Source organism: Cebidichthys violaceus, unplaced genomic scaffold (genome assembly GCF_023349555.1).
Source record: "Cebidichthys violaceus isolate CVI_PGR_0920_01 unplaced genomic scaffold, fCebVio1.0.p SCAF_2, whole genome shotgun sequence".
Lineage (NCBI taxonomy): Eukaryota > Metazoa > Chordata > Actinopteri > Perciformes > Stichaeidae > Cebidichthys > Cebidichthys violaceus.
Genome location: NW_027176372.1, coordinates 21,744,400 through 21,991,090, shown reverse-complemented (window position 1 = coordinate 21,991,090; position 246,691 = coordinate 21,744,400). Strand labels below are relative to the sequence as shown.

At 40.6% G+C, this 246,691-nt stretch overlaps 25 protein-coding genes and 1 non-coding gene across 35 annotated transcripts; 19 read left to right on the top strand and 7 right to left on the bottom strand.

The window, feature by feature from the left end:
- The first annotated feature begins 3,322 nt into the window (after positions 1-3,322).
- Positions 3,323-5,685, top strand: LOC137876018 (uncharacterized). Its single transcript, XM_068715553.1, has 6 exons — positions 3,323-3,380; positions 3,520-3,843; positions 3,970-4,326; positions 4,788-4,922; positions 5,061-5,104; positions 5,189-5,685. Exons 1-6 carry the CDS (start codon positions 3,338-3,340, stop codon positions 5,321-5,323), a joined length of 1,038 nt encoding a protein of 345 aa, XP_068571654.1. The 5' UTR covers positions 3,323-3,337; the 3' UTR covers positions 5,324-5,685.
- Positions 5,686-9,986: 4,301 nt separating this feature from the next.
- Positions 9,987-12,618, top strand: LOC137876016 (uncharacterized). Its single transcript, XM_068715550.1, has 6 exons — positions 9,987-10,041; positions 10,181-10,504; positions 10,631-10,984; positions 11,508-11,642; positions 11,781-11,824; positions 11,906-12,618. The coding sequence occupies exons 1-6, from the start codon at positions 9,999-10,001 to the stop codon at positions 12,038-12,040; spliced, it is 1,035 nt and encodes a 344-aa protein (XP_068571651.1). The 5' UTR covers positions 9,987-9,998; the 3' UTR covers positions 12,041-12,618.
- Positions 12,619-12,859: 241 nt separating this feature from the next.
- LOC137876014 (uncharacterized) lies at positions 12,860-17,214 on the bottom strand. The gene is made up of 7 exons (XM_068715549.1): positions 17,139-17,214; positions 16,804-16,888; positions 16,320-16,414; positions 15,898-16,236; positions 15,308-15,424; positions 13,874-13,941; positions 12,860-13,616 (listed from the first exon to the last, which is right to left on the bottom strand). Exons 3-7 carry the CDS (start codon positions 16,357-16,359, stop codon positions 13,476-13,478), a joined length of 705 nt encoding a protein of 234 aa, XP_068571650.1. The 5' UTR covers positions 16,360-16,414; positions 16,804-16,888; positions 17,139-17,214; the 3' UTR covers positions 12,860-13,475.
- A 2,452-nt stretch (positions 17,215-19,666) lies between these two features.
- Positions 19,667-22,228, top strand: LOC137875707 (signal-regulatory protein beta-2-like). Its single transcript, XM_068715177.1, has 6 exons — positions 19,667-19,826; positions 19,950-20,279; positions 20,463-20,819; positions 21,344-21,478; positions 21,617-21,660; positions 21,745-22,228. Exons 1-6 carry the CDS (start codon positions 19,784-19,786, stop codon positions 21,877-21,879), a joined length of 1,044 nt encoding a protein of 347 aa, XP_068571278.1. The 5' UTR covers positions 19,667-19,783; the 3' UTR covers positions 21,880-22,228.
- Positions 22,229-26,348: 4,120 nt separating this feature from the next.
- On the top strand, positions 26,349-29,120 carry LOC137875706 (signal-regulatory protein beta-2-like). The gene is made up of 7 exons (XM_068715176.1): positions 26,349-26,397; positions 26,537-26,860; positions 26,987-27,343; positions 27,806-27,832; positions 27,966-28,103; positions 28,226-28,269; positions 28,366-29,120. Exons 1-7 carry the CDS (start codon positions 26,355-26,357, stop codon positions 28,498-28,500), a joined length of 1,068 nt encoding a protein of 355 aa, XP_068571277.1. The 5' UTR covers positions 26,349-26,354; the 3' UTR covers positions 28,501-29,120.
- A 1,065-nt stretch (positions 29,121-30,185) lies between these two features.
- On the bottom strand, positions 30,186-32,906 carry LOC137876013 (immunoglobulin kappa light chain-like). 2 transcript variants are annotated; one of them, XM_068715547.1, is made up of 5 exons: positions 32,844-32,906; positions 32,393-32,728; positions 31,970-32,302; positions 30,887-30,983; positions 30,186-30,732 (listed from the first exon to the last, which is right to left on the bottom strand). In XM_068715547.1, exons 1-4 carry the CDS (start codon positions 32,884-32,886, stop codon positions 30,889-30,891), a joined length of 807 nt encoding a protein of 268 aa, XP_068571648.1. In that variant the 5' UTR covers positions 32,887-32,906; the 3' UTR covers positions 30,186-30,732; positions 30,887-30,888. The 2 variants fall into 2 exon arrangements, with proteins under 2 accessions (XP_068571648.1, XP_068571649.1); XM_068715548.1 differs by lacking the exons at positions 30,186-30,732; positions 30,887-30,983 and adding an exon at positions 31,302-31,554.
- A 4,133-nt stretch (positions 32,907-37,039) lies between these two features.
- On the top strand, positions 37,040-39,592 carry LOC137875708 (uncharacterized). The gene is made up of 6 exons (XM_068715178.1): positions 37,040-37,100; positions 37,240-37,563; positions 37,690-38,046; positions 38,509-38,643; positions 38,782-38,825; positions 38,907-39,592. The coding sequence occupies exons 1-6, from the start codon at positions 37,058-37,060 to the stop codon at positions 39,039-39,041; spliced, it is 1,038 nt and encodes a 345-aa protein (XP_068571279.1). The 5' UTR covers positions 37,040-37,057; the 3' UTR covers positions 39,042-39,592.
- A 376-nt stretch (positions 39,593-39,968) lies between these two features.
- Positions 39,969-44,071, bottom strand: LOC137876012 (vascular endothelial growth factor receptor 1-like). Of its 2 annotated transcripts, none has more exons than XM_068715545.1 (6): positions 43,995-44,071; positions 43,511-43,855; positions 43,089-43,427; positions 42,473-42,589; positions 40,896-40,963; positions 39,969-40,642 (listed from the first exon to the last, which is right to left on the bottom strand). In XM_068715545.1, exons 1-6 carry the CDS (start codon positions 44,035-44,037, stop codon positions 40,502-40,504), a joined length of 1,053 nt encoding a protein of 350 aa, XP_068571646.1. In that variant the 5' UTR covers positions 44,038-44,071; the 3' UTR covers positions 39,969-40,501. The 2 variants fall into 2 exon arrangements, with proteins under 2 accessions (XP_068571646.1, XP_068571647.1); XM_068715546.1 differs by having other exon boundaries at positions 40,896-40,960.
- Positions 44,072-47,370: 3,299 nt separating this feature from the next.
- Positions 47,371-48,734, top strand: LOC137876011 (uncharacterized). Its single transcript, XM_068715544.1, has 5 exons — positions 47,371-47,460; positions 47,644-48,000; positions 48,100-48,231; positions 48,381-48,436; positions 48,547-48,734. The coding sequence occupies exons 1-5, from the start codon at positions 47,403-47,405 to the stop codon at positions 48,688-48,690; spliced, it is 747 nt and encodes a 248-aa protein (XP_068571645.1). The 5' UTR covers positions 47,371-47,402; the 3' UTR covers positions 48,691-48,734.
- A 621-nt stretch (positions 48,735-49,355) lies between these two features.
- Positions 49,356-53,116, bottom strand: LOC137876010 (immunoglobulin kappa light chain-like). The gene is made up of 6 exons (XM_068715543.1): positions 53,035-53,116; positions 52,584-52,919; positions 52,161-52,493; positions 51,596-51,712; positions 51,006-51,070; positions 49,356-50,678 (listed from the first exon to the last, which is right to left on the bottom strand). The coding sequence occupies exons 1-6, from the start codon at positions 53,075-53,077 to the stop codon at positions 50,526-50,528; spliced, it is 1,047 nt and encodes a 348-aa protein (XP_068571644.1). The 5' UTR covers positions 53,078-53,116; the 3' UTR covers positions 49,356-50,525.
- A 4,434-nt stretch (positions 53,117-57,550) lies between these two features.
- On the top strand, positions 57,551-59,853 carry LOC137876009 (uncharacterized). The gene is made up of 6 exons (XM_068715541.1): positions 57,551-57,614; positions 57,754-58,077; positions 58,204-58,560; positions 58,695-58,814; positions 58,937-58,980; positions 59,077-59,853. Exons 1-6 carry the CDS (start codon positions 57,572-57,574, stop codon positions 59,209-59,211), a joined length of 1,023 nt encoding a protein of 340 aa, XP_068571642.1. The 5' UTR covers positions 57,551-57,571; the 3' UTR covers positions 59,212-59,853.
- Positions 59,854-62,813: 2,960 nt separating this feature from the next.
- Positions 62,814-65,420, top strand: LOC137876008 (uncharacterized). The gene is made up of 6 exons (XM_068715540.1): positions 62,814-62,864; positions 62,988-63,290; positions 63,383-63,712; positions 64,308-64,442; positions 64,542-64,585; positions 64,667-65,420. The coding sequence occupies exons 1-6, from the start codon at positions 62,822-62,824 to the stop codon at positions 64,799-64,801; spliced, it is 990 nt and encodes a 329-aa protein (XP_068571641.1). The 5' UTR covers positions 62,814-62,821; the 3' UTR covers positions 64,802-65,420.
- A 4,952-nt stretch (positions 65,421-70,372) lies between these two features.
- Positions 70,373-72,230, top strand: LOC137876007 (uncharacterized). 3 transcript variants are annotated; one of them, XM_068715538.1, is made up of 6 exons: positions 70,373-70,457; positions 70,587-70,889; positions 70,982-71,311; positions 71,424-71,558; positions 71,652-71,710; positions 71,817-72,230. In XM_068715538.1, the coding sequence occupies exons 1-6, from the start codon at positions 70,418-70,420 to the stop codon at positions 71,949-71,951; spliced, it is 1,002 nt and encodes a 333-aa protein (XP_068571639.1). In that variant the 5' UTR covers positions 70,373-70,417; the 3' UTR covers positions 71,952-72,230. The 3 variants fall into 3 exon arrangements, with proteins under 3 accessions (XP_068571639.1, XP_068571638.1, XP_068571640.1); XM_068715537.1 differs by having other exon boundaries at positions 71,421-71,558; positions 71,817-72,229; XM_068715539.1 differs by having other exon boundaries at positions 70,405-70,889; positions 71,421-71,558; positions 71,817-72,229.
- Positions 72,231-74,364: 2,134 nt separating this feature from the next.
- On the bottom strand, positions 74,365-79,679 carry LOC137876006 (uncharacterized). 4 transcript variants are annotated; one of them, XM_068715535.1, is made up of 7 exons: positions 79,604-79,679; positions 79,057-79,401; positions 78,900-78,973; positions 78,638-78,719; positions 76,845-76,961; positions 75,254-75,312; positions 74,365-74,808 (listed from the first exon to the last, which is right to left on the bottom strand). In XM_068715535.1, the coding sequence occupies exons 1-7, from the start codon at positions 79,644-79,646 to the stop codon at positions 74,650-74,652; spliced, it is 879 nt and encodes a 292-aa protein (XP_068571636.1). In that variant the 5' UTR covers positions 79,647-79,679; the 3' UTR covers positions 74,365-74,649. The 4 variants fall into 4 exon arrangements, with proteins under 4 accessions (XP_068571636.1, XP_068571637.1, XP_068571634.1 ...); XM_068715536.1 differs by having other exon boundaries at positions 78,638-78,973; positions 79,057-79,151; positions 79,345-79,401; positions 79,604-79,633; XM_068715533.1 differs by having other exon boundaries at positions 78,638-78,973.
- A 6,363-nt stretch (positions 79,680-86,042) lies between these two features.
- Positions 86,043-94,559, top strand: LOC137875704 (integrin alpha-6-like). The gene is made up of 25 exons (XM_068715174.1): positions 86,043-86,276; positions 86,353-86,474; positions 87,111-87,190; positions 87,269-87,539; positions 88,064-88,186; positions 88,287-88,500; positions 89,166-89,362; positions 89,603-89,691; positions 89,764-89,891; positions 90,218-90,307; positions 90,401-90,465; positions 90,874-91,019; positions 91,105-91,251; positions 91,428-91,549; positions 91,686-91,842; positions 92,183-92,266; positions 92,349-92,428; positions 92,510-92,584; positions 92,790-92,892; positions 93,006-93,182; positions 93,268-93,369; positions 93,483-93,593; positions 93,787-93,891; positions 94,051-94,176; positions 94,289-94,559. Exons 1-25 carry the CDS (start codon positions 86,101-86,103, stop codon positions 94,373-94,375), a joined length of 3,177 nt encoding a protein of 1,058 aa, XP_068571275.1. The 5' UTR covers positions 86,043-86,100; the 3' UTR covers positions 94,376-94,559.
- A 1,431-nt stretch (positions 94,560-95,990) lies between these two features.
- On the bottom strand, positions 95,991-111,240 carry gpc2 (glypican 2). Its single transcript, XM_068715175.1, has 11 exons — positions 110,749-111,240; positions 108,753-108,911; positions 107,450-107,584; positions 105,786-105,961; positions 105,599-105,679; positions 104,846-105,011; positions 103,998-104,128; positions 103,025-103,171; positions 102,065-102,201; positions 97,453-97,625; positions 95,991-97,333 (listed from the first exon to the last, which is right to left on the bottom strand). Exons 1-11 carry the CDS (start codon positions 110,915-110,917, stop codon positions 97,056-97,058), a joined length of 1,752 nt encoding a protein of 583 aa, XP_068571276.1. The 5' UTR covers positions 110,918-111,240; the 3' UTR covers positions 95,991-97,055.
- Positions 111,241-112,596: 1,356 nt separating this feature from the next.
- LOC137876005 (cohesin subunit SA-2-like) lies at positions 112,597-128,328 on the top strand. 2 transcript variants are annotated; one of them, XM_068715530.1, is made up of 32 exons: positions 112,597-112,686; positions 112,893-112,991; positions 113,596-113,695; positions 113,976-114,176; positions 115,020-115,116; positions 115,449-115,525; positions 115,909-116,113; positions 116,925-117,076; positions 117,281-117,478; positions 117,809-117,907; positions 118,361-118,440; positions 118,898-119,005; positions 119,851-119,947; positions 120,326-120,428; positions 120,630-120,733; positions 121,162-121,254; positions 121,495-121,587; positions 121,762-121,962; positions 122,509-122,576; positions 122,684-122,771; positions 122,919-122,999; positions 123,463-123,555; positions 123,757-123,925; positions 124,627-124,760; positions 125,156-125,257; positions 125,580-125,713; positions 125,972-126,094; positions 126,278-126,456; positions 126,929-127,115; positions 127,250-127,351; positions 127,486-127,582; positions 127,727-128,328. In XM_068715530.1, exons 2-32 carry the CDS (start codon positions 112,963-112,965, stop codon positions 127,775-127,777), a joined length of 3,645 nt encoding a protein of 1,214 aa, XP_068571631.1. In that variant the 5' UTR covers positions 112,597-112,686; positions 112,893-112,962; the 3' UTR covers positions 127,778-128,328. The 2 variants fall into 2 exon arrangements, with proteins under 2 accessions (XP_068571631.1, XP_068571632.1); XM_068715531.1 differs by lacking the exon at positions 117,809-117,907.
- A 428-nt stretch (positions 128,329-128,756) lies between these two features.
- mcm7 (minichromosome maintenance complex component 7) lies at positions 128,757-137,489 on the top strand. The gene is made up of 15 exons (XM_068715529.1): positions 128,757-128,943; positions 130,960-131,039; positions 131,662-131,826; positions 132,016-132,140; positions 132,220-132,400; positions 132,488-132,625; positions 132,753-132,902; positions 133,033-133,147; positions 133,269-133,400; positions 133,650-133,733; positions 134,009-134,220; positions 134,314-134,579; positions 134,693-134,861; positions 136,101-136,210; positions 136,882-137,489. Exons 1-15 carry the CDS (start codon positions 128,913-128,915, stop codon positions 137,105-137,107), a joined length of 2,184 nt encoding a protein of 727 aa, XP_068571630.1. The 5' UTR covers positions 128,757-128,912; the 3' UTR covers positions 137,108-137,489.
- Positions 137,490-138,393: 904 nt separating this feature from the next.
- On the top strand, positions 138,394-140,416 carry LOC137876003 (uncharacterized). Its single transcript, XM_068715528.1, has 5 exons — positions 138,394-138,577; positions 138,726-138,789; positions 138,875-138,919; positions 139,018-139,178; positions 139,379-140,416. The coding sequence occupies exons 2-5, from the start codon at positions 138,735-138,737 to the stop codon at positions 140,195-140,197; spliced, it is 1,080 nt and encodes a 359-aa protein (XP_068571629.1). The 5' UTR covers positions 138,394-138,577; positions 138,726-138,734; the 3' UTR covers positions 140,198-140,416.
- A 12,551-nt stretch (positions 140,417-152,967) lies between these two features.
- On the bottom strand, positions 152,968-157,519 carry cops6 (COP9 signalosome subunit 6). The gene is made up of 9 exons (XM_068715527.1): positions 157,371-157,519; positions 157,096-157,227; positions 156,726-156,814; positions 156,267-156,329; positions 156,120-156,167; positions 155,898-156,012; positions 154,914-155,006; positions 154,587-154,687; positions 152,968-153,432 (listed from the first exon to the last, which is right to left on the bottom strand). The coding sequence occupies exons 1-9, from the start codon at positions 157,480-157,482 to the stop codon at positions 153,292-153,294; spliced, it is 894 nt and encodes a 297-aa protein (XP_068571628.1). The 5' UTR covers positions 157,483-157,519; the 3' UTR covers positions 152,968-153,291.
- A 929-nt stretch (positions 157,520-158,448) lies between these two features.
- LOC137876001 (F-box/LRR-repeat protein 12-like) lies at positions 158,449-161,353 on the top strand. The gene is made up of 3 exons (XM_068715526.1): positions 158,449-158,592; positions 158,736-158,811; positions 159,235-161,353. Exons 1-3 carry the CDS (start codon positions 158,492-158,494, stop codon positions 160,282-160,284), a joined length of 1,227 nt encoding a protein of 408 aa, XP_068571627.1. The 5' UTR covers positions 158,449-158,491; the 3' UTR covers positions 160,285-161,353.
- Positions 161,354-162,187: 834 nt separating this feature from the next.
- aurkb (aurora kinase B) lies at positions 162,188-166,334 on the top strand. The gene is made up of 9 exons (XM_068715525.1): positions 162,188-162,284; positions 163,148-163,186; positions 163,351-163,432; positions 163,507-163,549; positions 163,865-164,053; positions 164,485-164,623; positions 164,851-164,999; positions 165,139-165,313; positions 165,574-166,334. The coding sequence occupies exons 1-9, from the start codon at positions 162,279-162,281 to the stop codon at positions 165,745-165,747; spliced, it is 996 nt and encodes a 331-aa protein (XP_068571626.1). The 5' UTR covers positions 162,188-162,278; the 3' UTR covers positions 165,748-166,334.
- A 1,169-nt stretch (positions 166,335-167,503) lies between these two features.
- On the top strand, positions 167,504-167,585 carry trnal-aag (transfer RNA leucine (anticodon AAG)). The gene has a single exon. It is a non-coding gene; the product is annotated as a tRNA-Leu (tRNA).
- A 381-nt stretch (positions 167,586-167,966) lies between these two features.
- On the top strand, positions 167,967-179,016 carry bod1l1 (biorientation of chromosomes in cell division 1-like 1). The gene is made up of 28 exons (XM_068715173.1): positions 167,967-168,210; positions 168,784-168,908; positions 169,044-169,234; positions 169,326-169,802; positions 170,371-170,520; positions 170,716-170,876; positions 170,976-171,072; positions 171,247-171,373; positions 171,491-171,545; positions 171,634-173,461; positions 173,554-173,624; positions 173,728-173,860; positions 174,006-174,113; positions 174,204-174,247; positions 174,335-174,386; positions 174,476-174,540; positions 174,690-174,771; positions 174,942-175,000; positions 175,103-175,178; positions 175,267-175,313; positions 175,481-175,649; positions 175,801-175,853; positions 176,048-176,174; positions 176,521-176,573; positions 176,667-176,733; positions 177,025-177,148; positions 177,440-177,511; positions 178,230-179,016. The coding sequence occupies exons 1-28, from the start codon at positions 168,094-168,096 to the stop codon at positions 178,357-178,359; spliced, it is 4,860 nt and encodes a 1,619-aa protein (XP_068571274.1). The 5' UTR covers positions 167,967-168,093; the 3' UTR covers positions 178,360-179,016.
- Positions 179,017-188,437: 9,421 nt separating this feature from the next.
- On the top strand, positions 188,438-190,863 carry nkx3-2 (NK3 homeobox 2). Its single transcript, XM_068715523.1, has 2 exons — positions 188,438-189,057; positions 189,658-190,863. Exons 1-2 carry the CDS (start codon positions 188,685-188,687, stop codon positions 190,080-190,082), a joined length of 798 nt encoding a protein of 265 aa, XP_068571624.1. The 5' UTR covers positions 188,438-188,684; the 3' UTR covers positions 190,083-190,863.
- A 5,294-nt stretch (positions 190,864-196,157) lies between these two features.
- On the top strand, positions 196,158-222,399 carry rab28 (RAB28, member RAS oncogene family). 2 transcript variants are annotated; one of them, XM_068715171.1, is made up of 7 exons: positions 196,158-196,586; positions 201,439-201,535; positions 204,399-204,487; positions 205,999-206,128; positions 217,754-217,857; positions 217,959-218,036; positions 220,574-220,937. In XM_068715171.1, exons 1-7 carry the CDS (start codon positions 196,512-196,514, stop codon positions 220,667-220,669), a joined length of 669 nt encoding a protein of 222 aa, XP_068571272.1. In that variant the 5' UTR covers positions 196,158-196,511; the 3' UTR covers positions 220,670-220,937. The 2 variants fall into 2 exon arrangements, with proteins under 2 accessions (XP_068571272.1, XP_068571271.1); XM_068715170.1 differs by lacking the exon at positions 220,574-220,937 and adding an exon at positions 221,032-222,399 and having other exon boundaries at positions 196,170-196,586.
- Positions 222,400-246,691: the final 24,292 nt, after the last annotated feature.

Sequence of the window (246,691 nt, the reverse complement as noted above, 5' to 3'; positions counted from 1 at the left end):
ATGAATGTACAATTTGTCATTATGATAAAGTATTGCGATTTTGATCTTCATCTAAATCTTGATGATCTTTCAAACACTCTTAAATAGTTTTGTTTATCATTTTCTCTTTTTTAATAACAGCTACTTTGATTTGTTTTAGCACAAAAAGCACTAGTAAAACCAATAACATTAAGGACAGGCCCATTTAATTAATGATGTTACACTTGTGTGTTTCTCAAGTCGAAATGTCTGCTTTGAAAGTTATGTGCACATGAAGACACAAAGTGAGAGGGATCAAATAGACTGTCGGTGGTTTTCACCAGTGAACTGGTGTGCAGCAGTTACACACATACTGAGCATTACATGTTGTAGACACAATTAGTTTCCTTTTTAAAACATATTCAGTGTAAAAACATGTCAGGGGACAACTACTCAATTGAATAAACCCGTCACTCTTTCTGGTCTCACAGCACTTTGTAAATCCCTTCTGCATGTAGCGAGAGCAGCAAGCAAAGCCACATGCAACAGCTACACTGACAGACTGAAGCTGTGGTGGGACACTTTTGCACCCTTTGACCAACCTTCAAGGCTGTTTACTCACAACAGACTATTCAACAGGATGTGTAGTGAGGGAAGAGCTACAATAAGCTTCAGCAGAGAAACTTATTGTTCTATTTTTACTTGTTGCTGTGCTCATTTAAAGTATAGATACTGTCTATCCTTCATGTTCTTAAGATGCAACCATCTACGACCATATGCATGAGCAATCTTAAAATATCACAGATGCATATTTGCGTGTTTTGTTTTAATCTGCAGATTTATTCATCACCTGAGTATCACCGCACCACAGACTTAAACAAGGCTTCCTCACCTATTTGGAGATAATCAGACAAACTTAACTTAAGATCAAGATTCAAAATTCTGCATCAACAAATAGACCAGAGTGAGTCCAGTGAAGGATTAGCACCTCCCCCTCTGACAGCAATTACAAATGAACAGCACAAAACTGCAGAGGAGTGTGATGGAAAATGGTCGGGACATAGCGTGACTGGGTGCGTTTGTCCGACCCTCCAGAACCCTTAACCTACTCCTGTTAGTTGATGTGATATTAATAACAATCATAGAAACAAGTGTGTTATTAAAAGGTAAAACATCGTTCAAAATGAGCTTCATGAGGCTGAAACAGAGTGAGAGAAGAAGGTTTGTATCGACACCTCAGTTTGAGGCCCGACCCAACAATGCTTAAGTTTCCACGCATCATTTGTTTGTCAGTGGTGAGTGTGTGTGTGTGTGTGTGTGTGTGTGTGTGTGTGTGTGTGTGTGTGTGTGTGTGTGTGTGTGTGTGTGTGTGTGTGTGTGTGTGTGTGTGTGTGTGTGTGTGTGTGTGTGTGTGTGTGTGTGTGTGTTTGTTTGTTTGTGTGTGTGTTTTTGAAAGTACAAAGCGTGTTTTGGCTCATTGTCAACAATATGTAGAACCTGATGAAGGCCACAAACCACAGCGAGCTGGTTTAACAAATGTGACTGAAGTTTCGGTCCTAAACTGTAGATAGACGGTCGTCTTTATAATTTATTTCTTCATACAACTGTCAAATTGGGAGGAAACCTTAACGCTGTTTTGATCATTATTATAACGCTGGAGTTTGTGGTGTTGTACTGGGCTGCATTTTAATGTTAGTGTGAAGACGTCAACCATTGTGAATGAAGTGACCCAGGATTGTTCATTCATAATCACCTTGTTATTGATTATACGGTTTTATTTGGGGTCTTGTCCCAGGTTCACACTGGACTGATAACAATATACGGGTCAGAAACTTTAAATCTCCTCCAGGTGAATGTGATCCTGTGAGAGTGGCGCTCTGCTGCTGCCTCTCACCAGCCCCCTGAAAAGAAGTGAGGTGAGAATAGAGGACGGATGGTTGAACCGCCCTCCTCTGTACGCTGTGCTCTTCCTGCTGATGTGACTGACAGGCAGGAGTGGGCGGGTCATCACTGATGATGTGGAGCATCTGAATTGGCTAGCGTGCATAACATTTAACACGTCTCTATCTCTGAGTATCGTGATGACAAATGGATGAATGCATCTTTTCTGCACACAAATCAAACTGGAGATCATAGTGCAGTATGTCTGATTAATTGTTCATCAGAGTGACGGCCAGTGGAAAGAAGCTGTTCCTGTGTCTGGTGGTTTTGGCGTACAGTGCTCTGTAGCGCCTACCAGAGGGGAGGAGTTGGAACAGTCTAACACAGAGGAGCCACTTACTGCAGAAAAGAGAGGACATGTAATATGCTGAATATGTGCACAAACACAAGCACTCAACTGTGTGAAGATTACACAAACAAAGGCTTAAAATGACCGGGATGCTGGATTGTAAAGAGTTGAGAGATTGTTACTCTTCTTTAGACAGAATCTTGACAAACTGTTAGCAGTTTGAATTAAATTGTTTTGCATGTTTTACACACACATCCTGCAGCAGGATATGTTAGTCATGAGTTAACCACAAAGCTGCTGGATCTCAGTTTTGATGCATAAATGCTACAATCCTTAAATGTGTAAGCTAACACACAAACATGAGTGTCAGTAATTCAGTCCGGTTCTCTTTTGGAGATACATTCATATTGGACTTGTTTGCAATTTGTCATTTACATCCATCAGTGGGTTTGGAGAACTAAAATTCTGCACTGCAAACTGGAGCGTTTAAGTTTAAGAGACTTCTATAGTCAGTGAAGCTCTAATGAAAGACGCTTTTGAGTCACACTAAAGGAAATGTAGGATCCAGTGTTTTTGAATACTTTGTTGGTCTTTGTTTAGAATTTTATCCGTCTCTTGTAAGTTGTCTAACTTTTTGGGAGTGGAATACTTAATTGCTGGATTCCCCCTTAAATCTTGTTAAGTTGTCATTCCAATGATCTTAACCGTAGAGTCTTTATTGTTGCCTAACTTTAACCACACCTTAATCATGAGAGGAGGACATGGTTTAGTTTATTCTGGACAGAGATCATATCTCACCCCATGAATCACAAAACAATGCAGCAGCAATCTAGTTTAGGGTTTCTAGAAACCAGGCTACACCGCTCATAAATATGGTACAAGAGTGAATGAAAAATACTTTTTAACCAGATTGTTTCTGGATAAATGTGGTTCACATTAGTATCAAATCAAATCATGTCATATTTACTCTCTGTGTCAGTTGTAGAAACCCACCATGAAACAAAAGTGCGCTGTTGGTGTTGTTTCATATTTTTAGGCCAATCAGATTGCTCTGAAACTGATCCCTCCCGCTTGACATGATTACATTAAGACACTTCATCTTCTAATTTGATCTGATTTAACTGCAGTCTCAAGAGGATTAACAAGAAAATGATGATCATCTTTTATTTATTGCTGATTCTCAGAGTGGGGCGTAAGTACATGTAGCAATGTCAGATTTACTTCAGATATGTATTTATATCATTGTCATGTTCTTACAGTAATTCAGCAGGACATACCTGATTCTTTCTCTGTCAACAACCACTGAACCGTGTTTCTCTTCACATTTTCAGGATGCACAGATGATCTGATCTTTGAGACAAAGAGTGTTGGACAAAATGTGACTTTGACTTGTCCTCGCAATACAACTCAGGGCATATCAACCTTGTTTTGGATCAGGCTTGTTTCTGGAAACTTACCTGAATTCTTTAGAGGAACATACACTTTTGATAAAGATAGTGTTAATACGACTCCTCGCATTACAATAAAACAAGGACCTGGAGCATTTCTCCTGCATATCCATCAAGCAAAGCTAAGCGATACTGGAGTTTACTACTGTTTTAGAGTGAACACACTCGATGTGATACTTTTGAAAGGAACATTTCTGAGAATTGGAGGTAAACATTTATAAAAATCAGTTTACATCATTTAATTATCCTACATGTATGTATAAAGATAAAAACAGTTCTTATGTCCTTCAATGCTCACTAAAGCATGGTTATTATCATGTTTGTATTTCTCAGGACCAGAACCTGATATCACTGCCGTCATACAAGAGCGTTCATCTGATCCAGTCCATCCAGGAGACTCAGTGAATCTGCAGTGTTCAGTCCTCTCAGACTCTGAGAAGAAGACGTGTCCAGAAGAACAGAGTGTGTACTGGTTCAGAGCCGGATCAGATGGATCTTATCCCAGTGTCATTTATGCACAAAGAAACAACAGTGCTGGATGTGAGAAGAGTCCTGAGGCTCACTCTCCACAGAAATGTGTCTACAGCTTCTCTAAGAACGTCGGCTTCTCTGATGCCGGGACTTATTACTGCGCTGTGGCCACATGTGGAGAGATATTATTTGGAAACGGAACAAAACTGGACATAGAAGGTAAATATCCAGTTTTCTCCCTTTTAGTGCCACCATAATTGCTTTTAATTTTGAAAAATATCATACTCTTTGACAGCATGATATACTATATATTAGTATATTAGATTTTATGACAGCAACATTCCATCGAATGGAAATATTCTAGATATCTTCGGCATCATTTTACACACCGTCATATTTGGTATCTTAATGACAGGATGAAGGAAATACAGTTCTGTGAGGTTTAACAAGGTTTTTCTGCACATAAGTTATTAATTATCAACCCACTGGCAAGTCAGTGTGGTAAATTAGTTTAATATGAAATGTGCATATTTAAGTGTTAATGAATCTTGATCAGAAGTCAAATAGAAATCCATACAGATTGATTGTAGGGAAATACTTGTGACAAGTAAAATCCTCTTTGGAGGAATTACATTTTCATTTAGTTTTACTAAAAGTCATTGTTTGTGTTCATGTTTCAGAAACCGGCTCGTGGTCCTTTGGTGACGGTACATTTCTGGTCCTGCTGTGTGCTGTCTTTACTATTAGTGTGAATGTTGCAGCCGTCCTCATTTACGCCATCAAGAAAAACAAGTGTGATTATTGCAACAATGAAGGTAACACAAGTTAAATCTCTGCATCCCACACACACATGAATATATGTATTTATATTTCATCATTAGTGTTGTAACAAACTACTGCATCCGTATCTATTTGTATCTCTTTATATTCTCTTTGTTTATTTCATATTTTAGCTGCTGTTTCCCTGCTTGAAAATGTTGCAAAAAGGAATTTAAAGGTAAGATCAACTTATCCATAAACACTTAAGATGCATCTTTTTTGGTATTTGTCATCTTACATAATGTTCAATACATTTCCACAGAGAAATGAAGACACATGGATTTATTCTGCTGTCGTCTTTACCGCGATTAAATCTGGCAGAGGTGGAACGAGGGACGCAGAAACAACGGAGAGAGAGAGGATCTATGCTGCTGTTAAGGCTTTTGGGTTGGATTAGCATGTTAAGTGGACTGATTGAGATCAGTTGGTACCGTGTGTGATTGCTGATTGTTCTTTTTAAAGTTAAAGGCTGTTGTATGTGGCTATTATGTAATATTTAGCATTTCATGTATATCTGGATTAAATGTTGTGTTTTAGACCGTCCCACTGATACTTTACTGTCACACACACTTAGTCTTTGTCAAATGAATTACTTCTAGTCCTCTACTCTGTCATCTTTACCGTGATAAAACATGAGCATAGACTTTGTTTCACAGAGAAAGATTTCTACTGATTACGATCTGCATGATTCAGTTAAAAAGAAATGAAAAGGAGTTATCATGTAAATAATTTCTATGACATAAAAACGTGGCACAAACACTGAGTGTTCCCTTTTGTTGCTGTGAACCATGAGTTGTTAAATTGCTCACTAACTGTCATTCTCCCAAAAACTATTGCAACGACTGGTTGGACCACATATCCAAGATACTGCTTGTACCAGTTTGAATCAGATCTGAAGAAAAGAGATCGGTCTGATTGACTGCATGTGTGTACGCTAAGGTCACGATGTGCAGCAATATTATGATTTTAATCACATGCACACAGGTGACACAACACACCTTCTCTGACAGTTTCTTCCGGTTTCCATGGTCCTTTACTGGTCAACAGAAGAATAAAGCCTTCAGTGCTGTTCTTTGTTCTTCTTTCACTGAGGAAATACTCTCCAGATCTGATGTAACGTTAGCATAGGAGCGAAATCTGATTGGATAAAAGCTCTGCTTAAAACAAGCTGTGCTGGAGGCAGCGCAACTGAGGAAGACAGTAGCTATGCAATGAGATAATAAGCTAATGGAAAACATATTTAGAATACATGTAGTGAATTTATGAAAAATAATTAAATTATAAAATAGCTATAACTTTGTGATTCTGTCTATGCCAGCAGAGAAGGCTTTGCACACACCTAAAACATACCTGTTGCTGCCACTAGATCCTCTCAGGATGCTGATTGGTCCGAACCACAATGCATAACTTGAAGCCTGACAAGGTGGATTCTTGAACAAATCAGTGGCTTAATGAGCCGTTTTTACACACTGGAGCCATTTACTGACCAACAACTGCTCGGCCCAACGGCTGAAGTCCAGTTTTACAGTGATCCTGCTTCACGCACTTTCGTAACTAAACTAATCCTGTATGATTTTTTTGGATGTATTGTTGGCTAGCTTGTTTGCTAATGACATGCAACATATAAATGAGACAGTATTTTTTTCTCTTTCAGTGAAGGCTAGCTGTTTTACTTCCTGTGTTTGTGCTAAGCTAGGCTAAACTCATCCTGGAGCTGGAATCAAATCTTTTGATAATTGTCTAAATTTGTCCGTCCAATCAACACTAAGAGGTGAAGAGGAGGACTTTTGAAATAGCATTAGCTACAGCATAGCCTGCTGGTTCTAATGACAGTTGTGGGGAAAGTTGAGACGAAATGTGGCCAAAGCCACAAAGAAAATGTCACTGGTTACAGTGAGAGAAAGAGGCCTCATGAATGTACAATTTGTCATTATGATAAAGTATTGCAATTTTGATCTTCATCTAAATCTTGATGATCTTTCAAACACTCTTAAATAGTTTTTATCATTTTCTCTTTTTTAATAACAGATACTTTGATTTGTTTTAGCACAAAAAGCACTAGTAAAACCAATAACATTAAGGACAGGCCCATTTAATTAATGAAGTTACACTTGTGTGTTTTTCAAATCTAAATTTCTGCTTTGAAAGTTATGTGCACATGAAGACACAAAGTGAGAGAGATCAAATAGACTGTCGGTGGTTTTCACCAGTGAACTGATGTGCAGCAGTTACACACATACTGAGCATTACATGTTGTAGACACAATTAGTTTCCTTTTTAAAACATATTCAGTGTAAAAACATGTCAGGGGACAACTACTCAATTGAATAAACCCGTCACTCTTTCTGGTCTCACAGCACTTTGTAAATCCCTTCTGCATGTAGCGAGAGCAGCAAGCAAAGCCACATGCAACAGCTACACTGACAGACTGAAGCTGTGGTGGGACACTTTTACACCATTTGACCAACCTTCAAGGCTGTTTACTCACAACAGACTATTCAACAGGATGTGAAGTGAGGGAAGAGCTACAATAAGCTTCAGCAGACAAACTTATTGTTCTATTTTTATTTGTTGCTGTGCTCATTTAAAGTATAGATACTGTCTATCCTTCATGTTCTTAAGATGCAACCATCTACGACCATATGCATGTGCAATCTTAAAATATCACCGATGCATATTTGCGTGTTTTGTATTAATTTGCAGATTTATTCATCACCTGAGTCTATCACTGCACCACAGCCGTAAACAAGGCTTCCTCACCTATTTGCAGATAATCAGACAAACTTAACTTAAGATCAAGGTTCAAAATTCTGCATCAACAAATAGACCAGAGTGGGTCCAGTGAAGGATTAGCACCTCACCCTCTGACAGCAATTACAAATGAACAGCACAAAACTGCAGAGGAGTGTGATGGAAAATGATCGGGACATAGTGTGACTGGGTGCGTTTGACCGACCCTCCTGAACCCTTAACCTACTCCTGTTAGTTGATGTGATATTAATAACAATCATAACAACAAGTGTGTTATTAAAAGGTAAAACATTGTTCAAAACAAGCTTCATGAGGCTGAAACAGAGTGAGAGAAGAAGGTTTGTATCGACACCTCAGTTTGAGGCCCGGCCCCAACAATGCTTAAGTTTCCACGCATCGTGTGTGTGTGTGTGTGTGTGTGTGTGTGTGTGTGTGTGTGTGTGTGTGTGTGTGTGTGTGTGTTTTTGAAAGTACAAAGCGTGTTTTGGCTCATTGTCAACAATATGTAGAACCTGATGAAGGCCACAAACCACAGCGAGCTGGTTTAACAAATGTGACTGAAGTTTCGGTCCTAAACTATAGATAGACGGTCGTCTTTATAATTTATTTCTTCATACAACTGTCTCGTTGGGAGGAAACCTTAATGCTGTTTTGATCATTATTATAACGCTGGAGTTTGTGGTGTTGTACTGGGCTGCATTTTAATGTTAGTGTGAAGACGTCAACCACTGTGAATGAAGTGACCCAGGATTGTTTATTCATAATCACCTTGTTATTGATTATATGGTTTTATTTGGGGTCTTGTCCCAGGTTCACACTGGACTGATAACAATATACGGGTCAGAAACTTTAAATCTCCTCCAGGTGAATGTGATCCTGTGAGAGTGGCGCTCTGCTGCTGCCTCTCACCAGCCCCCTGAAAAGAAGTGAGGTGAGAATAGAGGACGGATGGTTGAACCGCCCTCCTCTGTACGCTGTGCTCTTCCTGCTGATGTGACTGACAGGCAGGAGTGGGCGGGTCATCACTGATGATGTGGAGCATCTGAATTGGCTAGCGTGCATAACATTTAACACGTCTCTATCTCTGTGTATCGTGATGACAAATGGATGAATGCATCTTTTCTGCACACAAATCAAACTGAAGATCATAGTGCAGTATGTCTGATTAATTGTTCATCAGAGTGACGGCCAGTGGAAAGAAGCTGTTCCTGTGTCTGGTGGTTTTGTCGTACAGTGCTCTGTAGCGCCTACCAGAGGGGAGGAGTTGGAACAGTCTAACACAGAGGAGCCACTTACTGCAGAAAAGAGAGGACATGTAATATGCTGAATATGTGCACAAACACAAGCACTCAACTGTGTGAAGATTACACAAACAAAGGCTTAAAATGACCGGGATGCTGGGTTGTAAAGCGTTTAGAGATTGTTACTCTTCTTTAGACAGCAGGACATGTTAGAGCCATGAGTTAACCACAAAGCTGCTGGATCTCAGTTTTGATGCATAAATGCTACAATCCTTAAATGTGTAAGCTAACACACAAACATAATGAGTGTCAGTAATTCAGTCCGGTTCTCTTTTGGAGATACATTCATATTGGACTTGTTTGCAATTTGTCATTTACATCCATCAGTGGGTTTGGAGAACTAAAATTCTGCACTGCAAACTGGAGCGTTTAAGTTTACTTCTATAGTCAGTGAAGCTCTAATGAAAGACACTTTTGAGTCACACTAAAGGAAATGTAGGATCCAGTGTTTTTGTATACTTTGTTGGTCTTTGTTAAGAATTTTATCCGTCTCTTGTAAGTTGTCTAACTTTTTGGGAGTGTAATACTTAATTGCTGGATTCCCCCTTAAATCTTGTTAAGTTGTCATTTCAATGATCTTAACCGTAAAGTCTTTATTGTTGCCTAACTTTAACCACACCTTAATCATGAGAGGAGGACATGGCTTAGTTTATTCTGGACAGAGATCATATCTCACCCCATGAATCACAAAACAATGCAGCAGCAATCTAGTTTAGGGTTTCTAGAAACCAGGCTACACCGCTCATAAATATGGTACAAGAGTGAATGAAAAATACTTTTTAACCAAATTGTTTCTGGATAAATGTGGTTCACATTAGTATCAAATCATGTTACATTTAGTCAGTGTCAGTTGTAGAAACCCACCATGAAACAAAAGTGCGCTGTTGGTGTTGTTTCATATTTTTAGGCCAATCAGATTGCTCTGAAACTGATCCCTCCCACTTGACATGATTACATTAAGACACTTCATCTTCTAATTTGATCTAATTTAACTGCAGTCTCAAGAGGATTAACAAGAAAATGATGATCATCTTTTATTTACTGCTGATTCTCAGAGTGGGGCGTAAGTACATGTAGCAATGTCAGATTTACTTCAGATATGTATTTATATCATTGTCATGTTCTTACAGTAATTCAGCAGGACATACCTGATTCTTTCTCTGTCAACAACCACTGAACCGTGTTTCTCTTCACATTTTCAGGATGCACAGATGATCTGATCTTTGAGACAAAGAGTGTTGGACAAAATGTGACTTTGACTTGTCCTCGCAATACAACTCAGGGCATATCAACCTTGTTTTGGATCAGGCTTGTTTCTGGAAACTTACCTGAATTCTTTAAAGGAACATACACTTTTGATAAAGATAGTGTTAATACGACTCCTCGCATTACAACAAAACAAGGACCTGGAACATTTCTCCTGCATATTCATCAAGCAAAGCTAAGCGATACTGGAGTTTATTACTGTTTTAGAGTGAACACACTCGATGTGATACTTTTGAATGGAACATTTCTGAGAATTGGAGGTAAACATTTATAAAAATCAGTTTACATCATTTAATTATCCTACATGTGTGTATAAAGATAAAAACATTTCTTAAGTACTTCAATGCTCACTAAAGCATGGTTATTATCATGTTTGTATTTCTCAGGACCAGAACCTGATATCACTGCCGTCATACAAGAGCGTTCATCTGATCCAGTCCATCCAGGAGACTCAGTGACTCTGCAGTGTTCAGTCCTCTCAGACTCTGAGGAGAAGACGTGTCCAGAAGAACAGAGTGTGTACTGGTTCAGAGCCGGATCAGATGGATCTTATCCCAGTGTCATTTATGCACAAAGAAACAACAGTGCTGGATGTGAGAAGAGTCCTGAGGCTCACTCTCCACAGAAATGTGTCTACAGCTTCTCTAAGAACGTCGGCTCTGATGCCGGGACTTATTACTGCGCTGTGGCCACATGTGGAGAGATATTATTTGGAAACGGAACAAAACTGGAAGTTAAAGGTAACTATCACTTCTGTTAAACTTCTTTTCCTCTTTTATTGCCACCTTACATGCTTTGAATGTTGGAAAATCATCTTTCTCCCCAATATTTGACAGCACTACTGTATATTCTGTAATAGCTTGTTTTAACCCAAGAGTGTGTTTTTATGGCTGCACCATTCCATCAAATGGAGATATTTTTAATTTCTTGGGCATCATTTGAAACATGTTTCTCGTAATTCATCATTTTTGGTATCTTCACATCTTAATGACAGGATGAAAGAAAATAAGGCTCTGTAGGTTTTAACAATGTTTTGCTGTAGATCATAAGTTATTAATTAACAACCCACTGGCAAGTCAGTGTGGTAAATTAGTTTAATATGAAATGTGCATATTTAAGTGTTAATGAATCTTGATCAGAAGTCAAATAGAAATCCATACAGATTGATTGTAGGGAAATACTTGTGACAAGTAAAATCCTCTTTGGAGGAATTACATTTTCATTTAGTTTTACTAAAAGTCATTGTTTGTGTTCATGTTTCAGAAACCGGCTCGTGGTCCTTTGGTGACGGTACATTTCTGGTCCTGCTGTGTGCTGTCTTTACTATTAGTGTGAATGTTGCAGCCGTCCTCATTTACGCCATCAAGAAAAACAAGTGTGATTATTGCAACAATGAAGGTAATGAAAGATAAATCTCTATATCTCACACACACATGAATATATGTATTTATATTTTATCATTAGTGTTGTAACAAACTACTGCATCCGTATCTATTTGTATCTCTTTATATTCTTTTTGTTTATTTCATATTCTAGCTGCTGTTTCTCTGCTTGAAAATGTTGCAAAAAGGAATTTAAAGGTAAGATCAACTTATTCAAAAACACTATTAGTATTTTATTGGTATTTGTCATCTTACATAATGTGCAATACATTTCCTCAGAGGAATGAAGACGCGTGGATTTATTCTACTGCCGTCTTTACCGCGATGGAATCTGGCAGAGGTGGAACGAGGGACGCAGAAACAACGGAGAGAGAGAGGATCTATGCTGCTGTTAAGGCTTTTGGGTTGGATTAGCATGTTAAGTGGACTGATTGAGGTCAGTTGGTATCGTGTGTGATTGCTGATGTTGTTCTTTTTAAAGTTAAAGGCTGTTTGTGCAAATGATGTCTTACTTTGATGTTTTGTTCTTCTGCTTACATGTAAAGCTAGTTGACGGTGATAAGAACAGCGGTGGTTAAAGGCCTGTCATCCACCTATGCGGCCGTCACACTGATTCTTTACTGTCTTTGTCTACTGGGTTATTTTTTTAGTCGTCTTTACCGTGATTCACCATTTCTAAAATAAGAGTTCTACCAAAAGTGGTATTTACTTGTAACTATGATGAGGATGAAATGTAATGTGTAGTAGTGTGTCCATGTGAAGTCCCAACTGGAATGTTTAATTGTGTTCATCATTACTGTTGTGCTGCCGGTTAATGAAATGCGTGACAGGAAATACTACTGCAGTCATAATGACATTAACAACAATATGAAAAGTTCAATCTGTGGCGTCGTCATGCAGCTATTTCTGTCTCCAAACAGACAACGAATAAGGTAGCATTCATATTAAGTTTGTTTAGGTATAACAACGTATTAAACGTTTATGCTTTTTTACTTCTTCGTTTTCTGTCGTTTGTCAATGTTTGAAACATTTAACTATCATAGTTAAACTATCATTTACCTATCATCATTCAATGGGATTCACCAACCATTTATACTGGTCTACCAATAAGTCAGACAGTAGTGGTTTGTAGTGGAATCACTGTGAACTAATTCAGTTCACAGTGATTCAGTGGGGTGGGTGTGAAGAGCAGGATAGCCTGTAGGGGGCACTAAAGCAAGAAAGACAAATCTGTAAATTTAGTAAGTAGATTTAGATTTATTTATTTTATTCATGTATCTACAAGACTTATCTAAAAGTAGCATATTGAGGAAACTAGTATGATAATTGCAAATGTATTTATTCCCTTGAAATATTTAAGTGCACCATACAACCAAATTTCCATACAATAATATTTAATATACACATGATTCAGTTGTAAAATGGCAACGTAGAGCTGAAAAAGAAAAAAAGTAGAATTACACAACAGAGAGCTCAATGATGCAGCCTTACACCTGAATTAGGTCCCTTTAATTTAAAATATATATTTTTTAATCATCTTAGAAGACGATACAAGCAGCAATTTTGTCAAAGCATTAGAAAACCTAGAAATGATGTGAATGTATTTAACACAGCGCAATGTTACTATGCCGTACAACAGTAACCAACCAACAGACTGATGTTAGTCACAACTGTACAACCAGTCACATTGTGGCACGCTGACATTTGTCACGAGATGAACTTGACCAATAGGAAGCACTTTATTTAAAATGAAAATATGAACTCGTCATTTGTCAAACTTGCAAAGCTGAGCAAAGTCCAACCCAATGAAGACGCATGGGGTTCGGTTGACATGCAGGCCTTGCTCCGCCTACAGGTGGTGCTGTGTGTTGTGGTCTACTCGCACAGCAGAGTACACACACTCTTTGGGAGACTCTCTTTTCTTCTCTTCTCTCACTTTTCTTGTGGACAAATTCAGTGCCGCATAATTAACTGCATCTCTGTCACCGTCCTGCAAAATAATAACTGTCTGTTAATAATACACTTTTATAGATTAGGACTGTAATATGAAGAACAGTTAATCACAACCAAGCCTAGAATAAACAGGGTATCATCAGGCTGCATGGTGAATGCTAAAACATTTGCACTTTTTTTATAAATCTGTCACCTAGAGCCAGAAAGAGAAACCAGGAGACCAGAGTCACAATAGTGTAACAATTCTGACTCTCTGAATTCGGTGCTTAGTATCAAGGTTGTAAACATATTTACCAGGTCAGCTGATTGATCCACTGTCGACTTGTCATGTCCAGGATTACTGGCGGCACTTGTCGCTTCTGCTGATAAAAGCAAAGCCTTCAGAATGTGAGCACACACTGGGAACTACATGTCATATATTAATGTGACTTTCTGTCAACCACACAACACCTCACATGTTCAGTTCTGTGCTTAACAGTTACACATTCACTCCTGTGAATCTCATGCGACTCTTCTAATGCCGGCCACTAAAAAACTCAACTAAGGCATTCAGTTGTTTGGTGCTGTATGTTGGAAAATGTTACATGGAGTTTAAGTGTTACGTTTTGCTTTTAATTTACTGAATACGCCTCAGCTAACTCCTTTCTTTTCTTTTGTAACGTGAGTCGCCGAGAGCAAAAGTGTGGTCAAACCTTTCGCCTAACTCAGAGGCCATCTTCACCATAAAAACACTAGACGGCTGGCTCGCGGGACCACAGTTTTGCATTCTGCTGCTCATGTTATCGCAGTTTCACAAGCGTGTTGGAGACCTACTGTGGCCTTCAGGTAACATAAAGGCGCAAAAGTTTCTTGCAAGAACCAGTGTTTGGTTTGTCCGTAATGGGATACTGTAGAGAGGACCCGCTCCCTATGCAGCTGATTCTAAGCTAATTATACACTTGTGAAAACGTAGTTGAGTATGAGTATTTATTTGTGCTACTAGATCTCCCTAAACCCTACACATTGTTCCTTTAAGGTAGTCATGTGTTAGTTTATCCCCTAAGTTTTTCTCTTTTGCTGGACTACGCGGTTTGAATTCATCGCAGAAAATATCATGTCCTTTATATCACACATTTAGCATTAAACTATAGTTATTAGTTAGTTATTAGTTAGTTTTCAGAGTATGGATTTACATTTACAAAAAGTTGCATTTTCACATTTGCCATATTTTAAAGTAACACACGTCTATGTTGTCCTAAAGAAGACGTGGATGGATAATAAAAGGTGACCTTTCCTCTGAAACTGTGGAATGCTTTTCCTCGACATTCGAGCTGCAGTCTAAGTCGAGGCCTTTTAAAAACAAACTGCTTCAAACCCACTTATTTAAACTGGCCTTTGTGTCGCCTAGCACTGTCCTATGTTTGTACATTTTTGTACAATTTATTCTTGTGAATCACTTTGTGATCTTGGTACTATTATAAATACATTCTACTTACTTACTTTAGTTACTTTAAATAACCATGGACTCAACGAGGCAACCATTTATTCAGAAGCTCAAAGTTTATATTAGGCTAAAACTAATAAATTACTACCTACACTTAGTGAACAAGGGTGAAAAAGACAAGAAGAAAGAGAATACAATTATTCAACCGTTCATCAACAAATAACAAATTAAGCGTATTCTTTTCATTCTGGAACATGCGCACAAGTTAATGCTTAATTAAGTCCGTGTACATTTGGGGAACCTACCTTTGCAATGTTCACAAACTCTCCTTCGATTTATGTAGAAAATAAGGAGAACAATCACAGTCACACAGCAGGCCAACAGGACTCCAAGCGCAATGACAACTAGTTCCAGTTTTGATCCTGGAATTAGAGAAATGTCAAAATAGACACTTAACACCTCATTCATGTGAGTTATTTCAGTGACTACCTCGGCCAATATTAAGAGAAACTCAAAACCTGGCTGTTTTAATACACAACTTACAATTAACAATTTAGAAAATGAAGGTTTCGTTCAACAAGTAGAATGTATTATCTAAGTCGAAACTAGCCTTCTTCCATTTGTTGTAGTATGGAGTTTTAATAATTTGTATTTCCTTCCACCTCTTTCATCAAAACTCTTGATAAATGAGTGTCCCTCAACTAACATTAACATGTCAAAGAGCTGCGATTCTGTCTGACTTAAAGATGCTGAATATTTATTTAGAGATGCATCCATAAATAATTGAAATGTTTAATGCATTTTATATATATGTATCTAATCAAATCTGACCAGCTTTAATGTTTAAAATGTACTGAAGAATTCACTATTCAGCATTAAAAACTTTAAAACGTACTTGTCTCCACTTTGGTTCCTTCACCAAACAAGATCTCTCCACATGTAGCCACAGCACAGTAGTAAGTCCCAGCATCAGAGGAGGTCTGTATAGTTTTGGACAGACTGTAGACACAACTTCTTTCTTCTTGTTCATCACTGTGAGTGTAAATTAATCCTGGATGAGATTCTCCTGATCCAGATCTGACCCAGAACACTCTGTGTTCATCTGGACACTGGACTCTGTTTTCTTTGTTCTTGGAGAGAAGTGAACACTGGAGAGTCACCGAGTCGCCCGGCTGGACCGACTCAGTCTCAGGACTTTGTTTCACGTAGAAAGATCTCTGCTGATTTTTAAAGTCTGTGTGATTCACAAAAAGGCAGTTAACATGTGAATTGTTTGACAAAGCAGCGAGAAAAATCACTGAAATGAACATATTTTACCTTTCACAGCCAAAAGTGTTCCATTTATGATTTTCATCATGTATGCCGATCCTGCTTGACAGAAGTATGTTGCTTCATCTTCTTTGCTTACATTTCTGATGTCAAGAACATATTGATCGTTCACTTTTGTGACTGAGAATCTTGACTTGTCAAATTGTTCTTCAAGTGTTATTTTGCTATAAGTTCCTACTGCAACAGTTTGGACCAAATAGCCAAACTTCAGCTTATACCAGTAAAACAATTTGGCTTCATCTTTAAGGAATGTACATGACAGAGTCAAATTATCACCAAGCTCAAGCACAGTCCAAGAGATCTGGTGAGGAACATCTGCAGTTTGAACCAAGGCTGAAGAAAAAGGACAAATACAAGTGCAAAACAAAAAGTGACAATCGTAGAATGTCTTCAAGAAAGATTGTAACTTTGACTTTTAACAACTTCAACACAGTTAAATCTGAACAATCATAATGTTTAAAGTTATACTTACACACTGTACCCAGAAGAATCAAAGCGGTCAGTGTTCCGATCATTGTGGTAGATATAACCCTTCTGTTGCACAGCGAATGTGTTTCCTGCCAAATGAGAGACAAAGATCAAGAGGTGATGAAGGTTTACAAAGTAGAAGTCACAGTGATTGGCTAAAAAGAAGACATAGCTGTAAATTGACCAAACCCATGATTGTGAACCTTTTAATGAAATCCAGATGGATTTTTGTTTTACTTCATTGTTAGACCAACTACACTGCATTTCAGGTGAAGAATGCTAGTTTGAAGATAAATATACAAAACAACACTTGGTTAAAAAAAAGATAAGATTGCTTACTCTGCCTCAGGGAGCAAAGGACAAATAGCTTGATTTGTCTTTTACCTTTCCTGCATAAGTGACGCTCAACATGTATTCTGAGTTTCTGTCTGCACCTTTAACAGGCTGTTTACAGCCTTAACCATTCTGACTTTTCTGTAAGAGGCTGGATGTTGCAAAGCTGTCTGACCTGACTAACACAAGACTACCAAACATCATGTGACCGATGTGTACAGGCAGCAAGCCACGAAAGAAAACTAACTCATAAATTATTGTCACAAATTCATAGGAATTTATTGTTTAAAACTTTTTGCTACATGGGCTCACTAAATTAGTTTCTGTAAAGTCCAATTATTTTTGGGTTAGTTTATCCGTGTGTGTTGGTTACTCATTTGAAAGTGACATGTCAGGACCCTTTATTTAATATCTCTATGAATTTGTGATTCTGCAGAACATGGTTTCAGTGTTGTGCAGTGATTATGTTGTAAGTGCATTTTTGTTCAGGAATGTTTGCAAAAATAATATATTGCTAAACATTTAGTGAGGACAACCACTGTCTTTCTAGTCTCACAGCACTTTGTAAAGGCAATTTACATTGAAAACAACAAGCAAAGCCACATGCACCGTGCTACACTGACAGGCGAGCCGTTTCTGCCTTTGACCCACCACTGAAGAGAACAGCCTATGAGTATCAACAGGATATGTAGTGAGGTTTGTGGTGCAAGAGGGGGAAACGCTACTCGAGGCATCAGAAAGCTCATTTTAGTTAAACCACTATACCTGATCGTTTACATTTTAACCTGCCTTATTGTAACTTTTTTGCAATTGGATTGCAGCACATTTGTTTTATTCTGAAGGAGTATCGGTCCGCTACATGCACTGAAACAGACGCATTATATATTTGGGAGTGTTTGTAGCATGAATAACTGACCAGGTGTGGTTTTATAAAAGCCTGCTGTACCATGAAACTGTACTTTCTGTCTTCTGCACTTTGTGTTCTTCATAACCCCCCTTGAGACTAAACTGGTGAGAATGAAAGAAAGTAAATGGGGTTTGAAACCACACCTCAGTTTGGCAGCCAAACCACAACCATGCTCAACTTTCCATTCGTTTGTCAGTGGTGATCGTTAATGCTTATCTTTACACACACACACACACACACACACACACACACACACACACACACACACATGAAAATACAGGGCAGCATACAAATGTATTTTGTATTTTTTTATTTTATTGTTTATTTAACAGGTACAATGCACATTACAGGTTACAGAGATAAAAGATTAGTCGTGGAATTGATTGAATAAACAAACATTTTGATATTTCTTGAGCTAATGAACAAAGAGTTTGTAAGCGTTATCTGCTGTTTGATGACTTATGTGCTTTTTACCAACAGATGGCAGTGATGTGAAGATCATTTGTAGCACCATCCATTACTGTAAAGTCTCAATAGACAAACACTAAATGTGAAAGAACACAAAAAACAGACGAGGGCTGAAGTTTGCTTACGTAGAGTACCAACCAATTCCAACCAGTAATTTGACATCCATCCATCATTCAATCTGCAACTCTTAGCCACTGCATCTGTTTAGTGATAGGGAGGTGTGTGTGTGTGTGTGGAGCCACAGTCCTCTGTAGCTCTGTGACATGCTGCATTCTAAGCCCGCCTACTTTTTAGCGGTCCAATCAAACGCAGAGGATTTGATTTAAATCCTTCTTGTAACTGTACACGGCTTCACTGAGGAACATGTCACAGTACAGAAGCTAAAGACGCTCCAACTTCTGTTTCACTGGGACTTGTAACTTCCTTAATGTTGTCTTTATTATTAACAATCTTGACCAGCACTGAAAACGTATTGGGAGAAAACAGAAGGAGCCCACGCTGACAGATCACAGGTCATGATGTAGTACATCTGAGGCCGTCACCTCGACATTTTTGAGGAGGTACACCTCAGCTAGCAGCAGTTAAGGATATTATATATCTTAACTTTCAGTAACTTACATGCCGTTTTTGCCAAAAACAACAGTTTGGATGCCCATGAATTGTCTTAGGAATTGAGTTCATATTATTGTGCCGTTCATGTTGCATGTAGAAATGAAATGAAGCTTACATCTTGTCATGGTGTAAACATTTTCTTTGCCTTTATTTTTAACTCTAATTACAATATTCCCAAACCTCAGCAACGTGTTTTAGTTACTTATTCATACTGTAGTTGCCAAGCAAAGATATTGGTGAGATAAATAATTCTGTCTTGAGATTGTTTGTTTATGAACCAATCTGCAGGTGGAAATCCTTAATAAATGACGTTGAGCAATAGTAATGTGGAGCGTGGGAAATGAGTTCCCTTTGAGGTCAAATTACTTCAGGGCCATGAGAAACTTGCCTGCTTTGTTGTTGTTGATTTTCTTCACAGGAAAAATGTTGTGAACAAAGTATGTGTAACGTGAGATGGCAAACACATGAAACACTAGCAACACAAGTTGGAAAGTTTTGGTTGATACATTTCCACTGTGGTAGTAGAGTGAAGAGCCGACATCAAGAGAGGCCAATCAGATTGCTCTGACATTAATCCCTCCCACTTTATATGATTCTATGAAGGTGAATCATCTTCGGATACGATCTAAATTAACTACAGTCCTTCATGTGAAAAGAAAAGAAAATGATGATCATATTTTTCATTCTGCTCGTGCTGAAAATGGGACGTAAGTATTCAAGTCACATTTACTCCAGATACATATTTTAAAATGACATCTTCATGCAGTAATATAGAGGAGATATATGAATGATCGCTGTTATTAATTACTCTTTTTTCATTTTATTTTCAGGATGCACCGAAGATCGGATCTTTGAGACAAAGACTGTTGGTGTTGGACAAAATGTCACTCTAACATGTGACCGCCGGCATTCTTGGCGATCAACGTACTTATTCTGGATCAGGCTTGTTTCTGAAACCTTCCCTGAAATATTAGGAGGAATAATAGCCAATAATTACGACGTTGTTAAGGAGACTCGTCACATTACAGCAAAACAAGAACCTGGAAAATTTGTCCTGTATATTAACAAAACACAGTTGAGCGATACTGCAGTCTACTACTGTATGAAAGTGAGCTTCAGCACCATGACATTCTCAAAAGGAATATTTCTGAGAATTAAAGGTAAAAACAGCAACAGAAATCATTCATGTTGTATAACAGCAATGTTACGTATTTGAATCTTTTGTTACGCTGCATATTCAGTTGGTTGTAGAGATTGTAAAACCCTCTGAAATTTAATTAAATAATGTATCAGCATTGAATTGATTATGACATGTTAAACATTTGTTGTTTTTGATTTCTCAGGACCAGAACCTGATATCACTGCCGTCACTCAAGACTTTCCATCTGATCCAGTCCGTCCAGGAGACTCAGTGACTCTGCAGTGTTCAGTCCTCTCTGTCTCTGAGGAGAAGACGTGTCCAGAAGAACACACTGTGTCCTGGTTTAAAGCTGGATCAGATGGATCTCATCACAGTGTCATTTATGCACAAAGAAACAACAGTGCTGGATGTGAGAAGAGTCCTGAGGCTCACTCTCCACAGAAATGTGTCTACAGCTTCTCTAAGAACGTCGGCTCCTCTGATGCCGGGACTTATTACTGCGCTGTGGCCACATGTGGAGAGATATTATTTGGAAACGGAATAGAACTGGAAGTTGAAGGTAACTATCACTTCTGTTAAACTTCTTTTCCCCCTTTTATTGCCACCTTACATGCTTTGAATGTTGGAAAATCATCTTTCTCCACATTATTTGACAGCACTACTGTATATTCTGTAATAGCTTGTTTTAACCCAAGAGTGTGTTTTTATGGCTGCACCATTCCATCAAATGGAGATATTCTTAATTTCTTGGGCATCATTTGAAACATGTTTCTCGCAATTCATCATTTTTGGTATCTTCACATCTTAATGACAGGATGAAAGAAAATAAGGCTCTGTAGGTTTTAACAATGTTTTGCTGTAGATCATAAGTTATTAATTATCAACCCACTGGCAAGTCAGTGTGGTAAATTAGTTTAATATGAAATGTGCATATTTAAGTGTTAATGAATCTTGACCAGAAGTCAAATAGAAATCAATACAGATTGATTGTAGGGAAATACTTGTGACAAGTAAAATCCTCTTTGGAGGAATTACATTTTCATTTAGTTTTACTAAAAGTCATTGTTTGTGTTCATGTTTCAGAAACCGGCTCGTGGTCCTTTGGTGACGGTACATTTCTGGTCCTGCTGTGTGCTGTCTTTACTATTAGTGTGAATGTTGCAGCCGTCCTCATTTACGCCATCAAGAAAAACAAGTGTGATTATTGCAACAATGAAGGTAATACAAGTTAAATCTCTGCATCCCACACACACATGAATATATGTATTTATATTTCATCATTAGTGTTGTAACAAACTACTGCATCCGTATCTATTTGTATCTCTTTATATTCTCTTTGTTTATTTCATATTTTAGCTGCTGTTTCCCTGCTTGAAAATGTTGCAAAAAGGAATTTAAAGGTAAGATCAACTTATCCATAAACACTTAAGATGCATCTTTTTTGGTATTTGTCATCTTACATAATGTTCAATACATTTCCACAGAGAAATGAAGACACATGGATTTATTCTGCTGTCGTCTTTACCGCGATTAAATCTGGCAGAGGTGGAACGAGGGACGCAGAAACAACGGAGAGAGAGAGGATCTATGCTGCTGTTAAGGCTTTTGGGTTGGATTAGCATGTTAAGTGGACTGATTGAGGTCAGTTGGTACCGTGTGTGATTGCTGATGTTGTTCTTTTTAAAGTTAAAGGCTGTTGTATGTGGCTATTATGTAATATTTAGCATTTCATGTATATCTGGATTAAATGTTGTGTTTTAGACCGTCCCACTGATACTTTACTGTCACACACACTTAGTCTTTGTCAAATGAATTACTTCTAGTCCTCTACTCTGTCATCTTTACCGTGATAAAACATGAGCATAGACTTTGTTTCACAGAGAAAGATTTCTACTGATTACGATCTGCATGATTCAGTTAAAAAGAAATGAAAAGGAGTTATAATGTAATTAATTTCTATGACATAAAAACGTGGCACAAACACTGAGTGTTCCCTTTTGTTGCTGTGAACCATGAGTTGTTAAATTGCTCACTAACTGTCATTCTCCCAAAAACTATTGCAACGACTGGTTGGACCACATATCCAAGATACTGCTTGTACCAGTTTGAATCAGATCTGAAGAAAAAGGATCGGTCTGATTGACTGCATGTGTGTACGCTAAGGTCACGATGTGCAGCAATATTATGATTTTAATCACATGCACACAGGTGACACAACACACCTTCTCTGACAGTTTCTTCCGGTTTCCATGGTCCTTTACTGGTCAACAGAAGAATAAAGCCTTCAGTGCTGTTCTTTGTTCTTCTTTCACTGAGGAAATACTCTCCAGATCTGATGTAACGTTAGCATAGGGGCGAAATCTGATTGGATAAAAGCTCTGCTTAAAACAAGCTGTGCTGGAGGCAGCGCAACTGAGGAAGACAGTAGCTATGCAATGAGATAATAAGCTAATGGAAAACATATTTAGAATACATGTAGTGAATTTATGAAAAATAATTAAATTATAAAATAGCTATAACTTTGTGATTCTGTCTAGGCCAGCAGAGAAGGCTTTGCACACACCTAAAACATACCTGTTGCTGCCACTAGATCCTCTCAGGATGCTGATTGGTCCGAACCACAACGCATAACTTGAAGCCTGACAAGGTGGATTCTTGAACAAATCAGTGGCTTAATGAGCCGTTTTTACACACTGGAGCCATTTACTGACCAACAACTGCTCGGCCCAACGGCTGAAGTCCAGTTTTACAGTGATCCTGCTTCACGCACTTTCGTAACTAAACTAATCCTGTATGATTTTTTTGGATGTATTGTTGGCTAGCTTGTTTGCTAATGACATGCAACATATAAATGAGACAGTATTTTTTTCTCTTTCAGTGAAGGCTAGCTGTTTTACTTCCTGTGTTTGTGCTAAGCTAGGCTAAACTCATCCTGGAGCTGGAATCAAATCTTTTGATAATTGTCTAAATTTGTCCGTCCAATCAACACTAAGAGGTGAAGAGGAGGACTTTTGAAATAGCATTAGCTACAGCATAGCCTGCTGGTTCTAATGAGAGTTGTGGGGAAAGTTGAGACGAAATGTGGCCAAAGCCACAAAGAAAATGTCACTGGTTACAGTGAGAGAAAGAGGCCTCATAATGTACAATTTGTCATTATGATAAAGTATTGCAATTTTGATCTTTATCTAAATCTTGATGATCTTTCAAACACTCTTAAATAGTTTTTATCATTTTCTCTTTTTTAATAACAGATACTTTGATTTGTTTTAGCACAAAAAGCACTAGTAAAACCAATAACATTAAGGACAGGCCCATTTAATTAATGATGTTACACTTGTGTGTTTTTCAAATCTAAATGTCTGCTTTGAAAGTTATGTGCACATGAAGACACAAAGTGAGAGGGATCAAATAGACTGTCGGTGGTTTTCACCAGTGAACTGATGTGCAGCAGTTACACACATACTGAGCATTACATGTTGTAGACACAATTAGTTTCCTTTTTAAAACATATTCAGTGTAAAAACATGTCAGGGGACAACTACTCAATTGAATAAACCCGTCACTCTTTCTGGTCTCACAGCACTTTGTAAATCCCTTCTGCATGTAGCGAGAGCAGCAAGCAAAGCCACATGCAACAGCTACACTGACAGACTGAAGCTGTGGTGGGACACTTTTGCACCCTTTGACCAACCTTCAAGGCTGTTTACTCACAACAGACTATTCAACAGGATGTGTAGTGAGGGAAGAGCTACAATAAGCTTCAGCAGACAAACTTATTGTTCTATTTTTACTTGTTGCTGTGCTCATTTAAAGTATAGATACTGTCTATCCTTCATGTTCTTAAGATGCAACCATCTACGACCATATGCATGTGCAATCTTAAAATATCACAGATGCATATTTGCGTGTTTTGTATTAATTTGCAGATTTATTCATCACCTGAGTCTATCACTGCACCACAGCCGTAAACAAGGCTTCCTCACCTATTTGCAGATAATCAGACAAACTTAACTTAAGATCAAGGTTCAAAATTCTGCATCAACAAATAGACCAGAGTGGGTCCAGTGAAGGATTAGCACCTCCCCCTCTGACAGCAATTACAAATGAACAGCACAAAACTGCAGAGGAGTGTGATGGAAAATGATCGGGACATAGTGTGACTGGGTGCGTTTGACCGACCCTCCTGAACCCTTAACCTACTCCTGTTAGTTGATGTGATATTAATAACAATCATAACAACAAGTGTGTTATTAAAAGGTAAAACATTGTTCAAAACAAGCTTCATGAGGCTGAAACAGAGTGAGAGAAGAAGGTTTGTATCGACACCTCAGTTTGAGGCCCGACCCCAACAATGCTTAAGTTTCCACGCATCATTTGTTTGTCAGTGGTGACTGTGAATGTGTGTCTATTTGTGTGTGTGTGTGTGTGTGTGTGTGTGTGTGTGTGTGTGTGTGTGTGTGTGTGTGTGTGTGTGTGTGTGTGTGTGAAAGTACAAAGCGTGTTTTGGCTCGTTGTCAACAATATGTAGAACCTGATGAAGGCCACAAACCACAGCGAGCTGGTTTAACAAATGTGACTGAAGTTTCGGTCCTAAACTGTAGATAGACGGTCGTCTTTATAATTTATTTCTTCATACAACTGTCTCGTTGGGAGGAAACCTTAACGCTGTTTTGATCATTTTTATAACGCTGGAGTTTGTGGTGTTGTACTGGGCTGCATTTTAATGTTAGTGTGAGGACGTCAACCACTGTGAATGAAGTGACCCAGGATTGTTTATTCATAATCACCTTGTTATTGATTATACGGTTTTATTTGGGGTCTTGTCCCAGGTTCACACTGGACTGATAACAATATACGGGTCAGAAACTTTAAATCTCCTCCAGGTGAATGTGATCCTGTGAGAGTGGCGCTCTGCTGCTGCCTCTCACCAGCCCCCTGAAAAGAAGTGAGGTGAGAATAGAGGACGGATGGTTGAACCGCCCTCCTCTGTACGCTGTGCTCTTCCTGCTGATGTGACTGACAGGCAGGAGTGGGCGGGTCATCACTGATGATGTGGAGCATCTGAATTGGCTAGCGTGCATAACATTTAACACGTCTCTATCTCTGTGTATCGTGATGACAAATGGATGAATGCATCTTTTCTGCACACAAATCAAACTGGAGATCATAGTGCAGTATGTCTGATTAATTGTTCGTCAGAATGACGGCCAGTGGAAAGAAGCTGTTCCTGTGTCTGGTGGTTTTGTCGTACAGTGCTCTGTAGCGCCTACCAGAGGGGAGGAGTTGGAACAGTCTAACACAGAGGAGCCACTTACTGCAGAAAAGAGAGGACATGTAATATGCTGAATATGTGCACAAACACAAGCACTCAACTGTGTGAAGATTACACAAACAAAGGCTTAAAATGACCGGGACGCTGGGTTGTAAAGCATTTAGAGATTGTTACTCTTCTTTAGACAGCTGGACATGTTAGAGCCATGAGTTAACCACAAAGCTGCTGGATCTCAGTTTTGATGCATAAATGCTACAATCCTTAAATGTGTAAGCTAACACACAAACATAATGAGTGGCAATAATTCAGTCCGGTTCTCTTTTGGAGATACATTCATATTGGACTTGTTTGCAATTTGTCGTTTACATCCATCAGTGGGTTTGGAGAACTAAAATTCTGCACTGCAAACTGGAGCGTTTAAGTTTAAGAGACTTCTATAGTCAGTGAAGCTCTAATGAAAGACGCTTTTGAGTCACACTAAAGGAAATGTAGGATCCAGTGTTTTTGAATACTTTGTTGGTCTTTGTTAAGAATTTTATCTGTCTCTTGTAAGTTCTCTAACTTATTGGGAGTGTAATACTTAATTGCTGGATTCCCCCTTAAATCTTGTTAAGTTGTCATAGTTGTCGTATAGTTGTAGAAACTCACCATGAAACAAAAGTGCGCTGTTGGTGTTGATTCATATTTTTAGGTTGGAAAATAACGACCGGCCAATCAGATTGCTCTGAAACTGATCCCTCCCACTTGACATGATTACATTAAGACACTTCATCTTCTAATTTGATCTGATTTAACTGCAGTCTCAAGAGGATTAACAAGAAAATGATGATCATCTTTTATTTACTGCTGATTCTCAGAGTGGGGCGTAAGTACATGTAGCAATGTCAGATTTACTTCAGATATGTATTTATATCATTGTCATGTTCTTACAGTAATTCAGCAGGACATACCTGATTCTTTCTCTGTCAACAACCACTGAACCGTGTTTCTCTTCACATTTTCAGGATGCACAGATGATCTGATCTTTGAGACAAAGAGTGTTGGACAAGATGTGACTTTGACTTGTCCTCGCAATACAACTCAGGGCATATCATCCTTGTTTTGGATCAGGCTTGTTTCTGGAAACTTACCTGAATTCTTTAAAGGAAAATACACTTTTGATTATGATGGTGTTAATACGACTCCTCGCATTACAACAAAACAAGGACCTGGAACATTTCTCCTGCATATCCATCAAGCAAAGCTAAGCGATACTGGAGTTTACTACTGTTTTAGAGTGAAAAAACTTGATATGACACTTTTGAAAGGAACATTTCTGAGAATTGGAGGTAAACATTTAGAAAAATCAGTTTACATATTTTAATTATCCTACTTGTATGTATACAGATAAAAACATTTCTTAAGTACTTCAATGCTCACTAAAGCATGGTTATTATCATGTTTATATTTCTCAGGACCAGAACCTAATATCACTGCCATCATACAAGAGCGTTTATCTGATCCAGTCCATCCAGGAGACTCAGTGACTCTGCAGTGTTCAGTCCTCTCTGTCTCTGAGAAGAAGACGTGTCCAGAAGAACAGAGTGTGTACTGGTTCAGAGCCGGATCAGATGGATCTTATCCCAGTGTCATTTATGCACAAAGAAACAACAGTGCTGGATGTGAGAAGAGTCCTGAGGCTCACTCTCCACAGAAATGTGTCTACAGCTTCTCTAAGAACGTCGGCTCCTCTGATGCCGGGACTTATTACTGCGCTGTGGCCACATGTGGAGAGATATTATTTGGAAACGGAACAAAACTGGACATAAAAGGTAAATATCCATTTTTCTCCCTTTTAGTGCCACCATAATTGCTTTTAATTTTGAAAAATATCATACTCTTTGACAGCATGATATACTATATATTAGTATATTAGATTTTATGACAGCAACATTCCATCGAATGGAAATATTCTAGATATCTTCGGCATCATTTTACACACCGTCATATTTAGTATCTTAATGACAGGATGAAAGGAAATACAGTTCTGTGAGGTTTAACAAGGTTTTTCTGCACATAAGTTATTGATTAACAACCCACTGGCAAGTCAGTGTGGTAAATTAGTTTAATATGAAATGTGCATATTTAAGTGTTAATGAATCTTGATCAGAAGTCAAATAGAAATCCATACAGATTGATTGTAGGGAAATACTTGTGACAAGTAAAATCCTCTTTGGAGGAATTACATTTTCATTTAGTTTTACTAAAAGTCATTGTTTGTGTTCATGTTTCAGAAACCGGCTCGTGGTCCTTTGGTGACGGTACGGTAACGGCAGAATATTTCCATATAAATCAAGATTAATTTAGATCATGTATCATAAAACAATTGTACCATATGCCTTATATCATCTTGTCAAAATGGTTAACTTCAATTATTTGCTCATTTTCATATAGTTTCAGCACTCAACATGTGGGATTTGCAGAAGGCCAACACGGTTCTGATTCTGCTATTTGCAGCTCTGGCTATGAGTCTGATTGTTATTGCCTTCCTGATTTATACCATCAAGATGAAAACTTGTGATCAGTCCAACGGTAATACACGTTTCTAACAGTATCTTGCAAAAGCTAACTTTCCAGAATTAACACAACTGACATGTGTAAATTAACCTGCAGGGTCTTTCATCCTAAATCTCTGTTTTTATTTTATAACACAGCTGCCGTTGCTGCAACAGTCAGAGGTGAGCACCAAGGTCAGCAGGTAAGGTCTATAAAGAAAACATCACAATGGAAAAGTTATTAGCATTTTCTTTCCACTCTATGGAAATTAAAATATGCTGTTTTCATATTTATTCAGAGAAATGAGGACATGTTGGTTTATTCTGCACCAACCTTCACCAAGAGGAAAACTGGCAGAGCAGAGAGAAAGAATGTAAAAACAGCAGAGGGAGAGACCGTCTACACTGGTGTCAGGACTTTAATGAAAGATTAACAATCTATCGGTTACAGTCTTTCACTTTGATAACCTGAAAAATGTTCTACGTTTCATTTTGACACGTTTTAATGACTTGTTGATATTCTACAGCATCTCATATCTCTTAATTCTTGTTTAATTTTGTGCATTGTTGACTGTTTGAAAGATTGACCTTCAAAGAGTCAGAGGGTTGAAGAAGGTTTCCATCTGTGTCTTTCGTCTGATGTACAGTTTTAAGGCTGTAAACTTCTCTATGTATCAATGCTAAGGTGTACTGCTTTCAGTCTTTTCAAAGGTTTTCTCTTTTCTTTTATAATGGCATAATTTCATTAAGTCTTTAGTCATAATTTGTTTATTTTGAAAATAACTTTAGTTAGTTGATCTTGTATAAGACAGGGACATTGATTGGTTTTCTTATTAAATCACAGTAGAAACTAGTACAATACTTTTACAGAAATAAACGGCGACATATATGTTTCATAATTCCTGCAAGTTAAAAGCAATGTGACACAGTCTGTCTTAACCCTAAATTAACTTGAGATCTAAATATTAAAAGTGTTTTAAATTATCAGGGCAAAAGAAAAAACAACTATCAAACCTCTCAACAAAACTATACTGTTTTTCTAAATCTATTTGCAAATAAAGACAATAATTGAATAAGTAATGTGTTGATGTGATTCCTATAAAAATGATTTTAGTATTGACGTTCAGGAATATATCATAATCTTGAGGGTTGTTGTGAAAAAGTTACATTGAGCTAAAGTATATTGTATCAACTGGTTTTATGTTTTTGTAGTATTGTGTATGTTGAAGGAACACAATGGAAACAAGACGTCAGTCACGATGTCTGTGCACAGCGTTCCATTCTAGAGAGATCATCTCAGACCTACGATTAATGTAAATATTTTAGTAACAATGGCAATAATATTTCCGTAAAAAAAATGTCCAGATATAATCCATCCTTTATTGCACTCCATGATCAAAATGTCATCATTGAATAATCTGCTGTTTTAGAATCAATCAAAAATCAAAATTTACAATAATCATTCGGAGGCAAAAATGAATTTATCTGAATTTACCTTAATTAAGCCCAAACTGAATGATTTTTACACAAATTCTACGAATCGCATCAATTATCTGTTCTACGTACACACAAGTATTTTTTTAACCTTTAATTATGCAGGATAGTGCCGTTGAGATTAAAAATCCCTTTTTCAAGAGAGTCTCGGTTGTGGGAAAGTTGACTAAAAGTTCTTCTCTTGCTCCAAACATCTGGGTGCACTCCCCCTCTCTCACCAACGACCCCTAAAGAAAAGCTGCTAACCCCAGACCAGTGCAGTCAGATCAACCTGTGACCAACAGTCCATAACCTGAGAATCACCTTACTGTGTCCAAACTCCTCCTGCACCTTCATCTGCACCACTCCTGTACGCTTTTATTGTCAAATGTATAATTAGCATTCCACTTGCCTCGTTAAAAATGTAGAAAAGCAGCTTTCAAAATATCAGTTGTCCAATTAGAACGCCCATATGTCGATACGGCGGCAGATCAATATTAAACTAATTTAATACATGATTTAGTGTAATGATAAAAGCAGGATAAGTCCCACTTGCTCACATTGTTTGATGCAAACAGCTTACTTTATTTTTCACACAGGATATTTTTTTAGCAACGTGGATTTTCTCAAGAATGACTGCGGAAGATTTCTGACATAATCCTTTTTTATTTCAACTTTGATTAATGTTTCATGATGCAGTCAATATTCCAAGCTTCAACAGATATATTCATTCTTATTTCAACAAAGCAACATTAGCAAACACAAGTTACTAAGGCTGGAGCATGCTACTCAGGCCACGCAGACATCTCTGAACACACTCAGTGTACGGAGGCGAATATGCGCAGGAACTATTCTGAGACGTTCACGTGTCTTTTGTACTCATATGGATTTTGAGTATAATATTTCTGTGTATCTTTGAAGAAACATAATTCCAGCCTTAAATGTAAATAAACAATGCACAACTAATGTTAAGTAAAGATAAAAACATTCACACACACTTTATCCATATAATACATGTTGGCTTTCCAAAATATAACAAAGAACTGAACTGTCTTTTTTTAAATAAGTGGAATTCACCCAAACAGAAATCAGTGCCGATCATTGATTCCTTTGACTTGTTTCTCTTCTTCTTCTTCCTTTTCACTGTCGATAGATCCAGTGATGCAGTAGTTCAGTGCCTCTGTGTCACCATCCTAAAAATAATAGTTTTAATAGTCAGAGCTGTGACAACAAGACCAAGAGTAAATGGTATCAGAGAGGCTTCCTGTAACGTCCTGGATTTTTTATAAACAAGAACATCTGTAGATTCCAGTTATGTTCTTCGTCTTCACAGTTTACTGAACTTACCTTCAGTTCCTTGAGAAAACAAGGATGACAATCACAATCACACAGAGAGCCAGCAGTGTGCCAAGGATGATGTGAACTGGATCCCAATGAATTGTTCCTGAAAGTCATTTAAAAATGTCATTTAACTCTTTACTCCTTGTTTCCATGAAGTCATCCATGACTTTTAGGTGACTCAATGGTAAATAGCTTAAATACTGCAGATTAGTAATATTCGGTTCATCAAATGTGTAATTTATCATAATTTGTAACAATAATTTGAATTATGGAATTTCATGAAATAGTTGGGATGATGTCATATGAGTCAAGTCCTCTATTGCTTTTCAAGTCCAAATCTTGGGCACCTTTCAGGTAAACGTGTGAAGGGAACAATAACAAGTTGTGAGATGATTCATGAATTTAAAGTCATAATTTGCACCATTTTCCTCAAGAACAATGTGTAGACTGTTGAAATAATAATCCCCTTCAATCATCACTACGACCCACTAGGAGTGTGTGGTGGTGTCTGTCTCTGCAGAGACTCTGCCCTCTGCCTGGATTTTCTCTTTGCTTCTTGTCTTGCTGTGTTTGTGACGTTGTTGGGCGTCATCAAAGAGCCTTTGAGCCCCATGTCGGGTTGTCAAAAACCACCGCTTTGTCACGATACAGAGGCACAAGCCTCCCTTTAGCATCTGTATGATATGATATGAGAACGGGTTGTTACATCGCTGTGTGTTTCTGTGCTTCAGTGTTCCCCCTGCTCCTCTCTCTCTCCTCTGCTGTGTGCAGAGTGATGTTGTCTGTGTGTATGACTGAGAGCAGACACACAGAGTAACACACAGGGCCGACAGGAAGAAGTGTACACTTCAGATGCATTCATTAAAAATCCGGCAACGCAGCACCTCTGCAGGGTTGTGCGGAGGTGTGGGTGTGTTAATTCATTGTACAACTTAGCGGTTTATACTGTTTAAGGCTAAAAGTTAAGCATTGTTGAGTGCGTGGCCTCTTTGAGTAACTGGTGTGTGCCGTCAAATTCGCTAGATGTTAGATCTTCAATATATGAATATATGAAAATACAATACTTTTAGTATAACTGTAAATACGTACTTGTCTCCACTTTGGTTCCTTCACCAAACAGGATCTCTCCACATGTGGCCACAGCACAGTAGTAAGTCCCAGCATCAGAGGTCTGTATAGTTTTGGACAGACTGTAGACACAACTTCTTTCTTCTTGTTCATCACTGTGAGTGTAAATGAATCCTGGATGAGATTCTCCTGATCCAGATCTGAACCAGTACACACTGTGTTCACCTGGACACTGGACTCTGTTTTCTTTGTTCTTGGAGAGAAGTGAACACTGGAGAGTCACCGAGTCGCCCGGCTGGACTGACTCAGTATCCGGACTTTGTTTCACGTAGAAAGATCTCTGCTGATTACGATCTGCATGATTCAGGTAAAAATGCGTTAATAAAAATGAATAATTTAAATTATCAAACGTGGCAAAAAGACTAAGAGAGAAATATGTTTTACCTTTCACAACCAAGAAGGTGCCATTAACAAAACTGTGTGAATATCTTGATCCAATGAGACAGAAGTATGTTGCTTCGTCCTCTTTGCTGATATTTCTGATGGTAAGAGCGTTCCGCTCTGTGACGTTAAAACGTAGGTTGTTAAATTCCTCACTAACTGTCACTCTGCCAACAAGAACAGAAGCGACCTGTTGGACCATATATCCAAGAGGCTGCTTGTACCAGTAAAAGAATGTGCTGTCCTCCCCAGAAACTGGACACTGCAAAGTAACATTTCCACCAAGTTCAACCAAAGTCAAAGAGAGCTGGTGAGGAACCTCTGCAGCTTGAATCAGATCTGAAGAAAAGAGACAGAATGAAAGCACAAGATAAGTAAACAGGTAAAGTATGAACCCTTCCAAAGATGAATACATGGTTGTGTCTTTCTCAAAGTAGTTAAGAATTGCACTTACACACTGTACAAAGTAGAATCAAAGCAGCCAGTCCTCCAATCATTGTGCAACAGCACTCTTGTCTTGCACTACTGATGACACACGACCAAATGGAAGCTGTAGTCACTGGCTGATCAAGGTTTACAAAGTACAATGATTGGCTGAAACATAGATAATGACCGTCCCCCTTCAAGTTTAAACCTTTGATCTATTTTCATTTGATAGGACATCTACATGTTGAGTATTTGTTGTATTTTCAAAGCAGTGTCGTTATTCAGACTGCATGACTAAATGTATTGTTTCTCTGATAACCATTTTTTGTGGGTTTTTGGCCTATTTAAGAGCAAGTACTGAAAGTCTTTCAACAGCAAAATGAGTCTTATTGACTGCATGTGTGTATTTAAAGGTCACGATGTGCAGAAATGTTGGATTTTAATCACATGCACAGGTGACACAATCCACACTTTCTATTTGTTTTTTGCAAGAAATTTCCATAACTTTAAATTAACCTGGAGTGGCAACTGGTTTGTTACACAGCACTAAAAAAAAAGTACTCAGCAGGTGATCGGATGAACCATCTGTGTATCACCGTCAGTCGGGAACAAACACCCTCTCCTTTGAGAAAAGTCTTCAGCGCTGTACTTTGTTCTTTACTGAAGAAATACTCTCCAGATCTGGTGTAACGGGACCACGTCCCTATTCAGAATTACATTAATATAAGTGATGCTGAAGCAGCATTTGTCGTGTCACAAAGACCTAAAACACGCCTGTTGCTGCCACTAGATCCTCTCAGGATGCTGATTGGTCCGAATCAGAATGGTTTGGACAAAAACGCATTTCTTGAAGCCTGACAAGGTGGATTCTTGCGAAAAAATCAGTGGCTTCATAAACAGTTCACACTGGAGCCATTTACTGACACATTGCTTGTCCCAACGGCTGAAGTCCAGTTTTAAAGTGATGCCGTTGACTTTTGTAAATTTTTGGATATATTGTTGGCTAGCTTGTTTGCTGATGACATGCAACATGTAAATGAGACAGTATTTTCCTCCCTCAGTGTAGGCTGAGTTTTACTTCCTGTGTTTGTGCTAAACTAGGCTAAACTCATCCTGGAGCTGGATTCCAATCAACACTAAGAGGTGAAAAGGAGGACTTTTGAAATAGCATTAGCTACAGGATAGCCTGCAGGTTCTAATGACAGTTGTGGGGAAAAGTGAGACGAAATGTGGCCAAAGCCACAAAGAAAATGTCACTGGTTACAGTGAGAGAAAGAGGCCTCATGAATGTACAATTTGTCATTATGATAAAGTATTGCAGTTATGATCATCTAAATCTTGATGATCTTTCAAACACTCTTAAATAGTTTTGTTTGTTTATCATTTCCTCTTTTTCAATAACAGATACTTTGATTTGTTTTAGCACAAAAAGCACTAGTAAAACCAATAACATTAAGGACAGGCCCATTTAATTAATGATGTTACACTTGTGTGTTTCTCAAGTCTAAATGTCTGCTTTGAAAGTTATTTGCACATGAAGACACAAAGTGAGAGGGATCAAATAGACTGTCGGTGGTTTTCACCAGTGAACTGATGTGCAGCAGTTACACACATACTGAGCATTACATGTTGTAGACACAATTCGTTTCCTTTTTAAAACATATTCAGTGTAAAAACATGTCAGGGGACAACTACTCAATTGAATAAACCCGTCACTCTTTCTGGTCTCACAGCACTTTGTAAATCCCTTCTGCATGTAGCGAGAGCAGCAAGCAAAGCCACATGCAACAGCTACACTGACAGACTGAAGCTGTGGTGGGACACTTTTGCACCATTTGACCAACCTTCAAGGCTGTTTACTCACAACAGACTATTCAACAGGATGTGTAGTGAGGGAAGAGCTACAATAAGCTTCAGCAGACAAACTTATTGTTCTATTTTTACTTGTTGCTGTGCTCATTTAAAGTATAGATACTGTCTATCCTTCATGTTAAGATGCAACCATCTACGACCATATGCATGTGCAATCTTAAAATATCACAGATGCATATTTGCGTGTTTTGTTTTAATCTGCAGATTTATTCATCACCTGAGTCTATCGCCGCACCACAGACTTAAACAAGGCTTCCTCACCTATTTGTAGATAATCAGACAAACTTAACTTAAGATCAAGGTTCAAAATTCTGCATCGACAAATAGACCAGAGTGGGTCCAGTGAAGGATTAGCACCTCCCCCTCTGACAGCAATTACAAATGAACAGCACAAAACTGTAAAGGAGTGAGATGGAAAATGGTCGGGACATAGCGTGACTGGGTGCGTTTGTCCAACCCTCCTAAACCCTTAACCTACTCCTGTTAGTTGATGTGATATTAATAACAATCATAACAACAAGTGTGTTATTAAAAGGTAACACATTGTTCAAAACGAGCTTCATGAGGCTGAAACAGAGTGAGAGAGGAAGGTTTGTATCGACACCTCAGTTTGAGGCTCGGCCCCAACAATGCTTAAGTTTCCACGCATCATTTGTTTGTCAGTGGTGACTGTGAATGTGTGTCTATTTGTGTCTGTGTGTGTGTGTGTGTGTGTGTGTGTGTGTGTGTGTGTGTGTGTGTGTGTGTGTGTGTGTGTGTGTGTGTGTGTGTGTGTGTGTGAAAGTACAAAGCGTGTTTTGGCTCATTGTCAACAATATGTAGAACCTGATGAAGGCCACAAACCACAGCGAGCTGGTTTAACAAATGTGACTGAAGTTTCGGTCCTAAACTATAGATAGACGGTCGTCTTTATAATTTACTTCTTCATACAACTGTCTCGTTGGGAGGAAACCTTAACGCTGTTTTGATCATTATTATAACGCTGGAGTTTGTGGTGTTGTACTGGGCTGCATTTTAATGTTAGTGTGAAGACGTCAACCACTGTGAATGAAGTGACCCAGGATTGTTTATTCATAATCACCTTGTTATTGATTATACGGTTTTATTTTGGGTCTTGTCCCAGGTTCACACTGGACTGATAACAATATACGGGTCAGAAACTTTAAATCTCCTCCAGGTGAATGTGATCCTGTGAGAGTGGCGCTCTGCTGCTGCCTCTCACCAGCCCCCTGAAAAGAAGTGAGGTGAGAATAGAGGACGGATGGTTGAACCGCCCTCCTCTGTACGCTGTGCTCTTCCTGCTGATGTGACTGACAGGCAGGAGTGGGCGGGTCATCACTGATGATGTGGAGCATCTGAATTGGCTAGCGTGCATAACATTTAACACGTCTTTATCTCTGTGTATCGTGATGACAAATGGATGAATGCATCTTTTCTGCACACAAATCAAACTGGAGATCATAGTGCAGTATGTCTGATTAATTGTTCGTCAGAGTGACGGCCAGTGGAAAGAAGCTGTTCCTGTGTCTGGTGGTTTTGTCGTACAGTGCTCTGTAGCGCCTACCAGAGGGGAGGAGTTGGAACAGTCTAACACAGAGGAGCCACTTGCTGCAGAAAAGAGAGGACATGTAATATGCTGAATATGTGCACAAACACAAGCACTCAACTGTGTGAAGATTACACAAACAAAGGCTTAAAATGACCGGGACGCTGGGTTGTAAAGCATTTAGAGATTGTTACTCTTCTTTAGACAGCAGGACATGTTAGAGTCATGAGTTAACCACAAAGCTGCTGGATCTCAGTTTTGATGCATAAATGCTACAATCCTTAAATGTGTAAGCTAACACACAAACATAATGAGTGGCAGCAATTCAGTCCGGTTCTCTTTTGGAGATACATTCATATTGGACTTGTTTGCAATTTGTCATTTACATCCATCAGTGGGTTTGGAGAACTAAAATTCTGCACTGCAAACTGGAGCGTTTAAGTTTAAGAGACTTCTATAGTCAGTGAAGCTCTAATGAAAGACGCTTTTGAGTCACACTAAAGGAAATGTAGGATCCAGTGTTTTTTCATACTTTGTTGGTCTTTGTTAAGAATTTTATCCGTCTCTTGTAAGTTCTCTAACTTATTGGGAGTGTAATACTTAATTGCTGGATTCCCCCTTAAATCTTGTTAAGTTGTCATAGTTGTCGTATAGTTGTAGAAACTCACAATGAAACAAAAGTGCGCTGTTGGTGTTGTTTCATATTTTTAGGCCAATCAGATTGCTCTGAAACTGATCCCTCCCACTTGACATGATTACATTAAGACACTTCATCTTCTAATTTGATCTGATTTAACTGCAGTCTCAAGAGGATTAACAAGAAAATGATGATCATCTTTTATTTACTGCTGATTCTCAGAGTGGGGCGTAAGTACATGTAGCAATGTCAGATTTACTTCACATATGTATTTATATCATTGTCATGTTCTTACTGTAATTCAGCAGGACATACCTGATTCTTTCTCTGTCAACAACCACTGAACCGTGTTTCTCTTCACATTTTCAGGATGCACAGATGATCTGATCTTTGAGACAAAGAGTGTTGGACAAAATGTGACTCTTTCTTGTGCTCGCACTAAATCTGTGGTACAATCATCCTTGTTTTGGATCAGGCTTGTTTCTGGAAACTTACCTGAATTCTTTAAAGGAACATACACTTTTGATGAAGATGGTGTTAATACGACTCCTCGCATTACAACAAAACAAGAACCTGGAACATTTCTCCTGCATATCCATCAAGCAAAGCTAAGCGATACTGGAGTTTACTACTGTTTTAGAGTGAACCGACTCGATGTGATACTTTTGAACGGAACATTTCTGAGAATTGGAGGTAAACATTTATAAAAATCAGTTTACATCATTTAATTATCCTACATGTATGTATAAAGATAAAAACATTTCTTAAGTACTTCAATGCTCACTAAAGCATGGTTATTATCATGTTTGTATTTCTCAGGACCAGAACCTGATATCACTGCCGTCATACAAGAGCGTTCATCTGATCCAGTCCATCCAGGAGACTCAGTGACTCTGCAGTGTTCAGTCCTCTCTGACTCTGAGGAGAAGACGTGTCCAGAAGAACAGAGTGTGTACTGGTTCAGAGCCGGATCAAATGGATCTTATCCCAGTGTCATTTATGCACAAAGAAACAACAGTGCTGGATGTGAGAAGAGTCCTGAGGCTCACTCTCCACAGAAATGTGTCTACAGCTTCTCTAAGAACGTCGGCTTCTCTGATGCCGGGACTTATTACTGCGCTGTGGCCACATGTGGAGAGATATTATTTGGAAACGGAACAAAACTGGACATAGAAGGTAAATATCCAGTTTTCTCCCTTTTAGTGCCACCATAATTGCTTTTAATGTTGAAAAATATCATACTCTTTGACAGCATGATATACTATATATTAGTATATTAGATTTTATGACAGCAACATTCCATCGAATGGAAATATTCTAGATATCTTCGGCATCATTTTACACACCGTCATATTTGGAATCTTAATGACAGGATGAAAGGAAATACAGTTCTGTGAGGTTTAACAAGGTTTTTCTGCACGTAAGTTATTAATTATCAACCCACTGGCAAGTCAGTGTGGTAAATTAGTTTAATATGAAATGTGCATATTTAAGTGTTAATGAATCTTGATCAGAAGTCAAATAGAAATCCATACAGATTGATTGTAGGGAAATACTTGTGACAAGTAAAATCCTCTTTGGAGGAATTACATTTTCATTTAGTTTTACTAAAAGTCATTGTTTGTGTTCTTGTTTCAGAAACCGGCTCGTGGTCCTTTGGTGACGGTACATTTCTGGTCCTGCTGTGTGCTGTCTTTACTATTAGTGTGAATGTTGCAGCCGTCCTCATTTACGCCATCAAGAAAAACAAGTGTGATTATTGCAACAATGAAGGTAATGAAAGATAAATCTCTATATCCCACACACACATGAATATATGTATTTATATTTCATCATTAGTGTTGTAACAAACTAGTGCATCCTTATCTATTTGTATCTCTTTATATTCTTTTTGTTTATTTCATATTCTAGCTGCTGTTTCTCTGCTTGAAAATGTTGCAAAAAGGAATTTAAAGGTAAGATCAACTTATTCAAAAACACTATTAGTATTTTATTGGTATTTGTCATCTTATATAATGTTCAATACATTTCCTCAGAGGAATGAAGACGCGTGGATTTATTCTACTGCCGTCTTTACCGCGATGAAGTCTGGCAGAGGTGGAACGAGGGACGCAGAAACAACGGAGAGAGAGAGGATCTATGCTGCTGTTAAGGCTTTTGGGTTGGATTAGCATGTTAAGTGGACTGATTGAGGTCAGTTGGTACCGTGTGTGATTGCTGATGTTGTTCTTTTTAAAGTTAAAGGCTGTTTGTGCAAATGATGTGTCTTACTTTGATGTTTTGTTCTTCTGCTTACATGTAAAGCTAGTTGACGGTGATAAGAACAGCGGTGGTTAAAGGCCTGTCATCCACCTATGCTGCCGTCACACTGATTCTTTACTGTCTTTGTCTACTGGGTTATTTTTTTAGTCGTCTTTACCGTGATTCACCATTTCTAAAATAAGAGTTCTACCAAAAGTGGTATTAACTTGTAACTATGATGAGGGTGAAATGTAATGTGTAGTAGTGTGTCCATGTGAAGTCCCAACTGGAATGTTTAATTGTGTTCATCATTACTGTTGTGCTGCCGGTTAATGAAATGCGTGACAGGAAATGCTACTGGCGTCGTCATGCAGCTATTTCTGTCTCCAAACAGACACACAACAGACAATAAGGAAGCATTCATATTAAGTTTGTGTTTAGATATAATAACGTATTAAACGTTTATGCTTTTTTTACTTCTTCTTTGTTTTCTGCCGTTTGTCCACTCAAACTTTAAGAAACTGTTGTGAACATTTTTCTGAATTTTGGCAAACCACGTTGTGACTGAAACATTTAACTATCATAGTTAAACTATCATTTACCTATCATCATTCAATGGGATTCACCAACCATTTATACTGGTCTACCAATAAGTCAGACAGTAGTGGTTTGTAGTGGAATCACTGTGAACTAATTCAGTTCACAGTGATTCGGTGGGGTGGGTGTGAAGAGCAGGATAGCCTGTAGGGGGCACTAAAGCAAGAAAGACAAATCTGTAAGTTGAGTAAGTAGATTTAGATTTATTTATTTTATTCATGTATCTACAAGACTTATCTAAAAGTAGCATATTGAGGAAACTAGTATGATAATTGCAAATGTATTTATTCTCTTAAAATATTTAAGTGCACCATACAACCAAATTTCCATACAATAATTAATATACACATGAATCAGTTGTGAAATGGCAACGTAGAGCTGAAAAAGAAAAAAAGTAGAATTACACAACAGAGAGCTCAATGATGCAGCCTTACACCTGAATTAGGTCCCTTTAATTTAAAATATATATTTTTTTAATCGTCTTAGAAGACAATATAAGCAGCAATTTTGTCAAAGCATTAGAAAACCTAGAAATTATGTGAATGTATTTTACACAGCGCAATGTTACTATGCCGTACAACAGTAACCAACCAACAGACTGATGTTAGTCACAACTGTACAACCAGTCACATTGTGGCACGCTGACATTTGTCACGAGATGAACTTGACCAATAGGAAGCACTTTATTTAAAATGAAAATATGAACTCGTCATTTGTCAAACTTGCAAAGCTGAGCAAAGTCCAACCCAATGAAGACGCATGGGGTTCGGTTCACATGCAGGCCTTGCTCCGCCTACAGGTGGTGCTGTGTGTTGTGGTCTACTCGCACAGCAGAGTACACACACTCTTTGGGAGACTCTCTTTTCTTCTCTCCTCTCACTTTTCTTGTGGAGAAATTCAGTGCCGCATAATTAACTGCATCTCTGTCACCGTCCTGCAAAATAATAACTGTTAATAATACACTTTTATAGATTAGGACTATAATATGAAGAACAGTTAATCACAACCAAGCCTAGAATAAACGGGGTATCATCAGGCTGCATGGTGAATGCTAAAACATTTGCACTTTTTTTATAAATCTGTCACCTAGAGCCAGAAAGAGAAACCAGGAGACCAGAGTCACAATAGTGTAACAGTTCTGACTCTCTGAATTCGGTGCTTAGTATCAAGGCTGTAAACATATTTACCAGGTCAGCTGATTGATCCACTGTCGACTTGTCATGTCCAGGATTACTGGCGGCACTTGTCGCTTCTGCTGATAAAAGCAAAGCCTTCAGAATGTGAGCACACACTGGGAACTGCATGTCATAAATTAATGTGACTTTCTGTCAACCACACAACACCTCACATGTTCAGTTCTGTGCTTAACAGTTACACATTCACTCCTGTGAATCTCATGCGACTCTTCTAATGCCGGCCACTAAAAAACTCAACTAAGGCATTCAGTTGTTTGGTGCTATATGTTGGAAAATGTTACATGGGGTTTAAGTGTTACGTTTTGCTTTTAATTTACTGAATACGCCTCAGCTAACTCCTTTCTTTTCTATCGTAACGTGAGTCGCCGAGAGCAAAAGCGTGGTCAAACCTTTCGCCTAACTCAGAGGCCATCTTCACCATAAAAATGCTAGACGGCTGGCTCGCGGGACCACAGTTTTGCATTCTGCTGCTCATGTTATCGCAGTTTCACAAGCGTGTTGGAGACCTACTGTGGCCTTCAGGTAACATAAAGGCGCAAAAGTTTCTTGCAAGAACCAGTGTTTGGTTTGTCCGTAATGGGCTACTGTAGAGAGGACCCGCTCCCTATGCAGCTGATTCTAAGCTAATTATACACTTGTGAAAACGTAGTTGAGTATGAGTATTTATTTGTGCTACTAGATCTCCCTAAACTCTACACACTGTACCTTTAAGGTAGTCATTTGTTAGTCTATCCCCTAAGTTTTTCTCTTTTGCTGGACTACGCGGTTTGAATTCATCGCAGAAAATATCATGTCCTTTATATCACACATTTAGCATTAAACTGTAGTTATTAGTTAGTTTTCAGTATATTTACAAAAAGTATGCGGAGGTTATAGAATGTCCGTTTATTTAAAGGGTGTAAAAAGGCAGATTCTTCTAGTGTGACAAGGTATCTTTCAAATACGACACAATTGCATTCAGAACATTTATTTTTAGAAAATGTTTGGTTGTGGTGATGACTTTTTCTTATTAAAATACTTAAGTTGCATTTTCACATTTGCCATATTTTAAAGTAACACACATCTTACGTTGTCCTAAAGAAGACGTGGATGGATAATAAAAGGTGACCTTTCCTCTGAAACTGTGGAATACTTTACCTCGACATTCGAGCTGCAGTCTAAGTCGAGGCCTTTTAAAAACAAACGGCTTCAAACCCACTTATTTAAACTGGCCTTTGTGTCGCCTAGCGCTGTCCTAAGTTTGTACATTTTTGTACAATTTATTCTTGTGAATCACTTTGTGATCTTGGTACTATTATAAATACATTCTACTTACTTACTTTAGTTACTTTAAATAACCCTGGACTCAACGAGGCAACCATTTATTCAGAAGCTCACAGTTTATATCCTTTAGGCTAAAACTAATAAATTACTACCTACACGTATTAAACAAGGGTGAAATAAAATTATTCAACCGCTCATAAACAAAACAGAGAAACTGAAATGACAAATTAAGCGTATTCTTTTCATTCTGGAACATGCGCACAAGTTAATGCTTAATTAAGTCCGTGTACATTTGGGGAACCTACCTTTGCAATGTTCACAAACTCTCCTTCGATTTATGTAGAAAATAAGGAGAACAATCACAGTCACACAGCAGGCCAACAGGACTCCAAGCGCAATGACAACTAGTTCCAGTTTTGATCCTGGAATTAGAGAAATGTCAAAATAGACACTTAACACCTCATTCATGTGAGTTATTTCAGTGACTACCTCGGCCAATATTAAGAGAAACTCAAAACCTGGCTGTTTTAAGACACTTGAAATGTGAAAATGAATGTTTCTTTCAACAAGCAGAATGTATTATCTAAGTCGAAACTAGCCTTCTTCCATTTGTTGTAGTATGGAGTTTTAATAATTTGTATTTCCTTCCACCTCATTCATCAAAACTCTTGAGACTGAATGGACGCATACAAGAAAGGTACACAAAAAGCAATGTTTCTCCCTCAACTAACATTTAACATGTCAAAGATCTGCGATTCTGTCTGACTTAAAGATGCGAAATATATATTTAGAGATGCAACCATGACTAATTGAAATGTTTAATGCATTTTATACATATGTATCCAATCAAATCTGACCAGCTTTAATGTTTAAAATGTACTGAAGAATTCACTATTCAGCATTAAAAACTTTAAAACGTACTTGTCTCCACTTTGGTTCCTTCACCAAACAGGATCTCTCCACATGTGGCCACAGCACAGTAGTAAGTCCCAGCATCAGAGGATGTCTGTATAGTTTTGGACAGACTGTAGTCACAACTTCTTCCTTCTTGTTTATCACTGTTATTGTAAATTAATCCTGGATGAGATTCTCCTGATCCAGATCTGACCCAGAACACTCTCTGTTCACCTGGACACTGGACTCTGTTTTCTTTGTTCTTGGAGAGAAGTGAACACTGGAGAGTCACCGAGTTGCCCGGCTGGACCGACTCAGTCTCCGGACTTTGTTTCACGTAGAAAGATCTCTGCTGATTTTTAAAGTCTGTGTGATTCACAAAAAGGCAGTTAACATGTGGATTGTTTGACAAAGCAGCGAGAAAAATCACTGAAATGAACATATTTTACCTTTCACAGCCAAAAGTGTTCCATTCTTGATTTTCATCGTGTATGCCGATCCTGCTTGACAGAAGTATGTTGCTTCATCTTCTTTGCTTACATTTCTGATGTCAAGAACATATTGATCGTTCACTTTTGTGACTGAGAATCTTGACTTGTTAAATTGTTCTTCAAGTGTTATTCTGTTGTAAATTCCTGCTGCAACAGTTTGGACCATATAGCCAAACTTCAGCTTATACCAGAAAAACAATCTGGCTTCATCTTTAAGGAATGTACATGACAGAGTCAAATTATCACCAAGCTCAAGCACAGTCCAAGAGATCTGGTGAGGAACATCTGCAGTTTGAACCAAGGCTGAAGAAAAAGGACAAATACAAACGCAAAACAAAAAGTGACAATCGTAGAATATCTTCAAGAAAGATTGTAACTTTGACTTTTAACAACTTCAACACAGTTAAATCTGAACAATCATAATGTTTAAAGTTATACTTACACACTGTACCCAGAAGAATCAAAGCGGTCAGTGTTCTGATCATTGTGGTAGATATAACCCTTCTGTTGCACAGCGAATGTGTTTCCTGCCAAATGAGAGACGAAGATCAAGAGGTGATGAAGGTTTACAAAGTAGAAGTCACAGTGATTGGCTAAAAAGAAGACGTGGCTGTAAATTGACCAAACCCATGATCGTGAACCTTTTAATGAAGTCCAGATGGATTTTTGTTTTACTTCATTGTTAGACCAACTACACTGCATTTCAGGTGAAGAATGCTAGTTTAAAGATAAATATACAAAACAACACTTGGTTAAAAAAAAGATAAGATTGCGTACTCTGCCTCAGGGAGCAAAGGACAAATAGCTTGATTTGTCTTTTACCTTTCCTGCATAAGTGACGCTCAACATGTATTCTGAGTTTCTGTCTGCACCTTTAACAGGCTGTTTACAGCCTTAACCATTCTGACTTTTCTGTAAGAGGCTGGATGTTGCAAAGCTGTCTGACCTGACTAACACAAGACTACCAAACATCATGTGACTGATGTGTACAGACAACAAACCACGAAAGAAAACTAACTCATAAATTATTGTCATGAATTCATAGGAATTTATTGTTTAAAACTTTTTGCTACATGGGCTTACTAAATTAGTTTCTGTAAAGTCCAATTATTTTTGGGTTAGTTTATCCGTGTGTGTTGGTTACTCATTTGAAAGTGACATGTCAAGACCCTTTATTTAATAATATCTCTATGAATTTGTGATTCTGCAGGACATGGTTTCGGTGTTGTGCAGTGATTATGGTGTAAGTGCATTTTTGTTCAGGAATGTTTGCAAAAATAATATATTGCTAAACATTTAGTGAGGACAACCACTGTCTTTCTAGTCTCACAGCACTTTGTAAAGGCAATTTACATTGAAAACAACAAGCAAAGCCACATGCACCGTGCTACACTGACAGGCGAGCCGTTTCTGCCTTTGACCCACCACTGAAGAGAACAGCCTATGAGTATCAACAGGATATGTAGTGAGGTTTGTGGTGCAAGAGGGGGAAACGCTACTCGAGGCATCAGAAAGTTCATTTTAGTTAAACCACTATACCTGATCGTTTACATTTTGCCTGCCTTATTGTAACTTTTTTGCAATTGGATTGCAGCACATTTGTTTTATTCTGAAGGAGTATCGGTCCGCTACATGCACTGAAACAGACGCATTATATATTTGGGAGTGTTTGTAGCATGAATAACTGACCAGGTGTGGTTTTATAAAAGCCTGCTGCACCATGAAACTGTACTTTCTGTCTTCTGCACTTTGTGTTCTTCATAACCCCCCTTGAGACTAAACTGGTGAGAATGAAAGAAAGTAAATGGGGTTTGAAACCACACCTCAGTTTGGCAGCCAAACCACAACCATGCTCAACTTTCCATTCGTTTGTCAGTGGTGATCGTTAATGCTTATCTTTACACACACACACACACACACACACACACACACACACACACACACACATGAAAATACAGGGCAGCATACAAATGTATTTTGTATTTTTTTATTTTATTGTTTATTTAACAGGTACAATGCACATTACAGGTTACAGAGATAAAAGATTAGTCGTGGAATTGATTGAATAAACAAACATTTTGATATTACTTGAGCTAATGAACAAAGAGTTTGCAAGTGTTATCTGCTGTTTGATGACTCATGTGCTTTTTACCAACAGATGGCAGTGATGTGAAGATCATTTGTAGCACCATCCATTACTGTAAAGTCTCAATAGACAAACACTAAATGTGAAAGAACGCAAAAAACAGACAAGGGCTGAAGTTTGCTTACGTTTAGTACCAACCAATTCCAACCAATAATTTGACATCCATCCATCATTCAATCTGCAACTCTTAGCCACTGCATCTGTTTAGTGACAGGGAGGTGTGTGTGTGTGTGGAGCCACAGTCCTCTGTAGCTCTGTGACATGCTGCATTCTAAGCCCGCCTACTTTTTAGCGGTCCAATCAAACGCAGAGGATTTGATTTAAATCCTTTTTGTAACTGTACACGGCTTCACTGAGGAATATGTCACAGTACAGAAGCTAAAGACGCTCCAACTTCTGTTTCACAGGGACTTGTAACTTCCTTAATGTTGTCTTTATTATTAACAATCTTGACCAGCACTGAAAACGTATTGGGAGAAAACACAAGCAGCCCACGCTGACCGATCACATGTCATGATGTGGTACATCTGAGGCCGTCGCCTCGACATTTTTGAGGAGGTACACCTCAGCTAGCAGCAGTTAAGGATATTATATATCTTAACTTTCAGTAACTTACATGCCGTTATTGCCACAAACAACAGTTTGGATGCCCATGAATTGTCTTAGGAATTGAGTTCATATTATTGTGCCGTTCATGTTGCATGTAGAAATGAAATGAAGCTTACATCTTGTCATGGTGTAAACATTTTCTTTGCCTTTATTTTTAACTCAATATTCCCAAACCTCAGCAAGGTGTTTTAGTTACTTATTCATACTGTAGTTGCCAAGCAAAGATATTGGTGAGATAAATAATTCTGTCTTGAGATTGTTTGTTTATGGACCAATCTGCAGGTGGAAATCCTTAATAAATGACGTTGAGCAATGGTAATGTGAAGCGTGGGAAATGAGTTCCCTTTGAGGTCAAATTACTTCAGGGCCATGAGAAACTTGCCTGCTTTGTTGTTGTTGATTTTCTTCACAGGAAAATTGTTGTGAACAAAGTATGTATAACGTGAGATGGCAAACACATGAAACACTAGCAACACAAGTTAGAAAGTTTTGGTTGATACATTTCCACTGTGGTAGTAGAGTGAAGAGCCGACATCAAGAGAGGCCAATCAGATTGCTCTGACATTAATCCCTCCCACTTTATATGATTCTATGAAGGTGAATCATCTTCGGATACGATCTAAATTAACTACAGTCCTTCATGTGAAAAGAAAAGAAAATGATGATCATATTTTTCATTCTGCTCGTGCTGAAAATGGGACGTAAGTATTCAAGTCACATTTACTCCAGATACATATTTTAAATTTACATTTTCATGCAGTAATATAGAGGAGATATATGAATGATCGCTGTTATTAATTACTCTTTTTTTATTTTATTTTCAGGATGCACAGAAGATGGGATCTTTGAGACAAAGACTGTTGGTGTTGGACAAAATGTCACTCTAACATGTGACCGCCGGCATTCTTGGCGATCAACGTACTTATTCTGGATCAGGATTGTTTCTGAAACCTTCCCTGAAATATTAGGAGGAACAATAGCCAATAATTACGACGTTGTTAAGGAGACTCGTCACATTACAGCAAACAAGAACCTGGAAAATTTGTCTTGCATATTAACAAAACACAGTTGAGCGATACTGCAGTCTACTACTGTATGAAAGTGAGCCTCAGCACCATGACATTCTCAAAAGGAATATTTCTGAGAATTAAAGGTAAAAACAGCAACAGAAATCATTCATGTTGTATAACAGCAATGTTACAGATTTGAATGTTTTGTAACGCTGCATATTCAATTGGTTGTAGAGATTGTAAAACCCTTTGAAATTTAATTAAATAATGTATCAGCATTGAATTGATCATGACATGTTAAACATTTGTTGTTTTTGATTTCTCAGGACCAGAACCTGATATCACTGCCGTCACTCAAGACTTTCCATCTGATCCAGTCCGTCCAGGAGACTCAGTGACTCTGCAGTGTTCAGTCCTCTCTGTCTCTGAGGAGAAGACGTGTCCAGAAGAACACACTGTGTCCTGGTTTAAAGCCGGATCAGATGGATCTCATCACAGTGTCATTTATGCACAAAGAAACAACAGTGCTGGATGTGAGAAGAGTCCTGAGGCTCACTCTCCACAGAAATGTGTCTACAGCTTCTCTAAGAACGTCAGCTCCTCTGATGTCGGGACTTATTACTGCGCTGTGGCCACATGTGGAGAGATATTATTTGGAAACGGAACAAAACTGGACATTGAAGGTACAACATTTATATGTAATCGCTAAATTATCATGTTATCTAATAATCTAAAGTGTTTATTACTCTTAATGTTAATTATTTATTGATTTAATGTTTCAGTTGACAGCACCTGTGATTCAAAGAACGACAACACGATTCTCTTTGTGTTGTGTTCTGCTCTGGCTGTAAGTCTGATCATTATAGTCGTCCTTGTTTATGCCGTCAGGAACAAATCCTGTGATTGTTGCAAAGGTAAGAGACGTTACTCGACCTAATAAAGTATGTTTCCCCAAAAGCTAACATTTCATTTACATTTGTGCTGTGTGTGAGTCAACATACAGTATCATGCATCTTCTATAAAGTTAAATCCATCTTTAACAGTTTATTTTTTAATAAAACAGCTGCTGCCACTCTGCAAACAGATGCTGCAACAGCCAGTAACAATCAGCAAAATCAGGTATATAAAGATGTAGCTACTAAATAAAAGATACCTGCAATGTTTATGTATCTGCATCTGCATGCGCATAAATTAGAATCTGCTTTCTTATGTTCCATTTTGTCACTCAGAGAGAAGAGGACTCTTTGGTTTATTGCACACCGAACTTCACCAGGAGGAAAGCTGGCAGAGCAGAGAGAAGGAATCAAAGAGAAGAGGAGACGATCTACACGGATGTCAGGGCTTTTGTGACGGATAAACGATCCAAAGTCTGAACATTTAAAGTGTTTGGTAATAGTATGTACATGTAGCATTGTGCATTCCATACTTGTAATTTTGTTACATTTTTGTTCATTTTATTATTAAAGTTTTCTACTCAAATGACACATCTATACCCGAGTTTTCTTTTACGGAATATTAATTTTGAAAGTGCGTGAGAAGGGTTGTCTCTCTTTCTCTTTCACTTTATTTTTTTATCTGATAAGCATGATTGTACTAAAATGTATATAGTTTATAATTATATTTGTGTGTATGTGTTGTTTCCTTTCTTAGTAAACAAACTTATGAAAAAGATAGCACATCTACAATGAAATTTAAATAAAGATGAACACTTGTTTACTTCAAGTTCAATGTGTGTACATTGTGTTCATTTTGAAAATACTTTTATTTGTAGCCACTGCAGGATGCATCTTAATGTACAAAATCTGTTAACACATTATATTCAAATTTCAGAATTCACTACAAATCAACTTTCTTCATCGCCATCAGCACTCCACATGCAAGCATTGCTGTCTGGAACAACAAAAGTGCAACTACGGGGCTTAAACAATATAATAATACCGAAGCAAATAAAAGTCACAAACGCATTTAAGTATATATGCATTTTTCATTTTGCCTGGAAGTGTGTTGTGCCCAAACAAACAGGAGATCTGAATAATAATTTAGAAAATGTATCATATTTAATTCAATGACAAGAGCAAAGACAAATATGTGCAATGTGAATGAATATGTATGAATGCTGTGTAACCTGTAAGTTTGAGGTTCATGGTGGTTCCATTTTCAGTTTTAGAGATTGACTCCTGGCCCGATTCGGTGATGTTCACAGTGACGAGTGAAGTTGAAATAAAAAATAAGGAAGCATTCTAAGATGGATCTTCAGTGTGATTTATTTAATCTATTTATAAGTATTTATTTTCCAATTAGTGAAAGGCATTTCAACCAATGTGCAGATAAACCTTAAAAAAGAAAAAGAAATAAGAAGAAAACTAAAGAAGGGCCAATGGCTCCTTCACGACTTCCTAACCACCTAATTCTAGCGCCCTTGCTCAGACCACACCCATCTTTGAACCTGGTCTTCATGTTGAGCTCAACTACAGATCTGCAAATTTCATGACTGCATCTTGTACAGTTCACGGTGACTAACTCTGTCCACAGAAACATACAAAGTACTCAGAATTGCTTCTGTGGTAGTTCCTGATACAGTGTAAGATGTAACATATTTCATCCATCTTTTTTCATCCAAAAGAATTACCTCTTAAATCTGAGGGGGACAGAAGTGGAAGCAAAGCTGAAGAGAAAAACTGACATACAGAGAAACCTTTGGCGAAATCTACCCCAGTAAACTGAAATGATCCTTTTTGTTCTATTTGTGATGAGTGAAGATGTGGTTATTTCATATGAGGAGACAATATAAATATCCATCTTTATGTCAACGAAATAACAAAAGTAAACAGACATGATGAACTTGATGTTATACAAGTACACTTTCTGTGGCTACGAATTCACAAAGCAACTGAAAATATTCAACTTCCTCCTATCACTATCGAACATCTGTTGGAAATAAAAAGCTCTGAACTTGCATATCAATGCTGAAGCTCTCTGTGGAGACTTTAGGACCTCTACAAGGGCCCTGCAGACTTTGGGGCCTCTGCAGACTTTGGGGCCTCTGCACGGGCCCTGCAGACTTTGGGGCCTCTGCATGGGCCCTGCAGACTTTGGGGCCTCTGCACGGGCCCTGCAGGCTTTGGGGCTTCTGCACGGGCCCTGCAGACTTTGGGGCCTCTGCACGGGCCCTGCAGACTTTGGGGCCTCTGCACTGGCCCTGCTCTTTCTATGGAGAAGGGTGTTGCTGGTTGTGGTAATCTGCTCTAACAACAGAGTACTCACACTCTTGTGGCGACTCTCTCTTCTTCCTCTTCCCTCTTTTCACTTTCCGTTTGGAGAAGTCCAGTGCTGCATAGTTCACTTCCTTTGCTTCAGCATCCTGCAAAAAATATTTCTGCTAATGAAAAATATTTCAGAGATTTGGGCTGCTCAAGACAAAATCTATAGTAAAGATTATTTTACAGCGACTTTACGTTGATATCAACATACTTTTGTTCATGTAATTTCTCAGTCATCAGTACTATATTTAATCCTTTTGTGTTATTGTAGCAGATATTATGTTGTACGTAGCTACTCAACAGTTAATTACATTTGTCCTGTATGTTATGAATATAATATTTTGTCCTGAGGATTAGTGGCAGTATATTTATCACACATGTAGATCACTCGCCGGTGTAAATCAGACGGCACACTGCCACATATTTACCAGATCATGTGACTGATCCACAGGTGACCTGCCATGTCCGAGATGATGGGAAGCTCTCTCTGCTCCTGTTAATATAGCAACAAAGACTTCGTAATGCGTGTGCACACATATCGATGTGAATTTTGTCATTATCTCTTTTGAGGACAAACGAATCAATCAAAAGATTTGGATCACATTTTCTGTTTTGTCTTTACTCTTCAACATATTTACTTCTGCAATAAGCCCGATGATCAACACTGAAGAGCTCCACTAAGCTTTCTGCTGATAGTTTAATGACTGACTTCTGAATATTCAATATTTTCCTGCTGTAACAGGATATTGTAGTCGGACATAACTCAGAGGGACAATTAAAATGAATAGCTGGTTTGCACAATCATCATATTCTGTTGAATAGACACACAAATGGACATTATGTTGACCCAAAGAAGACTTATTGGATGGATCGTCCATCATTCCATTATTTTTTGGAGATAATATAAACTCAAACCCACATGTTCTGTTTTAACTGCAAAGTATTTTCCTTCATTCAGAGCTTTATGGTACAATCTCAAAAAGCTAACAGAAATTAAAGTCAAATACGGTGAACCTACCTTTGCAATTTTCGCAAACTTTCCTTTGATTTCTGAAAAAAATAAGGAGGACTATCACAATCACACAGCAGGCCAACAGCACTCCAAGCACAAGGACAACTGGGTCCAGTTCTGATCCTGAATCACAAAGAGAGTAAGCATTATGTAATTATGGACTCTTGGGAGTAATCGTATGTTATTGGAAACACAGTGCGACATGTAGAAAACTATTAGCGGGCAGAAAGTCTATGTTTCACACTGATTTATAAATGCAACTTAAAAAATGAATGGCTCATAGGTCCCTAGAAAAAAACAAAATGTGGATAAAGTAATTATTATGAATAAAGGATTTCCTTTTTAATAATTTTGCATAATATTTTAAAGGAGCTCATTCATTCATAATTAGTTATAACTGAATAACTCACTGTCTCTATGAAATAATTATTAAATTTAGTTGAAAACTAATGCTTAACATTTTTAGAAACTCTTTGTTATCCTCTTAAAATGAATAAGAAACTACCACTAATAATCTTTATATTGATTTACAATAACATGAATATGATTTAAATACGACTTTAAAACGTACTTGTCTCCACTTTGGTTCCTTCACCAAACAGGATCTCTCCACATGTGGCCACAGCACAGTAGTAAGTCCCAGCATCAGAGGTCTGTATAGTTTTGGACAGACTGTAGACACAACTTCTTCCTTCTTGTTCATCACTGTTATTGTAAATTAATCCTGGATGAGATTCTCCTGATCCAGATCTGAACCAGTACACACTGTGTTCACCTGGACACTGGACTCTGTTTTCTTTGTTCTTGGAGAGAAGTGAACACTGGAGAGTCACCGAGTCGCCCGGCTGGACCGACTCAGTATCCGGACTTTGTTTCACGTAGAAAGATCTCTGCTGATTACGATCTGCATGATTCAGGTAAAAATGCGTTAATAAGAATGAATAATTTAAATTATCAAACGTGGCAAAAAGACTAAGAGAGAAATATGTTTTACCTTTCACAACCAAGAAGGTGCCATTAACAAAACTGTGTGAATATCTTGATCCAATGAGACAGAAGTATGTTGCTTCGTCCTCTTTGCTGATATTTCTGATGGTAAGAGCGTTCCGCTCTGTGACGTTAAAACGTAGGTTGTTAAATTCCTCACTAACTGTCACTCTGCCAACAAGAACAGAAGCGACATGTTGGACCATATATCCAAGAGGCTGCTTGTACCAGTAAAAGAATGTGCTGTCCTCCCCAGAAACTGGACACTGCAAAGTAACATTTCCACCAAGTTCAACCAAAGTCAAAGAGAGCTGGTGAGGAACCTCTGCAGCTTGAATCAGATCTGAAGAAAAGAGACAGAATGAAAGCACAAGATAAGTAAACAGGTAAAGTATGAACCCTTCCAAAGATGAATAGATGGTTGTGTCTTTCTCAAAGTAGTTAAGAATTGCACTTACACACTGTACAAAGTAGAATCAAAGCAGACAGTCCTCCGATCATTGTGGTACAGCACTCTTGTCTTGCACTACTGATGACACACGACCAAATGGAAGCTGTAGTCACTGGCTGATCAAGGTTTACAAAGTACAATGATTGGCTGAAACATAGATAATGACCGTCCCCCTTCAAGTTTAAACCTATGATCTATTTTCATTTGATAGGACATCTACATGTTGAGTATTTGTTGTATTTTCAAAGCAGTGTCGTTATTCAGACTGCATGACTAAATGTATTGTTTCTCTGATAACCATTTTTTGTGGGTTTTTGGCCTATTTAAGAGCAAGTACTGAAAGTCTTTCAACAGCAAAATCAGTCTTATTGACTGCATGTGTGTATTTAAATGTCACGATGTGCAGAAATGTTGGATTTTAATCACATGCACAGGTGACACAATCCACACTTTCTATTTGTTTTTTGCAAGAAATTTCCATAACTTTAAATTAACCTGTAGTGGCAACTGGTTTGTTACACAGCACCAAAAAAAAAGTACTCAGTAGGTGATCGGATGAACCATCTGTGTATCACCGTCAGTCGGGAACAAACACCCTCTCCTTTGAGAAAAGTCTTCAGCGCTGTACTTTGTTCTTTACTGAAGAAATACTCTCCAGATCTGGTGTAACGGGACCACGTCCCTATTCAGAATTACATTAATATAAGTGATGCTGAAGCAGCATTTGTCGTGTCACAAAGACCTAAAACACGCCTGTTGCTGCCACTAGATCATCTCAGGATGCTGATCGGTTCGAACCAGAATGGTTTGGACAAAAACGCATTACTTGAAGCCTGACAAGGTGGATTCTTGCGAAAAAATCAGTGGCTTCATAAACAGTTCACACTGGAGCCATTTACTGACACATTGCTTGTCCCAACGGCTGAAGTCCAGTTTTAAAGTGATGCCGTTGACTTTTGTAAATTTTTGGATATATTGTTGGCTAGCTTGTTTGCTGATGACATGCAACATGTAAATGAGACAGTATTTTTCTCTTTCAGTGTAGGTTAGCTGTTTTACTTCCTGTGTTTGTGCTAAGCTAGGCTAAACTCATCCTGGAGCTGGATTCAAATGTTTTGAGAATTGTCTAAATTTGGCCGTCCAATCAACACTAAGAGGTGAAAAGGAGGACTTTTGAAATAGCATTAGCTACAGCATAGCCTGCTGGTTCTAATGACAGTTGTGGGGAAAGGTGAGACGAAATGTGGCCAAAGCCACAAAGAAGATGTCACTGGTTACAGTGAGAGAAAGAGGCCTCATGAATGTACAATTTGTCATTATGATAAAGTATTGCAATTTTGATCTTCATCTAAATCTTGATGATCTTGCAAACACTCTTAAATAGTTTTGTTTATCATTTCCTCTTTTTTAATAACAGCTACTTTGATTTGTTTTAGCACAAAAAGCACTAGTAAAACCAATAACATTAAGGACAGGCCCATTTAATTAATGAAGTTACACTTGTGTGTTTCTCAAGTCGAAATGTCTGCTTTGAAAGTTATGTGCACATGAAGACACAAAGTGAGAGGGATCAAATAGACTCTCGGTAGTTTTCACCAGTGAACTTGTGTGCAGCAGTTACACACATACTGAGCATTACATGTTGTAGACACAATTAGTTTCCTTTTTAAAACATATTCAGTGTAAAAACATGTCAGGGGACAACTACTCAATTGAATAAACCCGTCACTCTTTCTGGTCTCACAGCACTTTGTAAATCCCTTCTGCATGTAGCGAGAGCAGCAAGCAAAGCCACATGCAACAGCTACACTGACAGACTGAAGCTGTGGTGGGAAATCTTTGCACCCTTTGACCAACCTTCAAGGCTGTTTACTCACATCAGACTATTCAACAGGATGTGAAGTGAGGGAAGAGCTACAATCAATTCAGCAGACAAACTTATTGTTCTATTTTTACTTGTTGCTGTGCTCATTTAAAGTATAGATACTGTCTATCCTTCATGTTCTTAAGATGCAACCATCTACGACCATATGCATGTGCAATCTTAAAATATCACAGATGCATATTTGCATGTTTTGTTTTAATCTGCAGATTTATTCACCACCTGAGTCTATCGCCGCACCACAGACTTAAACAAGGCTTCCTCACCTATTTGGAGATAATCAGACAAACTTAACTTAAGATCAAGGTTCAAAATTCTGCATCGACAAATAGACCAGAGTGGGTCCAGTGAAGGATTAGCACCTCCCCCTCTGACAGCAATTACAAATGAACAGCACAAAACTGTAAAGGAGTGTGATGGAAAATGATCGGGACATAGTGTGACTGGGTGCGTTTGTCCGACCCTCCTGAACCCTTAACCTACTCCTGTTAGTTGATGTGATATTAATAACAATCATAACAACAAGTGTGTTATTAAAAGGTAAAACATTGTTCAAAACGAGCTTCATGAGGCTGAAGCAGAGTGAGAGAAGAAGGTTTGTATCGACACCTCAGTTTGAGACCCGACCCCAACAATGCTTAAGTTTCCACGCATCATTTGTTTGTCAGTGGTGACTGTGAATGTGTGTCTATTTGTGTCTTTGTGTGTGTGTGTGTGTGTGTGTGTGTGTGTGTGTGTGTGTGTGTGTGTGTGTGTGTGTGTGTGTGTGTGTGTGTGAGAGAAAGTACAAAGCGTGTTTTGGCTCGTTGTCAACAATATGTAGAACCTGATGAAGGCCACAAACCACAGCGAGCTGGTTTAACAAATGTGACTGAAGTTTCGGTCCTAAACTGTAGATAGACGGTCGTCTTCATAATTTACTTCTTCATACAACTGTCTCGTTGGGAGGAAACCTTAACGCTGTTTTGATCATTATTATAACGCTGGAGTTTGTGGTGTTGTACTGGGCTGCATTTTAATGTTAGTGTGAAGACGTCAACCACTGTGAATGAAGTGACCCAGGATTGTTTATTCATAATCACCTTGTTATTGATTATATGGTTTTATTTGGGGTCTTGTCCCAGCTTCACACTGTACAGATAACAATATACGGGTCAGAAACTTTAAATCTCCTCCAGGTGAATGTGATCCTGTGAGAGTGGCGCTCTGCTGCTGCCTCTCACCAGCCCCCTGAAAAGAAGTGAGGTGAGAATAGAGGACGGATGGTTGAACCGCCCTCCTCTGTACGCTGTGCTCTTCCTGCTGATGTGACTGACAGGCAGGAGTGGGCGGGTCATCACTGATGATGTGGAGCATCTGAATTGGCTAGCGTGCATAACATTTAACACGTCTCTATCTCTGTGTATCGTGATGACAAATGGATGAAAGCATCTTTTCTGCACACAAATCAAACTGGAGATCATAGTGCAGTATGTCTGATTAATTGTTCATCAGAGTGACGGCCAGTGGAAAGAAGCTGTTCCTGTGTCTGGTGGTTTTGTCGTACAGTGCTCTGTAGCGCCTACCAGAGGGGAGGAGTTGGAACAGTCTAACACAGAGGAGCCACTTACTGCAGAAAAGAGAGGACATGTAATATGCTGAATATGTACACAAACACAAGCACTCAACTGTGTGAAGATTACACAAACAAAGGCTTAAAATGACCGGGACGCTGGGTTGTAAAGAGTTTAGAGATTGTCACTGTTCTTTAGACAGCTGGACATGTTAGAGTCATGAGTTAACCACAAAGCTGCTGGATCTCAGTTTTGATGCATAAATGCTACAATCCTTAAATGTGTAAGCTAACACACAAACATAATGAGTGGCAGTAATTCAGTCCGGTTCTCTTTTGGAGATACATTCATATTGGACTTGTTTGCAATTTGTCATTTACATCCATCAGTGGGTTTGGAGAACTAAAATTCTGCACTGCAAACTGGAGCGTTTAAGTTTATTAAGAGACTTCTATAGTCAGTGAAGCTCTAATGAAAGACGCTTTTGAGTCACACTAAAGGAAATGTAGGATCCAGTGTTTTTGGATACTTTGTTACTCTTTGTTAAGAATTTTATCCGTCTCTTGTAAGTTCTCTAACTTTTTGGGAATGTAATACTTGAATTGCTGGATTCCCCCTTAAATCTTGTTAAGTTGTCATTCCAATGATCTTAACCGTAAAGTCTTTATTGTTGCCTAACTTTAACCACACCTTAATCATGAGAGGAGGACATGGCTTAGTTTATTCTGTACAGAGATCATATCTCACCCCATGAATCAATGCAGCAGCAATCTAGTTTAGGGTTTCTAGAAACCAGGCTACACCGCTCATAAATATGGTACAAGAGTGAATGAAAAATACTTTTTAACTAGATTGTTTCTGGATAAATGTGGTTCACATTAGTATCAAATCAAATCATGTCATATTTACTCTCTGTGTCAGTTGTAGAAACTCACCATGAAACAAAAGTGCGCTGTTGGTGTTGATTCATATTTTTAGGCCAATCAGATTGCTCTGAAACTGATCCCTCCCACTTGACATGATTACAGGCCTAGGGTTTAAAAGGTTAAGACACTTCATCTTCTAATTTGATCTGATTTAACTGCAGTCTCAAGAGGATTAACAAGAAAATGATGATCATCTTTTATTTACTGCTGATTCTCAGAGTGGGGCGTAAGTACATGTAGCAATGTCAGATTTACTTCAGATATGTATTTATATCATTGTCATGTTCTTACAGTAATTCAGCAGGACATACCTGATTCTTTCTCTGTCAACAACCACTGAACCGTGTTTCTCTTCATATTTTCAGGATGCACAGATGATCTGATCTTTGAGACAAAGAGTGTTGGACAAAATGTGACTCTTTCTTGTGCTCGCACTAAATCTGTGGTACAATCATCCTTGTTTTGGATCAGGCTTGTTTCTGGAAACTTACCTGAATTCTTTAAAGGAACATACACTTTTGATCAAGATGGTGTTAATACGACTCCTCGCATTACAACAAAACAAGGACCTGGAACATTTCTCCTGCATATTCATCAAGCAAAGCAAAGCGATACTGGAGTTTACTACTGTTTTAGAGTGAACCGACTCGATGTGATACTTTTGAACGGAACATTTCTGAGAATTGGAGGTAAACATTTATAAAAATCAGTTTACATCATTTAATTATCCTACATGTATGTATAAAGATAAAAACATTTCTTAAGTACTTCAATGCTCACTAAAGCATGGTTATTATCATGTTTGTGTTTCTCAGGGCCAGAACCTGATATCACTGCCGTCATACAAGAGCGTTCATCTGATCCAGTTCGTCCAGGAGACTCAGTGAGTCTGCAGTGTTCAGTCCTCTCTGACTCTGAGAAGAAGACATGTCCAGAAGAACAGAGTGTGTACTGGTTCAGAGCCGGATCAGATGGATCTCATCCCAGTGTCATTTATGCACAAAGAAACAACAGTGCTGGATGTGAGAAGAGTCCTGAGGCTCACTCTCCACAGAAATGTGTCTACAGCTTCTCTAAGAACGTCGGCTCCTCTGATTCCGGGACTTATTACTGCGCTGTGGCCACATGTGGAGAGATATTATTTGGAAACGGAACAAAACTGGAAGTTGAAGGTAACGGCAGAATATTTCCATATAAATCAGGATTCATTTAGATCATGTATCACAAAGCAATTGTACCATATGCCTTATATCATCTTGTCAAAATAGTTAACTTCAATTATTTGCTCATTTTCATATACTTTCAGCACTCAACATTTGGGCCAACACAGTTCTGATTCTGCTATTTGCAGCTCTGGCTATTAGTCTGATTGTTATTGCCTTCCTGATTTATACCATCAAGATGAAAACTTGTAATCAGTCCAACGGTAATACACGTTTCTAACAGTATCTTGCAAAAGCTAACTTTCCAGAATTAAAACAACTGACATGTGTAAATTAACCTGCAGGGTCTTTCATCCTAAATCTCTGTTTTTATTTTATAACACAGCTGCTGTTGCTGCAACAGTCAGCGGTGAGCACCAAGGTCAGCAGGTAAGGTCTATAAAGAAAAGAGTACAATGGAAAAGTTATTGTCATTTTCTTTCCACTCTATAGAAATTAAAATATGCTGTTTTCATATTTATTCAGAGAAATAAGGACATGTTGGCTTATTCTGCACCAACCTTCACCAAGAGGAAAACTGGCAGAGCAGAGAGAAAGAATGTAAAAACAGCAGAGGGAGAGACCGCCTACACTGGTGTCAGGAATTTAGTGAAAGATTAACAATCTATCGGTTACAGTCTTTCACTTTGATAACCCTGAAAAATGTTCTACGTTTCATTTTGACACGTTTTAATGACTTTTGTTGATATTCTACAGCATCTCATATCTCTTAATTCTTGTTTAATTTTGTGCATTGTTGACTGTTTGAAAGATTGACCTTCAAAGAGTCAGAGGGTTGAAGAAGGTTTCCATCTGTGTCTTTTGTCTGATGTACAGTTTTAAGACTGTAAACTTCTCTATGTATCAATGCTAAGGTGTACCGCTTTCAGTCTTTTCAAAGGTTTTCTCTTTTGGCATAATTTCAGTGTTTAGTCATAATTTGTTTATTTTGAAAATAACTTTAGTTAGTTGATCTTGTATAAGACAGGGAGATTGATTGGTTTTCTTATTAAATGTTTGCAACACGGTAGAAACTAGTACAATACTTTTACAGAAATAAACCACAACATATATGTTTCATAATTCCTGCAAGTTAAAAGCAATGTGACATACAATCAGTCTTAACCCTAAATTAACTTAAGATCTAAATATTAAAAGTGTTTTGAATTATCAGGGCAAAAGAAAAAACGATCAAACCTCTCAAAGAAACTATACTGTGTGTCTAAATCTATTTGCAAATAAAGACAGTAATTGAATAAGTAATTTGTTGAAGTGATTCCTATAAAAATGATTTTAGTATTGACGTTCAGGTATATATCATAACCTTAAGGGTTGTTGTGAAAAAGTTACATTGAGCTATAGTATATATATATATATATATATATATATATATATATATATATATATATATATATATATATATATACATATATATATATATATATATATATATATATATATACATATATATATATATATATATATATATATATATATATATATATATGTATATTAGATATTTAGTGGTGATTAAGGTTGGCTTAGTGGCATATGTGTAGTTTGTGAGATGTGTTTGTGCTTAATTCTGGCTTGAAACAAGTGGGGCTAACTAAGCTAACTAACTGCTTAGTGTAACATTAACTTAAGTAATTTTTACCACAAACTAAACGCATCCAAGCGACTATAGATGCAACCGTCAGAGCTAGTGACGTAGCTAAATGGGTGTCGTTGAGTCATTCTGAAGTGACGTTCTTGATGTTTCTCCTAAACCTAACCAAGTGGTTTTGTTGCCTAAACCTAACGTTACATTGTGTCAATATGTTACTGATTTAAACATTAATTTGTGCCGATAGCAATTTATATGGCAAATGCCTATTTCAGCTACAATACTGATCCTTACTGAAATGTTGAATGGACTGAAATGAAAGTTTAGAGACGGTCAAGGTTTCCAGAAGATGTGTCCTAATCGATGTTTTGATCCCCCAACTTTTCATGGAACGCCACTAGCAGGTTGACATTTCTAGTATTGTGTGACGTCTACTGGCTGGATTGCAGTGCATTTTGGTTACCCACTAATTAATGAAAGAAACGCCCTGTGGCCCAGCTGTTAAGATGCCGAACATGAACTGTGACGTCCCCAGTTCATGTTCATGAACAAATGTTTGAGGACAACCACTCGGATGAATAAACCCCTCCACCTCTCTGTTCTCACAGCACCTATAGAGGCCTTCTCCTATAGAGATTCTGCACATCTGTCGTGAGAAGAACAAGTAAAACCACATGCAACAGCTACACTGACACACACTGTCTGCGGTGGGCTGATTCTCCTCCCTTTGACCAATCATCATAGCTGTTTACTCAGAACAGACTAGGCTTCAACAGGATGTGCAGTGAGGGTAAAGTTGAATGGGGAAATGACTGATTTACTTTATTTATTTCTTAATGTGCTCACTCAAAGTACAAATGTCATAATCTGTCGTGTCTTTCCAAAAGATGCAATTATCAACATTCGTATGCATGTGCAATGTTGAAATATCGCAGATGCACATTAGTTCATGTTTTAATTGAATTTGAACGTAAATATATTGATTCAAAAAACGGAGAAAGAGAAAGTAAAAAAAAAAAAGCCCCTTTATAGCCTAACCACAACAATGTTCCATGCATCAGTTGTTTGTCAGTGATGACAGTGAATGTGTGTCTATTTGTGTCTGTCTGTCAGCTGCAAGCTGTGCTGTGCACACACAGAAAAAGCAGATGGTACTAAACAGGACTTAAAGCACATGAAAGTATTCCCTGCATGGCTTCTGTTCTGAGATGTTACATTTTACAGTTTTTGTTCTTCACAGACATTTTCCTGCGTCCACCCTTCAGTGTGTAACTGTGTATTATGTGTACAGGGGCTGCACACAGCATTGTGTCAGGAACTATTGATGTTATTGTATGTTGTTGTTTTTTGTCCAGTAACACTTTTATTAAGAACAACTTATGTTGGTTTCACTGATACCTACGACGTGTTTTGGCTTGTGGTCAACAATATGTTGATCCAGATGAAGGCCACAAACCGCAATACAGCGGTCTGACAAACGTCGCTGCAGTTTTTCCGTTGTCTTTTCTATTTTCAGTCTCTACACTTTGTGAGTTAAATCAAGGTTTGCTCAAAACCCCCACTCTGTTTTGGTCATTCTTTTGATACCAGAGTTTGTGGTGCTGTACTGGATTATGTTGTCAGGTGTTCGTGTCACTGTTATTGTGAAGGTGTCCACTTGTGGTTTTCTTTCTGGTTTGCTGGTTGCTTTTGAGTGAGGGAGAAAACTTTACCACCCGCTACTTGTTCACTTGGGGGTCGTCGTCAGCGACATCATCCAACAAGAACTGCCCATGCTGACATTCATTACAGCGGAATGATTCTGAAGCTCTGGTTCTTAAGGGTCTCAGCTGGCTAAACCCTCCCCGGAGCAGCAGCAGCCTCGAGCGGCCTCGCTCCACCTGAATACCTGAGTCAGCCAAAACACTTAAGAATCTACACGGTCAAATCTACACATTAAAAAAATCCTCGTCGATAACATCCTCTGCACTTGTATTTTTAGACGCCATTTTTGCTGTTAGAAATGTAATGTAATCGTCGAGAAAAAGGATGATTTTTTAAATATATTTCTCCCACGTCAACTAAAGATGCACTCTGTAGAGCTTCAATACACCAAGTATGTCAATGGGATGATGAAAAACAACTGATTTTGCTGCTTCGCCACGGAATCACAGAAAACATAAGTAACAAATGCAGACGTTTTTCCCACTATGTACTTTGGATAGGTTGAGGTAAGGTCCTTTAAAGACGATACACCCCATGAATATATCTTGTTCAGGGTTTCTGGAAATCAGCCTACAACCCCAAGAAAATACTAAAGATGTACAACACAAAAATCTTTGTTTTCTGTTTTTGGATAACTGTACTTCACAATAAGATCAGATCTAATCATCTGCTGTATTTACTCTCAGTGTCAGTTGTAGAAACCCATCATGAAACGAAAACGGGCTGTTGGAGTTGTTTCATGTATTTAGGTGAAAAGATGTTTGATTTTACTTCCTCTCTGGTGTTACACGCCAAACTGTAATAGAGAGGCCAATCAGATTGCTCTGAAACAGTTACCGCCCACTTGATATGATTATATTTGGGCAAATCACGTCTTAATGCAGTCTACATTACAGCAGTCTGAAGTGGAATATCAAGAAAATGATGATCATATTTTTTTTACTGCTGATTCTCAGAGTGGGGCGTAAGTACATGTAGAAATGTCAGATCTACTCCAGACATATTTTAAAGTATAGTCTTAGTATAGTATAGTAAGTATTGTTCTTATTGTGATCTTTGTCGTTGATGTAAAATAATGTCTTTTCAGAATGCACAGATCGGATCATTGAGACGAGGACTGTTGGTGTTGGAACTGATGTGAACCTGAGTTGTACCCGTGAATCTTCAGGAAGCTTGTTTTGGATCAGGGTTGTTTCTGGGAACTTTCCTCAATTCTTAGGAAAAACATTTAGCTTAAATAGTGATCCTCACATTACAGTCACAGCAGAGCCTGGAACATTTGTTCTGCGTATTAAAAAAGCAAAGACGAGTGATACTGCAGTTTACTACTGTATGAAAACATCCCAAAAGAACTTAACTTTTTTGAAAGCAACAGACCTGAGAGTTGAAGGTAAACACAACCTTAATTTAATGACAAAACAAGTCATCAGTTGTCTTTAGTTTTAAAATGAATTAAGTTCTTGACTTTTTTTCAATCCCCAGAACCTGATATCACTGCAGTCCCTCCATCTGATCCAGTCCGTCCAGGAGACTCGGTGATTCAGGAGAAGTGTTCAGTCCTCTCTGACTCTGAGATCAAAACATGTCCGGGAGAACACGGTGTGTGCTGTGTTAGAGCTGGATCTCATCAATATCATCCAGGTTTTAATTATACTCAAGGAAACACTGTTGAAGAACATGAAGAGAACCCAGAGACATTTATCTACAGCTTCTTCATGACCGTCACCTCCTCTGATGCTGGATCTTACTACTGTGCTGTGGCCACATGTGAGGAGAGGTTTTCTGAAAATGAAACACAACTAGATATTGACGGTAACTGCTATATTTTAGTTGAACCATTTTCTTCCTTCTATTGCCTCCTTACATGCTTTGAAAATTGAAAAAGTAATCTTAATCAACACTGTTTGACAGCATGATAGGATATTTTCTGCATTAATAGTTTGTGCGGCTAGGTTGGGCGACTGTGGGTAAGTGGAGAGCAGGGCCGTCCTTCAATCAGAGAATCGGCGGTTCGATCCCCAGCCCTGCTAGTCGCATGTCGATGTGTCCTTGAGCAAGATATACGGTGTGATAGAATCTGAATTGTAAGTCGCTTTGGATACAAGCGTCTGCTAAATGATTGTAATGTAAATGGCTGCACCATTTCATGAAATGGAAATATTCTAAATGATTTGGGCATCATATTTGGTATTATCCTATCTTAATGATAGGAAGAAAAGGAAATAAAATACTGTTGGTTTGAACAATGTTTTGCTGTACATCATAAGTCATTAATTACCAACCTACCAGTCGGTCAGTGTGGTTTAATAGTTCAATAAGGAAATAAAAAATGTTAAGTGTCCATACAGATTGATTTTAATCTCATGTAGTTTCACCTGATGTCATTCTGTTTCTTTTCTTGTTTCAGAAACCGGCTTGTGGTTCTTTGGTGATGGTACATTTCTGGTCCTGCTGTGTGCTGTCTTTACTATTAGTGTGAATGTTGCAGCCGTCCTCATTTACGCCATCAAGAAAAACAAGTGTGATTATTGCAATAATGAAGGTAATGAAAGTTAAATCTCTATATCTCACATTATTTAGCTGACGCTTATTATCATTAGTATTGTAACAAACCTTTTTTGTTTTATATTTCATATTCTAGCTGCTGTTTCCATGCTAGAAAATATTGCAAAAATGAATTTAAAGGTAAGATCAACTTATCCATAATCACTATTAGTATTTTATTGGTGTTTGTCATCTTACATAATGTGCAATACATTTCCTCAGAGAAATGAAGACACGTGGATTTATTCTACTGTCGTCTTTACCGCGATGAAGTCTGGCAGAGGTGGAACGAGGGACGCAGAAACAACGGAGAGAGAGAGGATCTATGCTGCTGTTAAGGCTTTTGGGTTGGATTAGCATGTTAAGTGGACGGTTTGAGATCAGTTGGTAAAGCATGTGATAGCTGATGTTGTTCTTTTTCAAGTTAAAGGCTGTTGTATGTGGCTAATAGGCAGTGTTGTGCATATGATGTATACCTTGATATAATGCTTTGTTCTTATTCTGACATGTAAAACTAGTCGGTTGCATTAAAACAATGCATTGTGTTCCATTATGTATGTTGGAAACCGGGATAAGCGCAGCTGATCGAACGCCTGTCATCCATCTATGATGCCGTCACACTGACTTCACTTTCATGCACTTTCTGTGTTCTGTGTTGGTTCTTTTTTAATCCTTTCTCCTAAAAACAACCTTTAACACTTCTAAGATCAGAGTTCTACCAACATTTTAGATGTTACGGGTGAAATTGAATGTGTAATGTGAAGTATAAACTGGAAAGTTTGTTTTCATCATTCAGAGTAAAATGCAGAGTTGTGGTGCTGGTTAAATGCATGACAGGAAAGGCTACCGCAGTCATAATGATAAGTAAAACCTGTGGTGTCATCATGTAGCTGTCTTTGTCTACAAATAGAGACCACAAAGCAGGAAGAGTTTAAATTCACTTTTATGTTATGGTTTAATAAAAGTCTTAAAAGTTTACTTATGTTACTTTTTTTCTATTGGAGATTTGTTTGAGTGGCAGCTTGAGGAAACTAGTACAATAACTAAAAATATGTATCCCTCTTTTTCCTTTACAATAACTAAGTGCTCCATACAACTAAATGTCCACACAATAATCTTTTTCTATACAGATGATACAGTTCACACACAAACACCTCAACCCCCAAAGGATGAAAGACAGAGTCATTTGATAAAGTGCATAGGTGGAGCCCTCTACTGGACTTTATCGGTAATACTCTCCTCCAATCATGAGCGTGCATTCTCTCACTGAAAATCTGCATAAGTGTAGCTGGCCAATCAGGACATGCCTACCAAATACATGCAGACCCAACAAAGGAGGGATTTTGGCGTTGTGTAGCCCCGCTGTGGGCACCACAAAGCAGCAAGCAACTGCGGCGCACTGATAGGGCGGATAGTAGGGGTGTGGATCTTTCAGCTTTCTTGGCCATGGCCTGTGTGCAAAGCCATCCACCCCCAGGAGTGGATTGACCTGCTGTACTCAGGGAGAACCATAGCAGGCAGTGGGTGATGCATTGGTTAGGTAAACAGATCTACTTCTCCAACCCGGGAAAGTGGAGAATCTTCAGTTATACAGGTGTTCTGAGGCCCGCAAGCACAATCTCTCCACCACCCACACATCACCTTCCACTCGACCTAAGCAGGTCCCTCCTCCTCCCATCAGGGAGGGGGGCTTGGTAGCAAAGCGTCACATGTGTTGGCGCCCCGGCGGATGGGCAGCTGCCACAAACCCCAGCGCCTGCATAGCGTTCAACGCAGTTTCAATTACACCATGCTGCAGTTGCAGTCTCCAAGAATATCCTGTGTTTCGCAGCCACCTCAACCTCAAGGTTTGCACCTTTAAGTCAGTGGTGGTAAACCAGTCGCCCCACTGATCTTTTTTTAATTTAAATATGTTTGTTTTTCTTGTTATTACTTTTTCAAACAGACCATATCTCTGTCCAGTTGCTGCATATAGCTCAACTGGGCATGTCCGACCAATTATCGCTGACCAGACTGCAATTACAACCGGATAAATGTATTAATGACTCTGATCATAACTGGTTGGACTCAATGATTTAGCCTGTCAGAATTAACCTCAACCTTATGCTACAATGCCTGCAGTATATAATCACGTTGTTGTGCCAACTTGATCTCAACAAATCTAGCCTGCTTGCTAGCTTTACAAAGTTATCTAGCTTCTATAGCAAGCAATTCACCATCCATTGATGCTAATAATGTCATGATGCCTGTAGCGTTTAGTGGAACTTTGAACTGTGTATGCCACGATTTTAAATTAAGGAGCCACCTCAGATTATGTAGACAAATAATGTGCAGTAATAATGAACAGCCAGAACCAGCAGTATATTGAGAATGCGGAGAAGAAGAAAAAGTGGGCGTTCTTGTACCTCACGAGCCAATCAAATCAGTGGGCGTTCCCTGTGCTCTGCAGGAACAACCTCGCCTCAGCCACAATAAGATTCTTCTGATAAAATGTGACATGGACATAACAACACATAGATTGAGAAGCATTAGCAAAGTGCAAAACACCTGCTAAACATGCTTTATTCTTCAAACAGAAAACATGTCACTGATTTGACACACAAACGCATTTCAAACATGTTCACAGTATGAACAAATGTTGGAGGACAGCCACTCAAATGAATGAACTCCTGTCTGGTCTCACAGCACCTCGTAGAGAGATTCTGCACATCTGTCGTGAGAAGAACAAGTAAAACCACATGCAACAGCTACACTGACACACACAGGCTGCGGTGGGCTGATTCTCCTCCCTTTGACCAATCATCATAGCCCATGTTTACTCAGAACAGACTGGGCTTCAACAGGATGTGCAGTGAGGGTAAAGTTGAATGGGGAAATGACTGATTTACTTCAACTTATTTCTTAATGTGCTCAGTCAAAGTACAAATAATGTCCATATGTTTTTAAAAATGCAACTATCTACAATAATGAATCCTGAAATATCGTGGATGCACTTTAGTCCATTTTTTTCATTTTATTTAACGTAAATTTATTGATTAATTTATTATTAATGTGGAAAGGCTGCCAGTCCATCACTGCGCCAAGTGATGCACAGATTTCATTAAGTCTGTAAAACCTTTTTGTTGATCATCTGGCAAATGTAAGGACGACCAGTGAATGAATAGCACCTCCCACCTCAGAAGAGTGTGAGAAAAAATCCCGTTTGTATTGACACCTTAGTTTTTAAGCCTAACCACAACAATGTTCCATGCATCATTTGTTTGTCAGTGATGACAGTGAATGTGTGTCTATTTGTGTCTGTCTGTCAGCTGCAAGCTGTGCTGTGCACACACAGAAAAAGCAGATGGTACTAAACAGGACTTAAAGCACATGAAAGTATTCCCTGCATGGCTTCTGTTCTGAGATGTTACATTTTACAGTTTTTGTTCTTCACAGACATTTTCCTGCATCCACCCTTCAGTGTGTAACTGTGTATTATGTGTACAGGAGCTGCACACAGCATTGTGTCAGGAACTATTGACTTAATTGTATGTTGTTGTTTTTTTGTCCAGTAACATTTTTATTAAGAACAACTTATGTTGGTTTCACTTATACCCACGACCTGTTTTGGCTTGTGGTATGTTAATACATTGAATATGTTGATCCAGATGAAGGCCACAAACCGCAACACAGCGGTCTGACAAACGTCACTGCAGTTTTTCCGTTGTCTTTTCTATTTTCAGTCTCTGCACTTTGTGACCAAAATGATTCTTTTGATACCAGAGTTTGCAGCGCTGTACTGGATTATGTTGTCAGGTGTTCGTGTTGTTATTGTGAGGGTGTCCACTTGTGGTTTTCTCTCTGGTTTACATGGATTGTCTTCAGATCGAACAATCAGTTCAATCAAAAACTATGCATTTCTTAAAGGTGAATGACTTTCTGTGACGGTGCTCTGCTCCTTCGCCTCCTGGCTACATAATTATCAGGTGTAGTGGTGGTATAGTGTAACAGCCTTCTCCCACTCTGTCCACTGTGCTCTTCCTCCTGATGTGTTCTGTTACACTCGACTGACTGACTGAGTGGACTGGTCATCAGTAGGGATGGGAATCAGGAACTGGTTCCAGTGAAACAACAACAATACGACCCTTCAGACCTGTATGCCTCTAAGGTCATCAGTTCCTTTTATCGATCCCAGCTTGTTATTTTCTTCGCGCGTTGCAAAACCTCATGCATCATGATGCCAAACTCTACATCTACACTGCTGGCTCACTCGACACAAGAAGGAGTCATGGTATAGAGGCAGAGAGACAGTTGCTTATTCTCTTTTAAAAAGGAGAATTGTAATTCATTCAAATGTTACGAGGCATACGTGCCTATTTTTCTAAAGAAGAAATATATATTTTATCAATCAGTTTGATATTGTTTTCCAAGTTACATGCTTTGTTCACAGTCAGAGATAATAAAACAGCTGCATTAAAGCTGTAAACCTGTGTAGGCCTACTTTTTTTTCAATCGTAAAAGAATCCGACCAATAAGCAGAATCGATAATGACATTGGTATCAATAGAATCGTATCAACACCCAACCCCAGTCCTTGTTGATGATGTGGAACATCTGGATTGGTTGGCATCTATTATATTCACCATGAGATGGCTCCTCTGTCTTTCTGTATTACTCTAACAAATACCTGGATACATTTTTTTAAACGAACACCAACAAATCAATTGAATCCCTATTTAAATTGGCTGTGATCAATATCATAAATCAACGAAGGATCTCATGACTACATGTAAGAGAGGCCAACACCTGACCCATCAGCTCTCTGGACGGTTTCAGCATCTTTCCACTCATTGTTTTGATTTTTTACGGTTTCGGTTCACTCTCACTGTGTCACCAATTCCCCTTCATATTAATTTGTTTTCATCCTGTCTGCTTGTTTTATTAACTCTCCTGTCATTTCAGATCCTACCATTCACACCCAATCACCTCTCATTCCCCTCACCTGGTCCTCCACACCCCATCTCACCTGCAGCCCGTTACCTCATTAGCCCTCACTATTTAGGTCCCCTCACTTGCACTTGTTCCTTGCCAGATTGTCTTGTGTACTGTTGCCGAGCTCTCCAGCGTACCTTAGATATCGTTCCTGATCAGTCTGTTCCGACCCTGTCCGTCTGTTATTCGACCTTGGATTTTGCCTGCCCCTTATTGGATTTGTTTGCCTGTTTGACGGACCTCCTGGTTTTGACCCTGCCTGAACTAAGTAAAAAGAACTTTACTTGTATTTTGTCTCCGAGTTGTGCTTTTGGGTTTTAGTACCTGTAATCCTTACAAACTGCTCTAATCACAGTTTTCTGCCAATGCAGCATATTTTCAGCTGGAGGTAGAAATCTCAAATCCCTTTATGATCATTTCATCCTGTTCAGTTGAAGATGTTCACATTTTACTTGTAAGGTTGTAACTTTTTGTTTAATTTTTCTATAATACTGAGCAGTCCATTTGATAAAATACAGTAAAATAAGAACCCTTCGGTGTTAGAGCCTTGAAGTACCATTCATAAAGCATTGAACATGCAATACAATGTTCAAATCCAAGGAAGTAGTTGATGAAATGTTAATCCTTAATTTCTACATATTTTATTTTCTATTACTATCTCTTCCTAACCTAAACCAAGTAGTTTTAGTTAATCACAGCTTCACCATCCTGTCAAAATACATTATTAAAAGAAGACGTCACATAGTTTCCATTTAGATCAAATCATCTGTTGTGTTTACTTTCAGCTTCAGTCATAGAAACCAACCACGAAACAAAAATGTGCCGTTTCATGTGTTTGGGTTGGAAAGATGGTTGATTTTACTTCCTCTGCGGTGTTAATGACGAGAGACCAATCGGAATGCTCTGAAACTGTTGCCGCCCACTTGATATGATTACATTGAGGTGAATCAAGTCTTAATGCAGTCTACATTACAGCAGTCTCAAGTGGAATAACAAGAAAAGGATGATCGTGTTTTATTTACTGCTGATTCTCAGAGTGGGGCGTAAGTACATGTAGAAATGTCAGATCTTCTCCAGATATGTTTTAAAGTATAGTAAGTATTGTTCTAATAGTGATTTTTAAAAGAACATGATTATTTCTTTGTTGTTGATGTAAAATAATGTCTTTTCAGAATGCACAGATCAGATAATTGAGACGAGGACTGTTGGTGTTGGAACTGATGTGAACCTGAGTTGTACCCGTGAGTCTTCAGGAAGCTTGTTTTGGATCAGGGTCGTTTCTGGGAACTTTCCTCAATTCTTAGGAAAAACATTTAGCTTAAATAGTGATCCTCACATTACAGTCACAGCAGAGCCTGGAACATTTGTTCTGCGTATTAAAAAAGCAAAGACGAGTGATACTGCAGTTTACTACTGTATGAAAACATCCCAAAAGAACTTAACTTTTTTGAAAGCAACAGACCTGAGAGTTGAAGGTAAACGCAACCTTAATTTAATGACAAAACAAGTCATCAGTTGTCTTTAGTTTTAAAATGAATTAAGTTCTTGACTTTTTTTCAATCCCCAGAACCTGATATCACTGCAGTCCCTCCATCTGATCCAGTCCGTCCAGGAGACTCAGTGATTCAGGAGAAGTGTTCAGTCCTCTCTGACTCTGAGATCAAAACATGTCCGGGAGAACACGGTGTGTGCTGTGTTAGAGCTGGATCTCATCAATATCATCCAGGTTTTAATTATACTCAAGGAAACAGTGTTGAAGAACATGAAGAGAACCCAGAGACATTTATCTACAGCTTCTTCATGACCGTCACCTCCTCTGATGCTGGATCTTACTACTGTGCTGTGGCCACATGTGAGGAGAAGTTTTCTGAACATAGATCAAAGCTTGACACCGAAGGTAACTACATCAAATGAATGAGGAAATTAACATATTTGTGTTTTCATCATAAATGACACTTTTATTAACTTTTAACTTTCATTATTTGTTCCTTTTCATATTGTATCAGCAGACACAATGAATTCACAGAAGGACAACACACTTCTCTTTCTGTTATGTGCTGCTTTGGCTGCAAGTCTGATTGTTATTGCCATTCTTATTCATTCAATCAAGAAACTCAAGAAGAAATCTTGTGGCGTTTGTGACGGTAAGCAAAGTCAGTCGTACATCTATAGCTATCAAACGGTGTTTGGCAAAACTGGATTCACATTAATGCTGGTATTTTTATTTCATAATACAGCCGCTGTTGTCCTGAAAACAAATGTTGAGACGGCCAGTGGTCCTCAGCAGAGTCGGCAGGTAAAAAAAGAAGAAAAGATGAAGGCGTAAAGTTGTCAGCATGTACCTTTCCCTAATTGTATTAATGTTGTCATCTCATAACATTTCTCCATATATTTCTTTTCAGACAGATGAGGATTCATTGGTTTATTCTGCACCAATCTTCTCCGGTAGGAAAGCTAGAACAGGAAGGTCAAAAGATTCACAAACAGAGGAGGAAGAGAGTCTCTACACTGAGGTCAGGGTTCAGGGGTTGAAGTAACAGTCCGAACACTGGATGTTATGTCTGCACCCTGTGGGGAGTTCATTTCACCTCTTAAATTATTAAATAATTATTGTATTTAATTTGAGATTATATGTATCTGTTTTGTAAAAATAGTATAACAGCTAAGCTTTTGGCAAAGTGCTCTAATGATCCTATATCTATAAGCGTTTGTTTCATTGTGAGTTGTTAATAAAGTTGTGACCTCTGAGAAAATGTTTCTATCTGGCCCTTTGTATATCATGTACTTTTAAATCTATTAATGTATCTACAGCACGTAGCCTACTTTCAGTATATGTAAATAATGAACTAACATGAATTAGTGGTCGTGTTGATATGCTGCTTCCTTCTTAATAAATAAATATGTAAGGGATAGCAAACTGATAGTGACATTTAACTTTTAATGCGTTGTTTTTCCGTCTGACTCAATGGTTGAATGTCTTAAATGAATGAGAACAACATGGTAAAAACAGCTATTAAAAGAAATAACCCAGTAGACTCAAATAACAATATATGACAGTACTTTTATAGTTTGTACTAATTCTAGTGTTACAAAGGAAACTGATCTGTTTACACATACAATCCAGACTTGTCACTGTACTGCACATTTTAAAGAAATCCCCCTCTGGGTATGACTAATAGATTTAATAGAAGCGAAACTGAAGTAACTGTAGGCGGGCTGCGAGTTAAGATGGCGATTGGCTGAATTTCAGTAATATCAAGCTGATGGAGTTTTTTTTTATTCATTTTAATAAACCACAGTTTTAGTTTATTCCCAGGGACCGGTCATGATGTAACTTACAAATACTCAAAACAACAAAAATCCAAAGCGCTAGAGTTCCATAGAGAAGAGATGGGAGAGAGGGGTCGGCTGGGATCCTTTTGTATCGACCCAAAATAACCTTCCTTTACGCACAGACTACGTGAACAGTAAAGAAGATTATTTGATCCCTGAAACGATACGTATAAGTGTCTGTCGTACAATTTAGCAGATTTCTTAGAGCCCAACCCAAAATGAAAGGCACAATTTAGTGAAATGAACAAGGAGGGCATTTCCAAATCCTGTGTGGGGTCGTTGAGGACACCTTGTGGGCTAAAAAAAAATGTTTTTAAAATGCAGTCTGAATTTAAACACCTTATAGCAGAGGTCTTCAACAGGGGGTCCGCAACATTTTTGGTTGATTAGACAATTTTATTTAATTTGTTTGTATTTTTTTCCCAAACATGAATCTGTCCATTATTTTAATGTTAATTTTAATTCAGCATTGTATGCAAGATAACAGGTATGTTTATGCATGACAGTGGTACTAATAGGCCATCACTCATTTTCGTTTCCACATTTATGTTTAAAATAAAAACGTCAATTTGAATAGCTTGTATGCATGATTATCATACAAGGTGTGTTCATAAATGGCACGACCACCCTACTCACTGTACCTTACACATGTTTAAAATAAAAACGTGAATATATGAGCCTGTGTATTATTTGAATAGCTTAGTTTTGAATGCACAATAACAAGGTATGTTTATACATGGCACTAGGCCCAGTTTTATATAAAACACAATTTTATACAATATATATAGTAGGGGTCCCTGCTCCAACTCCCTATCAGTTTGGGGGTCCTTGGAATGAAAAACGTTGAAGACCCCTGCCTTATAGCAACAATGTAACTTGCTCATACATTGCTTTCAGAAAAGGAAACATTTGTAAAATTATTCTATTTTCATGAATGAGAGGGTGTGGCTGAGCATGAGCGTGGTGAATGGTGTCGGCATTGTTGCTTTTTACTCGCTAAAAAGTCACTGTTGCATCTGACCCCCGCTGACCCACTGACCCACTCGAGGCTCAGACGAAACAGATTCAAATGGAACAAATCAACAATATGTTTGCATTTCAATTCAAGGACATTTTAATACTTATTAAGAACAGTCATACATCGCCCCTGTTTATTCACTATGTGTCTCTTTGCTAACACCTGCCCCCGATTTGTCCCAAACAATCAATTATTGATTTCCTTTATTGCAAACACTAGAAATGTGTGTAAAATGCAAATTCTAATGATCATGTATTAACATTTAGTTTAACGTTACTGTGAGGAACTTAAACTGGTTATGAAACAGTTTCAATGTAATACTGATGCCTCTATATGACTTACATAAGTGAACAAGACCATCAGCGAAAAGATTGACTATTTCTATATAGTTTTGGTCAATGCTCGTCATCGGTGCCACCGGGTCGGTCCTTCTGCTCAGACTCCAGCCGGGCCTATGGCTGCTACCAGCCGTGTATCGTTGGGCCTCACTGGAGGGAAGGGAGCCACTGGACTTTTGGCCACAGGGACCAACACAAAATAAAAGCTTTTTGCAGGCCTAGCAATTTTAAACCACACATAGTGTCAAACTGAAACAAAAATGAATTGAGTTGTACAACAGGTGTTTTATTAAAAAAAATCAATTATGAGTGACAAAAATGTCTAACATCACAATGTAAAGAACATTTGGATTTTCTCTTACTCAAATTTTGAGTAATTGTTTAAGATTAATCCCACAAATAATAATACTGACGCAAAATTATATTAAAAATAATGATAAATAGATATTCTTGGTTCATCCAGGCAAAATCACAAAACATAGATGTTGTCTCTATTCTACGATAATCTGATTTTAGGACTCCTTCCTGCAGCATTCTATGAACATACTAGATGTTCATTCTTCTTGGTGGCTTCTCTTCACTCATGTTCTCTTGTGTCAGAGAGTACAGACACTCCTGTGGTAACTCCCTGTTATTCTTCCATCTTCTAGCGCCTCTTGAGGGGAAATCCAGCGCTGCATAGTTCACTGCCGCCGCTTCACCGTCCTGCAGATGATGATTATGATTGTTAGATGTTAAAGCTGTAAGACCAGAACCAATTTATACTGGATTTAATATTAAACATTAAAAGATTGCTGATTTATATATTAACCAAATTATTGAAAACAACGTTTTAAAGCAGTTAGTGTAGTGTTTCACTAAAAAATGACAGAACGTGGCCTCTGAACATAATCCAGGCAGCAACTATGTTATTGGGAAACCAGTTTATTAGTTTATGAATGTAATTTCTCAGAGACAGGGTAGAGTGAGGAGCTGCATCACATTTCAGGAGTAAAAATAACAAGCAACAATAATTTACATCCATTTATACTAAATATGTGATGGATGCTGAAAAACACAAGAATCTGACTTTTAAGCAAGTGCAGAAAAGTGACATATGTTGTTCAGTTATAGGTGTTCATTATTCAAATGATATTTAAATTATATTTACTACATTGCTTGGTTGATCCTCCGCTGATCTGTCATGCTGAGCATGATTGGAAGCTTCTCCTGTTAATGAAAGCAAGACAATAAAATCAATAAAGTTATTTTTGTCATTTCACTTTAATGTCTTTAATCGCAGGACTACCAACTAACTGATGACATAAGATTATGATTACATTTCAAAACCATTGAAATTACTGGAGAAACTGGTTGAAAGAATATCAGTGCTGGCACCTTAACCTTTTAAAAAAACGAGGCCTATTTTCAGGCCTCAGCTCGAAAAAAGATACAAAATAAATAAATAATTTTTAATAATAAAAAAAAAAAAAAAAAAATTATATATATTTGATATGTGAAAAGTCATGGAAATATCAGTATATATGTTACAGGTTAACATAAGATTAAGATAGAACACAGCACAACTTGGAAAATTCTAAAGGTCGCTGGGGAAAAACAGCAATTTCAGGATATTTTTTTGGGGAAATTATGGAAATCCAAGATTTAAAATATTTCCAGCTCTTATAACAACTGATAAAGGCTCTCTATACACATTTATACATAGATACAGTGAAACATTCATAAAATATAGAGCATATAAAATTGCAAAACTGATGAAATATTCCAATATTTGAATAAAAAAAATTTTTTTAATTAAAAAACACTCTATATCACTTTTGTTTATCACTCCTGATGTTCAATGAATCAAAAGACAGAAGATTGGGCTTTTTTGTGTTTTAAGCTCTTTCTAAGCCCTTTTTAGTTGTTTAGTTTATGGTCACATACTGCTTCAGATTCAGCCCACTCTCTCTGTTCAGGGCTGTATCTCAGCCCCCCTTTCTCCGATTTTCACCATTGAGACCTCCTTCGAACCGTAGAAGCCAATAGAATTGCCTGGAATTAAAAGCTAGATGATTGACAGCACTATTAGCCAATGGGAATGATAAACGTCCCATCTGATGGCAGATCTGAAATCTAATTTGCTGAGCTTCCAACCCTCCCAAGAAGCCGAGGAGTGTTGGAGAGACACGAATCGAACGGATTCACACGGAGCACATGCAGCTGGACATACTAAGTAGTGGAAGTACGGAGATATTTCATTTTTTCGCTGAGATTCGACCAAAAGTGAGTACAATATTCGATGAAAGCTGTGTGACTTTTTTGTGTTCGAAGCTGAATAGCTCTGCAATGGTTTACCGGAGAGAGAAATGGAAATTATGTCCGTAATCTCCGTCAAGCGGACATGCTTTTCCATGCTGCATGTTTGTGGGTAGCATGTTGCTAACGGACAGTAGCAGCTGTTTTCTCCGGTCTTTTCCAGTCATATCGAGTTATGATTTATGATATTTTGTTATTTGTTTGCTTGGCTGATGGGAGATGTGTTTGTCTCATGTAGAAGTGACCTAGTTCATGTTGTTCCCAGGACGCTGAGGTTTCTGCAGAACTATAACATCATTATATTCGTTCTTCGTGGGTTCTCTGCCAGTTACTTTTAACACAAAACTCTCTAAGTTTTTATGTACTACGTCCCCCAATTGGGGGACCCTCAGGCTTAAATTAGATAATGTATCAAATAATCCACACACTCACGATGAACCTACCTTTGCAATGTTTACAAACTGGCTTTTGATTTCTGGAGATAATTAGAGCTGCAATCACAATTACACAGCAGCCCAGCAGCGTCCCAACCACAATGAGGGATGTGTACAGTTCTGGTTCTGGAAGGAGGAAAAAAATCCCAGAGAGACACTTAAAAAAAATAACTAAAATGTTAATACTTTTACACCGTTATGAATTGATAACAGTTGTCTTCAGCTACATAACTGACTGTGAACTCCGAAGGTAGTTTCATGCAGCGCTCATCAATTGTACCTAACTTGTCTTTTAGGTATACGCTCTTGTTTGCCTCACCAGACATGTTTGTCTATAACAGGAAAAACTGAAAGCAAAACCAAGTCATTGTTCCACAGCACCAGGAACTTTTTGTCCAATTGGCAAATGCTACTTTTCGCCCTTGTAGCTCCTGTGGCATGACTCTATATATGGTAATCTCGGTCTGTTGGTCCCAACACTTTGGTCAACAACTGTTGGATGGATTGCCATAATATTGTAGACATTGTAGACTTTGAATGATGATGTATCTGCATGGGAACCATGTGTAAGCTGTGGCTCAGTCCATTAATCACAGAGTTGGCGGAGTTCGGTCAAAATTTTAATTTGTCCCACGATGAATGTTGTTTAGTACTAATTAGCATTAGTTATTATTAAATCAGCATGTTAGCATGCTGATTCAAAAGCATTGATGTGCCTATACAGCCTTACAAAGTAGCTAGCACGGACATAGTCTTGTTTAGATTTTGTGGTTTTCATCTATAAATGTCTTTTGTTAATTAAAGCAACAAGGTCTGGCTTGACCTTCACAGAGTTCAGGATTAAGACTAAACTAACACAATTAACCAAACAATTTAAGAATATTAATAAAAAAATACAAAACATAAATAAATCAACTTAATCAATAATCTCGCACAAGAACACTGTTATGTCTCTCTTCACCCACACTGCCATTGTAATTTCAGCTAGAAAGAAAACAAAAAAAGCTATATTTGGACAGCTTAACTTTTGTCATAAACATACAGGTAAAAAAAAAAAAGTACCCTTTTTAAGCATTAAAAGCAGTGGGCTGCTGTAAAGTACCCGGGGAACTACTTGGGGTTCAGTGTCTCGCTCAAACACACTTATATGCGGACAATAGGAGCCAGGGATCGATACGCCAACCTTGTGGTTAAAGGACGACCCGGACTTTACCAGACTAGATTGTATTAATGCAATAATTCAGATACAGAGAAAGGTTGCAGTCACTGACACACATCACAACAACAAATGATCATACAAAGCACACAGGAGAGCGGCAGAGAAGCCACGATGGGAGAAAGAGTACTGCAGGAACTGGAGAGAAAACACGGACACACAACTAACAAAGGAGAGGAAGAGTAGCGGAGGACCCCAGCTGCACTAGAGAGGCCCTGAACATGTGTTGCCACAATAAGTCCACCACAAGTAGCCCGTAAATAGAATTAACTAATTCAGTCGTTTCCAACCATTGTGGTTTGTGGCCCTTTGAAACACAAATTCAACTCACCACCCCTCATCTAGGGGTACATACAGTATGTCTTACTGTGAGCACTTCCAGCTGATCTAATCTAAATCATTTTTAGAGGCCTGAAGAGGTAAAACTGTCCAGTATTTTACAAGAAAGAAAGGCAAAGTCCTAAAAGCAAGTACTTTAAGGAGCGGAAGAATGTTTTTGTTTCCCTTATCAGAGCTGTACTTAGATTGCAACAGAATAATAATCAGTATTGATGCATTATAATTTAAATAAGACTTTAAAACGTACTTGTCTCCACTTTGGTTCCTTCACCAAACAGGATCTCTCCACATGTGGCCACAGCACAGTAGTAAGTCCCAGCATCAGAGGTCTGTATAGTTTTGGACAGACTGTAGTCACAACTTCTTCCTTTTTGTTTATCACTGTTATTGTAAATTAATCCTGGATGAGATTCCCCTGATCCAGATCTGAACCAGTACACTCTGTGTTCATCTGGACACTGGACTCTGTTTTCTTTGTTCATGGAGAGAAGTGAACACTGGAGAGTCACCGAGTCGCCCGGCTGGACCGACTCAGTCTCAGGACTTTGTTTCACGTAGAAAGATCTCTGCTGATTTTTAAAGTCTGTATGATTCACAAAAAGGCAGTTAACATGTGGATTGTTTGACAAAGCAGCGAGAAAAATCACTGAAATGAACATATTTTACCTTTCACAGCCAAAAGTGTTCCATTTATGATTTTCATCATGTATGCCGATCCTGCTTGACAGAAGTATGTTGCTTCATCTTCTTTGCTTACATTTCTGATGTCAAGAACATATTGATCGTTCACTTTTGTGACTGAGAATCTTGACTTGTCAAATTGTTCTTCAAGTGTTATTTTGCTATAAGTTCCTACTGCAACAGTTTGGACCATATAGCCAAACTTCAGCTTATACCAGAAAAACAACCCGACTTCATTTTCAAGGAATGTACATGACAGAGTCAAATTATCACCAAGCTCAAGCACAGTCCAAGAGATCTGGTGAGGAACATCTGCAGTTTGAACCAAGGCTGAAGAAAAAGGACAAAACAGTTACAAGGACAGAACGGGGCAAAAACTACGAACAGAAGACAATGAAATGCAACCTACTATACAACACAATTGCATACACAAAAATACAAAATGAAATACATCAAGACAAGACAAAAATACAAAATGTTTTTGTTGTATTTTAGAACTCATTTTAAAATTGAAAAGTAAAGTTACACTCACACAATGTACTGAGAAGAATCAAAGCAGCCAGTCCTGTGATCATCGTGATGCAGAGCCCTTCTCCTACACAACTGAAGCCGTCTCACAATGGAAGATTTAGTCACAAGGTGATCAAGGTTAACAAAGTGGAAATCCTACTGACTGGCTGAAACATAGAAAATGCACTTCCTGTTAAATTTTGCAAGCCCCTGACCCATTTGCAGTGACTGTAAGGCACACAGTTACATTTCCTTCATTATGTTTGATACAATCATACATAAAAACAGATACAAATATTTAAAACTATGTATTATTTTTTTTTATGATTTATTTTGTGGTGCTATAAGTACACAGGGATGACTTCATTACGATTAAGACAGAACTCAACTTGATCAACAACAGAACTGAGATATAAAATGGGCAAAAGACAAATATCCTGGAGTTGTAGACACCAGAGAGGACTGCTTGTATTCATCTTGTATTATTAATGCATAACAATCATTACTAATCTAAAGCCATAGAGTAGTATCAAAGCAAAGGGAAAACTGTGAAGTGAAGGACAGGATATTGATAGTACTCATAATAATTTAATTTGAGTATTATGTTAAAAAATAATTTGGTGTGGGTCGACACATTCTTCAGGTGTTGAGGTTTTTCTGGGTCAGTCTGATTGGTTTGTAGAGTTCAGGGGAAAAGGCATAAAGCCGCCTGGAAGAAATATGTGTTTAAAATAGCTGAATTCAAAATTCAGAGCATTTCTATTGGATCTCAACGGCCCACAACATGGCGACGGATGAGCCAGCGGCTCGCAGCTAACGGTGCTAACGGTGCTGCGCCTCCATGATGGCGCTGTCGATCGGGATTACGTTATCGGCTGTAACCGCCGTATGAAAACAGTTCAGAGCGGCGGCCATGAATTAGCACGCACTGACATGCACTAAATGACACGAGCGGCCTAGCTATGTCAACATTCTGTGCTCAGGTAGACATTACTCCACTATATCTTTACATAGCAAATAGTTGTTTGCTGCTTTATTAATGCTCTGAATATCGTAAACCTGTAGCATTGAGAGTAACGCTCTGCTCGTCCACAGAAATGCTCTGAACCTTTAGCTGCTGCAGGGTTGCTAGTGGTGGACGGCTGTGACGGTTGGGTAGGTGGCACCTTGCATGGTAGCCTCTGCGATCACTGTATGAATGGGTGTGAATGACATGTACTGTTAAAGCGCTTTGAGTGGTGCTATACAAGTCCATTTCCCATCCATTTACCAAATGGATGGGAAATCCAACAACATAAATCCAACAACATAAAAGTACTATTTACAACTTAATGTAACCCGAAGGCTGCAGCGACAAGAACATGATACCTCACTGGCTTCCTGCCCACAAACAGCAGAACACCCATCATCATGTCCCCAGAGGACATGAAATAATGTTAGAATCATGTTTGTGTCGAGGCTTTTGAAATAGAAAGCAGGCAGTGAACACAGAGATTTGTGTTCATTGAGACAGTTTCTCCTCACACCTATATGCACATCAGGTAGCCATCGTTGTGCTTTGATGATAAAAGCTTGCTGTATATGTGTCCGTTGGTGGGCTTTACCACTTCAGAGTCATCTTCTCATCTCAGGAACTAAGTGGCATGTGAGACTCTGTCTACATGTTACATAAATAGAGCTGAAGTAACCTACTTAAATCTGTCTTTCCTCTAAAAATACAGATACCACAGGTTTCTTTTTCATAAAAGAGATTAGTGGTTTACAGTAGTTGCATTAGATTACTGCAGAGAGCTTTTATATCTAGATGGGAACAAAAAGAGCATTTGAAATAGTTTCTGAAATGTGTTTTATTCAACACTGGTCTTTTACCTTGTTTATTTCACAGCACTGCGGTGGTGCTATTTGCATGTCAATGTCTGTGAAACAAGCAAAGCCACACACAGGGGCTAAACTGTAGGCTGTGGCTGGCCATTTCTCTGCTCTGACAGACCGCAAAGCATGTTTACTCAGAATGTTCTTGGGCTTCAACAGGATATGTATCTAGGGTGCAAGAAGCCTCCGTGGGATAAATATAGCAAAAGTCGTTAACATGATAGTTTGGGATTCTGCTCTCCTGGATGTGCGCTCGTTTAGTTAAATCAATATCTAGAAAGTAACCACTCAACCTCATGCAACCAGAATTGCTTTTAAATAGTAGATTGTGTTTTTTTTAATTGTTGTTTTATAACCATGATTGGTATTAAAAAAAGTATAAAAAAATGTCTCATGATACATTTTATAACATTTAAGGTTTATGGGAACAATGTCCTGAATTGGAGGTTAAATTAAGGCTACATTCACACTAATACGTTTTTGTTTAAATTAAAACAATCTCCGTCCACACTGGCGTTTCAGCATCGTTTTCCATTCACACTAGCATGCCCGACTATCACATATTATTAATATTATAGTACTCTTTAATAATAAAAGTTTGTGCTTGATACTTAAGATCTTCCTCTATAATCTTCTTCTTTATATACGTTTTTCATATTACTGCAAGTGCAATACGAGTAATACCTGCTTTAAGTAGTAGTTCTACTGTTTTATTTGGTGAGATAAAACAGTAAGGCTAGCAGGTGTCATTTTTACAGAAAGAAAGCGGAGGGTTGAGTAAAGATCAACCTACAGGACAAAGGAAAAGGTGTCTAACAGCAGCTGCCACAAAGATGTAGGTGGGACCAGTGACTGAGCAGCACTCTTCCTCTTCTCAACAACTAAAGAAGAAGAAAACCACATCCCCCAACTACTGCAGTGGAAACACTCTGTGGTATCACTGCCTAGGTACGTGTCTGTGCCTGTGTGTGTCCGTTCCTGCAAGCTGCTATTGTCAAAAAGTGTAAAAGTGCTCTGAAACTAAATGTTCAGAGCACATTGTCAAGAAACGAAATAGCCCCGATAGATTCACACCTCATTTTGACCACACAACCACACTGATGCTTCCATGTGTCATAGTTTGTTTGTCACTGTGTGGGTGAAAAGCATCAACCAAAGAATCTCATATAAATGACTACATTATTTTATGGACAGTGAAACTATTTTATGAGTTTCTGTTATATCGTTGTGTCCATTCTTTCTTTTCAACATCCATCGCAGAGAGACAGGAAGTCGAACAGTGAGTGGATGTGATGCATCAGAAAGTATGAGCCGAACTCACACCAACGATGTCTTAATATGTGTCATGAATTCTAGCCCACTGATTCCCCTGAACTTGTTCCAAACTAAACACATCTATTGTTTAGTTTCATTTTAAATGCCATGCGTTGTGTTGGCGGCAGTTTTAGTGAAGTGAACCTACAGTAGTTCTTGTTGTTTGAAGTAACTTGTGTTTAAATTCCAAGGCAAGAAACAGACTACAACGGACTGTCAGGTCTGCAGAGAGGATCATTGGTTCCAGCCTGCCCTCCGTCCTGGACCTGAACACCTCCAGAGTCAGGAAACGGGCTGGAGAAATCACTGCAGAGCCTTCACACCCTGGACACAAGCTGTTCCAACTCCTCCCCTCTGGTAGGCGCTACAGAGCACTGTACGCCAAAACCACCAGACGCAGGAGCAGCTTCTTTCCACTGGCCGTCACTCTGATGAACAATTAATAATAAATCATACTGCACTACTACCTCTGTTTGCACTATTACCACCATTTGCACTATCACCTCAATTCCTGCCGTTGTTGTTTATAGGTTTATGTTCACAAGTGTATTTATATATATATATATATATATATATATATATATATATATATATATATATATATATATACACTTTTTTGGGATATATATACTTATATTGTATATAGCTGTTAAATGTTTATCTGTTCTACTTTTTTGCTGCCCTTTTTTATTCTTTATAAAAAAAAATCTTGTTTATTGTGTTTGTACACTGAGAGCGGAGTGGAAACCGGAGTCAAAGTCCATGTATGCGTACGTATACATGGACTACAACAACATAATAGATACATTTGAATAATGATGATCGCTTTAATTGGCAGCAATCATCAGATCTGAAGGCCTGACTAATTGGATCCCTTGTCTTCTGTTAACAAATACTCTGGTGCCACCTGGTGAAACAATACACAATATGTGTGTGTGTGTGTGTGTGTGTGTGTGTGTGTGTGTGTGTGTGTGTGTGTGTATATGAGGATGAGGAGCCGCCTGAGAATCTTTATCTGTTTTAAATATATGAGTTCATTTGAGGTATTTGTTTGAGTCAGTCAATCAACATTTGGTTGATTGAAAAACAAGTCACTCGTTTTGACTTGTTTGACTGGTGACTTGGCTGTTCCTTCCCCAAATAAGAGCTGTAATGGTAATTTTTTACGTAGTATATATTTCTACTCTGTATATTGTATTCATGCATAAGTCATTTTGCTCTGGACTTTGTTGAACTTCACCGTGTCTCTGTTGTGCAAAAGAATAATTCTCCCTTGCCTGTTCACATAGATAACTAACTGTGTTGTATGAGAATGTTCCATGCCGAGGCCTTTGGGCCGCTTGTTTTGGTTGCTGACCGTTTGTTTTTGAATGTTGTTCCTATCAGTCTGAGACCAAAAGTCTGAGACCGAAACGTCTGTAACATCGGCCATCGGCCCCCACCTTTGCTCATTCTGTATAAAGAAAGCTTGTTCACTTTTTTCGAGGTTCTTCCTCACTGGCACTGTACGCATTCTGTTGTGATGATTGAACCTTCTCTGCGCAGAGAATAAATTCTTAAAAGACAACCTGGTTTTTGGTATTGTGTATTTCAGCATTAGAAGACTCACGCAAAGCGGGTATAGGATTTTTTTTCCACCACAGAGCTGATTCATGATAATCATTTTTCGATCAAGCCTGACTAATTGGATCCCTTATCTTCTAATAACAAATACTTTGGTGCCACCTGGTCAAACAAAACACCTTTAATTCCCTGTAGACCTACTGCAATGTAGGCTGTGCTGCTTCTCTATAAAAACTCACATTTAATATGTGAAAATGTACATTTTTACTGTAACCTTCATGTTTTCAATCAGTGTGTCGCAGGATGTTTGCTGGTCCGCCTTAAAGATCAGTCCACCTTAAGCCTGATTGGACCCCAATAGGCACCAGGTGTAGCTCATTATGTTCCCTGTATATATGTGTATATATATGTGTATATATAAAGTTCCCAGGCTGTGTAAACCACTGCTCCTCATCCCATACGCCTGTGGTGAGAGTTCATTTGAGGTATTTAGTATTATTGCTACTTTTTAAATGCGTTGGTTGATTTACTGACTTGTTTTAATGTTGTCTTTCCTTGACTGCAGGAAACGTGTGCCTGCTCAAGCTGGGGCTGTGTTCATAGTGAAATATCAAAACTGATTTTATTAGGTTTGAGTGGATGTTTCCCTAATTTTCTCCCCCAGATTAATGGACTGTGACCCTGATTCTGGTCAGTGGCTACTAGTGGAAAGTTTAACGCTACATCTCGGTAGTTTATCTTTAATCTCACTAAATTAAACGGTATTCATTTTTGTCCAAATGGTGTTTATTCCATTTCAACACACACTAAACCTTTTAATAAAAGTAGTGTTCTTTGCTGTTCCTTCTGAGATGGTTCCATCCTCTGGTCACAGGTGTTCATCATTCACCATAAAAACTGTTAAAAGTAACTCTTAACACATGGCTCATTTAAGCTCCTGTCTGCTGTAAAACATTGTTTTACATTTTTAATTAAGACTTGTAGTTTTAAAGATGATATAAAAAAAAATAATAATCCACACTAATGTAAATCAAGCAGACACAAAGTTTTTCGTTAATTTGCAGTAAAAAACTTGACCTTACTTTCTCGCAGTACGGTTACTTATAATGTATTTCAAGAATGTAGCAAGGTTAACGTGCCAGTCAACACTAAAAAAAGTAAAGTTAGACCTTTCATGTATGCTTGTAATGGCATTTTTAAAAAGAACCGTTCAGCCTTGACAGTGTGGAAGTATTTGATCTATATGGAGAAAGTGACTGTTAATCTCCACCTAAAGAATTAATACGTTTACTGTTGTGTGATGGGAGACAAATGTAAATCTGAGGAGTGAATAGGTAGCTGGTTGTTCCTGAACAAGAAGTCATGAGTTGCCGTAACGCTCAGAGCATGTTAGAGTAAATACAAGGACGGGTTTCCGGTACATTCCACCACGTGCTTGTTGACGCTCTTATTGTTAACATGCTTTTTGCATTTAGTGATCGACTGTCGGCACACTGCCAGCAGAGGAGCGTCTCTCGTTTGACTTTCATCAAAGCAGAAGTTGGTTAATATTAACTACAGTTATCAACTCATACAGGTGAACAGTGTTGCTTTGTTGCTATAAAGATACATTTATTGCCACCACACCCTTTCTCTCTGTGTCTACAGTGAGACAGTTAGTGCCTGCTATAGGGCCAATCCCTTTTCTATGAGGGCGTACACCTCCTCAGTGCTCTCAGAGAGCACAGGCACAGCACAAGAAAGGGCAGATTACACATTTTAATCTAAATCATGGCAAAGCACTGGCACATGGTGTATCTGTTGAGTTTCTGGAACCTCCAGACTCTTAATGTTGCAGCTTTCAATGTGGACACCCAGAGTGTGCTGCAGAGAAATGGAGACCCAGGAAGCCTGTTTGGATTTTCTGTTGCCTTCCACCAGCAGCTGAATCCGGCCAGAAAGAACCTGTGAGTGAGAATGATTTTTGTTTGAGCAAATTAAATCAAACTCTGCGTCTAAACACTTGAGGTGTTTTTCCCCCAGATTGCTGGTCGGAGCGCCACGATCAAAACACCAGAACCAAGTAAATGTTACAGGTGTTGTTTACCGGTGTGAGCTCACTAAAACATCCGAACGCTGCCAGCCCATTGAGTTTGATAATGAAGGTTTGTTTGTCTATCTTTGTATTGATAAGATGTATTCAATTACAATAATTGCACATACTTTACGTGTGTGTGTGTGTGTGTGTGTGTGTGTGTGTGTGTGTGTGTGTGTGTGTGTGTGTGTGTGTGTGTGTGTGTGTGTGTGTGTGTGTGTGTGTGTGTGTGTGTGTGTGTGTGTGTGTGTGTGTGTGTGTGTGTGTGTGTTATATGAATGTAACATTGTTTTTTTGTTTTCGGGGGAATCTGTTGTGTCTCAGGCTCCTCCGGGGGAAGAAAAAAAACCCAGGCACTGTTGGGCCTTCTTTTGAATTAAACATACGATAACCTTATAAATAAAATACATTGTTAAAGCCATTTTTGGCTTATGAATAGCAAAGCAGTAGTGTCACGTTTCTGATGTCTGTGAGTTGTTCGCTGTTCCACCAAAGCGTCCTCTCCCTTCTAAAGGGGCCATTTTACTGCAGAGAGAGTACTTTTACTTTTGATGCTTTAAGTACATTTTGCAGATAATACTCCATTGCATTACAGGACTTTAGATGCAGGACTTGTTCTATTGTAATATTGGAGTACTAGGTCTACTGAATGTAATTCTACTGACATTACCGCCACACGGTGAACTCAACATGTTTATTTTTCCAGAGTTCCTCGATAGTAAAGGCATGAACAACCAGTGGATGGGAGTTAGAGTGACGAGCCAAGGTCCTGGTAAAAACGTACTGGTGAGCAAACACTCCTCGTTTAGATAGCAATAAAAAAAAAAAAAATCCAACAGTTATTTCATCATCCTTCCTTTGTAGACTTGTGCTCATCGATACCAGCAGTGGAGCCCGAGTCCGAGCCTTTACGTCCCTCGCTTGGTGACTGGTCAGTGTTACCTCTTAGGAGACGACCTGCAGGTCGGGAAGGAGGAGAGGACGTGGAGGAGGGTGGTTTGTGACTCTGAACACTTGATGAGTCGTTCGAAAAGCCAAGACTGGTTTGCATACTGCCAACAGGGCCATGGAGCATCTTTTGCAAAGGACAACACATCTCTGTTATTTGGAGCACCAGGAGCGTATCATTGGAAAGGTAAATTAACAAGCATACAGTACATGCCGAAAACATTTTTTTTTGGTATTTTTATACATTTGCACTTGTTATAATAAACTCAACTTGCCATGCACGATGACTGGAGGCCAGGGGCCACTTAAGAAACCAACAGATGTATCAGATAAAATTAATAAGGCTCATAACTCATCTTTTTTTTTTTTTTTGCAATTATCTATTTTCAAATGACTGAGTTATTATTCGGGGCTTAGCCCGGAGCTCTCTCGAAGTCTCTGCTGAATCCTCCTCTGGCACTTTGTAAACAACTCTGTCTGTGTTCATGCTTTTTATGCACTCTGGCACCCTTATTAACATTAATATTGCAAAAACAACAGCAGCCCCCAACCCACTGGTTTGTGATGAAGATGTAAATGTACTTTATGTACCCATGTACTTAATTTTTTTTTTTTTTTTTATAGAATTTCCTTGTTTTGGCCCACAATGACATGAATTTCAACTTGCACGCTGACACATTAAAATACTGCATATTTCTCACTGTTTTGGAGGAATCGTACGAATGGAGCCCTTGGATAACATGGACATAGTACCCAGTGCAGAGCCTCGTGAGACTGGGGATATTGACCAGTTTAACTCAAAACTCATTCCTCTCGAAAGAAACAGCTACCTGGGTCAGTTTCGAGTCTGGTCTGAGTCCGTACCTTCAAAGTCTATCTTTATTCCTTTTTATACGATGTAACATCCCCCTGAACAGCGTCATTCTGTCTCCAGGATTCTCCATTGACTCTGGTATGGCCCTCCTCAGACAGGGGGAGCTGACCATCGTATCAGGAGCACCCAGAGGTGGTTACAGCGGCCAGGTGGCATTTCTTAAGGCAGACCCTGAGGCAAAGAGAAATGTGTCCGTGGAGTTAATCCTCTCTGGTCCAGGCCTGGCCTCCTCCTTCGGCTACGATGTGGCTGTGGTGGATTTCAATGGTGATGAGTAGGTTTACTTCAGACTTCTATTTAAACACTGTTTTGCTTTTTGCATTGTCAGGTTGGTAAGTCCATCAATCCTACAGTTTGGTTCAAAGTAAAATCCCATAATAATGAAAGTCTACACTGACATGATATTTGTATGAATAGTCATGGTTACAAGAGGATGTTTCCTCGTGATTTATTTACTCCATGACCTTTTATCAGCACCAGCTTTAGGTAAAAAATTGCCTATAGAATTTGCCAGATTTTCGTGGAATTTGTTGCATTTATAATAGTCCTCAGTGGATGAATCTTCAAGTTTTAGTGCTATTTGCACACAATAAATATTCAAATAATATCCTAATCTGATGGGAAGCTAGACATGAATTTGCTGACCACATTTTCCATCTTAGGCACTTTTTTTACAGCTTTATTCTAGCAACACGATGCGGACAAAATGTGAATTTTTTTCAACACAAAAATCTGATTTTTCCTGTTTGCAGTTCATGCCATCACCTTTCCTCCTTTTGCAATTTTTAATTATATAATTTAGCCCATTAATATTCAGAGATTTGTCATGCTGTCACAGACATTTTCTACACAATTCATATAACTAATTTCTCCCTGTTTGTTCTAATCGTTATGAGACTGTTGTTAGTGTTGTGTATTGTGTTGTCTTGGTGTGTGCAGCTGGGAGGACCTCGCTGTCGGAGCGCCGGAGTTCTTCGTTAAAGATGGTTTGGTTGGAGGAGCGGTCTACATCTATATCAACGGCAAAGGAAAAAACTGGGAGAAAATTGTTCCAACTCAACTTCTTGGACATAAAGACTCAATGTTTGGCCTCGCGGTGGAAAACGTAGGAGACATCAATCAAGACGGTTATGGAGGTTGTGACATTTTAATATCAAATGTATCATACACTTCCTAAACAGACAGTCGTTTTATATTTCTTGAATAACAGAAAGGCAGAACACACAAATGCTTCGTCTACATGTGGTTATTATGCAAAAAAAAGTTTTTAGTTTATAAGAATCCATTTAGGACTTTCTTATGTGGACAGACTGTACTATCTTTGCCTCTAACTCGTGTTGTTGTCCTCCCACTTTGTGTTCGTTAATCTTTGACAGATGTTGCCGTGGGGGCACCTTACGACGGTTCTGGTCGAGTATACCTTTACTACGGTTCATCCGACGGCATCAACAAAAAGCCAGTGCAGGTGAGGTTCTGATCATCAATTCAAATCTGTGATTGAACATCATTGTATATCATCGTATTTTGATCTCTTCAGGTACTTTCATCGAGATCCAATGAAGTTACTCTGTTTGGATATTCTCTGTCGGGCAACTTGGACGTGGATAACAATCAGTACCCTGACCTGGCTGTGGGATCTCTGTCTGACTCTGTCTTTGTGTTCAGGTCATTTTACAGCACAAACATTTGGAGATAAAGATAAATATATCAGTTAGATTTTTATTTAATTGACTCATTTTTATTTTCTTTGCTATTGTCTTATGTCAATTTGTTTTCGACATCTTTTCCTTTTATCCTCTTCCTGTTGTGTTTTTAATATTTTTCATATCTATTTTTGTATAAGGCCATCTTGGATGTAGACACTGTTAGAAGGGCCATATTAATAAATGGAATCGGGGCCAAAACATAACAAACAACTGTTGTGTTTCATCATAACATATCTCAAATTAAGTTCTATCAACACCACAGTCATTTTAGTTGTCTGTTTTTAGATCAAGGCCAGTGGTCAGTGTCAGCAGCTCTCTGAAGGTGACGCCCACTGAAATAGACGTCACAAAGGAACAATGTGACGAACGCACATGGTAAGATGTACAAAAACACAAATGTCAACATGATCCAACTGAACCCGTAAAGGCTTTTGATCCTACGTGTCTTTTGAACGAACTTGTGTGAAGTTATTTTGCAGCTCAGGCGTGCTTTGCCTACACGGCACATCCAGCATCGTTCAACCATAAACTGAGTAAGTATTCTTCAAACATTTGATGTCTTTGTGATATGCTTTTGAAAACAGATGTATGGATATAGTTAAATAACTTTTTTATAGCCATTAAAAACACATTCAATGTCAAACTTAAGGGAATGATGTATTTCTTTTTAGAAATACTCAAGTTTAGAATTAAAAACAAATAAATGTAGTAAACATATAGTTATTATTTGCACTAATAGTATAACTGGCAGTAGATGTTGTAACAGTAGCAGCTCCTGTAATAGAAGTTGTGTTTGCTGTAGTAATACAGGTATTAATGGTAATTGTAACAATACTTTTCGTGACCTTTGTGATGTAGTTTGTCAGACTATAATAAGAGCTCATAGTGAGTAATAACAGCCATACGTATATGTTGGTGTAATCTTGTGTTTCCCCTTACAGTCCTCAACTACACTTTTGAGGCTGATGCTGAGAGGAGAAAAGCGAGGCTTCCACACAGAGTGGATTTTCTCGGTGTCTCTCAAGGAAAACTGGAGCTGCCTGAACAGAAGAGACAAATCTGTACTGACATCCAACTACGACTTCTGGTACCGTTTCATTGTGCATTAAGAGAGAGACCCATCAAACGCCAGGCTGTACACGTAAAACCAAAATAAACCTCCTCTGTCGCAGCGTGATATTAAGGACCGGCTGCACAGCGTCCCTGTGTCCATCACTGTGTCTCTGTGGAGCTCCAGTCAGACGACCGGGACGAGTGCAGATCTGCCTGACGTTACACCCGTCCTCAACCTCTTCCAGCAAAAAAGCATCGTCTCAGAGGTACACGCGTCTGTCTACCTCTGTCTGTACATACCTCTTTGTCAGCACAAACACTGAGACTTTTAAAAATGTGTCTATTTATGTGAGAGATATAAGAAGACATTGGAAGGTAATCTCAGATTTTAAAGGTTGACGAATGTAAAGGAGCTCTTGTTGGTTTTTTTTTTTTTTCACAGATTGTCTTAATAAACAAGGGCTGTGGCACGGACAACATCTGCCAAAGTAACCTGGAGTTACAGTACAAGTTCTGTTCCAGAAAAACACAAAATAATCAAGATGTTTTCAAATCACTCGCAAGGTAAGGGGGGAAAAAAACAGATGAACGAAGCTAGGGAACTACCTTCTGTCCCACTACACAGAGCAATATGTGTGATTGAATCCTAACCCTCTAAACACAAGCTGCATACTCGTGTGGGGTTATGTCGTGTCTGTAGGAAGGACGGTGTTGCAGTCATCACTCCCTCTGAAAAAGACATAGCTCTGGAGATCATTGTGACTAACAGAAACGGGGATGACGCACACCAGAGTCACTCGGTCATCAGCCTCCCGGGTACCCTTCATTACTCCTCCATTGTCTACAGTACAGCATCAGTAGGTATACAAGTACTCTGTAGCGGAAGAACCAGGTCGATAAGCAGGAGTAGTGCAAAGAAGTTTCATTTATCAACAAAAACGTTTGCTGAAAGAAATTGTGATTTAAAATCTCAATAACACTAGATTAAACTGAAGAAAAAGAACGCCAAGCAAACAAAAGCTGCAACCTCACAGCAAGCTGGGTCTTATTTTCATCAATCTACATAGTAACTAGTATTTAAAATAATCAAATATAGATCTGGAGGAAAAAAAAGTATAATTTCTTTATAAAGGAGAAGAATACTCTTTATTCCAACAAAGACAAATGTTCTTGTTTTCTGCATGCATTTGTTCAAAGGACACACAAGTGAGTTGTACAGCCAATGACAAGGGAACACGAGTAGACTGTGAACTGGGAAACCCGCTCCTAAGAGACGCAGAAGTGAGTAGAACTGCTCAGTATCCTCCTCTTGAGCGTAGTAACATTTGCATGTACTGTATCACGGTAACCTTGTTCCTTTCAGGTTACCTTTTATGTCCTATTTGCAACATCCGGCATCTCACTGAGTACGAAAGACGTCAACGTCACACTGCAGCTTGAAACGTAAGTAGGTTAACCGGTTATTGATCAGTGAGCTTTAGATGATTATGAATCAACATGTTGTGTTATATTCCTGTGATGCAGGACGAGTGTGCAGACTATACAACCAGTTGAGGCGTTAGCCAAAGTGGTTTTTGAGCTGGAGCTCCAAGTATATGGGTAGGTACTAGATTGATGTTTTTTATTACCGTTTCGTCATTCAAACATAAACATAAATGACCCAGAGGTGTTTTGTATTTATGCTGTTTTTACATGGAGGATGCCATTTTTTTTTTTTTTTTTTTTAAAAGAGCATTTCACAATAAATTTAGACTTGAAAAGTAGCAAATAATAATAACACTGAGGTCTATTTCTTGTTTAACAGACTAGCCAGGCCCTCTCAAGTGTCGCTTGGTGAAAGCTTGAGGGGTGAGAGCGCCATAACATCAGTGGATGAAATTGGAACTCCAGTTCAATTTGAATTTAGGGTGAGTCACCATTTTTTGCTCACTAGCTTTAAAATGCATTTAATTGTTGTTGTTTTTTTTTACCTCACAAACTGGTCAAAGGAAACCGTTCTAATATCTTATTTGTCTACCAGATAACAAATTTGGGCAGACCGCTGACATCTTTTGCCAACGCGTCACTAAACATCCGCTGGCCGAAGGAGAACTCTGCAGGAAGATGGCTTCTGTACTTGACTCAGATCAGCGGTAAAGGTGTACAGTCTGTCCCCTGCTCACCTGTGGATGAGGTGAATCCACTTAAACATGTAAAGGTAATGAACACCGCCACCTTTCTCTGTTAAATACAAGCAACATCTGTAATAATAAACACTTAACCACATGTTGTTTGATATCGAGGGTTGGCATGACTCCTCAAGGAAAAGACGTGAAGCTGAACATGAAGCGCTCTCGACTGATGGGTTCCCATTTCTTCCAAAAAGAAGGCAATACAAAACATTGGTAAGAAATAATTGTTATAATAAGTGTTGTTGAAGAAAGAATAGGCTGTAGGAACATTTAGTTTGCTTCCATTGTCCCATGTGAGCCTCAGACGTGTTTGTCCTCCCTTTCAGTCCTGCTCAGATGGACTGAAGTGTGTGCAGATACGCTGCCCTCTGCTGGGTTTGGACAGTGCTGCAGTGATGGTTCTGCATTCCCGCCTCTGGAACACCACTTTCACAGAGGTATTTAATTTCTGTAAAAATACCTTCCTCTCATGTCTGAAATGCATCATCTCTGACAGATAGCACTGATGACAATGCCTCAGTTTTGTTGCATTAAGCTCTTGTTTCCAAGAATTATTCAAACTGACTTTGTGGCTCTTTATTGCCAGCCGGTCCAACAACATGAATTGATCTTTGTGTCTCTCCCACACAGAATTACAGCTCTTTGAACTACCTAGACATTGTTGTGGATGCTAATCTCAGTTTGACAAACTCTCCAGAGAATATTGGACTTAAGCCGGAGAAGCTTGGGACAAAGGTAAAACCAAAAGTGTTTTAAAATGGTTAGGTGTTGTTGGAGGACATCTCTACCGTTTGGGCTTAGATAAATGTTTAAATTCCCAGCGTACTTGTGCAGTAACTACCATCACACTGATGTAACTAACAGGTGAACACCCTAAAATGTATATATCCTCAGATAAAACTGACAGTGTTCCTCGAGAGAAAAGCTGAATATTTCACCAAAGTGGCCTGGTGGATAATCGTCCTGACTGTGATCGCATTGCTCCTGCTGTTGGCAGTTCTTGGCTTCTTGTTGTGGAAGGTAACAAAATATAAAATGATTACAGTCTGAAAGCATGACATCACAAGGCACTGACTAAAAACAGCGGATGTTGCGTTGAGCGTCTTCTATTTCTCGTCCTCGTCCTCGTCAGCGTGGATGCATCAACTGCCTCGCTCAGAACAAGAAGCGCTCACACGATGGAGATCCGAACAAAGAGACCGCTCTCCTCAAAGGCTGAAAGGAAAACACAGGAGCCTCAGCGGTATGAGACGCATGCCATGAACACGAGCTGTTAAGAGTTCAATGCTCAAATACCGTTGACTGCTAGTGCAGAATTACATGATGCTGTTGGGACATCTTTGATGCAGAACCTTGTTTTTTTTTTCGTGCTACTTTTGTTAAAATAAAAAAACACAACAGTATACTTTTCTTGAGTTCTTTTTTTTTTTTAATGAAGCAAAAAAAATCACTCGTTTGATACCAAAAAACTGTTACAACATGAAAAAAGTTGTGCTGTACTTTCACCATAAAGGAATGTGCGAGTTGTGGGGATGGATGAGACGTCGTGCTAACAAACAATTTACCTGAAATTCAATGGAAGCATTGGCAGCCACCGCGTCCTAATCTGACTGCCCTCAAAAGCACATACGACTGCAATACTGATGCTTTTGAAATACTGTGTTTTCACTTGTAGTTGTGCAACAAAATACTGTGTTTGTGGTGAAGTCTTATACAAGGTCCCTACTGACAGTGAAGGGTTTCATTCCAAAATGACATTGCTAGTGATTGAAAGTAGGAAGCAAATGTTTCACAGAATTCTAGAATGAAACTCTTCTCTTGCTGTTTTTTTTTTTTGTACAGGTGCAATAGCCCGTTTTGACTAGAAGTGTGCTTATGTTACAACCAAGTGAATTTCACAATTCCTCATTCAACAGAAAAGTGTCCTTTTCGCAGCATCTATACATTCTTTTTATATTCTCCATCCACACCTCTGCTGTCTTTTTTGAGATCCTATCAATTGACTTTTGTCATCTTACATTTCCAGACATACGCCTACTTACTTTCTTGCCGAGAGCTGGAGCTAGCAGCAGCTGGTTAGCTTAGCATAAACACTGTAAAAAGGGGGAGACGGCTTGTTTCGCTCCGTTTAAAAAGGTAACCAAGCACCTAAAGTTCAGGAATTAACACTTTTCTGTTAATTTGAGCAAAATATTAAGTACAAAAAGTAAATTGTCCATTTTACATAGTGTAACTATTACTTAACAGACCAGTAACTTCCTGGAGTCTCTGCTGGCTACTTGGCAACTGCTCTCAGCCAAGAAATAGTCTGGTCCATAAGCCTTTTTACACTTTTAAAGATTATACAAATGTGACACAAAGTGTTAATTTGTGCTCTTGGTGCTGGTAAGCAAATTGTGTTGCCTTCAGAAAGAAACAGACTAGCTGTTTCCCCCTGTTTCCAGTCTTTATGCTAAGCTACGCTAACAGTCTGTAGGCTGCAGTTTCACACAGACATGAGTGGCAAATAAGCACATTTCCCAAAATGATAAAACTAATTTGTTTAGTTAATTCTCCTCTCTGTCTACGGATGACCACTCATCACAAGCTTTGTTTTTTCCTTCTTGAATATTCTTTGATTTTTATCTTCATCGAAACACATTCAGTATGAAAATTAAGAGCCATCGTCTCTCAGTTCTTGACGAAATTTGTCTTTCGTCAACATTCAATCCAATTTTGATTCACATCATGAGCTCCCTCGCTGTTTTCATCATCTTTTGTTGCTTTTAGGAAAAATAAGTAGAAAAGCCCCGAATTAAAAAACATCCCAACATCAGAACCTTGAAACCAGAACATACGACGAACAATTTAAAACCATCATACAAACACACATTCGCACACACACACACTGCTGTCTAACTATCTCTGGTTAAGGCTGAAAACACAAGTCTTTTGCCCCAATATTGTCTGATAATTAAGAGTTTTGTTGTGATTGGTTCAATGACAATATTTTAAAATGATTGGTTTACAAAAAGTATAAATAAACTTTGTTTCCTTTTTTTTTTTAACCAGAGAAAGTTAAAGACAAATAGTTCTTTTAAAACCTAAAATAACTGAACCCTTGCCTTAAAAATCATAACAATAAGAACAATGAAGTATTATTTTACAAATAAATTAAAAACAATCAATATATTACATTAATTAACCCCTTGTCTACACAAGTAACAGCAATTTAGGTACATTCAAAAAAAGCCCCTTGTTTGGTTTCAAGAATCACACTAATTACTTTTTTTTTTTTAATCTCCAAGCAAAAATACGAAGGTTTAATAAGCGAGTAAATTAAATCTCACCACTTCCACGAGATGAAAAATGAAACGCCACCCGACTGAAATCAAGATCAGTTAAATTAATTAACTTAATTTCACGAGAATGGCAGCAAACAAACCCACTCGGATCAAATCAGCCGCTCACTGAAACTAAACGGTTATCATCCGGCACAAATAACCTCCGTCTCACCGAGCACCGAACCAAAGACCATGAGCTTCATCAGCCAAACATCCTGCCAATTCATTTGCTGTTGTACTTTTTGTTTCTCCTTCACCCTCATAGACGATGCCCCAGCACTGCACACCATTCAGCATCAAGACTCCAATAGGTCAAACGAATGGCACTGAAAAAGATGGCGGTATTAAGTATTATTGTGATCCTCAAAGCCTGGTAATACCTCTTTTGTGGCTTGGGCAGTAGGAAAAATATTGACGTTAGCCTTTTTATTTTGTGCTGTCAACTGAATTATTGCTAATTTGGCCTGGTTTTGTCTTTTGTCTGCTGGTGTAACCAAATGGAATGACTTTTTATTTCTCTTCATAATGTGCTTGAGACTCAGAAAACCTCATCCACCTCCAGGCTGTAATAACCAGCTATCTCCACATGGGGGCAACAGTGACTATGAAAGGCAATGACAACAAAGGAAACAGGGAGAAAGAGAGCTGGCTGGCTGCGGATCTGTCCCGTCCGTGACCGTTGTTTCTGTTCCACTTGGACCCGTTTCTTTCCCGGACTCGAGGCGGCTTTGCAGGGTCGGAGGCGGGGTTGCGAGGGGGTTTGTTGTTGGGCGGGGAATAAGGCCCATAGCCGGGCCAATCGTCATTGTACCTTTCACCCTGATCTCCACCTCCTGAGCCACTGCCCTCCTCACCTGGAACAAGAAAAAAAGAGAATCATCACTGGAATGGAAATAAAATATAGTGAATAACTTCTTTAAATGCCTCATTTAATACTCCTTTTTGGGATATATATGAAAGTATTTATACTGACTGTCCATGAAGTCCATGTCCTGTCCACTCTGAGCGTGTCTCAGCTTGTTGGTCACCACCCTCAGCTCCATGATCAGCTGTCTGGTCCTCACATCCGGCCTGGAAATGTCGACGTCTACCTCGGGGTTGTTGATCTGGCTGACCAGCCCGTCGCCCATAACCTCCGGGAGGTACCTGTGTACACACACACACACACACACACACACACACACACACACACACACACACACACACACACACACACACACACACACACACACACACACAGGCATTCATGTACAAAAACATCATGGATGCAAGCATAGATCTTTTCAAATCAGTGCTAGGCAACTTCCCACAGTGTGTACTCTAAATGGGACCATCATTTACTAAATGAACATCATGCTGTATTGAAGTTAGCAATTTAAGACTAAAATCAAGAGAAGAAAAGTCATTGTCCCATTGACTTCTATAGAATATGACTTCTTTTTGCAACCAGAGGATACGCCCCTTGCTGGCTATTAGAAAGAATACAAGTTCAAGGCACATGTGGCCCATCATTTCTTGTAATACCACTTCTTCCTCGAGAGGCCCTCAGTCCAGAGAACAAAGAAGTAGAGTTGCAACGTCCTGTTTTTAAAATATTGTATAAAACGAGATTGGAAGCATTTCGATTGCCTCTCAACATGGCGACGCCTGATCCGGCGGCTCATAGCTACTGGTGTTAGCAGTACAAACTACCTGGTTCTACAGCACGTCAAAAATCATCCACGCCAGCCTGGACTCTCACCAGTTTTCATACAAAGCCAACAGATCCACAGAGGATGCCGTCTCCACTGCTCTGCACTCAGCCATCACTCATCTGGAAAATAACAACACCTACATCAGAATGTTGTTTGTTGATTTCAGCTCAGCCTTCCAACACAATCTCCCCCTTGAAACGGATCACTCTGTCTAATGGTTATTAGACTTCCTCACAAACAGACCCCGAGCAGTCCAGACTGGCAACCAAACCTCCTCCACTCTAGCGTTGAACACCGGAGCTCCCCAGGGCTGTGTGCTCAGCCCCCTCCTGTTCACGCCGTACACCCACGACTGCTACCCCCAACACGAAGAGAACTCTGTTGTGAAGTTTGCAGATCACACTCCCTTCATCGGCCAGATTACAAACATCAATGAGACTCCATACAGAGAGGAAATCAACAACCTTGCAGAGAGGTGATCAGAGAACAACCTACTGCTCAACGTCAGTAAAACCAAGGAACAGAAAGATTCACAAATGCGCACAGAACAGTTCACAAAAATATTCGATTTACAAATGCACACAGAAGGATTTACAAATAAATTTGACTCACAAATGCACGCAGAACGATTCACAAATCTATTTCTGCATTTGTGTGTGTTTTTTTTTCTATTTGTTTGTGGATTTGTATGTATTTGTTTGTGGATCGCACTGCATTGCGTGGCTTATCGTCCTGGAAGCCGTTCAACTGTCCGCCAGCAACCATGGACAAAATAACCTCTATTTCTGCTTAGTACTTGTTGTGGAAGTCCCAGATATCATATTGTTATATTCATAACATAGTCCGGAGGAGCTCCGTGAATTTTATCGAGCTGTATTCACTGTGTCCAGCAAGCCACCCGTCGGCTGGTTCACTACAGTTGTATGAACTCCAAATAAACAGATTTGGCTGTGATTTAACTACAATAAACGGACAAATAGGGATGCCGAAATAACTACGTAATGATTTGTAAGAAGTCTGAATTCATGTTGTGTTTCTCTCCGCAAGACGAAAAGCAAATAACTTTTAAAATACTTGTTTTCTCAATAGAGCTCGGATCGATCAGTGCTAGGCTATGCTAACATTGTAGCAGCTCCGTCAACACTCAAAATAACGTCATCTCGGCGTAAATACAGCAGCGTCTTTTTCATTGTTTGTACCATATGGTTTACACACACACACACACACACATTTATACACATAGTTTGGTCCGGTCTCTATTAATATGAGGTATCGTAGAGCCAGTGACATGCGGTGAGGATCGTGACTGGTGAGGCACTGACTCAGAGTCAGATTCACAAATATATGAACCCAATAGAGTAGCTTAAATCACCGTTCAATTGGCAGCTTGCACATTGACTACTGGTTGTTTTTCATATTTCATATCAGCATTCTTTACACACATATAGGTAAAGTACATATTTGATTCCACCGGGAGCCTGTGTGCCGCGATCCGGCTGCACATAGTGTTTTATTTTGAAAAATGACCGGATGCTCTATCCTTTATCGGTGTCTGACTTCCTGTCTGGGTCGATCTGCTCTGTGTGGATTGACGCGATAAACCCGACCCGTGGGCTCTCGCACGCTCCTTTCATTGAGGCAGAGGTACTGTTTGCTCACTGCAGTTAGGGTTAGGGTTAGGGTTAGGGTTAGGGATTCACAATCTGAGGTGAGGAACAGCTCGTCTCACCTCGCGTGTCTCCTCTCTGTTTGAACAGGATGCGCCGCTCCGAACGCTTCAAACGCCCCAAACGCGCCGCTCCAAACGCGCCGCCCCAAACGCGCCGCTCCAAACGCCCCAAACGCGCCGCCCCAAACGCCCGTTTAGGGCGGCGCGTTTGGGGCGGCGCGTTTGGGGCGTTTGAAGCGTTTGGAGCGGCGCATCCTGTTCAAACAGAGAGGAGACATGCGAGGTGAGACGAGCTGTTCCTCACCTCAGATTGTGAATCCCTAACCCTAACTGCAGTGAGCAAACAGTACCTCTGCCTCAATGAAAACGGGTCGGGTTTATCGCGTCAATCTACACAGAGCAGATCGACCCAGACAGGAAGTCAGACACCGATAAGGGATAGAGCATCCGGTCATTTTTCAAAATAAAACTATGTGCAGCCGGATCGCGGCACACAGGCTCCCGGTGGAATCAAATATGTACTTTACCTATATGTGTGTAAAGAATGCTGATATGAAATATGAAAAACAACCAGTAGTCAATGTGCAAGCTGCCAATTGAACGGTGATTTAAGCTACTCTATTGGGTTCATATATTTGTGAATCTGACTCTGAGTCAGTGCCTCACCAGTCACGATCCTCACCGCACGTCACTGGCTCTACGATACCTCATATTAATAGAGACCGGACCAAACTATGTGTATAAATGTGTGTGTGTGTGTGTGTGTGTGTGTGTGTAAACCATATGGTACAAACAATGAAAAAGACGCTGCTGTATTTACGCCGAGATGACGTTATTTTGAGTGTTGACGGAGCTGCTACAATGTTAGCATAGCCTAGCACTGATCGAGCCGAGCTCCATTGAGAAAACAAGTATTTTAAAAGTTATTTGCTTGTCGTCTTGCGGAGAGAAACACAACATGAATTCAGACTTCTTACAAATCATTACGTAGTTATTTCGGCATCCCTATTTGTCCGTTTATTGTAGTTAAATCACAGCCAAATCTGTTTATTTGGAGTTCATACAACTGTAGTGAACCAGCCGACGGGTGGCTTGCTGGACACAGTGAATACAGCTCGATAAAATTCACGGAGCTCCTCCGGACTATGTTATGAATATAACAATATGATATCTGGGACTTCCACAACAAGTACTAAGCAGACATAGAGGTTATTTTGTCCATGGTTGATGGCGGACAGTTGAACGGCTTCCAGGACGATAAGCCACGCAATGCAGTGCGATCCACAAACAAATACATACAAATCCACAAACAAATAGACAAAAAAACACACACAAATGCAGAAATATATTTGTGAATCGTTCTGCGTGCATTTGTGAGTCAAATTTATTTGTAAATCCTTCTGTGTGCATTTGTAAATCGAATATTTTTGTGAACTGTCCTGTGCGCATTTGTGAATCTTTCTGTGTGCATTTGCAATTATTGAGACTGATCTGACCCCACAGACTTGTAACCTGTGGGGGAACCAGAGGGTGGATGCTGACAACGCACGCTTGTGTTTTTTAATTATAAACACTGCGGCCCAGAACTTTTAAAATATCTATCATGTATTAATATATCTATGTTTTTACTATATCTACAGAACAGGCACCATACCAACTACATATTGGAATGCCCCAAATACATGTTTACCAATGTTGTATCATAAACACAAGTACTAATAATGAATAAATAAGACACTACATTAATTCAACTATCCCACTTTAGCATTGAATAATTGCAATGTGCATGATATGTATCATTTTGACCAAGATAATTATAGTAGTACAACACTATATACCAGCACATTTTTTAGGCTGCAGTCACACTTTGTGATTAAAGCTGCTACGGTGGGTTTACTTGTACATAGAACTGCTGCATAATGCAGCTGAAACATCATAGACACAAAATCATCCATTATGCAGATTTGTTTTTCCTCTCGCAACACGCACACACGCCCGCACAGTGTCTCTACATCAGTCCAGATATATGGTGTTGGTGCTGTTTCTTGTGTGCATAAAAGAAGGCAGACCCACGCAGAGAGCATATGGGTGACTGGTAGTGGCAAAACTAATAATAAACTCAGTTCCATCTGTTCCATCCTTCCACCTCTGCACCGTCGCTCAGTTGCCCTCCACCTCTACCCAACACCGCCATCCCCTCTGAGCCCTCTGATCCCTCTCACCTCCCCCGGGTCTGCCCGTTCCAGCAGCGGTCCTCATTAGTGACGTCGGAGGCCATCTTCTCATCGTTGCAGATGGTGTGTGGGAGGGACACCCAGAAGCCTCGCATGGGCCGCAGTCGCTCCTTTAGCTCGGTAACCTGCGCGGAGGCGGAAAAAAAATCGGTTGTGACTCAGACCTGTTTTTAAAGTATCCTTGTTTGGTATGGCTGGCTGGAGGAAGCATATTGAAGCTTCGGTGCTGACGTTGGCCACGGTCGAAAACTGACATGACCCTTCTTCTGGGTCAGTTCTTAAACCACATGTCTTTTATGTAAAAAGAAAAAAATAGATATGAATGCCTGCCATCCACTTTCTCCCTCCTCTGCTCTTGGTGTCATTTCATTTATTTTCTTGGTCTTCTATTTTTCAATACCACTCTGTGGTCACAGGAGTCCTGTCTGGGTTCTGACTGCTGCACTTTGTATTATTAGTTTTCTGTAGCAAGCCTAGACTTATTACTGCTGCTCATCCTCTCTTTGCTTTTTGTATAGAGACGTCTGTGTCTGAATCCTGACTCATGCACAGTGCAAACATTTGACATTATTGGTTTCAAAATCATATATCGAAAAAAATCACACTCAACCCAAGAATATGACTCTTCACAAAACAACATTTTTGAGTACTTAAAGCTTAACTTATCAGTTTTCATATAAACAATGGGGCAAATTACCGTATGTAATGTAGAAAGAGTTGCTCGTAGAGATGAACCCACGGATAGTTATCCCTCCGACAGCAGTTTACCACAGCTTTAAGGAGAGTTTTACCATATTCCACCTCGTCGTTTTGGTTTTTCTAGTACCCAACTTAAATGTTTTGGTTCACCCTCACAACTCTTATTATTTCACTTTTAGAACCATTGCAAAATATGAATGGATGTGTAGCTACGTCACCCCGTTCACACAAGCTATGTTTCTTCTTTACCAGTCGGTCCAGGTTGGTGCCTGCAGCAGTGGTGGGTTTCTCCTCAGGGCTGTAGGTGCGGAAAGGCCTCCTGTTGCCCCCTGACTCTTTGGGTGAACGCTTGGACCGTCCTGGTGCTGGCCTGGGGCTTCCACAACCCTGGAACACCTGAGGTAAACAACAACAAAGCCAAACTATAGCGTCAATAGCTGCGCAACGATAGTTTCTATAATTTCAATATACCAGAACAGCTTTTCCACTACTATGTGATACTTGCAGGACATGTCCACCCCTGAATATTCTCTCATCTCCAGGACACAGTTTGTTTGTGTAGACCCCAAGAACAGGTCTACAAAGAAGTCGCTCTTTTTGTGGGTGAAAGCATTTTAAGTGTGACTCTCTCTGATACCACCAAACCAAATATTGTACCAAAAAATGCAATATTCCTGAATGTTTTTTAGCTAACCTGAATGTTTGCAAAAAAAAAAAGCAGCTTCTAAGTATGCACGAGTGTTGTAACTGAACTGGAAACTTGCAATGTAACATTGTTGAAACGGTGCTCCATAACCTCCACAATCACACAGAGCTGAGCTGAAAAGGAAAGCGCTCCCTGTTCCTTAAAGGGCTGCCGCCACATACCAGGAGCTTTCCTGCTTCTAACGAGATGTGGGTGTCTCTCTGGTGGATTAGCTGCTGGGACGTCTGCCATGTTTTAATCATACTGTGAGGCTGTCATGCTCTCTGTGTATAATTCTTGTCATTTTCTTGCTTTGCATGCTGTCTCATTAAGATTAGAATTAAACAAGAATCAGGATTATAGTTTTGACATGTAAGAAGGCTTTGTTAAAGACGGTAGATGATCTTTGTACACTGACAAAAGGTACAATAAGTACTCGAAGAATAACTAGTCTGCAAAATCCTGGGGGAAAAAACCCCAAAGATGCATCAATGTCCATTTTATTTCCCCAGCATCTGCTTGTGCCCTCTTCCTTACCTTAGTGGAGATGCTGACGCTGTTTTCCTGCATGTGCATGATGGCCTCTGACACTTTCACAGAGATGGAGTCGGCTGCAAGCTCCATGTTGAACGGCCCCTCCAGCTTCTCTGAAACCTGGTACAGAGCATCTGAAACAGGACAGAGGGAGATACAGAAATAGAGATGACAGGGGGATAAAGTTTGCTATGACTACACTCTTCCAAGTTCTCATTGGCTGGTGTTGCACGCAGAGAAAAAAAACACTGTTGGTGACAATGGTTTTCCTGGGACTGGAATCTCTCACTGGCTAAGCAGCTAAAAAGATTTGATTGACGTCTGTGTACGAGATTACAGAACTGGAAGATTAGAAAGCAAGCGAACATCACATGAAGAGAAGTGTGAAGAATAATGGTTGGATAAAAAGGGTACATGAGGGTAAAATGGGTTAGGATGTAGTACACATGGATTGAGCGATGAAAGGAAAGAGGAAGCACTGCACATGAAAAGGAAAGAAAAAAAAGGAAGGAACATATGGGTTTGATGAAAGGGGAAAGGAAACATAGGAAGACAGATCAATTGTGAAGGAGCAGAGAAGCATGAATGATTAATGAAGAAGGAATTCATTAGGGGGAAAGGGGAAGTGAAAGTAAAATGAGGGCAATAAAAGTACTCTACTTTTAGGTATGCTCAATTTAATAATGATAATAAACAAAAAGGCTGTTGAATGTCATTTGGGCCATGACATTTTTTTCCTTAGGATCTATAAACCAAAGGCTTCTTGTGTCAGTGTGTCATGCACCTGACCCTAAACCCACTTAACCAACAACAGCGTATTAGGACGTATTGTTCACCCTACCCTCACCCACCAATGAAATTGTTCCATTCTGTGTCCAGGTCGCCCTGATTGGCTAAGCAGCCTTTCATCACGTTGAGGCACAGGGAGTGGCAGGGCCGCAGGGAGGGCACGCCTCGACACAGTGGGCAGTACCACTGACGCATCAGGCCACGCACACACTCTGAATCTGCAGTCAACTGCAACACAAAGCAGTGGGTCGAAGAGGTAAGGTCAAGTACAGTAACATTATGAAAAGGTTCTTCATATTCATGAATATAGCAGCAAACAACGATAGAGTTGCAATGTAAAGATATAGACCATTTCACAGTTGAAAACATAAACATACCAAATGTGCCCCAGATTATTTTGCAGTGGAGTAATGGCGTCCTGAGCAGAGAATGAAGTCGCTTGAAAATGATTCGTTGATTGTTGATAAAAAACGACCGATAAATCAGTCGCAGCCCTCGGAAAATCTAATCTAATTGAGTTCAGCTTTGACTGAATAAAGCGTCCTCTCGCTGCTGGTTATAAACTTCTGTTTTTGGCTTTCAAGATTTGATTTGTCCTTTACAGTCTTCTATTAACCACCTTTATAACTTTGACCAAATAAGGTGAATCTACAGTCTTTTATGTTGCATGATTGTGAAGCTCACTCCAACTTTGTCTTGAGTTGTTTCGTAGAAATAATGATTCATATCATTATAAAAGGCCCTCACTTTTAGATTTAGGCTATAAAGCGTTCTAGTCTATATCTAGAATAGACAATAGTTCAGGGACAACTCACCTTTGTTGCTTTGTTAACAATATCCCGACCAGTAGCCAAGCCCTGTGATAGAGCTCTGGCTGCAATGAAAGCCCTCGACACCTGAATTTAAACGGAAAGAGAGCACAACAATTGATCATAATCAATCATAACTGTAGATTATGTTGTATCGAAGGCATTTTAGCGTCTTTCATCACAAGACACATACTTGTACGCGCAGTCTGCGGGGCACTTCCCCAAAGGGCTGCAGTTGTTCGGCGTGTTTGCTGACACACTCCAGGTAGTCCTCTCCAAACTGATACTGGGGGTTCACCAGAGAGAAGACTCGCTCCACCAGTCTGGACCAGAAGTCCGAGAGAACCTCTGACAGACTGACACTGCCCCCTGTGGACACAAGAGCAACTGTCAGCATACAGTATCTGTAATCTGTCCAAAAACGGTGTTCCTGTTGTGATTTATGAAAGAAAGAGCATGGTATTAGAACCACATCCTTATACTGCGTGCCCCGATGATGCTCATTGGCTCATGTTACTAATATTATTATGTTAAAGGAATAGTTCACCCCAAGTGCCATGATCACCTGATGCTCGTAAACCCAGCAAACACACCGTGAGTTAGCCCCTAGTACTTTAGCGTGCAGCGCCTCCGGCTTGACCGCTGTAAGGTGCACATTGCAATTCCGTCTTTGACAAGAAAGAAAATACAGATAACAGAGAGAGAAATCTACCCGACTTCTGATATACAGCGTTTCATGAATAACTGTGTAAAGATTGAACTCCGGAGCTCATCACTATTGTCATTTTTTGTTCTGCTTATACATATTTAAATGAATATTGTTGGAGGGAGCCTGAGATCTAAGATTTGTATTGCCAACAATTGTTTCCCTGTAAAATAAGGGGGAACGAACTCTCTGTTTATCAGTATAACATGATTGTACCTTGTGCACTTCTCTTCTAGGTGCAAGCACGGGATACACAGGATATTGTAATCAAATAAAGTACAAATATATTGCCACATTTTTTGAACTGACTATATAAAAGCGAAGAGTTGACGTCCACAAAACAATGTCTTTTGCACCTTTAATATCTATATGGTCTATTAAACACAACCGTAGCATAATATGTTGTGTTATTGTGCTATTTTTTTCACATTAAATTCTCTTCAGTCTCTTCGTGCATTAATCAATTGGCAGACAGATTTTGAGAATGCAACTCTCCAATCTGTAGTCTACAATACCGCCTCAAATTAGCCATACATGTGGTTTGGCAGACAAAGACAGGTTCACTAAGCAGCAACAGCCTGCAGACAGACTCGCTAGCGAGCGGCTGCAATGCCAAAATGGAGCGATCCGGAACAGAAATAGAAGCAGTCATCCGTGGGATTCCAGTCGTTTTAATTCTCCTCAAAAGACAATGCTGCCTCTTTTCTGCTGCCCAGACCGGCTGTGGATTTACCACAACACGGGATGTGGACTGATAAGACGACACTAGACCCCCACTGCAACAAGAATCGTCACAACTACTTTACCAAACTCACCAACTTTAACCAGACCAACCAAACATTGTGTTTTTAAACACGTACGTGTGCAATGATTCATTCCTCGTGGAGGTGACGGAGGCCCATATTGTCTCCTGAAATGTGGTTGTTGTCAAATCAGATGGTGTCTGAGGACTATCTTTAGGCTAACTAAATCGTCCAGTAATTCAGGTTTAGATTACTTCTTTGAAAGTTGAGAGTAAAGATGGACAGGAAACATGGGATGAGAGAAGAAAGGGGGCATGTAAGGTCATCAGGTGTCAGTAAGGTACTGGTAGCACTTTGCAAGGACCATTAGACTATCTGATTACATAAGATTAAAGTGATTAAACTAACCAGAATAATATCTGCGCAGCTCCACAAACAGCTCCTGGAAGACGTGTGCATTCTGGGTGAAGAGCCGGCCGTAGGTCTTGGTAAACATCTGGTTCATAGACTTCTCTGACAAGTCTATAAGCTCTCTGAAGAACTCTGCAGACACGCAGACAGGAAAAGCAGAGATTAGATATGAATTTTTCACCCATTTTATTCTGTTGTAGTATCTTAGCTAGGTTTCCACGTACTGTACGTAGGCACTCAGACACCCCCTCCGCTCCAAGATTAACAGCTCATAGGGACGGTTACATCAGAACCTGCATGCTGGTAAATGAGTGTAACAACGTGTACTCTATTTAGGACTTCAGGACTCATATGCAGTCTCCCACTCCTTCAGGATCTTTAAATGATTCATCACGTACATTATGTAAAAGGATGAGGAGGGGGAAAAAAAAAAAAAAGGTGATAGCAGTCCACAGCAGGTAGGAGGAGAAAGTGTTAATTCAGCTCTCTGCTGTTGATGCTGCAAACCTGCAGCCATACATACAGAATTTGAGACAACGTGGGCTGAATTCTCTGAAATGCAGTCACTTAAGCCGTCTGGGTAAGTTTCCCCACAGTGACCATTTGTTGAAAGGGACATTCCACCGATTTTATATGTGAAGTTCAGTTTACTGGCCGTGGTAAGTCCGGGACTTTATAATCCTGTCCCTCGAAAGTCTGACAAAATACCTCCGATGATGTCATAGTGATGTCATTAGGTTACCTCAGCTATGCTTGGTGACTACAGACTTATAACAGAAAGTCAGAGTTACAAACTGGAGGTGTGCAGTTTTAAAAAGAGTTAAATTTGTGACGCTATCGAGGTGCTTGCTGGAGTTTAACCAAAACTAGGGACTAAATGTCAGGATATCTCGACCTCTGCAGCCACAATTACCATTATTTCTATTATCCGTCTCTTGTGAGTCTCCCAGCTTTACGAAAGTGCAATACAAAACTTGTTGGAGTACTTCTTGAAATTCAGCCGTTTTTAAGTGTCGATTAAACATAAATAAGAAGCATGTTAGGATCTCTGCATTATGCATGCATTGCTTTTAGCTACCAAAGTCCATTTTGAGGCTCAGATATCCGACCATCTGAGAGGAACTGTGCAGTCGGAGATCATAAATAAGTTTTTAATCAGCTGTCGCTCATCGCCACTAACTCGGTATATAAGGAGGGTGAGACAAGGAGAAGCCGTGTCCCTTTTAAAATGTACCCACTGTGGCTTCAAGATCAATTTCAACCCATTAAAAATAATCATAATAATGAATCCGTCTCTCACCATCAAACCTGCGGTGTCTCTGCGTGAAGGTAGTCAAAAGGAACTGGCTGTTCTCCTCGACGGCTTTGAGGAAGTCCCTCTCGCTCTGCAGGGCCAGCGTCTCCTCCATCTGACTGGAGCAGCAGGTGTAGTCCTGAGGACAGAGCCGCAGGTGCTCACCTGGAGGACAACGTTAAACCAGCCAGAGGAGAAAGAGGATAGGATCATGCGTGTTTTAGTAACTTCTTTGGAGAAGTTATTATGTGGGTTTAATCATAACTTAATGTATAATTCTGTTTTTGTGGCTAAAAGGTTATACAGTTATTATTAATACCTCAACAGAAACCAAGAGGCTTGTTCTCAATAGCATCAGTAAGTCTTTTATCAGGTCAAAGCAGATGTTTTTAGTGAGAAAGTCCATTACTCCACTTATCAGTCTGTTCAGTTACTGTGGGGAAATCTTATCAAAGATAAGGGTGAGATAGAAAATTGTAATTTCCCGAACATGAATTATTCAACTTCAATCTGTCTTTCTTTGTCAGCTCAGGTTGGGTCTTTGATATGTCAGAGGTAATGATATGCAAACGACAACCAGGGGAGGAAGAGAAAACACAGCACTGCGAATGGGGAAAGGGTTTGAATTCTTTGTTTCTATGATTTTACATCGAGCATGAATATTGCTGCTGTTAATACAGTCAAAACTCTCCCAACTCCACCCTCGCTGATGTTCCCCTCTGCCTCTTTTGTTCTCTCTCTCTCTGTGTGTGTGTGTGTGTGTGTGTGTGTGTGTGTGTGTGTGTGTGTGTGTGTGTGTGTGTGTCTCACTATTAGCCCTCTCTCATCCCTCTATTTCCATTTCTAAACTGCCTCTCTTCATCCTTCACTCTCCCGGCCATCTGCTCCCCTGGCCCACGGGACGGTGAGCCAAGACTCAGGCAGTGATAGCCCAACACACACACACACACACACACACACACACACACGATCAATCAATCAATATTGCAGTTGTCTCAGTGACTCACACACAGAGCTAAATTGCCACGAAACAAATCCTCACACTTGAGATCTGCAATTTCACAAACATAAATTTCACTCCTAAATTGTGGGTAACACACACACACACACACACACACACACACACACACACACACACACACACACACACACACACACTCTCATTCTCTCGCTGATTTAAATGCAAAGCTGAACCTCCAAGAAGTAGACTACATCTTCAGACACTCAAGTGCTCCAACATTTGCTCCCACACTTGGTCAGACGTCCACATTTAAACAAACGTCCACCTACTGACCCCTCTCCCCTTCTCTCTCTCTTCTCTCACACCAAAACTTCAAATTATCCCAAAAATCCAACAGTTTGTAATCCATGTGATGTTTTCATTAAACAGATAAGATTATCAACAGTGAACAGAGCCTTTGGGTATATGCGGGGATTTAACAGTGGGCCAGTAGGCAAAGACTAATTAGGGGCGAGGTTCTTTGTTGCACCGGTGTTGGCAATTTGCTCATCCCCTTAATCATCCTATTTAAACTGCACAGAGGGGAGCAGGAGGCGGGTGTAATTTGTTTTAAACCACCCTGTATAATTTCTCTTGAGGAAAACTCAACATGATATTCCTGCATTGTGTCTCTGGTGGTTAATAGTGAGTTTTGGGCTACCTTGTACTTTTAGGTAGGACTTTTCTACCGTCACTTGTAGTGCGTTTGTTATTTATAGGGGTTTATAACAGGCTATTACTAATGGTGCCATAATACATGATGTGTGACGGTAAGCAGCGAGTTTATAGTGACCGTAATGTGCATAATGGTATGTTCTTACTGTTGAGACAAACTGACCCACATACTGCTGAGACATGTATCTTACATTTTATTAGAAACTTGAATTAGGCGCATGCTTCCTAACATATGGAGATGGGACTCTTTTGCGTGATTCCCCGAAAAATGTCTGAGTTGTGTATTTCATTTATCTCCACCCGCAGGCTATAGATGCAGCGTCTTACCGGAGATTTGAGTCAGCGGAGCGGTGCCGGTGCTGTACCCCTTCTCTGCGTACACCTGCCGGGTGTCGGCGCAGCTCCTCCCCGCAGCAGCCACGGGGCTCCGGGTCCCCGACAGTGCACAGAGCAGCACCAGCAGCGGGTACCTGGGGAAAGATAGCCGGGTATCCATCCTCACCTCAGGACTCAGAGGAAAAAGGCAGCCGGGGAGAGGGCGGGTTTATATAAAACCAGAAGGGTGCGTGCAGCTCCTTTATAAATTAATGAATGGCCAGTTTAGATGCACGCAAAAGTAAAAAATAAAATCCCAAATCGTCACTCGTTTGAAAGACTCATAGTTTTCCCCAATAAGTGAACAGATAAATCCGGGCTGGTTTTTATATCACAAATATGTCTCCATCCACCGTGTCCAGTTAGTGTGTCCTTCCTGGGAGATCCTCTGTTGTGCGTAAATGTAATGTGAATGTGAATGGGGCACTCCCGTCCCTCAGCATCGTCCAACACACTGAGTCAAGCTCACAGGAGTTGGGGGCACAATACCGGAAACGTGACTGTTTTCAAAATAAAAGCAAAGGCAATGTTCTTTGTGTGTAAAAAGAGACAAAACAAAAACCAACGTAAAAACAGAGTAAAATAAAATGGCAGCTATAAATTTGGTGAAATTGAATGAAAATTAAATATACAAGATAATAAACATTGCTATGCTCTAACGAGCAACCCAAAAAACGACAGCGTTTAAGGCCTCTTGAAATGCTTTATTTATTGTTCATGTCATTATTTTTGTATATTGGAGGATAAACCATAAAAAAGATATTGCAACAATGTTGAGCAGGTGTGATATAGGGAGATGGACATGGGCCTAAAGGGTGAGCTGTTTTTCAAGGGCCCAAATATTGCAGCACCAGTTATGTTGGATAATCTGTGTTGGTTTATTCCCACTAATTGCAAGCATACTGTATGTTTTGCTTTGCTTATTGCATCAGTCTTACAGCATATTTTAAGTGCCCTAAGACATTTTAAAAAAATGTTTCATTTAAGTTTCAGAAGTTGTCACTTTTTAAATGTCTCTCACCTGAAACAGGTCATTTAGTAAGCAAAAGCTGACAGGCTAATTGGAGCCATATAATTAGAATGTTTAATAATAATTAATTGTAGCATGTACAGTAAGTTGGCTGCATTGTAACGTTTTCTGCTACAAACCAACTTTGACATTGATGCTGTTTACTGTCACTGTTGAGCACAATATACAGTTGAAGCACTTTTTCCAGGCCCAAACATGATCCTACAAAAAAACACAGTGAAGCGAGTCCAATAGGTATTTTATTTTCAAGGTCTCGACCAGAAGTTGTGTGTTTCACCTCAGCTGGTTTGACCATAACCCATCAAACCCAGAACAATGGGCCGTGCAGAGGAGCACCAACATGGGAGAGTTGGGTGAGCATGGCGGGGAGCAGCTGAGCCAACCACCTCAGGGTCCTAAATACTGGACAGACAGACAGACAGACAGACAGATTGTACATAGATACACTACCATTTGACAGTAAATGTAGAAACCTATAGAAAACATACCAATAAACAGGGTAAAGCAAGTTACCTGCACATATTTAACAAGTGCATTATTATACCTTAATATTCAGCAATTGTTAAATTTGTAATTTTAATAAATTGTATTGTTTAAAAATACACTGTGGTTTCATTTACTTCGTTTTTTCTGTCTGGTGAAGCAGAACTACTTGTTGTGTGAATGACCAAGGATCGTCACGTGACCTTCTCAAAGGACCAATCATCGTCTGAGCTGAGAGGGCGCTGGCCAATCGGCATCGAGTATCATATTGCGTACTTTTGCGCGCCCTTGAATCTTATCAGGCCGTGAAGACGGAGAAATAAATTACGATAAGCCTCTTAAGAAAGCGACAAACTGATCGGTTATTATATTATCAGGTAGTAAAATTATGTAAATGCTTTGCTAATGATGATTATCGGGTAATTCTCGCTGTAGTAGATAGCTGGCTACTATTTTAAAGCTAGCGTTTATCATTTGCTAATGGTAGCTAAAGTAGCTAGCTAACGTTAGCCAATGCTAGGAGTTTATCTCAGGGGCTAAATTAGGTCTTGTGGCTAATTTTGTCTCCTCTCCCACACCGTAGCGTCCTAGCAGAGACCAGCTAACCTGCAGACCAAAACCACCTTTATAATCCTTGTCATCTTTCAGTGACAATGGCAAGTGGAGACTACCTTTCGGACAGGTAAGGTTAGCCTAGCATTTGTTTTTACTTGTACAGGTACATTTGTTTTGGGAAAGGTGGACATAACTCTTTAGACTTGTCACAAAGTATAACTTGTTGTTGAACATATTGTATTACGGAGCATTTATCAGGAACACATATTTAGCTAATTTAAGATGCATGTAATTCAACAGGACAGAAACAAGGAATAAAGAGATGTCAAAGATAACACAATGTTCCATTACTCAAAGAGTATATATCCACATAGCTCAGTCCTGATTTAAAGGCATGTGTGCATATGGAGCAGCTGAAACTAGCTGGTAAAGTGTGCTGAAACAACATCCAATATACAGTCAAACCTGTATTAAAAAAAGATAGTTGAAGAGACAAGGACAAACAGAATAAACACAATATTGGTGATAATTTGAGGGACATTGGGAGCTTCTTCCTAACTGACCCGACTGTTGGCCTCAACAACAGATTGTTACAATAACTTGAGGGATACAAATTCTCAACATTTGTATCATGATACCTGCCTGGCTCTGTAGTCTTGTTAGCCTGACCAAAAAAATATTTCTTAATGCTGAGATTTGTATGATTAATTTCTTTTTTACTTGTCTGTTAGTGTTGAGGAGTCTGATTACTTCTCAGATGCTTCTGGCAGTGACTATGCGGCCCCGCTGAAATCTTCAAAGCGGAGAAAACAAGCAGTAATTGGACCTTGGGTAAATTATCTTATTCTCTCTCAAGATGGTTCACTCATTTAGATATTTTTCATTGTGATTATTCACAATGGAGTAGTTTAGCGTGGAATCCAGTAGCATCATTGTCGTTCATCTCTTAGTTCTTATAAAAGATAAAAAAAAAGCTTTATCAGAGTCATATTAACTGCAACACTGTGGTAACCCTCCACCGTATCTTGCCATGGCTACCACTAATTCAGTTGACAACATTAATTCCCTTTTCTCCACTGCTGAGCTGCCCTCCCATCTCTTTCATCTCAAGCCACCCAAGAGACCTAGGCGTAAAGCTGCATTGAGGGTGTCCAGCCCCATCCCCACTCCTCCAGACCCCTCCCTGCAGCCCTCTCGGAGGACATCCAGGCAGGCCTCTCCTAGACCTGTGACAAGAGTGAACAAGGACAACCGGGGCATCAGTGCAGAGAATATCTACGATGCTGTCCGCTCTGGAAAGAGTGCCATGGTGGTGAGCAAACCGTCAGCTGAAGAGCAAAGGGGGAAGGGGATGTGGAGATAAACACATGAAGGGAGGGAGGTGCTGAAGGAGGAATGTGTAATGAGAAGAGAAACAAGGCTCTATGAGCAACAATGAGAGAGATTATCCTCTGCTGTCAGTGGCTGACTGATTTGACCCGACAGAGTTGGCTTTGATACGCGAAGAGGAAGAAGTGTTTTCACTGGGTTGTGTAGTCAATGATTGACAGCATGTGGCCATACAAACCTTTGTGGTGCCCAGTCTCTTCTGTTTAAAGACTACAAAAAAAATGCATCACATAACAATAGAAAGACAAAAAAAAGTCTGGTGAGCAGTCATAAAAAAAAGTCTGCTTCTACAGTGAAGAGCAGCAGGACAATGCAGATGGTGATTCTGGGTGAAGGCTCACTTTCATTCAGCACATTCAGCAAAACTGCAGTTGACTAATCTTTAATCTGTTACACAAAGGTTTCTCAGTTCTAGTGCGTTACTATATTTTTCTATATTCTTAATGTACGCTACACTATCACACAACAGATGTTCTAAAGTAGTGTCCATTTAGGTTCAATAGTGCCATGGTTGCCAGAAAGGATTATGCAAAGTAGATGGTGAATAATACTGGAATTTAAAATGAGCAGAACATATAATTGTGGGAGATCGTTGGGGCACACATAATGTTACTGAGAGAAACCTAACAGGCCAATGGTAGGAGGAAAGGTGAAAGCTGAAATCCATAATGTTATTTTAATGATATATATAGTTATTATATTCATTCACCCTTTTTGATCTGAGCCCAGCATTCTCATTGGCTGCTATCTCCCTGTCAATCTGAAGACGGTGGTGGACGAGTGGCTGGACAGCTACAAGCAAAGCCGAGAGGCGGGGCTGCTGGTGCTCATCAACTTCATTGTTCAGTCCTGTGGATGCAAAGGTCAGAGGTCAAGAGGGAGCCCAGGAGATAGGGGGAGGGAGTCAAAGTTCAAAGGATTATCCTTCCAGTTTCAGCTCAGGCGATGATCAGCAGTCAACTATTGATCTCCCCGTACGGTAACGATGCAACGTGTGGGAGCTGTGTTCATCCTCCGTCTATTGACATCACGATATATCGATATTCTGTGAGGGTGGAACAAAAAAGAAAAAGAAATCATGATGCCATTTAATTTTTGGGTCAAATACAAGAAGCAGATTTAATGTATTGTCACACTTACTATGTTCAGGTGTTGATTTCTGATGTGGGACAATTCTTTAACTTCTTTTGTCCAGGTGTGGTTAGCAGAGAGATGTTGGACAGCATGCAGAACGCTGAGATCATCGGCACACTAACCAAAGAGTTCAATGAGGTGAGACATAGTTTAGATTTGTTTAAATATATCCTAAAAATAAATATGGTTCTTAAAGATGATAGGTACATATCTGCCAGTTTGAATCTTGTTCGTAGTCTTCGTCATCCCTTCTTACTTCTAATAATCCTTCTTGAATTTGCTGAGAAAGTCAAACAACATATCGTAGGAGATTATAATCGGAAGCATGGAGTACAGCGTAATGGAGCGGACTAATTAGAATCTATGCTGATAAATGGACACATTAAGAAGTTAATCACTTTGGTTTGCCACTGATGTAATTGTCATTAGAACAGCAACCACTTCTGCTTCAAAGAACTATACAAAGCACAGTGTGTGTGATGCCTTTCCTCCATTTCTTTTTGTTTCTTTACGTCTTCCAGGATTCAGTGAACTACCCTCTGTGCACTCCAGGCCCGCAGCTGAAGCGCTTCAAAGCCGGCCTGTGCGAGTTTGTTCGGGTTCTGGTGAGATCGTGTCGGAACAGCCTCGTTTTTGACGAGTACCTCTTCCCCTCCCTGCTGGCTCTGCTCACCGGCCTCTCTGACTCCCAGGTCAGAGCCTTCCGACACACCAGCACCCTGATCGGTAAGCACATCGGCACAATAATGGTGCATGAAATGCAAGAAAAACACACACACACACACACACAGACAACTGACTTCACAGGGGAGTTTTGCTGTTGTAGTTGCTGGAGAAGTTCTTTGTTTTTCAGAAAGTATTCCTTCTGTATGGCTGGCTTTTATTGTGCCTCACTGGTTTCTTTTGAACCCACACAATAGTATTTAACAGCGTAACCATGACGTGGTTAGGTTGGTAAGTGATGTATGTTATTACCAAGGATTTTATTTTCATACTAGAGGTAATTAAAATGGACACAAGTCTTTAGATGTTGTTATTCCTACTATTGGACCCATGCTGTTGTCTAGATGTTGACTGTGACTGTACCTGATGTGGCGCTGCATTCTCCATTAAAATTGTAAAATCAGATTAAAAGATGAATAACCCCGACACTGAAGCGACTGTCTGTACCGGTTCGGTCTTGTCGGCGAATTTCAAAGTATGAAGGATCAAAGGAGATGCCAAAGTTCACTGTTTTCCTGTGATGTGTGCAAATACTCCTGATACATGTTCCATCAATACTGATGCATATGATGAATTCATAATGTTACTCTTTTAACCCACATTTCACCGGAAATAATACAATCAAAGGTCAGATGATAGGAAAATTATCTTTATTTTTAACTTTGCCTTTCCCTGCATGTTGTCGTAAATTGTATTCTTGGAAGTGCAAATAAAGGTTTCAGTCACAGCTGTTGATTGAAAAATCAACCCCAGGTTGTGTGTAGCCCTGTCGCTACTGTCTAGCCGCGCTAACCCGGATGCTTTTCTCTGTTAGCCATGAAGTTGATGACTGGGCTGGTGGAAGTAGCTGTGCTGGTGTCTGTTCAGCTGCAGACCACCCAGCGGCAATACGACATGGAGAACGGCAGGGGGCCGCATGACAGAGCCCCTGGCCGACTGGAGGAGCTGCGGGCCGCCGTCAGTGAGGTGACACAAACACAAACACTGCAGACGCACGGCCACTTCCACACACTAAACAGGCAGGTAGGGACATTAAAGCAGTCCATCCATCCATGAGTAATTGGACTTTTTTTTTTAGGTAATCAGAACAGGTGAATCTGCGTTTGCTTTTAACACCGTCTCAGTCAAGCGTTTTCTTACACTCCTTGTTTTATATGCATGTGTTTTTAGATGCAGGAGAACAGAGAGGAGCTGTCCTCCATGATGAACGCCACATTCCGCGGTGTGTTTGTGCACCGGTATCGTGACCGGTTGCCTGAGATCCGGGCTACGTGTATCGAGGAGTTGGGCATGTGGCTGAAAACGGACCCAGAAGACTTCCTGAATGATGGATGTCTTAAATACCTGGGGTGGACCCTGCATGACAAGGTGAACACACACACACACACACATACATACACAGCACTAGATCTGCATCTGTCTGTCTGCAGCCCTCCGCAGGCCAGCAGTGGAGACAGAACCGACTGCAGTGTATAGGGAATTGGGCAGATTTTTATTTTATATTAATACTTCATAGTCTTTGACAGCCTCTTACACCAGACGCTTTTGTGGAATATCTGCACACAGACACAGGAAAGACCACATACACGCACTTACAAAAAGAGAAATTATTCACTAGGAACAGGCTTGGGTGATTCGGTCTGTATGTAGGTTATAGAGTGTGTGTGTGGTACTGTACTCTCTTCTTCTTTCCTTCAGCAAAGTCCAGTGCGTCTGCAGTGTGTGCGTGCCCTGCAGGGCCTGTACCAGGAGAAGGAATTCATTGGCCGCCTGGAGCTTTTCACCAGTAGATTTAAAGTGAGGCTTCCCTCTGGATTGGCAACCTCATTTAATGCCTCTTTTTCTCCTCCTGTCTGTCTTTTTGTCTGTCTGCACAGAATCTCTGTTTAATCTATTGTTTCAGTCTATTGTGTTGTTTCTTTTTTTGTTGCCTGCCTATGTCTCACTTCACAGTATTTTGTGGCCCCTCCCCTTATTTCTTTGCCTTTTCAAATCCTTTTTTTTTTTTTTTTTACCATTCCTGTTTGTTGTGATGGTCTCATCCTTTGTCTGGTCGTGTGTCTGGAGCGTTAATTGCAGCCAATTACTGATGGTTAATAAGCTTTTCTCAAACACGTAAAAAAAAAAAAACCCTCCTAAGCCACATGTGCTGAGGCAGATAAATGGTTTTCATGGCATGGCTTAGCGCCTAATCAGTGTGTGTGTGTGTGTGTGTGTGTGTGTGTGTGTGTGTGTGTGTGTGTGTTTTAGGAGAGGATGCTCACCATGGTGCTGGACAAGGACTCAGAGGTGGCAGTGGAAGTGGTCAATCTGTTGCTGCTGCTCCAACAGTGAGGGCTTTTTTTTTGTGTGTGTGTCTCTGATGGTTTCTCTGAGTCGCTCTAGGAATTTCATTTTAGTAGATCAAAACTTCCCAATTATAGCAAATTTGATACAATTTTAAATGCATTTTCTCTGTTTTGCATTGATAGTTTTGAGCTTTATTTACAATTATCTAAATACTACAGTATATCCTGGTTGTTTCTCAACAACAGAAGTGTAATGGTTGCTCATAACTGTTATAACACTCTTTGCTGATGAATCGGTGTGGTTGGCCGACATCTCGCACCACTGACTTACTTGTAAATTAGATGTTTTTAGGATTAGTTAACAAAAAAAATTAAATGTGGTTATGCAATTAGAAAAATCCAACTGATGTCTGTTTGATTATATGAAAAAAAAATTCTCTTGTTGTTAATGTTGCTACCTTGATGGTCTGTGTCTGGTTTCGTGTGTCCTCGTGTACAGGAGGACAGAAGACGGTCTGAGAGAGGAGGAGTGCGGTCACATCTATCCTCTGGTTTACGCTTCCAACAGAGCGCTGGCTTCCGTAGCCGGCGTCTTCCTCTTCAACAAGTACGTCTTCATCCCTCCTTTCTGCACGTTGTCCGACTAAACTTTTGTTCAGACTGCCAGCCCAAATCCATTTTTTTGCCGTATACCACATTTATTTTAGAAAGTCTGGGCAGCAAAACAACAAAAATTAGATTTTTGCAAATCGGATCCAAACCACATTTGGGGATGAACCTCTATTTTTTTTCAGATTTGCCTTCAGTCTGAATTTCTGTTTGATTTCCTTATCAAAGACATTCCCCCAAAAACAAAACATCAAAACCTTTTTTCATGAATTTTATTCCCACTAAAGCTTAGATGAATACGTCATTTTATTTAAACACTTGCAGCGTAGATCACACAAATACTTTCCTGTATAATGGAGCATATTATTGCTACACTAATAGACTTTAGACTTGAATCAGTGAGCTAATTTTCCATGCCATTTCTTAATTTGGTGGCAGAATGAGTAGGATTTGTCTGTTAACCCCGGCTTCCTGGCTCAACAACACTAGCGATCTCCAGTCTAGCTAGCTAATGGGCGTAGCATTTTTTTTTTTTTCAAACAGGATAATTTAGTGGAGCTTCCCAAGCTTCTGATTCAGATGACAACGATTACAGTGTCACCCAGGGTATAAGGGAGTCCCAGGGGAGGAGAGGCAGAGGAGTGACAGCTGGAGGCAGAGCGAGGGGCGGAGAAACGCCCCAAACACAGCAGAACAAACACAGGCAGAGGGTCTCTAGTGGGCCATAAGTGATTTTTCAAAGGAATTATTTTTGTATCTGTCTAAACATTGTTTTTTTAGGAAAATCCTACTCATTGTGCCTTTTAATGTAATGTGATTTGTTTATGTTTGTATCTGGGTTAGGCTGAAAAGTGTGCTTGCCAGTGACGACCAGGAAAATGATAAAAGTGAAAATGCAGCCTTCTTTCAAATCCTCATCTCCTTCTTCATCCAGAGTGAGGTAGTGTCTCCTTCAGTCCCCGCCTCCCCACTATTCCAATCATTGACATAATGTTTTCATGAATAAAGGTAGGCTAACACAGTGTTTATTGTTCAAATCATGTTTTATTTTACCCACAACGCTTAGCAGAAAATGTTATGCTAACAACAGAAACAATAAAACACACATACGCCCAAAGGGACAATTTTCTCGAGCAGCGGAGTCTCACAGCACATCTTAAGTTATATACACTGGAACCCTCTGAACCACGATTTAGACCATATTAAACTGCAAACCATCCCTTGTGTCATGGGTAAAATAAATGATGGCCCTTGTAGTTCAGAAACACACTGTAAAGCTAATTTAAAGCGATTAATTAACTGTCAATTCTCTTTACAGTTCCACGAGCACGGGGCTTACCTGGTGGATAGTCTGTGGGGTGTGGCAGGATCTGAGCTAAGAGACTGGGAGACTATGACGACGTTGCTGCTACATGAGGCCGGTGAGGAACAAGATACGACTTGCTTCTTAGCCGCATCAGTGCGTCGAGCTCCGCTTAACACCATAATCATTTATGCAAGTCATGTTTCATCGCTGGTTAGTTGTTTTCTGCCAGTGCGGCTCCCTCGCCGTCCCGGCATCGCGTCATCTCAAGTCATCGCCCACTCAAGTTCTGCAGCTGTCTGTGCGTCTGTGTTGTCAGGTCTGATGTATGAGGAGGAGGGGGCGCTCGTAGAGCTGATGATGTGTGCCGTCAGACAGGCAGCACAGGCAACCCCACCTGTTGGGAGAACTCAGGGCAAGAAGGTGGTGGCACACAGACAAAATGCACGATCTTTATTTTATTTTATTTTTGTAGTTTATGTTTTATGGAACAGTGGAGCTCGGGGGCGAGAGAGATGTCAGTCTTTGTTTTTACTTCAAATGTACCCGTCATGCAAAAAGTCAACTACAAGATGCAACTTTGTGACACTAAACTGGAATAAATTAAATTAGATATTCAACCTGAATCACTCGCACATTTCTTTTTGGTTAGCTTTCAGGTTTCATCCTATTTCAACAGAGACAGTTTATCACAATGAGTGCAGGGCATGAGCCTGACCACGTTGTTTTTAAGACACAAAGTTCCATATTTTACATTCACAAACATTGAGAAATCTTCACAATGCTATTTGTCTTCACATGGTTGAACTGCTGCCCGGTTCTGTTCACTGAACACGTACGTGTGGGATCAGATCGTGGGCATGAAGGATAAGAAGGTCCAGAAACAAGACAGGAGACGTATCACCACACACTTCATCCCTTTACTTCCACAGCTGCTGGCCAAGGTACACAACCAGGTTCACTGAACATACTTAATGTAACATTTTATTATATTATATTGCACACAGAGGATTTCATATTCTGAAGTGTTGACGAAGCATCAGAAGCATTGCCACCGTACTTACTTTTATTATATGTTTATACTGCTGCCTCATTATATTTAGAGTGAAGGCAAAATTACTGTGCCGAATATACTTTTTTATTTTCATATTTTTTAATGCTGAGCCCGTGTTGTTCCCCCTCAGTACTCAGCCGATGCAGGGAAGGTGACCCTCCTCCTCAAAGCTCCCCTTTACTTTTCTCTGGAGATGTACAGCAGCAGTCCGCGGCTGGAGAAGGTAGGAGTGGAGGAAATGGGGAGGAAAATCAATTACCCTGAATAGATTGTTAAAATCTCTTTAGGAAATTACATCGTGTTCCTTCATAATCATTTCCCCTCTCCCATATTTTCCCTCCACTTCACCCGTTCTCCCTCGATCTGTCCCCCATCAACGCTCCCCTCTCTTTCTCAGCATCTGGACCTGCTGCTTTCTCAGGTTTGTGGTATTATAGAGAAGCACACGGATGTCACCGTGCTGGAGGCTTGTGCCAACCTGGTCAGCACCCTTTGCGCCGACTGCTACACCTTCTCCTCCCGCACAAACCTGGCATTCAGCCAGCTGATGGACGGCCTGACGGAGTGCCTCAACGCCTACTTGAGTGACCTGGTGCAGGTGGGGGAGCGTGTCAGTGGAGCTTGAACACAAGTCAAACGTTGCGTGTTATTAAAAAGCATGCGCATACTATTTTGTCCACCCCGTTTATATCAGTGAGGCTAAATAACAGAAACACCTCTCTGTATGATGCAACACGGGTCAACATGCACCACAGACTGAAAGCATAAACCTCATCAGTTAAACGTTGTAGTACATAAATACATGCATATCAACTGTATACAACTCAACTATGAAAACACATGATTGTGTTCCAGAACACCAAAATATGACACAAAAAATAAAAATGGACAGGTGTGATAAATGTGAGTACGTCTTTCTAATTAATTCAAATTTTTTTGTCTCAATGTCAAATTTGTAGGGGAAAAAAAAAAAAATAAGCATCTGTTCCCTCGTGTGTGTGTGTGTGTGTGTGTGTGTGTGTGTGTGTGTGTGTGTGTGTGTGTGTGTGTGTGTGTGTGTGTGTGTGTGTGTGTGTGTGTGTGTGTGTGTGTGTGTGTGTGTGTGTGTGTGTGTGTGCGCGTGTGCGCGCGTGTGCGTGCTTAGGGTACTGCAGATGACGATCATGTCTACAGTGCAGCCACTGCTTTGAAAAGGATTGCAGCCCTGAGCAGGTAAGTGTGTTCATATGGTACATATAATAGTAGTAGTAGTAGTAGTAGTACAGACTATTTGTGACACAGACGTGTGTGTCTGTGTTGTCCTCGTGTTTGTTGTCCAGTGCCAAGGACCCGACAGGCTGGAAGCTGTTCGACTCCTGTCTGGAGCTTCTGAAGAGCAGGATGGAGTCCAGAGAGTTCGACAACGAGGTCTGAGACACAGTCGCACATTTTAATGTTTGAGGGGGAGTGTTGTGTTGTGATAATAGAGGCCACAGTGGAAAAATATTGTTTGCCTTTTGCTCCTCGATCTCTGCAGATACTGGTTTCCATTTTTTCCTTTTTGTGTAATTTCAGCTCATGGTGTCGGCTCTGAAATGCGCTGCCTTTTACCTGATGTGGGCTAAAGTGAATGCAGTTAACTCCACACCGGCCGAGGTGATCGTCTCACTGATTATACAACAGTCACTGCATTCATCCTTCTTTGGATGCTTGGAAATAGTTTGCCCTTGACTCAGTCTTTCACACACTAACTTGGCTCCTGGAAGTGCCAGCCTACGTGATCACAGCCAACCCACGGAGGCCATGTTGGTGGCCTTCCTGTGTATTTGTGGAGCTCTTCTCGTCTGTGTTGTTCAACAGTTCACCAGCTGCGCAGACGGCAGGCAATTAACACAACAATCTGTTAGTGCGCATCCAAGCCCGGAGAGACTCTCAGACCTTTATTTGCCACTAGTTCACACTTTTACGTAATAGTTTATCTCGGCTGAGCTTCATTCTCTTGAGCTCATTTTCACTTTTTTTCTGCAGTTTCTCTCACTCATTGATTCACACCGAGCACGTCACTATAAATACGCGTTCTGTCTACCTCTGCCCTTTGTCCCTTCACCATCTGCTCCAGGGGGAATTGAAGCGTCTGAAGAAGGAGATGCGTTCGTTCTGCAAAGTTTGTGAAACGTGTCTGTCTCTGAACCAGACTGAGATCAGAGATCAGGTAAGTCATGTCGTCCCACACGTGAAGTAACAGCGTTGTCATATAACTACACTTTTTTTAACATTTCACACAAATGTTTAATAAGATAAAACGATTGTCTTTGAAACTAGTTGCTCCTCTTTCGACACAGAACGACGTCTCAGAACTGTTGGTGAGCTGAGCTGAGCTGAGCTGATAAAGTTTCTTTCCTTCCATCCTCAGGCGTTTGAGCTGTTGTGTGACTTGCTGCTCTTGTACAGTACGAGTTCAGCCCGCTTTGAACCCGACCTCCAAACGCTGGTCCACCTGCCGTCTGATTCCCTGCGCTCTGAGATGGCGTCGTTCCTCCTGGACTACGTCTTCTCAGACGCTGAAGATGCTGAGCTCGATGGTATTTCTGTCCACTTCAGAGGAAAACATTGCAATATTACACTTACGGATAAATGTTACAGGTTACCTTGCAGTTGCAGTTTTGACACAATATAACAATTATAATACGAGTCATTATTATGCATTAAACTAAGCGGCATCATATTAGAATTGAAAGCTCCACCTTGAACAGACGTTAAGTGAGTCTAAGTACATTCTGCTGACGGTGCTTCTCCTTTATTCTACGAGTGCAGAAAACATTTGAATGCAGGACTTTTACTGTACGGTATTAATAGTTTAACTATTAATAGTTTTACTTCAGCCTTCGTCTTTTCCACTGCCAGTGTTGTAGGTTTGTATCAATTCTTACACTAAGGAAATAATCTTACTCACGAGGGCAAAACATACCAACGTCGGAGCTTACTTATGCGTCTGCAGAGCCCCTGAAGCCCCGCCCCTGCAGCTGAACAAAGCACTGTTGGCTAGTTTATTGAAAGTTTATTAATATTGGAAGTTGTCGCTCGTCTAAAATTGTGCCAAATTCGACGCGGCACTCCCCGGAAATACACCCGCCAAGTGTGAAGCACAACGGATGAGCGCTTGTGTCTTATCAAGAGCTCAAGGTTTTCTCCCTGCCTCTCCCATCTACATCTGTTACTGTTTCTCATGCTCTGCTTTCTCTTCCCTTTCCTCCACTCTGGCTTTTTTCCCCCCCCCCTCTAGTTGAGGATGAGGAGGCGCTGAAGATAACTCTTCTCCAGAGGAAGCGCAACCAGCTGGCTGGCTACTGTAAGCTGGTCATCTACGGGGTGCTGGACCTCACCGCCGCCACCAACGTCTTCAAGCACTACAGCAAGGTGGAGACGGAGATTTACGGGATCATTACATTTGATTAGCCTTGCGTGTTATATATATATATATATATACATACATTATAAGCACTCAGATTTCCTTGACTGGTTCTGTCACTGTTGGTTGAACATGTAAGCAAAATGCTTTGATAGTTAAATTGGTGAGTTTTGAATCAGTTGGATTAGGAATGCAGGAAAGGAGTTAATAAAACATTAATAATAGAGAGGATGTGTAAGAAAGAGGAGGATGGTGAGAAGCTCTCAGAGTGAGTCAGAGGGAACAGCGGTTAAAAGAAGCACAGATGATGAGAAGGCAGTGGATTATTCCTAAGTTGTTTTTTTTTAGACATTTAGACAATGCTGTTAATTACATGGACTAATGATGAGCACTTTCTCTCCAGTACTTTAAAGACTTTGGCGACATCATTAAAGAGACCGTGAGCAAGAGCAAGGTCATCAATCCCATACAGAGCGCCAAGACGGTCTGTCTGAGTCTGCAGCAGGTGTGCACCAACAGGAAAACAACCGGCCTTTAAGTATACATTTCTGAGATTGTATATCTATTTACTATATGCCAAACATTTGGGTTATGCCTAACAGATGGCCAATCACAGAACATTCTATAAAACATATACATCTTATAAAACTGTATTTGTGATTTTTCCATCATGTGGCAAATTAAAACCAGCGCATGAACTGCTTAGAAGTATTTTTTTTTTTAACGAGCGATCGAGTGGAACAGTCCGTCCACATCTATGCCACCGTTTGTATGGTGTGCCTTTTGCGTTTACGTGTCTATTTAAAGTCATGTTTGCGTGTCGTCAGCTGTTCTCAGAGATGCTTACGGAGGACCACAGCAGGCGGGATCTCGGCGAGATCAGAGACTTGGCCAAGAGGCTTGCCATGAGCTTTGGCATCGATCTTAACCGTGCCCGCAAACCACTGGTGGCCCTGCACACGTAAGTAACTCGCGTGTCTCTGCCAAACACATGCAGACCGGCCCCGTCAGCTCTTTTTATTTGACTTATTTACTTTCTTGCAGCCGTGAGCCGCTCTCAGGGGCAGCTCAGTGAAATGAATATAGTTCCTCTTATATGATAATTGAATGTTTTGATGAATTGTCACACAATTGTAGGGTGTAAATTAAACAGTTAAGTGTTTTTTTTACACGGTAGCTGTTCATTCTGAGCTCTTTCGTCTGTTGCGTCTGCTCTTAGGGAAGGCGTACGTTTTGCATTTCGGGACCCACCAGAGGGAGAGGAGCAGCTATTGAATGTGGCCTTCTTGGAGATCCTCAGCGAGTTCAGTTTCAAACTGCTGCGACAGGACCGCACTGTGTTGTAAGAAACTGTATCTCATCCTTACAAACATGATATGAATACTAACTTATCCATATAAGCATTATATGGCATAACAAATACATAGTCAGTGGCCCTTTTTACTTGTGTTTTACATTTGACAGCTGAACATTAACAAAGGTTTCTCTGTCTTTGTCCTCGTCTCTCCATCGCGTCCCTTCGCAGGGCAGCGTTTCTGAAGTCGGAGTGTCCCGGTGCTGCCCTCTCCTGGCCGTCAGTCAGACTGTATCAGCGGTCCTTGGATGGCCGATTCTCTGCTAAAGCCAGACAACGGGAGGAGAGAGGGGACGCCTTCTCCTCTCATGAGACCCCTGTAGCTAAACGCAAGAGGACAACTCCTCAGGGTGAGATGGACACACACAGACACAACAAGCTGTGTGTATGGATGCACAGCTCTTCATGTTAACAGTAATAACTGTAAAAGGTGATCTATCTTTAACACTTGTTGGAGTTCAAAGTAATTTGGTGAAATGAAAGGTTTCCCTGACCCTCAATGGCAACTCAACTAGAGCTGCAACTAATGACAATTTTGATAATAAGTTGATTATTATTACTTTAATATATTGACGCATAGCCAGAGAGAATTTTGTGCCATCTACCTCACATTTACATAAGTTTTGTCAAAACAAAATGAACTTGAAGCCTAAATACATGCCTCAGCCACGAGACAGAGCTGAGACGTCTCATTTGCTCTTTCGGAAATGAACCCTCCCCTTGTCAGTGTTACTTTCTTTGTGAATCCATATTTACTTAAATGTAACGAAGTGTCACAGGTAATAAATAACCTCCTCCGGTTGACTCTTTCGTCTCCTCTAGGTTCAGCGGCCAGCACAGTGCGAGGATCCTGGTTGGACAGCGTAAGTATCCACAGCAGCCTTCCCACTCCAGCCCTCACCTCCACTGTACAGAGACAGCCGGTGAAGCAGCTGGCCTCCAGAGCCACAGAGTCTGATATCAGCAGCAGCTTAACCGATCCGGAGTCTGAGGATGAGTTCGCCTTAGGGTAAGTTTTATCTGTCTTGACAGGATAATGAACGGATAGAAAAACAAAACAAATCCTCATTCCCACATTGAATATTGCTGTTCTACACGTTTAGTATGGCTACCCGCTAGAATGTATTTGCTGCTGTTCACCAGGTCCACTATGAGAAAGGTGAAGCCCACCAGACGAGCCCAGCTCTCCTCCAGCCGGACCAGCCCCCCTTTGGATCAGCGGGACCTGGACTCCCCCCTCACCTTGTAAGACTGATTTTTAGAGGAGAACACAAACTGTTTCACTGCAGAAATGTTTTAATATTTGGAATATTTGTCTTAATTTTGTGATTCGTCAGTTAAGAATAATTACATTAGAATAAACTGTGTTTTCTCCCCAGACTGTCTCTGATTGAGGACGACAGTGCAGAAGGAGAAGAGGAGCCTGAGATTGAGGATTACGAGAGTGACTCTGACCATGAATCTGCATATACACTGGTAAAAAAAACACACACATCTTGGGACAGTGGCTCTATTAGTACATGAATTCAGTTTTGTATGGGTTTTCTTTCCTTGACTAAAGTTTAAGGACTAACTTCCTGGTGAGCTCCAACTTTTTCCTCCCTTGTTTTTGCTCTGCAGCCTTCCACGCGATACACGTCCGCCAGCGTCCTCGATGAGCTCTTTGACTGAGGGCACAGAGGCCTGGACCGCCCGGGAACCACGGTTCTTTTTCATTAATGCATCTCTTCAACACTGGTGGTTTCAGTACATTTGAGTGTACCAAGTGTTCGGGTCATCTGTTCTTTTTCGTGACGCCTTACGGAGTTCAGTCTTCATTTTGTTGGAGGAAAAGAGAAAGACGTAATTGATTATGAAGTTTGGGGACAAAAGTTGTTGCCATTCACTATTAAGAATGTTTATGTTTTGAACACAACATTGTCAAAAGAAATGTGCTGAAGTTCAGTTAGATCCCTGAAGGCTGGCAGCGAGCTAAAAGTCTCCCCTCCTGTTTTCCAAGTTTTGAATTTCATGTCATAATATCTGTTACTGTTCTTGATGGCACCTTTTTTTTGTGTGACACTTGTTAATTTAATGTTACTTAAAATTCAGCAAAATAAAACTGAAAGTATCTTTAATAGGATCACAAGATATTAAGAGCAATACACTCATTCACAATCTATTGCTCACATTCATTCACTGTAGAAACACAATTTTGTTCAGTTTACTTGAATTAAACTGATCTAAGATCATTGTAGGATTGATAATATATGCTTGTTTTTCTTTTTTCTGTTGGAATTCATTAACCCAGACGGGTTAAATATTTAATATATTGTCATTGTGCAACACACGGTTGACCAATGAAATGCAGTTTGTGTTCCCATCTAAACTAAAACAAGTATATATTTATTTTGTCTTAGGATGCAATACTTATAATACTATCTCTTGAGTCTACAGTGTTTGAGTTCACTCTGGGGTCACTCTGTTGTATGAAATCCAATCATCGCCTTTCGCGCCAAACTTGACTAACAGGGCGGAAGTTTGTCGAGTCACGTGACCCGCAATCGCCCGCAACTTTCGCGCCACCACGAGAGCCCGCCCTTCGCGGTGGAAAGACGCGACACGATTGGATGCCGCAGACGTCAGACTCGCGCCACTTCTTGAGGGAAGAACCGCGAGCTGCTGGTGAATGAACAACTGGTCCTCCGGCCACAGTGAAGCGTTTATATCGTGAAGTTAAACTGTATTTTTGGGTGCGTTGGAGGCTTCTTTTTTTTTTTTGTTAGGATTCTAGTGGTCAAGTTATCTCACCGGAGGGTCTGCAGCCATGGCTCGTAAGGATTATGCGGCAGAGAAAGGTAATAATGGGTTAACCTAACTTTACATATAACGGCATGGCAGCAACAGGTTGGCCTAAATTACTGCATTTTAACTATGTACGTTCTCTAACATGCTCGTTGGAAACACACGTTACTGATTTATATGATGTGGTGGTTAATCAGTTCATCTGAACAACCTTAATTCTGTTTGTGCAGTGACGTTACAAAGTATTCTATATATATATATATATATATATATATATATATATATATATATATATATATATATATATATATATATATATATATATATATATATATATATATATATATATATATATATATATATATATATATATATATATATATATAGTATCCTAACTTACGTTTATGTAGACCAGTCTGGACGTTATGCATGTTAATGTACATGTGTACTGTGTCGTTCCGATGTAACGCTAACTTTTCTGACCGTTTGATAACTTGTTGGTAACGTTAACTAGTTTTACGTTCTCTCTTGTGAGCTTGTGACTATAACGTTACGCAGTGACCCGGATGGAGACGTTTAAACAAAGGAGCAGGCGCGCGACCGCGCAAGCACATGTCCGACAATAACTTAAACCGAGTTAAGTTAATGAAGGCGGGGAACACTACTGTTAGGAACACTACTTTTTATTTTAGACAGTTGACAGCACGTGCTCCTTTTTTTTGTTCAATGTGCAACTTTACAATTTCAGATAAATAAACACAACTTCGCAATAACAATTGGAGAACAATCGTAATGTTGGTCATCGACACTGGCGTTTTAAAAGTAGATCCACGCTACCCGTGTTAAACGCTTGTTTCAGGCCGTTTAAACGGTCTTGAAATCAGGCTCGTCTTCCACTGACTTCTCCTGTAGCTTCCACAACCAAACGGTACATTAGCATGCTAGCCAAGTAGCTAGCTCTCTTTAACGTGCTGTCAGTAACACGAGTTAACGTGCGGTTTTAGATGAAATGCTAGCTGGTAATACCGGCCGGTGTGCCTTGCTCAAGGGCTGCGAAAGGCTGGTTCGTGGTGGGGGGGGGGGGGGTTTGACTCCACTGCGTGTTGGACTAACGTTACTTTTACTTTATGTCGATGTTACACACACACACACACACGTTCGTGGACATGTGTCGCTGTACTATTGTATTCAGATTAATATTTTATCCTTAAACTTAAAACCCGAAACTTAACAATGACCATGGCTAATATCTATGGGAGCGGTCCATGTATGTTCAACACAACTCCAGCTATCCCGAGCTAACCATAGAAGATGGCTGGCCGTGGTTTTGAAAACAACAGCCGGGACTATTTTTGAAGAGCGGAGGGGGTGTGGGTGGGGTGGGGGTGCTCGCGGATGGATACTCGAGTGACAAGGCACAAAAGCCATGTGCTGCTTTGTTTACAATAACATCCTCGAAACACAGAAATATTAAAACCGGAGCTACCGATTTTCCTCCACAGCGTCAAAGTAAGTGGAGCATTTTAAGCGTCGAGCTGCGGCTAGTTTGGGTTCTTGTTACGGGGAATTAAATAGTGTTGGTAGTTTCGAGAAGTGAGGGGGATATTTTCTCCAAAAAAAAAAAAAAATGGACACTGAAAACTGAGCGCGTCTGTTGTGTTTACATGCTTACCCTCGGATATCTGCTGCGTAACATCGGTTATTTAACTCTGTTAAACTATGCCAGTCGGTTCACTCCGGTGGAATTTGATTCACGTAGTCTGCCGGTGTCAGTTTGAGCTCTTACTGTTGGCAGTAGTGACTCATCGAGATTACAGGATGCCATGTTACTCAACAAAGGGGGTCGTCGCAGGACAACAAATTAGCTCCCAGTTTCTAGGCCCAATGGTGTTGTTATTGATCCAGCTTTTAAACCCCTTCAATGTCTAAACAAACCAAGAGATAACATCAGTAAGCTATTATTTATTTTTGTGACTGTATAGTAAACACCACCTAGTGTCTGCTGGACGTGGCCTGCCCATTTCTGCTGTGAAATAATGCTGAATGTGTTTTTGTTTTTTGTTTTGCAGACAAATGCAAAAGGTTCCTGCAAGAGTTCTACTCAGAGGATGACAACGGGAAGAAGGTTTTCAAATATGGAGCTCAACTTGTAAGTATAGTAAACAGTGGATGCGTAGCTTTTAAAGGGGGATGTTTTGGCCTTAAATAGCAATGATATTGACTGAAGTGTGATGTTGATATTATCACATTAACCTGAATGTATTATAAGTGATGAGTGATTTATGTCAGACTGGTCATTTAAAAATGGATCAACCAGTTATCTTTTTCTCCTCTTTATAATAATTTCAGCCACTCTTTGTCCTCTTGAACGCTCATCTCTGTTCTTTTTACACTACAGTTTGACACACCCAGTGGTTCCTTACATGTTTTTAGAATTTCTATTTAGCTTAAGAAGCTACCTTAAGACAACCATACCAGGGTCACCATGAAGCACATTGTCCCCAGCTCAACAGAGGTCTAACCGGGGACCTTTTTTTTTTGTTGCACTTCACTCAATTGTGTTGTGTCATCTTTTCAATATAGCTATTTAATAAAGGCGCAACGTGCATTAAAATAGCTAGAAAATCAACAATTTGAATATTTCTGATTCACACTACTGGTATGTGCCTTTTCAGATTAGTTAAATCTAGCATCTACTAAGCTATATAGTGCAGACATGGTGGTGTAATTGAAGTGGCTCGCCCTTCTTACGGAGTATCCTGTGCGTACAGGTGGCGCTGGCCCACAGAGAGCAGGTGTCCATCTTTGTGGAACTGGATGACGTGGCGGAGGAAGACCCAGAGCTGGTTGAGAGCGTCTGTGAGAATGCCAAGCGCTACACCGGCCTGTTCGCCGACGCCATCCACGAGCTGCTGCCAGAGTACAAAGAAAGAGACGTACGTGTACTTCCACATTGATCCTGAGCGGTTCTTCAATAAAAGTCAACGCATTTTGGTTAAACCAGCGGTCGTAAAACAATGAAGTCGCCGTGTCTGGCAATCTTTTCGGCTGTTTTTGAATGGTTCATAGCACCCCAATGTCTTTGTGAAATACCTACGTGTTAAAAATGCTTTTGTTGTATCCAGATTGTGGCCAAGGATTCTTTGGACGTGTACATTGAGCACCGGCTGATGATGGAACAAAGGGGCCGAGACCCAGCGGACACCCGGGACACTCATAACCAGTACCCACCTGAGCTCATGAGGAGATTGTAAGTTGGATTTTTAACACCGTATTTTAATTATTGAAGCAGGACGTGTACTTATTTTACGTTTTACTTTCTTCCACAGTGAGCTGTACTTCAAACCTCCCACCACTTCTAAGCCCAAAGTGGTGCGAGACGTGCGAGCGGACAGCATCGGGAATCTGGTGAACGTCCGCGGCATAGTGACCCGCGCCACCGAGGTCAAGCCGATGATGGCCGTCGCCACGTACACGTGTGACCAGTGTGGTGCTGAGACCTACCAACCGGTAAGATGGGGTTTGAGTGCTGCGATCGCTACATTTTAAGACGATGCATTTATCAGGAGTCCCTCACAAAGTATTGTGGTGCTTCAGATCCAGTCTCCCACCTTCATGCCCCTCGTCATGTGTCCCAGCCAAGAGTGTGTCACCAACAAATCTGGAGGTCGGCTCTACCTGCAGACCAGAGGCTCCAAATTTGTCAAGTTCCAGGAGCTGCGTATCCAGGAGCATGTAAGTAGCTTTATGCAATGCTCACTGTTGCCATGATTTTTTTTTTTTTTTTTTTTTTTTTTTTTTTTTTTTTTTATTTGGGGGTTTAGGATGTTTTTAAATTTGAGTTTCTTCTGTTGTCCAACAGAGTGACCAGGTGCCCGTTGGAAATATTCCGAGGAGCATGTCGATTTATGCCCGTGGAGAAAACACCCGTCTGGCCCAGCCGGGGGACCACGTGGCCGTCACCGGGGTCTTCCTCCCTCTTCTACGCACAGGCTTCAAACAGGCCACTCAGGTGTGTATGTGGCTTCAAACTTAAATTCAGGATTTGTGTTGTTTTGAACCCATTTCACGCTCAATCTATGAGCCAAGTGTTGGTATGCAAGTATCTCAAATGAGTCCAATCCTGGTTTTGGTCGTTTCAGGGTCTTCTGTCAGAAACGTACCTGGAGGCTCATAGCATCGCACTCATGAACAAGTCGGAGGATGATGAGCTCGGCAACGACGATCTGACTGACGAGGAGCTGCGCGGCATCACAGGTTGGCGCTTGTGTGTTAGATAGCTGGACTTCAATTAAACCACTGCCGTAAGCCAAAACCTGATGATGCTGATCATTTTCTCGCTCTTTTAGCGACTGAAGTGGTTGTTTTTCTGTTGCAGAGGAAGGATTTTATGAGAAGCTGGCTGGCTCAATCGCACCGGAGATCTACGGACATGAAGATGTAAAGAAGGCTCTGCTCCTGCTGCTGGTTGGAGGGGTGCAGCAGGCACCTAAAGGCATGAAAATCAGAGGTGAGCACTGACTCGAGCACCCTTTTTTTAAAAAAAAATCTTTTATTAAACAGGCCAACCACAAAGATAAATATAAATTGTCCCACTTGCAAATCATAACCCATCAATGCAAAACGAGGTCATTCTGTCACATTACTACATTTGTTCAGATCACCGAGCTCGGTGTGACGTCGTGGAACATTCTCTAAAACAATGCGTTTGCTGTTTTTATGTAATTTTGCAATAACTGCAACGCTCTTCTCCTTCAAGGCAACATAAACGTCTGCTTGATGGGAGACCCGGGAGTCGCCAAGTCCCAGCTGCTGTCCTACATTGACCGTCTGGCTCCTCGAAGTGAGTACAGTCCTGTCTGTGGAGTACTGTCCTGTATCTGGTTAATATTTTATCCAGTGAGGCATTTTCTTTCCATTAAGGCCGACATGGTAACATATTAACTTTTTATGTTTCCTGACTAGAGAAGAGTAAAGGCTGTTTGGTTTTATTGCCTACATTCTAGGGTTTTAATCCTTCTACTCTCCATCTGACAACCTGATGCCAGTATCTGACTTGTCTCTGTTTGCAATTTTCAAAATAAAATGCATTCCTCCTGTCCCCTCGCTGGTCTTCAGGTCAGTACACAACAGGCCGCGGCTCTTCCGGCGTCGGTCTGACCGCGGCGGTGATGCGTGACCCCGTCACTGGAGAAATGACTCTGGAAGGCGGCGCCTTGGTGCTCGCCGACCAGGGCGTCTGTTGCATCGACGAGTTCGACAAGATGGCCGACGCCGACCGCACGGCCATCCACGAGGTGATGGAGCAGCAGACCATCTCCATCGCTAAGGTAAAGAGACGGGCGCCAGTGGACTGGTATCGAGCGTACGTTGTCGCATCTCAAACTAATATTTTTTTTCCGCTCTTTATTTTTTTTTCCCAGGCCGGCATCATGACCTCCCTCAACGCCCGTTGCTCTATTCTAGCAGCAGCCAACCCCGCCTACGGCCGCTACAACCCCCGGAAGAGCATCGAGCAGAACATCCAGCTGCCGGCTGCTTTGCTCTCCCGTTTCGACCTGCTCTGGCTGATCCAGGACAAGCCGGACGCCGACGCCGACCTGCGTCTAGCGCAGCACATCACCTACGTCCACCAGCACCTCCGCCAGCCCCCCACCCACTTCACCCCCATCGACATGAAGCTGATGAGGTGACGATGATCTGCAATGTATTTCAAAGTGATCAAGCCTCACACTTTCTTTTTAACAGTACGTCAAAACTACCAACTAAGTTTTAATCTTTGTGAAATGTAAATCCCTTCAGACGTTACATCGCTGTGTGTCAGAGGAGGCAGCCTGTGGTGCCCGAGGCGCTGGCTGATTACATCACTGCCGCTTACGTAGAGATGAGGAAAGAGGCCCGAGTCAGCAAAGACACCACCTTCACCTCCGCACGTACCCTCCTGTCCATCCTCCGTCTGTCCACTGCCCTGGTGAGAAATACACCGACGGACACTTCCACAGATAATAACTTAAACTGAGATGTAGTATTTGTCATACAAATTCACGTTAATGGAGTAATATAAAGTGTGATCGTCATACTTTGATTGAGAGTCCATTGTGCGATAAAGTGCTTACAGTGCAGGTAGTGATGATAACCTGGCCTACTGCAGTGTGAGCACTTCTTTCCCACGCTGGACAACAGATCTCCCGTCTACATAGTCCTCGTTCCTCATCATGACTCAGCAATAGCAAATCAGATAAATGTACACATGTATTGTTGCTGCTGTTTTCAGTCCTTATGATGCAAATAAAAAAAAAAAATGTACTGCTGTTTTTGTTTTGTTCGTCACATGTTGTTACAAATAGGCTACGACTGAATTTCGTTGTGCATATCTCCGTGTTGCATAATGACAATAAATGAACAATGTGTTGGTATTTTTTTTGTTCTTGGATTTCTGAAAAGGCGTCTACAGAAATTTGTGTTTCCTGAATTGAGTAGTTTTTTTTTAATGATCTGGTGTCGGGCCGCTGGCTGTCAAAAGTGCTGTTTGTGCAGGTAGCAGTCATCCACCTACTGCAAAACCAGCACTTCAGGCAGACGCGTTGGCGCTGTGCTGCACACAGATGTCCACAAGAGGGCGAACAGCAACCTCCCCCCCCCCCCGTGTGGAAGAAACTGAGCGGGAGCACTGAAGAGGATCAAGAATGTCTTTATTTGCACCACACCTGCACGTCGACTGATCTCTGCGTTTTGTGCAGATGCTACAGATGTTGTCTCTGGATAACCGTATGAGTGAGCCGAGGTTTGTCTGATCCTGACCAGCTTTGCAGGGTGGGCAGTCAGCCTGTGTGCGTTAAGAGCAGCTGTGCAAACCCATGCAAAACTGACCATGGCCAGAACTGTCATCACTATGAAGATCAAGTTCTTTGCGGTTGATTTTAAGCTTTTTGTTTGGTGTTTTTTTTTTTCTTTTCTTTTCTTTTCTTTTCTTTTTTTTTTTCTTCAACCTGTAGAGAGACTAGCTGGTGTTGAGAGGCGGAGACTTGGGCAATTGCCGGCCGTCCCAGAGGGCATTGCACTTGTCTCGGTCTGACAGTGCCGGCACAGCGCAGCCTTCGTAATCGGACAGATCTGCTGTCGAACTAAATTTCTACCGATGATGCACATTTTCTTGATCTTATTTCGATCTTAATCACGATCCTACTTTTTTTTTATTGGCTCTCTGCAGGCTCGCCTTCGCATGATGGAGACCGTGGAGAAGGAAGACATCAACGAGGCGATGAGACTGATGGAGATGTCAAAGGATTCGCTACAAGCCGACAAGTCCAGCACCACGAGGTTAGCGTTAGCACTGTCTGAAGGATCTTGTTCGTTTAGCTCCGGGACCGGACGTCGTCCGACCCAGAATCCCCTTTATGGGTTCCTTATATGCCCGTTACAGTAGCTGCATATCCTGGAGGAAGCTGTAAAAGCTCTCTGGGTTTTTATGGAGCTCTCTTCACACAGAAGCCGGTTCTGTGAGGGAGGAGTCAAGACTAGCACGCCTTACCATATACTCGCATACATACAGCCAGGTTTCTTTTTAAAGGGGAATCAGTTTGACAAATAAGAGTACTTTAACATCTAAAGCAAATAAAATGTTGTTACACAAATAATGCTTTGTTTTTATGCTGAAAGAGTTATATTGTCTTCATGTTGAGAATGAAGCTGGAGGCTCGCGGTTTTCCTGATTTCAGTAAGCTAACTGTTCACAGATCAAAATCACCTCCCAGCCACTCAAAAGTTAACTAATTCATATTTGTTTGGTGTAATCCGAACAAAAAACAAAGCGTCAAAATGACAATTTGTGGTTATGTGCCAGACCGAAATACCTGACTGGTAGCTATTGGTGTCAAACTTTTTGTTAAAATCACTTTCTTCAGTCTCCATTATAGACTTTTACTTGAACCCAAACTCGACAGCAAAAGGCAAACGAGTCTCTCAACTTGTCTTAACTTCATTCCGCACAGGACTCAGCGCCCGGCCGACGTCATCTTCTCTCTGGTGCGAGAGCTCTCCACGGAGGGCGTGGCCGGCCGCGGCGGAGCCGGCGGAGTGGTTCGCATGGCTGAAGCGGAACAGCGCTGCGTCACTCGTGGCTTCACCCCCGCCCAGTTCCAGGAAGCGCTGGAGGAGTACGAGGAGCTGAACGTTTGGCAGGTCAACCAGGCCCGCAGCCGCATCACCTTTGTCTGAAGCAACGCGCTCGCTGTGTTTCAGTCACCTGAAGGGGGGGGGGGGGGGGGGGGTCTGTATCGTGGGCTTTCTGCAGACTTAACTTGGGGCGTTGCATTTTGCAACACAAGCCGAGCAGAACCTGGACATTTTTTTTTTTTAAGCTTGTCTATTTTCCAAGAATCCCTGCTAGCTTTTTTTTATGTTAAGATTCCTGTTCACCAGTAAATCTCTTGTAAATATGTATGTCAGAATTTGGAATGGTGTAATATCTGTAATTTAGAACTTAAAGCTTCTCAAGTTCTTTGACAAAGAGCATTTCTGTACATTTTACACTGTGATGAAGACAGATTAAGGTTGTGAGCATTGTGATGGATTGTTATAATAAATTGATGGTTCAATACTTTGCTTGTATGTGGTTCATGTGGACCCCGGTGTGCACATTAAATGAAGAAAGTAGCTGCCAGCCCCGATTAACTGCTGCTGCCATCCTGACATAATGCTCGTAAAAAACATGCTTGAATACAGTGCTGAAACTAACCATTATTCTCATTATTGTTGTCTATAAACATGTGAAATGTCAAGTTCCCAAAAGCTCACGGCCATGTCTTCAAATATTAATAGTTGTAGTTTAGAGCTGCACTAACTATGCAAACTCATTATCTATTCATTTAGAGATTACATTCCCCAATGAATCATTTAAGCTTAAAGACGCATTTCTAAAAATACTTGTTCAAGTACTTTAAGTACACAAGTTTTTGGCTTCAAATAGTTTTGTCAGTCAGTCTTAAACAAAGACGTTCAGTTTACTGTCGCATAAAACAAAGAAAAGCTTAATCTGAACTAAGAGGCTGGAAAGAGGAAGGCTGCATGAAGTTAATGCAGATAAGACTTATATAAGCTTATGCTATAAGGCTTCAGCATAATTTCAAGTGCTTCAAACACGAACGTGTAAAGACAAAAACGAGCCTCTTTGTTGCTCAGCGAGTTGATAACCAGCAGTCAGTCACAGAACTGTTAAAAAAGCAGGTGTCCTCTGGGTAAAAATAACAGCCTTGTGCTGCCGACGGCGATTTACAAATCTCTAACAACTCATTATAAATGTACATTTAAAGCCGCGCAGACGGTCATCTATGATTTTTACTGTCTTTTTGGCCCAGTTATTGTGTCGGTAGGCAGCATTTTTTCCCTCACAGTTGCAGTTGCCCCAGCAGGTGATGCTTTCCTTCCAGACTTAATGGGGAGTTTCCATTTGAAGTCTGTTCTTTTTATGGCTGTGCAGCTAAAAGTGCAGCCTTTTTTTTTTTTATTATTCTTAATTGGCGCCAAAGGCCACATATTAAACAAAGAGAGAGGTGGAGACAGGACTCTGCTGTCAAAGTTGGTGCAGAACTATTGGACGGGAGATAATGTTTCAGGGGGTCGGACACAGAGATCTGTATTTAACCCGCTCTGCTCTGTGAGTGCAGTGAAGACCGATTCCTGAGACGGGTGAGTAAAATATGGTGGGATGATCATTCCTAGCCTCTGAACGTGCTGACTAGTTTAACTAAAAACTGCTTTTAATTTAGTCTAATGGTATAAGAACTGTACTATTGTCCCGTAAATGATGCAACTCTATTATTGCCATGAAACACAGGAGTTCGTCATGATTTCTTCATTATGGTTGTTGGGGGCCCTCTGCTGTCTGATGGTGCTCCCAGGTAAGTTCTGATTCCTTCTTGTACAACTGCTTCAATAAAAATCTGTCAAAAGCAAGATGACCACATGCTTTGTCTCCTCCTCCAGGCCTGCTGGAGGCCAAATCTTTTTCAAACACCATCAAGCAGGAAGGTAGGTGCAGATCCTAAATAACTTCAGAATAAATGTAAGTACCTGTTGAGAAGTTCTCTATCGTTAGAGGGACTGAGCTTCATCTCCTCTGTTAACAGAGATGGTACCCGTCGGTGGCGTTGGTATTGACTCAGAAAAAGCGAACGACTTTCTGAGTCACTCCAGACCGAAGCGTAACGTGGACCCCAGGTGGTACAGAGGAAACCCAGACTTCCAGTCTTACTACCGCTACTACAGCAGCATCGGACACACCGAGGGGGTAAGTATGTATGTAGAAGTAGTAGGTAAAGATATGGTACTTTGTGTACATATTCTCATCCTGGGAGACTCCAGTGAGAATCAAATGTCTCTGGGAGAATGACTACATGAGCAGAATCTAAAACAGAATCCACACTGTGTTGATTTATCCTTATTAAAGTCCTTAAGCTTTTCTTTTTTTTCCCCCACTCTTCCTCTCAGCTCTATGAGATTGACAAGTTGCGGATGCTCTACCAGCAGATGAGGTACCTGGAGCACACCTATGGCCCCGACGCTTCCTATTTCCAGAACAAGCTGGGAGCGCCGACCATGTGTGACCCAGCCACGGACAAGAAGTGCAAAATCTTTCCTCTCGCTCCAATGAAAGGGGCCCCAAAGCCCACAGAGCCTCCTGCTCCCCCTCCTGCTCCAGTCATTTCCCAGGCTGATGTTCTCTACCTGTGCAACAAGAAAGACCCCCTCTGTAAGCCCCACATCGTCTACCTGCCTAGCGGCTCCGTGCCTGTGCTGTGCGACCCCCGCCACCACCCCCACTGCACCCCCCAGAAAGCTCAAGCTCCAGTCATAGTGGCCCAACCTCCTCCACCTCCACCAATGAAATCCGCCCCACCTCCACCAATGAAGTCCGCCCCACCTCCACCAATGAAGTCCGCCCCACCTCCACCGGTCCTCATCAAGAAGTCTCTCCCGGGCCCCATCCGCACCTTCAAGGGCATGGAGTACGACTGTGACCCGTACTGGGACCCCGATTGCCTGGTTGAACACCCACCCAGGCCCATGAAGGGGAAGATCGTGGTCCTCCCGCCGCCACCACCCCCACCTGTGGAGGAGGAAAAGAAAGAAGAACCAGTGGCGGAGCCAGCTCCCCTTACTCCCATGAAGAAGAAAGTAGGCCTCTACCCTTACTACTACCCCATGCCCTACAACCCCATGGATGATCTGTACGACCCATCCCGCTTCCAATACCCACAGCCCTCTGCTGCTGCAGATGAGCCTGCAGAGTCAGGCCACAGTCAGTAAGACATCCAGGAAGTGATGGAGGAAATGGGTTTTTTAACAGACTTTAATTAAAAACATCAAGGTTTTAATATCTGCAAATGTACCGTCATGGACTACAACTTGTACTGAAGCTTTGAAAAGTTGCATATTTGTTTAAGCCTTATAAAATTGACAACTGTTAATGTATTGATGTGTTTACCATCATCACTGTCAGAAAGTTAAAAAAAAAAAAAAACTGTTTCTAGTCAACACAAGCATGTAATGCAAATCATTTTTGATTAATGAAATAATAAAGTTTCACTAAACAGTTTTTCATCGGTGATTGAGTAGTGTTTTGTCTCTGTGTATACTTTTTTTTTTTTAAAAGGTGCAGGAAGACAGGTAGAAGCAGACTAGTAAAGTAAAAGTGCCAGCTTGCATGCTGGGGGTCTTTATGTCTGCTTCCGCTGTACATTTAATACCCATTAAAATGCTGACTCCTGTTAGACCCCCGACTTTGGAGCTGTAACTCTCCCCCCCCTTCCTGTTGAGTATGCCCGTCTGCTCAAACCTCCAAAGGCAATCGAACAGCGGGAACACAACTTCAAACACTCCTGACAATAAACCTGCAGCTGCACGGAGCTGACTTACACCGACTCATTTCAGAGTGCAGCGCTGACATTTTTATGAGCTGCGTGTTGTGTACAGTTACTATAATGTCGACCCTATTACAATCCTTTACGCTTAAGAAGAAGAGCAGTCCCATTAAAACAATCAGCTGATCCCTTATTACACACAGAAACATGAACAGTAAAATAAACTGGGTAAAACAGTACAATATTCACATACAGTGGATTCATTTCTGTGCATAACCAAGAAAGAGTTTTGTAATCAAGTGCTTTTTGATAGTGGAAAAAAAAATCTGCATTGTTCATCTGTGCCATAGACCTCAACTGTTGACATCAACGAACCACACAGCAGTGCTGGGCAGCAGTCTGGGTGAGGAGAACATGTGTTACAGGAGTCAATGAAATATAGAAGAGCTAAAGTCATGTATAGTTCTCACTTTTTGAAGGGTCTGGTGGTTAAATGGCACCTCTCATGCGGTACATGGAAACAGAAACAACAAGTTGTGGCTCAATATATTAAAACATTAAGATAAGTCAGTGCTGTCAAGTCTGTATCAAACGGGCTTGTTATTGTGGAGTTGAGTTCGAGGGGCCTCTCTTAATAGTATACAAGTGAGGAAACAGCTGTTTGCCAGACTTAGGACGCACTTAAGAATAATCTTCACCCTGCGGTGGAGCGTCTTTATTGCAGTATGCTTTTTTTTACGACATATTTACATCCAATCCTGTGACTTTTTTTTGTGACCATTGTACTGTTTAGAATGATCATAGCCCATATAACCTAGAGACTTAGATATCTATCTATATATATATATATATATATATATATATATATATATATATATATATATATATATATCTATATATATATATATATATATAGACTGTTATATATATATATATATAGACTGTTTTCTACATGCTGTACTATGACTTTTTATAGACATACTATGCCAGTGACCCTCAGCTGGGGTCCGTGGCTAAGTGGAGAGCAGGTCTGCCTGTCAATCAGAAGGTCGTTGGTGCAATCCCTGGCTCCTGATCTGCTAGTCTCATGTCAATGTGTCCCTCAGCAAGACACTTAATCCCAAAATACTATTACTACAACTTTTTTTCGACATACTATACTATGAATGTTTTTTTCTTTTTTCGACATGCTATACTATGACTGTTTTCAACATGCTATACTATGACTGTTTTTTCCTTTTTTCGACATGCTATACTATGACTGTTTTCAACATGCTATACTATGACTGTTTTTTCCTTTTTTCGACATGCTATACAATGACTGTTTTTCACTTTTTTCGACAGGCTATACTATGACTGTTTTCAACATGCTATACTGTGACTTTTTATAGACATACTATGCCAGTGAACCTCAACTGGTGTCCGTGGCTAAGTGGAGAGCAGGGCTGCCTTTCAATCAGAGGGTAGGCAGTTCAATCCCTGGTACATGATCTGCTAGTCTCATGTCAATGTGTCCCTCAGCAAGACATTTAACCCCAAAATACTATTACTATGACTTTTTCGACATGCTATACTATGACCGTTTTTCACTTTTTTCGACATGCTATACTATGACCGTTTTTAATTTTTTTCGTCAGGCTATACTATGACTGCTTTTTACTGTTTTCGACATGCTATACTATGACCGTTTTTCACTTTTTTCGTCAGGCTATACTATGACTGTTTTTTCCTTTTTTCGACATGCTATACAATGACCGTTTTTTCACTTTTTTCGACATGCTATACTATGACTGTTTTCTACATGCCGTACTATGACTTTTTATAGACATACTATGCCAGTGATCCTCAGCTGGTGTCAGTGGCTAAGTGGATAGCAGGTCTGCCTGTCAATCAGAGGGTCGTTGGTTCAATCCCTGGCTCATGATCTGCTAGTCTCATGTCAATGTTTCCCTCAGCAAGACACTTAATCCCAAAATACAATTACTATAACTTTTTTTCGACATACTATACTATGACTGTTTTTTCCTTTTTTCGACATGCTATACAATGACCATTTTTCACTTTTTTCGACAGGCTATACAATGACAATTTTTCACTTTTTTCGACAGGCTATACTATGACTGCTTTCGACAGGCTATACTATGACTGTTTTCAACATGCTATACTGTGACTTTTTATAGACATACTATGCCAGTGAACCTCAACTGGTGTCCGTGGCTAAGTGGATAGCAGGGCTGCCTTTCAATCAGATGGTTGTAGGTTCAATACCTGATCTGCTAGTCTCATGTCAAAGTGTCCTTCAGCAAGACACTTAATCCCAAAATACTGTTACTATAACTTTTTTTCGACATACTATACTATGAATGTTTTTTTCTTTTTTCGACATGCTATACTATGACTGTTTTCAACATGCTATACTATGAATTTTTTTTTCTTTTTTCGACATGCTATACTATGACTGTTTTTTCCTTTTTTCGACATACTATACTATGACTGTTTTTCACTTTTTTTGACAGGCTATACTATGACTGTTTTCAACATGCTATACTATCACTGTTTTTTGACTTTTTTCGACATGCTATACTATGACCATTTCTTTCCTTTTTTCGACATGCTATACTATGACTGTTTTCTACATGCTGTACTATGACTTTTTATAGACATACTATGTCAGTGACCCTCAGCTGGTGTCCGTGGCTAAGTGGAGAGCAGGTCTGCCTGTCAATCAGAAGGTCGTTGGTGCAATCCCTGGCTCCTGATCTGCTAGTCTCATGTCAATGTGTCCCTCAGCAAGACACTTAATCCCAAAATACTATTACTACAACTTTTTTTCGACATACTATACTATGACTATTTTTTTCTTTTTTCGACATGCTAGACTATGACTGTTTTCAACATGCTATACTATGAATGTTTTTTTCTTTTTTCGACATGCTATACTATGACTGTTTTCAACATGCTATACTATGACTGTTTTTTCCTTTTTTCGACATGCTATACAATGACAGTTTTTCACTTTTTTCGACAGGCTATACTATGACTGCTTTCGACAGACTATACTATGACTGTTTTCAACATGCTATACTGTGACTTTTTATAGACATACTATGCCAGTGAACCTCAACTGGTGTCCGTGGTTAAGTGGAGAGCAGGGCTGCCTTTCAATCAGAGAGTAGGCAGTTCAATCCCCGGTACATGATCTGCTAGTCTCATGTCAATGTGTCCCTCAGCAAGACACTTAACCCCAAAATACTATTACTATGACTTTTTCGACATGCTATACTATGACCGTTTTTAATTTTTTTCGTCAGGCTATACTATGACTGCTTTTTCCTTTTTTCGACATGTTATACAATGACCGTTTTTTCACTTTTTTCGACATGCTATACTATGACTGTTTTCTACATGCTGTACTATGACTTTTTATAGACATACTATGCCAGTGACCCTCATCTGGGGTCCGTGGCTAAGTGGATAGCAGCTCTGCCTGTCAATCAGAAGGTCATTGGTTCAATCCCTGGCTACTGATTTGCTAGTCTCATGTCAATGTGTCCCTCAGCAAGACACTTAATCCAAAAATACTATTACTATAACTTTTTTTCGACATACTATACTATGACTGTTTTCAACATGCTATACTATGAATGTTTTTTTCTTTTTTCGACATGCTATACTATGACTGTTTTTTCCTTTTTTCGACATGCTATACAATGACAGTTTTTCACTTTTTTCGACAGGCTATACTATGACTGCTTTCGACAGGCTATACTATGACTGTTTTCAACATGCTATACTGTGACTTTTTATAGACATACTATGCCAGTGAACCTCAACTGGTGTCCGTGGTTAAGTGGAGAGCAGGGCTGCCTTTCAATCAGAGAGTAGGCAGTTCAATCCCCGGTACATGATCTGCTAGTCTCATGTCAATGTGTCCCTCAGCAAGACACTTAACCCCAAAATACTATTACCATGACTTTTTCGACATGCTATACTATGACCGTTTTTTACTTTTTTCGACATGCTATACTATGACCGTTTTTAATTTTTTTCGTCAGGCTATACTATGACTGCTTTTTCCTTTTTTCGACATGCTATACAATGACCGTTTTTTCACTTTTTTCGACATGCTATACTATGACTGTTTTCTACATGCTGTACTATGACTTTTTATAGACATACTATGCCAGTGACCCTCATCTGGGGTCCGTGGCTAAGTGGATAGCAGCTCTGCCTGTCAATCAGAAGGTCATTGGTTCAATCCCTGGCTCCTGATTTGCTAGTCTCATGTCAATGTGTCCCTCAGCAAGACACTTAATCCAAAAATACTATTACTATAACTTTTTTTCGACATACTATACTATGACTGTTTTCAACATGCTATACTATGAATGTTTTTTTCTTTTTTCGACATGCTATACTATGACTGTTTTTTCCTTTTTTCGACATGCTATACAATGACCGTTTTTCACTTTTTTCGACAGGCTATACTATGACTGCTTTCGACAGGCTATACTATGACTGTTTTCAACATGCTATACTGTGACTTTTTATAGACATACTATGCCAGTGAACCTCAACTGGTGTCCGTGGCTAAGTGGATAGCAGGGCTGCCTTTCAATCAGAAGGTTGTTGGTTCAATACCTGATCTGCTAGTCTCATGTCGATGTGTCCTTCAGCAAGACACTTAATCCCAAATTACTGTTACTATAACTTTTTTTCGACATACTATACTATGACTGTTTTTTTCTTTTTTCGACATGCTATACTATGACTGTTTTCAACATGCTATACTATGAATTTTTTTTTCTTTTTTCGACATGCTATACTATGACTGTTTTTTCCTTTTTTCGACATACTATACTATGACTGTTTTTCACTTTTTTTGACAGGCTATACTATGACTGTTTTCAACATGCTATACTATCACTGTTTTTTGACTTTTTTCGACATGCTATACTATGACCGTTTCTTTCCTTTTTTCAACATGCTATACTATGACTGTTTTCTACATGCTGTACTATGACTTTTTATAGACATACTATGCCAGTAACCCTCAACTGGTGTCCGTGGCTAAGTGGATAGCAGGTCTGCCTGCTCATGATCTGCTAGTCTCATGTCAATGTGTCCCTCAGCAAGACACTTAATCCAAAAATACTATTACTATAACTTTTTTTCGACATACTATACTATGACTGTTTTTTTTCTTTTTTTGACATGCTATACTATGACTTTTTTCGACATGCTATACTATGACCGTTTTTCACTTTTTTCGACATGCTATACTATGACCGTTTTTAATTTTTTTCGTCAGGCTATACTATGACTGCTTTTTACTGTTTTCGACATGCTATACTATGACCGTTTTTCATTTTTTTCGTCAGGCTATACAATGACCATTTTTAATTTTTTTCGTCAGGCTATACTATGACTGCTTTTTACTGTTTTCGACATGCTATACTATGACCGTTTTTCATTTTTTTCGTCAGGCTATACTATTACTGTTTTTTGACTTTTTTCGACATACTATACTATGACTGTTTTTTCCTTTTTTCGACATGCTATACAATGACCGTTTTTTCACTTTTTTCGACAGGCTATACTATGACTGTTTTCAACATGCTATACTGTGACTTTTTATAGACATACTATGTCAGTGACCCTGAACTGGTGTCCGTGGCTAAGTGGATAGCAGGGCTGCCTTTCAATCAGAAGGTCATTGGTTCAATCCCTGATACCTGATCTGCTAGTCTTATATCAATGTGTCCTTCAGCAAGACACTTAATCCCCAAAATACTAATACTATAACTTTTTTTCGACATACTATACTATGACTGTTTTTTTCTTTTTTCGACATGCTATACTATGACTGTTTTCAACATGCTATACTATAAATGTTTTTTTCTTTTTTTGACAGGCTATACTATGACTGTTTTCAACATGCTATACTATCACTGTTTTTTCCTTTTTTCGACATGCTATACAATGACTGTTTTTTCACTTTTTTCGACATGCTATACTATGACTGCTTTCGACAGATTATACTATGACTGTTTTCAACATGCTATACTGTGACTTTTTATAGACATACTATGCCAGTGAACCTCAACTGGTGTCCGTGGCTAAGTGGAGAGCAGGGCTGCCTTTCAATCAGAACGTAGGCAGTTCAATCCCCGGTACATGATCTGCTAGTCTCATGTCAATGTGTCCCTCAGCAAGACACTTAACCCCAAAATACTGTTACTATGACTTTTTCGACATGCTATACTATGACCGTTTTTCACTTTTTCGACATGCTATACTATGACCGTTTTTAATTTTTTTCGTCAGGCTATACTATGACTGCTTTTTACTGTTTTCGACATGCTATACTATGACCGTTTTTCATTTTTTTCGTCAGGCTATACAATGACCATTTTTAATTTTTTTCGTCAGGCTATACTATGACTGCTTTTTACTGTTTTCGACATGCTATACTATGACCGTTTTTCATTTTTTTCGTCAGGCTATACTATTACTGTTTTTTGACTTTTTTCGACATACTATACTATGACTGTTTTTTCCTTTTTTCGACATGCTATACAATGACCGTTTTTTCACTTTTTTCGACAGGCTATACTATGACTGTTTTCAACATGCTATACTGTGACTTTTTATAGACATACTATGTCAGTGACCCTGAACTGGTGTCCGTGGCTAAGTGGATAGCAGGGCTGCCTTTCAATCAGAAGGTCATTGGTTCAATCCCTGATACCTGATCTGCTAGTCTTATATCAATGTGTCCTTCAGCAAGACACTTAATCCCCAAAATACTAATACTATAACTTTTTTTCGACATACTATACTATGACTGTTTTTTTCTTTTTTCGACATGCTATACTATGACTGTTTTCAACATGCTATACTATAAATGTTTTTTTCTTTTTTTGACAGGCTATACTATGACTGTTTTCAACATGCTATACTATCACTGTTTTTTCCTTTTTTCGACATGCTATACAATGACTGTTTTTTCACTTTTTTCGACATGCTATACTATGACTGCTTTCGACAGATTATACTATGACTGTTTTCAACATGCTATACTGTGACTTTTTATAGACATACTATGCCAGTGAACCTCAACTGGTGTCCGTGGCTAAGTGGAGAGCAGGGCTGCCTTTCAATCAGAACGTAGGCAGTTCAATCCCCGGTACATGATCTGCTAGTCTTATGTCAATGTGTCCCTCAGCAAGACACTTAACCCCAAAATACTGTTACTATGACTTTTTCGACATGCTATACTATGACCGTTTTTCACTTTTTCGACATGCTATACTATGACCGTTTTTAATTTTTTTCGTCAGGCTATACTATGACTGCTTTTTACTGTTTTCGACATGCTATACTATGACCGTTTTTCATTTTTTTCGTCAGGCTATACAATGACCATTTTTAATTTTTTTCGTCAGGCTATACTATGACTGCTTTTTACTGTTTTCGACATGCTATACTATGACCGTTTTTCATTTTTTTCGTCAGGCTATACTATTACTGTTTTTTGACTTTTTTCGACATACTATACTATGACTGTTTTTTCCTTTTTTCGACATGCTATACAATGACCGTTTTTTCACTTTTTTCGACAGGCTATACTATGACTGTTTTCAACATGCTATACTGTGACTTTTTATAGACATACTATGTCAGTGACCCTGAACTGGTGTCCGTGGCTAAGTGGATAGCAGGGCTGCCTTTCAATCAGAAGGTCATTGGTTCAATCCCTGATACCTGATCTGCTAGTCTTATATCAATGTGTCCTTCAGCAAGACACTTAATCCCCAAAATACTAATACTATAACTTTTTTTCGACATACTATACTATGACTGTTTTTTTCTTTTTTCGACATGCTATACTATGACTGTTTTCAACATGCTATACTATAAATGTTTTTTTCTTTTTTTGACAGGCTATACTATGACTGTTTTCAACATGCTATACTATCACTGTTTTTTCCTTTTTTCGACATGCTATACAATGACTGTTTTTTCACTTTTTTCGACATGCTATACTATGACTGCTTTCGACAGATTATACTATGACTGTTTTCAACATGCTATACTGTGACTTTTTATAGACATACTATGCCAGTGAACCTCAACTGGTGTCCGTGGCTAAGTGGAGAGCAGGGCTGCCTTTCAATCAGAACGTAGGCAGTTCAATCCCCGGTACATGATCTGCTAGTCTCATGTCAATGTGTCCCTCAGCAAGACACTTAACCCCAAAATACTGTTACTATGACTTTTTCGACATGCTATACTATGACCGTTTTTCACTTTTTCGACATGCTATACTATGACCGTTTTTAATTTTTTTCGTCAGGCTATACTATGACTGCTTTTTACTGTTTTCGACATGCTATACTATGACCGTTTTTCATTTTTTTCGTCAGGCTATACAATGACCATTTTTAATTTTTTTCGTCAGGCTATACTATGACTGCTTTTTACTGTTTTCGACATGCTATACTATGACCGTTTTTCATTTTTTTCGTCAGGCTATACTATTACTGTTTTTTGACTTTTTTCGACATACTATACTATGACTGTTTTTTCCTTTTTTCGACATGCTATACAATGACCGTTTTTTCACTTTTTTCGACAGGCTATACTATGACTGTTTTCAACATGCTATACTGTGACTTTTTATAGACATACTATGTCAGTGACCCTGAACTGGTGTCCGTGGCTAAGTGGATAGCAGGGCTGCCTTTCAATCAGAAGGTCATTGGTTCAATCCCTGATACCTGATCTGCTAGTCTTATATCAATGTGTCCTTCAGCAAGACACTTAATCCCCAAAATACTAATACTATAACTTTTTTTCGACATACTATACTATGACTGTTTTTTTCTTTTTTCGACATGCTATACTATGACTGTTTTCAACATGCTATACTATAAATGTTTTTTTCTTTTTTTGACAGGCTATACTATGACTGTTTTCAACATGCTATACTATCACTGTTTTTTCCTTTTTTCGACATGCTATACAATGACTGTTTTTTCACTTTTTTCGACATGCTATACTATGACTGCTTTCGACAGATTATACTATGACTGTTTTCAACATGCTATACTGTGACTTTTTATAGACATACTATGCCAGTGAACCTCAACTGGTGTCCGTGGCTAAGTGGAGAGCAGGGCTGCCTTTCAATCAGAACGTAGGCAGTTCAATCCCCGGTACATGATCTGCTAGTCTCATGTCAATGTGTCCCTCAGCAAGACACTTAACCCCAAAATACTGTTACTATGACTTTTTCGACATGCTATACTATGACCGTTTTTCACTTTTTCGACATGCTATACTATGACCGTTTTTAATTTTTTTCGTCAGGCTATACTATGACTGCTTTTTACTGTTTTCGACATGCTATACTATGACCGTTTTTCATTTTTTTCGTCAGGCTATACAATGACCATTTTTAATTTTTTTCGTCAGGCTATACTATGACTGCTTTTTACTGTTTTCGACATGCTATACTATGACCGTTTTTCATTTTTTTCGTCAGGCTATACTATTACTGTTTTTTGACTTTTTTCGACATACTATACTATGACTGTTTTTTCCTTTTTTCGACATGCTATACAATGACCGTTTTTTCACTTTTTTCGACAGGCTATACTATGACTGTTTTCAACATGCTATACTGTGACTTTTTATAGACATACTATGTCAGTGACCCTGAACTGGTGTCCGTGGCTAAGTGGATAGCAGGGCTGCCTTTCAATCAGAAGGTCATTGGTTCAATCCCTGATACCTGATCTGCTAGTCTTATATCAATGTGTCCTTCAGCAAGACACTTAATCCCCAAAATACTAATACTATAACTTTTTTTCGACATACTATACTATGACTGTTTTTTTCTTTTTTCGACATGCTATACTATGACTGTTTTCAACATGCTATACTATAAATGTTTTTTTCTTTTTTTGACAGGCTATACTATGACTGTTTTCAACATGCTATACTATCACTGTTTTTTCCTTTTTTCGACATGCTATACAATGACTGTTTTTTCACTTTTTTCGACATGCTATACTATGACTGCTTTCGACAGATTATACTATGACTGTTTTCAACATGCTATACTGTGACTTTTTATAGACATACTATGCCAGTGAACCTCAACTGGTGTCCGTGGCTAAGTGGAGAGCAGGGCTGCCTTTCAATCAGAACGTAGGCAGTTCAATCCCCGGTACATGATCTGCTAGTCTCATGTCAATGTGTCCCTCAGCAAGACACTTAACCCCAAAATACTGTTACTATGACTTTTTCGACATGCTATACTATGACCGTTTTTTACTTTTTCGACATGCTATACTATGACCGTTTTTAATTTTTTTCGTCAGGCTATACTATGACTGCTTTTTACTGTTTTCGACATGCTATACTATGACCGTTTTTCATTTTTTTCGTCAGGCTATACAATGACCATTTTTCACTTTTTTCGACAGGCTATACAATGACCATTTTTCACTTTTTTCGACAGGCTATACTATGACTGCTTTCGACAGGCTATACTGTGACTTTTTATAGACATACTATGGCAGTGAACCTCAACTGGTGTCCGTGGCTAAGTGGATAGCAGGGCTGCCTTTCAATCAGAAGGTTGTTGTTTCAATCCCTGATACCTGATCTGCTAGTCTCATGTCAATGTGTCCTTCAGCAAGACACTTAATCCCAAAATACTGTTACTATAACTTTTTTCGACATACTATACTATGACTGTTTTTTCCTTTTTTCGACATACAATACTATGACTGTTTTTCACTTTTTTTGACAGGCTATACTATGACTGTTTTCAACATGCTATACTATGAATGTTTTTTTTGTTTTTTCGACATGCTATACTATGACTGTTTTTTCCTTTTTTCGACATGCTATACAATGACTGTTTTTCACTTTTTTCGACAGGCTATACTATGACTGCTTTCGACAGGCTATACTATGACTGTTTTCAACATGCTATACTGTCACTTTTTATAGACATACTATGCCAGTGAACCTCAACTGGTGTCCGTGGCAAAGTGGAGAGCAGAGCTGCCTTTCAATCAGAGGGTAGGCAGTTTAATCCCCGGCACCTGATCTGCTAATCTCTTGTCAATATGTCCTTCAGCAAGACAGTTAATCCCAAAATACTATTACTGTGACTGTTTTTTCCACTTTTCGACATGCTATACTATTACTGTTTTTTTTTTTTCGACTTACCATAGTATGACTGTTTTCTACATGCTATACTATGACTTTTTATAGACATACTATGCCAGTGGTCCTCAACTGGTGTCCGTGGCTAAGTGGAGAACAGGGCTGCCTTTCAATCAGAGGGTCACCGATTCAATCCCCGGCTACTGATCTGCTAATCTCATGTCAATGTGTCCCTCAGCAAGACACTTAACCCCAAAATACTATTACTATGACTTTTTTCGACATGCTATACTTTTGACTTTTTTCAACATGCTATACTATGACTTTTTTCTAAATGCTGTACTTTTGACTTATTTCGACACGCTATACAATGACTAATTTCGACATGCTATACTATGACTTTTTTCGACATGCTATACTGTGACTTTTTTCGACATGCTATACTATGACTTTTTTCGACATGCTATACTGTGACTTTTTTTGACATGCTATACTATGACTTTTTTCTAAATGCTGTACTTTTGACTTATTTCGACACGCTATACAATGACTTATTTCGACATGCTATACTATGACTTTTTTCGACAGGCTATACTATGACTTTTTTCGACATGCTATACTGTGACTTTTTTCAACATGCTATACTGTGACTTTTTTCTAAATGCTGTACTTTTGACTTATTTCGACACGCTATACAATGACTTATTTCGACATGCTATACAATGACTTATTTCGACATGCTATACTGTGACTTTTTTCGACATGCTATACTGTGACTTTCTGCCTGTCTCTCTCTCCCACTTACTCAGTCCATCTGACTGTCTGTCTGCCTGTCTCTCTCTCCCAGTCACTCAGTCCATCTAACTGTCTGTCTGTCTGCCTCTCTCTCCCAATCACTCAGGATTTTTTTCCATCAAATTAATGGCAAACTACAATATGACTGGATTATGACATTCTTTACTAGTCCAATTTTATAATCTTTTCATGGCATACTATACAATCTTAGAAAGAAGAGGAGTCAAAGTCCAATGAAAAAATCAGCAGATCATTTATTACATACAGCAACATGAAACAATAAAACAAACGGGGTAAAATATTATAATGTTGATGTATAGTGGATTAGTTTCTGTGCGTAACCAAGAAAAAGTTTAGCCATTTTGTACATATCTCTTTTAGATTTGTTTTATTAAGTGCTTTTCGATACACTTGTGGTTGAAAATAGTAAACTTCTTTGAAAAGTTACTGCAGAATTTGTTTTAGCAAACCAAAAATACAAACATATCCAAAAACAAAAGAAAACAGAAAAAGAAACTGCAATGCATGTTTGTCTCTCTGCTTCGGCTTACTGCTAGCTCAAAAGAAGAGTCCTCTCATCCTTCGGCCGATTCCCTGTCTGTCGTACAGGACGTTGAACTTGTTGATGAACTGGTTCATACTGTTGCAGGTCTTGGTGATGGTGCCTAAGTACGCCATGAGGCCCACGTCGTTACATTGCTGCAATGGGAAAAGAAAGGCAACTTTAAAGAAATTTGCTAGGACGCCTGCTAATAAGAAATTTCCTTTTATAAATTGCAAATCATCTTGGAATTGTCCGCAAGCCTCACATCTCACCCTCTACACGCCCACGTGAAACGAAAACCCGCTCCCTCCTAATTCTTTCATTCACGCACTAACAGTGCAGCATTACGCAGTGTCACCACAGTATTTATATGTTTACAGTAATCATGAGTGCAATGACAGCACAGTCATGTTCACAGCAGCAATTTTACACACAAAAATTATGTGAAAACTAAAATCGTATTTGGTGATATACACAGTATTTGAAATTATTATTGAAAACTACAGATGCTTGGTTCTGCAATTCTTAAATGCTATTTGATGTTATCTTGGTTTCCTAATACAACCGATTATTATCATTTTAACCCTTTCGAGCACGAGTATAGGCACCTCAAGAGGCCTTTCAAATTTAATTTCTAATCACCATCTCACCATCTGCGTCCATAATGTGCATACGCATATGTGAGAGTTTCTGGACAGGTGCGCGCATTCTCCAGTCAAGTTGTTGATGTTTCTTTTTTTACATCACAACTTTTGTGTGGAAAGTGGGGTACGTCTCCTTAAGGCAGCGTTATAAAAGGAGACCCCTGGTGCTGAAAATACTCACCAGCACAAAAACAATGTATTAACCCGCAGCTGAAAATGGTCCCCAACAAATGCAATATTTATTCCCGTCTGAGTGCATTTGCTAAATACAGTGCTCTGCTGTTTTATCAAACGACCGAGGCTTTTGTAAAATAAAAATGCATATAAAATCTCAGTTATGTGCTACTATTCATATAACACTAGGATCTGAACTCTGTCCACTAAAACAGACATGGACCATCTTTGTCATTTACCGTAAACCCACCACTGTACTGTCATCCCTGATATCTCCTCCTGTTTGTGTATTGTTCTGATTTTGTACAATATTAGTATATTAAAAAATAATAATAATCATGGTCTTAAGAAAAGTAACTATATATTTGAGATCAGTAGAAATGAATGTGAGAGCCACAGACAGACTGGGGAAGTCAAAGTTGTAAGAGATGGACTAACTGTTAAAACTGTAAAAACCTTTTTGTGCGTTAAGGTACAGAAAGCTTGCTTACATCATAGAAGTCAGTTTTGAATTTGATGGTACTGAGGACCGGCAATCTGTGGCACAGGGCGTTGGCTTCTCGAAGGATCTCGTGGTTAAATGGCACCTCTCCTGCGGGACAGAAAAAGACAAGTTAAAGCAGAGTTTATTAAACAGAGGTAAGACGATGCTGTCAAGACAGTGGTTTGTAATTATGGAGGTGTGTTCAAGGGGCCTCCTTTAATAGCGTAAAAGTGAGGAAAGGAAACGTCTCATCTAAGAACAGCTGTTTTCCTGACTTATTTTTCACATATTTTGCTCTCAAAGCCTCAATTAAAAGACCCTGTCGTCCTCTCACCTGATTCCACGGCTTTGACGTACTCTAGAATGATCTTCACCCGGCTGTGGAGCATCTTTATCGCACTGTGCTGGGCTATGAGGTGCTCGGCAACTAACGGAGGAGACGAAGAAGAAGAAGTGAACATTGGAGTTAAGACATATCCAGAAAGAATGCATGTTGTCTGACTGTGTCTTATAGTCAGTCTGCACCTTAACCATCTTCTTTAAGAATAAATAAAGGACATTTTGTGGAGTTTAAGATTTGATTGTTTTTTCTCGTTGTTTTTCGTGTGTTTATGCAGGATGTTTGTAACTGTGTGTGTATTATCCACCGTTATATTTAGGGCTGTCCTAGACTAGAGAAATTCTTGGTCGACTCATACAATTTTGTTGACTAATCGATTAATTTAAATCAGCAGATCTGTAAAACTGAGGTTCTCTACAAAGAATCACACAAAAGCAAGACTTTAAATCTTGTGTTTACCAAAGATGTTTCTTGGAAATAAGTCATTCAGCATGAAAAAGCATAAAAAAAATGTGATCAAAACGACAAATTACTCGACTAAGACAGGGAAGCTAGTTTTACCGAATTGATTTTATACGAGACATCTTTAAAGATAATCTTGAATTCAATACGCGGCAAAAAATCCCAAACATCTGTAATTCTAATGAACAATGTGCAAGGAATAAGAGAGCCTGTGATCTGTTACAGAATGATTCAATTGTGAATTCTCTTAAACACACATTAACATCAGAGTTTGATTTTTTTTTTCTCTGGTCAGTATCAACTCTTTTACTTTGGTCTACCTAACATCTTAATAGAATAAAGAGCTGATACCAGTATGTGGCAGAAAATGCATTGAAGAATGTAAGATCGTATAACCACAGATATATCACACACACAACAGAGAGAAATCAACAATTAAAAACAATTCATTAGTGCAAATGGTTCATAGCTAACAGGACATCTGACTTGCAGAACATTAAGAACATTAACTCTCACCTGTTGAGTTTTCTCCTGTGCCAGTGGCTGTCATTCGAGCTACGTGGTCAACACCGATTCTCTCTGCTTCCTCTGTGGCCAGAGTGTACGTCAGCTCAGCAAACAACATGGTAGCCTAGAAAAACCCCAAACACATGCAAAATAAAAGAATTCTTCATGGGAATCTTGGCTCACTGCTGCAGGAAAGGATTTGTAAATGATGACAGGAAATGTAAAGATTACCTCGCCATTGATGATGTCAATCACAGATTCATAAACACTAACAGGAAGCTGAAGGAAAAAAAGGACACATTGTTTAAAGCAGCCGTGTCTAGATACACAACTGTGGTGTTTTCTTATTCTTTTAAGAGAAAATGCAGAGGAACTCACATCTGTGTGCTTGGTCATTGGATTGAGCTTGAGGAAGAGAGGGCTCTCAATAATTTCACACACCTGGCAGAGAAGAAGGAAAGTAAGTAAGACAACTATCAGGCTTTAAGAAGAATTTACTTTTAATAACAACAAAGTCAAAACCACCTGCTTGTTAAATAATCATTGCATGTTGTTTTTGTAAGTTGACATTGTGTAAACACAACGTCTGTATTGGTTTAACATGAATCAATAACACAAAACGTCAGAATCTCTCCAATATTTATGCTCATCATAAATGCTTTCAAAGTAAAACGTGTAGCTCAGGTATCTGACCAATCGGGGTGAAAGCGGGACAACCTTGACGTAAACTAGCGGTGTGCGGTTGCCACTGACTCGGTGAGCGAGGATCTGTGAGAAGTTGAAGATGTTTGTTCATTCAGATTTACTGTACATACTGCCCCTTTAACTTTTGCCTACCTGCTTGTGAATGTGGATGTCTGATGCATCAGGGGGGCCGCCTGTGGTATACCAGCCCAAGAACTCCATCTCTTTAAAGACCTGTTTAACTGAGAGGCAAAAGGAAATATTGAGGAAAAACTCGTTACTTTTGTGTATTAACCACCGTTGACTAATGAATAACCCGTTATCAATAACTGAATCTAATGTTTCCTCTGTGGTGCAATCTGTCACTGACGTTTCTTTTAAAGGATTTGGGGGGCGAGTACGGGTTTGTTAACCAAATCCTAACTTAAACAAACTGCATTTCATATAAAGGAGTCATAAAAGGAGAAACATATTAGATAGAATAGAGCTGTATTCTTGCCCTTAACAAATACAAACCACTAACATTGTTCCTCCTTGGTGTAGTAGTACTCTTTGTCAATATGCACTCGTTCATCTACGGTTTGAGACAGCAACTCAAAGGAGTTCATCACCTCGATGTTTCTTCCCTCCTGCTTCCCGATCAGGGCGCCAATCACTGAGCGGGAGACAAAGAAACACAATAATATATGACAACCTGTTTCATTACAATCAGTTACAGAACAACTCAGCTGGCCATTAGACCGACTGTACATTACATCACTGCTGCTTACGTGACAATTTCCCCCCCAAAATACATACCCTGCATTGGTCGTCCCTCTTGTGAGCGGATGCGTATCCAGTGGTCGGATATGTTGAGGATAACCAGAGGGTGTAAGGCCACAGAAACGCTTCCGGTGACCCCTGCAGCCATAACACTGGGGCTGGCTGCAGTCACACAGAGAGACAAAAATAGACGGGCTTTAACACATGGTAAAACGTAAATATTGGAGGTGCATGTAAAAGATGGAGGCAGCTTAAGAGCTTTAATTTAATTTGCTCATACTGTTCCATTTTGACCTGTGGATGAACATGAAAGTGATATTGTGATTGTTTCACACAAATGGAAAGGAGCATTGACACAGCAACATACTGTACGGACACACTTATTTGGCTTAATGAATCTAAAAATGTGAAAATACAATTATTGAACGAAAGAGATCACATGACCAGCCCTAATTCAAGATCGGATTGTTGTCAAAACGAATCAATGTTTTTCTTAAACCAGCCTGAGCTGACAGACTTAAGTTAAGATTATTGATGCCGACACCAGTAGGAACGCAATAATAAACGTATACAAATACTGCCTCAAATCCCCAAAGTGATGAATTTGTTGACAGCTTTATAAGCAGAGCCGTGCACGTTACGTTAACCCGCTAGTCAGCAAGCTCGCTACCGTGCCACCTTTACCACCACTGATTCATTACTCACACCCATCCATAACACACATGTACGACACATGCGACAGTCTGCATACAGGTGCGTGTTAATATCAGACAGAAATTGTGAGATAAGTGAGAAATACTAGCCTGCCCCATCCACTTCCATTCCTCCACCATTGCTGGTCGCCATCTTGTCCGGTAAACCGCGCAGGCGCAGTGAACTGTTCGCCTAATGAACGTTAGGTGGCAATATAGCTGTTTTAAAATAAGCTGTACCGCACAATTACTGTCCTAAACCTGACAGGTGTTTAAGGAAGACCGAATTTAACCGAGACACGCTGATGTTGAGCAAAAAGGAACATATTTGTTTTAAATGGCAAAACTACCGCTAGGTCCTACAGTCAGTAGGCAGCGGTTTCCGGGGGACTGCTGATGAAGGCGCAACCCGTGTGCGTCGAGATATCGGTCCGTGTCCATGGTTGAAATAGTTTTGTTTACAAAATGGATGAATTTAAAGCCTGTAACCTGGATTACTTTCCAGAAAACATTTTAATTGACGTGTTGTCGTATTTGAGCGTACGAGAGCTCGTTAGAGCCGGAAGGTAAGAGGGGCATTTAACTTTACCGACAGTATTGTACCAGTTATTCGTTTTGTGAAATAATACCCAGTACCAGTTTTGTCTTTCTTTGTCGTGATTCACGTCACATGAGGAAGTTATTTGTTGTGTTTTGCGGTGTCATTTAGAGTGTGTAAGAGATGGAAACGGCTTGTGAAAGACCAACGGCTGTGGAGGTTTGTCGATCTGACTGCATGGAAAGGGGTAAGAATGTTACTGGCGATTTAGCTCCACTCTTTTTCTTTTAACGTATCGTTCCATACAGTCTAGTGTTTATTTTATTTGGGGAACATAGCCACCTCATGTAATCCGCTACAACACATGCAATTTCAGACAAATGAAAATCATATGTTGCCTGCCATTAACACTTGAACCAATAGCAATGACTTTTAGTTTGCATCCTAATGCTTGTAATTCATTTTCATTTGTTTTTAATGCATTATGTGACGCACTTAAATAGCCTTTGTGTAGGAAATGTGCTCCACAAATAAACCTGTCTTGCCATTATGAAGTAAATGCTATTACATATGGGTTCTGTATGTCTGTCCAATTATTGACAGAAACTGTCTCTCTTCGGCCTTCTATTCCCCACCCTCAACACATACACGACTGTCCATTGTTTGTTAGGTGACATCCCGCATACTTTGGCTCCTGCTGCGTCAGTACCTGGGTTGTGGACTAAGGTGCCTTCGGTTGCGTGGTTTGCTGCTTTCTGCCAGAGGGGGCACCTTTCTGTCTGAGTCTTGGCTCAAAGCTTTGTCCACAAAGTGCCCTCGCCTGAGTAAGCTCTATCTCCTGCACGCAGACCTGCGAAGCCTACCCAGTTGCCAGCTCCTACCTACGTCTTTGCAGGTGCTGGAGCTGCGTGGCTGTGAGCTGCCTCGTGAATTTTTCAACCAGACTTCCCCTTCACCTGCCCCTTCCCAAGAAAGGGCAGAAGCCACATCCAGTGTTGGTGCTCAACAGCAAGGAAGGCATCGGAAAGGAAAAGGGCTCGGCTCTCCATCAGGGATTGGTATCGGGAGGTTAGTCCTTAACAATGTGCCCTCTTTCACGGACCAGCATCTGCAGAGTCTGACATCATGGGAGAGGCTCAGCCGATTGGAGCTGCGTGACACCTTCCGTGTGACAGCTAACGGCCTCAGGAGCTGTGCTGCCAAGGACGGCGTCTGTGGGGTGGAAGGCCTTTCCAGGCTCAAGTTTCTGGAAATAGGCATCACTGGGCGGCAAGGTTACCAGTTACAGATGGCCTCCCTCGGGCTGGGTGCAGGATGGCTCGGACTGGAGGAACTGAGTCTGGGGGGCAAAGAGGTGGGCCCAGGCTTGCTCTGCGCCAGCCGCTTGAAGAACCTGAAGTGTCTGTGCCTGTGGGCCTGCACGCTCAGCGAGATGCAGATAGTGCGGAGCTGCAGGTTGCTCCGCGGGCTCAACCGGCTGGAGTTTTTGGATGTGGCCTTCCAGCCTAAGCAGTGTCCACCAGCCGTGGAGGGGGAGGGTGGTGGTAGTGGAGAAGAGCAGGACAATGAGGAAGCTGCAGGTGTAGATAACAGCAATGATGAGAACAACACAGTAGACATGAACGATCCCATTCCAAGTTTGCGTCGCTCACTGGCCGTCCTGCTGCCATCCTGCACACTAGTTTTCACCAACTGCTCTGTTCAGATCAGTGCAGATTAAATGAGCTCTACTACTGGCCAATATAGATACAATTCCCTTTCACTCAGCCATATGTCATTGTATATATGTAGTGTTATGGTTAACGTGGTTACAAGATATCACAAAATCATCGGAGCCAGCTCTGGATGTGAATCAGATATTCAGACCTTCAAAAATCACATAAACTGTATAATACTGAATCAGAGTAAACGCTGATGAAATAGTCCACCTTGCCCTCTTTTTCAGGCTTTTAAGACCGTTCTCTCTAAATATTCTTTAATCTGCCTCAACAGCCAGAGCAGGAAAATCAGTTTTAAACTGTGCTCTTCAAGATGTTTGGCTTTTAAATAATAAAATACCATCAAATTTGAATAAAAGCTTACTTTTAATGGTACTATATTTTGTGATATAGTACATTTTTACTCTTTATGGATGAAATAACCAGGCAGGATGTCTATTGGCTATTTTAGCAAATAAAAAATTCCATAATTCCAAATGAAGCTTCTTCATCACATTGAAGATGAATCATCTTGCTTCAAAGCAATCTTGCTCTTGGATTTGCAACATTTCCTCAGAGATACATGTGAAAGTTAGAGTGACCACATTACAGACGGTTTGGAAAAATCTCTGAAGGCAGTCTCGCTTCCAAATGTGTTGCTCATACGCAGAAAAAAAATAAACACGTTTTTTAACTTACTCTTTCAAACTCAGTCACGATAAAAATACACAAAATATGGAGCTGTCATAGCTAGACTGTAAAGACACGAGCAGGTGCCAGTTACAAAGGCAGAGAACTGAAGCATGCTGCTAGCAATGATCCACCTGTTTCCTGTTTGTTCACTCCTTTTCAGCAATGTATACAGAAAATACATATCTGTTACAAGCAGGTGTTTGACTTTGGTGTGACAGAAAAACAGCACAACATGTTGAAGTTATTATTCTTTCTTATTTTCTTTCATTGTAGTCGTAAATGTTTGTTTATTGTATTAATTACATGGAGTATCTGTGTCATTGACGTGAATTGTATTGCAGCAAACCAACCATTATTATTTTAACCTTCTTAATAAGTATAAATGAAAATGAGTTTTGAATAAACCTATTTTAAAAAAAATGCATCTTGAAGTATAATTTGTCTTCTTTGTTGTTTTATCGCAGTCAATTGCTTCATTCTAGACAAAACTAGACCCACGGATTAATCAACAAGCCTGTAGATATCAACTTAACTCATTGAATACAAAATAACAGCATGTGCTGCTTCTGAATGAGGAAATATAATATGTATAGCTGTCGTGAATTTTTGTTTATCTTGTCCACACTTCCACAAAAGGATGTAGTCAGTGCTAAAACTATTGGTTCATTTATCAAATAGTTGATAGGCAGAATTAATCGGGTCAGCCATTGCCCCATACTTTGTGTGTTTTCTGCTTTTCTTCATCTCTTTATTTTATATCATTGTAAATATATTATATTTGGATTTTTGACTGTTTATTGGACAAAACAAACAATTTGATGATGTCACCTTGACCTCTGAGAAATTATTTAAGAGTGATATTTCATAAAGATCATGACTGTTAGATGTAGACATGTTGTCACTAGTTTTAACATCACCTTTTTCTAAGAAACTGAACAGCAACCAGAGCTCATAATCGGGCGAGACTGGTCTGGCTCAAAGGCTTTTAAGATAGCTGAATCCGAAGCATAAAATGGCAAATATGATTACGTTAATTTGTCCAGGCTGATAAAGGAAGCAAAGGCAAGGTATCGAGAAGGACAGGAGCCATAACTGAGAAAGTGTAGGAAATGAGGGCGGGACTACATCTGACTAACGTGGTGTAAACCAATCACACGCGTTCTCTTTCAACAACTCTGGCCAATGGGAGCCTTTTGTGTGTGGGAACGCCGACCAATCAGGTTCACAAAGGGTAGCTTTTTGAAAACGTTGGCGGCCGAGGAAGTTCAACATAGTAACGCTGGGCTTTCTCTACTAAGGCGTTATACGACAATTTTTCACTACAATGCAGGTAATGTTTGTTTTTTACAATGTTTAATAGAGAAAGAAGACTGAGTAACAGATGAGTTCAACGGACGATTTGTATAAGCGCAAGTTATATTGCTTAAATAGAACACAGGTTTGAGCTAACTAAGCTAGCTAACGTTAGGTTTGCTACCTTTCTAAGCTAACCTAGCATGACGCCACGTTAAAACAAGCTGTATATAACGTACGTAGAAACACATTATATGCATTGCAATATGTAATTTAAACTGAATTAACCTGTGGAGTAGTAAGTCGTCCGTTTACCCGACATGAGACAATGGTGCCAACGGTAACCAAACAGTGGCCTACTGAAGCTAACGTTAATGCCATCCATTACAATAAGGAAATTAAATGAAGTGACGTTAACGCTGTAAGCCAAACGTAGCTTAAATAATACTGTAACGGATAATATGATAATCCTTTAACGTTAAGTTACTTTGTGATTACTATTTTGAGTGTAACACAACAAAGAAACCGAAAATGGCTTCTCTTGTAAACACCAAGCTGTTATTCCAAGCAAATAAGTACACATTGAGGTGAAAGTCACAAGGAAACCACTTGATCACTGACACCACTGACTCAACTTTGAGTCATCATCCTGGTTTAATAAAGGTGGCACAAGAAGCGCAGCAGCAAGTAAGAATCTGTGTCCAAAACCCCCCAGAAAGTGTGCCTCTTATGGAGTCTTTTCAGGATTAATTAGTGCAAACTTATTTCAACATTCTGCTAGCTGGGCATTGTGTAAAATAGCAAACACAACTCGAAGCTAATAATGTCTGACCTTTAAGAAAAGACACAAAAGCTCAAATGTATTGTAAGTTGATGTTAATTGTATGTTTTTCTTTACAGAATAAGGAAAATTATGAGCCCAGGGCGTTCCAGCGACCGGTAAGTTGTAATAGTTGTGAAAAGCAACATTTGGTTACCAGCAATGGTTCTACCACTGACACATTAGAATGCCAGCATTGGCGGATATGGGTATCAAACTATTATTGGCTGGGGGAGAAAAAAATATGCATTTCTAAATCCGTGTTTTTGCTTCTGAATACCAGTTCGCAACCCCAAGCCTAGTGGCAGGCCCTCAGCGTGTTCAGGTGAAGCCACGGATGGAGATGGACAAAACTGCCCTCACAGGTAATATTACCGTCCTCACATACAGTCAGACGCCTCAAGAAATGTGCTTGTTTTCATTGTATTGTCATTTTCAGGTCCTGGGAGGGAGTGTGTTCCATCCTCCAGTGCAGCCTCAAAGTAAGTATATTCCCTTTTTATTCTCCTTGAGTTGTGTTGATTACCAGTTATGCTTTCATACAGGAATGAACCAAGTGTAATTTTTCTACATTCAAAGCTTCTATTGATTATCGAATGCAGCGTCAAATGTCTGTCTTCATATTTAAACACAGTTATTAGATGTGGGGAAAAAAAGCTTTGCAGCATTCAAATGTTGATTTATAATTTGAGTGTCAATGTGACGAAGTTTCAAAGCTTCCAACAACTTGGTGCAGCCCTACTTTCATACATTTAAATGATTAACATGAGAATATCAATCTTTTTACTCTCCATCAGGAAAGTCTCCATCGATGACTTTGACATCGGTCGGCCACTAGGGAAGGGCAAATTCGGTAATGTTTACCTTGCCAGGGTGAAGAAGCTGCAGGCCATTGTGGCGCTGAAGGTGTTGTTCAAGTCCCAGATGGAGAAGGAGGGTGTAGAGCATCAACTCAGGAGGGAGATTGAGATTCAGGCACATCTCAAGTGAGTATCCTGAAAAACATTTTCATATTTTCATCAATGGACCTTCCTCAAACTAACTGTGGAGTAAGGAGTACATGATGGGCTTTGATTCTGGGCAAATGTCCCAGAGTACACCTTCTCAGTGTGTCTTTGTTTTAGGCTATTTGCTAACCTTTACTAACAGGAACATTAATCGTCTTTCAATAATTATTTGTAGGTTAGATGTGCTTTAAGCTACATGGAAACGGTAACAGTAGTACGTTTCCCCACAGACTAACTAAGTGCTGCATTTTCCACAAACATTCTCTGCATTTTTGCATTTTGTTTAAAAAAAAAATAATGCATAGTTTGTCAGTATGATACCAGAATAAGACATTCATTCAACTTCTATGTGCTCAAATAGGAATTTTGATTTTGTCCTACCAACATGCTGACTTTAAATTTCTCCTCAGACACCCCAACATTCTGCGCTTCTACAATTACTTCCATGACCGAAAGAGGGTCTACTTGGTGCTTGAGTACGCCCCACGCGGTGAATTGTACAAGGAGCTGCAGAGATGTGGAAGATTTGACGACCAGCGTACTGCGACAGTAAGACCTCCTCCTGCTTTCAAAAGATAACTTTTTATTTTAGTAAATTAACCTAGTTTGTTAATTATAATAGTAATCAGCAAATCCTCACTGTATCCTTTGTTCGAAACAGCAGTTTGACGGCTGGAATTGATTATATCTACAATCTTGTTTTAATTATATTGAACAATTTGTGACATTTTAAAGTCTTGTTGCAATCCAATGACAACCTTTCTTTGTATTTCCAGTACATGGAGGAGATATCTGATGCACTGATGTATTGCCATGAGAAGAAAGTGATTCATCGGGACATCAAGCCAGAGAATCTGCTTCTCGGCTATCGCGGAGAGCTGAAAATTGCAGACTTTGGTTGGTCCGTCCATGCACCATCTCTAAGGTGAATAAGTACCATTAAGGCTCTATAATGTCCACGCACCACTGTGTTCTGTCTGAAACTGCTGTATCATGTCGCATGAATATACTTGCTGCTGCCTCTCTGCTTGCCCTGCTCATCTCTTTGCTCTAAACCCATCCAGACGTCGTACAATGTGCGGGACGCTGGACTACCTCCCTCCAGAGATGATTGAGGGCCACACCCACAGCGAGAAGGTGGACCTGTGGTGCATCGGGGTCCTCTGCTACGAATGCTTGGTCGGCAACCCACCTTTTGAAACGGCCAGCCATACAGAAACGTACAAAAGAATTACTAAGGTTGGTGTTGGACGTCTAATGCGTCTTTTCCACTCAATTGTGGGCATTATTGATGGAAGCTTGGCTTTTTAAAAAGTGGCATGTTTGTGCAGGATGTCCTTCATCGTGCAAATACCTTTTTCTCTCTGACCAGTCCGTGGTCTGCAGTGTTTTAACTCCACCTTCCAGTACTGGAGTTACTGGTACTGAAGTTGAGTATAGCTGAGCTGCACCAGTCATTGTTCACATTTCATTAATAAATACTATCTTACTGCTTGCAGGTGGATTTGAAGTTCTCTAAAAACATCTCGGATGGTGCACGGGACTTGATCACCAAGCTGCTACGCTACAGCCCCATCGCTCGTCTCTCCCTACAGAGTGTCATTGATCACCCATGGGTGCGCACCAACTCCCGCCGAGTCCTACCTCCCATCTGCCCCGCCAAGAAACCCTGAGCTCTTACCTGCTTACCTTCCACTGAGGGGTGTTTTATCTGTCCTTCACAAGAGACTCTAGGCCAGCCTGTTTCGGGTTCACTGCCATTATTCTATAAATACGTACCCACTTTTTTATATTGTACAGTGTGATGTCATTATCTATGTCTAGTATGTTGCCTAGAGGTGTTCTGTGTTTCTATTGGCATTTCTTCTCTGACACTTTTTGAAATGGACACGGCTCTATTTTGGATTTCTGTATCTGACGGTGTTGACACCAAAGTGCTACTGTTAGACTGAATTATAGCTGACTGTGTTCTCAAATAGTTTAAGATGAGATGTTTGAGGGTTGGGGTGGAAAGCATGTTTTATTTTCCATTAAGCTATACTTTAAATTTCTAATAAATGTTATAGTTACAAGATATCACAAAATCATCGGAGCCAGCTCCAGATGTGAATCAGATGTTTGGCTTTTAAATAATCAAAATGTTACATATGATTCAGGGCCATACTTTTTAAATATGCATACATTTCCTTAATTTGGTTTTTGACAGGATATTTTCAAACTATATATTGTCAAACTTGAATAAAGGCTTACTGTATTGGAATCAATGTATTGGTTATTGTTGGAATGCTACTTCAGCATTCAAAGTATTATCCTGTTTATTCTTCAGTTTTATATTTCTTCTGTATATATATTTTTTTTTTTTTGGCACGCTGCTTCTACATTTTTTTTTTAAGCTACAGAAACTGTTCGAATATCAAAATGTTCAGCTCTTAAGGACACCTCTGCCATGACTATATATTTCTACCTCTTGTGCTTTAATTTAGCTTTTTGCAAAACAGTTTTGAAAGGGATGTCTATGGAGAACATTTTCAAATCCTCTTAAACTTCTTCAACTTTCAAAGCATTCTTCTTCCTCATACTTTCAGCTATAGACACCATTTAAACTTAAAAGTGTTGCGAAAACCCTCAACTATTACCAAATGATTCAGCTAATTAGTGAAGTTGATACTGACACACACAAATGACTTTGAGATATTCTCTCTCTATCTTAACATTAAACTCGGAACAAGGTTTTTTTTGTTAAAATACTTAATGCTCTTACTAATACTGCGACTACTACTGCTAATCTTTCTAGTATAACTACTAATACTACGGTTATTTCAACTACTACTATGATCACTACTACTGCTATTACTACTACTTTTACTATTTGACAGTAACATTGTTTAGCTTGAAGCTTTTCCTGCATTCTAATTCAGCTCTTAGCTTCTTTAGATAATACAGTTTAGCTTACAACGCTGCCAGTTAGACATTTCAACTAGAAGGGTTTTCAGCAGTGCATTTCAATGCTTTTGGCCTTCAACATGTTCAGACAGTCTCTCATTTCTGTATTTTCAGCAATTTTAGTAATTTCAGCTTTCAGCATTCCAACGCATTTTCTGCAGGAAATGCATTTTCTAGTTTTATATGCCCTTTAGCAACACCTAGTGGCGATTGTCAATAGCTGCACTGAATATATTGTCAATAGCTGCACTATATAGTGCACTTGCATGATACTGCTGAAACCACTGCAGTATCATGCAAGTGCACGCTGCAATAAACCCTGCCTTTTATAAAAATCTAAATTTAGTTATTAAAACTGTTGTGAAGAGTCGCTGATTCAAAACATTTGAGGCGTACTTGTACTTTATTTAGTCACATCGTGCCTAATCAAGTTATCTTCATGGAAATTAATCTTCTCAAACCTATCTTACGGACAATGCAACACACGGTAGCGTGGCCGAGCGGTCTAAGGCGCTGGATTAAGGCTCCAGTCTCCTCGGAGGCGTGGGTTCGAATCCCACCGCTGCCATATCTTTTGCTCTCTCTACTGTCAAATATCGGCACCTTTTTACAAGCAAACATAACGTACAGTAACAGCGCATAACGTGCTACATTTCCTATAGTTATATGTAGCGTTAGCTAATCGAAATGATTTCCTTTGGCTTTCAACGTGTTGACTTTATAATTATTTGGGCCAGTTATTTATACAATTATTTAAACATTGTGACAGCGTAAACTGTACAAAGTCATAACCAATATCGTACCCAGCACAAATCCTAACCGTACATAAACTGTTAAGCAGATGTATAATAGTGTTTCTAAACTTTTATTTTGGTAACTAAAGCCCTCGCGTTCAAAGAGCTTCCGGTTTAGTGTAGCCGTTTGTTTCTTCTTTTTCCGGGTCAAACTTGCTTCGAACTTCCCGAAACCACAACAGAAGCCCGGTGCGTTGAAGTCCGATATTACTCGATGTGTTGTCAGTATTGATATATTTTAAATTAACCGAGGCCGAGCTAAACCCTCAGCTACATTCAGACATGGCTGGTTTACCTCCCGGAGACCCTCAGCTCGTCTCAATGATCGTCAACCATTTAAAAACACAGGGGCTCTTCGACCAGTTCAGGAGGGACTGCCTCGCAGACGTGGACACAAAGGTAACATTTATAAGTGTTCATCTTTGAGTACTACCTGTCGTCCAGGATACACTCTCTGAGATTTAGCATTATCTTTTGAGCCGGCCATTGGTTTTCATTCATTTATGACTTGGTAAGGCATGACTGGGTTATTGGTTTAGGACAATATAATAATTGCAAAGTCAAACAATTTCTTTCTTTCACTTTTTATTAAAACTCTAATTGTAGGAGATTATTGTAAACTGGGCCTGTGTTGTGCTGTACTAATAGCATTAAAGGTTGTTATTACACCAAATAAGGAAATATTCATGCTTTATAAGGGCGATGCCTGAACAAATTCCTTTAGTTTGATAAAAGGTAATTCACAAACAATTTCTGTTATTGGGGAGTTTACATCAGACTGATCTAATTTTGATACAAACAAAAAGGCAAAGGATGGAAAAGGACATTCAAAAGTTTGTAATTTGGCAGCTGACTCAGGTTTGCTGTTATAACAATACAGATGCTAAACTAACTACTTTCATCCAACAATGAAATGATGAGCGTATACTGATGATATATTAACTAATTCTTGTTTTGTTCTTTTTCTTGCAGCCAGCTTACTTGAACCTGAAACAAAGAGTGGACAACTTTGTCTCTAATCACCTCTCTAACCACACATGGAGCCCTCATCTGAACAAGAACCAGCTGAGAAACAACATCAGGCAACTCGTGCTGCAGTAAGTGAGAATGGAGCAATATCTCCTGTCCACCTTTTATACTTTTTCAAGAATAGCTGTTTTTTGTTGTTGTGATGTTTAAGAACTAATTTTACGTAGAAGGAACCCAAAGTTAAATCCGACTGTTCCTCTTAGATCTGGGATGCTGGAGCAGGGAGTGGACAGGATCGTGGCCCAAGTGGTGGATCCCAAAATCAACCACCTCTTCAGGCCGCAGGTGGAGAGGGTGGTCCGTGAATTTCTGTCCCCTGGCAGCTGCTCTGAGGAGCCACCGCCGCCACTGCCTTCAACAGAGACCAAACCAGACATCAGCATTCCTGAGCAAGGTGCAACGCTTTTGATCCCTTCATCAGCCATGACAAACAGAATGATGAGTGTCTGACTTACGCTTACCTTGTTCACGTTACGTTTTCACAGCCTCGTCGTCTGCTCCAGCTACCACGTCTGCCGGCGACGCCATGTCCATCCTGGACACCATAACCTCTCTCAACCAGGAGGCCAGCGTCAGGGCCAGCTCAGATAAAGGACGTAGGGGCCAAGATGAGCCCATGCAGCTGGTGGAGGACGGCGAGCAGGACATGAGTGTCGACGAGGAAGGAGACGGCCACCATGATGGGAGGACACTCGAAGAGGCAGAGGAGCTGGCAGCAGAGGTCCAGGCGTTAGAAGTGAAGACGGAGGACGTTCAGGAACACACGGATCCGGGAAAGGAGGGGTTAATGGAGGAGGTGAAGATGGAAGAAGATGAGTCCGGAGCTCAGGAGCAGACAGAGGAGGAGAGAGACAGAGCTGCCAGCAAAACGACAGGAAAACCCACAGAGGAGAAGAATGATGACGATCTGCTGAAATCTACGAGTCAGGCCAAGCAGAAAGCCAGAGACAGGATAAAGGAAGGTGAGCTGTTGTACAAAGATAACGCTGAAATAATAGTTGAATTTGCTGCGTTTCTTTATGTCTTTGTAAATTTAATATCTTTTGGGTCGTTGGAGAGTTTGAAGCAATTTTAAAGACGCGATCTTGGGAAATTGTGATTTTTAGGATATTCAGATTTGTTAGAGAAACAATTCAACGATTAAACTTAAAAAATAACTGACAGATGAATTGATAATTAAAACATTTTACAGAACTAAAAATGATTAATGCCATTGATTCTGACCTCATCCAGGTAGGTTTATTATGCTGCAATTATCGGTAAACCTCACTTTACATAATCTACTGTACTTCAGTAACATTACAATGGATTATATAAAAATATGATATTTATTTATATATTTATTTGATCCACTGTTTTTGATCTTTTCCTGAATAATAATAATCTGGGTTATTACAACAAATAGAGAATACATATTCAAGACATACGAATATACAAATACCACAATACTCACTTTGATATGTTAGTGTTTTTTTTCCCCCAAAGTAGTGAAAAACAGATTTATGATACTGCTGTGTCTTTGCTCTGCAGAGTACTTTTTGGAGGACTCTGACCTGGACGGCCTGAGTGACATCACAGTGAGCTCTGTCCACACCAGCGACCTGTCGTCGTTCGAGGAACAAAGTGAAGATGACGAGCTGCAGTCGGATTCTTCTGAAGAGGGGGAACTTCAATCAGATGGTCTCAACTTTTCATTCCTGACTGAGGCTAACTTACTGTCTCATCAAATGTGAAATATGGTCTCTATCTATCACCACAGGTAATTTAATGTTCAACTCTGCTCCGTTGGATTACAACATTTTCCTGTGTGTGTGTGTGTGTGTGTGTGTGTGTGTGTGTGTGTGTGTGTGTGTGTGTGGTTTTTATTTCCACCAGATCAAGATGAGGGAGCAGAAAAGCAACAAGCCGGTGGAGACGCAGAAGAAGAAGAGCGTAAACCTCGCCGCAAGGCTTACGTTCATAAGCCCTTCCTCTACTCCCGCTACTATAGCGACTCGGATGATGAAATCACTGTGGAAGAACGTCGGAGAAGTGCGGTGAGTTGTTTTAATGTTCGCATTAAAAGGGTACAGCGTTAGCAGAGCTTCAATTCTATTTTTTTTTTGCTGTCTCGGTCCACAACTGTGGTCTCATAGGCGAAGGACAAAGAGGAAAGGCTGCTCAAGAGACAGCAGAACAGAGAACGAATGGAAGAGAAGCGTAAACTGAAAGCAGCGCAGGCTGAAGAACAAGGTATGTTCTGTTCGTCATGTGTGAGCCGCCTGCTGTCAGCTGCTTTCGTAGCCGCGGGCTTCGGGGTTTCTTGTCACCCGCTGTTTTCTCGTCTCTTCCACTTCGGATGGGGACGAAATAGCCTCGTTTACTCTTAACTGTCACGTCATTCACCCGGTTCTGTTTCCCACACAGATCAGAGAAAACAAAAGGGCGGAGACTCTGCCGGGCTGGACGGCCCCCGAGCCAAAGAGGCTCGCAAAGAGAGAAAAGTTCTGGAGAAAAAAATGGCTCTCAATAGGAAGAGGAAGTTAGACTCAAGGTAGGTAATCAACGGCCGCCATGCAAACTCCTCCAGCTGCTGCTTAACAAAACAACCAAATGCTTAGATATACAAAAGTCTATAAATATAAATATGTTCATCAATTTCACCGTTCAGGAAAGAAGATGTTTCAAGCAGAAAGAGAGGAGATACAGAAGGATCCAAGAAAGTGGTACGTGAATAACACAGATTTCATAGGTAACAGGTTTGTCCTTCGATTGGGGAGTTGTAAACAAGCATTTTTGTCGTTTAATAATCAGGAAGCGAAATCTACAGCCTCAAAGCCCCCACAGCCGAAATTGATAAGAAACCTGTCCGAATCGGCATCGTCCGACGAAAGGCACAGAAGGATGAGCGGCAGCGTCTCAGAAGACTCCAGTGAAACCAAAAAGCTGTCCGACAAAAGCCGCACACACTCGTTCATCCTGGAGTTGGAGCAGGGTTCCCAAGAGGCTCTCAAACAGCGCTCAGTGGGGAAATTTGATAGGTTGTCCCGCAAAGAACTTCACTTTAAAGAGCGCAAAGAGAAGGAGCGCAGCTTGTCAGATGAACGCGGCAAACTCAAACAAAAGCAGGAGAAGAAATCTGAACATCAGGCAGACGAATCTCAGCAGAAGGAAGGTGCTGCTGTTAAAGCGACCGCCGAAGAGAAAGGGGAGAAGAAAGTTAAGATTAAAAGCGAGAAGAAAACGGCTGCAACCGCAAGAGAAGGAAAGTCGTCTTTGTCAGAAGGTGTGGCGGACGAGGGTTCTAAAGATGCTGCTGTCAAGAAGTCAAAAGCTCCATCTGTGGAGGCTGTCAAAGCAGAGAAGGACAAAACTAGGGAGAAGGAGAAAGACAAGAGCAAAGAAAAGGAAAAGGCCAAAGGAGAGAGAACGTCAGCGAAAAGTGATTACAAGCAGCTGCTCCGTCTTGATTCTGCCTGCTCTTCTGAGGATCGCTCCGACATGGAGCCCGGGTCCGACAGCAGCAAGAAGAAAGATAAACACTCCAAGGAAGTCCTGAAAAGGTCGAAGAGCCACACCGAGGACAGGCCAGGAGACAAACCCAAATCTAAGACCGATAATAAAGACGGCGAGAAGGAAAAGACGAAAGCAGATCAAGACAGCCAGAAATCGAACAAGTCCAGCTCTGAAACGGACAAAGATCCAAAAAGAGCCAAGCCAACAGATAAAGGAAGAGTCGTGGAAAAATCCAAATCCAAATCCAAAGAAGAAACAAAGACTCAACTGTTATCAAAGACGGATAATAAAGCTCAGAGTTCAGAAGTCAAAAGCACAGGAGGGGCTCCCGTCAGCAAACCTGAGGCAACAAAGGAGAAGAAAAAAGAGGGAAATGCAAAGGATCAGCGGAAAGTCTCAGAGGAAGCTCTCCATGAGAAATCAGAAGTTAAGAGTGGAAAGAAAAAAACAGAGAAGAAGGATAAAGTCCCAGAGAAGAAAGATGATGGCCAAGACGAGAAGAAAACACCCCGAGAAGACAAACTGGAAAAGTCTGATAAATCTTCAAAGTCTTCGGTTTCCTCACTTGATGCAGAGGAGCAGCCGAAGAAGCACTCGCTTCTCCAAGACGCGAGCACAGACTCCGATCCCGTCACCACCACGGTCACCACCTCGTTCTCGGACGACACGTGCGACGCACTCAGCGACATCACCCCCGAGCCGCCGGAAGGCGAGACGGAGTCGCAGCTGAGCGAGACTCCGGCCGTGCCGGCCGAGGCCGACGCTCTGCTGGCTCTCATGGACGTTTGCGCCTCAGCAGAGGCGAGACTTCCACCCGAGAGCAGTCGGGAGGGTGTGATGCCCGAGATGACTCTGCAGGAAGCTGATATGAAGATGAAAGAGGCAGCTCTGACTCTGCTCTCTATGGATCCCGACAGTACGGTGTCCTCCACCTTAATCTGCCACGACACCAGGAAAGACCAGGAGGTGAGTCAGACCGCCCCACCGCAACCGATGGAAACCCCTGCAGCTGAAGCAGAAGAGCCTCCTATGGATGTGCAAACGGCTGCTGAAGCTGAGTTTACAGCCTCTGAGCCGCCACCAGTTGCACCTCAACAAACTGTCGATGAAAAGCCAAACGCTGCCGGTAAATACAAAACAGTGACGGAAAAATGTGTGTTATCCGTTACCTAAACATGTCAGAATGTTTCCCTAAATAGAAATGTATCTCCCTTACAGACGTGTCTGACAATTCAGAGAAAGAAATGGATGTGGCAACGGCTGAAACGTCTGAGTCTCTTGCTCCACAGGTAAATAAAACGTCACATTCATTAGATGTTACGGATGAAGACATCCTTCCTTTGGCTTTTATTTTGCCTTTGGCTGTGGAAAAACGTTCTGTCTTCTACACAGGAGGAGGATGACACCGCCTCAAATGACCGTCAGGCTCTTTTAAATGAGGATGAAGCCAAATGTGCAGAAATTGCTCCTGAAACACAGCCAGATGGAAACATGGAAGCAGCAGCAGCAGCAGCTGGCAGAGAAGGTAACATTTTCATTTTCTCCTATTTTAAGTGTTTTGAACTACACACTTATAATTTCCAAAGTGAAGTTTGTGGTTTGTTGAAAGACATTTTTGCTGACCAGGCGTCGTCTGTGCGTCGACCTTTTTACTTTCCGTCATGTTGCAGCTGCTGGTGCTGTTGTGTCTGAAGCAGAAGAGGTCAGAGGAACCACTGATAAAAGCACAACTGCTTCTGAAACCACCGAACAAAGCTCCGACATTCCCACTAAACAAGGTGAGTGCTTGAAAACATCATTTATTTTTTTTTAAAAGAACAATATGAATATTCTTTGACTGTTAACTGAGCATCCCGTCGCTTCTTTAGAGCAAACTGAGCCAGATGTTACAGACACAAAGACGAGCCCAAAGGTGAGGCACCAGTCGTGATTTACAGATTCTCATTTTTAATATTTTCATGCCATACTAAACCTCAAACTCATCTCTCTTTAAAAATAGGCAGAGGAGATGGAGGCTGAGGACAACCAGGCCAACATGGACGTAGATGGCAGTAAGTCTTTTCTCTTATCTAATATTAAAACCTTTCTTAATACTGTAAATGCATATTTCTTTAACCCTACTTCTTCTTCTCACCACCAGGTGAAGCTGAGAGTCAAACAGTGGAGGAAGAAAATGCTGCACCGGAGAAGAGTGATCCTCAAACTGTGAGTGTTCAACCTCAGTCATGCTCACTTACAGGTGGTTTACGTCTAAACCAAGTGTAACAATGGCGCTCTGATCTATATCTCCGGTCTGCCCACTGTATATGGATTATGTTTTTATTTAATCTATGTGTCTTGTCATTTATCTTCAGATGGAACACAATCTCCTGCAGAAGACTGAGGAGACCAGAGGAAGTGGATCTGAGAGTCCGTCCAAACTGGTCAAACAAATCAGTGAGTTGTGACTTTTTATGAAGTCCCCCTGCTGCTGACATCGGCGTAACGTTGAGATAAGAAGCTGAAACTGGGCCTGAATATTTTCCATGTTATGTTTTATCTTATTCCTCCACTGTAGTACTTTTTTCGGTTGATTTCAGTCGTTGATATCCGTTTGCGTTGCTCAGGTGATGTCGCCAGTGCAGACAGCCAGGAAGAAGAGAAGGGATCCGACCTGTCTGAAAAGGTGACGCCGGAACAGTTTGTTTTGAAATTCAGCTCTTACATATTTGCTGGATCTAGACGTTGATACCCTACCTTTATGTGCCGACACGTTTGTGTGACGCAGGAAGAGAAGACGGAGGGACGAGGAAGACGTAGACGAAAGCTGTCCGCTCAGAAAGTTGCAGCAGTGAAAGAATCCGGTGAGATTTGATTTGTCAAAGTTTATGAATATTTTTATTTATTTTTTTATTTTATGGAATAATGTTTGATGTTTCTGTATCTGATCAGGTGATGAGAAAGATGAAAAGGAAAGTAAAGATCAACCGTCTGCTGAGGTAAATACATCCTTTACATAAAACAATCATGTCTCATATTTGTGCGTTGTGTTTTCTTGTTCGGGGTTTTGAAACCTTATAAAATACATAAATGACATTTCCTGTTTGCACGTTTTTATTTGACATCTGTATCCGTCGGTTTGCTTTTGGACTTGTCTGGCGTTCAGCAAACGGATCAGGAGAAGTTTGTGGAGGTCCGAACGCCACGCAGGGGTCGATCATCCAAAACCACGGAGGAGGCCGAGAAGGACCGACCCGAAGAACCAGAGAATTCAGAGGAAACATCAAGCTGCTCGGGAAGACATTCAGAAGCTGCTGCCAAAGAGGCCACTGCTGGTAAACTTAGCCACCACAGATGTTGTTTAAGTCTGGAAAAAGTTTTACGATTTGCCCTGGTGTATATATATTCTAGAGATTGATGAATAATTATGTACTTAAGTCTCGACTCTGGCTTCTATGATGTTGCTATTCTGTTTTTAACCCTCAGATAATCAGAAGAAGGATGAGAATACGGACAAGGAGAGCACCGAAGGAGAGGAGGTACGTTAACAAACGTCCAACATGTACATAAATGTTAAGATCCTTCACTTCAACGTGTTTATTACTACAAGGAGAGTCCACATTTCTGTACGTGTGACGTAGTGAGTTAGCCGTTTATCACCACACATGATGATTGAATTCTGTCTGCAGACACAATGAATAGTATTTTTTACAAAATGTTTCCCCATCGGTAGAGAACTGAAGAGGAAAGTGGACCAAAGAAAGTTGCCCGGCGAGCGAGTCAAGTCAGTCTGCCGTCTCCTGTTCCAGAAAACACCGAAGCTGCAGGAGGCTCCGACTCTAAAGAGACCGCTGACACGCGTAGGGCTGTTTTTAATTCCTTCTTGTTTTTTGGTTTCCTCCTCCGTCTTTCAAAGGGTTTAAAGAACTGTGCACACGATACATGGTGAATAACATTAGGAGGAGGCGTGGCTACATGTCTGCCAGAGCATTCGGTACAAACTCACGGACTCAGTGAGCCAAACCTCAACAGCTTTTCACAACACGATGTGTTAAACAGGTTTTATGTTGGTGTCATCTGTTAACAGGTTGTAAATTAGTATGAATGAGTAATTTGGCAATGACAGTTGACACGAGGGAAAGCTTTGAGTTCAACTTGGCGAAATGTTATTTTTAGGCGGTCAATTTGGTGATATTTCTATTCCAGGTAAACCAGCAATGAAGAGGAAGAGATCGGAGGAAACGGAAGAATGTGTGGAGGTGAGATTTGTCGTCATTGTGGATTAAAACGCCCTGGTCAGCAATTCCACAATTCTAAATGTGTGTCTTCAAATATAAAATGTAATTCTACAGGCTGAAGAGGAGGCGAAGAAGGACGACAGTCAACAGGAACAAAGTGTGGAGGAAGCTGACAGTGGTGGTGAGAAAGCACGCACACACACACACACACACACACACACACACACACACACACACACACACACACACACACACACACACACACACACACACACACACACACACACACACACACGGTGATATGTTAGTGAAAGATAAAACTGTTCCTCATCTCAGTGTTATGGATGAGCACATAGGAGTCATTACAGTTTATTAAAATACTTTTACTTACATTGAAGAACAGCTCCAGTGAAGTGCCTTAGGGTGACATATTGATGATGATGTCTGGGACCTTTTATCATCTTGCCCACAGATAAAAAGGCCGAAGAAAGCGAGCAGAATGATGAGGAGGAGGACGATGGTGAGAAAGAGGAGGAAGAAAAAGGAACCGCCACCAGAGCGACCACACGGGCAGCATCTCGCCTGGAGGCTGAAAGGTAATTCGACCGCTCACCGACACAAATGAACCAGAACAACAACAATGATACCAAGAGAAATGTAACATACACAAGAATACCTGCAGATAAAAACAGTTTCATACAGTTATGAGACGCCGTCGTCCTCTGAAGTGATGAATGAGGCTCTGTTTGTTTTAGCGCTGAATGTTTGCACTCTGAAGCACCCAGCAGGCATCATCACTGTCACATCCTATTAAATTAAAGCAGGGGGGGGGGAAGGTTTAGCACTACAGCAACTGTTGTTCCACATTTGTTTTTACTGCTCCTCAGAAACAAGCCAAGTAAACCATCCACCCGGGCAAGTCGACAGAACGGTAAAGAGGACACCGCAGCTGGCACGCGGTGAGTTTGTCTCATTGAGGTTCAGCAGAACGAACAAGCTTTAAAAAGGGGAATCCGACCAGAACCGAAAGACAACATTTTACCAAAAGCTTTCCCGGAATAACCGGCCGGCCGGCAGGCTTAATGCAGAATCTCTGCACCGTTCTGGATAAGTATTTTTTTTAAAAGATATTAGTAAGATGTTTGACCCAGTGTGTGCGTTCTTTGGTTAAACATGAAAGGAATCCCGTATTTATTACCAAATAAAGCCTGTGTGGTCGCAGCGCTGCAAGACTTTTGAGCCTTTTTAAAATGGAAGCAACGCGCTCCATTAGATATAACGGGAAACAACTTCTCAAAATGGGTATATATATATATATATTTAAGGAAAGAGACTTGATGATTCATTTCTATTACTACAGAATGCAAACGTTTTTAGAAAAACTATATCTATATCCTTTAATGTTTCTTTTAATTGTGCCCATTTATAGATTCCAAGCAGATTTTCTCACACATTTTAATATATTTTGTTTCTGAACTTGAACTGTCATGCCCACTTTTGTCTATAGAAGGGGAATGTGGGACACACCAAGTTCACTTGCGTGCTGTAAAGCACTACTTGTTATTGCAACACTTTCCAGGAGTTACTCGTGAATTAACAAAGACATGGTTTTACTGCACCTCAATATGACACTTAAGTGAAACGAGCTGACACTTGTTCCTTGTTTCCCTCCCGCAGTGGGACGAGGGGCCAGGCAGCAGCAGCGGCAGCTAAGGGGGGCCGCAAACGGGAGGCCAGCCCCCCTGCGGTGCGAACACGGGGTGGACAGAAATCAGAGGAGCCCCCTTCCAAGAGAGCCAAACGCTAAAACACCAGACAGCGCTGGACAGACAGTCAGTTAGCACGTAAAGCTGTTTCTGCTCCATTTACTGTCGATATTGAAAAGCTCTGGATAGTATTAGGTTCTCTCTCTCTGATGGCTGAGTGTAAACCCTGAGGATCTGTGGAGGAATCCTTCTACTGCACTACGCCCACATGGTTTGGATCAGGCTTCATCGCTCGCTCCGTTTATTCAGTAATGCCCAGTGAATCGTAGTATTTCAGCCCAATCAAAGGCCTAACGTGCAGCCCAGTCGCGCTTCAGGATGAAGACGGTGAATTCAAGCGTCTCCGTTCCAAACACTTGTACATAGAAATCACTGTGAAGCATCTTGCCGTTCATTGTGAATTTTATTTTTCATTATTCATTCTGTGAATGAAAGGAGTTTTCCTCCCACTTTTTTAGGTTTGTGTTTTTATACTTAATATCCAAAAAGGTGAAATAACAGCAGTATACGTCACAGACAGGGAAAACGTGAAGTCTTTCTATGAACTGAATTTTTTTTTGTAACAATACACACTGTAGACAGAGACCTGTTTCTAAATGGAGGCGATCGAGTGGTTTGTATTGTTTTAGATCGTGTCGGATCGTCTGCCTGTCAATGTAAAGACATGTTTTTCATAAACGTAGAAATACTGAATATTGCTTCCATTTTTTCATTGTTTTAAGCAACTTCAGGTTCTTACCTGTTTTCAAAACATTTTGAAAAGTGAAATAATGGGAGACTAATTCGCTTCTAAAGGGACGTCTCACCTTTTCATGTTCAGACTGGTGGTACATCCATGGACCAATGGTCAAAACAGAAACACAATCGGTGTATTTTCTTCACATGATGCATAGCCGTTTAAAACTGTTGCGTCTGTTTTTCCAAAACTCCAAAAAAATCTGAAATATTTGTTTATGATAAGATAAAATAGTGCACAGGGTAGAATATCCAGATTTGTATTAATTCACCCTTATTATGTCTTGAACGTTATCTCCTCAGTGTGTCCTAAATGGATGTGCTGTCTGCCAATGTGTAAATAGCCAAAGACATTAACCAATTGCCTCTGAGCGGACGAGGGGAGAGGACATTCCTGCTTGGTAATGGGGGTTAAAACTGACAAACTCAGAATGAAATATTCCACCGTCATTAACACGTTAGGAGGCTTTAATCGCTGCACCTGAACTTACGGGATCCAAAAAGCTCTGAGAGGGCTTACGGAGAGAGAGAGAGAGGTCTCTGGGTGAGGTTCTCAGACCATTCCTGTGGATTGCTAAATTTGATTCCCTAAAAAGGTGTACCTCTCCCAGGTATTTCCTGGAGCCCTAAAATATCACCTCTCATTTAAAGGTTTGGGATCAGCTTTCATTGAGCCACCAGGTCTGGCAGACAAACAGCGCTCCTTTCACTCACTTTACACTTCATTTTTATTAGACGTCGTTTGCATTGTAGTCCAAAAATGATTTTTTTTTTTTTGGGATTTGCCAAACAGGGTTGTGCTGCTGAGAATCAGCCGTTTGACGCACATTAGAGTGATTTATAGGCAGCATGTTTTATGTATGAGATGGAGAAATGCTTTCAGCTCAGCGAGGACCTTGAACAGCAAGGATTTAGAAAAGGTAGAGAAAGCAGCAACAAAAGCTAATAATCTAAATATATATATAGATATATATAGATATATATATATAACGGAAAGTATTTTTACACATAATGTAAGAAAAGAAGTGTCGGCTCTCAATCAAGTCAAACTTTTACTTGTTTTTCAATGTCGTCTTCATCGGGATGCTGTCTGAAGTTGTTTCTAGTTTCGTTATATAAAGTCCGTCGGTCAGTTATGTTACTGAAAAATATTACAATTATGTTTTTTACAAGTAAAATATTTACTTAAAACGGATAAAGAAAAACAGGAAAAATAAAAATCACCATAAATAAATACAAATATTTATAGAGCCTAGTCATTAGTAGATATTAAAACAAATATTTGTTTGAGTTATTTTAAAGCAGAGATGCCAAGTATTTGCTGTTTCTAGTTGCTTATGAATGTTCTCCTGTGAATAGCATATTTTTCCTTTTTTTTTTTCATTCCATAAACACATTAAGAAATGTATAAAACACTCAACAGATTAATTGATAATGACAATAATTGTTTGTTCCAGTTCTACATATTACAAACAACTTTTCACAACATTCTTTTGCAAACACAATGTTATAATGTCTGTCCATCGACGAGTAAGAAGACAGAATTACGTTATTATCCATAAACATTAAGAGACGAGAGAATACTCTCTCTGAAAAATAAGAATTTAAAAAAGGGTTGAAAGACTGAGATTCAACCTTTTTACTCACTGACTAATGGATTTGGCATTATTTTTATTTTGTCCCATACTAGAGGTACATTGTTTGTTTACTCAAAGCTATTTTTGAAAAGATGATGGTTATGTTTATTAAATCTATAAGTCACATGACTTATCAACAGACTGGTGAACTCGATGTGTAGAAATATGTCATTTATAGATGCATGTAGAAGTCCTGCATTCACATTTTCACTCTCGTAAAAGTACACAAGTATTAGTATCAGAATATATAAGTACCAAAGTAAAAGTATAACGCAGAGTGGTGTGTGTTCTATTACTGGATTATAAGTGTGCTTGTAAACAGTACCTCAGAGTTACGCTACAGTTTGGGGCTCTTCATAACGGGTGTAACGGGTCACGTGGATCCTGGCAGGACACCACTGCACCGGCCTCACTTCAGCATCTACATGAGAAGGAAAAATAAATAAATAAAAAACCGACTATGATACAAGACACCAACAACATAAGCCGCCTCAAACCGCCGCACAATCTCCCCACTTTCTGCTGCCGGTGGGTCGCGGTGCAGTTGATCCAGCGGAGAGATGGCGGTTTCACACAGCTGTCAAAGGGAATAGAGGTAACTGCCGAGGGGATCCTCGCCGGCTGCGGGGATCAGGATCGGGGGGGGGGGCTCGCTCGCTCCTGCTGCCTCTCTGCACTGGGAGTGGTCTTTCCTCTACTGGGGATTTGGCCAGCACTGAACATAATGCTCCCCCATTCAGCTACTCCTCTCTCAAGACATAAAAGTTAACAGGTGTTTAACGTCAGAAGGGTTTCATACGAGAGTCGTACAAATAGCCGGCGACAGGCAGCAGGGAGGGGTGATGGCTTAGAGGTTTGTTTTTTTTTTCTTTCTTTGCAGTATTGAAATAGTTCTGCAGTTTAGATTTGGAGCGACTGATGACATCTGAGGCTGCTGCAACAGACACACACAAGAGTGCAGGATCGTGTCTAAAACCAACATGTTGGGCTCAAATGAAGTAGTTGCAGTGCGTCACTATTGTGTGAAGTCAAACAAGCATCATATGTTTGGTCTTATGTAAAATAATCTACTTAACCTTGATTCTTAGCTTCATGATGCAAAGTACATTTTATATCTAGCATTCTGCTGCAATGTTTGAAAAGTGAGCTAACGTACATTTACTTTTTTTAAAATACAATAATAAATTGCTGGTCGTAGTTCGCTTCAAAAGAAAAGTAACACAAAAAAATGGATTACAAAGTTGTAGATATTCTCTTCTAGATAGACGATGCATCGATGAAACCATCGACAATTTCTGCTTTTGTCTGTTTATCATCAAAAATCTTTGTGTTTTGGGCAAGATATTCAAAGATGTCACGTTGGAAAACATTTCATACAGACTAAATTATTAATCTATTTGTGCAAAAAATAATCCATAGACCGATAGATAACTGCCCTAATTCAGTACACCTGTCAGAGAGGTAAATCTGTTATCTGCCAATAGATAAAGCTGGTCTGCTGCAGCTGCAGCCTGTGACACCCACTCCACCCAGAGCAAAGGCCCGTGACGTCTCAACTTCTAAATGATGCTTGACGTTTTCATAACTACGTCGACTCCGATGTTCAAAAAGTGGCATTCAACATGTGACGCGAAAGCTTTTGAAGGACGTCTTTATTTAGGCGTGAGTGGAGGAGAAAAAAAAAAGGGGGGGGGGGGGCGGTCACAGAAGACCTGAGCCGGCAGCCGAAGCCTCTTCAGGACCAGAGACGCCTTTCATGATGCGCTTGAGCTGCACGCATTATCTGTTGCGTGCCAGAGGGCGTCTGGAAGCTCGTTTGTCAGCACAGCAGAGCCGAAAAACAAACTATAAATCACGTCTGCACTATCTACACACATTAATTGGACTGTAACAGCGGGCTACCCCCCCCCCCCCCCCCCCACACACACACACACACACACACACACACACACACACGTCTGCTCCTGTGTCTGCAGTAATGCAACCATCGCTGAGATGTTTTGAATAGCTTCCAAGAGACGCAGGAACTTTTCTCCCCGCTCGTCTCTTGCTTCAATTTACTGTATTAAGTGTTCTGTCCCAAGGGCTCTTCCATGTAGTGCTCCATCGCATGCGAGGATGATTTTTCCTTCGGAGAGACGGTTCAATTGTAACTTAGGCGACTAAAAGCATACTTAAAGCTGGCAGTAACACCCCCCCCCCCCCCCCCCCCCCCCCCCCACCACCCCCTTATGTTCCTTCCACTTTCCAACGTTGAGGTTGATTAAGGGTGCTATCACCGTGGATCTGATATTTGGTGAGAAATCTAGAGGGCATTTTGGGAGCATTTACTGCAAATGACTCTTGGCAGTGCCCTCTCATGCATTGCTCCATCTGAATACAATTTGGCAGCTATTCTCACATAACAGGAGGGGGGGGGGGGGGGGGGGGGGGTGTATGGCGTGCTGTGTGCCTCCTTCTTCATACCAGCACGCAAGAAAGAAGAAGAAGAAAAAAAAAAATCAAGACCTGTCATGAACACACCCTGCAGAGAGGAGGGGAAACAGAGACGTTGCCCCAGCGACTGGTATGTTGCTGCTGCATCAGGCGTGATTTCTTCTTTCAAACACCAGATTACGGTTACAAGAAGTGGCAGCAAAAAGAGGGAGCCGGTGGCGGCGGCGGTGGGTGGGTGGGTGGGTGGAGGAGCAAACGTAATAGTCTTAATATGCCATTAAAGTTTATTTCTTTACTGGAAAGGTGGTGGGATTTTCACCCCCGGTGTTAAACCGGAGGAGAGCAGACAAAGAGTCTGGGGGCAGAAAAGGAATGGTGTCATTGTGGATAGAAAATATACCTTCTTCCCGGCAGGGCTATTATGAAGTGATCATCTCATCTTTCAATGCACAGCTTCTCGTCCTCACCAGCAGAGGGAGACGTCTGGTCCAACCACACCGACCCAGGTTCAAGCTTCATGCTGACTGTAAACACACACACACACACACACACACACACACACACACACACACACACACACACACACACACACACACACACACACACACACACACACACACGTTTATATAAACAGCAAAGTGTCTTTTTCATGTTTATTTCTCATTTTTATGGTTTACCCAATGTCAGGGCAGAAATAATTAATTGTTCCTCGAGTTATGTTCATACATAAAGTCATTATTTAGGTCATTTATTAAGCAGAAATATGAGGTTAAAAACAGGTTCCAGCTACTCAAACATGAAGATGTCCTGCTTTATACTATTGTAAATAGAATGTTTGGGGTTTGGACATTTGAGGACCTCTGGGATCATGTAATGGCCATTTGATCATCTATTATCAAAAAAGACTAAATGAGAATTAATAAAAAACAATTATTAAATCAAAATAATCCTGAGCTGCAGCTCTACTGTTTATGTATATTTCCTTTATTTATTGTATATTTTTTTTTATTTTTTCCAAATATGATTTAACATAAATAAAAAAAGACTAGAAATCAGGAATCACTGCAACAAAATGACCTTTTTCTACTTTTAAAAGGACTCCAGTAAGTTAAGTAATCCATGAATTATAATAAAAATGTATGCATGTTCAGAATGCAACAGTTCACTTCAATAAATCAAAGTCTCTTCTACTCAAAGTGTCAATCCTGAACATTTCACTGTTTGACTGAAAACAAAAGAATTGTGCCGAGTTCAGCAGTCTGGAGTCGTTTTGTTGATGCATGAGCTTCAAGTTTTCAGAGGTGTGTGCAAAGTTCCTTTTGTATGTGTTTACAATAGAGAACAACTGAAATAGAGCTTTTTTTTTTTCTGTGAATGTCGCCACAGACAGACACTCAGGATATATTTGTAGTATATAAACTGAGTGGGCAGTAAGCTCAATCATTGTGTTTCCGCCTTCAGAAATAGATAGAGACTTAAACGTTTGTTTAAATGAAAATATCACGTTAAAAGAAACATCAGTTTACAAAATGTAAAGCATCATTATAGATAGAACTGGATTAAATCAGCTCCACCTCAACTAACAACAACATTTAAGTACTGCTTACTGTAAAAGTTCTGTAATAATACTGAATACTATCATATTATACTGAGTACATATTGTACTGATGAGTACTTTTGATCCTTTAAGAACATGTTGTTGTTTTGTTTGTAGCATTTTGAATGCATAACTTGTACTATAATAGAGTATTTGAATGGTGGGTCTACTTTGACTTAAGTTAATAATCATTACGCTGCACATTCATTGGCTTTTATTACCGTCATCCCCTTTAAATGGCAAAGACAACCTGCTGGCATGAAACGTGCCACTAAATGTTACATTAATTTCAGAATTAAATCTCAGGAAATATGAGAACTATTTGGTTCAAGTTACTTATACGTTACCGTCTTTAGAGATATTATATAATAAGAATAGTAATAGTTTGCTTTTGAAGCTTATTCTAATGAATACATATGTAAATAAATATGTTTTCAGATGCTCACTTTCACTGTACTTTAAGTGTGAATCCCATCAAACCAGCGGTGTATCTGTTTTAAATGCCCCTGCAGTTGTCTGAATGAAAACCAAGCTGCTGTTTACATTTCCTGCCACTTACAGCTACTTACTGCTTATTACTCTTCCTCGCAGTGTGGTTACCAAAACACAGAGTAACCCGTGGAGCTCTGCTTGACATCACATTGATAGGCGCACACTGACTCACTTTGTTGGAGAATTGGCAGACAGATGTATTTATTTTCCATTTTTTTTTCTTCTCTCAGGGTAAAGCGGACTGTGTACGGGTCAGCGAGGCTGGTTTTAGGACAAAAGACAACAGTATAAAAGTAACGCATGCAAGGACACAGAGAGAGAGAGAAAAAAAAAGCCTCTACATGAGAATTTAAAAACGATTTGATGTACCACTTGTGTATTGGCCTTGGGAGGAATGAGTTTCTAAAGGGCAGAGTGTGTGAAAGTATCCAGACATGTCAGTGGTTTGTGCTTTTCCTTTTTCCTAGTTGTGTTTTCACTGTGTGGTGATCCAAGCTTTCATCCCCGAGGTCACATCCAGCCCCGAGACAATGCCACATAATGTCATCCAATTTACTTCCACTGAGCAGGACCATGCAGTTAAACCGACTGCGTTTAGTTGATTAAAATAAGTTAGAAAAGAAAAGAAAAGAAAGAAGAATCTGTCTTTGTTGCAGTACATAATTTCAATAATGCCCCAAAACCTAATAATAGTATTAATAGTGCAAGATCTATTGCACAGAGTGAAGTTCAGCGTGTTTTGACCCCAAAGGAAGATGTCAAACAGTGAAGATGAAGAGGTATGTTCAGTGGCCACTAGATGGTATAATATATGCACGCAACGGGTTTGCACGAGGTGACAGCAGCACTGAAGAAGGATTAATATTATGAGACATGTAGCCGATTTAAAAAATGTGTTTTCTTTATCATTCGTATGAAGTTGAGGACTACAGAGATCTTAATGAGCTTAATCATTTACGCACCACTTGTGTTGGTGCGTAAATATTACAAATAAAGTGACATTGAGGAGAGAAATTATTCATGTGTTTTACGGGTCAATGTTTAAAAACACACGATGGTTTAATCCGCCTTTTCATAGACTTTTGCCAGCAAACGCCACATGAATAAGGCCTCAAGCACCTATAGGAATAATGACACAGCTTCAAATAAAATTAAATATATACATTTAAAAAGCAATTTAGGTTGAAAAGTCAAAGTCGTTTGTCTCAAAAATCAGCTGTTACGCGCTCAGTCTGTTGGTTTATGGCGGGGCACGTGCAGAAAATACAACAAGTCTCAAAAGACTAATGCAAATTAAACACAGACAAAGCAACAACATAAACATCTGTTTCAATCATCTTCTGCACTGACGGAGCTTTTCTTTAGTTTTCGATTTTAATATTGTTTTCTTATCAAAGAAAAAACAAACAAGCAGTGGAACAGGTTAGCAGTAGTAAGATTATTATAATTATTACGGTGATTATCATCATTAGGCCTCCTATCATATTTATTATATTGAAATGATGTTGTAAATGTGTTATTTAATGCTTTATTTTATTAAACATCAGCATGCAGCACTGAAGCCATCAGGATGATTTACATCATTTATTTTAGACCTGATGAATTTCACTTAATACTTATTTAATACATTAAATCATTAAGTCAGATTAGCCCGGGGTTATTAAGTATAGCTGGTTAAATCAAATTAATACTGGTAAAGCAGGTGGAACAATTCCATCAAAACACTATTATAAGGAATAAAACATAAACGTTGACGAGCCTGTTGGATATAATATGAAGGAATGAATCCACCAAAGCCTCCACACAGACAGATTGTCAATTTGCCTAAATAATAGCGGCCTAATATCAATTTAATAAAATGTCCCTCACACGCGGTTGGCAAAGCAAAATCATTTTAACGTTATTTTCCAAAATATAGTGTTAAGAAGCATTTAAATTGTTAGTGGTTGAAGTCCGCTCTGTAGACTGGCGACGTGAAACACGGCAGAGGTCACGATCCGGATCTGCAGCAACAGATGTTGGTCCACTTACATCCCCGAAACAGAGCTGACTCCTACACCCAAAAAAAGCTGAATAATACTTAATAATGCTCATGCGCGCAATTTGTATCACGTTTAGAGATGTATAGTAAACAGAGGATCAACAGCGCGTAACAGACAACAAACAAGCTCTCCTTTTACGCAGCAAAAATGAAATCTGAGCATTAATTCTTATTTACAAATCAACTTATATGAAGTCAAATATTCTCATATTGAAAGAGATAATTCCAGGGAAGCCCTGTGTTTATGGAACGTTGCACAAGCGGTTCAAATATAAGTAGCTTTTCACCTGATATCAAAATATATGTGCCTCGTTTAATGAAACAGTTTCACGAGTCAACAGGAGGTTACAGCAAATGGTTGATTTCATATTTATATATTTATAAAAAAAGCAAAGAATTGGGTTTGTGCACACAGCTGAGGCCTACCTGGTCATGGCGATCCATGATGCAGGCCGCCAAGGAAGTGACAAGGATGTGACATCGATGACGTTTACGTTTAACAAAACGTGGAAATAGTAAATTGTTCAAAACCTGACAGGCGTCGGTCAGTGGCCAAAGTGTTAAAAACCGTAATGTTACGGGTTTACGCAAGGGACTCCCAGCAGAGCTGTTTGGATGGTGAAGGGTTAAAAAAAAAAAAAAAAAAAGATGACATATCCTACGAATTTATTGTCCTGATGCTGCATTCAAGTGATAGACGGAAAATGGGAGACAAGACTTTCCCGTTTTACTTTTCTACTGGTGTTGCTGCTGATTATGTGCTTCTTGATCTCAGACTTTTACGCACGAGACTTCGCCTTTTCTGACAAACTTTAAACATCATCAGCGCACAACATTCGGCACTTAAGCCAAATTAATCCTAAATTACAATGTACAGAACATTTAAATATCAGCCATGCAGAGATAAAGGCTGCCCTCCTGATCTGGAAGAACGTTTGGGTGAAACATTTGGAGTGGTTGCAACCTGCATGTCAGTTCAGCCGCCTGTTAAAAACTTCGACCAACATTTTATTTAACTTTTTCCCACCCGGTTGAAAGCAGCATGACGTAGTTTACAGTGGCCAATCGTGAAACGGCTTTCTTCCTCTCCGGGCCAATAGGAGGCGACGAGGAGTGCCTGCAGTGTCACAGGTGAGGGTGGATGGTAAAAAAAAAAAAATAGGGTGAAAAGGGCCGGAGACTGGAGTGAGCCCGGGCTGATGGCAGAGCTATGCGGAGGAGCAGCATCGAGTCTGCGGATGTAGCAGAATCTTTCCACGGCTTCTCCCGCTGGGATGCGACCAGGAACCAACACTGGGGGGAACATATGAGCCACAGCAGTGCTCCACGGAGGGAGTAGCCTAAAATGTGGATGAACTGACATTGAATCCTTGATCCGGACCGGTTAATTACTCAACTTGTAGACTCGAGCAACTTTTTTTTTTGAAAATGGCCGTTCGTGGCAACTCGCTGATGCCTTTCTCAATCCAAGCCATCCTGAACAAAAAGGACGACAGCCGACACTTGCCAGATTTGGACATGTGCTTCTCCAAGACGGCGTGCTGGAAAATATTTGGGGAGATGAACGGCGGGTCTCGGAGAGATGATGGGAAGGCTTGTGAGCCGACGGACCAGAAAAGCTACGACTCGGACTCGGGACTCAGCGACGACAACGACAGCAAGACTCCGGCCGTGTGCAAGTCGGAGAAAGACGGAGACAACGTGTCGGATGTCCCGGAGGAAAGTTTGCAGGAGGAGACGGACCACGAGTCTGCAGCTGCGGAAAATGCAAAGAGTGACAGTGAGCCCAACAATGCCACGGGTGAGTGGGACTGAAAGACTAATATGCAAAATATACACAAAGTAAAAATAAAGTGCAGCTCCTTGATTTGAATAAACTTTATCTCTAAAACAGACATGTCAAGAACCAAGTGCCCTGTCAATACTGCAGTTTAATACTGCTCGTACAGTTGTGCAGAATCGTGTGTGCTCTGATTGTGTTGTTGACTGATAGCAGGCCTGTTTGCAGAAGATATTTCATAGTTCAAAATCTCTCCGCATCTCTCCTGCACCTTTTTACGCACGGATTGTTCTAGTTTTACGCGCGATTATTAAAGGATACCCTCATTCATAAAGTCTGTAATGGTCCCATTTAACTTTGGACAATAGTTAAAAACGACAAGACCCACGCGGTTAATTGAAGCCTATTTTAAGGAAATAAACTCCAGCTCGTCCTAAATACACATATGCATATTGATCAAGCATTTCTAAGTGTGCACACTTATATGAATTCAGATTTTTTTCCCCTTTGTCCCGCACCGATCTCATATTTAACCAGCACGCGCGATTCTAGCTGTATTTGAATAACAAACAAATACAGGAATTGACTTGCATGTTCCATCTGCGTGTCTCCCTCTCCCAGACTCCAGCACCCTGGACGATAAGAGCCTGGACCAGCCCAAACAGCGGAAAAAGCGCTCCAGGGCCGCCTTCTCTCACGCGCAGGTCTTCGAGCTGGAGCGTCGCTTCAACCACCAGCGGTACCTGTCCGGGCCGGAGCGGGCGGACCTGGCGGCCTCCCTGAAACTCACAGAGACTCAGGTCAAGATCTGGTTCCAGAACCGCCGGTACAAGACGAAACGTCGCCAGATGGCCGCAGACCTGATGGCGTCGACCCCGGCGGCCAAGAAGGTGGCGGTGAAAGTTTTGGTGCGGGACGACCAGAGACAGTACAGCCCGGGAGAGATCCTGCGGCCCCCGCTGCTCTCCCTGCAGCCGTCCTACTATTACCCCTACGCCTACTGCCTCCCTGCATGGACACTCTCTGCATGTGCGGGGAACCAGTGAGAACTCTGTGACTGTATTTATTCATTTTTGTTTGATTATATTGCTCCTAGGAAATCAAACTAACTAGACGTATTTTCTGACAAGAGGATGAGACCCGATGGGACTAATCTGCTCATCTGCCTCGTCGTGTTGCTCCAGGCCAGACCACGGGTTCCCAAACTGTTTTCACATCCTCAAATACTTCCAAACGACTCCGGAGGAACCCCGTTCAAGAAGACATTTCTTATGATTATGGCTATCAAATCATACTGTTGGTGAGCGGGGAGAATGGACCTTCTTTTACAATGTCAGTATATTAACCTCTGAGGAGTGACAAGGCAATAACTTTGAAGTATTCCTCTCTTTGCGCGGGAGACCCTCAAGGACCTCTGAAGCCCCCCCGGACCTCACTTTGGGAACCGGCGGCCTGAACAGGCTGAACATGTCACCTTATGTTGGTTTATATTTTACATGCGCCTTCCTACCTCTGCAGTGATTTGGAAATAGGCATATTCCATTGACTTTTCATATAACTGTCTCAGTTACAGGTTGTGTTTTTTTTTTCTTGCTGTGTTTGCAAAGGTAAGATATTTCAGCACTTTTGAGCTATATACGTTACATTACTTCAATGTAAAATGCATTTTAGTGTCGGGATGAGAGGAGGCGGTCTCGTGTGTTATTGGCCTAAAAGTGATCTCGTGGCAGGAAGCAGGCTATAAAACAGGCCTACTTCTAATTGAAATGTACATTGTGTTATTTGTGTAAAATGACTGTTTTAGATCGAAAAAACCCCATTAAAACATATCAGGCATTACTTTCATTTGGATGCAATTTCATTTTAAGGGTTTTTATTACCAAGTGTAACGTTGGAACGCGGACGTTTTACCAACAATTATAATAACTAACACATGCACTATTTAATGAAGCACTGGATTACAAATTACGTTTTAATTTGACAACTCAGTGACAGAGAAAAAAAAACTAAAATACATCAACTATAGAGCGTAAAATCATAACTCTGCTACAACCTGGCTTTTTACAATCCTCGCTTTCTTGTACAAACTTGATGTTTTGCGCTTCTCTTTTCTGAACAAAGTAATCTGGAGGTTTAAATAAAAGAACCATTGGAGGGCATATAAGACTGAAATGGCTTATAAATAACTCTTTAATACATTTAGGACCGCTTTTTTGTATTTTGGGAGCAAACAAGCCAAATATGCAGTAACTACGAGCTTTATCCTGCGCACTTTCTCTAGTAAAACCACTTTATTATTATTATCGAAACTTAAGCTTTTACCACCTGAACTTCCCCATGCTGTTCGTGCTGCACACTCACTGTACACACCTTGTAGGTGTCATCTGGGCCACCATGGCTTTCTTCCCAAACACACCTGTCAAACAATGATGAATTGCTCTGTGATTCCCGGACAGGGCAAACTGACAGCTACCTTTAGGGCTGCATGTCAACACAAGGAGAGGAGTATTCCGGGGTTAAGGAGGCCCACGTCACTGCGCCTTTAAGTTGGCAGATCGTAAACAATATATTTTTGTCAAAAGGGAAAATACTTTAAGCTCGCTTTCCTAATTTTAGGCTTAATACTGGAATTGAAGTATTACGGGAGTATGCTATTCTGTCTCCACTAGCCGCCTGGTAAGTCGGGGTCAGTGGGGAGCTGCCGTACATCAGCCATCCATCTTTTTTGGCCTTAAAGAATACCTACATCCCTTGCACACTTATACAGTCTGCTGCTGTTTAGTGGGAATATTAAAAATGTTTTATGTGTGAGGTCAGGGGGAAATACAGAAGAAAGGTGTCCAAGTAATCCCAAGTGTCACTTCTATAAGATGGTAGTGGACAATGAAAGAGCAACACGTCCTCCTAAGTGTCATTTATGTGGACACAAGTGGGAACATCTGCGTTCTAGCCCTGCCAGCGCTGCGCTTTTACGCACCAACAGCCGGGCATATGTAGGGTATTTGGTGGATCAGTGCCCCATCTTCGTTAACCCTGTATGGTATAAACCGTCATACTCACGGACGGCGCCTATATGTCCTAAAATCTGATCTCCTTGATGCAGGTAGCATCTCGAGGCTTTCTCCATGCAGCGGCAGTGGTGCTCATTGGCTGCTGTGAGGGGACAGGAGTGGACCGTCCCACATCACTTCCTCTCATACCTGCATGTGGAGATATCTGATAGAGGGACATATTACGGCTGTTTTTCCTTTCAACCTACGATCGTTGAAATGCAAACACCCCCATCGGTGTGCATTCACCCCATCACAGCGTCTCCCCGATATTTCTTTTCTTTTTTTTGCAAAACTGATGTTTGCGTGGGAAACATATTCATTGTATTCATTAATTAGGATGTGACTGTATTTCACCGGAAAAGGAAAAACTACCCCGGAATGTGATTTTTTTTTTTTTTTTTTGCACCCTTTTACATAAATCAATTCTGCACTGGAAAGTTGCGCAGAGGTAACAAAGTTCTGCCCATATAATTGAACATAATTGGAAAGTAGCACGTTCTAGATGAAGTTGAACCTTTTTGTCGTTTCCAGAGTAAAGCGTGGAGTTTGGGAATTGTGATTTCGAACAAATAAGAAACTCTGGAATTGAAGTTGCTGACATTATGGATTCACAGAAATGTTGTCCAACAACACATCGTCATTAGATTTTTATATTTCTTTTGAAATTATACGGCCACGAGCTCTTTTTTTAATTAAAGACTGATGGTCCTGTGAGTTAAAGATTCAGTCTGCTCTTCACCTTTAGGATAATTCATTTAATAATTCATTAATTTATTTACAGAACATCTCACCAGTTGTTATCGATCAGATAAAATTGCCATTTCTTAGACGTCATTTGACGGACAGAGCCGGGGTGCTGTCAGCCGGGGTCCTCTGTGGACATGTAGGCCTGTTGCTTCTTTTTGTGGCGGAGCGACACAGAGAAAGATGGGAACGTTAAAAAAAAAAGAAGAAGCATAAAATGCCATGCTGTCTCCTTTAAATGTCCCTGTAAATGAACGGTTAACCACCAAATTACACTGCAAATAATGTGCACTTGACAAAACGTGAAATCTTATTTCCTCAAATATGAGTTGGGTTTGATAGGTAAGCCTTTCTGACTATTTCTGAATTTGCTTTTGTTCAAACTATATTTTTATCTAATTGAGGTAAATTCAAGATTCAGCTCCTGAAGCTGAAAACTCCACGATTTCTTTTCATTTGTTAGCCTTAAATGCAATAATTCAACCGGTTAATACATGCTTATTTATTTGAATAGCTTAAATCAATTATAGAATATTTCTCCCTCTGCAACTTCAGATGATACTGCTTAACCTCCGTACACCTGAGTAACGTTTCACCAACCCGATCATGTCTAATAAACCATCAAATCAAAATAAGACAGGTATCTATCATGCGTTTAAATTCGTGTCCACAGGTCACTTTTCATGTGTTTGAACACGGTTGTTTACTTTGCCCCACAATGTTCAAACATCTTTGAAACATGGTAACTACATGGTGTTCTACATGTCTTTATTTGCTATTCATCACTATTTCGAGGCCATGCAGACTGAAAACCCCCGTGTGCTGTAGCTCAATTGGAAATCGCAGTTCAACAATATTGGAGTTTTAATGTCATTGTCTGAAATGTTTATAATTTTACTACAAAGGTGATCCGAAAATGTGTTTTTGTTTGTTTGTATTTTTTTCAGTTTTGGTGCGTTTTGGTGGAACAGCTGAGCCTAATATTTAAGATAAAAGGTCCGACACGTCAGTCATTGTGAATGAATTAAGGTTTTCATATTCTTTGATCCTGACGGGATCAAATGCTTTCTCCATTTAGACCATACGGTTTCACTTAACCAGAGAAATGAAATGCAGGAACGGACAGACTATTTCAAACTGCTGTCTCTCTCTTCGCCTTTCTGCCTTCAACCTCTTTTCAAAAACAATTAGGCTTAATTTCCCTCCAAAGCTTTCTGTCCGGTTGGGGTTTGCTGTCAATCACACCCTCATGTGAGCATGTTGGAGTACACTGAGCTGACAGTCACTGCCACCTGCTTCAAAGTGGCCCAGGTGCAAATTCCTCTCCATCCCTCATGTGGCAGCGACGTCCTTCCCCCTGCGGTGAAAAGCAAGTGTGAAAGACGAGGACCGCGATTCAACCTTTGGTTCGTAAAGAACTGCAGCGCAACGATTTTACAGAAATATTACAAAACATATGCACGTGGACGGGAATTAGAGACAGTAAATGTATCTTAGTGGACATCACACTTGAGATAACAAGTTCATTCTTAATAAAAAATATGTACTGTATGGGCTAGAGTTTAAGGTCATGACACACAGGTGTAATTCCTCGTGAATTATTGTGTTTTATTTTACATTTCTTACTTTACTTAATAGTTTGGTCTCTGTTTCTAAAGGATATGTTTTGGTGCAAATTATGTTTAATCTTCTGAACTCCAAACGGACAAATAACTAAAAAAACATGCACAATGATTAGATTGCATAATTAAGAGTAAAGTTTCTGTTTGGCAACAGTCACACAGAGACTAATTCAACCTTCAGTCATGATTCTTTAACTGAACGTTTTGTTTATGTTTGTATCAAGATTTGCGTCTTGAATTGATGGGGATCAATCACAAAAACAGGAGAGAGAAATGTCACATGATAATTGTACTTCAATGTTCTGTCTTATCATTTTGGTCAAAGACTGGAATTCATTTTCCAATAATAGTCATACTTTATTTGGTAAATACATCAGTGTGTCTAAATCACACCATACAGCTGGTAAGATATTCTGAACTGAACTGGGAGATTGTTCAGCTATTTAGCAGAGGAAAAATAAAATGTGTCAGTCTACATATGATTAGGATGTCTCAGGAATAACATTAACCTGAAACACTGCAGTCTATAATGATTTAAGGGAATAAAAACCCTTTAAAGGCTTAAAGTGGATGTTGGCCCTGCAGATTTTAGATCTGTGTTTTCATTCAGGTGAACCAAAATTGTCAAAAATTGTGATTCAGTTTGACATGATAGTGTACCTGTGTGTATGTGTACTGTTTGTGTGTGCTTTACTTCAAGACAAGTATATTATAATGCAGTTAGGTGTTGGAAGTACATTATAAATATTATATTATCTACTGCAGTCAAAATGGATTTCCAGATACTGATAGCTATACTAAGTGAATATGCAGTATAATAAAAATATGTTATAACAATAATAATCTATTAAATAGATTTATGTCTACAAGTCTATTTGCTACTACTAAATGAGAATTCTAGATAATGGACTGGATGTAGTATAATGTATATATGTTCAATTAAAAACCTGTGTAAGAGAGTGTGAGAGAGAAAGAGGTTATTTATATATTTTAAACTTTAAGTAAGACATATGTAGTGGAAGTATTCACATCATTTATTCAAGTAAAAGTATCAATTTGTAAAAATATCAATATCAAGTATCAAGTATCAATAAGGACAGAAATAAATACAGAACGTAACAGGAATAGATAAGAAATATATAACCTAAAATAAGAATAATACAATCTAAACAAGATCGTTTGCAGACACAATTGCATGTTAAAGTGACAGTGGCGCTTGTTAATAGCAACAGATTATATATTGACAGGCCACATATATATTGTTGGATTATTTTTTACTTATGCATGAACATGTAAGTATTTAATGCTGTGTGTTGTCAATGTGGAGCTTGTAATTGACTGTTTGTTACCTCATTGTATGGCAATGTATCATGTATTTAATAAGATGATCATAATGTGTTTCATGTAAATATTCAAAGTTAGTCCAAAAAGTCAAAAGTAAACCACTATATTTCCCCCTGAATGTTTGCACAGTGGAAGTATAGTTATAGTTAAGTACTTCAAAACTATATGAAGTACAGTACTTTAGTAAAGAGTTACTTTTAAACAATCTTAGGCCCAATTTTTGTTGCGCATGTTTTATATATTCAACATTCTGACCTCTGTTACCACGGCAACTGCAACGCGTCACACACACACAGGACGCTACCACGCGGCCGGTGAATGGGTTTCCTGTTCTGACCGTGTATCACCGTAAAGGCAAAATAAAGGGCTTCATGGCGAAATACTTAAAATATAAATGTTTGTAAACTGAAAGTGGACTTCCGGTTTGTTTATTCGGTACCGGTTTCCTCTCGTTTACCCCGAACATCAGTGTGCAGTGTGCGTCAGTGTACTTCTAGTGTGCGTCAGTGTCTGAGTGGATCATGCCGAGCAGAGCAGCGGTGCTACGTTAGTAGAGTCAAAATGGCGTCTGCTGCTGGCTGCACACGGCTCAACAGACGTTTAATCCATCTGTGATTAGCCTGATAACTACATTCAGACAACCCGGGACTTGTTTTGTTGTTGTTGTTTTCGGTTGTCTGCGCTGATACAGTCGGCGCAACATTTCAGCGTCATGTCGGACTCGGAGGAGGACAGCCAGGACCGGCAGCTTAAAATCGTAGTGATTGGAGACGGTGCGTGTGGAAAGGTGAGAAACCATCGCAGAGATACACGTAGAACTTAAATAACGACACGTCTTTAAAGTCTTACATTCGAAACGGAATGTTTGTTAATGCACGTCAGCGTTCTGCTGTCTACGTTCCTCATCGTGACGCTGCTCTGGCTTCCCAGTCACCATGGCGACAGACGCTAATGTAGCTTAGTTAGCTAAATGCTAACAACATCCAAAGCTAACGAAAACATAATAAGATAACACTGAGTTATGTCTACGCCACAGTGACACGTAGCTTTATCTTATGTGGTAGACGTGTAAAGGAAAACAACACGAAATATATACGTTTGTATTTAACTTAACGATATGAAGTGAAATTAGTTTATAAACATATAAACAAACATAACAGAGATGAATTAATATCACAGTGCAGGAAGAGGCAAAAAGCCAACTGGGCTTATTTGAAGCCTCCACCTATATAATATTACATTTACAATATTACAGAGAACATAAAATGAATATGCATAAGTTATATATATTAATATATATATTAATATATATATTTTCAAATAAATGAAATGCCAAACAACTCAAATGCTCTGACTTCACGAGTGAGTCACTGATTTAGTGCCAGTGGACATAAATATTACTACACAACAACGTTAAATGATGTCTTTGTGCTCCTTATATCCAGATTTGGGAGACAGTTGCATGTAAATACTGTCTCCACTGCCCAGAAAGCATTCATGTTAGTTCAATGTAAAATACATATGATAGTACATTTTCCCTTTTTAGTACTAGAAGTTTAACAGTTCAACATACATAAATTACTGAATTCATGAAACACTACTTTTGCTTCAGCAGTTTACTTCTGCTTAAACAGATAGTCATTAGCGTTGGAACCCATAAGTAGAATAATATAACAGTTGTTAATCACACAATTGACAGGCAAAGAGAAGTTTGCAGTGTTTTTTCTGACCATATTGTAAAAATTGGAGGAGTAATGATGTATAGCCTTTTGTGAAAATGGTCAGTCAACAGTTAAAAATAATTGTGTGAAGGACTTCCTATGTTGTTGACCTCTTGTAGTTTAACAGGTCGGTTGGTTATTTCAGCTGTAACCTACAGGAGGAGACATCCAGACTCCAGAAGTGAGATTGTGAGGACAAAAGCTGCCCATTCATACTGATCTCAGGTTGAGGACAAGAGTGTTCATCCCCGTCAGCGTTTGAGATGGCTAGAGTACCGAATGACAAAATACGTGATGTGAAGGAATGGTTTCTAAAACGACATTGTGGACTGAAAATAGCAACTTAAGTAGCTCAGTATTAATGGCACATTTATGACTACATGCTAAAGTAAAGATACACGTTAGATGCTACTAGACATACAAATCATGCAGTGCAAGAGCTGCTCTCAGGCCAAATGAAAACATAATTTTTTTTTCTAAAGTTCTTCTGTAAAAAAACAAAGTTGATGGACACGTGTGGTTTTGATTCCGTTTCAAAGATAGCATTATGGATTTAAATCTGACACGATAACGTTGTTCCAAACCGATTAAGTCTACCCAGCCTTTAATAACCATTGCATATGCTATTGAACATAGTTATAGGTTATGTGCCGGTGTTTTTTTTATACTACCTCAGAACATTGGCTTACACTTTGAAGATATTACATTGTTGTTGTTCTGTTATTTTCTGACATTCTCTTCAAACCAGCTCATTTAAATCAGCCCAACTAAATTCAACAGCTATTAATTAAACAGACAACAGGTAAATATGGAGTAAAACGCATTACATCAAAGTAAACTTTCCCTTTTTAAAGTAGTTTAAAAATAAATAAAATGTGTCTATTAATTGTTTTGAATAGCTGGATGATTCGCAGTCCCTATAATTGTCGTACACTGTATGGCTGCAGCTACTGATCGGTGAACCCAGAATAAAACACTGCGCTGTGCTGTATTATACGTTATATGACAGTTTCTTAGCCTGGGTCTTGCAGCTGGTGGTTGTTTTCCATCAGTGTACCTCTTTCCTCCTGGCTAAGGACCCTCATATGCATTTGGTTCCAGAGTGAGGCACCATGTCTGCACAACCCACATGAGAAATGTTTCTGTTTTCTCATTTGGCAGAAATGCTAAAATATCAAATAATCACGTGTTTTATGAATGGCTGACACTTTCGTCAGTGTATTGTCTCTCTCACTGCTGTTCCCTTTTCAAAACTACTCGACTGAATCACTCAGTATGTTGATGTAGTGAAGACGTAGATTAAAAAGGTCTAATTTTACATCCGCAACGGTGGAATATTTTCCTAGTCACACCAACTAGTCATGACAATTGAGCTTCGGTTCTTCTTCACCGCATCTCCAATCCTCGTATGAATTATTGTGGATGTAAGGCGGAGACGTCAAGTGCTTTTCAGCTACACATCCCCTTTCGTAACTAATCTCACTTTCCCTCTGGGAGAAAGAAAATGAATGTAGCAGTAATGGTGAGACCCGATGAGAAAAATGAATGTCCTCATTCTGGAGAGTAGACATTTTCTTTTTTTGGGGTGGGGAAATGGGGGGGCAGAGAACACACACAACTCAGTTCCCAGTAGATACGCTACATTAATAACCCTCCTCCCACCGCTGCCAGGTGTCAGCTCGTCACTGTCTGAATGACTTACCTGCTTGTCTGTTTTGGGCAGAAAACGGCGGCCCTGCCCCCCATTTTTGAGTAGGCACCACTGACTGACATCTTGAATGCCGTTTCCCCCCTTATTAATGTCAATTTGCTGAGCAAATTGCAATTGGATCAGTTTTTCTTGGACAGCCGTTTCGGTGGTATTTTTGCTTGTGGTCGGTTGTCCATTCAGAAATATAGGGAGATGTGGGAAAGCGCGACGTTTTTTAAAATACGGAGTCTCACATTTAGCCAGGCTCGTAAGGTTCCTGGGTCTAATTCACACACAGGTCTATTTTTTAACCGGAGTTAGAAGCCACTGAGTTTTTCTGAATATTTGCTCTCTAAAAAGGAGCTTTAGGCGCAGCTCCTCTGCTTCCCAGCAATGTTATTTACAGTCAAACTCTTCGTCAGAACACCAAACATTTATATCTGTCCTAACTGTTTAAGCAGAATGAAGAGCCGGTTTTGATGCAATGCTGCAAAAATGCATTGCATCTCTGAGCTGAGTTGCATCACATGGACATAGTCAGCTTGCCATCTTTTTTTTTCTTTCTTTTTTTCTCCCAGTTTCTTGTTTCAGGAAACTTCCCCCCATTTCCCGGCATTGGTATCATTGGTGACCCTGTGCTGTTCTCTGAGTGTCAGGATTACGCCAGCTTTTACATTCGCTGGTTAGTTCCAATTGTACGTTGGAAAGAAAAAAAAAAAAAGGACTACGTTGAGGGACGAGAGCCAAGCTACTGGAATGCCAAGACAAATGGCCGACCAGGCCAATGGCAGCATGTGGAATACATTTTTGCTGTCCGAGCTTGTTATTCCTGTGTTGTCAGTGATTGTTTGGGCTACTTAAATGGACGATTTTCTCCTTGTTGCGTCAGTAACCTCTAGTAATTTCTCAGTCACTCTTGATCCTGCGACATGCTCCGCAGCCGGAGATTTAAAAAGGTCCGTAGGTCAGTGAACTTTTAAAGCAATCAGTTGAATAAAACTTAATTCTGCATCTCCAAGAAGATATTAATCAAGGACAGGATTACACATTTAATAGCTTTAATTCAATTGTTTCATTTCAAAATCCAAACATAAAGGTGGCATCAACAATGACAAATCAATACCTAAAGAAAGAAAAATAGACTCCAATTTACTAGATTCGAGTAAACCCTGAAAAGGCTTTTCCTACTCCATCTTATTTGAAACATTATTTGGCTAAACCTTAACTTTTTGAGCCCGCATGAAGGTAGATAAGGACATAGGCTCAAGAGAAAGCTCAGTGGATTGAAAGAAAGAATTTAGATTTAAATCCTCTAACCCTCAGTGAGTGGCAAGTCCCACATTGAAATGCATTTGCTGCCACATGACCACTCAGGGAATCCCATTGCTTCACTTCTCTGTTGTGTTTATGTAAGCACACTGCTCTAAAGATAGCTAATAGACATTCAGCACTTCATTTTTTTTTTCCCTGTCCTCATCCATCAAAATGAATTTAACTTGGCATGTCATGCCTGCGCCATGGATTCCCATGGATTTCAGGAGAGCCTCTAACATGCTATTTCTTTTTTTGTTTTTCCTCCTCAAACACAGCAGTGACAGTGACGGAGGTTTTATAATTTGTGGCAATTATTAGGTCTGCAGTCTGTAGACGTGACATACTCCGACACCTGTTTTTGTAATTCCCGCTGATTTTCACTGTCACAAGCGCGGCTGAGCGGTGAGACGGCGGGGAGGAGGCAGACAGTTACATCAGCGCACCTTTCAGTCAATCACGGCGGGTTTGAAGGTGCTTAAAATGGATTTGTAATAATGAAATGAGCGTCCTACGGGTCATACGTCGGGTCTTCCAAGAGTTATGGAATATTGTAAAAAGCTTACTTTGGCATTTGGTCAGTGTAAAAAAGTTTTTCTACTTATGCTCACCACCGAAATATTACTTTTTCAGGAAGTTCTTTAATATACTGTGTATTTTCTCTGGACGGAGTTTTGCACTATCTTGCATTTTGCCCTGAGCCATGCTGTGATTTTGACTTGGTTTTTACGTTATGCATATATGTGTGGATATTGCTTATTATGCACTGAATCGAGGTTTCTCCTTTTATCCTTAAAGCATTTTCTTTCAAAAGCTCTCCTCTGCTTTAAATGACATATTTCCAGCGCTGTCGATCGCTGCAGAGCTTCTCTGGTACTCGTTCACCGTGTCTCTTGCCTTTTGTCTCTCCGTTCCAGACATCACTCGCCACCAGGTTTGCGCAGGAGGCCTTTGGGAAGCAGTACAAACAAACCATCGGCCTGGATTTCTTTCTGAAGAGAATAAGCCTTCCAGGTGAGACACCTTCATAATCTGTAGGGAGTGCTCGCTTGTTTAGAGACTCGGCGAGGACACGCGTGTTGCACCAGCACGTTAAAGCAGACTTGTTCATTCAATAAAAGTATTTGGAAAAGATTGTGGTTGCACTGACTTTACTGTTGTACTCTAATATGGACCTTAAGGTTTACTTTACATTGTCCATGTTATACAGATCCAGAATGTTAATTCTAACAAAGGGGCCTGTTGTTCCGCCATCACTTCCTGTCATATTTTTACTACACATTTTCTGGCACTGCTCATATTTTCTTGTCCTACCGTTTCCAGGCAGAGTTTGTTCTTCAGGTTAACTCGGGAGCTGAATGTGTCTTTTCTGGTAGCTCCTCATTGTAGAGTGTCTGCCACTTCTCAGGCTTATTCACTCTGAAAGCTCTTCTCTGCAGAGCAAACAGCACACTCTTTTTTTTTTTTTTTTTTTTTTGTGGACTCCACAAGGCCAATGGACAGCTTATGTCCAAAACGGGCGAGCCGTGCTCATAATTCTGTGGGCACCGTGCTGAGTAAATACATTAACATTTTATATCCATATCGCCGATCCCCACGTTCAACCGATCGTTGTCCTGCACCACATAAAACATTCATGTTCTTGTTTGTTTATGTTAAACCCTCAGAAATAAAGCCACACTCTGTATCCCCCTTAGATCTGTAAAATGAATGTTTATTGACTGATGCTATATTTAGACGAAAGCACTCCGTTTTTACTTCCTACCATGTGAAATGAGGATTTTCTGCATTTTAAATGGCATTTCTAAAACTCTGCCAAGGCCTAAGCTCCAGAAATCTGCAAAGTGGCTCCATTCTTTCATTACTAATAAAACAACGTTAAGCGAGGGCAAATTAAGTGCTAAAAGTAAAAGTTATGCTGATTTGTGAGTTGGCCGAAGGATTCTATTTTGTGTCAGTTTCAGCTTATGAGACTTAGGAGAACCAAACCCCCAAAAATGCTGTGGTGGAGTCAGAATGAAAAGAGCCAGCCGTAAGCACAGGCTCAAAACTTCATAATACGAACTCGGACAAATGCCGTTAATCGTTTGACTTCACTTTCCAGTAAGTTTCTTTCCCGAAATAATCGCTGAACTCTCCGGTATTGAACTGTAACCTTTGTTCAAACATAGCGTGTGCATACGTCTGCATCACTGGGGCAGCAACAACACCGGGTCCAGCACCGGAGTTGTTAAATGGCCCATTTTCTGGGGAATTGGGTGTTGATGAGCTGATGAAGAGGAGGGTGGCTCTGCGAGCTGGGTGGTCCCAGAACTTCGTTAGGACCCCCACCCTGCCTTGTATCGGAGAGGTTGTGCGGCTCTCCGGGTCTCTATGGGGCTGTAAGGGTCTTTTGCAGCAGGGGGGAGAGTAGCCTATAGCCATGAAGGCCCAGCTTGTCAAACTTAATGTACATTTTTCCAATGCTGGGAGAGGTGAGGCGAGGCCGACTGGCACACAACAGCCTCCTCTGTGTGTGCTTTTTATAACAATACCTCTTCCAGATGTCTCTGCCAAACCAATGAGGTACAGGCGGTGAAGGGGATTGACTAGAGGTGAAGTTTACTTGATACGTTTTCTAACTGTCTGACGCTGCTTTGTCTGCGTCCACCTCCAGTCAGAAGACAATTATCAACATGCCTCTTTTCCTGACCATATCAGTTTAAGTTTAATCTATTGGACTCACTATCGCAGTTTCTACTTCTTGCGAGGCATAAGCAGAAAAATGTCAGAACTGTTGAGTCAGCGTGGATCTCTGAAACATAAATAAAGCCAGTGTCCAGGCATGGCGGATGGGTGGGGATGGCTCTTTATAACACCAAGGGAGCGTTATTCATCGCACTCCTCAATGTAGCTTTACATTGACACTGTATAGTCTAGATGTAGTGACTGTGAACCTCAGCGTTTCCTCTCCTCGCTTTAAAAAGGGGACTTATGAAGGGGTTGAGTCGTCCAGCCGTGTCCACAGTGTACGCTCTGCTCCCCATCGCCGCTCCAGCCCAGCGCCGAGCCCTCATCACACCAACATAAACTCCTCGCTGTCTGGTCCTCCCTCCTCTTTTTTTTTTTGGACTTTTTTTTTTCTTTTTTTTTTAAACTACCCCTTTCATTTTCCAGAGGAAGAAAATATTTATTTGGATTTGGTTTTTGTGCCCGTCTTTCTCTCTCTCTCTCTCTCTCTTTCCCTCTCATTCACTCCTTCTTTCTCTTTCCACAGGCATAAGGACAAGAGTCTTCTTTTCCTCTCATTTTGTGTTTAATTATTGCTATTTTCCTTAACAGCACATAATTCTCCTCACTTCCCCAACTTGGCAGGATATAGCACCATGCAAACAGCTCTAAGAAGTCTTTTTTTTTTTCTTCTTTTCTTCCAGGGTATTGAGAATGTTTAAATTAGAGGGTATGCGTACCTATTCATCCCCTTCAATATCTGGGCTGAATATTCTTGGATGTGAGGTGTGGGTGACCTGCCAGGCAACAGCGCTTAGCATGAAAGATTAATTGCTGATTTATTGTTTCCATTATGTATATCAACAACGTGGACTTTAATTATAGAAATCGCTCACCCAAAGTGCAGGATCCAGTTACAGCTGACTCGTTATTTCCTCCCGATTATGAGCTTTGTCCAAACAAATAAGTTAATGATTAAAAAGGAAAAACGCGCCCAGAATAGAAACCCACAAGTTGCAACATTATCAGTTTTTGCTCTTTTTAAAATGTCATTGTTAAGCAGTCTTTGCTCTGAAACATCAATGCCTACTTGTCGGTTAAATGTCAATTAAATAAATTAAATACATTTTCATATTGTTGGTGTTTCTGTCTCTTTTCTCCTCTGTAGGCAACTTGAATGTGACATTGCAGGTGTGGGACATTGGAGGCCAAACGTTAGGCGGGAAAATGCTGGATAAATACGTATACGGAGCTCATGTAAGGTCACACACACACACACACACACACACACACACACACACACACACACACACACACACACACACACACACTATTGTAAAAAAAAAAAAATTAAACTGAAATTATGCCACGAAAAGTAATGCCAAGTATCTGATAGCACTCAGAGTGTAGGAAAAACAGGCTACTAATTCATCCATTTACTCTCACTTAATGCTTGTCCTTGTGGGAAACCGAACAACGCGTTGATTAAAATGACAGCCGAGCTCTGTCACACCAGTTCATACATGTGTCAGTAACATCAGCGTCCACAAGTAGCCGTGTTGCTACAGACGAGTGCCACCTGTCACCTCCAGGATGTCTCTGGTTTGAAGAGGCCTTCATAAACGCCATGTTTTATCCAATCTGAGATCTGTATTGCAGCACAAGAACATTTGGGCACAGTCAGGAAACGTGTCGCTATATACCAGCTATATGGTGCAAGCACACTTCTGTCATGTTATACAAACGGTAGTTTCAGGTTCTCTTCAGGTCCGTGAATCTTACTTGGCTTTAAAATAGTGAAAGCGACATGTTTTCTGCTTTAAATTGTGCCCTAATATTGAGCTCTGTATATTAATCATCAGTCAGCAGCTCTCCCTTTACCGTCTCTTCCCTTCACAAGCAAAATGTTCGTACCTCGCCGACCGCATTACGACACTTTGCTTGGTTTCTCGTGAGCGCCGTGTGGAACCTCCACGCCTATTGTTCGGCACCGTGCGTCCTGTAATCAATCACGGCTGCTTCCGAGAGACTCGCAGTAATTGTCGGAGGCCTGAGCTGTCGTCGCAGACCTTGTGTGTTGTGACAGTGCGTGTCCGCCAAACAAAAAGCAACAGACTCCCCTTCAGTCGTGTCGCATCACGCAGTAAAAGTAGAGACAATTACCTCGGCTTACGTTTAATTTCCAGCCCCAGAAACTTTTAAGCAGCGAGTTTAACTGTGTGATTATTCATCTTGATTTATGCCAACAGCGCTTGTATCTCTGTTTGCTCTTTGACTAATTTATGTGTCTGTGTAAACAGCTCCCTCTGGCCTCAGTGTTTGCTCAAACATGGCTCCGGTGTTGTTGCACGTGTGTTTCTGCAGTGAATACAGTGTTGAGGATTACATAGGGAGGAGGAGGATGTCTTTAGGCAGACAGCCTTCACTTATTAGCTCAGATATACGAGCAAACCTCACCTCTATTCTGCACTGAATTCTGACAAAACTAAGTTCTGTTAATGCACAAACCACACACAGAAATCTCCTTACCTGGATCATAATAACAGTGAACCTACCTCAGAGTGTGTCCCCTTCTATTGGAGTCCGTCCCCTACTCTAGGAAGAGATGCAGTGCCACCTACTGTTCCGTTGCTCCCTCAGTATTACTCGGGTCAAAATGAATGAAAATGAGAAACGAAGCCGTGTACTCACATCCAGGAAATGGAAAGGTGAGCCGCACGAATCGGCGTCTGAGGACTGTGTTGTTCTTTTGTGTTTTTCCAACGCAGGGGGTTCTCCTGGTTTACGATATCACCAACTACCAGAGCTTTGAGAATCTGGAGGATTGGTTCGGCATGGTGAAGAAGGCCAACGAGGAATGTGACACCCAGCCGGTTGTCTCGCTGATTGGGAATAAAAGTGAGAAATACGCAGACGTTAACACACGAACACACCCTTGTTTTTCAGCACAAAAGCAGCTTTACAGTACTTAGAAAAAACCTAGTTGTGTAGTCAATCAAGTTTGGAAATTGCTCTATTTTCAATAGCTGCAAATGAAATCAGGCTCTCTTATATTTAATAGACTGAGTTCTTCTCTATTCATTTCACCCTGACCCATTTTTTGGGTTTTGCGTGTTTGTGTGTGGAGGAGTGAGTGTTTGATGGTAGCAGACGTGTTTGTTAGAGCACCAGATAACTGATCGGTGTGATAAGCCAGTTGATAAGAGAGTGAGGTTTTGGAGCGATGGGAATGCTGATGTTTGTGAACTCTGGGGAGTGACTGACGATGATTTAAGATCCCCGGGCCAACGGACCTAGGGCAGCGCTTATCTGAGCCCCACCTTTCTCTCCCAGTCAGTGCCCGTCTGCCCCCCCCCCCACCCCCACCCCACCCCTCCAACCCGAGCCTGCGCTCCTGTCCCGAGTCGTCGTTTAAGGAAAGGAACTCGACGTTAACCAGACGGGTCTCCTCCTATCAGCCTGCGCCCATCCACCCACCTCCAAAATAAAGAGTAATAATGATGACTCTTTTTAAACATCCCCTTGACAGATGTGGAGTCATGGCTGCCGCCGTGTTATTGTAAAGTGAGGTGTGTGTGTGTGTGTGTGTGTGTAATGGTGACTGTCCACCTTCCCGGGCGATGATGAACGGTCAACAGAGTGGTGCCTGCACACAGGAAGCTCTCGCTAATGTTACTCAACGCGGGACCATAGGTCACGGTTTAATTCGCCTGTCTGGAGCAGATTCTCTTGTCTTCGCATCCGTTGCATCTCCTAATGCCCCGGCTTTAACGGTGGGCGCCTCTGTATTTAGGCTAGGTTTTGGGTGTATGGGTGAGTGTGTGTACTGTAATATTTAAGTAGTGTCCATCCCGCTGTCAGGCTCCTCACCCCCACACTCACACAGGCAGTCTCCCCCTAATGGCTCTATTGCTGAGAATGGCCCATGTGTGTTTTTTTTCTGGTCCTACAGGCTGAAAAAAGAAAAAAAGAAAAACAAAATCCCACACAGATTGCCCCGCGAGGAGCAATCAATTACCTTACGAGACTTTATGAATCCCTCAACCCCTCGCATGGACTCCTTTTTTTTTTTTTTTTTTCAGGGAGCTTGAAGAGAGTTAGTCTCGCTATATAGCTTGAAATGTCCACACTTCCATTTTGGTTTTACTTTTTTCGTCTCCTCAATCCTTTTCAAGCATTTTCTCCAAAATGAACACGCATAAACAATAAGCTGAACGTATGAATACACAGCATTTTTTTCGGGAGCAGAGTTTAGATTTGCCTTCAATGGTTCCCATGATGTCGGACTGAGTGAGGCAACATGTTTGTGACAACCAAAATAGAAGTACAGACATAACAAGGAGCTTATAAAAACACAGATTTATGTCTCTGTGAGGGCTCGTCTTAGGGGAGATTTTTAGTGTTTCCAGTTAGATAAACTCAAGGTCAGAACTGGCTCTAGATGTCATGTGCGCAGTAGTACTTACTTTAGAGCAGCTGAACATTTTTTCTCCATGTCTTAAAAGACCTGTTACGGTATTATAACATGTTAAGTGTTCTTTTTAACATAAGTGAACACGGAAGCTGCGATCAACTGTGACCGTTTGGCTCATCAACAGTACATGTGCTGCCGTGTACATCGAGTTTAAATCCCCTGAATTACCCCGTGCCTGCCTTCTAGTTTAATTTGAACACTGTCTTCTTTACCCAGTGTACGGTAAATGAGCCTGTGGACCAGCCTGGTTCATTAATGATGCTGTCCCCTCCTCTCCTTACCCTGGCCTGACTGCCCTCCTGTGCCATGTCACTGCTGGGGGAACAACCTTTCCTTTCTTCAGCTTAGCATGGCCGGCTGGGGGTTAAGTGTGCTTGTTAAGCGGCACTATGCGCCGCACCCCCGTGCCCTCCGCGCGCTGCCCAGAGCCTTGTGTCAAATAAATGGCACCACTTGTAACAATTCAGAGAAGGAAGCCAATGAAATGTTTTATTGAGGGCACACGATTATTTATGCAAGTGCATGAACAACACGCACAGAGAAACACGCATTTGTGCAAAGTTACTGAGGGCACACGGGTAATGGAAGAATGCTAAGCTCTCGTCGGTCTGTCTAAACATACTATAACTGTTTATTACAGCGCTGCCCAGTGTAACACCGTATGGTGCACAGGAAGCTCGAAAAGAGAAATGTTGGCTTGTTGCGCAGCCATCTACTCCACCGCTCGACTGTTTCATTTCTAGTAGACTAACAAGTGTATTTTGAAAGGACACCGAGCAATAAATAATTTTCATCAGCGTTTTAAAAAACGGCTGATGTTACTGCTCAATATTAGTGCACATATTTCTTTGTGGACATTAAGACTGCGTCGTTTATCAAACCAATTTGTTTTTATTAAGTGGGGATCGCGGGACCCTCTGCCCGCTCCTCACCCATCACCCTTCCCATCGCTAGCGCTCTCTCCCTCAGGAACTCCAGAGCATCCATCATGGGATTGTGCAGCCCTTATTTGGGTGACTTAAATGGGTTCAGTTCTCTTAACCCCTCCTCATCACTCATGGCTTTTTTGCTCAGAGGTTCTAACACTGTTCACTGCCGATCCACTCAGGCCTGCCATGGGAAACGTTCCCTTCTGCCGGGAGATAAGGTTCCCGCATGAAGAGAATTTGTTCTTGTATTTGTACACTCATTATGTCATACCTGCCTTTCTCTTCCTCTTTGTTTAGTTTTCCCCCTCTTTCGTTCTACCTATCTTGCGCCATCTCTCAAACACACTTACACATTCATTTTCATCCCTGTGCAAACACGAACTCTTTCAATCACATACTTAGACCAACTCTTAACGCTTATCTCTCACATGTGTAGACTAACACTTCTGCTGAAGCTGCCTTTGCTTACAGTAATGTCTTTTCATTGGCTCCATGTCTCTGTTGTGTTAAACAACATGCGTGTTTGCTTTCTGCACGCTATGGCAGATCTCACCGCATACCGTTGCCCGTCACACTTCGCTCTCTCCCCAGTTTTCCACCCAGCCATGTGAAAGTCAAAGTGAAACACGGATCTCCCCCTCACTCTCGATTCTCGTGAAGCACGTCCTTGCCACCAACATTGTCGGTCTCGAGTTGTGTTTGCCATCTTGGCAGGGCCTCGGGTGGAGTTGAAGCCTTCCCCCCCCCCTCCCCTCCCCAGCTCTCTCACCCCCGTCACCTCCCTGCCCCTGTAAAGCTGCCACAGTTCCTGTCTGTTCAGTGCAGGCCTGCACATTTCTTAATAGAGAGATGCTCAGAAGTCCAGGAGTGCCGAGGAGCTCAATGCGCTTCTGTTTTTGGTTTAGCTCAAAAATGTTTTTCCTGGCTCAACCCACTCGTACTTAGGTCCTCTTACAACAAACTAAAAGGTCCTAATTGCCCCCGGGGGAAAGGTTTAGCCACAATAGACATGTGGTGGGACAAAAGCCCAGTGCTCTTACTCTGCACCCCTCCCCAGATAGAAAGGATGAACACGTCAGCAGTGTCTGTTTTGCACTGTGGGTAGCGCGACCACAGGTTCGACACTGTAAAACATTATATATACAATCTATAGACCCAGTAAGGCACGGTGCATGGTTCGGTAAAGAGCTGGAATGTTTACAGTTTACTCCAAATCCAGTGTTTCCCGTTTCTCTTCACATTTTATGGAAGGTGAAGGGTCAGGACAGACATGTGTATCAAATTGTCTCAGTAACCGCACCGACTGTAGCCTGCTGTCTCTCCGTTAGCATGGAAAAGATGGGGAATGGAGATTCAGGTTACGAGGATACGGAGGGACGAATGAAGAGTTACAGCTGTATTACTCTGCGGCTGATAAGTCGGTGTAAAATCACAGCTGCAGATAACGAGGCGTTGATGAAGAAATACTTTCTCGGGTTTGTTTAAACCTACTTAGGTGGCTGATAGGTGGCGCTTCCCGCACAGAGCAATGCAACCAGTGTCGATCTGGTGCGCCTTGCTAAATGAACGAAATGCTAAGATTTAATTGCAACAACTGTTTGACCCAGCTCTGGTCCCTGCACTCATCTCTCTTGATTCTCATGCCTGTCGAAACATGGAAAGTCCTCATTCATTTTAGCCATCCATAAAGCAAATATTGTTGCACATGCAGCAGATGATCAGTCTTTGCATACCTTCTTGTGTGGTAAGTCACGGGCCATTTGAGTTGCACAGCACAGCTTAGCCACCTGACCTGAGTGCAGCCTGGAACCCTCATCACGCTCAGGCTTTACTTTATTTCTCTGCTTCACAACATTGATATGGAGGAATTCCTGGAAGGGGCCTTGCTGACACGGGGTTGGGTAAATAAGCGATTGATCTGGATCCACAGGCACATTTTATAAACGTATGTGAAATATCAACACAGTTTTGCCCCTTTTTTTTTTTTTTAGTGGTGTTAAATATTACATCACTGTCTTTTGGACCCTTCTCCTGCTTCAGGTTTTGTAACTTGGTTCGATGTTTGCTCAGGCAGTCGTGAGCAGAACTCACTTTCCATGTTACAGTTCACTGCTGTGGCTTGAAGTTGAATATGTAGGCCAGTCCAACGCATCACTGCTCGTAGGAAGACTTTCTAATTATGAATAGACTTTTAGTGATGCGATGTGTACAATTACGAAGGCTCCCCTGTGCGCCGTATAATTATTATAGCTCATAGCAATGCTGCCGGCTCGCAGGGGCACGTATTACTGCTCGCCCATAAAAGTCCACTTAGTTTAACAGCGACAGGAGAGCTCGGAGGACATGGCCAGTGAAACCCGGGGCAGCGTCTTGTGTGGTCAGCTCAGAGCTGGGCCTTTTGTTCGCTTTTTTCACGAGTCCTGGGAGCCCGTTAACCCAGGCTGCGAGGCCCTCGGCCCCATGTTTTACTGTTGCAGTGACAGCCCGGCACTCCAGCTCTCTCTCCCTGCCTGTGGAGCTACTGCTGGACACTCTCTGTTTTACATTCCCTGACCGAAGAGGAAGACCACATTGTTTTACTAGCCGCTGTGGAGTATCTGATTATGTCTTAAAGTGTGGATGCATGTGTGTGCATACGAGTGTGTGTGTGTGTCTGCACATCGTTTCATGAAGAACGATCAAATGACAAGATGAGCTGTGATCAATGAGCTGTCGACAGAACACTTCTGACCTAGTGGAAAGCGAGTCCCCCGACGGTCCCGGCCCGTTTCAGGCCACCGGGGCAGGGGCGCCTCAGCACAAAGAGCGGTCTGTCTCTGTCAGGAGTCCCACGAGGACTCCTGCACGGGCCCCGCTCACCTCCACAACACCAGGCTACTAACAGCACTTCATCTGTCTGTCCGCACCCAGAAAAGTCATGATAATATTATTAGCTTACCTTCAAGCTTTAATATACTGATGTTCATCTCTGATTATTCCACCACGGGTTTAATTCTCATAGATCTAGTTATAAAATGTAAAAGTCATTAATAGCAGTATATTATGCAGGAATTATGATTTAATCATTTAGGATTTCCTCAATTGTAAGAATCTGTTAAAGCCAAATGTCGTATTAAAATCATTTTCAGTTTCAAGTATTTACAGTACGATGTTCCAGTCCTCAGAAATAAAACACTGTCTATACTGTAAACAAAATGTACACTGTTCATGTCCAATGAAAGTTACTAGACTTCTGAATGACTGCATAGTGTCTTAAGAGCAACGATAACTTTTTCTGTGACACTATGATACTTTGTGACTATAAAAAGAAACTGGGAACAAGCCAGCACCCTTTTTTTTTAAAGGGGAAAAGTAGTTATTGTTTACATTTCATTATGGTGTGCATGTTTAATACAAGTACAGACTTATCACGCCCTTCATATTTCAAAACACTTTTTATGAGCTTGTCATGTAAACCAGTTGGACCCGAGGATTTAAATGCTTCACATAAATTCCACGAGTCTTTTTTTTTTTTTTTTTTTTTTTTTTACTAGTGTTGTGAAAGTTAAATCAACGTCTAATTTAATCAGACTTCACCCAGAAGGATTCAGTATCCTTGCATTGACTTGTTAATGTAGTAACCGTCTCCTCGTATCTTGTACCAGAACATGTAATGGTAAATAAAATGTCACCTGCAGTTAACCAGTAGGTCATCAGACTTTAAGGGAACATTATTCAGACTCCTGCAGTTTAACATTAATTTGTGATAAAGTGTTGAAGTGTTTTTCAGAGGTTCAGGTTGGTGGTGGGATGGATGGCGTTGTTTTATAAGACAACCTTCTCACCAAACAGAGAACTATGTTGTGTTACAACATAATATGGTATTTTGACTGAAGGCCTTACTCTAATGTGGACGACCTCAAAGTTACCGTGTGGAGTTTGTGTCTCCACACGTTTTCTGTATATTGTGCTTTACCAGCACTTGCATGAGGACGCATAGAAGTCAGTGGGCAATGCGAGGGTGGTGTTAATGCATACAAAGAGTTGGTTGCCTTAAGGAGTAGCAGTGCACTAATAGAGGAGGAGGACCGAGAACAAATATTCAAAAAGGTTTTGGAAATGTTTTAAGGAAGGGAAAGTATTCACCATGTTTAAAAGGACTAAAGGACACACACACAACGCCATGCTTGTTTACAAAGACAATTCTGCAACATACTGTTAAGTTGAAAACAAAATATACTGCATTTGACTAAAATGACTTTGTGAGGGAAACTTGGCCAAGACAGGAAAAAAAATAGATAATGTGACGACTGGGATGATCTAAGAATAAAGGAGTTATTTACTGTTCCATTGAATGTAAAATAGTCTTAAAAACAGCCAGAGATATCACCATCCTCAATTTAAATCCCTTTTACTGTATTTACTGGGGCAGAAAGCACAAACGCCTTCTTTCCCACTTGACTCCATGCATTAGGGATGGACAGCAGATTATAGCTTGTGATCTGAGAGAGAGATCATGATTGCAAGATGAACTTTCTAATACGTTCGCAGAGATGCAACTGATGTCCAACATGCGAGGACGTGGTGCTGATGCATGTTGGTAACCAGGACTCTTCAGCACGTATGAGTATGATTCTTATGTTGTTTGACTTTGAAGATGAAGCAGCAGAGACTCACAAAGCACCTAATTTGCATTAGGAGTTGGACCTGGTTTGATAATCCCTGCCCTCACTATACAGTCTGAATTGTTTCACGATCGTCATCGGGGGGGGGAAACTGAGGCAACCCCTCTTAACAGGGTCTTAAAGACAGAGTGTGAGGTAATGTTGGAAGCGATAGGTTCTCCCCCTGGGGTTGATTAGGTTCAACCCTGTAACTTTCACTTAATGTGATATGACCCCTCAGAGCCCAGAGTCTCTGACAAAACACACACACACACACACACACACACACACACACACACACACACACACACACACACACACACACACACACACACACACACACACACACACACACACACACACACACACACACACACACACCATTACTACCACACACAGACGCATAGACACACACATTCCACCGTCAGCCCTCATACAACTGCTGTTTAGTTTAAAATGAGGCTGTCGGCAATTAACTGTGTTATGTCGAGCTTTTACTCTGTGGCTGTTGCTCGCTGGGTAAACTGCTCCAATTGGTCCCCAGCAGCTGACTCGGTAGAACAGTAAGTAGGTGTCTCTGTTATCACAGCGTGGTTTTAAAAAGCCCACTGAGGATCACACAGTGCAGCGTAGGATTTCAAGCTGGTTAGCCAACATGGAGCTGTTAGCTTATTGTTTTGCCTTGGCAACGCGTGTTGGTGAACTGTAAAGGAAACATCCGTCCTTGAGTTCTCACATCGTCCACATTTGGCCCGTTTCTGCGTCAATTAGAAAAACAATAGTGTGTGTCTGGAAATACTATGTGCTTTTGCCGGTAACCTTTTTGGGGTTCTGGTGTAAGTTTTCCCATTTAAAGTAATCATAGATATATCAATTTAACCAGGAGCTTAAGGTGGCCAATGTTAGGTAATGTCAGCAGCGTTATCCAGCAGCAACTTGTTGCCACAGTTGTTTAGCAAAAGTCATGAAACAGGTCTGTTACTGTACCTCACTTCTCTAAGTGACAATTACGGGATAAAAGAGTCATTAAGTCAGTAAGTTTGACATTTACATGGAACATCATAAAACCCGGTTAAGGCTTCTGATCGTGTGTCTGCCGTGTTTTGATTCCTCGACATCTCAGCCACTCATTTCTCTACCAACAGAAACCTGGATACACCAGGTTGAGGCCTTATCCAGGTTTCTGTCAAGCACATTTTAAAAGGTCCAAGATCTGAGATTGGCATTTTTACAATTGCCTCTCAATGAGAAGTCTGCAGGGATTTGTTTCAGTTGGTCAGAAACAGCTGATCGGTCATTTTTTGTTTTTGTAATTTTGTACGTTTAATAGAAATTTGTTCCTTTACAGCTTTTCTAACGCCATACTTCAGAATGTGTGTGAAATACGTGGCTGTGGTCTCAATTTAAGTCACTTAGTCGAATAATGTTGTTCATTTATTGTTAATTGTTACTTAGTGTCATTGATGCACTTTCCTCTTCTATCAAGGGAAGGTGATACAGCGACAGTATTAGTTTAAACATTCCCTGAGCAGATTCATTCACCCAAAACCCAACCGTGTTACTAATTTCAAGCTTTTAGTGACTCCTCCCCCAAGTCTGTCTGGTTTCAGGATAATCAGGTTTGCCAGTGAGCAGATTCTTTCCATGAAAGAACTAAGCTGACATCCCCACAGACACCAACTTGTGGAAAGAAACATCCATATTTTCTCCTCATTTGATTTTGTTCTCATTTATGTAATAGGTCACCGCAATAACAAACCTGTTATTTACGGTAAAAGCCTAATTCATCCGCCAGATATTAATCTCTAACTGTTGTCTTGTAATTCCCCGTAACGACAGGCAGACCTTTTAAACAAACACTGATGGTGACCAGAGCGAGGGAGGGCCATCGCTCTTGGCGAGTGATGATCCCTTCCACTATCTCTGTGCGCTCGAAGGCCTAAACAGTTTATTTCATTTTTTTGCGGTCACTTCCTAGGGATTGTTACGCTGATGTACAGTTTGACAGAAACGGAGGGAAACCAGATCATCGCAGGAAGATTGTTTTGACCTGATAAGTAGAAATGGGTACATTAGGGAGACAAATGGAGCAAAACACTAAAACTGTGGGATTAGTCTTGTATTCTTTTTACACAGACGGATGCCACATGCTGAAAAATAATCTTTTGTGTGAGAATGTGGGCCCACCTAGAGTATTCGTTTGTGACTTAAAGGGGCACACAACGTAAAAGGACAGTCTTGTTGCGCTTATTGGTGCAAAGAAATCTCACCACAGGGTCCATGTAGTAGATGTTCCGGGTCTGTCTTTCATATCATCCGATCTTTAAAGTCTTCCCAGGATTGTAGATTAGTGTTTAGAAGAAAAAGGTCAATCTGAACATCTACAAATTCCAAGACAACGGAGGGGAAAAAAAACCCCATAATCTGCAGCCGCTGAACACCAACCGACTGTTCGTTTCATTTTTTACTCTTCAACCGACGGCTCAAATACTCCGGCTGATAATTCAACCGCTGTCACTGCTTACATAGCGGCTGACCATTATTTAAACAGCGCACACTTAAACTTATCTGTGGCGCAACTTTGAGTGAAATCAGATGAATTAACTGAAACTAAAATGCTGTCATTGTTTACACTTCAATTGACATTTCAACTCAACGTCTTTAACTGAAAATGCAACCGCCCATCGGCGCTTAAACTTAAATAAAACTGCTTTTTAGGGTTCACCCCCGTACTCTTTCAGTGCTTTAACTTCAACCGCTGTAAGTGTTTCAACTCAAACAACTCACATGCAAACAGTTGACATTAACTTGTTTCACCCGCATCTTGCAGCGTAAGCAGGATTGCATTTTGCCTCTTCTAGTTTTAAAGCTTTATTTTTTTTCTGAATTCTCCCTCCCCTTGATGCATGATACACCTTTTTTTAAACTTACAGTAACGTGCCTTCCTCAGCTCCTGAGCCACGATGTTAATGTTGGCTAATCTGACCGTGACACATGATTGATAACCTCTCCCAAGTGTGCAGGATCCAAAGGATTAGCAGTGTTTACTTCTAGTAGCATGCGGGGTACCTCCGCTGTTAATGACTGAAATAAATAACCTGCTGACGCCTATGAGACAGCTATGTTTATGTACAGGCCGAGACATGACGGTCTGCCCGGGACACTGAGTAGTTGTAAAAGTGTCTTCCCTTGCCCAAAAAGGTTTGTGTTTATATGTCACTTATGATGATATGATGATGGTAATATTTGTTCTAGTCTCAAATGATTCGTTCCAAATGTATTTCATATGTTGGCCTTTAACTTTTTTGGGTCATATGACTTACTGTGGTATTAATAATACGGATTAGTGCACTGTTTACATTTCTTCCTCGCTATGTTATCTGTCTCTCTCTTTCTCTGCTTCTGGCTTTAACCCCCCATCCTCCCTCCCTCCCTCTCTCTTACACACACACACACACACACACACACACACACACACACACACACACACACACACACACACACACACACACACACACACACACACACACACACACACACACACACGCACTCTTTAAGGGGCATGAGAACGGGGAAAATCCTTGACAACTTCAATGAAACCTCACACAAAGAGCAAAACTCGGGGGGACGAGAGAAATGCAACACCGTACAGTAGCCTGACCTCCTCCAGCTACCATAGACATGTACGCACCAGATACCGGGCGTGGCCGCCTCGCCGCACAAAGCCAGAAATAAAGAGCGAAGCTATTGCTTTCAGCAGGAGGACCCCCGGGTGACCTTCCTCGTCGACCCCAGCATGACCCCATAGGGAGGAAGGGGAGAAGCAAAGCGTGCGGTATCACTGCACAGGAGTCGAATGCACATCACAATAGCTAAAAAGGAAGGCGCTGTCATTGTGCGCTCACAGTAAATCAGCAGGAAGGTGACAGTCCCAGTTCTCGGGCCTGTGTGCTCACCTTAAAGACCGGCACACTCATATGTCAAACGGTTTTCTCCCTCTACGCTCTCACCGGGAGTGTCGCCTGAAGACTTCGGGTCATCCGCGCATTGTATCTTAAACATTTCTCCACAGCTGGGCTGGTTTGTCTGTTTCGGGTCAAACAGAGGTTCATGGCTTCGGGGTTCAACTGTACTAGGCTTACACCGAGGAATGTGTCACATGGAGCTTTAGCACCAGCTGGGACTGGTGATGCTCGGTGCTACCGGATTCATCATTTCCACTCTCGACTCCCTCCATAAATTAAGAAATAAAACTAGCAGCTGCGTTTGAAAGCAACATAACAATTGAATTATGCTTTGTTTGCGCGTGCCTGTTCTTTTACACTAGGCAGATCCCCCCTCCATCTTAACTCAAGTGTAAACAGTTATCTTTTCTGTTTATGTCCAGATACGTGACAGTTAACCCTGCAAGAGTGCCGTGTAACCACCGTATAAATCTATCTATTTTCTCACACGTCACGCTGCCTTTCGTCCACAGTCGACATGGAGCACATGAGGACAGTGAAGGCTGACAAACACCAGCGTTTCTGCCAAGAGAACAGCCTCGTCAGCCAGTTTGTGTCGGCCAAGACGGGGGACTCGGTTAGTACCAGCTGATTCAATAAGTCACGGTAAGAATGCGATGTACAGAGAGACTTTTAATAACACTTTGTCCTGTTCCGTTTCCTTTCGTCTTTCTGCAGGTCTACCTTTGTTTCCAGAGAGTGGCTGCTGAGATTCTTGGTGTGAAGCTAAACAAAGCAGAAATAGAGCAGTCCCAGGTGAGCCACAATGGCATCAAGGTCTTTCTCTCAAACAACACCATCTATGCAGCTTGTAAGCCACGTTTTAAATGGTTTATTTGCTCCTAACTTGGACAGAACATGTACAATTCCTTCTCTGCTTTACACTTAACGCGCCAGTCGAGAGACCTCTCCTTTCTTAAATGTATAACTGATTGGTAAATGAGTGAAAGTAGATGCTTTAGAGTTCTCGTAACATCACGTGTTGTGTTGTGCCTGAACTTAAGGGAGGTCACAGCGAGTGTGTTAGGTCAATGGAGGTCACCCCACACTGTAAAAGACCATTTGTTGCGTAAACACGAGTTTGTTACGTCTGCCTCCTGCGATGATCTACCTGCCCCTGACACTGGCCATCTGTAAATAGACCCACATTGACCACATTAACGCGTGACGTCGGAGGTTAAAGGTAGGCCGCTGTAGGGGTGAGGAGGTTAGGATTGTCTACCTGATTTATTTGGTTTATCTCCCACCGTTTTGGGCTAAAAACAGGGTCTCGGCTTGCCAGCCAGGCCAATGTGCCCAATGGTGGCAGCTGTAGGATTTACAAGGTCACCTCCCCCAGAAGCATTAATCCTGGGTCTGATATGACTGCTTGGAGCCACACTGGCTGGGTAGTAGTTGATGAGCCTGGGGGCTACAGAGAGGTCAGGACCCCCAGAGAAGGGAGAGCATGTAAGGGACAGACCGGCCGAATTCTCAAGACCCTCTCCCATCACCAACACGGCCGCTGACTAACTGAAAATGACCATCGACTAATGGAGCTGTCCATCTAGTTTGTTCTTCCTCCCCTCCCTTGATAGCTCTGTCAATAAAGCAAAGTGCTTTAATCCAGGCTAATCAAACTGGGTGAGTGGCTGGACCCACTATGCTCTCCATGGGAAAAGACTAGTGGACAGAAGTGTGTCAAGTGTCTTGTTGATCCAAATGTATATATATATATAGATTTAAAGCTGATGCGTGACCACAGCTCAGAGCAGAACAAAGAAGAACAAAATACTCTTTTTGTGCTTCAGCCTTCAAGACAAGATTTGTAAGAAGTGATTAGCCAGCAGTATTTCATTTTGATGATTGTGTGAGAGACTTTTTTATCATCATCAATATATCAGTAGTTTGAAAAAAAAAAAAAAGAAAAAAAAAGAATGTTCCAGAAATCTGAAACATTAGGACTCGTCTGGCATTAGAGACGCGTCTGGTTTAAATCAGTACGTACTGAACGTCTGCTGGTTATCACATCATCGTTTAGTCTGACAACAATTTGATCAACAATTCCCAGAGCCCAAGGTGATGCCAAAGCAACAGTCCAAAACCCAAAGATATTCAGTTTAAAATGATATGAAACAGAGCAATGTGGCAACATCCTCCATTTTGGAAGCTGGAACTTTTTCACTATTAAAATAGTCGTAGACTGAATTTCTGTTTATTGACCAAGAAATGAATTGTTTCTGTTCCAGTTCGTCCAATTTCCTATCTTAAACTCCCCTGTTTTCAAATTCTTAAACAGACAATGTGATATAATGTTGGAGGCGGGTTTGCGTCGTGGATATAGAGACGAGACTTTAAACAGGTCATGGTTCTGGGTCTAGCCGTGGGGCCCGCGAAGCCTCATTATCAGCCGTCAGCTTCAGAGAGCTGAACACGAGGGTCACAACCCCCGACGGTATTATATCTGCCTGGCAGCCCTCTCCGTCATGGTCCTCTGTCTGTTGGATCAGATAGCGGGGCCACGGATCACTCATTGACTGCGACACCAGGCTTCGGCAGCTCGTTAATCAGACAGCCAACCAGGGCCCTGCTATTCAGCCATGTGCTCTGTTATTCGCTGGTAACGCAGCGCCGTTAAGATCAAATGGAAGTCTGTTTAAACTTGAAGGCCCAAACTTATGTATCGCTAACATTCAACTGCTGCAATGTAAAGCGTTAGTTGTAGAGAAGTTGAAAACATTTGCACACAGAAACAATGTGATGAAGTGGCTGAAAGACAAAATGACAAAAAAAGCAAAAATGCATTTTTTTTTCTTTATTTATCTTATTTTTGGACTGTTGGTTGGACCATCAAAAACTATCACATTGGGCTTTGGGAAATTGACCCTGGTTTTGTTTATTATTATTATTATTAATAATTATTATTATTTATATGAAATAACAGATTAAATGAGAATGGAAGTATCGCTTTAAGTTTATTTATTTATTGTTGTTTGAGTTAAACGTGAGATTTTTGGGGTCATAGTTTAATTTTGAATTACAAAAAATAAAGTCTGTATTTCTGGCTTAAAGATGGATTTTTCACAATTTCCACTGCTTCTTTCTGTACATTGTTTTTTGTCTGTTTCTCACATGTCATGGTCGTTTCTCTCTCTCCATAACCCTCTCCTCCTCCTCCTCTCTCATTCATTGTCCTCACCCTACTTGGCTTTGGCCTCTTCTCACTCTAATCATCCTCTCCCATGTCTTGGTCCTTGTTTTTGTCCTTTTTTTTTTTTGTCTTTTTGCTTTCCTGACGTGTTGAACCTGCTCAGAGGATTGTGAAGGCCGAGCTGGTGGACTACCCACAGGATGAAGGCCCAATTAGACCAGAGAACAACCAGCAAAGCAAAATATGTTCCGTTCAATAGTTGGAAGTACGTCTCCACAGTTAGACGGATATATTTCAGTAGATCTCAGAAGCATAAACAGCTGCTTTGTAGTTGTAGTGAACATCAGTCGAGGTAGATGTATTTAGTTCCCGTGGTTCAGATTCGAGTCCTTTTTAAAAAGTAGAGACACCGCTCAGACTGATAGAACCTAATCTACACCGTAGAGTTGAAACTGTATGTGTGTTACTCTGAGTGATGTAGAGAGAAAAACCTTCATGATGATAACAGGGATGCTCAAATATTCTGATCAGTGTCTATGATCACTGCATGGCTTTTGTCCGGTTTCTTTGTCCGGGCAGCTCTTTAATTGGCCGTCTGTATCTGTCGTTGCATCGTTTCAGCGCGTGGTGAAGGCGGACATCGTGAACTACAGTCAGGACACCGTGGCCAGGACGGTGAACCCCCCGCGCAGCTCCATGTGTGTGGTGCAGTGACCCCTCTCCAGCACTTAAAAGATGTAAAATTGCCTTCAGTCAGTATTCGTCTTTCAGGATTGTGTTCAGAGTGCGTTCTCTGTGTTCCTGTGATGTCAGTCGTACGGATGAGATGAAGAACAGACCGTGTGGGTTTCGAGGCCTTGGCCTGTGAGTTCGGATATTTAGCAGGAATGGTTTCTTGGGTGGTTTACCAAAAAGGTAACAGGACCTTCGTTTTTTTTGTTTTTCCAAGTTTACGCGCAGCTATCATTTTATTTCTGTGATTCACCTTAAATACATATTTAAAAAGACTTGATGTTTTAGTATGAAGCTGTAATCACTCTGGTAATTTGAAAATATTTTTCATATACAAGTATATTTCCCTCTGCCATCGCTATTAGAGACATTTGTTTTAATGATTAGATATATTGCAGTATATTTCTAAATCCACTTTGCAGTTGGATTTGTTCTTAGAGTTAAACAGGGAGGTGAAACCAAATGACCTCTCATGTCTGTGGTGCTTCTCAGTTGAACAGAAGGGAAATAATAATAATAAGCATTTAAATAAAAGTAGTGAACTGAAATTAATCTCTTTTTTTTCCAATTTGCCAATTAGGGGCTTTCACTAGCAGTGCTGTGACGTCAACTGTGTCCTGTTATTTTACAATCTTAAATCCATATTGACATTTTATATTCATAGAGATAATTAAGCAGTATCTCCGTTGTCTTGATGGGTTTTTTTTTGTAGGGTCTTCGTGGTAATTTGATTATTAAGCTTTACATTTTCACATTGTGTGACGTTCGTCCGGTTAGAGATGCTGTGCTGTTAAAGTGTTGATGAAGGTAGGTGAATATGACTCAGGAGTGTCAAGCTGAAATGTACAACATTCTATTAGAGGTCTCTACATAAAGCCTTATTAAGCTGTCCGTTATAGAACAGAAGTTTGAAGACCGGCTATGATGCATGCAATGCTTCACAGGACGAGGATCTTCACTTCATTAGTTTGACAGTTTGTTTGTCGTTAGAGACGACTGCGATATTGTGCGTTTAACCAGTTTTGTCAAAGTAGTTTCTACATGTTGGCATGATTTAATGTGTTATCCACCGACCGAAATATCCGGTAAAATATGTATTCGTACAATAAAAGCTGCTTTCATTGATTAGAAATGAGAAATGTAAACAAAATGTACGCTTTCCAAAAACAATTAAGAATGTACAGGTTAAAGAGAATGCTTAGCTGATGTTAAACAGACACAGAGTTTTGTGTTTCTAAATAAAAATGCTACATGGAAAAGAAATGATTTGACTTGATTTGTGAGTGATTTTTGTTGGGAGTATTCGTTTCTATAAATGACAGAGGATCTGCAGGTCTTAAAGGGATAGTTTGGATATTTTAAAGTGGGCTTGTGGGAGGTATTACCTACATGTACAGCAGATAGCTGTCGGCACGGCCCCAGCGTGAAGAACCAGACCGGAGTCCCAGTGCTGCAGCAAAGCAACATAATATACCTCTGTGGTCGCTGGCAGCAGCTCGAGGCAAAAAAACCCCACTCAGTTTAAGTGTATGCTATATTCATTATATTTTCATGGCTTTACCTTGCTGTCAGACGGCCCTTTCTGATGGGGAACTTAAAATAGCTCTCTTAAAAGCCACCAGACGCCTTTCATAAAAACAGCTATTTTACTTCGAACACGTCAGTTGCTGGTTTACTGCTGCCTCGATCGGTTAGTTTGTCTTATTGGGTGACTAGTGAATCTGAACTAACCCTTTAAAATACCAAAGTCACACAGTTACACAAACCAACTAACCGATTGAGACAGCGGTAGACCATCAACTCAAAAAATCTGAACTATCCCATTAAAGTCTTAAATAGCACTGAAATGAGTTTCCTCAAAAAGCCATTGGAAGGTATTTAAAAAGTCTTATGTGTGTTTTTTTTGCCTGCTTGTTGGCAGTAACGTGAGTTATAAAATGTTTCTGTATGTAATGTCGGGGGACATTAGACACATATGAACTAAAAGTATGAGTTCATGTACAGTAGATTGTGAGCCTTTAAGTTTCATTCAGCACCATCGGTCCTGTATCTGTAACAAACTCCGTCTCTTCTGCTGGACGAGGAACCTCGTTTCATAATGGCTGAGTGTCCATTTTAGCAAAAACTTAAAATCATTTTCAACCAGTCGATTGTCTGGTGCTTATCTGGGTCCAGGTCTCGTTCATTTAATGAATTCTATCATCAGGGAATGCCATACTGCTGGGAAGTACTGAGAAACGAGGTATAATAATAAATAATTCTAGGCCACATTGTTCCTACGGGTTTTCCCATCATTCATACTTTGGTCGGTATTACTGTAAACCATGTTTTAAATGGAACTCTATGTGGTATCAAAGGTTCATTTGGTGCAGAAGCTCTGAATTAGCACATGGTATGAGATTGAGTAGTCTAGTTTTACCAGAATATGACCTTTATGAATGTGTACAGGCCTTCTCATTACTCAGTCTCTGTCAGCTTGTTACCACAGTTGAGTCTTGGTTTCATTGTAATTTTTCACTCCATGCTGCGAACACAAACCTACAGGAACAGGCCCCGGAGGTGCTCACATGAGCAGCAGGTGATGGGAACTGGACTATATAGCTGACGAGGGCATTACAGATTAAGGATGCATGTGTTGAAATTTAAGCATAAGGACTGAAACTTGACCACCCCAGAGATCCCCCCTCTATAGAGACCAACCCAAGTCTCTGGTAGCTAATGAGCCACCTGGTCTTTGTTCAGTAAATCTTCCCTGAAACAGCCCCTAAATCCACTCTGGACAGATGATACAAACGGCTTTATAAATGGTTGTAAGCTGTATTAATTAATCACTTAAATAGTCCAGCCTTTTGTTGCTGTCACACAACTGTAAGAGTTTCTTTTTTTTTTTTGTGGCAGAGTCAATGTCACTGGAACCGCCGGTGTATTTAGAAGGATTAAGCGCAGTTGAAACCACAGAGACAAAACAAAACAAAAGACTGCATTCTTTACGGGAATATCTCGCATTTTACCTTCGTCCAGGTGTTGTTAAATGTTTGTCTGTCGCAGAGCTCCTGCAAACAACGCTGAAACGTAAAGAGGAGCGAGGCAGTCCAGCTGGGGTCATTCCAGCACACGTGCATTGTTTCGCTTGAGTGCACGTCTTAGGAATTGTCTCTCCTGAATTTTTTGTCAAGAGCTGTCACCGACGCTGACAGGCGAGACTTGCGCTTGGCTTTGCTGCTGTTTAGACAGGTGTTTTTGCAAAGAAAACAACTGCAGCCCGTTTCCAGCTTAGACGCTCATCACACTGGCGTTCCTCTAAAGACGGAAGGAAAGAATATCACGGTGCGGATAATGCCTGGGAAGGGTGAGGCTTCTTGACAGATTGGCAAAAGTCAAGGGCGAGTTGCGTCAAAATGAATTTGTCTACCTGTTTCCTCCATGCGAGTCGGTTTGTGTGTTAGTCGGTTTTGGTGTTTGCTCACTCTCCGTTTGGGTACACATACTGCGAAGATGCAGAGGTAAACAGACAAACTGTACAAGGTATTTGTTCATATTTAGTTTAGTTTACCACACTGACACATTGAATTTGCTCCCAAACTTTGTAGTCTCGGAATAAGTTTTTGGTCCACCGTGAAATCAAAACACGTCTTCCCTCTGAAGGTCTTTGCCTCTTCTCTGAGCTTTGGGCCTGTATTTCTTGAAGTCGGTGGGCACGCGTCCTGCTTTTTTTTTTTTTTGTCCCTCTCTTTCCTCTTCCTCCCCATCTGTGTTTCTCATTGCTGAACGTCTGTGATGACAGTGTCAGAAAACCACACACGACAGGCTGGTAAGAGGGCCCATAGTTGTGGGTTTTTGCCCTTTTTTTTTGTGTGTGTGGGCAGAACGGGGCCAACACCCTCGTGATTACCCACTCACCCTCTTTCCGTTTTCCACCTGTGCAGAGTGCCAGACCCACAGCGTTGTGGGAGCTGGGCAGGACTGAGTCAACCCCTCTGATGAGCTCCAGTCCCCCTGGTCCCCACACTGGCTCCTATTCTCTGGCCAGCCAGCAGCAAGAGGAGTGACAGGCAAGGCAAGGCAGGGCCCTGCGCCGGGCCAGAGCTGGCATCCAGTCATCCAGAGCCCTGAGGTGAGCCAGCAGTGCTTCGTTCCCAGGGTACTTCAGAGGATTGCTCTCCTCTGTTGTCTGTGGGTGTCCCTAAGTGTGTGTGTGTGTGTGTGTGTGTGTGTGTGTGTGTGTTGGTAGATTGTGATCTGAGAACTTGCAGACTGCAGCTTGCGCAGACAGACGGGACTGTCGTGGTAGGTGCCGTGTGTCTTCTCCAGCCGAGAGGCACATGATTTATTTCAGGGGCAAGGATGTGGGCATTCAGAGGGGTCATATTTATAGTCCGCTGGTCTGGTTGAGAAGACCTGCCAGTAAAAGCACAGATTCTGAAAAAGGAGACACGGGACCAGAAAACTGAAAAGTCTTTCTCTCTTCAGAGGCCACGGATGAATGCTATTTTCAGTGGGCTGTAATGAATAGCACTTAAAACTGAAAAGCTCTTGTATCAGATTTTAGATGCAGAGGGGAGGGAGGCAACAAGAGAGCAAAAACACAGCAGGAGTCATGTGATATTCAATCAAAGGTTGAAAATAGTAACTGAAGAATAACCGATTCGAGAGAAAGCAATCAAAAAAAGTGTGTTTTTAAGAGAGATTTAACCTAGAATTACTAACAGACCTCAGGCTGCATTCAAGCTTGTAACGGTTTAATACATCAGTGATGTAATCAGGGGCAAAGCCCAAATGTGCTTTAAAAGTAATTCTTAACAATTTTAAATTCATTCTAAAACATAAAGGTAACCAGTGAGATGCTAAAATGTCGACTCTTCTAGTCTGGAGTTTGGAGAGGATTTGTTGAGTGAGAAAGGAATACAGAGAATTAGTCTAAGCGGGATGTAATGAATCTAATTTGAGATGTTACGAAAGCACGATTTACTTCACCTCAAAGTTAAGTTTGTTAAGTTTGTTTTCAAAAATAACACCCAGATTTCAGCGCTGGGTTTTGATGCAACAAGCGAGTTAAAGGAATAGTCCACTAAATGTCTCTCTTTTGATTTTACCAGTGACCCATGTGACGGCAACAAAAGGTGTTAAACTGTGAAATGACCATCCTGTTCAATATGTTCCAAACAGTCGCTGCGTAACGATCAGTAAATACAGAGGTAACAGTGAAATACAGAAGTATAGCATTTAGTCACTTAGTCTGGAATAGAGCTGAAATTATAAACAGATCAAACACTCCAGCTCGTGAAACGTGAGGATGTTCTGCTGTTCTTTGTCATACATAGATAGTAAAAGAAATAGATTTGTGTTTTGAAATGATGGACGGATATGACAAATAATTTGAAGATGCCAACTTTAAAATGTTCACTATTTTCTGATATTTTATTGACAAAACAATTAATAAAGAAACTTTGTATTAGTAATAAAAATGATCCGAGCATTTGAACATGAACGTAAGTGTCAAAGTTATGCTCAGGAGTGATTTAATAAGTTTCTTTGGACAATCTGACACATTTTGCGATTCGGCTGCAGTAAGTTTATTATACCTGCTGTCTTCTGGGAAAGAGCCAACTTTTTTTCAAAGCTACTTTCAGGCCTACGTGTGCTGAGTATTTGATACCCAGATGACAGATTTTTGGTGAGTTATTCTAAGTGTCACAGTTGTTATGGCCTTCCCTCTTTGCCTGCAGTGTTTTATCCACCATAACCTACTTTACCTACAATGGTCTGCAGCGAATCAGGTAATGAAATCATGTTGTGTTTTAACAAAGAAACAAACATGGAAAGGTGATCTCAACAGTGTTCTTGTAATCCGTAATAAACTAAATATGTTCTAAATGTGCGTCTTGTTCTCCTTACGTGAGAGATTTTATTCTAATACTTCTACGCACTGAGCTCAGTCTGTGTGCAGACATGCCATGTTGTGCACACATCGTAACACAGAAGCAGGCGAAGAATGGACTTTTCAGAGCTTGATAATTGAGACCTCCTCTGACTTTGCAGGCCTGTATAAGATCACGTGTTTGATAAAGGATCTGCTCTGTTTGAAGAAGACACAATGACATCATCGCGTAAGAATGACAGTAATGATCCAACACTTACCCTCTTCTCAGCACCTGAATTCAGCCTGTGCCATCTTGCAACGGCGAGACGGTGACTGGGTGGGACCAGAGTTGGGTGTCACTTTTAACGCGTCCGCTGGAAGATAGAATAAACATAAAAGAGTTAATAACGCAGTGAAAATATAAGCAGCGAGGCAGATTACGAGGACATTACTCAACTCTGCCCCTCAGTCTCTTTTGCTTTGTGATTTCTCCCTCATTGTTCCCCTAAATACTTTGGATACAAAACCTGATCCGAGAGCCATTCAGATTTTTAAGTGCTATTCATTACAGCCCACTGAAAATAGCATTTATCCAAAGATGACACTTTGAGGCTTTTCAAAAGACTACTTAGGAGATGCTGCAGCGCTTTGAGACACTGAAAAGTGTGAAGACAGACGTAGAAGTTCCACTGAGGCATTTTCTTGTGGTGGAGAAGTATGGCTCTGGGATTAAGTAAGTGGCTCTGTGGAGAAAATAATGCTCATAGCCAAAAATGAATTGAGCATTATTGCTAATTACAGAGGGCATATCCCATCTGGATTTGTGGAAGTATGCTAATACCATGTTCATCTGCACCTCAAATTATGTCTCATTTAACGTGCGACAGAGTGGAACTTTCACTCCATACTTGACTGGAAAATTCATTCATTGTGGAGCCTCAAAAATGAGTCAGGCGTCAGTGGGCTCAGCGGAGAAACAATAGTGTGTGAAGATGGCAAGTTCTACAGTACGAGTCCGTGTTTATTGACATCCATGAGCGACCGCTTCAGGTGTTCATTTCTCTCCAGAGACGACTGCTCAAAAAGAAGGAATCTGTTGAAATGTGTTAAAAAATATACGCGGTCTCTCCATCCTGTCTCTTTCCAAGGAACCAAAAGCTCAGGAATATAGATTTTCCACCAGGTGTTTTTTTTTTTTAGAAATGACATGCTTCACAGCGGGTACACATCATCAGTGAACCTCCACCATGTCAACTTCTCAGGAATCAAGAAAAATGACTTCTTTTTTTAGCTCGACGGCAATTCATTTCTCATGTTATCCAAAGGGATTAGAAAATGTTTCAACAAGTAGAAAAGAACAATAAATGAAACGCTACATTTATCATATCATATATATATATATATATATATGTAAGAGAACATGGAAGTCACCAAAAGCTGGAGGTGATGAGATTTTGATGGATGAAGCAAATCATTTTAAGAGGAACAAGAGAAAAAGTTATTTTTGCCAAAGTATGACGGAGCTCGTCTGTTGGTAGAGGACGTTATCGATACCGACTGATATCTTTTAGTCTGATCTCAGGGAAGTCAGACTGAGTGTTACTTCAGGTACCGATGAGACAAATAATTACGATTCCAGGAAGTCCAGTTTGAGATTTAGATTTAGGCCTATCGGAAGCTTGCACTTCATAGCTCCAAGACAGCGTTGTACAGCTCTGGAACGTTATGGTAAAATGGTAAAATGGACTTGTACGCCTTTCTAGTCTTTCGACCAGTCAAAGCGCTTTAACGCTACACGTCATTCACACCCATTCATACACTGATGGCAGGGGCTACTTTGCACGGTGCCACCTGCCCATCAGGACTAACTAACCATTCATTCACCGCGAGCACAGCAGTCTACAGGAGCAATTTGTGGTTAAGTGTCTTGCCCAAGGAAACATCGACATTGACTGGACCGCCAATCTTGTGATTGAAAGACGACCCGCTCTACCTCCAAGGCCACAGCCGGCCCAATACTTTGTTGAGCCAGATTCATTTTTTTTTTTGAATGCCAGACAACCCTGCGTTTTGTTGCCGGAGCCGTTCAAGTGTACGAGGGGGGCTGCTGCGTTTTTTCCACGCAGTCTGAACCGCATCTCTTCAGAGCTGCATCCCTGGGAATTCCATATCTTGCTTAAGGGCACCTCAGCAGGGTGGATTTTGGCTGTCAAGGGGAATTGAGCCCAGGCCCTCTGGCTGAAGCACCGTGACACCAATCACAACGCCACCCTGCTGGTCCAGCCAACAACAATATATAGTCAAAATGCGTGACTGGCACGATACAGAGCTGCACCGAAATGTTTAAATCAAGGGATCTTTCGTGAAATGTTTGAAAGAAATGTGCCGAGACAGTGCCTGGGTCATTTCTCAGTGCAGACAATGTTCTTTCACTGGATTGCCAGTAACAAAAATTGTATGCTGGAAAAAGTATCGAGAAGCACGAAAGCATTGATATAATGCGAGGTGACGTTAGAATTCCTTCTTCTGTCCAACACAATGTGGGCAGTGTGGAAAAACTGGGATGGTGTGATTTTCTTCAGAGTATCCATCACGGCGTCACAAACCCTGCAGGTCTCACTTATAATACAGTACACGGCGCTGTTAATCAAAACCAGCCCGTTCTGGGGGCTCGAAGGTCATCAGCCGTGGAGAGGAAATTATTGATGGACATAAAGGTGCTGGTCTGCCCCAAAGCTTCACCCTGCATGCTGGATGTGGAGTTTCTATGAACAAGGCAGAGTTGTTCACCTCTGATTTAAGGGCTGCTTTTGTCACGACTTACGCCAAAGATGGGCTCATGCTTTTATTGGCTGTTTAGTCTGTTTCCATTTCTTGACCCGCATTGAAAGTCCACTAAAAGTTAATAAGTCTTTAATGTTTTCTTACTTTGAAAATTGCCTATGGACAGAGTGGAGCCTGTGATTTACGGACTTCAACCGCTTGAGCTGCACATCAAGAGCATTTTTTTTCCCCCTCCTGTCCCATATTGTAACATATGAAATCACTTACAAGTAGCTACTAATTCACAGGGGTCTGTCAAACCGTTTTAATCGAGACGCGGAGTCATTACAGAATGTGATGACATTGCGTGTGTGCGAGGCATGGCAGGCCGCCATCGTTTGGAAAGAGAAGTGCCGCGGAGAAAAGTTGTCATGAGAAAAAGAAAGGGACCCATGAGGGTCAAGTTCCCGTGTGCGGGCTGTTGTGTGAAGTGTCTGGTGATTGCCGGGCTGTTCTGAGGACGCTGCCGGACAGCGAGGTGAGAGGCGGGTTAATTACTATACTGAGAGGGAAGGGTGAGATGCTTTACGGGGCCCTTTGTGGCCTGCGGTCTTGGGTTTCCAGCACACAGAGCGGTTTGAGCACAGGGTGCTGGTGAGGATGGCACAGGCCGAGTCGCCACATCGATCACTCATGACAAGAGCTGCGAGTCCCGTGTGAAAAGCACTCTGTAACACCAAAGACGCTCCGTAACAAAGATGACGCATTACAAGCTCCACCACTGGTTTGAAATGGTACACACTCCATGTCTCCTGAGTGGGCGTAGTCATCCCCACCCCCCCCATCCCCATCCTCCCAACTCGATATATTAATTAGCTGATGGAGTACGACAACAAAGGACAAAGGCCGAGTGGAACAAGCAAGTGTGTGTGTGTGGCCACATGACGACAGTAAGCGATTAGAAGTAAGCTCCACCTCTTAGGATCACTGTTGACAGGAAGTCATGCGTTGGTAAATGTATAAAAGCAGAGACTTCACATGCGCTAAGGCCCGATGTTAACGCTCCTTTTAATTCGTCAGTTTTTGCTCCACTTGCAAAAATTGGCATTTTCCTCACCGGCTCTGCGTCTTACCCGCTCGCTCGCTCGCACACGCACACACACGCACACACACACACACACACACACACACGGAAATATCATTAATACAATCCAAATGGTTTCTTTGGTGGATATTTACTTTATTCCTTATATTTGCCACAGGCCTCATGAATCCCTTCATTATTTTTCTAGTGGAAGGCCAAAGGGAGGGAACACTTGATTTACAGTCCCAGAAAGCAGCTCCAGCACCGTCTCTACGCGTAGATTAACAAAAGCAGAAATGCTGATATTTACTTTTTACTATTGGAGTTCCATTAAAGGTCTGTAAGTCTTGAGACCACTACGTTATGTCTCGGTTTATTTTCTTGCCCCTGAACACAGTTTTTCGGAGTTCATTAAGTAAATGAACAGGTGTTCCCCCCCCCCTCCCTTTAAGTCTTCATACACAGCTAATGAGCCAACTTAAGTGTGTTTAAATTATTAGGCAATTAGGGACGGGAAATGAAGAAAACGCTGAACACAGGAAGACATTAGGTGTGTGTACACGCACGGCTGACTCGTACAATGTGGAGTTTTCATGTGTGATTCAGGAGAAAATCAGCAAGCTTATTTTTGTGTGTTTTCAATACTAAATGTATCATTAGTGATTATGAGCTTGTGAAAAATGGCAAAGTTGAAAATGATGTTGTTTCTTCTGAAAACAGATCACAGCCTCATTCATGTTAATGAACCTCTTCATTAGCGTAGCGCTAATGAATAAAAATAAGCTGCTGGCTGCTCTCTGGAAGGGGAGTTTAGGTAAAATAAATACATTTGTGGGGAACAAAATTAAAGCTTTTTCTTTTGGTAAAATACTCTAATTTGTCTACGGAGTTTGGAGCCACAGAGGATGATTGTTGCAATTATGTAAAACATAAGAGGCATAACGTATAAAGATGTAAAATGTAACTTATTATGTATAATTATTCCACCAGCAATATTATATATGGGACCTTATTTTTTTATCCAGTTTGAATTGTGCCATGTTGACATGATCTTTGTCAATGTAAAAGATAATTTTGCACATCAAAAAAGTTTCATTTTGTCATAAAACTGGTGAAGTTTAAGATCGTGAAAATATGTAATGGATGAAAAAATGAAAAAAACAACTAGTCAGTCAAAATAAACATGGCAGAGCCAGCGATGTGATTGGTTACCAACTCATTCAGAAGAGAGAATAAGAGCCAATCACATAACTCGCTCTGCCTGGTTTGTCTTGATGGACATTTTAAATAAAAACAGACTTTTGAAAATAGACATTTTGAAGTATAAACATCTGTAATTAAATAAAAATGACCTGCAATAACTCTCGCTTCAGTTTTTTGGTTTGTTTGTCTATTTTACAGAACTATGGAAAAACTACTGGCATGATTTTCATGATACTTATTGGAAGAGTTTAGCAATAAGCTGAAGAAGAAACCCTTAAAGTTTGGGGTGGATTGGCCTGGCAGAGGTCTGCTTCTACTTTAATATTAAGCCCTTTAGCTTTCTACTCACCTATGTTTCTCCGTAAGATTAAAACCTTTCTCCCACACTAACTAATTAAATTAAAGCAGATTAAATCCTGTGTAATCTATAATTTTACTGTAACAATTTTCCACTTAGTTCAGCCTGTAACGCGAGACATTTTCCGTGAAGAACTTAATTAAGTTCAGTTCAAAGAAACGGAAACAAAACATTTGAGGTGGGCGGCCACAGAGGGCCGCTGGTTGGCACTTCGTCGGCTTGCTGCGTCTCAATAATTCACCACAGTCGCAGTTGGCGTATGAAAAAGAGAAACGATGTAGCGCTCTGGGAGGAAAAACCTGATCCGTCTCCTCACAAGGGGGAAGTGTGAATATGACAAAGCCTTCCTATCTGACACCCAACCCAACAAACAGCCATCTGTCAGCATTATAAGTGGCGCCTGATGTGCTGCACTTAAGAGGCAGCTTGAATCTTTTATGCTCCAACGCCAATTAAGCCGGGCCAATTATCTTCTGAATTATTGAGTCAAATTTAGAAACCCAATCACTTATTCATAACCGCACCAATAGCTGTGTTTCACGGTCAAAGGTGGCCGTGACGAAGACGCTGTAGAGTACCATCCAAAGTGTCCTCGCTGTGTTACTAATTCATACATTTTGATGAGCTAATCTCGTGTTCGTGTCAGCTCACCGCCAACGTCTTCCCCCTTCAGCGACACCAGCTCTTTGGTTATTCATATTCTTGGCCTCGGACAATGGGAACCTCTTCAAACTCCATAACAGATAATCCTCTCGCCCGTAAAAGTCACCTGTCTCAGGTGTGTCGAGGGAGAATGTCAGCTGAAACATTATCGCCGTGATGGACCCTGCGAAAAATATTTTCTTCCTCTTTTTTTGTTTTGTTCGTTTGACATGGACTTAACACCACTTACAGGCTTTCTGACAGGTCCAGCAGTTGTATTTTCCACCATTATGTTCCGGGGTGTGGAAATTAAATCATGCAACGAGGGATTTGATGACACGCAATATTCAATTTAACAAGAGTCATTAATATCTGTGGTATCCTGTGACTAATCCCAAAAACTGGCACAAAGAAGCGGGGTGGAGGGGAGACGCAAGAGGAGCTTTCTGTATCCATCTCATCGTTCCTTCACCCGAACCAATTCACAAGAGAGCCATCTGAAAGGAATTAATCCCCACCGGGAGGAATGTGAATGAAATCTAGTAAAACAAGTTCACGATGGTCCGCAGCAAATTTCCTTTTCATAGGTTTAGAAATGTAAAACCTTTTTTTGTTTTTAGAGCTTTTGTTTGCTCTGGCAGATGAGCACTGATTTACCGTCACTGTAAACTCTGTATCGGTCGTTTCCTGGTGAAAGTGTTTCCTAGTACTACCAGGATGATGTAAAGCATCCCTACTGGATACATGAACGCATGAGCAAAAAAAAAAAAATATATATATATATATAAAAAAGGGAGGCAAGTATCACAGACAAAGTGTCAAAAACATTCAATACATCACATGTTGAACACACAACATTGAAGATGAAGATACAGTTCAACAACTTCAAACAAAAGTGCACAATAATTGGTAACGGTAGCAACAAATATCAACCAGCAATGTTGGATATGAAGCTAGGATGTAATTTCTTTGAATTTGCATTGAATGTCTTTTTTAGAGACCAGAAATGAAGAGAGAGCAGCTGCTAACATGATCAGAATTATCATCGTTTTTCATGGGTTTCAGTGACTTGACGCAATCAGCAAATTGCACTAATAGTTCAGACAACAAGAAAAGGGAACTACATGAGCAATGACATCAAAGAACTACAATCTTACATCTGTGTGTGAAACAGATTTACTTCCTGTTGCATTTACTACAAAGGTTGACTGGATGATGGTATTATTGCTTCAGTGAACGTTATTTTTTTTTTTTGGCAGGTGGCTCAATATGTGGAGAACACTAACGCTTTGTAAAATATGCACAGACTGTTGCAGCAGCATCTTGTGACACCACCAAAACACCACCCAGTTTACAGTCGATCCAACGCCGGCAACCCACCAGCTGTGAAATGTGTTACCGGTCCAGGTCCGGCTGTGCTGCTGCTGCTGACTGACTGACAGCGGGTTTAATATTTGATGAGGGACTCGCGATGAACCAAAGGTTGGTCTCTCAGAGTTTGTGATGCAGGAAACACCCAAACCGCCACTATTGTCCCCCCCACCCCACCACCACCACCACCACCACCTCCGTCCTTCCCTGCTATTCACAGAGCGGAGGATAGGGTTCTGCACTCACACTCAGAGGAACACAATGAAGTCAGAGTAACAAAGGTTGATGTGCCCGTCTCATCTCTATCGTGTGAGCTCCTCTAGAACAGCATTGCTGGACAGTTTAAAGTTTTCTGCAGATATTACCCTCCTTATACAGCTGTAATTTACAATACACCGCCGAAAGTAAGTTATCCCAAAGAGCTTATTACACACCCAACCTCCGGATGACTGAAGGCTGCAAAAAACAACTGAGTATATTTTACCAAATAGTGTTTTTCATAAAACTTTCAACAGTAGATTAAAATGTTCTTCTCATATTCTATAGGCAGATACTTATAGATACGTATTATGTTTACATAGATTGCACACTTTAAATAACTTTAAATAACTTTAAATAACAGATTTGAGCTCAACAAAACTACAATTTGATTGCGACGTTCATCGGTAGCTCTGAATTTTTGTTTATTTGGGGTTTTTTTGGTCTCGTCTTCAACCAGAACTCATTTAATTCCAGATTTGTTCCACCACCTTCACGGTGTTATCTCAGCTCCCTTTTAACCACCATCACCACCACCACCACCACCACCACCACCCACCTCGGGGACCCCTGACCTCTGACACGGTGCTAACAATATCACCATCACTCTCCGCCGCTGCGTGCACAGCTCACAGCTCAATGTAACAACTTCAAGCTCTTCTTTAAAAGGTTGTTGAAAGGCAATTTGGGAAAAGTAGGACTGAAATAGAAAGACATGACGCAAGTTTAGGAGAAAGTAAGTTATCGTCATGAAATAAGCACCCTTACATTAGTTTGTAAGATATGATGTAAACACTGTTTTTCTAGATTTTATGGACAAGTTAGTGATTGGATTAAAAAAAAAAAGGGTTTAATTGCAAATACAGGAAATAATACAAAAGAAAATGTCTCACATTATGCAGTGTTATTTTCCATTATTTAATTATAGATAGTATAGATAAGCTGTAGATAGTATTTCTGATGCTTTGACGCATTTTGTGGAGGAGTAACATTACAGACCAGAGTAACGATGAAGTGTTCCTCCGAGTTAAATCTGAGCTAATGCGTAGTGATGGTGATGTACCTGAGCTCAAAGACTCAAAGATGAAATATATACAGTATCATATGTCCTGCAGGTGTCTGTCTGCGGCTCAGCGTGAATCCGTGGGATTTACTGCCAGACTTAAAGGTGCACTCTCTTCATACCACCTGTGGCAGCGCGCCCGACGGAATCAAACAGCTCAAGCTTTTTTTAATGACCGTCAGGACGTCCATGAGGGAAGTTTGGCAGGTTGGAAAGAAACATTGAAACCGATCCTCCTCTCTTTGCCCTTTTTCTGCTCAGCCCTTAATCCATAAACCATCCCTGAACAGGCCCATCTGGCATCTGGTGGCCTCCGCGTATAGACTCACAGGACGGCCTGCGAACACACGCCTTCTCCTCTCCGCGTCTGTGATTTCACTCTGCCCGTCCACACTGTGGAGGTTTTCAGTCCGTTTCCCTTCATCTCTTCGTCTTTGTTTCATTGTCGGTGAAACACAGCAGCTTAAACAGTTAGTTTATCTACAGTTAATGACCCGGATATCCGCTCAGCTTGAGCTGACGATTTAGTCAAATCAGCAAAGAATTATGTTGCAACTAAATGATTAACTGTCTTTTTTTCCAGGCAAAAGTGCAAAAACATTTACTGCTTCTAGCTTCTCAAGTGTGATAATTAGATGATATCCTCTCTCATATATGATAGTAAACTTAATGTCTTTGGGTTGAGAGTTCGACGTGTCAGAGTTGTTGTTTAAGGCGGACATTTTCTTTGAACAAGACTCCGAAAAACATGGAAAATTCCCCAGCTAGAGTGCAGTGATGCTACAATAAATTTGAGGTTTACCGTTTATTCATACCGAAATGTAAAGAAAAGTCTAAGAAGTTTTGTCACAGTGGCCCAGTTACATAATATGTCCATTAGAGAGCACTGGCAAGCTTATTTTAACTGGAAAATTAACAAACAATCTTATTTATAATTAATTAACCACATTTAAGGTCAAATTATCAAAAGTATTTGTTTATAGCATGTGTTTCTGTAAAAAAAAAAAAAAAAGGAATGGAGATTGTTTTTCATAAATCCGCTTCAAAAATCCTGTATGATAGAAAAGTGGGGTATTTTTGAATGAACTTTATTTGAAGTTTTTCCATTCTAATCCTGTTATGATACTCGAGTTTCTGGTGGCAAAATTTAGATTTAAATCAGGAACTAACTGATCTAACAAAAAACCAGACATTCAATGCCAGATGTCGGTACTTAACCTAAAAATGATTGAGGTTCAAAATCACGTCAGGTGTAAAGAAACAAGCCTCCATGTTAAGCTGCCAGACATGGTGTGTTTTCATGAAATCAAGTGAATATAATTGACTGACGGCGTGCGGGACTCTTCTGTATTTGATGTTATGCACCTATCAACAGGAACATTGTCATGATTATAACTTTTAACAATAAAAAGTAAAACACTTACGGCCCACAGTGGGGTGAAAGGTGAGTTTATGAAAGCATGCTTGCATTAAAACCATCAGTATTCATGAGCTCCCCTCTTCAGGTGCCACTTCTTCTCCTCTTCTTCACCCAGGAAACATGCTAGAGTCACACCGCTTTCTCCTCAGCGCCCTCGCAAATCCACAACACAAACAGCGGCGGCCGTATCGGGCCCCAGCTGCCGACACGTCTGCTCAGCAGGCGTATTTATTTAAACCTGCTGCTGGCCCTGGCTGTCCTACGCGGGCCTCGCCGGGGGCCTGGCCTGGCCTCTCCCCCCCCCCCCCCCCCCCCCCGGGGGCCTCCCCGGCTTGTTTGAGAATCCATTCACACCTGCGCATTAAATTACTGACACTAATGTTACTAGTAATGCTTGGACCGGCTCCCACTTTTGAACCCATAAACTGGCAGGAGCTGGGAAATATTGGACACGTTGGTGAGAAGAAAAAAGGAAAGGTGACAGATGGAGACGTGATACAGGGGCTGTTCTGTTAGATAAGCACAAGCCTGTCTGTTTTTATTTTCTAGCTCCATGAATGTTTGCGTCTGGCTGTTTTAACTGACTAATATCAGATGATGTCAGACATGCGGTTGGGTTAATATGTATATTTTCATTGTCAGCGGGTGAGGATGACGTGGATTTGAGGCGTTTGGATTAGGCTCCTTAAAGCCCAGCGCTCCGACAGTAAAACAGAAGACACTGTCGCCTCAGGGTGGGGGTGTGTGACACATTGTTTGACTGTTACCTGGTTGCTAAGGACTCAATGGCTTTTGAACTTGAGAGGTGTGGAGGCATGAACACCTGCGCGGCCCCCACCCCTCCTAAAAAAAAAAAAAAACCCTGGATACCTTTCACCTTTTCTCACTCTGCGGCACTCAGCGAGGGGCCAACAAGAAAAGAGCAGAGCAGCCGAGAAAGGGAAGTATCCGAGAGACGTCTCCCGGGTTGTCAGTCTGGGGTCAGGGGGTGAGAGGTCGGCACGGAGGGGGCATGTCAGGTGTTAAGTGGAGCAGACAAGCCAGCGGAGGGCTTGTTAAATGCTTACCTGGCGACCTGGCGACCTGCTAACCTGCGGCCAGGTGGGAACACAAAGCAGCGGGCTTTAGTACAAGATCACCCAAACAGGAAGCAGATCAGAGGAGGCAGACCTGATCCGGTGAAAGATGTTATTTAGGAATAATATAGAAAATCAAATATTGTGCTTTTCACCTCAGTTACAGTTTACAGTTTTTACTATAATAGTTTACATTATATAACATGTAACAGGCTTATAAAATATAAGTTCAGGTTGGGAATCAACTCGTTTGGCTTGTGACCTCATACAGCGTCTAGTTGTTCCCTTCTGTTTCACCAAAGAGTGATTTCTCTGTTAAACAGTCCCAGAGGCCATTATACCGAAGAACAAGTCATTTTACTTTCGATACTTTAAGTGTATTAAGCCAATACTTCTTTACTTTTGCTAAAGTGTGGTTTTGAATGCACAACTTTTACTTTTTTACATTGTCGCATTTGTACTTTTACATATTTATATAAATAATGATCATGCAATCAAAAACGACACAGTAAGGAAAAAGCAAATGTTAGTGACAGAATGATCTGAAACCTCCTCATCTTAAACAACCCTTTGTGGAGGATTAGAAGTTTTGAAAAAATAAATCTGATTAAAATAGCTAATAATTGAAGTGATGAGGTTGTACCTGTTTTTGTTTTAAATTTGATTTATTGAGACTTTATGATATCTACAACTTCTTCTGTTGCCTTTTAGGGTTGAACACTGCATTTAAAGTACTTTTTAAGCTCCGAACAGATACAATCCTCTTATTTCACAAAAATGTAAGAAATCTAAACCGGGTCTCCGTGTGGTTTGGAGGTGGAGGACACTAGCCCTTCAATTGCATCTCTGGTTTGAGTTTGGCTCCGGGCCTTTGTTGCAAATTAAAATCCCACCTCTGTCTTCCTTATTTTCTGTCTCTAAACTGAAAAAAGTAGTGCATTAACTATAATTAAATAAAACCAAAAATCTGTATAATGTTCGGATCAAAGTCACGTGGGAGACCGGCCGCTCTCATGTTTCCCTGAACACGATGTTCTCCGAGCGGCGTCGCTGTAAATCACAAAGGAATTACATTTGAAGGTTAATTGTGGCTGAACTAATCCGCAGCGTCAGTGACATGCGATCATCTGAACAAACAGTCTCGGTCCAATTTAATTAGAATGCAGATTACCACAGCGTGATGCTGGTCATACAACGTCCTATTCTGGGATGTTGATAAGCGGGAATCTGTGTGTTGAAAAGGCTTATTTGCTTTAGTGAATGTGTGCGTCTGTAAGCCGAGGGACAAGAAGAGACAACGTTAATGATGATCTGTGACAGACGGCTGAGGGGTGAGGGTCCTCTTCAGTGAGGTGAGCATTATGTCTATTATTTATTGATGCCTATTCATGAGCTCTATTGTCCTGTGCGCACAGCATGGAAACAAACACACACACGCACACGCACACACGCACACGCACACACACACACACACACACACACGAAGTGAGAAAACAACACTTCAGTCCAACTCTGGAGCTGCGAGGCTGCGTGACGTCAAACAAGGAGATTAACCACAAAAGAAAAATGTCAACCTGACTTCCAAACTTGAAAGAGAAGATGTTGCGTTTGTTAGAAATCAAAATATCGATAAATGAATCAACAGAAAGCAGATCTATAAATTCGCCTTGAGTCAACGGTGCCACGCATCAACTCAGCAAACCAGTTGGTTCGGTCTCTCATTGAAAACACTGGTGACAGCTACGCCTGGGTCAAATAATGTGTGCAAACACTTTTATATGGTTTATTATTTTTAGGTCTTTAGGTACGAGACTGGCACGTTTCCAATATGTGCACCTGTTCCTCTCATGCTCCTTTTTATATTCATATTATTTGGAAAATGACATATGTGAATTGAAATCAGACCTAAATCCACAAACAGACACTTTAATGTAGCTAAAGTCTAAGGAGTGGATATAGTGTTGTATTTTGCCATAAGTTTAACAGTATTTTGAACAATATTAACGTGTGGACCTCAATGAGATAACAACAGAAGCTCTATAAGAATCCTAATAAAATAAGAATCTTATAAAATGAACTCAGTGGAGTGCAGATCTCTGGCAGGCGTGTCTACACCGACCGCTGATGTAATGTGTGATTGAATTAAAAGTGTCAAACACACTTCATTCAAACTCAAAACCGGGTAGCAGTGTACGCCGGCAAATCGCCTCGAACTTCTTGCATCTAAATGAAACTCACCAAGCTGACGGCCCCACGTGACAGCGGCTGATGCACTCGGCAGTGTTTGTACTGGTAGTTCTGTAAGCCGTTAACCAAACACACCGGCCATAACAATAAAAGTGAGCAGACCGCGTCTCTGGCTCTAGTTTAGCCTCTAAATTATAAGGACTATCTTTCTTTTCTGTCTCTCATGTGACAGTAAACTGAACAGTTTTAGGTTTTTGAGTGTTGGTCTGACAAAACAAGCAATATGATGACATCACCTGGTTCTGATGGACATTTTTTTTTTTAAGTATTTATCCGATATTTTAACGACCAAATGATTCTTTATAAAATTGATTGGCACATTAATCAATAATGTAAGCCACAATTTACTGTGAGTTTACATACTGTACACTCCACACAGCGTGAAAGAAGCAGTAAACAAACACAGAGCACTTGTTTCCTTATTCAGCTGATTAGAGATCTCTGGGTCGGGTCTCAGGTGATCTGCATGTCATCTGGTTCAGTTTTGATCCGTTTCCCTAAATGTTACCAACCATCTGATCCACACTCTTCACTAAGTGAGCGGCTATTGTTCGTGTGATTGTGGCCCGCGCTCTTTAAGTTCTTCGAACCAGGAAGTGTTTAAACGGGGCTAATTAGCCGTTCTTCGCTGCCGTGCGCGGCTCTGGCAGCTCTTGTCTGTGGCTGATCTGACAGGAGTCGTGCCCTCTGGGGTCCCGCGTATCAATTATGGGGCCTTTCACAGTTTGCCGTTTTGGTAACATTAGACAAGGCCAATCCCAGGTTGGCCCTTCGCTGCTTTTGTGACTTTGGCTTTGAAATCAGTCTGTGCCGTCTCTAGGAAGGTATTATTGGACTTAAAAGTGATATTTTTTTTCTCCTATAGTCAGTGCAGACAACAGCAGAAATTACGTGTTCATGAGAATGCAAAGGATGATGGGAAAAATAACTATTTATTGAGTCGGAGAGGGTAACAACTACTAAGGGTGTTCAATGCCAAACCTGACACACACACACACACACACACACACACACACACACACACACACACACACACACACACACACACACACACACACACACACACACACACACACACACACACACACACACACACACACACACACACACACACACACACACACACAAAATTCCCTACAGACAGTGCTGTACTCCCTCTGCTGCCTCTCTTCTGTAAACACAGCTCCTCCTGCATCATTGAACAAACACACGTCTGCATCAGATTTGAAATCAATCAGAGCAGTAACACCTCAGGGATACACAGACGCTCTTCTGAATAAATCTACCGGATCAGGATGAACTAAGAGTGGACATTTAGACTAATAACTGATATTGTAGTAGATCATTTCGGCCTTTTTTTTTCTAAATAAAGTCAATAACATTGCCTCTCTTTAACTATGAATCTCATTCATTAATCAAACAATTACGTATATATGACTCAGTGATACTAAAACATATAAAATATAAATGAATCCTTAAGTTTGAATCAATCAAATCTGTTTAGTGTTGAGATATTTACAGTTTATCCTTTCTTTTTTTGATCATCCTGCTGGCTTAAAGGGTTAAAGTATGTGGCTTTTACCTGTGTCAGTATTTAGTTGTATTAGTACTACTTTAAATATTTGTATAGAGACAAGTATAAAGCATGAACCAATGCTGTACCTCAGCATTTACAGCCTGAGCTGGTTTGCAAGACGGGTCTTTAAAATACACAAAGCTTGACAGTTAATATTCATAAAAAACAAAAAACAATCATTTCATAATATTCAATAGAATTTAGAGTTAAAATGCTGCTTACACTTTCATGAATCAATAATTTACATCACTCTGAAAGTGGAGATTCTCCACAATACTATTAAAGTATATTTAGTTCAGCCTGAGCGAATCAATGCACCATTTGAAAGAACTTTAGTGGCGACTGAACTTACTGCTTAGCGCTGTGATTTAGCAGCAAAGCTACGTATAGAGCAAAGTGAAATAAAAGCTGGTGTGAATACGACAAAGCGCCGCTTATTTTTTGCAAGAAAAAAAACAAAAAAGACATCGTGCAGTTTTTCCAATTTTAATTTGTCCTTGTGAGAAAAAGTGCGCCTCAAATTATCTAAAATGTAAGATCAACAAGAGTCAGACATGTGTCACCTTTTTACCAATTATCATTAATAAGGGCCGTATTTTCAGGGAGAGGCTCAAACAAAAACACTCGGCGCTGCTCCTCAGTGATGAAATTAAGTTGTCATTGGAGCGTCTGCCTAAATCCTGCACGCTTACGGGGGAGCAAAAAAAAAAAAGAAGACCATTCTGAGTTCAGAGTGCCATGTAACATTCAATTACAATTTAACAGACGGGGCTCTATTAGCTGGTGTCCATTTCAGGGTTGGAGGCACAAGGTCAAGACCCGCTCCTCCGTAAGACTCAGGCAGGTGCTTAAGTTAGACTAGATTTTAAAAAGAGTATACGGCCAAACAGAAAGATTAAGTCCAATACAAAACACACCTGGCGACACAGTCTCCACATCATCCTTTACAGGAGTCACACACACACACACACACACACACACACACGGAGTGGAAATTCAAGCTGACAGTCAACATCTCAAATAAATATATTTCTCCGTCTTTTTGTTTTAAGATATTAAAGTAATTTCTGTAATTGTTTGAAACAAGTCCACTTTTCCTAATTCCCATCTGTGTCCTTGACAACGGGGTCACAGCAGAGTCCTCTCACTGGCAGCTGCGCCAGATGTTGAACAGAGAAAAGAGGGAGGGAAAGAAAAAAGGAGAAAAAAGAATAGAGAGAGAGAGAGAGAGAGAGAGAGAGAGAGAGAGAGAGAGAGAGAGAGAGAGAGAGAGGGACTTCTGTCAAGTTATTTCCCCTGCCTTTTGAGTCAGCTTTACCTGTCCTCTGCCACAAAATGACATGCCGATACCCTCAAGGCAATAAAAGTCAGCAGCAGAGGCCCCGGTGAAGGGCTTGAAAAAAAAAACCTCCCTACCTGTGAAAGAATTGTTTGAACTCCTAATTGATCAGAGCCCTTGGCAAATCCGGGGGTGTTAGGGAGGAGGCCTTGTCCAAACAGAGGAGAATGAGACAACTATCCTCGCTGGCTTTGCAAGAACACGAGTCAAGACAAATAACAATGATAAAGAGACTGATGAAAGGTGGACAGAGGGAGTTCTGCTTGTTGCCTTTGGACACACTGGCTGGTCTAGTTTGTCCTTCATTGACAACTCAACAATATGAGATTCAGGTTCGACTGGAATATGTGGCACTCACACACTTATATGTTGTGTGAACAGAAAATACCTTCAAACAAGTGGGAAGGCTTGGTGTGAACAGCTGCATTTGCAAAGTGAATCGTCTCTTTTCAGGTCTGTAGGTAACAATGTACTCAAAATCAGATTGTTTGTATGTTCTTAAGGCCTCAGTGGAAAGTATAGATTATTAATAAGTGGATTATCCTGGCTGAATAAAGCAACAGAGGTCTTGTGCAGCAGTTTCTTCGTGCAGTTTTAGGAGGCTAATTCTCCATTTTGTTATTAGCGTGACTGCTCCGATTGCACATTAAAGAGGTACGGTCCTCGAGAAGCAGTGCACCTTCAGAGGTAGCACTTGGGGACTTTACAAGAAAGGGGATGATAATGGTGCAAGTAGGTGTCAGAAAATATTCCATAAATAAACAGCGTGCGGCTAACTGGAAACATTCTCCACACACTCAGACTCGTTAAAACGAGGCTCTTAAAACAACACCGAGGCTGTTTGGGTCGGCCCACAGGAGAAGCAAACCAGAATAGCTCGGCCTCTCTCCTGTGACAAAGCACTTGAAAGGTAACACGATAGGGGCGAGTTCGCAGAGATATAGAGCAGACTACATCGTAAGACGGTTTTTCTTTTTTCAGCCACTCTCACCCGGTTGCCGCCCGGCGCTACAAGAGTTAAATCTGGTTCTTATCTCGCAGAAAGTCAAATGTAACCAAACAAGTGCAGGGGGGAAAAAAAAAAAAAAAAAAAAAGTGGGCACCGGTCTGCACGTGCTCAGTCCCAATAGAAGCATGAAAAATAAGCAGACGGCGGCCTGACGACATCCCGAGCTCCACTGGGGACTCCTGAAAAGGTCTAACTACTCCTGCCGGGGCTGCGATGTCAAACTGAAGAAGACGGCGAGCTTTGAGAAATGGTTTTGCTTTCTTTTACTTGGTCTGAATTCAACAACCTTTATGAAAAGAAACTTACGTTATTTTCCTTCATTGGAGAGCAACGGTGTCATTTAGCCGTGCCGCCCATTTCCCACTGTCTACGTTCTAAATGTATTTGGTTTAATTTTGTTACCCTGAACAGAAAGGCACAAATATAGGGCTGAAGTAATGATTTTTAGTTTTCATCATTGATTCTTTTCACACTTGATCTATTATTTGTGTTGTCTATAAAATGTCAGATTGTTTGGTCTGACTATCCCTCAAACACGTTAAGATATATTCTGATTTCTATTACAAAGGATAAGAAAACGTAAGCTCTAAGATAGTTTTTAATATAATATTATAGTCTGGTGGAGACTTTTTATTCCCTTTCTCTACTGTACTTCACAGAACCTTAATGTGCACATGTGCTCAACATTAACAAATGCCATAAAAAGACCAAAAACCCAATAAATGTATCCGCCTAACAAGTTCAATTCTGTTTTCAATTGTTTCCAGAAACCATAAAATACACATCATATCACGTTCCTTCATTCAACACATAGAGCTGCATAATTCTGCTGCTGTAAATACTCACTAGAGCACCAAACATGTATTCATCCGCAGCTGAAAATAGTCCCTAACAAATGCACTATTTACTCCTGTTTCAGTAATGTTTGTTGAAACTGAAACTGAAACTGAAACACACACACACACACACACACACACACACACGTCTTGTCATACTTCAGCATAGATGCAATCAGCCAACTTCTCCTCCTCAGCAGCTGGCAAAAGTCTCCTCCATTCATCTCTACATCTCTTCTACTAGTAGACCTTTCCCTATTATTAGTGTTAATACAAGGCCAGAGGACATGGAGGGAAACAGGCCTGGCAGCGCTTAAAAAACCCAAATGTCAGACTATGACATGCTGCCAGCTGCCGGCGGCTTTGATATGCTGAGGCTGGATGATGCTTATTTGATCGTTTCATTAGAAAATTTGGTCTAGGTGTCAAAGAGGTTCCCTATGTCTGTGCTGCAGCTATTAGGCTCAATTATAGCTGCCAGAAAGAGGGAGAACTGAGCTGGCTCTGTGCGCCGCATTCAGAGTGGCCTTAAAGAGCCACTGAGAGAGTCACAGAAATTGCTATTCATAACACTTAATGGCTTATGAATTAAGTTTTTAAGTTTTCCCCGTAATTATTCACAATCATACATGAACACTCAACAAAAACGCATGTTTGGAACGCAAACATGTTTCAATTCATCGCGATCGCCTCTCGTCGGTCAATTTTGATTAAAAAAAAACATTTAAGCTTTGATGGAATCAAAAAATAATAATCACAGATACAGTTTGATACTTATGATTGGAACCAAAACTATTAGTGGATCAATCGGTTAGTGACACGGTTCCCAATGTGAAGTTCAGATCATTGACTGTTGGAGACGATAGGTAGGGGGATACATTTCTACAAGCACAACACACCCACAGCTCCACACAGGCCTGCAGGAAGACGCAGCGCTGCTGGATTTTGGATGAATGCAGTCAAAGGGCAACCGTCATCCTCTCAGCTGTGTATGCGACTAATTGAATTTCATCCATCAAATACGGCTGCTTTGAATCCGAACGAGCTAAAGTTGGCCTCGTGCCCATGGATGTAATGCTTTTGTGCTTCAGTATCAGAGGCAGAGAGGCGTGACGACCTGTCTGACGACCTGACCCGGCTGCAGACCCGACTGCAGACCCTGCTGCAGACCCGACTGCAGACCCTGCACGCCGTTATTGACTGGAGGTGCACCTGGAGCACCCAAAGGCTCTGTAGATACTGAGATCTGATGTCTGTGTTTATTGACCAGGTGAGAGATGAAGTCACGGGAGTCGACTGAACGGTATTCCGGTTCCACTTTGTTCAGTCTGTCTCCACCTGCTGGGTAAGCTAATGCTAGCTAGTGTCCGTCTGCAGGCTATAGTAAAGTAACACAAACATCAGGAGCAAACGAGTTACACTTTTCTGCTCCATCTGTTGTCAT

Bases quoted from the DNA above. Each gene is read 5' to 3' on its own strand.
- LOC137876018 (XM_068715553.1), top strand. From the start codon at position 3,338: ATGATGATCATCTTTTATTTATTGCTGATTCTCAGAGTGGGGC. The intron at 3,381-3,519 runs GTAAGTACATGT...TCACATTTTCAG, and splicing joins GCTGATTCTCAGAGTGGGGC to GATGCACAGATGATCTGATC. The intron at 3,844-3,969 runs GTAAACATTTAT...TGTATTTCTCAG, and splicing joins AACATTTCTGAGAATTGGAG to GACCAGAACCTGATATCACT.
- LOC137876016 (XM_068715550.1), top strand. From the start codon at position 9,999: ATGATGATCATCTTTTATTTACTGCTGATTCTCAGAGTGGGGC. The intron at 10,042-10,180 runs GTAAGTACATGT...TCACATTTTCAG, and splicing joins GCTGATTCTCAGAGTGGGGC to GATGCACAGATGATCTGATC. The intron at 10,985-11,507 runs GTAACTATCACT...TTCATGTTTCAG, and splicing joins AACAAAACTGGAAGTTAAAG to AAACCGGCTCGTGGTCCTTT.
- LOC137876014 (XM_068715549.1), bottom strand. From the start codon at position 16,359: ATGATGAAAATCATAAATGGAACACTTTTGGCTGTGAAAG. The intron at 16,237-16,319 runs GTAAAATATGTT...TGAATCACACAG, and splicing joins AACACTTTTGGCTGTGAAAG to ACTTTAAAAATCAGCAGAGA. The intron at 13,617-13,873 runs GTAAATATGTTT...ATTATTTTGCAG, and splicing joins TGGATCAATCAGCTGACCTG to GACGGTGACAGAGATGCAGT.
- LOC137875707 (XM_068715177.1), top strand. From the start codon at position 19,784: ATGATGATCATATTTTTCATTCTGCTCGTGCTGAAAATGGGAC. The intron at 20,820-21,343 runs GTAACTATCACT...TTCATGTTTCAG, and splicing joins AATAGAACTGGAAGTTGAAG to AAACCGGCTCGTGGTCCTTT. The intron at 21,479-21,616 runs GTAATACAAGTT...TTCATATTTTAG, and splicing joins TGATTATTGCAACAATGAAG to CTGCTGTTTCCCTGCTTGAA.
- LOC137875706 (XM_068715176.1), top strand. From the start codon at position 26,355: ATGATGATCATCTTTTATTTACTGCTGATTCTCAGAGTGGGGC. The intron at 26,861-26,986 runs GTAAACATTTAG...TATATTTCTCAG, and splicing joins AACATTTCTGAGAATTGGAG to GACCAGAACCTAATATCACT. The intron at 28,270-28,365 runs GTAAGGTCTATA...ATATTTATTCAG, and splicing joins GTGAGCACCAAGGTCAGCAG to AGAAATGAGGACATGTTGGT.
- LOC137876013 (XM_068715547.1), bottom strand. From the start codon at position 32,886: ATGATTGGAGGACTGGCTGCTTTGATTCTACTTTGTACAGTGT. The intron at 32,729-32,843 runs GTAAGTGCAATT...TCTTTTCTTCAG, and splicing joins GATTCTACTTTGTACAGTGT to ATCTGATTCAAGCTGCAGAG. The intron at 30,984-31,969 runs GTACGTATTTAC...AATGACTTTCAG, and splicing joins AGGAACCAAAGTGGAGACAA to GAACAATTCATTGGGATCCA.
- LOC137875708 (XM_068715178.1), top strand. From the start codon at position 37,058: ATGATGATCATCTTTTATTTACTGCTGATTCTCAGAGTGGGGC. The intron at 37,101-37,239 runs GTAAGTACATGT...TCACATTTTCAG, and splicing joins GCTGATTCTCAGAGTGGGGC to GATGCACAGATGATCTGATC. The intron at 38,047-38,508 runs GTAAATATCCAG...TTCTTGTTTCAG, and splicing joins AACAAAACTGGACATAGAAG to AAACCGGCTCGTGGTCCTTT.
- LOC137876012 (XM_068715545.1), bottom strand. From the start codon at position 44,037: ATGATCAGAACACTGACCGCTTTGATTCTTCTGGGTACAGTGT. The intron at 43,856-43,994 runs GTAAGTATAACT...CTTTTTCTTCAG, and splicing joins GATTCTTCTGGGTACAGTGT to CCTTGGTTCAAACTGCAGAT. The intron at 40,643-40,895 runs GTAAATATGTTT...ATTATTTTGCAG, and splicing joins TGGATCAATCAGCTGACCTG to GACGGTGACAGAGATGCAGT.
- LOC137876011 (XM_068715544.1), top strand. From the start codon at position 47,403: ATGAAAGTGAGCCTCAGCACCATGACATTCTCAAAAGGAATATTTCTG. The intron at 47,461-47,643 runs GTAAAAACAGCA...TTGATTTCTCAG, and splicing joins AATATTTCTGAGAATTAAAG to GACCAGAACCTGATATCACT. The intron at 48,232-48,380 runs GTAAGAGACGTT...TTAATAAAACAG, and splicing joins ATCCTGTGATTGTTGCAAAG to CTGCTGCCACTCTGCAAACA.
- LOC137876010 (XM_068715543.1), bottom strand. From the start codon at position 53,077: ATGATCGGAGGACTGTCTGCTTTGATTCTACTTTGTACAGTGT. The intron at 52,494-52,583 runs GTAAAACATATT...TGAATCATGCAG, and splicing joins CACCTTCTTGGTTGTGAAAG to ATCGTAATCAGCAGAGATCT. The intron at 51,713-52,160 runs GTACGTTTTAAA...TTTGTGATTCAG, and splicing joins AGGAACCAAAGTGGAGACAA to GATCAGAACTGGACCCAGTT.
- LOC137876009 (XM_068715541.1), top strand. From the start codon at position 57,572: ATGATGATCATCTTTTATTTACTGCTGATTCTCAGAGTGGGGC. The intron at 58,078-58,203 runs GTAAACATTTAT...TGTGTTTCTCAG, and splicing joins AACATTTCTGAGAATTGGAG to GGCCAGAACCTGATATCACT. The intron at 58,981-59,076 runs GTAAGGTCTATA...ATATTTATTCAG, and splicing joins GTGAGCACCAAGGTCAGCAG to AGAAATAAGGACATGTTGGC.
- LOC137876008 (XM_068715540.1), top strand. From the start codon at position 62,822: ATGATGATCATATTTTTTTTACTGCTGATTCTCAGAGTGGGGC. The intron at 62,865-62,987 runs GTAAGTACATGT...ATGTCTTTTCAG, and splicing joins GCTGATTCTCAGAGTGGGGC to AATGCACAGATCGGATCATT. The intron at 64,443-64,541 runs GTAATGAAAGTT...TTCATATTCTAG, and splicing joins TGATTATTGCAATAATGAAG to CTGCTGTTTCCATGCTAGAA.
- LOC137876007 (XM_068715537.1), top strand. From the start codon at position 70,418: ATGATCGTGTTTTATTTACTGCTGATTCTCAGAGTGGGGC. The intron at 70,458-70,586 runs GTAAGTACATGT...ATGTCTTTTCAG, and splicing joins GCTGATTCTCAGAGTGGGGC to AATGCACAGATCAGATAATT. The intron at 71,711-71,816 runs GTAAAAAAAGAA...ATTTCTTTTCAG, and splicing joins GTCCTCAGCAGAGTCGGCAG to ACAGATGAGGATTCATTGGT.
- LOC137876006 (XM_068715533.1), bottom strand. From the start codon at position 79,646: ATGATCACAGGACTGGCTGCTTTGATTCTTCTCAGTACATTGT. The intron at 79,402-79,603 runs GTGAGTGTAACT...CTTTTTCTTCAG, and splicing joins GATTCTTCTCAGTACATTGT to CCTTGGTTCAAACTGCAGAT. The intron at 78,974-79,056 runs GTAAAATATGTT...TGAATCATACAG, and splicing joins AACACTTTTGGCTGTGAAAG to ACTTTAAAAATCAGCAGAGA.
- LOC137875704 (XM_068715174.1), top strand. From the start codon at position 86,101: ATGGCAAAGCACTGGCACATGGTGTATCTGTTGAGTTTCTGGAACCTC. The intron at 86,475-87,110 runs GTTTGTTTGTCT...TTATTTTTCCAG, and splicing joins CATTGAGTTTGATAATGAAG to AGTTCCTCGATAGTAAAGGC. The intron at 89,892-90,217 runs GTCATTTTACAG...GTCTGTTTTTAG, and splicing joins GACTCTGTCTTTGTGTTCAG to ATCAAGGCCAGTGGTCAGTG.
- gpc2 (XM_068715175.1), bottom strand. From the start codon at position 110,917: ATGGATACCCGGCTATCTTTCCCCAGGTACCCGCTGCTGGTGCTGCTC. The intron at 107,585-108,752 runs GTGAGAGACGGA...GCGTGTCTGCAG, and splicing joins GAGACACCGCAGGTTTGATG to AGTTCTTCAGAGAGCTTATA. The intron at 102,202-103,024 runs GTAAAGAAGAAA...GCCTCCGCGCAG, and splicing joins GCACCAACCTGGACCGACTG to GTTACCGAGCTAAAGGAGCG.
- LOC137876005 (XM_068715530.1), top strand. From the start codon at position 112,963: ATGGCAAGTGGAGACTACCTTTCGGACAG. The intron at 123,926-124,626 runs GTATTTCTGTCC...CCCCCCCTCTAG, and splicing joins TGAAGATGCTGAGCTCGATG to TTGAGGATGAGGAGGCGCTG. The intron at 126,095-126,277 runs GTAAGAAACTGT...GTCCCTTCGCAG, and splicing joins CGACAGGACCGCACTGTGTT to GGCAGCGTTTCTGAAGTCGG.
- mcm7 (XM_068715529.1), top strand. From the start codon at position 128,913: ATGGCTCGTAAGGATTATGCGGCAGAGAAAG. The intron at 134,862-136,100 runs GTGAGAAATACA...GGCTCTCTGCAG, and splicing joins TCCGTCTGTCCACTGCCCTG to GCTCGCCTTCGCATGATGGA. The intron at 136,211-136,881 runs GTTAGCGTTAGC...CATTCCGCACAG, and splicing joins GACAAGTCCAGCACCACGAG to GACTCAGCGCCCGGCCGACG.
- LOC137876003 (XM_068715528.1), top strand. From the start codon at position 138,735: ATGATTTCTTCATTATGGTTGTTGGGGGCCCTCTGCTGTCTGATGGTG. The intron at 138,920-139,017 runs GTAGGTGCAGAT...CTCTGTTAACAG, and splicing joins AAACACCATCAAGCAGGAAG to AGATGGTACCCGTCGGTGGC. The intron at 139,179-139,378 runs GTAAGTATGTAT...TCTTCCTCTCAG, and splicing joins GCATCGGACACACCGAGGGG to CTCTATGAGATTGACAAGTT.
- cops6 (XM_068715527.1), bottom strand. From the start codon at position 157,482: ATGGCTGCAGGGGTCACCGGAAGCGTTTCTGTGGCCTTACACCCTCTG. The intron at 157,228-157,370 runs GTATGTATTTTG...TCTCCCGCTCAG, and splicing joins AGAGGGACGACCAATGCAGG to TGATTGGCGCCCTGATCGGG. The intron at 156,168-156,266 runs GTGAGTTCCTCT...TTTTTCCTTCAG, and splicing joins CAATGACCAAGCACACAGAT to CTTCCTGTTAGTGTTTATGA.
- LOC137876001 (XM_068715526.1), top strand. From the start codon at position 158,492: ATGGATGAATTTAAAGCCTGTAACCTGGATTACTTTCCAGAAAACATT. The intron at 158,593-158,735 runs GTAAGAGGGGCA...GGTGTCATTTAG, and splicing joins GAGCTCGTTAGAGCCGGAAG to AGTGTGTAAGAGATGGAAAC. The intron at 158,812-159,234 runs GTAAGAATGTTA...ATTGTTTGTTAG, and splicing joins ATCTGACTGCATGGAAAGGG to GTGACATCCCGCATACTTTG.
- aurkb (XM_068715525.1), top strand. The intron at 164,054-164,484 runs GTGAGTATCCTG...ATTTCTCCTCAG, and splicing joins GAGATTCAGGCACATCTCAA to ACACCCCAACATTCTGCGCT. The intron at 165,000-165,138 runs GTGAATAAGTAC...AAACCCATCCAG, and splicing joins GTCCATGCACCATCTCTAAG to ACGTCGTACAATGTGCGGGA.
- bod1l1 (XM_068715173.1), top strand. From the start codon at position 168,094: ATGGCTGGTTTACCTCCCGGAGACCCTCAGCTCGTCTCAATGATCGTC. The intron at 169,235-169,325 runs GTGCAACGCTTT...ACGTTTTCACAG, and splicing joins CATCAGCATTCCTGAGCAAG to CCTCGTCGTCTGCTCCAGCT. The intron at 176,175-176,520 runs GTAGGGCTGTTT...TTTCTATTCCAG, and splicing joins TAAAGAGACCGCTGACACGC to GTAAACCAGCAATGAAGAGG.
- nkx3-2 (XM_068715523.1), top strand. From the start codon at position 188,685: ATGGCCGTTCGTGGCAACTCGCTGATGCCTTTCTCAATCCAAGCCATC. The intron at 189,058-189,657 runs GTGAGTGGGACT...TCCCTCTCCCAG, and splicing joins TGAGCCCAACAATGCCACGG to ACTCCAGCACCCTGGACGAT.
- rab28 (XM_068715171.1), top strand. From the start codon at position 196,512: ATGTCGGACTCGGAGGAGGACAGCCAGGACCGGCAGCTTAAAATCGTA. The intron at 204,488-205,998 runs GTAAGGTCACAC...TTTCCAACGCAG, and splicing joins AATACGTATACGGAGCTCAT to GGGGTTCTCCTGGTTTACGA. The intron at 218,037-220,573 runs GTGAGCCACAAT...GAACCTGCTCAG, and splicing joins CAGAAATAGAGCAGTCCCAG to AGGATTGTGAAGGCCGAGCT.